This window comes from Solanum lycopersicum, chromosome 3, assembly GCF_036512215.1.
Source record: "Solanum lycopersicum chromosome 3, SLM_r2.1".
Lineage (NCBI taxonomy): Eukaryota > Viridiplantae > Streptophyta > Magnoliopsida > Solanales > Solanaceae > Solanum > Solanum lycopersicum.
The window spans coordinates 57,092,614-57,373,192 of NC_090802.1; the positions used below are offsets into that span (position 1 = coordinate 57,092,614).

Consider the following 280,579-nt stretch of genomic DNA (forward strand, 5'->3'; position numbering starts at 1 on the left):
CGAAAATCATCCAAATGGGGGGAATGCGTGCTTCGGGGCTCGTTTGATCTTTATATTTGGACAGACTGGTCGTGAGAGCAAATCGGTTGTATAGCCAAGGTCTAGACGGACGTCCACAAAAAAATTTCGAATTTTTGACATTGAAATCCGGATCAGCCAAGAAATGGTTTTCTATAGCACACGAAAATCGTCTAAATAGGGGTATGCACTTCGGGGCTTGTTTGACCTTTAAAATGGGTCGGAGTGGTCGTGAAGGCAAACCCACCTCATAGCCAAGGTCTTGAGGAACGGCCACAAAAAAAATTAGCATTTTTGGCATCGGAATACGGATCACTCAAAAAATGGTTTGCTATAGCACACGAAAATCATCTAAATAGGGGCTTTACGCGCTTCGGGGCTCGTTTGACCTTGAAAATGGGTTGGACAGGATGTGAAGGCCAATCCGATCATATCCAAGGTCTTGACGAACAACCACGAAAAAATTTAGCATTTTTGCCATCGAAATCCAGATCTACCAAAAAATGGTTTTCTATAGCACACGAAAATTGTCGCAACGGGGAGTATGCGCGCTTCGGGGTTCATTTGACCTTTAAAATGGGTCGGATTTACCATGAGGGCCAATCGTATGCGTAGATAGGGTCTTGAGGGACGTCCACATAAAATTTTGGCATTTTTGACGCCGGAATCCGGTTCACCTAAAAAACTGTTTGTTATAGCACTCGAAAATCGTCTAAATGGGGGTATGCACGCTTCGAGGCTTGTTTGACCTTGAAATTGGGTTGGACTGTCCGTGAGCATAACCAAGGTCTAGACGGATGTCCACTAAAACTTTTGGAATTTTTACATCGTAATACGGATCACCCAAAAAATTATTTGCAATAGCACACGAAAACCGTCTAAATGGGGGTATTTGTGCTTCGGGGATCGTTTTACCTTGAAAATGGGTCGGAATGGTCATGAGGGCCGACCAGCTGCATAACTAAGGTCTATATGGACGTCCACAAAAAATTTTAGAATTTTTGACGCTGGAATCCGGATAACACAAAAAATGATTTGCTATATCACACGAAAATCGTCTAAATTGGGGGTATGCGCGCTTCGTTGCTCGTTTGACCGTGAAAATGGGTCGGACTGGATGTGAGGGTAAACCGGCTTCATATCTTAGGTCTTAACGGACGTCCACAAAAAATATTGGAACTTTTGATGCCAGAATCCGAATCACACAAAAAATGGTTTTCTATAGCACACGAAAATCGTCTAAATGGGGGGTATGCGCGCTTCAGGGATCGTTTGACCTTGAAAAAGGGTCGTACTGGACGTGAGGGAAAACCGTTTGCATAGAAAAGGTCTTGAAGGACGTCCTCAAAAAATATTAGAATTTTTGACGTCGAAATCCGGATCACCCAAAAAATGGTTTGCTATAGCACACGAAAATCATCTAAATGGTGGGTAGGCGCGCTTCGGTGCTCGTTTCACCTTCAAAATGAGTTGGATTTTCCGTGATGGACAACTAACTGTATAGCCAAGGTATTGACGGACGTCCACAAAAAATTTTGGAATTTTTACGCCGGAATCCGGATAAGACAAAAAATGGTTTGCTATATCACACGAAAATCATCTAAATGGGGGGGTATGCGCGCTTTGGGACTTGTTTGACCTTGTAAATTGGTTGGACTGGCTGTGAAGGCCAATCCGCTGCATATCCAAGGTCTTGACGGACGTCCACGAAAAATTTCAGCATTTTTGGCATCGGAATCTGGAACTCCCAAAAAATGGTTTTCTATAGAACACGAAAATCGTCGCAATGGGGGGTATGCACACTTCAGGGCTCGTTTGACCTTTAAAATGGGTCGGATTGACCATGAGGGCCAATCATATGCGTAGACAGGGTCTTGAGGGACATCCACATAAAATTTTGGCATTTTTGACGCCGGAATCTGGATCACCCAAAAAATGGTTTGCTATAGCTCTCGAAAATCGTCTAAATTGGGGGTATGCACGCTTTGAGGCTCGTTTGACCTTGAAATTGGGTTGGACTGGCCGTGAGATCCAACCGGCTGCATAACCAAGGTCTAGACGGACGTCCACTAAAATTTTGGAATTTTTTACATCGTAATCCGGATCACCCAAAAAATTATTTGCTATAGCACACGAAAATCGTCTAAATGGGGGTATGTGTGCTTCGGGGCTCATTTGACCTTGAAAATAGGTCGGACTGGTCGTGAGGGACAACCGGGTGCATAGCTAAGGTCTAAGCGGATGTCCAAATGAAGGGTATGCGCGCTTAGGGGGCCGTTTGACCTTGGAAATGGGTTGGACTAGCCATGTAGACAACTCGGCTGCATAGCCAAGGTCTTGACGGACGTCCACAAAATTTTTTGGCATTTTTGACTTCGAAATCCGGATCTCCCCAAAAATGTTTGATGTAGAACACGAAAATCATCTAAATGGAGGGTATGCGCGTTTTGGGGCTTGTTTGACCTTGAAAATGGGTGGGACTTGCCGTTAGGTCAAACCAGCTGCATAGCAAGGTCTTGACAGATGTCCACAAATTTTTTTGGCATTTTTGGCATCGGAATCCGGATCTCCCAAAAATTGTTTGCTATAGCACACGAAAATCGTCTAAATGGGGGGTATGCGCGCTTCGGGGTTCGTTTGACCTTGAAAATGGGTCAGCATGGCCGTTAGGGCCAACCGGCTGCATAGCCAAAGTGTTGACGGACGTCCATCAAAAATTTTAGTATTTTGGCATCGGAATCCGGATCTCCCAAAAAATGGTTTGCTATAGCACAAGAAAATCGTCTAAATGGGGGGTATGCGCGCTTTGGGGCTCGTTTGACCTTGAAAATGGGTAGAACCTGACGTGAGGCCAAACCGGCTGAATAACCAAGGTCTTGACGGACGTCTACAAAAAATTTTGGAATTTTTGACGTCGAAATTTGGATCACCCAAAAAATGGTTTGCTATATAGAACACGAAAATCTTCTAATGGGGGGTATGCGTGCTTCAGAGATAATTTGACCTTGAAATTGGGTTGGACTGGGCGTGAAGGACAATCAGTTGCATAGCCAAGGTCTAGACGGACGTCCAGAAAAAAATATTAGAATTTTTGATGTCGAAATTCGGATCACCCAAAAAATGGTTTGCTATTGCACACGAAAATCATCTAAATGGGGGGTATGCGCGCTTCGGGGCTCGTTTGACCATGAAAATGGGTCGGACTGGACGTGAGGGCAAACCGGCTTCATATCCAAGGTCTTGACGGACGTCCACAAAAAATATTGAAATTTTTTATGCCGGAATCCGGATCACACAAAAAATGGTTTGCTATAGCACACGAAAATCGTCTAAATGGGGGGTATGCGCGCTCGGGACTCGTTTGACCTTGAAATTGGGTCGGACTGACCGTGAGAGCAAACTGGTTGTATAGCCAAGGTCTTGACAGACGTCCACAAAAAATTTTGGAATTTCTGACATCGGAATCTGCATCACCCAAAAAATGGTTTTCTATAGCACACGAAAATCGTCTAAATGGTGGGTACGCGCGCTTCGGGGCTCGTTTGACCTTGAAAAAGGGTCGAACTGGCCGTGAGGGACAATCGTATGCATAGCCAAGGTCATGACGGACGTCCACAAAAACTTTTGGCAATTTTGACGTCGAAATCCGGATCACCCAAAGATGGTTTGCTATTTTTGACGTCAAGATACATAAACTTCATAACCTTAACATGATTGCCAAATAACTTCATAAAGTTTCAGACATTTTCAAAGATAAATTATAATTTTATAACGTCAAAAAGATGCCTTAGTAGAATAAACTTTTTCAAATATGATAATGTATAGTAAAAGACATGTTTAGAAACAAAAAAAAATAAGAAAATTGAATATTGAATTTTTAGAACAATGGTGATAGGCGTGTTTTTTAGAACATTGTGAATTAAGACAAAAGAGATGGAAGTTGTTGTATTTTGATAAATTGTCAATTAATTCTTTGTTTTTGAATTTTTGTAACTGATAAAACTTTATAGCAATTGTTTCTTTTTAATATTTTTGTCTCCCCTTAATTTCTCCTTTCTGTTTTTAACAATTGTTTCTTTTTTGACATTTTTAGTAAATATTGAAAATATTTACAATGACTATTAAATGTCAAAATATTGACATTTTGAAAATTTCTTCTTTTAATTTGACGGATCTGACGACCCAACCATTCCAAGGGTTGCAGGCATCCAAATTTTTTTCAAAAAATAAGGGATTTTTCATTGTTTTTGAAAAACAAATTCTAATCCAAAAAGTGTGAACACAAATATTTGTAAGATTATTAAGTCGCAAATTAAAATCAAATTATCCTAATATTTTAGTAAATATTGAGTATGAACCATCCAATACTTTCAAATGTTAGAAATGTCATTACATATGGGACATTCGTATTGCATTGATTGGTTTTCAATACAAATTTTAGTCGCTTATTGTATCTCTTTATTGTTCTATTAATCTTAATACAAGATAATGATATATAATTCAAGTTTGACATCATATAAAAATGGGAAAATTGTATAAAATAGCAAACTAATAACCTAAATTAAATGGAATAGCTAGGGTTTGATTTAATTGTGCTCCATAGCAAACGTTGGCAAAAATTTGCCAGGCGTCTCTCTCCCAGAAGTCTCGCTCGCCACTCTCTCATTCTCGCCTCTCTCGCTTTATACACAGAAGTGTATAATTTCTGTTTCTGTTTTGTATAAAGCGAGAGAAAATTGTATATACACATGCAAAAATTTATATCTTCTTGTTATACACTTAATTATATAATTTACAAACATTTTACTTCAAATATTGCAGAGAAAAAGGCCAAAGAATTATACAATTGTGAATTATACAATTGCAGTGAAATACAATTTTTTTCTAGCTTTATACAACAGAAGTGTATATATTGTGTTTCTGTTTTTGTATAAAGCGAGAAAAACATATATCTTCTTGCTATACACTTATAATTATGCAATATACATACATTTTAATTCAATTCAACTGTATGCAAAGCTAATTATATAATTGCAGCGAAATAGGCCAGCGAATCATACAATTTAGGCCAGCGAATTATACACTTTTATATGTATAGCGAATTATACAGTTTTTATGTTTGCTATGGAGCGCAATTATGCAAAGTTTGCTATATTATACAAATATGATTTTTTTTGTTTGGAAAGTTGCCCTATAAAAATACACTATTGTTGCTTCGGCTATTAGAATTTAGAGATTACAAATTATCAATTGAACGTACTTTGTATTGGCATTTTACTACTTTGTTTTTGGGCTTTGCAATGTTGCATGAAAACTACTAAGACTTTTCGATCAGCCCAATCTTGTTCGAGCCTCACAAGCGGCCAAACAAGAAGGCTTCATTCGAACTAAACGCTGAGGAGAAAGCAGGGACCGTATGCTGGTATTAAGACATCGATTACGCACAAAGTCCACATAAAAAACTGCAACGCCTTACTCAAAAATCTTGGTCAAAACCAAAAAGGACAAAAATACTTTTCCGATAAGACAGGGTATAGGAAGCAGCACCATAACATTCCAACTCAACATACGGTCGAAAGAACAAGTTCATCTGATTAACCCAACTCTCAAAATAAAAAAACTTATTGCTTATGCTTTAAGTTCAATTTGCAAGAGTAATTTCAGGCAACTACAGTTATATGTTCCATGCACCTTAAAACATATGGTTTCACCAAAGATGAAAAGGCAAGCACAAAGAGAAATGAATCTCCTGCGAAGCTTTACAAAAAAGCATGAATTACCAAGTTCCACAATGACATAATTCAACATACGGGAAAGAAATTAGTAATAGATAAAACAGCTGGAAAATCCATATCTTGGTCTATGATAATGTATGGATAAAACATAGGCAAAGAACCAGATGCAAAATTTTCAGATGTCACAACAAAACTCAACTTAAACAATGTGATGCTCTAAAGACTACCACCATATTGGGTAACGTAACTCGATGGATGAAACAAGTCTAAGATCCAGGAACCTCGGCCTCTGCCTCAGCTACTGTCTCATCAGCTGGCCGATCCAACTTCACACCAACATCTTCTGAATAGTCACCATGAACCTACAACATGAACTCTCGATCAATAACACAACAATTACAGCTATAAAATGAAATGACAGTGAACTTCGCAATGCATATATTGTCTACAGCAAATGATGAACAGACAGATATTATACCTCCATCAGCTTGCCAAGGTCAAATTTAGGGGCCTTGAGGATCTTGACCTTTCGAATATAGACATTTTGTAGGGGGAAGATGCTGGAAGTTGCTTTCTCAATCTCCCTGCCAATTGATTCGGGGATGAATTTTGCAACTAACTCCTTCAAGTCACAGGAACTGGCTTGGTTCCTCATGATCTCAACCATCTTCCTGCGGATCTACAACACAAGATAAAAATTCTTGTCAGCGACCAAAAATGAACTTCGCACGACATGAAGACAACAATAAGGATAAATGTTTGCACAAGTGCAAACCAAGCAAAAATACTATACCTGACGGATCTGGCTGCTCTGGGCATAGCAGGTACGCTTCTGTTGGTTTGGACGCTTCTTTGTAAAAGCAATACAGAACATCCTTAGAGTATAGCTGTCTGTAGTCTTGACATCAACATGGGCCTCAATCAAAGTCTGCCATTTGCGGACCAGAGACCTCAGCTTATCTGTTGTGAAATCCATTCCCTGTAATTATATAACAAAAATAGAGCTCAATATATAGTCATATGTGACAACTCTGAAACAGTGAACAAAAGATTGACTAAAAGGAACATCTTACATGGAAGTTTGTGAGAACATTCCTCCCTTGCACATCTTCTGCTCTCAAACGGATTTTCCTGAAAGCCTGATCCTCATCCTTCTGAAGATCAGCCAGGCTAACTTCAAATACTCTGTGTTTTAGACCCTCTGAAGCAATCTAAAAGTAATATCAAACAATTGTTCCCATCAGAAAAAGCACAAACAATTATAACTTGCTTATACAAAGAGATGAAAACACCAATTTCCATATATAAGAAAATACAACAACATACCCAGAGCTTATATCTATGAATAAGTTCTCTATTTTTTAGGGTGGTGGAGTTAACAATTGCAGAAGCGGCAGATATCACAAAACAAAGCAAAACAATATAAAAAGCTAGTGAAAAACTTCTCTACATATGTGGTCAGCATATACACTTATCACTTACAGGAAGCGAGAAAGAAACAAATGGCAACAAGGTAATTGACATACCAACGTTCATTAGATACGAGTTACAGAATCACAATGGCACATCTTAATATGAAATGAAGGAATTTGATAGCATATATAACAAAGTAAATGTTCTAGCACTCAGTGAGAGGTACATTGTAATACGGCAAACCAGTCCTCTCCAACTAGCAACACTAATTATAAAATAAAAAACTGGTCAAGTCGAGATGAATTGACAATAGAACAATTTTCTGACCAAATTTCTCACTCATTGCTCAAATTGACAAACATTTAATCCTTAAATACCAATAACAAGAATTTCTCCTCCATTCACTCACAATATGAATGCATATCTTTTCGTTAATTAGTCAACATTATACATCAGAACTAAACAGAATGCAAAACATACCCAAACGAAATAATACTATAAAATAAGCATTAAAACACAATATCAACAGAATCATAAGGAAAACAAAATGAGAAGGGAATAAATACCTTGGTACCCTGAGTCCTGGTAACAAGGGTTTTGCCGACGTTCTTAATTTCAAAAACAGATGGTGCCTTGATGTCATACCAGTCCTTCTTTGCGTAGGGATCCGCCCTGCCAACATTCACACAGACAAACACAAATTAGTAAACCACATTACACATACACACACAAAAAGGAACCAGGATTTTGGTGTTAGTACTACTTACGCCTTCTTCTTTCCTCCCTTCTTTCCCTTGGAAATCCTCTTGTTCTTGCTGTACAATGAGACAATAAAACAGGATTAAAATTAGAAAAAAAGTAGAAGAGAAGAATCAGGAATATGGAGTGAGAGTTAAAGCGATATACCCGACGGCCATGTTGGAAAGAAGAGATTTGCTCTGCTTTGGGGGGGGTTTGGGGGAAGGGGATGGATGAGGCGAGGCTAGAGAAGCTGCGGAAGAGAAACCCTAGTTTCAGTGAAAGAGTGATGAAAAGCTTTAAACATGGTTATATATATGTTGGAATGAGAAAATCGGCCACTGGTTTTAGGTTTAATTACGATAATACCTTATATCCCCTGCGTTTCTTCTTTTATTTTATTTTATTTTATTTTGGGATAAGGAATTGTTATTTTAAAAAAAAAAAGTCACATAAAGCCTAAAAAAAATTTAAAAGAAAAAATAACATTTTATAAATCCATTGAATAGTGTATTGTCCATTTGCTTTCTTCATAAACTTATCTTATCATTCATCTACATTTTCAAGGTGGCATGAACCTTTGTAGATAACTATGTACCTGTTAATTGGGCATTTATCATGGTGACCTTTGATAGTGATATCTTAACACTATAAATAGGGATATCACTCACCATTTGAAATACACACTTGAATAAGAAAAATTTTCTCCTCTATCTTATACTTTTTGTCTTCTTCTTCTTATATTCTGAGTTTTTTTATAATACGTTATTAGCACGAAGTTGCTACTTGCAAAGGTATTATATAAATCTTTTTATTTAATTCACATATTCTCTCATAATTTCATTATGTCGAATTTATCCAAGCTTGAGTTTGCGGCATTAAATATTTCTGCAAAGAATTATCTTTCATGGGTACTCGATGCTGAGATTCACTTGGCTGCTAAAGGTCTTGATGTCACTATTACTCAGGGAAATGAAGCATCGAGTTAAGATAAGGTGAAGGCTATGATTTTCCTTCGTCATCATCTTGATGAGGGCCTGAAGATTGAATATCTAACGGTAAAAGATCCACTTGAATTGTGAACTGATTTGAAGGGGAGATATGACCACCTAAAGGCAACAGTGTTGCCAAGAGCTCGTTATGAGTGGATGCATTTATTATTTCAAGATTTTAAGATCGTAATTGAATACAACAACCTCCCAGTTGAAATTATGTGAGGAGACTATAAAATATGATGACATGTTGGAAAAGACACTTACTTTCCATGGCTCAAATGTGATATTGCAACAACAATATCGTGAAAAGAGTTTTCAGAAATATTCTGAACTAATCTCATGATTTTGGTGGTTGAGCAACATAATGCTCTTTTAATGAAAAATCATGAAGCTCGTCCCACTGGAGCTGCTCCATTACCGAAGGCAAATGTGATAGGAAAACATGATCAATCTAAAGTAAAAAGAGATGATCATCGGGGCTATAATAATGCACGGGGACGTGACAAAGATAAGAGACGATACACTAATCGTCGAGGTGGTGGTCATAATAAAAGGGAGAACAACATGAGATCTCAAAATAACCTCCCTCAAAAAGTAATTGTCGTCGTTGTGGCATGAAAGGCCATTGGAAGAATGAATGTCGCACACATGAGCATTTTGTAATGCTCTATCAAAATTCCTTTAAAAAGAAAGGAAATAACAGTGGTGTTTCCTCTTCCAATGCTCGAGCTGAGTGACATATGACTCTTAAAGATGATGATAAGCCGGGAACATCTCAGAAATATGATAAGGATGTTGAAGCAAATTTGGCTTTAAAGGATGATATTTTTTTTATGATCTTGGTGACATTACTCATACGAAAGTTGATGACTTTTTTGGAGATCAAAACTGATGTTTGATCTTTTAGCTGGGGAATGAAGTCTGTTAATATTTTACATAATATTTTAGTTATGTGTTTTTAATTATTATGTTATTCATGTTGAAGTATTTAAATTTTCGTTGTTAGTTTTGTTTCTTCCTTCTTTTAATGTATTTTATTTTAATCAAAATTAATAGAAATCCCCAATTGTCAGTTGGATTCAAGATGAGTAATGGAGATGTATGCCTTCTTGATAGTGCTACAACGCATACAATATTAAAAGAAAAGAAATACTTTTCTAATTTGGTTATAAAAATGACATATGTCAACACAATATCAGGTAGTACAAAATTAATTGAGGACTCTGGAAGAGCGGCCTTATTACTATTGGGAGGGACAATATTAACCGTTGATAATGCATTATATTGTAGTAAGTCTCAAAGAAACTTATTTAAGTTTCAAAGTTATTCACCAAAATGGCTATTATGTTGAGACAATTAATGAAGGAAATGTTGAATACCTTTACATTACTACAATTAATGTAGAGAAGAAAATTGTGCATGAAAAATTACCTGCACTTTCTTCTGGGTTGTACTATACAAGTATAAGTACAGTTGAATCACATGTCGTGGTAAACAAAAGGTTTACTAATTTTAATGATTTTATCATTTGGCATGACCAATTGGGTCATCCCGAATTTAATATGATGTGCAAAATCATTGAGAATTCATATGGGCACACTTTAAAGAGCCCAAATATACTTCAATCAAAGAAATTCTCTTGTGCTGCTTGTTCTCAAGGAAAGTTGATCATTAAACCATCAAAAGTTAAGGTTGGAACTGAATACCCTGCGTTTCTGAAACGTATACAGGATGATATATGTGGACCAATTCAACCTGCATGTGGACCCTTTAAATATTATATGGTCTTGATAGATACTTCTATAAGATGGTCACATGTGGCTTTTGCGAGATTGTTTTAAACTTCTACTTCCAAAATTGAAATGTTGACTTAATCTATTTAGGTCAAGTTTGATAGTTTATCTTTATTTCAAACTATTTTATCAAATTAGAAGGCAAAATGTTCTGGGAGCCTTTTTACTTATCTCAAATTATCATCCTGGCATGCACTCCAATTTTGTCAATTAAATATTTAAACTTTTTAAAACTTTAACATTTTAAATTCCTTTTTCATCTTATCAGTGTGTTTTTGTAATACAAACAACTACATGTTTTATTCCCCAATATCTTTTAATGACATATGTGAAATAAAATATTAAAAATTTATTCTTACCAGAAGTACTTTTTGCAAAACATTTGTTCCAAATAAGCTGATTTTAAATATGGAGCTGCATTTTCAGTACTCATGATTTATTTTATCTTCCAATTATATACATCTGCATTGAGTGATATATTTTAGATATAAATATAGCTATCCTCTAATAATAAACTGGCTTTTTGGATGATTAGAGTAACTAAAAATAAATTCTGGGATTCTACATCATAAACACTAGTATTTTGAATTAAGTTAAAAGATAACACAAATGAAAACAAGAGTTGTGAAAGTCCTATAAGCAAAGAACAAGAAAGAGGTCAAAGTCACTATACACCAATCCAGTCAGATATATGAAAGAGATTGATTTATTCATAATCTACAATATGAGATGACAAGTGCATTTAGAGGTTTTCAAGTCTAATTGGAAACCATGCTTTCAGTTTCTTGCACAAAGCCATCTCCTGTCCAGTCTTTGTCTGATTGTAAACCTTTCTTAACTGCTTTCCTTTGACGTATTGCTTCTTGCTGCCTTCTCACCAAATCTGTGTGTGTCGTGAAGTACTCAAGTGACGTTCTGTGCATAACACAAATTCAAATTGTAAACAAGAGAATCTTATCATTATGAGTTACTACGGAAGTGTACATATAGCTTTATGCAGTAGCACTGGGAAGCTCAAACTTGAAGTGCTGGGACAAGTTAATAGAAACCATATAAGTGAATCTTATAGGGAGAAAGTTCAGAACCTACTAGATAATGCAATCTAGTTATTGATATTCCAGCTGAGCGTTAATTCTATTCTTTCAACGTTTAGATGGATCTAATGTCTCTTCGTATGTGTGCGCGAGTGTGAGAGAGAAAGAGAGAGAGATTACCCCCTGAAATCTTCTATTGATGAAAAGTTGTGCTTTCTCATGAAATCTTTCAGCTCAGAGCACAACGTTTTCACAAGACCATATCCATGCATCATGACACCGGTACAAACCTACATAATAAACCAATAAAGATTTTATCATTCCAAGATAATTCCATGTTAAAAAGGATGGAAGAGGGGGAAAGAAAAGAACAAACAAACAAATTAAGAGGAGTTGTTCATGTCTCTTCACCATTTTACTGAAATATCATTAAATTGTTTTGAAGATTTCTCACTTGTGTTAGATCGCAGCTCAGAAGAAATTTTTATTTAGTCGAAGTCAAATGGGGACAAGGAAAAGTCCTAAATTTGGTTTAGCCACAAACATACAGTAAACGGTCAGTTTCTAATCCAACCTGTACAGTATCTGCTCCGAGAAGAATAAACTCAGCAGCATCACCACCTGTCTCAACTCCCCCAATAGCAGAGAGTGAATAGTCCTTATCTCCGAATTCTGACTTCATCATCCGTGCAATGTTCATTACTTTTGCAAGGGCAATTGGATGCACTGCCTTTGATGAGTAGCCTCCAGGAGTAGAGTAGCTAAGGAAAACAGTAGAAAATGAATTGCCGGAATCATAAAAGCAGAAAATTTTAATTCAGCATACTTCTCAATGTAGAGATACTAACCCCTCAACACAAGGCTCGGGCCTCAAGGTGTCGAGATTGATTCCCATTACACTCATGATTGTATTTATAGCAGATACCCCCTCGCACCCTTGGTTAAGAGCCACCCTAGCCGGCTACAAGCCAAGAAGAAGAAATAAGAAACACAGCGAAGAAATAACTTATACATGAAAGAATGTTGATAACTTGTTGGACACGGTGAATAACAAACTAGTGGGCGGCCATAATTATAGAAGTGAAGTGAAGGTGAAGATGGTTTAATCCAGACATAGAGACTAATGATAAATATATCACTTCATTTCAAGCGAAGGTGGTCCTCTTAAACGCCAAACTAATAATCATCAAACAGCTCTAACGAATTCACAATCACACTTCCCAAGTCCTTAACAGTCATTATCAACCTCATTCAAATTGGTAAGGACTTTTAATTGGAAAGTGCAATAGAGAGACATTGAAACAAAACCAAGCTTAATCACCAAACAAGTAAAGGGGTCACAAAAGGTGGAAGATAGAATGATCCAAAGAAGAAATTACACTTGTCATCAGGCTGATTTAGGGAGGATTAGGACACACTCCGTCTTCCAAAAAACTAACAGCATATACAAGCTCCAAAATGCAATTTTCCCCTACTTTAGGATTAATGCGAGAACTTTTTAGTAACAAAGGGAGATTATAGATGATCTATAGAAGAAGTTATGACCTTCATGACATATGAAATTGGTTCATGGTTTAAACATTTTAGCGATCTATCATCTTTGTTTTATAAATGCTATAACGAAATACCTTGGTAATGTCGGTGATATTAGGGGTCATCTTTGCCCAAACTGGAACTGTGGCTACAGCATTGATCCATCCACAAACCTCCTCCAAGAGATCACAATCTTGACCAACAGCAGCACCCATTCTACGTTCTGGCATACCATGGGGACACGAGAAGTTGATTTCAAAGGCATCCTGAAAAACAGTATCAATATAGAGAGTCATAAAAACTAAAAAGAGAATCAATGCGACAACACTACTATAATGCAGAAAAAATCTTATCCATTAAGTCGCATATGCTTACAATTCCAGTTTCCTCACATCTGTAAATAAGTTCCTCCCAAGCAGCTTTGTTATATTCTTCCATGATAGAAGCAATTAGTATCCTATCTGGATACTCTTCTTTCAATTGCTTAAACTCTTTCAGCATTGTTTCCAGAGGTCGATCACTAATGAGCTCAATATTCTGCCACCCAATAATTTGTCCTTTGGCAGAACCATTTGCATCTGCTCTTAGTTTAGCATATCTAGGGGTCACATTTTTTACTTTATCGGCTTCCAAAGACACCTGAGGGAAGAAAAAAATAATTACTCCATAAAAAAGGAAAGTCTTTCTTCTCTGTTCTTTTCACAACAGAAATAAGTAAAAAAGTGTTGATCTCACTTTTCACAGATAAAAACATCCTTTATAAAATAAAAAAAAAGAGCTTCCACACTTTTCAGTTACAATTATTCCCTCTTGTTTCAATTTGTTTGTCCCATTTTGATTTGACACGGAGTTCAAAAAAGTAAAAAAGACTTTTGAATCTTATGTTTTAAACTAAAGATACGTAGAACAAAATGTCATTTAATCTTGAGCGTTTAAACATCTCATATGAAAAGTTGAAATCAAAGAGTTGTTAAAAAAGGGAAGAGACATTTTTAAGACAAACAAATCGAAACGGAAGGAAGTACTATTTACAGTTACTTGATCTAGAATCAGCACATGCAAAACTCCATAACAAGTTAAATGATAACTCCACACATACTGATCCAAGAACCTACATACATGATCTCAAGGTGGATCCAATGTTAATGTACCTGGTTCATCTCAACTACATACTTTCGACGCAGAGCATAAACTATGTGTAAAATTTTACTAAAATTGCAACAAATTTAAAAACACAGTGGGTTCAATGCAAGAACAGATTGAACTAATAGAATTTAAATCCTGGATCCACCTCTTAATGATCTCCAATCTCAGAAGATCTATAAGTTAATGTCATTTGAACAAACTTTACTAGAGCAGTTGCCATACTCAATTCGATGCAAATCAACAGCTCAATTTAGTTTCTTCTTTCATTTTACTCTTCCTACTTAATCAGACTTTGATAAAAAGATCGGAAGTACTACTAACAAATAACAGAAAAACTGGCACTAGATCCACCACAGAAAAAAAATATGGATTAAAAAAGGATCCATGAAAGAGGTGGTACTACTAAAGTCGAATAAAGCTTTACCGTTTTGGCGATAACACCACCCCAGCCTTCATCAAAGGCTCTCTTCATCACTGTATAGTTGGTCCCTGGTGGACCCGACCCAATAACAAATGGGTTAGGCATTTTCAACCCGTTAACAGTTACACTTAGATCGGGCTCCACTGATTGGCCCTCTAATGCCATAATTCTGAACCCAACTCGTTTTCTACCGAAATTTAACCGACCAGCCCGACCCATCACCGGGTTTTCAACACCCGAGTTCCCATCAAGTCCAATTCTGATTCGTTGAGCCAATCCAAGAGACGCCATAGCTGGGAGAAAATTGAAGAAGTTGGTTTCTGACTCAGTTGAAACAGGAAACAGAGGAAAAGATGAAAATGAATATCTAGGAATCTGAGTTGGGAGAATAAGAAAATTGTATTTCAATAGCTGTTGATTGGAGTTATCTAGTTGTAGTTTAGTAGAAGTTATCAAGGGAATAAAATTTGTTGTTTTTTTTAGATCAAGATTCACGTGTGTCTTATTTTTTTCTCAATTAGGTCTTTCAAATAAATATTAAAGGATTACTTATTTTTCAATTAATTATATAGCTTTCTTTATTTTCAAACGTAATATTATCACTTTATTTTTTTACTTATATACTATTTATGAAGATCGTTTTGAAATTACGATCAAAATGAAACTTAATAAATTTAACATTTACAATCTATTAAATGAGTGATAGTGCATTATTAATCAATATGTCAAATGTCAATATATATTTTTTTAGTAATTTTTTTGTTTGGACAGATAGTTAATATGTCACTTTCTACATTTTCTTGGAATACCAATGAGTTTGAATCTTTATATTACAACATATATTTCGATGTACTTTTTTTCTTTGAGTATATAAGAATTATATTATAAAGTAACTGAAAAATGCTAATAAAATACATCTACACGTCTTATTATTCTTTTTCATATTTATATGATAAAACTCCTTTTAATATTTCATTTTTCAATCGTTTTTGTTCCTTTTTCATATATACAATTTAAATTTGTATGATTTTTTCATGAATCACATCTATTGGTATTTTAGATTCTTTAGTTGCATTTATATCAAAGATACTTGTTATCATTTGTCAAATTTGTTTTTTAAGAATGTTATCCAAAATGTTACGCTATTATTAAGTTTCAATATATTTAACCTCGAATGAGAAAATATTTTTTTAGAAAAATTATTAACTCGTTTACTATATTTTAATATATATAGCTTTTATATGAAATATAAAGATAAATAGATTAATATAAACTACGTAGAAATATTTGATAGATAATAAACCTCTTCACATATTATGTGTATAGAATAATAAAATTCAAAAGTTAATTAAATTGAATACTCAAATAATATGTTTTCATTTCAAATATACTTCTTACATTCTCAAATCAATGATTGCACTACCCTAAGATATATACTCATTACTTAGTACATTAAAATAATTTAAATTTTTAATCATAATTTTGTGTTTATTTAATCATACTCATATGAAAAGTTTTTATGTACAAAATTTTGTGTTTTATTTTTAAAAAATATATTAAAAGTCAAATCAACTTATTTAGTCATTTGCATTAATCTTTTATTTAAAATTTTCAAAAGATACATATTTAACAAAAATAAATTAATTTATCAAATGCATGAATAAATTCTTTTGGCATATATGTTTGTCCAATTTTTAAATTTCATAAAATGTATATTAAATATTTATATTCACTATTTTATTTATTTTGACTGTATTTAATTATACTTCAAAAGAGTTACAAAATATAATTTTCATAGCATATAAAATACAAGTATTCAGTATTACAAAATATTTGCATGGAGCGCAATTAACATATAAGTAAACCAAAGCAAAAAGAGAACATTTTTGACTAAAAAATTTACAAAATCTTCAATTATGGGATCAATATTTTCATATATTAGATTTTATTTTTCAATTACTTCTAATAAAACGTGAAATAAAAAATAGATAAACTAAAGTGGGATTAAAAAACAATAAATAGAGAAAAGACATAAAGACATCATCGAAGTTGTCCCATATTTGCATAAAGACACCTAAACTTTTGAAGTGTCCCATTACCCCACTAAACAACTATATATCGTTGTAAATTGACCATTTTTACTCATTCCGTCGTCTATGTAATGCGCGTGTTGCTCACTCTCTAGGTAACCCGACCCGACCTTTTTTTTTAAAGAAAATTCGTGAACTCCTTTTCATTTCATTTCTCAACGTTTTCCTAAAAAATCAAACGAAATACACAGTGTTGCTGTTGACGATAGTGTTGTTGTTGACAATCTCGTTGTTGATCATTGTTGATGTGTATTTGTGAAGATTCTTGGAGATTGAAGGTCTAACATGTTAGGGTTCTAAAATCTTTACTTTTTTCGATTATTCTGATTTTATGGATTATTATAGTGTAGAAGTGTTAGAATCGACCTCCTACAGTTGCCATTGTTACAAATACGATTCAACATTGCATTTGCCATTTTCAATCAAAAACTAACCACAAAATTGAGAAGAAATTCAACCATAAAAAAACTTCAAATTAACGTTTATACTGGAAATTAAAAGAGAAAAGACGAATTCCTACCTTATTTTCTTGAGGAAGATGATGAAGTCGTCAAAAAGAGAGAACCAATATTGCTCTTGCCATGGAAATCAAAATTTTAGGGTTACCAAAGGCTATTTTTGAGTTTAAATTGGGGAAGATACAAAAATTGATTAAGTAATTAATATTAAAGAAAAAAAATGACATATGGCTGTTTTAAACTGGTAAATAAAAAGAAAAAATGGTCCATGACGCGCCTAACGTGCGTGTAAACAACCCAGATGAGTTAATGGGTAAAAATGACCAATTTACAACGATATATAGTTGTTTAGTGAGGTGATGGGACACTTCAAAAGTTTACGTGTCTTTATGCAAATATGGGACAACTTCGATGGTGTCTTTATGTCTTTTCTCCAATAAATAAAATAACAAAAACATGATTCATCAAATTATACTTTTTTTCCAATTGTTATTTTTTATTTTGGCAAATAAATTAAATATCTTCTATCATAGTTCATATATATATATATATATATATATGTATGTATGTATGTATGTATGTATGTATGACATTTTCCTCATCACGAGTACATCAAATGTGAATTGAAATACATTAACATTTGCCTCAAAAGGTTTGTCTTACAATACACATTTATATAAATATTTATTAAGAAACACAATAAATTATCATAAGTTTATACATTTAAAATTTGAGAGTTATAAGGATTTAAAAAGATTATGGACATATAAATTTAGAGCCTAAGATTCTGTGGTCAAGAATTGATCTCTTGAACATGACTAACTAAAAAGCAAGAAAAAATCAATATACATAATTCATAAGATTTTCCTCTATCATGAGTACATCAAATATGAATTAGAATACAATAACATTTGCTTAAAAAAGGATTGCCTTACAATACACATTTATTTAGATATTCATTGAGAGACACAATAAATTTATCATGATAAGTTTATACATTTAAAATTTGAGAGTTATAAGGAGTTATAGAGATTATAGAAATATAAGTTATGAAGATAAAGAGATACGTATTTCTTAGTTTAAGAAAGGAAAATTAATGATATTAATTTTAGGGAATGCTAAATTCAAAATTTCAATTATGTTTGTAAGATTAGTTTCTCCCTTATCTATTTAATAGGAGAAAATGAAAAGGTAAGAAACTTAAAATGTTATTAATAACAAATTACAATAAAAAAAGTTCTCTAATCGAAATTAATTTTATTAGTCACAGATTTACATATATTCTCATATGGTTTCATTACTAAGTTAAAAATACAAACTTTATATGTTTAATTAAAACAACATCAATGTAGTGTATTCTTACAAATTGATACCGGGCGTGCTCAATTAGAATATATCATTAAAAATATTCAATACTAAAAGAAATATTTATTCATTTATTTTGTGATTGATTACTAATATAATAGACCATATCATATATTTTTAGGGACAAAAATATTCAGTAGATATTAAAAAAGTGTACCATAGATAATTAATTCAGCCATGAAAAAATCTAAAATATTAATTAGATAGAAATATATATATATATATATATATATATACACACACACACACACACACACACATATTATGCATCTTTTCATCTTCAACAACAACAACAATGAATGGAATAATCATTTTTTTGTTCAAAATGAAGAAATAAAATAAAAGAGAACAATATAATATTAGTTGAAATCAAAATAGTACAACAATAAATATTCAAAATGTTTGAAAATCAATCAAACTTTTATACTACTACAACTCTCTATGCATGAATCTCCAAGATAATTAAGTTTCTTTCTTCATTTTGTTGAACTTGTACCAAATAATGTGATGAATCTTTCAAGAATATACCAATGATCTTTATCAAAGTGAATATCATATCGTGACATCATCTTTTCTATATCATCTTTTTTGATTACTTAACTACATGATTGATGAAGAAAAAGATGAAGAAAATAAAATTAAAAGATTATACTACTAAAAAGAAAGAATGAAAAAATGGAAATGAACATGCAACATCTCCATAGATGATTGACATTTATAGATAAAATAAGTCATAAAAATGATTAAAGGGGAATCGAAAAGACATGCTATTGAAGTAGAGAATGTCAATAGATGAGTTTTTTTGGCAACTCATTTCATATGATTACAATATTATATATGATTGAATTTTATAATTAATAAAAAAAATTATGAAAAGAATAAAAAAAAGACAAAAAAAAAAAAGAAGAAGAAACAAATGGAGGCCATATAGAGGTGCCACATAAACGGTTTTGGATTCAAATTTATGTATATATATTGATTGATTGATCACGGAAGCTGAAGGTTCATTATTTGTAAATGTTTGATTAAAAAAAAAACAAAAAAAAAAGTTGATAGAAGTGGTAAGAAATTGGACTATGGAATTACGAGTGTTGTGGTGGAATAGAATACAAGAATTTAGTTTGAGCCTGTTTGGATTAAGTAATTTTAAAAGTGCTGAAATTTATTTTTAAAATAAGTAGTTATATGTTTATATTAAAGTAGTGTTGTTAAAAGAAAAATTGTTGATGTGTTTGGTAAATAAGTGCTGATAGATATTTTTTTATCAAATTGTCTGGAATACCCTTAAAGCTGTTAACATGATAAAAAGTTCATTAATTTAAGGTTTTTATCCTTAAAAAAATAAAATAAAATAAATTTATATTCTACAACCATAAGTAATAATATTTTCTATCGTTCACATATTTTTTGACCAACTTTTAAGTCCATTCAAACAGGTTCTTAGTTAGTTTTTAACTTAATTACTTTAGTTTTATATAGATGGTCTTAAAAATAATCTTCTATTTAACTGACATAATCTAAATACACTTCTGATCTATTATACCATGTAGCAAATGATTTAAATCTTTATATGAACACGAGACTTTTAATAAAAAGTTATGAGACGCGTTGAAAATGACCCAAAATTTGTCAAGAATTTAACAGTGTATTTCACCAATATGACAAGATTAGGAGCGTATGTAAATTGAATTTTTCAAATAGATGATTATTTTAAAGACAACAATAATTTGAGAAAGAAAATAATAATTCACATCAAGCTTAGAAACGCTAATAATTCTTTCGAAAATATTCCTTAAGTAGCTCTAGTTTAGAGTGTAATCACGAAACATAGCTATTATTTATGAACTACCTATTTAACGCAGCTATAATTGTTGTATCAGAAGTGAAAGACTAGTTATTTGTGTTCAAGCGACGAATCTATCAAGCAAGTAATAGTTAAAAACTATAATTGCTTTTGTGATCCTCATAAAAAATCATTTATTCTTAGAGTTTGATTTAATCGAAACTTTGTTAAGAATAGATATTATTTTTACCCTTCACACCCCTATTAGTGATGACATGAAGGAGTTGGTTTATCACTATTAATACGTTTATGTACTTGTAATTCTATTTCATGTGGTGTATTATTAACTATATAAAAGAGCTTAATATGTCATATGATTGACTAAGAAGTTTAAATAATTAACCTGCTCAAAGATAGATGGCAAATGGGATCAATATTTTATAAAATTAAATAAATAGGTGGAGCAAACATTGCTCCTAAATTATTGCAGCAAAGTTTTGATCTTATGATCAACCAAGTAACATGCATAGCAATTTTTTAGTATTTTTTTTCTTAGAATATTATATTTTTAGTTGACGAATCAATAATTGAGATGAGCATGTATTTAGTTTAACCCTTTAATCTTTAAGGTTGAAAATAGTATATCTTCACCTATACATAATATTATTATTTTCAATTTTCATTCAGTTAAAAGTCAACACAAAAAGAATAATATAAAATGCACAAAATGATCTTTTTGAAGGCAAAATTATCCTACGGAGACTTTTGGTTATTAATCTAAAATACATTTAATTTTTTCTTTTATCATTGTAAGCGAAAATATGAAATTTAAGTGTTATTTAAAAAATAAAATACATTTTTTTCAAACATACGAAAAGGAAAACCAGGACATACACATTGAAACAAATAAATAACTTCAATAAGTTATCTTTCCACAATTATTATTGCCATTTAATGCTAACCCTTTTTTGGTATATTTATCGAGCATTTAGAATCCATTTGAAGGAAAAATATTCACAATTAGGAATTTTTATATTAGAAATATTCAAAATTGAGATATTTAATTGATGATTTAAAATTTCTATTGATATTTCTTGTGTTTTTTTGGCTCCTGTTATTTAGAATTTTTTTATGCGAAAACTGGAAAAAAAATCATTTAAAAGTTATAACTCCTAAATATTATATCAGTGTGAATTATATAATTAAAGTTATTTTAGAAGGAGGTGAGAGAGTAGCAGAGTGGTTGAGGTCTTTTATCCTTCGCATGTGGTAGATGGATCGATTCTATAATATTAGGACTAATTTGGTCATATGGTTCGTATACAATTAAAAAATGTAGTTACTCATTAATAAATATATCCAGAATTAGTTTTCTGTAATAGCCATTGTGATTTTTTTATTTTCTTCTTAATGTCGTACATGAAACATCAATCAAAATTGTCAAATTAATTCCATACACAACATACTTCATGTGTTTTACTCGCCGCAAATATGAATATAAATCTATAAAATAATTTCGAAATTGAATATTTATGTACTTATTAACAATTAAAAAAAAAAAGGAACACATTTGTGCACTTGCGCCTAATTCTCCTGGACTGCTCTTGAGCTTTGGCATGAGTCAATAATTTCGGTCTGTTAGCATTCAATTGGGCCTGGATACACATAAATAATTAATTGGGAAAATTATATATAACAACAAACTAAAATAAATAGAGTAGTTAGGGTTTGATTTAATTGTGCTCCATAGCAAATGTTTGCAAAAAATTATCAGACGCTTCTCTCCCAAATATCTCACTCGCCACTCTCCTCCAATCTCTCGCTCGCTTCCTCACTTTACAAACACAAGTGTATAAAAATTATTTCTAATTGTATAAAGCAGAGAAAATTGTATAAATACATATATTTTTGTTCCCCTCTCTCCCCTATTCCAGATATCGCTCACCACTCTCCCAAATCTCGCTCTCCACCCTCGTCTTTCTCACTTATACAAACAGAAGCGAAATGTATAAATTGTATTTCTGTTTGTATAAAGCGTCAGAAAATTGTATATACACATGCATGTACATATATTTTCGTCCTATACACTTATAATTATATCATAAAAAAACTTCCTTGCCCAGTTTCTTTTGCTCTTCTCTCTTTCTCATTTTATACAATTTTCAAATTGTATCTAATTTCTCTCTTTCTCGTTTTATACAATTCGATTCAATTGTATATTCCTTATCAAGTCTCTTTTGTCTTTATCTCTTTCTTATTTTATACAAATTCAAATTGTATATAATCGTTCTATACACTTATAATAATACAATTCGTTTTTATACAGTTTTCTGCCCAAGTGTCTTTCTCTTTCTTGTTTTATACACTTCGTGTTATACAATTTGCTTCAACTGTATGTGTATAACGAAATATACAGTTTCCATATTTGCTATGGAGCGCAATAATGCAAACTTTGCTATAACATACGAATATAAATTTTTTATTTGCTATATGTGAAAGTTGCCCTAAATAATTCAGATATATCTAAATACATATATTTGGGGATATGTAGGGCAAAGATTAGATGTAATTTGTTCTAGATTCACTGTATTCAAGTGGATTCACATATATCTAAGATACATAGCAAATCTCCCTCACCACTCTCCCTTCTACATGTGAATCACACCAGATACATATCTAGTGTGATGACTATATATTTAGATATATATGAATCCGCTCGTCTCTCTATCTATTTTTGCATATTTGATTGTAAAAATATATGTATCTAAGTACATTTTCCTCAAAATATAATAAGAAATCTTAATTCATAATAAGATACGTAATATTTTAAATATATAAATAATCATAATAGATATGAAAGTTAACGTATGTCACGAATTATATAATTTTGGAAAAATTAGTAAACTAGTCAAAATAAATAACATATTTAGTAAAAATATCCATACTTTATAAATATTAGCAATAATGTCAAAAATGTCATTATTTTAAGAAATTTATGTGTCCCAATTTTCTTCCTATTTTATCTCTCTTTTTAAATTAATTCTATATATCTTTTTTTAAAAAAAAAAAATCATTCTCTCTCATATTTATCTTTTCAAATTGTTAATTCTCTCTCCCATTTAATTTTTTTCTCTCTCATGGTTATCTTTTCTGATTTTCCTCCAACATTCAAGTTGCAAATATTTTTTTGCCATATATTTTGGTTGTTTTTTTAATTCAAAATTGAATTAACAAGAATCCCTTTGATTAAGGTATCTCTAATCTTTATCCTATTTTCAAATTTCTTTTCTAATTTTATTTTTGTTTAAATCTTAAAAAAATGTTGTTTGTATTTTTCAATTTTCGTTATGATTTACTCTCCAATGGCTGAATCCAAGAGGCTTACTAGAGGTATTCATCTTAATCAACCGATTTCTGGTGATTTTTCATCCTTTAATTTATTTATTACTTAACAAATAATGTATGATCCGCTGCTAAAATGAGGGAAGAAAGAGGGTAAGAACATTTACAAGACTCATTGGTGTGCAAAACCTTCCTCAAATTCAGAACGCAGATGTAGAATCTTTGTCTACTCGTGAGGATCTTGAAAAAGACGACGAATATCGGATAGTTGTCGAACAATTTTCTATTAGTTTGTTTTGTATTTATAGTTATTTTTTTTTGAATTTGGTATGCTTTCTTAATTTGTATTCAAATCACTATGTATACTATCAATATTTGTATTTATTAAAAATTTCATATTGCATGGTTTATGAATCTTGTATTTGTCCCTAATTTGTATTCATCCAAATGTATGTCAACTAGTTATTTATTTTATTTATAAGAAGAACAACTTTCTATTAGTTTATTTGTATTCGAATAGAAATACAAATAATAGACATATTGGAATGAATACGACTTAGCAAAGGAAACAAGATTTTGAAAAGAAAAATAAATACACAGTGAAAAATATATACGAATACAAATGTATTTCTTAAGTAGCTATATTTTATTTGACATACATATTGGAATGAATACAAACTAATAAAGGTATGTCAACTGAATTTGACATTTTTTTCTAATTTGTATTTATTTTAAAGGTATGTCAACTAAGTATGTATTTTATTTAAGAATACGTACACCAAATATTCAATTATTTCTTTTCAATTTTATATTTACTCACTTTTTCATCATACTAATTTTTTTGTATTTTATATATTATTATACAAAATTCTAAATAAAAACTAGAATAAATAGAAATACAAATAAAATACATATTGAAATGAATACATACAGGATTTTTGAAGAAAAAAATAACTATATACGGAAAAAATATATGAAAATACAAATATATTTCTTAAATGACTATATAGATAAATTCGGCATACCTATTGGAATGAATACAAACTAATAAAAAACTATAATAAATATAAATAGAATATATTGGGAATGAATATAATTTTAAAAAAGGTAAAAATTCTGGAGGAAAAAAAAAACAAAATTTAAATTTTATTTGAAAATGTAACTGATGAGAAAATTAAGGATGCTTGCTTTTTTTTGGAATATTCCCCCTTAATTTTCTCCTTTTTGTTATTAAATAATTATATTCTTTGAATAAAGATAAATAATAAAAATATAAATAATATACATAACAAACTAAAATGACATTTTTACTAAATATTAAAATTGTTGCTAATGAGTCTTATTAAATGCTAAAATATTGACATTTTGAAAAATTTCCCAATAATTTTTCCTTACAACTTACAAGAAGCCTAAATAGGCGGGCCTTCCATTATCCCCCCAAAAAAGCCCATTAATGTGGCTGCGGCCTAGCTACATAGTAACTATAAGGGCCCGTTTGGCCATAAATTTTTCAAATAATATTTGGGAAAAATTTGACAAATAATGTTTGTCCATACAATTTGTTATTATTTGGCAAATATTTTTTGGCAAATATCCCAAATTTCCAAATACTAGTTTTTTCTAGTATTTGGGCCAAATATCATTATTTGGGATATTTTAAAAATTAAAATTTTACCCCAATCTTTTATCTTTTACAAAAACACCCTCTCTAGTAGTTGCTTGCATTGTATTACATCATTTTTTACGTGAACACCAAAATAGTGATGAAATATTTAGTGAATATTAAATAATGATATGAAATGTTGATGAAAATTATTAAAAGTTGGTTTTAGGTAACAAAGTCATATACTTTATCTACTTCATGATGTATGAAATAATTCTTGTTGCACTCACTCCAAATTACCACATTGCTTCAGTGTCATGGACATTATTTGTTATTGTTGTAACTAACATTCAATTGACTTGTAATACAAACTTTTAGTTAGTTTTGATAGTTTTTAAAACTTGTGTGTATAAATCATATTTTTCTAAAAAGGTGAAATATATTTCCCAAATTTTATGGCCAAACACATGGTGAAATTTCACCCAAATTTTCACTCAAATAATATTTGCCAAGAATATTTGGAAATCTATGGCCAAACGCTAGCTAAAACACATGAGTGGCATATGTAATCCAAAGTTTTAATTAGTTGGCACACAATAACCATTTCATATATTTTGGACTACTAAAACGTGACAAGCATACCAACATTTCACATATTTTGGACTACTAAAAAAGTTACTAACATACTTAACATACTACCAATAGTGTTACAAATAAGACTCTACGTAACATGAATTTAAATTATTTAAATTCTAATACAGATATCGAACATCAGATGAACAAAGAAAGTTATGATGCACAAATCAGTCCCCCATACCATTTGTGTCAACTTTAGCGCCCCTCGGAGGAGGGGGGGGGTCCTCCTAAAATCTCCGTATTTCACATTGAAAATATCTCTCAAAAAATATGTACATTGCTATCATAACCGTATCTTTGTGTATGCATATTGCTCTATTTTTTACTTTTCAAATCGTCGACAGAATAGACACTATTGATAAATGTGACAATTCATTTTTTTTCACGGTGTTCGCACTTTAAATGGAAGCTTCGACTAAATTTAGATTGCAAAATGCAGAGCTCATTATGGGATGACGCTTCCAACAGAATTTTTTGCATATCCATGCTTAAATCCGAGACTCTGATTAAAATTGAAACACTCTCACCACAACTTATATTGATAAATGTGACAGTTTATGCAGTAGATGAACGGTAATTTGGTTCAAAGACAATGTTATCCTAATAATCATATTCATCGCATAATATAATCATGTCGATGGTCCCATTTATATACGGTGTAGATGATCCTATGATTTAATATCCGTGATTGACATCATACAAATTTAATTTTAAATTTTATATTGGGATAATTCTCTAATTATCCCTAAAAAACAATTCAAACCACCATTCTGAAAAAAAAAAGAAAAAAAAGATACGTTGCAAGTTTTACTTGGGGATGAAAACATTTTTGACACATTAATCTAAAAACCAAAAAATAATACTAATTATTTAGAAAAATACTTGAAATCTACTCACAAGTTCTTTTGGTTGGCATGAGCTGGAAAATTTATGGGAATTCACATGCATCTTGCTATTTTTTAAATTTTTTTTAGAAGTTCAAACTCATGTTTCAGAAAAGTTGTCTTCCACTTCCCTTTTTTTCTAAAACAAAAATTTAATTAATTATTGCAAATTTGCTACCTAACTTACTACTATAAGATTTTATTCGCAAAATTAATAATGAAATAGTTATCCTACTTGCTTTAATCTGCATCATATAACAACTTATATTAAATGGACAAGTTTTTTTTAAAAATAATTTCATATATTCTCACTTGAGTATAATACGACAAGACGAATATAAAATATAGCACGTCACAATCAATTACCAGCTACATTTGCACACCTAATCATGCATTTCTTTTGTTTCTAGGTATAATAATCAGTATTATAATTATACGTAATTATTACTAATATAAAATTTATGTTTTGTGTTAGTATTATTATAAGATTTGTAATGAAGTGTGTATTTGTGTACCAGCTACTATTTTTAATTTTAAAAAAAGGTATGTGCGTACAGTTGGATGATGACAATGGATAACCCCTCACATATTATATTATATAACCATTAGCTAAAATGGCGATATATATTAGTACACGTAACCAATTAATTTAGCAGACAAAATAAATTCTCTAAATTAACTAGTTTATTGTGTTTTAGTTAGAAACTAAATATTTTTTTATATAAACGTGTTAACATTATAACAGTTTTTTATACTATAAATTGTTCGTCATTCTTTTAATCTGCCTAAGCCAGTATAGGTTAGGTCCTAACAACAGTAAAAGTTATCAAATCAATAATAGATAATTTCTTCATATCACAGAAGTGTCAGCGTTATATTCCTTTTTGATTGTTGAATCTGAATTCATATGTCATTATTAAGTGGTGGGGAAGAAAGAAAATTAAGAAACCCGTAGAATAAGACATAATGGATTAAGACTTGTCCAGACTCGCTTTTGGTGCTGGAAAAAAAAAGAAATTTCCTTTTTATCTTCAATGAAATGATGATCTGTGTCCTTCGGTATCACACAGTTAATTTGAAGGGTGGTTATTCATACGAATAATCGAAAATCGATCTTCTCAATATCTTTTAAGTCGAGAATTTGCTTGATGCGATTTACATTTGATGTGTAGTTTGTAAAAACATTGATAAAAATAGTAACGCCTGAAAATTATTATGAAATTAAAAAATAATGATTTGTAACTATATATATAAAAATTATTTAAGTTACGAGTTATAATTTTTTTTTAAATGATAAATTAAATTAAGCAGTGTCATCTAAAATAGAAGGGTGAAAGAAGTTAGTAGTATTCAAAATAAGATGTTGACAAGGCACTACCCAATTAGTGATAGTAATAATCAAGTTTTAATTGGTTGAAAGGAAACTAAATTGAGTGTATTCAGGGGATAAATATGGCCGCCTTTGTCTGTTGCCAAACCTAATACATTTATCATGTCATAACTTGCCATATATATAGATATACTCTCAACAATCTTTTTGAAATTTCTTGTTTCAATTTAAATTTCCTAAACACTACAAAAGATTAAAACGAAAATATGAAAAGGTAAAGTAGTAAAATAAATGAATTGATCCAAGTAAAAACTGCCAACATATCAATATAAAGCAGTATGTATCAATTTATAGGATATAATTTTTTTAAAAAAAAATCCTCCAAATAAATGATGATAAATATTTAGAAAAATTACATATATACACAATTTTATTATATTTCCTATCATTTTTTTAATTATCGGATATATCACTTTGACGCAATGTATCGATCAAATATATCACTGTACGCGATGTATCGGCACGTAATACATAACTTCGATGTATTGAGATGTGTGTGATGTATCAAGACATTGATGTGAAGTATCCGAAAATGAGACGTGATGTATTAAGACGTTGAACAATGTATCAGCAAGACATTGAGCGATAAATCAGAACGTTTTGAAATGTTCTCGGATTCCCCTAAATTTTTTGTAATTTTAAAAAAATATAATTTAATTAGTTCTGAACACAATAGATTCATATAAAATTCCCTAATTGTGTCACTATTAAAAAAAAAGATCTCTATCCTTATTTCTAAAACTCTGTATCAATCAAACTATAATACATAAATTAGAATAATGAAAATATTTTCTTTTCCAATTCTTTTGATAAAACAAAGATGGGAACCTTTAGCGGCATGATTAGTGCATTTTTGGTTGTTGTGAGGAGCGACCTCATTTTCGGATTTTAGAGTAATCACTTATTTCTTATGTTATAGATATAATTATTTATTATTGTATCAAATGCCAACAAGTTATGTGACCTTTTAGTCACCAGAAAATATAATTAGTGATGAGTGACACTCTACTATGCTTATAATTAAGCTAAGTGGGGGAATTTTTTCTTTCTAAATAAAATAAAATGATGCTTAATTAAGCAAAGTGATTTTGACGTAAGGAAATAATTTTTTTTTCTTTCTAATCATCCATGAAATCGTCAATTATTCTAGTTGTACTGAAACAAAATGTTGAAGAATAAATTAAAAAACATGAAACATGTGGATATAATAACTATAGCAAGCATTTTTCATATTCACTAAGAAAAATCTCATAGTGACATTTTTATCAACTTCAGGACTTCTAGTTTTTAAAAGATAAAATAAAAATATGCAGCACGTAGAAAGAAATTATATACACCGCAAAATTTGCAAGGTCTCACGTGTGTAAAATAAATACAGCTAAGCTAGGATTGTTCATGGTTATGATTAACAATCAAATAAAATCGCAATTTGAATTAAATTAATTTTAAAAAAATTGATATTAGTTTAATTAGGTTTGGATTTTAAATTTTGAAAACAGATACTATTTAGTTTGATTTTGATTTTACTAAAAAATAATCCGAAAATAACCAAATCGAATTGATAAATTAGATATATAAATTTTATAATTATTTATATATTATTCATAAATAAATTTAAAATATTTTATTAAATTTTAATTAATTTAAGTCTTTAACTTTATCATTTTCTCAAGCCCGACACTTAAACCCAAGTAAAACAATCTCAAATTCAAGTCCATCAAAATCCATTTTAGTTTCTACGTACTCTACTTCACATAAAATAGTCACACACTTTAATATTGCTTAATTGCTTGACTGAACCGACATTAACTTTTCTGTATATTGTTCGTGTAATTGGTGTTTGTGTCTATCTAGATATGTACGCACTCAAAACAATTATCACTTTTAATCTGAATAAACCAAAAAAACTGAACCAAACCGAACCAAATCAACAATAACCAAACCGATGATTAATTTTATCGTTTGGCTTGGTTTGGTTTTAGAAATTCAAAATTCCAACTAGATTGATTTGATTTTAGTTTTAATCAATAACCGATTTAAATCGAACTACAAACAACCCTAAATACAACAATTAAATGCACATCAAATAATGTATAAATAACTTAATTTCTGATTTGATTATTAAATAAATGCACATTAAATAATATATAAATAACTTAATTTCTGGCATAATTATTAAAGTTCTCTGTAATATTGTACTGCATATATATTAGTGTTAAGAAAGTTAAATAATTTTATTAGCTGCGATTATTTCCAAAAAGTTGATAGTTCTGCTATTAGAGTGTGATGATACGCACATTCTTATACATTAGTTTGGAATATGTAAATATATTATTTCAAAAAATTGAACAAATTATTGTTAGGATTCACATAAAAATTACTTTATTCATGATCTTAAATATATCAAGTTAATTATAATTAATTTAATCCATTGTTCTTTTTTTGGATTATATCATTGCAGAAGATAAGCATCACGATAAATTTATTAAGAAACATAATATCCATGAGAATATTTTAATTATTAATTAAACACAAGGCAATTATATTTTTATATCAATATAAAAATTAAATCATAGTAGTAAACATACAAATTCTTCCATTTCTTATTTTCTTTGTTGATACTAGAAAATAAGTTAAACGTGAAACAATTTTCACATTGTTAGGTCAAAGAACTAAAGCCAAGTGTACCACTCTAATTATGTTGTATTAGGCTACATAATGATGAGCACAAAATAAAATTCTATGATCACTAAAAAACAGAGAGAAAAAATCACTTATTTGGAATAATTTGGTGGTTATTTTTGGATTGTTTCTTACTACTACTGGTATATTATATTACTCCTAATTTAAATCACATGTGATAAATTCATCCACAATTTTTTTTTTAAAAAAATAGAAAAATTAAAGGAGGAGCCAAAACCTTTGCCTAAAGATTTTTCTCAACCACACCTTCGCTAGCATTTTTTAAGCCACCCAAACCCATCCGTGTCATTTGATTCCACCTGTAAATTCATTATATTTTTCAATTTTAAGAAAAAAATATTTTAAAAATATATTTTTTACAGTAACTAACAAAAAGACATAAAAATAAAATCGTCAACAAAAAGCTAATTTGATTATCTAAATAGTAACTGCATTACATAAACTATCTTTGCCTACCGCTTAAAAAAAAGGAGTCTGTTTTTCTAATTTCTGAACAAAAAAAATTGATTTTTAATATATTATTTCATTTTAATTAAGCAATTTAAATTTATATAATGTCTAAAACTTATTTTAAATTATAAATTTTGAAAGTATATTTTTCTATTCCCTCATGCTTTGTCAAACACCACATAGATGGAAACAAATGGAGAGATTATTATTTAATGTTATATGTGTATTAATTTAATTATCTTATTTTGATATATATAAGTTTCGTTTTATGTCTTAATTTTATAAAAAAAAATTACTCCTAAAGTTTGTGATTTTCGAAATTTCTATAATAGGATGTCATTTAGATAAATTAAAATAGTAAATTTTTTTAGAGTAAATAAAAATTTTCAAAATGTATCCACATTAATATTCAAAAATGTAAATATTCTTTTTATGTATATACTCTAAACTCTGCTACTTACCATTTCGAGATTGATGAATCATAAGCTACATCAAAAATGCAGAAAGAGTTAAAATTCTTATAAATTACAATAATATTTTTAGCACTAAACACAGCACATCACTTCCAAAAAGATCAATTCGTATAAAATACTCGCTCCATTTGTTTCTATTAAAAACAAATTTCTACGTTCAGTAATTAAGGTATTTTATATATATTTAAATATTGAATAATAATGATACTATTATTTATTTTTTAATATTTATGTGTTTAATTTATATATTACTAGACATAATAAATGTACAATTTAATTAAAATACTTAAATATTAGAAAAATAGACATTTAATAAAAGAAAATCATTATTTAACTAAAAAATATGAATATAGTCCGCTAATGATATTAGAAAAATAGTTTATAATAGTAACTAATTAGTGTTTATGTCTAATAAAGGTGATGGTGATAGTTGTTATGAGAGAGATCAATAGTGTGGTAGAAACTAATGTTGTGGTATTTGTGATGGTGAAATTGAGTTAATGTCAGTAGAATTTGTTGTGCATATTTGATGATATTGGTGATAACTGACGATAATACTATTTGTGATGGTAGAGATGATTAATAGTAGATTTTGATTATAGTAATAATAAAATAAAAATAACGATGATAGTTGATAATAGTTTGTAATACTAACTACATACTTACGTAAAGTTATCTAAATGATATTAAGTCAATAAATAAGAAAAAATTCGCACCAAGGATAGATTTAAGCATTTCGATGGGAAATTGAAACATCTTGTTTCACCAAACAAATTAACCTTCTCTTATTTTCTGGTTATATTAGATTTTTTTTTTTTTTTGTTCTAAGTTGCATTTAATAAAAGATCACATGATGTAGATTAATTTTACAGCTCAGTTCACCACTTTACCTAATATTAAAATGATGAAAATCATGAAAAAAAGCCAAAAACTTTTTTAACATAAAGATTTTATGAAATCTCATCTAACTTTCACTTCCACCCCCACCCCCATATCCTCCCTCCTTCCTTACATGGTGGGGTGGCTAACACTACACTATTCCCACGTGCTTTCTCCTCTCCACTTATATAACACAATCCTTCCTTCTCCTAACAACCGAAAAAAAAGAACAATCCATTTCTCTTCCAATTTTTCCAAACGGATCCGACCCGATTCACCCCTCACATGGCCTTAGTTCGTGATCGCCGACACCTAAATCTCCGTCTTCCCTTACCGGAACCCTCCGAACGACGTCCTCGTTTCCCCTTACCTCTCCCTCCATCTTCCGTACCCACCGTCAACTCTACCGCCAGCACCACCACTGCTACAAATACTACGACGACCACCACTGCTTCTACTACCACTATCTCCATTTCGGAACTTGAAAAGCTTAAGGTTCTCGGTCATGGAAACGGTGGAACTGTGTATAAAGTCCGTCATAAGCGGACCTCCGCGATCTACGCTCTGAAAGTTGTTCACGGTGATAGTGACCCAGAGATTCGCCGTCAGATCCTCCGGGAAATCTCAATTCTTCGCCGGACGGAATCTCCTTACGTTATCAAGTGTCATGGAGTTATTGATATGCCCGGCGGGGATATCGGTATTCTTATGGAGTATATGAACGCCGGTACATTAGAAAATCTACTTAAATCACAATTAACTTTCTCCGAACTCTGTTTAGCGAGAATCGCTAAGCAAGTGCTTGGTGGATTAGACTATTTGCATAGTCACAAAATCATTCACAGAGATCTAAAACCTTCGAACCTTTTAGTGAATCGTGAGATGGAGGTGAAAATCGCTGATTTCGGAGTGAGCAAAATCATGGGAAGGACTTTGGATCCTTGCAATTCATACGTTGGAACTTGTGCGTATATGAGCCCAGAAAGATTTGATCCAGACACTTATGGAGGTAACTACAATGGTTACGCAGCTGATATATGGAGCTTAGGTCTCACTTTAATGGAACTGTATATGGGCCACTTTCCGTTCCTGCCGCCGGGTCAGCGACCGGATTGGGCTACTCTGATGTGCGCTATATGCTTCGGTGAACCACCAAGTTTGCCGGAAAATACGTCGGAAAAATTCAATGATTTCATGAAGTGTTGCTTACAGAAAGAGTCCAGTAAGAGATGGAGCGCTCATCAACTTTTGCAACATCCGTTTATACAGAGTATCGATTTGAAATCCACCTAAAAAGGGAAAAAAGCAAGCTAAAAACTGGAATTGGAATCCGAGTTACTGTAAATAGAACGAGATTCTTCTTCTTTTTTTTTTTGGTTCACTTTTTGTATATTCTTCCACTTTGAATCTGAAATCGAAATCAGAATCATCCTCTGTACTGGAAAAAAATGCTCCATTTCCACAGCTAAAATCATCTGTGGAATTTTGGGACCTAATGAATTTTAACTTTTCTTCCAGCAACTTCATCAAATCTGGCAAAAAAAAATTTCCTAATTCAAATTCAAACATATAATCATCTTTCATTTTTTTATTTTTGTATTTTTTTATTTTAAAAAATATTTTCTTATGTTAAAAATGAAAATGGTTAGGCGAGGAAGATGAGCTATCAAACAGGCTCGTGAATCATCATAATAATCCAACCAGCACTGAGCAAATTATAGCTGAAAAGATAAGAAACCTTTATTTTATTTTTTTTGGCTAATAAGGATTAAGCTTGATTTGATTTGTCGATTAAAAATAATATCTACAATACATATTATATTGTTATACCTTTTTTATTCGTAATTCTGCGCATAAATGATGCAAATGTGCGTTAGGAGAGGCTTGTCTTTATTAGTTGTCACGCTTGTATTTTTTTTTAATTTCTTTTTATGGTATGTAAAACTCATAGAACTAGAATATAAAATTGATTACATATATAGTTTTTTTTATTTAATTATTCTTAGAAGAAAAATGAAGTTATATATAATTACTCCATCAGATATGTTGGGTCTTACGAAATGTTTTCTCTAATTAGATTGTAAATGATGTCGTCCAATTCATTTTTAAAAGCGTTTAATCAAAATTTGTAAATGATGTTCATATTAATTTCTACAAAAGCTATAGCACAAAACTCGTCCTTTAATATAAATAAAACGACACTTTGTTGTGGTAGTTCGCTGCCTCATTAATTAATTACTTTTTAATCTTTTATCAATATCAAGAATTATCACTTTATTAAGTTTGTATTGGTAAACAATGTTATCTTAAATGTACTCCGGTCTCTATTTAGTTGTCCATTTTAGAAGTGTCATACATAATAATGCATCAATTATTATTATATGTTAGTTACAATTTTATCCTTAACTTAAAAAATTATGTAATTCTTCAATATAATAAATGTATTTTCTGGTTCGAAAAAAACATTTCTTACAACTTAATAGTACTAGAAATTTTCTAGAACTAAATAAGGATATCTTAGAAATTTCTTGATTTGATAAAATGGACAAGTAAATAAGAACAGATATAAAAAGAAATATGGACAAGTAAATAAGGATTAGGGACAAAGGGAGTATTAGTTTCCTCTATTCCCCTTTATTAAGACCAAACAAAAGTAACCAAACATAAATTTTGATGTAGTGGTGAAAGTGCTTGGCTTTTAATAAATTTATTTTGAATTTTGAGTCATATTAAAAGCATCACTCTGGAATAAATTTTAAAATGCCTAATTCAAATCTAATTAAAATTCTTATTGAAAAAAGAAAATGTTTAACAAGAGTAATTTTAAACTGATCCACAATAAATTTCTTTTACGTGCATCATTATTTTATCTTATAAAGTAGTTAGGTAGATTCCCGATTCCTTTCAAATGAATACGTTAAAATTTTCTATAGCCGTCAAAAAACTACAAAAATGTGACAGTGCCGTTTGGTCTATTGGGACAAGTTTTTATTTAAACAATTTTCCCCACTTGCGTAGTTGCTTTTGTAATGATAATTACAATGACATGAGGGCAAGTGGTCATGTTCTTGGAGCCTTCCTACTTATAAATCTATCTTAAATTTTAAAAAATATATATTTGATAACTTAGTTACAAATTAAAATTTACTTACTTGGTAAAATTACACTTAAAAAATTTGTGAAAAAAAATTTGTATTTATAAAATAAAATACAATTGAATACTAAAATTTTATCTTCGAACAAATTTAAAATCAAATCGAGTTCAAATTATAATTTCATATTATATATTTAAACTTTTAAAATCGACCTAACTTCACCGGATTGTTTTTAATAATGTAAGTCTTAAGAAGTATTCAAAAAATAAATAAATTCAACTGATTATTTCTGAATTAATGTCAATAGGTTTAGTATAACTTGGACTTAAGAGTGAGTCTACTTCCCTTATGTGCGGCAATAACAAACTATATATCTCCCAATAATATATATAATTCACATGTAAAACAGACTTTTAATTTCTCAAAAAAAAACAAACTTTTGTATAAATATTCCAGAGATTGAATATCACATAAGATATATATTTGTGGAATTTCTGTGCAATATATATACAAACATATATGAAGTTTGAAAAGTATCACATCAAATGTAAATTTAATATTCGAAATACAAGTGTTGGCTTTGAAAATACTGAATATTCAAATGGAGGATTTGCCCTCGTGATTGAATTACTGTAACCAACATGCATGCATTGTAGCAAGTTTTGAAACAACGACAAAGTTTAGAAAGAACAAAAACTCTTTCCATTCATTTTATATATTATCTAGTTTAGCTTGACATGAAGTTTATAACAGAATTTTTAAAAAAAAAAGAATTTATGGTTTAAAACGAGCGATAAATATTTGTATGACTATGAATTATTTCATTAAGGATAAAATAGATATTTTAAAATTAAATTATTTTGAATATTAAAATGTGTCATTTCTTGGTATCGATTACGATATAAAGTAATATAAATTGGGACATAGAGCTTTCAAAGTGTAACGAAATAAATTTTTAAAATTCCATTAGCTATAGAGTAGGAAATAATACTTTCTCCTTCTCATTTTATATGTCATCCTTTTCTATAAATAGCTAGATAACAATATTTTCTACTCCTTTCGCCTGATATTATTAGTCATAGTTTCTATTTTTAGAGTCAAATTATAAAACTTTGACTAACATTTTTTTATGTATTTTTTCATCATATTAATACGCAAAAATTGCAATTTATAGTACTTTTCATATAGTTTTAGAACATTTAAATTTTTTATTTAAAATATCGAATTAATGTGATCTAGTTTAACTTTGAAAATTAGTCAAATTGACTTTAGAAAAGCACAACATGACAAACAATTTCGAACGGAGGAAGTATTTTATAAAATTGATGCATAAATTACCAAATTTTGCCTATTATACCCTTGATAGAGTAGTTAATTAATCTTGTCACTTAAAGTTATTTAAAAAACATTAAATAAGAGTAGAAGAGTAACATTACATCATTTCTTAATGCAAGTACAAAATAAAAATGTAACATATAAAATGAGACGGAGAGAATAGTAAATAGGACGACAAATATTTGATATGAAATGAGCATATAATAGATTGTAAACAGTGCAAAAAAGAAAAATCATTGATAACGTATATAACTAAAATGCGATGATAGCAAAATCGAAAAATAGAGAGCTTTCGAGACAGCTTGAGTGAGATGTGGACAATGAAAATGGAAAATTGGGTCAGCTAAAATGGTTAGATATGTGTCTTATTCACCACCAGGTTTTTACTGATCGATGCATGAAAGTAAAATACAGGCGAAGCTAGGTAGGGGTAAGGAGATTTGATAAATCGACTTTGAAATATTAATTATACTATTTATATATATAATTAAAATTATTTTTTAATGTATACATTATATAATAGACAATGTTGAACTCTTTTTCACTTTTTCAGTTGTTTATTATTTTTTATATTTTAAATCTATTTAGTGAAAAATCTTGACTCTAACGCGGGAAAAAACATATTTCCCCTTAATCATTGTCATTCATTGAACTCCCAAAACCTCATATTATTATATATTAGTGTACAAAAGCCAAACAGAAATTTCATATTTACCAAAAATAATAAGGGATTTCCAAGAAACAACGACGTTGTGAATTTTTGACAAGGAACAAGAAAAGTAGATTATGTTGATAGACAGAATCTATTACTAAGATGGGTACGTTTTGGAGGTATTCTTTCAACTTGCCTATTTTCAATCACCAGCACCAACTATATCATGATCTATACTTGGTTTATTATATTATAACATCACTTTTTGAAGTGTTTTAGGGATTTGGGAGGAAACTGCATATCTAATGGGGTTGCTAACAAAAGTAGTAAAGTATTGTTTTAATTTGTTTGTCCTATCTTTATTTAATCTATCTCAGAAAAAATATTTATTTATTTTTTTGATGATTATTTAATTTCAGTTTTTCACATGGTATGTTTAAGATTTCCATATTTTACATGTCTATCTTTTATTTATGATCACAAAATTTAGACTCCGTATCAAGTTGTGTTACGTTGTTTGCACGTAAAGAGACTACTAGTAATAGATAATGCCCATTATAATAGTCTCACACGTCACAACTGAACTCTCCCAATTGAATAGTCCTCAAGAAGTCTCTATCATTCCCCACAATAATGGAGGACGTGAATTGAACTGCAATTCTTAGTACATAATTTCCTCTGTATGGTTACATGTTAGGCTACCTTAGTTTGGCCTTCGAGTTAAAAAGTAAAGAATTAAAGATCAATAGAAAATTTTCATCGATATCTATTAATTAATCAAATATGAATCAAGTGTTTTCAATAAAGTATACGGAAAAGGGCCTAAAATACCCTTAAAATATTGAAAATGGTACAAAATTACCCTTTATCCACCTATTAGCTCCAAAATGCCCTTTTCATCCACCTATTGGCTCCAAAATACCCTTGTCATCCACCTTTGGATTCAAAATTGACCACTTTTTTAATTGTTTTAAAATTAAACTATTTAAATATTTTTTAAAATACTTAACGTTCAACTATTGGTTATAATTTAATTTATTAATATAATAAATAAATCAACCCACTACTCACTAATTACTAACTAAATCTCACCCAATTAATAATTCAATTATAATATCAATATCATCATAAATACTACTAAAACACGATGAAATTAAAGATTTCTGAAAATAACATTCAAAATTATTCGATTCCGAATTGAAGCCCCAATTAAATATAGGTTGAGCCGCTTATTTAGGAGGACACTTTCTTTCAAGATTGAATGAGAAATTTATGATTAAAGGTAAAGAAGTAATACAATCCGAATTAATTCATGCATTTTTTTTAAAAATATAATTTTATAAATACTTATTATTTGTTTTAAAACCTTTATTATATTATTTTTAAAAAAAGTTACCTATGAAGTAACATCACATAATTGAGATGTAAGATTAATTAAGATAAACATAGTCAGACTTTTAAATTTATCGTTAATTTTATTTAGACACTTGAATGTATGATAATTTATTTCTATAGATATTTTCGCCTCAAACTTTAAAAACACTCAATTGGTAGTAGCTAATATGTTGTTGCATTAATAATGTGACAGATATTAATTAGAGGGGTTTAATTAGTAATGGGTGGTAGTGAATTGATTTATAAATTATATTAATAAGTTAAATTATAACAAATAGTTGAGCGCCACGTATTTAAAAAAGTATTTAAATAGTTTAAATATAAAATCGTTAAATAAGTGGTCAATTTTGAACCAAAAGGTGGATGATAAGGGTATTTTGGACCCAATAGGTGGGTGGGAAGGGTATTTTGGAGTCAATAGGTGGATGGAGGGTAATTTTGTACCATTTCCAATACTTTAAGGGTATTTTAGGACCTTTTCCGTAAAGTATATTAAAGAGAGGTTCACACAGGAGGGCGACTCAAATATATTAGTGGTCTAAAGTCAAAATTAAAAAAATTGCTAATAACTTTTTATAATCCATATAATATAATCAATCTATTTATTCTGACTTAATTCATCTCATGAATCGAAGAAACTTGGAAAATGATGGAATTTGACCGCTGTCTTAGAAATTTTATCTTCAACTTTGACGAGCCAGAAAACTCGACAAGTTTACAAGTTCAGTCATAATCAATATATAAAAAAGACTTTCGCTGCAATTGGATCTCGTACGATAAAATTGAGCCAAACTACACAATAAGCAACTTGTAGCAATATTGTCCAATAATGCCTTGAGACTAATAGATTTTCAATCGACTGATATTTCATAAAACAAGTTGGAGCTAAATAGATAGCTTCATGAAGGTCAAGAAGTGAAAAAGTTACAAATCAGCCAATTAGCATTAGCCAAGATGAAGTTGATCACACATGCAATTGGACCACCACAAGACTTTATGTCAAAACCTACTTCAAATAGATTGGTTATCTAACCACGAACATGTCGATCGATACAACCTCTACATCAAAGTTATTAATAATTATGTCAGAGAGTATAATTTCATGGGACAATATAATTATATCACCAATTATATTTGAGGGGTACGGTCGATCTCTAAGTATCGATTGATTTATATGATATTATATTATATGCTTTTTTAATTGAAAATATTTGAATAAGTAATATATTTTTTTTTTAATGATTCAGTTGTATTTCATTGATTTTTTTTTAAAAACATATTCGTATAGTTACTATGGGTGATGATAAAATATAACTTATGAAAACATGACCACCAATTGCATTGATTTGAGCTAATTATTATTTGACATATCATTTTACTTGTATATATAAAAAAAATTTAATGAAAAATATTCAATTGGACATCCTAAAAATCATATAATTCCGTTCCAATATGCTATCTATCTTATTTGTCAGCTTGGAAAGTTTAGCATCTTGATGGTGTACATACTTTGTCAAGTCTTTTCAATTGCTTAGTCAAGCTTGCTAGTTACATTGTTCTTCTATAGTTGAAGCCATTTTGATATTGGAAAATTTAAGAGGAAAGGTAGAAATTGTTCCATCGGTGCCGGAATTTATAAAAAGTAAAATTTGTATTGAAAAAATAATAATAAGACCAGAAAAAATCGCATAACATTCGCATTTATTTGATTTTAAAATATGAGTGTTATTATTACTTGTAAATACTTTTATTCATCTTTAAACATAAATTTAATGGCTCTTGAGCTTGAATCTTGAACTTGTTCTTGATTAATTCACATACAAGATTCAAAATCAAACTCAAAGGCCTTGAATCTAAGTATAAGTCAAGAATAACTTCAAGATCAGGCTAAAAAGCCCTTGAATTTATATTTGAAAATAGGATATATTGAGATTGTAACACTCATATTTAAAATAAAATAAATGTAATTTTTGCAATATTTTTATGGGATATTCGAGATGTCTTTTCAAATGAAATATAATACCTTTTATATAGATATGAACTAGGGTTTAGAATTGAGTAGTCTCCAATAATCTAATTAAGTGAAATTGAACACATTTTATAGAGGCATCTTATCCTTGGGGTGACCCAGTGATTTGGGCTTGAAACTTTCACATTAGAGGTCCCAAGTTTGAAACCCCTTATCTTGCAAAAGCAAGAAATTTACCTTCTGGATCGAGCTCGTCGCACCAAACACACGTCTAGTCTAGTAAATATGATGCAAATGTTGAACACCAAATATTTGCTATTACGAGTACAAGTGAGCTACTCATATGCGTATCCAGGAGGGGGTCATCGGGTTCACGTGAACCCATGCTCCCCTCTTGAAATCATATATAGTAGTATTATATTTTTTAAAAAGTATTTAAATATCGATGTGTAAATTCACACTTGAAGTATTGTATAATGTCGTGCGAAGATAATTAGATGCACCTCTCTAAGAGAAGTAAAAAATTTGAATCTTTCATTTGACAAAATGAAATTACACCGAATAAATTAATATCTTAAATTTACCTTTTCGTAATAATACATCCATTATCTCAAAATTCAGGCCTCTACAGCCACTCATAAGTTTAAATTGTATGAAGTAATATCCAAGGGTACTAATAGCCCACCATGCAGCCGGTATTTGCTGGTTCTTCACCATTAAATTAAGAAACCCTCTGGCACAAATGTAATACTCCCTACATAAAAATGATGTATTTTTTTAACGTATTTTTAATAAATACATTATCACACACCCTTTTAAAAAAAACTACTCTCTCCTAAAAAAAAAAAGGTGATCTACTTTCTTACCACTAATAAAATTCACTGGAGTAAAAAGTCTCTTTAATGATGATAAAAAAAAGTGATCTACTTTCTTACAACTGATAAAATTCACTGGAGGAAAAAGTGTCTCTTTAATGATATAAAACTTCATTTATTTTTAAAAAGAGTAATTTTAAAAAGGATATATATGTAATATGACTTATTTTTGAATGAGAAAATAATTTCTTTCATCATGTAAAAGTCTCTTGCGTAGCCGTTTTGTACAATCATTCTTGTTAACACAACAGTACATGACCACTGATTATCTTAGGTACCTTTTAATTTCATCGTTAAATTAGATTTTGAATCTAACTTATACAATTATAATTTAAGAGCTAATACATTCAAAGGAAGGAAACTTTCAAATATTATAAGAAGCTCAAGATTAAATAGGAAACTTTCAAATATTATAAGAAGCTCAAGATTAAATTTACTCATTCACCAAATATGAAACGTCTCATTCATCAATTACTTCATTGAAATAGCTTGTTTCCTTCAAGATTATTTTTTTAAAAAACGATAAAAAAGTATTAAAGGGAGTGGGGATAGGGAAATGACTTGTGAGACAGCTTCTTGACGTGGATATCATAAATACTCTTTCCGTTCACAATTTTTTGACAAATATACTAAAAATAGATATTGAAAATCAATTGTCAATTTAAACAAAAAAAAATAATTAGTCATTTTTTCAATTCTACCCTTAATTATGTAGATTTTTGTTATTCTTGGTATAATAGAGTTATATTAGTCAAATTACATCTTGTATTAAATTATTCTTGAGGAAAGTGCATGACCTTATTCTGACAAATAATTATGGACAAATGAAGTATAATTAAGAGTAAAAACCAAAAATGATGGAAATATGAATCAGCTAAAACGACTAGATGCACTATATATATTATGCCTCATAATCGATATGTGTTTAATTTTCTGATGCATGAATGTAAAACTATAGCACTTACTTTCTGTTTTTATTTACTCGTTTATATTTTTTTTATATTTGTTTTTATTTATTTGTCCATTTTAACAAATAAAAAAAGAACAATAATTTTTTTTAATATACCCTTATTTAATTTTAGAAAATCTCTAGCACTACTAAATTGTAATGTATTCTTTTTGAAATCAAAAAATATATTTATTATACTTGGAGAGTTATATAATTATTTAAATTGATAATAAAATTATAACTAATATATAATAATAGTTGATACCTTAATATGTATGTGATTTTTAAAGTACAATTAAATAGAAACATAGGGTGTTGGTAGCAGTAGCAAACAAGTTGGACCCTAGCTTGCAGTGGAAAAAGACTATTTACCGGTCCATATGTGTTTGCCAAATATATAAGAAAACATTAGTATATATGTATTCTCATTGTCATGCGCACTTCTTAATTAATTTAAATTTAGAAGTAATTTTCCCAAACATCATTAGTTTCATCACCATTCATCACTTTTCAGGGGGTTTTGGGGACTTCAAAGGAAGTTGCCTTAAAGTTCTTTTTTTAATATAAAAAAAATTAAAAATTTTGAGCTCTGTCTATATTATCTACTAAATCAATTAATTTATTGATTTAGAATTCAAGAACCCAACATGGCTTGCTTTAGTTTTAGCTATACTTCAGAGTACTGAATAGACTTCAAATGATCATCTGGTTCATTTATAACTTAGAACGAAGATAATTTTATTGGGTCTCTTGCTTTTTCAAAAAATATTTCTAGAAATAATGATTTTTACTGTGAGATCTTTCAAAATGCAAAACTAAAGTTGTCATTAAAAAAGAGACTATTAATTATAAGATGGACACAACATCGGAGCAATGCCATCGACTGAGAGTACTGCTGCTATGTAGATACATACACCAACCACCACATAAACATTGTCGCAATTTTTTGTAACTGTTCTTTTTTTAATCATTTTAAGTCTCTTACGTCGATTCTCATTAAATTAAATAATAAAGTCTTTTAATTTATCTTGTAAAATTTAAAACTTTATTACAATTTCAGTTACTACGTTTGTAAGGTGTATCAACTATCGAAAAATCAACCCCATAAAAGAAAAGAAAAATAGAAAAAAAAAACTCTATAAGCATATTTTGATTGTAATTAAGTCAAAGACATAAGGAATTCACAAAAGGTTAAATAAACCAAAAAAGAATCCACAAACATTAGCACCTCAAAATAAAGTTCGCTAAACTATACGTAAGAACGTTAACATTCATAATAAACGAAAATGAAAATTAATTTATATGTACACACACACATCAATTAATGACCAAAAAAAGAAACTTTATGATTTTAAATTAAATACTTTAGAAATTAGCCAGAATAAAACTTCACACTGTAATTAACCCAATAATGCAGCATAAATTCTGTGCTTATCTCTTTAAATTTCATTTGATTCTGGAGTAGACATAAAAAGATTATATTCCTCGTCCAATGCTATTTATTCTGAAACCACCTCATCTTGTCCAGCGGTTCGTATCCTGCAACAGCAACTAATTAATAATTCACTCCATCTATAAGACAAGCATTAAGAACAACAATAAAAAAAACTACTAGTAAGATTTTATAAACCATTAAATAAAGTTGTAACTGATCCATGGATAGAGGAAAACGAAGATCCGGAGAATTAGATTCAGAAGAAGAAGAAGAGTTTAAGGTTGAAGATCTCAATGAAGAAACATCAACCTCCATCAAATTATCTGCGTCTAATTGGAAGAATCGGTTGAAGCTGCTGCGGAATTACTCTACTCTCGACAACAGTAGTACTGTTAGTGTTAGAAATAATGGAGAGAGTAGTAGTAGTAGAAGCAGGGGACGCAGAGATCACCGATTTATTATTCGCCCTGATAATTGGTCAGTCATGCTTATTTAAGGAAAAAATAATCCAATAGCCTTTTGTCACGTTACTTTCGTTATCTTGATTTATATGACACATGATTATATTATTTTTTAAATAATTTGCATTTTATTTGGGTATTAAATTTTTATATCAAAATATTATTGGATTGTTTGATTTGAAGACAAGTTTTGATATGATTAATTATGTTCAGACGTGAGATTATTTATTAGTGAATGGGTCATTTTCAAATACCTTCCGTAAGTGTAAAATGTGTGATTAATAATATATTAAAAAAAGTATAAAAGGGCATTTTTGTCATTTAATTATTTATTTCGAAATAAGTTATTTAAAGCTACTATATAGCTAATTTTTTGTATTAATTATTAATTTTGTAATAAGTTTTTCTAAACTTTACAACTTAGCAAGAGATTAAAGGGTTCTAGAGATTTTTCTTTAAGATTATTTCATTTTTTTTCATTACATAAATGTGTCCCAAGTGTAATATCAAACCCCTTCCTCATTTTTTTTTTAAATTTAATTTTTTAATCCTTGTTTATAATTGGGCATTGGCGCCAAGGAAGCAACCAGTAAACCTCACCACTACAACGCCACTTTCCGGCTTAGATTAATAAATAAATCAGAATTTTGAATGCAGGTGGTACATACTGTGGACGCAATTCATTCTGATATGGGCGGTGTACTCCTCCTTCTTCACTCCACTGGAGTTTGGCTTCTTCAGAGGACTCCCGGAAAATCTGTTCCTTCTCGATATCGCCGGCCAAATTGCTTTCCTCATCGACATAGTCGTTCTCTTCTTCGTTGTCTATCGAGACTCTCATTCTCACTGCATGATCTACGATCGTAAACTCATCGCCATTCGGTTTGTACACTTTTGACTTGCGAAGTATCTTTGTTTTTAATCGCCGATTTTGATTGTACTGAACAGTCTGAACCCTTGGATAATTTGCATAGGTACTTGAAATCTCGTTTCCTCCTGGACTTGCTAGGTTGCTTTCCCTGGGATGCTATATACAAGGTATTCCCCTTTTTTTCCCTCTTTGGTTAATATTTTCCCCTTATATCACCATTGCCTTAGCTGATAGAACATTCCAATAGTGGAGGAGAGTTATGATAGGTTGAAATTTTGTACTAACATTGTGTTGCAATGATGAATCGTACCTGAATGGTGCTGAATAGTGACAGTAGATCCATGCAGTTTAATTTGGCATGGAGGTTTAGTTGATAGATTGATTGATATGTTATGTGTCACGGACTTAGTATTTTCTAAGACTCCGTGCCGCACTTGACAACTTACTCACGATTCTTTCACGATCTGGTAAGCTCAAGTAAGCCTTTTAACTCCGAACGCCAAGAGAATAAGAAGAAAGACAAAGAAAGACTTTGGAGGAGAGGACTTGTATTCGATTATTCAATTGATGGATGCATTTACAAATGAATGACCCTCTATTTATACTACTCCCTAAGGCCTAAGAAAAAATAAATGCTGCTATACAAGTCCCTAAGTACATGCACTTCAATACATGTTCTATATTCCTAGAATATGTCTCTAGCTCTTCCAAAAGGCTCCTAGAATTCTCTAGTCTGCCCCAAGAATCTAGAAGGCTCTAGAGTCTTGCACAAACCTCTCCAAGGCTCTAGGGCCGCCTGCCCCCTTCGTATGCTGCAAACTGGCTGGAAATGTGGCGGGACGTCACAATTATGGCTATGCTATTTTATACAGATGCGCTATAGTTATAATAATGTGTTATGACTTCGTAACTGCCATAGATATTTTATAGTGGCCTGCACCCAAAAACACCAAGTTGTTCTTGTTATCTCATTTTTTGCATTGGAGTAAATTGATTGCCCTGTATCCTTCTCTTTGGGGACAAATGAAGTGATCACAAACTAGTTTCTGTTATTTCACAGAATTATTCTTCCTTTCACTGACTTTGTAATTAAAATTTCCGGTCTAGGAAATTGAAAATTTAATTGTGGCATCTAGAAAATCCTTTCAGGATGTTTAAAGTGGTAATCGAAAGTTCGAGAACTGTGTATCTATCAAGTGTGAAGAACTCTCCCTTTTGATTATGGACTTGTCTTTTAGTTTTGTGTTCTCATCATTTTCTTCTTTGTTGAAGTGTTATAATCCTCTCGAAATCTGTAAAGGTCAATGTTTTAGTCTTGTACTATGATTATCAACAGAAATCTTGGTGAATCTGATGACTTTGAAGCTTGAATGTTAATTCTATTTATGCTAGATTAAGGACAGTTGTGCACTCCATTTAGTCTGTTTCCAAAGCTGTCAATAGCAACTAAATTGGCTTTTATGGGCTATAAAATGAATCATTAAGCTGTTTCCTGTGAACAGGCTAGTGGCAGAAAGGAGCCAGTTAGGTATATCTTATGGATTAGGCTGAGCCGAGCCCTTAGGGTGACAGAACTTTTTGAGAGGTTGGAGAAAGATATCCGCCTGAACTATCTGTTTACAAGGATTGTAAAGTTATTTGTTGTCGAATTATACTGCACTCACACAGCTGCCTGCTTCTTTTACTATCTGGCTACTACATTGCCTCCGTGGGAAGAAGGTTATACATGGATAGGAAGTTTGAAGATGGGTGACTATAACTATACAGATTTCCGAGATATTGATTTATGGACTCGGTATATCACATCATTGTACTTTGCCGTTGTTACAATGGCAACTGTTGGTAAGCTATTTTGCTTTTTCATGTCAAAGTTTACACTATATCAAGTTGTTGATTTTATCAATCCAGTTCCATCTACTTATTTTATACAAATGTGTAAAACAACAATCACATTTTACCCCCTTTTTTACTTGGCAGTATTATAGAAATCTTTTAGATTCATCTCAATCACAAGTGTGTATCATCTCATAACTTCTTTGCTTACTGTTTACCACTAAAAAAGAAAATTAAAGGAAGTATTAGCAAAGTAACTGAAGGAGTAAGCTGTTATATATCGTGACTCAGTTTATTAGGAATTACAGTTGAGATTAGTCAGGTCTAACTAACTATAGTAATTTCCATTGCCGGAGAGTAATAGTGACTTGATGCAAAGGTCATCTCTCTCATGAAGCCATGCTTCAATAATTCTGTGAAGAATAAAATTTTCATGGAGTTGAAGATATTGAGAAATTCAGATGCAACAGGAATGATTGTACTGCTATTGCTAAGGACTCTGAGTTATTGTTTCTTCCGTAACCTACACAATTAGATATACTGAAAATGCAACACATTAGTGACAGTACAAAGAATTTAGCTTTTGGAATATTCTACCACTCAACTTATTACCTGGTATTATGCCTAACATATATAGCTGAACTCTTGGCTCTTCTGTATTATACAGCTCTAAGGCTGGTAAAAGTGCTATTAGTAAAGAGACTCTGAAGTAGAATGGTTTGGATCCTAGAATTTTCTATCATGACATTGTTCCTTCTTACTAGATCCTAATGCTAGATAAATCTCCAGAAAGACAAGCCAATTTACTCTCTGCAATAAAAATAATTCCTATGAGATATACTGGAAAGATTTATGCAATCCTTCCTCTGGTCTGTGCTAACAACTCAAGATATTATAAAACAGTCTCAAATAATTACAAGTAGGAAGGTATTGTTAATGAACTGAAAAAAATGTCTCCCTTTATTAAATATTTTAGATCAAAAGCTAAGGCATACATTTTAGGAACAATATCTGGTTCTGGTACTACTGGCTTATAGGTAACAACTTCTAGTTAATTCTTAGAGCAGTATGAACTTGGAAAGGTTACTTTTCTAAAAATCATGGTCCGAGTATAATGCATTTTATTGTTCTCTTATGCTATAGGTTATGGAGAAATTCATGCAGTAAATGTAAGGGAAATGATATTTGTGATGATCTATGTCTCTGTTGATATGATTCTCGGTGCCTACCTGCTCGGTAACATGGCAGCATTGATCGTAAAAGGATCCAAAACTGAAAGGTTTAGGGATAAAATGGCAGATCTTATAAAATATATGAACAGAAACAAGCTGGGGAAGAGCTTAAGCAAAGAGATCAAAGATCATGTCAGATTACAGTATGAGAGCCGTTATAATGAGTCTTCTGTTCTACAGGATATTCCAGCTTCAATTCGAGCTAAGGTATTGGAAGAAGATTTTTTTATCTTTTTAGTCTCTACAATATCTTGCTCATTGGCCACTGTAACCAAAGGAAAAGGGAAGATCAGGGAAAGAAAATGTTAGAAGTAGAAGTATGATTGTTTAGAATGCTGTTGCCCCAATATATGATTCTTCTTGCAGATTGCGCGGAAGTTATATGAGCCCTACATCAGGGGAGTCCCACTTTTCAGAGGTTGCTCGGATGAATTTATCGAACAGATTGTAAGTTCACTTAACAACAGAGAAAAGGAGTTCAAACTATTTTCATTCCGCATTTCTTTACAAAAGTGTCTCTGGTTCACTTATTCTTGCATCTTTGAGGAATAAATGTGGAGTCAAATCCTTATATAGTTTCTGCTTATTTCTCATCAAGCAGCTCTCCTTAATGTGATTCAATCTTGCCTGGTACAAATGGATATGCTCCTATATCCCAAGGGTTGTTCAATCTACTGAAACAGTGATCAGTTTTTTCAGAACTTTGGTGTTCATGCCTGCTTACATGCACCCCAATTGTTCCACCAGACTACTAATGCATTTTCTTATATCAGGCTGTATCCTATTTTATCAGCAAGAATAAACAAAATAAATCCATCCTATATCAAGTCCATTTCATAGTGATTATGGAATAGTTATCTCCTTTTAGCTTGAAGCAGATATGTAAATAGCTAGATGAGTTGAATTAAATGCAGCTCCTTTTCACATTCATCATACATCTTTAAGGAAGATTTATCTGTCCTTTAGAGCTTTATACGATTTCTATTTAAAGCTCTCAAGTTCTTGCCCAAAATTTTATACTTATCAGCTGTTTCCTTCCTCAAAATATTACAACAACCAACAGTTTTGTGCTTATTTGGTTAATGATTAGTCCAATTCTTATGATTCATGTTTACGTCAAATTAGGGTGTATTGTTTGCTAATATCCCCGAAATTGAAGCTGATAACAAGTAGTTGTGAAAATGTGAAGTTTATAGTAGTGAAGAGTTATCCTCACCACATCTTTGTTCTTTTGTAGGCAATCAAAGTACATGAAGAATTTTTCCTTCCAGGGGAAGTTATTTTGGAACAGGGTAGCATGGCGGATCAACTGTATTTTGTCTGTCACGGTAAAGTGGTACGATTTCCATCTTTAAATTCCATATTCATTTTAAACAAGATGCTAAAAGGAATAGTTCCTAAACCCAGTTAGAGAGGTGACATGGAAGTAGTAGTAGCTATAGCAATTAGCTACAGAAGTTAAGCCCAATTAAAACCAAACTGAGAGGATGATGAAGGAAGAAGGGAAAAAGAGAACAAGGAAATGAAAATGAACAGCAAACAGAAAAAAAGATTCAGCATACAAAGTTTCTGTTTCCTCCTTCCTACGCCCTAAATGTTTTGTCATCTGCATTATCTTGGGAAAGTTGTTCTCCAGGTTAAAAGTAAGGACTTCCAGTTTAGGTTGGAATTTTTTTTTGTTTGTCTTGATACTCATGGCTGTTTGTGATTCTTCATTTTGGCCTTCCAAACTTTATAGAATATGCACAAGTTGGAAATTTTTTTGATGCAAAGAAATCAGAAATAAGTAGAGGCAAAGATAGACTAGGAAAGTTGGTTTACTCTCCTAAAATTTAAAGAAAATCACATCTTTGCTATTTTGTTCACACCAATATTTATAGGTGGGGTAATTTTCCAAACAATGTAAAATCTAGTTCTCTTGCAAACAAATCTGAAATTAAATAGACATCTTTGTGAAATTAGTGGATGCCTGTTGCTGATGCTTAGCTTGCCAAAAACAGCATAAGTAATGAACTCCACTACTCTGTCATTGTCCAACTCTCCCTTAATTTGGTCGTGAGAAATGATTTATCCATGTAAATGTGTGGGAATAATAGTAAAGAACTACAGATACAAGGTTATGTCTATTATGCCATCTGAGATAGTTATTCATAAAACTACTAGGAATAGTTCCATTTTTTGCAGATATAAGATCAGTTGTATCAGTGATACTAAAATAAATATGAACTTGAAGGGAAGGATTTTATTTCAAGGATTGAATGAGTTGTCAAAGAACTTAACAGGGTCTCAATTTCTATTACAATCAGACCTAACATCCTTATAGTATAATAATTCACTATAAAAGCCTAGTTTTTCTCTGAATAGATTTTTATGCTGTATTTTCCCTCTCTATAACAGTCTTTACCTGTAATATCAACAACCATCTTTACACCAATACACTCAATACACTCTTTGTAAAATTACCATTTATAACAGCCAAATAAGATTTAAATGACTAATTTTGTTATAGGTGTATAACAAGAAGTCACTATAAAAGCCAAAAAAATCTCAAAAACAAACAAGGTTGTTATATAGATATTTGACTGTATGTGTATTAACTGTTTGTTCATATTTTTATTGTCTACAGGAAGAACTAACAAAATCAGAAGAAAATGAAACTGAAGAATCTCTCCTGGATCTTCATACTTACAACTCTGTTGGTGAAATTTCAGTTCTTTGTAACATTCCAGTCCCTTATACAGTTCAAGTTTCTGAACTATCTAGACTACTACGAATTGATAAACAATCTCTAGTGGAGATTCTGGGAATATACTTCTCTGATGGTCGTGTGATCATCAATAACCTCCTTGAGGTTCGGTCTTTTCGTTTTTAATCTCTTATTGTCTTCCAAATTTCTGTTTTTTCTTTTTCAAATGTTATGTTAAGCAGTAAGCAACTCAACTGGACGTAGGTGTTTGGAAAGGTAGCATTTTTTTTAAAAATGTCTTGGGTGACATTTGGAAAATGACAGAAAGGGCCATTTTCATCTTATGTGATATTTGGAATTTCTCAGGGAAGAGAGTCAAGCCTTCGGAGTAAGATATTGGAGTCAGACATAACACTAAATATTGCAAAACATGAATCTGAGCTGGCCATGAGGTTGAACTGTGCTGCTCATGATGGAGACTTGTATCGACTGAGTCGTTTAATTGGTGCAGGAGCAGAGCCTAACCGAACTGATTATGATGGAAGATCACCTCTGGTATCGATTTTTAGCTTATATATGTGTTGAGAAGTCTTCTATCACTCTTACAGTTTCCTCTCACATTAATTTATTTATAGCTTGTTTCCTTAGCTACCTAATATCTATGTCAAGGTTAATTATAAATAAGCCTTAATAAACAATATGTACATATTCATCTTATAAGCACTTCCTAATGTATTCCCAAGAATCTAGAGTCATATAGTTTTCGATGACCTTTCTGTGACTGGAAGAGACAATCAGAAAGATTGTCCTTTCTTCTTTTTTCCTTGATAATTACATTAATTTTTATCTCACTGTTAACTGCACGAAGATTGTGCACAACTTACATCATAGCTATTACATTAGAAAAACTAACTAGCTCTGTAGGTAATTAATAAACTCTTTAGCATCTTGTCTAATTCAAAGAGATCTTCCATCTTACACCAAGATCCTAAAGACAATTTAGTTATAGATAATTCTCGTATCTGGCTCTGTTTTGCCTTCAAAGCACCTTTTATTCCTTTATCTCCAAACAGACCACCAAATGCAACCAGGGATGGTTTTCCAAATCTTCTGTTTGCAATTGTCTGTACCTCCACTTTTCCAACAGAGAAGTAATTCCTTGACTGTTCTAGGCATGACCCACTTGACCCTAAAGATACAAAAATCATATTTAACAACTGTAGAACAGTCTCAAAGTAAGACTGAGTTCAGATGTTTTTCAACAGTTGCTTAAAGTAAATCCATACAGAATTTAGTATCTTTGTTGATATTCTAAGGTGTTGGATATAGTTTCATATGTTTAGTCAAAAGGTGGTGATGAAGTCTTCTTTGGTATGCTGTAAATACAGCATCTAGCTGCATCCAGGGGACATGGAGATATTACAGCTTTCCTTATCCAAAGAGGAGTGGAGATCAATGGCAGAGGTAACTTCTTTTCCTCTTTCATATTTACCTGGCTCATCTCGCTTGACTTAAATTCTTCAATTTACCTGTCATTGATGTTTAGTTCTCTCCCCAAAAGGAATTCTCATAGAACCTTATCTTAACAGATAACTTTGGCTACACTCCATTGCTTGAAGCAGTCAAGAATAGTCATGATCATGTGGCTTCTTTGCTGGTGGAAGCTGGGGCACTTCTAGGTATAGATAATGATGGGACTTGCCTTTGTGAGGCAGTTGCAAGAAGAGATGTAGAGTATTTGAGAAGACTTTTGGCCAACGGCATCAATCCTAACTCCAAAAATTATGATTTTCGAACACCACTTCACCTTGCTGCATCAGAAGGATTGTATCCAATTTCAGTATTACTGTTAGAAGCTGGGGCTAGTGTCTTTGCGGTGGACAGGTACTTTCAGGAATTTAATTCACTTATTATAGTAAAAGAATAGAAGTAGGTGTATTATCCTCTCTTAGTCTTGCTTGTAAGGTGTAATCATACATGATCAAGTTTAATGAGCATGAGAACTGCACATAATATCTATTGTAAGTTCATCTGTCCTCTAACATGCATAATATTCATGTAATTGTAGCTTATTTTTTCTTATATATGCAGTTACATTTGCTTTACTAGAAGAGTCATTTATGTAGTGATTAATTTTTTGTTTCATACGCGAAATGTTTGTTCTCTCTGTTACAGCATAAACAAATTTACTTCTTCATTGAGGTCTTTACAGGTGAATGGTGGAGTTTCCTGATAAATGCTGCTCGATTTTTAAATTTCCACACAAGAATTGCACAAACTACTTTTTAGCCATTTAATTTACTCTTCTTTATTGTGTCACTATTTTCAAAGACATTTGCTTACGATATGATTTCTAAATCCTTGATTGCTACATATTTAGCGAAGTACTATCATCTTCTTGAACACTCAAAATTGTTATTTGCATACATATTTGTAGGTGGGGAAAAAGTCCACTTGATGAAGCTCGAGTAGGTGGAAACAAGAATCTTATTAAGTTACTGGAAGATGCAAAGGGTAGTCAATTATCAGAATTTTCTCCAAGTTTTGGTAGAAGTCAAGGTAATATCACAACTGAAATCTTCTCTCTGTATAAATAGACGGAAAACCAACCAGAGAGGTAGATGAATTAGGCCGACGTGACCTTTTGGAAAAAATAAGGTAGTTTTTTGATTTTTCAAACAAGAGTTTGAGGTCTTTTTATTGCTTTATTTAGTGAGTGCAAAGATTCGTGTATACCTAAAATTGCCATTTTTGGAGTTCTCCATAATCCACAATCCATGTATCACTTACTCTTGTTACATCCTGTAACATGATTTTTAGATTTCTAAGCTGCAGTTGTAATAGACAGATTTCCATGAAGTACAAGGAATTATCAATCAGTTCTGATTGGCAACACGCGACTAACAAAAGCCTCCAAAAACATGGGTTCTGTACAGTTTGGAAAATTGTATTAAAAGGTTGCCTATCTTTGAAAAAAAGCAGTAGTCTCTTTATTGGTAAGGTGCAAAAACAAACAGCAATGGAGGGAAATCATGAATCTACTATTAAAATAGCTGTGTTTTTTAAGGAACTCAAGTTTTGTATGATCTATTCTGTGGTGTTCCAAGTCTTTAATGATTTGTTTCCCTCTCAATCATAAACTGAGCTAAGTAATATTTATTGGCATGACAGATGAAGGACAGGGAGTTAAATGCAGAGTGTTTGCTTCAGAACCTAAGGAACTCAAAGACGAGAGAAGAAAAGGAGTCGTTCTATGGGTACCTCAAAGCCTTGATGAGCTCATTAACACAGCGAAGGAGCAATTAAGAGTTTCATCAGCAAATTGTGTAGTGTCAGAAGATGGAGCCAAAATCCTGGACACAAACATGATCTCTGATGGCCAAAAGCTGTTTTTAGTAAGCGAATACACATGAAGTTCTTTAAAAAACAGCACTATTCAACATATTGTAATATAGTTGTAATATGTAACAGCTGAGTAATTTATGCAGTATAAAAACCTAATGTTGGAGCTTTCTGGAAACTCCAGACTATGAACTCTTATCACTGTGATTAAAATCAGCATGAAAAGCAGTTGGTGCTGAGGAGAGCACATGGTTATCATCTCATGTATACATTTGTTGATGAGCTTGAACTTAGGATCTGTATAATAATTGTGTAATCACCTCAACTAATAATTTCAACACCTATAATATTAGTTTAACTCCTTAACATAGTAGTAGGTTCACAAAGAAAAGGTAGAAATAGCGCCCACTAGCCCTTTTGCCTCATCTTTGAAAAACAGCATTGTCACGAAGTTTTACTATGGAATTAGAAGCTTCATAATAATGGCTATTTTTCTAGATATAAAAAGCGACTATTTACCCGAAGGGTGGCCCAGTGTTTTGAGCTTTAGACTTCCATGTTGGAGGTCTCAAGTTCGAAACCCCTTGCCAGTGAAAGTAAGGAGTTTGCCTTCTGGGTCGAGCTCGTCGCATCAGACTTGCCTAGTGCGGGCTACCTTTCCTATGTAGTTTGCGAGCTATTACATAGAAGCGGACGTTTTATCTTGTGCGCATCCAAAGGATAGTGACCGTGAATTTTCCTTGTCATTAAAAAAAATAACTATTTATAATTTTTTTTTTTAAAAAAAAGCATCTCGGGTCAAACTTGAACAATCCAGGCCCAGAAAAAATTGAACATTTTCTTTGGGCCTTTGCTGCTCGAGTTAAAACGAAAATAGAACATAGCCATCAATATGAAAGAAAAAGACTCCCTTATCCAATAGTAGCTAGAACATCAGAAAGGATGATGAGCCTCTCCATTGCCACTCCTCCTTCAAGTGTTAACTTTGCTTCCAAGTTAAACCTCTCTAAATCCTCCTTCCATGGCGTTCGAATTGCTCAAGTCTGTCCGGTTCATGCTCGAAGCGCGCATTCTATAGCGACCACTCGCTCTTCTTCATTAATGGTGGTGAATATGGCGAAGAGAGATGACGAATTGAAGGAAATTCGAACCAAAACTACTGAGGAGCTTCAGGAAGAGATTGTTGACCTTAAAGGAGAGCTCTTCATGCTTCGTCTTCAAAGATCAGCTCGTAATGAGTTTAAGTCAAGCGAGTTTCTTCGGATGCGTAAAAGGGTACTGTTAACTGTCTCTCTTTCTGTTTTTTATCGTTTCTGAGAATTTCTTTGTTATTGTGTTTTTTACTCATTTCCACTGCCAAACAAATTGGCGCATACAAAATTGGTGTGGTTTTTGAGTTTTCAAATGATGTTAAATGATCGTACTAGTGGAATCTGTGGTCTGTCATCTCTTTACGCGCTTTGATGTCTCATTATTAGCATTAGTTAGTGTTTATCTTCATGATTGAGTGAAAGTCGGAGTAAATTTTGGACAATGGCATAAAACAGTGTCAAAATTATGGAATCACTTTGCACTGAACTCTGAAGAGAGAATCCTTAATGACTGGAGGAGTTGCATCTACCTGGTAGATTTATGCTTTACTATTTTTAAGTACTATATGGCATTGTAGTTCCAGAGAGAACACAGTTAATAGCTTGTCCCTAGCAGCAATTATTTTGAGGCTGTTGAGGGAATTTGCTCGCCTATGACGAGGATGAAGAATTTGTAGTAGTTTTTCATCTATGTTTTGTACTAATTTGAGAAACATTTGAGGTACTTCTTAAGATGTTTCAATAGCCTTTGATTTGTTATGTGGATATCCAAGGTGTGAACATGGTGGGTGTATGTTGTTCAATCATTCCTTAGTTCCAAACTCGACTAGGGACTAAGGAGAACAAGGTTTTGAGTCGCTGATTCCTATACTTCTTTCTTCTGCGAGTTTAATAAGTAATACAAGTGCTTCTGCTCAGTGCAGAAATGAGCATGTGCAAGTTTCCTATTATTAACTATATGAAGGTGAGCTTCAGTGAATGAACTCAATTTTTATGTGTGAGGTCATCCGAATCTTTGAATATAGTAGACTCAACCAAATTTCAGTATCAATAACTTGGAGCAGCTTAATAAGTCTGTTTGAAAATGGTTTTCTAATCTTCATGTTAATAGTCTTGTAAGTTTTTTCCTAATTTGAAGTTTATTTTGTGTCAATTATCCAATCCTTGTGTTTGCAAGGCTATCGTTCTCAGCATATCACTCCTGAGGTCCTAAGATGAATAGAAGTCAGTTCTCGTCATGATGAATAGAGGGAAATCATCTCCTTGGTCACAAAAGATTAGCATAAGTGCTGATTGAGAATAACTGTTTGTTTTTGTTACTTGTAAAGAGGGCATGTTTTTTGGGTTGAATTCTAACAGTTATGGTTGGTCTTTCCATCATTTTTCCTTGATTTCATTTTGATATTTTTCTGGTGTGCCTACATTCTTTCCGGTCTCCAATTTTCTCTCTCTCTCAGTCTCTCTCTCTCTCTTTTTTTGTGTGTTGTGGGGGGGGGGGGGGGGTTGCATTATTAGCTGAGTCTGAAATGAGTAATGATGGTCTTCAAGTTCTTGAATACATATGGTAGTACTGTAATCTTAATCTTTCACCTGTCACATGTTACCATGAGCAATTCCATGCTTGTGTTGCTTTACTTCCCTGAATTTTCAGCAATGTTCATTTTCCATTGCCTTGGATTTGGTAGTTACACTTACCTTTTCTCATGTCTAACTTCTTAATCTAATTTACTTTTGTTTCTGATGGTCTGGCTTTCGTAATATGTTAGATTGCTCGAATGCTTACTGTTAAACGGGAGCGTGAGATGGAAGAAGGAATTAACAAAAGGATATCCAGGAAGCTTGATCGGAAATGGAAGAAAAGCATTGTTCCTAGACCACCTCCTTCTTTGAAGAAGTTGCGAGAGGAAGAGGCAGCTGAAGAGGCTAAGGAATCTGCCTGATGTTAACACATTTTCATTGGTAAATGTCATATTTTCATCTCTCTTCTTTTCTCATTTGGTGCTCCTTTCAGGTCAAATAGTAGAAGGTGATTCTTTTTTTATTTTTGGTGGATGGCTGTTTGTTTTGAAGATGATTATTCTTGGCATGTAATTTTAATCCTCTATATGGTGCCATTTCCTTTCCAGTTAAAATTGTGTGAATTTGATAGAGTAGCTAATGTCGTGATTCTTTTCCTGAATTTTCAGTTACATGCTACCTGACAATATAGTCGAATTTTAGACGAACAGTGTAGTCAACCCTCAATTGAGTGAATTTCTTTTACCTCTCAATAGATTAGCAATATAGTCAAACCACAAGGCTGAATCAAAGAGAACTGTTGTTATTGTTGGTGAAATAGACTAATATTTTAAGTGATAGAGGTTGCTTTCTTTAAGAATTGAGGATACAGCCATCCAGTATATTCCAAAGAGGGTATTGGAATGTCAATTTTTTCTGAAAGACTGAGTCCTATATCTAAAACTAGGCTGCTGTATAATTTAAATGCGTATCAAAATAGAGCCATGCTTGAGGTTAGTTTTGATGGTGATGGAAATGCTTCTTTCAATTATCAGAAATAGCCTCTCTACCTCCCAAGGTACGGTAAGGTCTGCGTACACATTACTCTCCCAAGGCCCCACTTGTGGGATTACACTTGGTACATTGTTGTTGTTGTAATACGGGGATATACCCTGTTTCCCAAGCGCTATTGCTCCCAGATATTGATTTTGATTTGTAGTTCTGGACTTCGGGTGTAAGTTTCATTGTTGTCTGTTGTCGGTTAGTATGCAGATAATGTTTTTCATTATTTTTGGATTGTTGAATAAGATGCTTATGGGTTTTAATGATAGTCTCCATATCATTTTAGTAGTATAGCTACTTCCTGGAACGACACTCCAGGTGGGATGCAAACATATTAGTTACTAATGAACATCCTTTGCTCCCTCTCCTCTTCATTTGGTTCTCCAGTATTTAGCAAACGAATTGGCTGAATTTAATACCGTGTCAATGCATCTCTTTAATGCCGATATCCATATGCTAATCGCCGAATAGTGTGAAACCATTTAATATACTACAGAACGCTGTGATGTTTGTTGGCTTACTGACAACTGCTTCATGAAGATGCATGAATCTAATGATGTTTGTTCTTAATAAATTCAAATTTTCAACCACTGTAACTCCTAACGCCTTAGTTGGGCGTTGGGAGATGGTAGGTTTGGTCATCTCACCAAGAGAAGGCAGTGGATCTGTTGGATTTGCCCAAGTTTTTGAAAATCACAACTGGATTGTCAATATTGAACAAGAAACCTCGATAATCAAGTATTAAATCATAAGCATTTATCAAGATGTAATTTTTTTTTGATAGTATAGCATTGTGAGTTCATGGCTCATGATTATGACACAGGATATAGCATAATAATGGCATTTCTAAGCATCTAAAAGAAAATTAGGGTGGTAGCTTAACAAGATACTATTTTAACCTTAAGTTGTGCCTATTTTACATTAACTGATAATAAGATTGAAATGGAAAAGGTATGAAATGTTTTAGTTCTGCGACGAGTCACCAAAAATGCTTCTCAGAATTGAAGAGCCTTCATTTCCATCACTGTTGTTACCACCACCTACGAATCCCTGCATGATAGTTTGACCAACCTGCTGAGCTGCAACTTCCACAAGTCCTTGAAATGCAGCATTCATCATATCATTGTTTGTCCCAGGAGACTGTAAGTATTGATCAGGCCTCACCAGTCCTTGAATTAGAGGTGGTTGCAGGGACTGGTGCTGGGGGATTGAACCTGTACTTGTACTATAGAGTAATGGGTTTGGCCTTGCTTGGGCTGCACCCTGACTGGTCTGCGTGTACTGATTTGGCATTGCTTGTCCTGATAACATGGGAGCCTGTGGGAGCTGGATTCCCATTGCACCTGAATTTGCACTTTGCACCAACTGGTTAGGCCTCTTTTTTTCAACCATAGGAGGCTGCTGGAACTGGTTATGTGAACTTGTTGCCCCAGGGAATGAATGGTGGTGCTGGAGGATAGTTGACCCTTGAACTGCTGAATTTGGGTTAGGATTTGAACAATCCAAATGAACATCAAAATCGCAAGTGCCACATCTATAAAGCCACTGCTTAACTCCAATCTTCTGGCATACATCACAAGAGAAACCTTTGGCATCAGCATAAGGATTCTTGAAGGTGAGTTCCAGCTGGCATTGATGCAATTGATGTGTGATTTTGAGGGGTTTTGATGCACAGATCACATGGAGATCATATTCGCAGTCTCTGCAGTGGTAGCTGAATCCATCACCGCGGTGGTTGCAAGCATCACAATTGAAAAGGCCATGGGGGTATTTAGACCTCGGAAGGAGAGCCAGAGTGTGGTCTGGATGAGCAGGGTGATTTATCAGCTTTGGGAACTGAGTACAGCTCAAATGGAGGGTAAAATTGCAAGGCTTGCATGTGTACATTTGGGGTGATGATGGGAGTTTGCATCCTGAACAAGGTGTGGGATTATTCTGGAGTTGGATGCATAGCTCTAATTCATGTGGATGACTGAAATGCTTGAGTCTTGGAGTTGGATCACCATTCAACTTGAACCTCCCCATCAACCTTCCTCTGTTGTACTCTCCTCTTCTCCTCTCTTCTCTATTAGTACTAGTTGGTATTTTGTTTGTGATGCAAATTGTTATTAATGCAATTAGATAGAGGTGTTGAGGAGATGAATGAGAAGCAAAAGACAGAAAACAATTTGTTGACTTTTGGAAGTCAAATTCCTACATGGTTCTTTCACTGATTTGGATGTAGTAGTGATGCAAACTGCATTGAATGAAGTTGTTTGACTATTTCTTTAACCTGGTTTACTTAATTTCAGTGTGGCAAGGATGGTTGGATAGTCTTCAGTTTCTGGGTCAAGAAGAAAGATGATCATTGAATTTTTTACTAGTGAGTAGTGACATAAGACCCCTTGCGACATTCACATGACCAAAAATAAGCCTTCAGTTAGAGACACCCTACAGGCTACATATATAGATTTTCTGGCAATGAACCCCCTTTGCTCTTCTAGCTACATTTGAGGCTCTTGCGAATTGGGATATCTCTTGTTATAAAAGAAAAATGATTATTAAACCTCATTAAGTCAATCTTCTTTTGGAAAAAAATTCTGGACTCTAGCTTCAATTATTTGGATCTACATTTCTCTTGATCTCACCAGATAAAATTATATAATACTCCCTTTGTTTCATTTTAAATGTCATCATTTTTCCATTTGATTTTGATGTATTTTTATTTAATTTTTTTGAAACTCAAATTTTCAATCGAATTAATTTATTTTAATTAATTAATTTAATCAATGAATATGAATCGTTTTTAAGTTGGTGAATGTATATTTTAAAGCTAATAAGTCATGGGAGTAAAAAAAACAATATATTATTTTATAAATTAATTTTATGAAATAAGAAATAATTATTTTGAGTCTGAACGCAGAAACGAAGAACCAGCTTCATTAAAAGGTGGCACGAAGATTAAGATTGTCTTTTTCTATTTTTTCTGGGATAGGATTATTAGTCCCTTTATTATTTGTCCTGGCATGATTCTTGAGAAAATTTAATTAAAATTATATTTAAATTAAATTAATTTTACTAATAATATTTTAAGATTTGAAATTCAAATATTTATGTAATTACTTAATTTAGAAGTATGAAAAAGAAGTACTAATAAAATTTTATTGATTTAGAAAAAATAGATTAATAAATTGTTATTTTTTCTAAAAAGGAAATAATTTCTTATTGGCTCTAAGAATACTTATCTATTATATTAAAAATAATTTATCCTTGCCATTAATTATAATCATTTTTCAAAGAATAATATAATAATTTTTTTTTTTTATAATTTCTTAAGAAATATGGTAAGAATAGAGTACTTTTTTAAATATATACCTGATTATCGGTAAAGTTTTTACCAAATTGTTGTTTCCCATATATATTGATTTGTTTTAACATGTTCATATATTATTGGTTACTTTTAATAAAAATTCTGGTCCGATATTAAATTCAACTATTTTTGGCGTGGTGATTAAATTCTAGCCTACCTTCACGTAAATTACAAATTTCCCCATGAATGCTTATTTCATCCAGAGGACACTTTAGTAATTTCAGCCAGTAAGCCTTGATTAGATTTGAGAAGAGGCTTCTTCAAACTTGTCAATTAAGAAAGGGAATTCCGCTGTATGTGAAATCAAAACCACCAAAATTGTATAATAAGAAGAACTTCATCTTCAGAAGCAACAAAGATTCAGAAAAAATGGCGTTACAGTGGATGATACTGACGTATGTTGTAGCGGCAGAGGCTGCCATAGCAATTCTCCTGACATTGCCATCTCCAAAAGCAATCAAATCTCGTTTCGTTTCCCTAATTTCACTCACTCTTCAGCCCTCTTTATTCATCATCCCGTTCGCCGGTTTTCAGCTCCTTGGTACTAATTAATACGCTTTTTCTTTTATCTATCTATTGGAATTGGTGTGTAATTTTGTGTTTTGTTTTGATTAGATATATATTGGAAGAATGAGCATCGGTTGATGTGCACCGGTGAGATCTGCACTGCCGCTGAGAGAGACCGCTACGAGAAATCGGTAAATTTTCTCTATCGCCTTTTTTTTTTTTGACAGTGTTGTATATAATTAAACTGGACTTGGTGATTAATAGGTCTAGAAGATAGTAATTTAGCGCTGGTTAACAAGTTGATTGCATTTGTGTGTTTTTCTAATTTTGAGACTAGAAATTGAGGAATTTTATGTGATCCTTGCACTCTTATTTTTACTGAAGAAACCTCAGGGGATTACACCATGGAGTAATCTAGCTCTTCCATTTTTTAAAAAAATTAATGTGTGTTGCTTTTTTTAAAAAATATAATGTTATTAATGTGTGTTGCTTTACACTCCTTTCTATTTTCTTCAAGCCTTGTTCTTAAGTTTTCTTCTATAGAGTGGTCCACGGCTCCATGAAGCCAAGTTTGATCCAGGATTTGAAGTTGACGGGTTCTTATAACGATCTCTAGTTAACACATAATAATAATCGAATTCACGGTCTAATATTTGTAAATTTTTATAGATTTCTTAATACAAATACAGGTATTTACGTGAATTGATACCTTATAGGCTAGGTCCACCCCCGCCAAGTTTCACGGTTTCTAAAATTGGATAGAGACGTAGAATCATGCTGACATTTTCTTGATAACTATGTTTCCTGGACTATGATATGTAAGTCAGACAATGGTTTTTTTTGAGGTGTCTAATTTTCAAAGGACCTTAGATTTACTATAAAGAGGAGTATACAGATTGTTGGAGATTGATATAAAGATACGAGTAATAAAATAAAAGTTATACATGTTATTTGACTATGTGGTCATCATGTAAAGGGAGAATACCTTTTTAGGTTGGAGGATAGTTGCTGATTTGAACTTAAAGAAGAGAACAACAAGGGAGGGATTTATTATCTATATTGACTCGTCATAATTGCTCTTCTTCAAATTGGAATCGACTACTACTTCTTAGCGGTGCATGGTTGGTAGAAGTTGAAACATCCAAACTACTTCAACCAAATACAATGCATATCCCACTCTACTATACCAATATACGTCACGTCGACACTTCTACACTGAAGAGTCTGTATTAGTAAAAAGATTGGCAATATGATAAACTAAGATAAATAAGTAAAAATGGTTTTTTGGTAGCTCTCATTAATCTTTGTAATAAGTGGCACTAAATGGAAAGTAACTGAGGGGTGTCTTCTTCATGGTTTTCACATGAACTTATTAGGGATTTTACTAGTGCAAAACTATGGTGACGGTGACACAAAAACAGGAGCAACACGTGCATGATCAAGTAATGATTAAAATATGAGCCAATTGGGGAAGTAATTTTCATTGCTTTGAAATGTAGAAATTTCAGTAATCTGCTGACAAATTGAAGGAAATATGGGGAGAAACCATAATTTGTTTCTGTCCTTTTCCAATTAAGGGAAGTGGTGAAATTATTTCATCGATTTGATATCTATGTGTAAATGCATCTAGGTAGAATGAAACCTTTAACTCAAAGGTAACATTTTGCTTGAACGGATTTTTTTTTTCATTTTTCTTTTTTTGTTTTCTTTTTTCCCTTCCTACTTCTTAATAGGGGAGTTTGCACCAACAAGGAAATACTTTGTGCCTTTTTATAAATGTGCTGCTTACCATCACCTTTTTTTGCCAGTCATCTATTTTCTTATTGTTGAGAAGAGGCATACACAAACATTAACTAAATGGTTTGTCCAAGGATGAATTTACATGGTTGTTTTTTATTTAAATGTTTATGTACACATTGAGTTGGAAAAAAATATATACCAATTGTGAGCAAAAAGAAGTTTTGTGTTAATATACTGAGTTGGGTTGGGCATCATGGTGGGAAACAGATCATTTCATGACTGCTAATAGCGTGAAAGGCTTGCAAACTTATTGCTGTAACATCACCTCTTATTTCATCTATCTGCATCCATGGATCAAATGCATTAGATCTACTTCAGTGGATCTGAAACCAAAGATTGAGTTCAGTCTTAGCAATATAATCTACCTGAACCTTCAAAATATCAAGTTCAGATATATGAGAGACCATTCACTACTGTATTTTATTTTCAAACCTGCTTTGATATGCTTTACTTGAGCCGAGGGTCTTTCGGAAACAACCTCTCTACCGTCACAAGTAGGGGTAAGGTCTGCATGCACACCATGCTCCCCAGACCCACTTATGGGATTACACTAGCTATGTTGTTGTAGAAATACGAGAAACCACAACCTATTGACTGATATTTTAGGTTTTTCCTATTGCTCTCATACATTGGATCTGAGAGACATCATTCCAAGTATCCCCTTCACCAATAACTTGAACTTACTGACATCACATATGAAGCATGAGTTGCACTCGTCCCCCCTCATCTTCTTTCCTATTTATGCAAAACGATACAGCAGCTCAGTGACAACAAAATGCATCTACCATTATGTTCTGGCTGTATAACTTCTGCAGTTTCCCTAATTATATGCAGATCTACAAGGCTCAAAGAAATGCTATTCTGTGTGTAGCAGCATGCCTTCTCTACTGGTACATATGCTTAATCCCTTAGGGCCTTATATCTTGATGCAAAGCAATCTATTTTTCAGTTCATTACAAAGTGTTTATATGTGTGTGTAGGTGTATCTATCGTGTCTGCAAGTATTACAAGGAAATTCAGAGCGTTGAGGAGGTGGAAAAGAGACTCAAAGATGAGTAGGTTTTTTAGGCTGCAGCTCTTCCACTAGTATTTGAGATCTAGTTGTAGCATAGCTCAAACAGTTCCCTTAGTACTTTGTAATTTTATATGAATCTTGGGTTTCACTTTGCTACACCGCCATCTAATGGCATGCTTTTGTTAGATTTTTGTGTGTGGTTCTTTTTTATTCTAAAAAACATAAATGTAAGTGGTCGTTACCACAGTCACCTACATACATTCTATACTATCTACTTTCTTCTTCTCAGGTTTCTTGTATAATTACATTCAGTAATGCCACGATTGGGACTAGAACAACTGTACAAGGTTAGCAAGAAAACTGATCGACTTAACACTAAGCTATATAGATAGAACTGCTAGGTATAAGATACTTTATACTAGTATATTTACAGTGAAATAAATATTTATAGTTTATAAATAATTAGTATAAATTTTGTCTCCTTTTTCAGTTAGTGCAATTACATGTGGGAAAAAATGGCAGAAATCAATATTAGAGCGATAGTTCTTCATCCAAACAAAAAAAAAGAATATTAGAGCGATAGTTCTTGCTGATGTATTCAGCATTTTTTGGTTATTGAAGAGAGAAAAGGTTGGCTCTTCTTTCTTTCTTTTTTTCGACACAGGAGTTTGGTGTAGATTGCAGCATATATTGACATTTTGGCTACAGCATTAAACTCGGGATTACAATTAACTAATGTGATCCCACACTGGCCACTGCTATATCATTATAATATGTTTTATATTTGTAATATTCACAAATCACTGTTATTCTTGTAAATAGATCTTAGTAATTGATACACTGTAAAATGGGCAAATGTTGCTGTATACAAACCAACACAAAGGGAAAACCACTCTTCATTTTATAACTCAAATAGCTGAGACATTTACAAGAAAAGAAAGTCCAAAACCTTCTCTACATTTTTACAAGCTATGAGAAACTAAGGATCAACACATCATCCATTTCAATTCATTGAATCTGCTAAATCTATTCAAATGAAATCAATGATTGTCTCAATCGTTAAAAGAAATGCTATACTCCCTCCTTCCGGTAAGTCGAAGTTCAGAATGATGTTGTGGAGCCACTAGAAAAGCACAAGGCTGCATATTTTTATGACAAAACCAAGTGGCAAATTGACATCTCATTCTTCTCCTGCAACACGGGGAACCAAGATCATTTTTGCTGCACTCATGAAGTAAAATCGGTTTCTGTACTGGAGTAAGAATCATCATCGGCCGTGCAATACATCCTTTTCTTCTCTTCCTCCCACATTAGAACTTCCCGTATATACCTAAATGTTTCATCGACAGATGTACGTTCAAGTGCCCTGGTCGGCCAGACAAAAAGTTTTTTGCCTGTGATTGAAGCATAGAGCTGTTTGAACATAACAGCAACATAATAATATGCTTGATTTGCCAGGGCTTGATTATTTTGTCGATGTCTGAAAGGTCTGAAGTCATGAAACCAATCACACACTGTCAAAGGAACTTGGTTGATTTTATCCTCAAAGCTATCATATTTATTTAGGAGAAGCACGAAGGAAGCATCCTCGAAACTACTATGTCTAACTAAACTCTCAAATACATCTCTGCTTGCCAACATTTTATTTTCTGAGGTGCCATCACCTCGGGTCCACTCCAGGTCATAGTCGCTCAAAGCCACACAAAAGACTACAACTTTGACATCTTCAAACATTTCAAGCCATTTGCCACTATCATGGACTCCCTTGGAGCTGATACGGATCAATTGATACCTAGAGGAAGACGAACAGAAGAAACAAATGGTTATTCAGGGGCGATGAGTACAAGTTGAATTTTATCAAACCGTATTAGCCATTCAAAAAGAGTTACTTGGTCCAAGAAGGCTGGCCTTCTAAGTCCTCGCCGTAGATCTCAGACATGGGGCTGTGATCATCAAATGAGAATTCAAGAGAAGCAAGTCCATTGCTAGGAGTCACCCCTTCAGCATATAAAATGTCTTTTTCTGAAGGTTCATACTCATTACTAGATATCTCGAGGGCCTGGCAAAAGTAAGATGACATATTGACTAGCAGAGACAAAGCTAAAATTCAAGAAAAGCATTATCAATGATGAATATAAAAAGTTAGCAACATCTAGCAAGCAATTACAGAAACAAAAAGAAATTTACAATGAGAGCATTGTAAGCACGTTAGATTGGAAGAAAACCTCTAAAGAAATGTACTTCAACAATTATTTCAAACCTTAGTAGCCTTTATAGATATGTAATACGTTCTTTGATGATGACTCGAAGTTGCTTAGCCCATTATCACTGTGATTCAGTGTTTATGCTTAAAACAAAGTAAGCAACATCTTTTGACTTAAACAATGGGTAGTAAAAACCATGAAATTGACACGACGAGTTTACTGAAAGTGTTTTTGCTGGCAACATTGACTCTATCAAGTCAGGAAATATTAACCTCATTATTAAATGGTGACATCTCGACCTTCTTGTGAAGGGTCAGTTTTAACTTTTTTTGACATGATAAAAATAGTGAAAGCTATAATAAATGTCAATTTTGTTTGGTAAGTAAATAATAAATTAAAAATATTAGGTAAACTCCTGATGCTATTAACAGTCGAAAACCATGCATTATAAGCTTCCATTCGTCAAAATAAAATCAAGTAATAAAAGCATCAACCCAAGCATTGTGTATCACATATTGATTTCTTTGATTTATGCTTCGTAACTTGATTTAGCACGAACTACTTCTATTTGATTACTCAGCAATTCAGAGCTACATGTACTATACCGGGCCACTTACAAATGTATTCACTCTTCGATTACCTTCATCATACCAAATGATTCATTTACATCATATATTTGAACGTGTATTTCTTTACAATTTTACATATATTTAAGACCTTACTCCATGTCCATGTCAAGTATCGTGTCCTAATTTGCCACCCCCAAACCAAATGTTATTCAGTAGTTGCAGATACCATTTTACAGAAACACAAAGTTAAATCATAGTATAAACAAGGTATACCTGATCCAGGAAATAGTTAGCAGTATCAGGAAGAAAATGCAGTTCACCCCTTCTCCTGTATGTTTCCTGAATGGCAGGGTCTCTCCAGATCTCATCTACAACTGGTGCATATTCACGTGTAGCAGCAGGAAAGAAAGCATCCAAATCTCCCATAGCGATGATTTCCAGTAACCAATCAGAAAAATGTTTTACTCTTTGATTGATTGAGTAGATGCAGCGCCTGCTCCGATCAGTTCCTGTTTCACCTGAATTAACTTTACAGTATCACCGCTTTTCTTCAATTATTTTAAAAAACACTTCGATGAAGATTTATAGCATCATTCAAGTAAATACAGATTAACATCGTAGAAACAGCTTCACCACTGCTGCCTGCTCTCTCCTTCTTTGGCACTTCCCAGCCCTTCCCACCATAACTGGACATCGATTAAAGTCTCGTATACCTTATTGCCCGACAACAGTAAAACATTAAGATATTGCTCACATGAAATACATAGTCATCAACGAGAGGACATCGTTGTGCTTATAAACAACTCAATCAACTCGGACAGATATGTAAATACACATATGTGAGTATTCTATACATATGTATATATAGACAGAGGGGGCCAGTGAAACTGTGTATAATCTATAGTAATGTTTCACCAAAACATTAAACCTAAGTTGAAAAAGGAGTAGTATAATTCATTTAATGCTTTGCTTAAGGAATATGCTACTTAACTAGACCTTTGAAGATTGTGAAAAACCACCACCTGGGATCCATTGGTCAACCCATGACAAGCCAACTGTGACATTAAATAAGGGCCTCATTCCCATCCTTTAAGAACATAACAAGGATGAAAATATACAGAACCAGACCTCAAACCTAGTCTTCCCCACGTGTATATACACAGTCAAATCAGAAAAAAAAACATATTTTTTCTCAGTATAAGCATACACCTGTAGTTGCAGGAAAAAAATATATCTGCATGTGCCCTTCTTCTACTTGTCATTTCTAACAAAATGCATTTACTAATTTGCTTCCTTATTCATCAAAAGTAGCTACGTCTTGCAGGCCTTTATTTTTGTCGATTCAAAAAATAAACCAGGATTACAAGAATCCAGCAGGGGGGGTTCAACTCAAGTTGGGTGAGGTTCAGCAATCAAGGAGAGTCTAGATACCTGGTGAAAGATTTTCTCTCTCCAAATCAGAAGCTCCCTTATCCATCAACGCCTCCTCCTCAAAGTGCTCTCGCCCCTCGAGCAAGACACTAAGGTATCTATAGATGTTTCTTTGAATGGTAAGCTTGATGTTCTGTACCTCATCAACTGTGAATTTGCTTTTAGACATAAACTTCACCTGTTATATTGAAAGAAGTGGAGGATACAGTTGATTAAGAAATCACCATGGAAAAAAATACAAGGTTTTGTAACAGTAGCAAATAGGCAATTTCCAGGTTCGAACATGTCAGTTATGCAGGAAATTATAGAAGCAACTTAATATAAACCATTAAATTGGTCTGTGTTCCACAAGAGTGAAAATGTCCAAAGTTAGTACTCCAGATGATCCACCAAGATATGAACCGTTAAGAAGAGAACTCAAAAAAAAAATCAATTAGAGTGCAATTTACCAAGTAAGAAGTAAGGCGATTTTAGTTTGAATTTCGGATTGAAAGCAAAAAAGTCAGTTTCAGTGTGTAATATTCAACAAATTTTTAGTCTCAAAAACTTTATGACAGGAATGAAGATAAATGCAATTACCAACTTGTAACTTGTAATATAATCAAAAGTACTAATTTTCCTTCAAAAAGAAGGAACAAGAATAATGAATCCTCTGTTAAAGAGCATCATCCAAACTACAAGCTTCTTATTATGAAGGAATTTCCTACCAACTTATGTTAATAATCAAAGACATATAATTTATGTATGCAGACCTGCTTAAAAATGGTGCTTGTCCCGGATCCTTCCAACCCAAACAACAAAAGTTTCTGTACTCTACCATGCTCCAAATACTCAGGTATAGACCCACCTGAAAAGGCAGTTGCATCTTCTTTTGGCCCGTGAATATTTGCAGGTGGAACAGGCAATGAAAACAATGAACAAATGAAACGAGTAGATGCCTGCCTAACGAAAAGTATAGCCATAATTAATTAAAATGTAAACATAATATATTCTAAAAGATCATAATTGCACTCAATTGGAGAATTTTGCTTAGAATGATTACGAGAGAACCTTTCCCCATATGTTTCCTCTAATGTTATTTTGACCTTCTTCTTCGTAGGATCCATCCTCGTATACCCAAAAGTGAGTACCTCGTTGACACTGAACCTTGGCTAACTGGAAAAAGAGGAAAGATTTCAGCATAGGTAGATAGGTTTTCCATTCTTATAAGACATCATCATCTCTATAAATTTTATCTCAATTGATTTAGAGAATGCAATGTGAACCCAGTAATCCAGTATTGAACATCTTGAAACCTCTAATTCAGGGGCGCTGTATAGGAAAATATTTGCTTGAGAAAAATTAATTAGTACTATCATTACTCAAGTGGCAGGGCTAGGCTAAAATGGGTTCAAACTCTTCCAGCCTCCTCCCTTTCTGCGACAACTAAAAAGATGCTACTTCAACTGCATCACTTAAAGTTACAGGCTTGCAGCTTTCGTGTTTCACGTCAGTCCGTTACATGACACAGTCTTAAACCTTCCTTCAACAACAACACTCTACAAGAAAGTACATAACTCTTCTGAGCAATACACCAATAGAATCTTACATGCGTCAGAATGATCAAAATTGGTGACCAGCAAAGTTTGATTCTAATAATCATATGCCAAGCTTCACGCCTAAAAAAAATACTCAAGTGATAACTTAAATAAATTTAGAAACTTCTACAAACTATAGGAACAACAATAAGATCTGACGAACACTCAATTTCAGAATCTCTTCTTTTTATATAAGAAAATGCTGTCAAACTGGAATAATTTCAGAATCTCTAATCAACAAGGAAAATAAACTAAAGCTAAAAACATGAAATCCATGATAGAATGATCCAATGGGCAATGGACTAACTTCAGAGAGTATTTCTTAATATATACTTAAATAGCACTGAATATCTAATCACATGCGCAAATGGAGTGAACACACATCAGAAAATTCTGAATAATCCAATATTCCAATTTACTTTACCTTCAGAACCCTGAACTCAACCTTTGTGATCTCCCTGCCATTGATGAACACTTTTGTGTTTCCTTTACTAGCATCAATCTGAAGCTTACCACCCACATTCAGTTTTGAACTTATTATCCTATCTGGCTTCTCTCCCTCCTACAATAAGAAAACATGTAGAATGAAATACCAACAGATTCCACAAATTCAAAAGGACAATAAAAACTGCTCAGTGCTCACCTTTCCCCAAAGCCCTGAATCCTTGTCATACCAATACTTTCCAGGTCTCAAATTCTGTGGTGGCATTGCACAGCCGAGCAACTCTACCAATTCTTCCTCGCGCAATGGCCTTCCATTGACCCAAACCTGCTCAGGTTGAATTTGGTTCGCCAAGCACTCACTCTCAGCCTTCATTATCTGCTTGACTTCCAATGGACTGCAGACTTTCGCCAGCAAACGCGAACACTTACCCAATTTCTCTCTGTTAGCCTCATCTATAGTCTCTCCTATGCATCCCACACATTTCCTACCCTCTGGCATTGAACCCATAGCCTTTAGCAAACAGTTCCTACAGTACCTAGCCCCACACACAATGCAAAACTCTCTCTCCCTTAACCTACTCTTCTTCCCACACCTACTACAGACCCGAACCCTAACCTTAGCCCCTAGAGTATCACTTTTCCCATCTTTCTCCTCTACTGGCAATGATTTACCATCAACATAATCAGACGGTGGTGAATTATACTCATTTCTAGCAACAGCATTATATTGATCATCATCATGTTCATAATCATTCTCAACATTTTCATCAATATCAGAAGTCAGAACATTACCACTATTGTTCAAGTCCGAAAGAGACTGATCCGTCTGGATTTTACTTTCGAATTCCGAGCTGGAATTGTTGCGTAGCCTTGAAGCCGAACTCGAACTTCCACTTCCGCTTCCACTACTGTTTTTTGTCATGCGCAGAGCAAACTTGGAATGAACAGACGGTACCTTACGGTATTTGGGAGGTTTTGGGAGGGTAGTTTTGGAAGAGAGTGGATCAACTACAGGAACAGGAAAATCTAAGGGAGGACCTTTATACTCAACGGCGATGGAGTAGTCTAGTTGTTCATCGTCTGGCAACGGAGCTCCTGCCGGCAACATTCTCCGCAGAAGATCTTGCCAGGCGTCGGAATCGGAGTCAGCGTATGGCTCAGTCATTTGGGAATTTCAGTAGGTAGAAGAAGGAATTTGAAGAGTATGAAATGGCGACATATTTGGTTTGGCAAAATTGGTTAGGTTTGATTTAGGGTGCACGTAACTGAAAATGAACAATTAAGAGGGAGAAAAGGGATGAACTGGGAAAGGAAGAAACAAAGGACGGTGGCCAGGTGGACGTTTGTTTTGAAAATTAAAAGCAATATTAAAGTTAGTAAAAGCCTCTCTGTAAAAACAGTAAAGACTCTTCTAATTAACACACCCTCTTTTTATAGTTTGCCAACTGAACACCGACTAATCTAAATTAGTTTTAAAAAGTTTCACTCTTAATAAAAATATTGTATATACTGTCTTTGATTATGAATGTGACATGTCGTAGACTGGGTTGCTTATGCGTCCACATACTTTCCTTTCTTTTACAAACCCAATTTGATATTTTCAACTCTTTATAGAGAAGGGAACTACAAAAAGTTTGTTCTACTTGTAAGGCCCTCGTCTGTATTCAAAATTTCAGAGGTGTCCAAACTTTGAAGAGCAAATATTTAAGAAAAAAAAATGATAATATAATAAGATATTAAAAAACTAAGCAAAATATAAAAATATTCTTAATAAAATTAACAAGACATATATGTTAGCTATGGTATATTTATGTTAAAATGCTCGCCAAGAGCTAAACCTGGACACCGTATGGCTCCAAAATATTCCAATATGTTGCGTTTTTCGAAAATCAAATTTAATTAATTTTCAAAGTTAAGTTAAATCACATTAATTTGATATTTTAAACAAAAAATTTAAATATTTTAAAACTATATGAAAAGTACTATAAAGTGCAACTTTTTGGATATTAATATGATAGAAAAAAACATTTTAAAATACTAATCAAAATTTTTATAATTTAACAAAAACCATAACAAATAATATCGAATGGAGTGTGTAAGTACGAATATAAATGAGGGCAAGCTCCGCCCTTATCTGTATTATAAATGAGGGCAAGTTCTCGAATCTTATAAGTGGATTTAACAATTATTTAATCATGCGACAGGACATCAGTTGTGGTATTCATAATAAAAAAATGGCAGAAGACGACACCACTCCTTGTGTATTCGACCCTAAAACTCGTAACAAAGTCAGCTTGGTCACAAATTATAACAAGTGATTGAAATTAACACCAGTTGGGACAACACATGAATTTAAGTGGTGGTCTGGTTAATTTGCTCTACGATCCAAGATGTTGACTTAAAGTTATACAGAATTATGAGTAAAATGATATTAAGTTACATTACTTTTCTATGCTTTATGAGAACGAAGAAGCAGGAACACTGCAAAAATAATCCGAGCCACCAAAGACTTTTGAAGCAATCTTTTTGTCACTTGCCATAACTGGGAAGGTTATACGTAAAAAGACAATGTGTTCCCAGCATACCAGGCAGACAAATTGGATACAGAACAAACTGATAGTTCCATTAATATTCTAAGATTGCCATCCTTTCAGTAGAAGGAGATACTGTACAGGAGCTTCCGTCTGTGCTGTTTCTCAAAATTATTGATGATATCATCAATTGCATCCTCCCAATTTTCAGTCGCATCAAGCTACAGTGAAAACTTACACTATTATTAGTGAGAGACAAAGCAAAATTAAATTTTGTGATAATTTGAAGATCCACAAACCACATACTTCCTGACACAATATCAAAGCAAGACGGCCTCCAATTGCTGCCTCCTCATGGTTATCTTTTACTTCTAAATTGATAACAAGAACCGGCTTCAAGAGAACTTGGTTTCTGTTATGAAGATCTGCGTTATCAAACCATGGTTAAAACAACTATGCTTGATATCCACAAATGCATGAAAAAGAAACACTATAAAAAATGTAAGCAGACCAATTTTCAAATTATTCGGCAGTAGAATGCATGAGGTGCAAACTTTTAACTTCAAGTGAGATAACATCCATGATTATAGGAGCTCTTGCCAATGTAGACAGCTTTTAACTGTCATAGAATTACAAGATGGGTGTACCACAAAACAGAATGAGAACAATTCTAGGAAGCTCTCAAGGAATATATTGGATGGATTTGGTACAAGAATCTCTATGAAGATCTTGTTTTTAATAAGACAGACAGACATTTTGCTATACCATAATTCAGCAAGATGTGTCACGAGAACAACCAAATTTCCCAACTAGCTCCGAATGATGAAAAGAAATATCGCAAACAAGGACAAATGAGATCTTAGATTCAATTTTAGCACATATAGAAAAAAAAATCTGTTTAGAAGTATAGAATGAAAACCTGCTCAAGCACTTAGGTAGTGAGGAACATTGATTCATATAATAAAATTTAAGCAGAAACAGTACCATAGATCCTGGAACAGTACAACAGAACATGGCTCATTTTATCATCAATCAATCAACTATTCTCAATTCAAAACTAGCCGGGAGTTGGCAATATGAGTCTTTTATATCACTCTATTGCTTTTTATTTGACATATTTCATTGAAATACTATTGCGAGACAAAGGAGAGCATAGCCTCATGCCCGTTCTTTTAATAATATTGGTCCCCAACCACTCTTTCTCTTGGATTGGAACAACTTATTGCATTGCTCTACCACAGAACTTCTATGTTCCAGCCCTTATGTGTTATTTTCATCTGTTACTCATTCTCTTGGGAGACTTAACCTAGATATTTGAAACATCCGCATTTAGACACCACAATCCCATCTAATCTCATTTTACCTTCACTCTCTTCATAAGATCTTCTCTTTTTCTTTTTTTTTTGGATAAAGACCTGATGAGAGCTAAACTTCTAGTTAGTATATTTAATCTTATTTCTAATTATCCTAAACCTTTCTCTAGAAGACTTCTGCACTCTTCAAACTTACTATTGACACACTCACTAGTTTTGTTGATAACACAATATGATCTGCAAACACCAAGAACCATGGATGATAGAACCTCATTTGATATTTTATTGCCTATTGGTTAGCACATCTATAGTTATGGTCAAGAAGTACTGAATTCAAGGTAGGTCTCTAATGTAACCCACCATTATCTGAAACTCCTCTGTATCTCTCTCTATTCTTCTCACACTTGAAACTATTCTCTTGCATATAATATTTGAAGGCATTTATAAAAGTAATGATTTCTTCTCATGCACCTATCAAAAGATCTTTCTTGACACTTCATATGCTTTCTCTAGGTCCACGAATATTACATGGAACCCTTTTTTCTCTTGTTATAAACATCCATCAATATATTTAAGAGAAAATATAGCATCTCCTAGGATAAGCTTTACTAGCTGCGCCACATAATAACCAGAAGGAGAAGAAGAAAAAAGAAACACACACAACGAGAAAAAAAGGAAGAAGCATGTCAAGATAATAACACTGTAATTTCTCGTCTAACCACAGATTATCCAACATTAAGAAACTCTAGAAATGAAGTATTCCAGCTATGCATAGTGAAATAAGCATTTGTAATACATCCTAGCTTGCATCTTTCCTGGTCAAGAAATATGAATTATTTGGGACAAAGCGACAAACTTTTCCAAGATGAGCAAACATAGTAAGAGTACTATATCTACCATTGGCAAAATCACTTCATATAGCAACTCCTTGAGATTAAATTACAGTCATTTCCCAGGGAGACCCTGGCCCCTGAACTCTCTTGCAGCTCCAACTACTTTCCTTACTCTCCTACCACCATCATTTTTCTATATCAAGGTTTTACTCAGAAATAGATAGTAAACTAGTGTCTTAGGCTGCTACTTTTTTTTTCTCTCTCTTTTTTTCCCCTGCCAAAAGCAAGCCAGAAATACCTCTGCAAAAGAAAACCATTTGAAATTTTCCTCACCCCAAATTTACAACTAACTAATCCTTGCAATTGCAGAGATATCATTTGACAGCTTTGCCTCATACTGTATGTGTCTATTCAAAGGTTGTTCTGAGCATTAAGAATTATTCCTCAGATGCTGTATTGCTATCTATCAGCAAGTATCAAAATGGGATGCTATATAATGGTAAGAAGTCAAGTAAAGCTCACGCTCTTTGAATTGAGGGAACTGCAGATTTTGTGTTCATCTCTTGTGGCATTGGCCCAATGCAAACATTAATAAAATATTACATTAATAATCAAAAAGAAAAAGTTCACATTCTTCTACAATGAAGGTCAGAAATGTAATAAAATAAGTCTGACCGAAGGCATAATATTGATCTTTTTTCTTGACCTTGCTAATGCGGAAAAAAAATCTCACCTGATAGAAAGAGCTCACTTAAGTAGACACAGTTAGTAGAATTCTCGATCCATCATTTTCAAACAAAACATAAATGCAAAATGAGTATTACCAACCTTCAAGCACCAAATCAAAGACTTTTTCTTCAAATGTAATTACAACATCGAAGGGACCATCAGCAGCATTATCCTGCCAACGTTGAGGTGCAAGCTTTACACCCAAGTTCCTTTTCAGCATAGGCAGTATTCCATTTCGTTTGTACCTGGAAATTGAAATTGAGGCTCAACCCTAATTTGAATTAAAACAAGAGGATTCTGAAAATAAAGCAATATCAGCCATCTCAAAGTATAGAAACACGGTGGAGGTTGTGACTTTTGTCCTGAAAAGGAACACACCACATTATCATGGCGTGGAACATTTGAGAATTTCGTATTCCAGAATATGCAACTTTACCCATATTCAGAAGTCAAAAACTAAACAAGTGCTAAAATTTATCCGCAAGAATAAAACAACTCCAAATACACATGAAAATCCTGTTACAGACCCCCTGTCTCATGTGAAATAATGATAGACACATTTTCCCTAAAAAGAAACCTCCATTGGCGTCTAACGAAACGAGAAGTTCTTGTAAAATTTATACTTATATGAATACCCTTACATTAACTCCTCCGATTTTATTATGCTAATTGTCCATTAAGGTAAGGAAACTAGAACAGGATATTAGGCATCCAAAAGCTTCAAGAAGATCATTCAAATCCTAGCAGATGGAAAATCCTTAAATTCACTTCGTGCAGCGCAAATAACAGACACTACACATATTAGGGTTATTTAATGGTAACTGAATTGAGTAACACACGAAATTTTAAACACAGAGAGTTCAAGGAATTAGCAAAAGGAGACGATAATTAGAAAAGGCATAAATGCAATTTTGGCTTACAGTTCGACGTCTTTGCGGCGGAGGTCATCGAACATCTGCTTATAAGGAGTGCCGAAGTCGTAAACATTTGGTTCCCTAATAGAAGGACCAGGAAGCTTTACATGTTGCCCAGTGCCATATGAGGCCACATCAAATCCCTCCCTTTTCAGTAGACAATGTGACTCCATGCTCCGATTCTGATTCGACGAGCACACCATTGCATACCGGAGCTTCATAACTGATTCCGGCAGTGCTACTCTTGTATTCCAGATGAGACGAATTCGTCGATAGCTACACGTTCTGGAATTTGCGCCGGCGTCCAGTAGAAGAGGAGAACTTCAATTCTTGAGCAGAGATTTTAGTAGGAGTAGTAAACGTGTTTTTGGTGAGTGAAACAACAAGCACATTTCTTCGCCAGCTAATTAATTAAATTAGTATATACTTGTAATCATTTTTCTTGTGAAAATATCACAAATTTTTAACATAATTATTAAATCCATTTATAGTGTTAGTTAATAATTAACAATTCTTCGCCAGCTAATTAATTAAATTAGTATATACTTTTAAGGGAAAATGCACCATTACAAATATGTCCAAAATTTCAGAAATACACTTTAACTATTGTAAGATTCTATTACCCTGAACTTATAATTTTTGTAATTTTGTATAACTTTTTGGTTAACGTGACATTCAAATATCTCCCACGGGCCTTAATTACGTGGAGTTACGGAATGTGCCACGGAAGACAAAAGGTGTATAAAATTACAAAAAGAAATAAGTTCGACTAAGACCTTAGTTTAGTTAAGGTGTGTCTCTGAAATTTTGGTCATAGTCTAGAAGCTACTCGTACATTTTCCCTAGATTTAATCATTTTTCTTATGAAAATATCACAAATTTAACATAATTATTAAATCCTTCACCACCTAATTGTATGGGATATGTTAAATTTATAGTGTTGTTAATAATCAACAAAATATAACTTTATAATTGTTCTACAAAAGTAATATAGTTTTATAAACGTCAAATAAATAGACTAGTTATATAATGTGTATACAAATTCGATAAAACTATTCATTTTTCTTGTATTATTATTTTATCGCAATATAAAGTTATTTCTTTGATGCAGAAGAGAGTATCTAGACATATGAGAAGCTAGGAGGACAAGCTGCAATGGAGTTTTTCAAATAGAATCTATAGAAATGGATCACTCACAGAAAATTGGGTTGGATGTATGTATCGAATATATATCTATCTTATTTGGAATTAAAAGTGCTCAAGGCCATTATCACAGAAGTGCATATATGTGGCAACGAGATTAAAGGAAATAGGCCTTTCCAATCGCATACTAGGAGACAATTCATACTATTACTTAAAAAGAAAAATGATAGCTATATATAGTGTTCATTGCTAATTTATTGTTATTTTTCTCATAGCTAATATAAATTTATTGTTAGTAATAAATTTTGTTGTTTATTTTCGTGTTATTAAATTTATTTTTCTTAGTGATGGACTGAAGTGAAAGTCAACTCTTGATCAATTAAATACTTAATCTGTGTAGAATAATTAATTCTTGTAAATACTAAATATAGCTGACTCGTGATGTATTTACCTATTTGTACACTTCATAAAATTTTTAATTTATCCATTACCACACAATAAAACTAAAAAGGCATTTGTTAAACTTAATTTACTATAATGCCCTAATCCATATCATGCGAGGAGTCGTTTGGCTGGTAACAAGTTATCACAAGATTAGTTATTTTTGAATTAACTATTATGAATAATTTATCCATCATATATATTTAGATAACTTATTCGATTATGACATAAATGATGAATAAGTTATCCAAATATAACAATTAAATAAAATACGAAAATTTATTTCTATCACTATTTTTTATCCCATTACTATTAAATTTAATCCTTAGTACCAAATGAACCCTTAGTATACTAGTAAAACTCAAATCCTTAGTACCAAATGAACCCTTAGTATACTAGTAAAACTCAAAAGCAATGTTCCAAACATCTCAAATGACCACCACTTAAATTAATTTCTCTTCATTAATTAGGTTCTATTCGGTTACTCCATCTATTTAAAAAAGAATGTCCTTATTTACTGTTTAGTTTGTTTAAAAAATAATGATTATTCTTTTGTAATATTTTAACTTTAATTTTTCACGTGACATATTTAAATCACAAAACTAAAGGGAATTTTAATATATTTGACATAACTTTAATTTAAAATCATAAAATTTAAAAATTTACTTTCTTTTTTTAAACTCCACTTCAAATTAAACTTCATCCTTTTTAAAACGGGACGAGTATTAATTTCTCAAATAAAACAAAAAAACTCTATTCCAATAGATTTTATTTTTTTTAATGTTTGGTGAAAATGAATGAAGCCACAAAAGAGGTGTTCCACTAGAAATGAAACGCATCACCCATATTTTCAATTTCATGGCTACCACAATTGTGACCTATTAACATCACTCTCAGACGACGCCGGCTCAGAGATCTCCAGAAGACAAACCCCAATGCCTATCCACTAATACAAAATATCATCTACCAACGCCCCTTAGTCAATTACCAAATTATCCTTTTGCTTCTCTCTGTCTTAAAAATAAAACCAGAAAAAATAATTGAAAATATAAATTAGTTTCAAATAATTTAACAAACATTGAAGGGGCCACGTACATTCAAATTAAAAAGAAAAAAAAAAGGAAGAAAAAAGCCACTCATTTAAATTAGGCCAAGTCGCAGTTTATTAACCATTAGTTAGTATAGTGAGAAAAATGACAAAGATGGTTTATTATGATTGAGGATGAAGTTAAAATAATTATTATTTAAATATGCACTTCATAATTTTATTTAAGGACGAGAGGTACACAAAATTTATCTTATTTTTATTTATAACATAAAATCATATGGTTAAGAAGTTTTAAAATAATACTTTTTAAAAATAATATAAAATATAAGATAATGAAACATGTATTTTGTTTTAATACAATAAAAAGCAATACTACTAATAAAAAGGCTAGCTGCTGGCATTTTTCACGTGAGCGATTAGGCTCGCTATTTATTGATTTTCTATTTGAAATTTCAACTCTTTAATATAAAATTATATTTCTAATAAATTAAGGTTTTGAGACATTTCATCTAATTAGTTTATTATTCAATTCTTATTCTAAGTCTTTTTTAACTTTCATTATTTTTGAAAACTTCAAAATAACTTCAAGCCCAGTATCTTTATCATAATCTCTACTATTCAAGTAAATATTGTGTGCGCTAGGTTTACCCGCAGTATATAACAATCTGCAAATCATATAAAAAATATAAAATTATATTAGATAAATATTATGTAATATACTCAATAATTAAAAATTATTACTTAACGAAAATTGGATTTGACTATAAAACGAGAAATTAAAAGAAAAGGAGGGTAGGTGGGTGGCAATCAGACGCGCCCCAGTGTATTTATGTAATTTGACGAAATGTGAGGTTCTTTTCTGTGCAAAAGATAAATAAGTCACGTTGGTGAGTGGGGACAAATAGGCAAGTTCCATTATATACATCAATCTTTTTTTAGCGTTGAACACTGTGAACTTTCTCCTAAACGAACAATCGTCGGTCGCCATTCCGAACGAAGCTCCATATTTGTATCTGCTACTACTTCCTATATTCAATTTTCAGCTCTTTAATTCTTATCCGTAAGTGTTTTTGTTCTATAATTTTCATTTTCTCTGATGTTACCAATGATTTAGGGTTTTTGGTTTTGCTGATTGTTGCTGTGATTTTATTGATTGTTTCAGAATGGAGACGGCCACTGCTTTCCGATCTGGCTTCAGCATCTGTAACAGAGCCACCAAGGCGGCTCTTGGTGGGTCCGATTTTGTTCGAGTCGGGTCACAGCTTCGGATGTCTCCTTCTGGGATCAAGGTATAAAGGAACTCTGTTTTTCGTACTTATCTGCTTTATTTTATTATAGTTCTGGTGTTATTTTGTCATTTGCAAATTTTTTCTTCCAGTATCTCTACTTAGATGAACCGGAAAATGAAGCAACTATGAATTGTCTAGCTTTGGAGTAAACAGGATGTATTAGTCCAAATTGAAGATAATTTTTGATGTTTTAGATTATTATTTGTAAGAAATAGGGCTGATAGGGTTTCAACATGAAAGCTTGTGAGACTTTTGAAAGGGAACATATATAGTTTAACTGCTACCATCCTATAACAGGAAAGAAGAGATATTACCAAGCTCTTTGTCATTTCTTGATGAAGTTCTTGTTAATTTTATGGAATTGCATAGTTCTTTGTGTTATTGTTGTAGAATCCTCCGGTTTCCTTTAGACACCTACGTGTTTGATATATTGGAAGGATGGTAGTAGTATGTAATGCCTCCAGAGCACGTTAAAACTATAGATTGTCGAAAATAAGATGTGTACCCATGTTTTATATAGACATCCTCTTTTTGACTATTACCCTAAAGTTTGTAAAACATGGTGATGTAGCCATGCTTTCAGTTGCCACTACTCTATGAATGTGTTAGTGTAATTGATGTCTTCTTGCAGTTTCTACTTAACCAATAGCTCTTTCAATCTTTCCTCACCTATCATGTAGGAAAATGGTGTCTGCAGATTTACTGAAAAAGACAAATTGTTGCATGCCTACTCATATCTTTGTTTCTCCTTTAGTCTAAATTTATACCTGAATATCTGATACTGTCTTTTGGACATGTGTCAAATTGTTGGTCTTGGATTTCTCTGCTGAATTTGTTTGAGTATGTGCTGGGTTCTTGCAAGTTTCTTTTTCCATTTGGCGTATGTTTTGGTTGAATATGGTAGCCTTACAAATTTTATGCTTTGAACGTGCAATTCTTTAACTGTGTAAATATATCTGTGTGCATCGTCCTGTCGCTGATTTTTCCCATTTAGGGAGGTGCCTCAACATGCATTGACTTGTGTAATCCCATGTTAGTTCTTTGTAATCCATGTATCCACTTGGATATGACTCGAAGCATCTTATTCAGTTAGTTAAGAGCTTCCCTTGAGCAAAACTATATATTTAAATAAGTTTATGTACTTGGCATAAATTAGAAATCTTATGAGTTATGATGTGAAATTGTTCTTTGACGCCTAATGTATGGACATTTTCTTGGCAGCTTTATCCCTCAATTTCTCATGTGAAGTTGAGTAACAGGAAAGTGGCTTTTGGTAGCAGGAAATATACTGCTATCAGGGCATCGGTATCACCTTCTGAGTCTGGAGGTTCAGCTGCCCCTATTGCTCCACTTCAGCTGGAATCTCCAATTGGCCAATTTCTGTGTCAGATTTTGACAAGTCACCCACATCTTGTCTCAGCTGCTGTAGATCAACAACTTGAACTGCTAAAAATTGATCGTGATGCAGAGCAACAGAAGGAAGAGCCATCTATAGCCGGTACTGACATTGTTTTGTACAGGTTGGTTTAGGCTTCTTTAAAATCCATTCCCACCTCACCCAGGATTTTCCCTGAAACAATTTAGTTTTCTTCTGTTCTTGTATTTATCACTGCTGTTAAGTCTAACTTGTTGCATGGTTGCTTTTGAAACTATCAGGAGAATTGCTGAGGTTAAGGCAAATGAAAGGAAAAAGACCTTGGAAGAGATATTATATGCCTTGGTGGTCCAGAAATTTATGGATGCCAACGTATCTTTAGTTCCTGCAATAAGTCCATCTTCATCTGAGCCTTCTGGTCGAATTGACACCTGGCCCAGCCAAGATGATAAGCTTGAGCATCTTCATTCAGCAGAAGCTAACGAGATGATTCAAAACCACCTGTCTCTCATTCTTGGAAGTCGGTTGGGTGATGATTCTGCAGTGGCACAAATAAGTAAATTAAGAGTAGGCCAAGTTTATGCTGCATCAATTATGTATGGATATTTTCTCAGGAGAGTGGACCAGAGGTTTCAGCTGGAAAAGAGCATGAAAGTCCTTCCTCCGGGTGTAGACAATGAAGATAGTAGCATCCAGCAAGTGGCAGGCGAGGATATCAGTGGTGATAGGAGTGATACCTCTTTCAGATCAACAACACAAACCCACCCAGAATTGACATCATGGTCTGCAGGTGGTGTGAGTCCTGGAGGTTTTGGCCAGGGGATAAAACCCTCAAGATTGAGAAACTATGTGATGTCATTTGATGGGGAGACCCTCCAGAGATATGCAACCATCAGATCTCGAGAGGCCATAGGCATGATTGAGAAACACACCGAAGCACTATTTGGTAGACCTGAGATTGTTATCACCCCTCAAGGCACTATTGACTCATCTAAAGATGAACTTATTAAGATCAGTTTTGGTGGGCTGAGGCGGCTTGTTTTGGAGGCTGTAACTTTTGGGTCTTTCCTCTGGGATGTTGAGAGTTATGTCGACTCAAGATACCATTTTGTTGCCAATTAAATTTTCTGGTGACTCCACTGTGGAGTCAGATTTATGCCCGAACTTAGAAACTTATTGCAGTAGCATGTTTTAAGGGGAATACAGTAGACCATGCTTGTGACTTGTATATATGATATTTCATATTAGACAATATTTAACAACAGTATGTTTCCTTCATATAAGACGTTAACACGATTACATGTTTACTTATTGGGAGGTGAATCCCAAGTCCCAACTTCCCCCTTCCTCCTCCTTAGCAGCCCCAATAAAGTGTTGTTGGTCTTGATGCAATTAGTGAGGAACAACAAGTTTGATTTCTCAATATTTGGTATCCCTTGCCTTGTCTACTCTTGCATGTCCTATTCTTGCAGTATTGCACCATCAATTTTCTGCTCATAGCTATGAAGTCTTCCCTTTACATATTGGCACTGTCTTCACTTTTAAGTAAACCTAGGCACTTCATTACTTGAGGGTGGTATGTTCAAGAACACAATTCTCAGTCCTGGAGAGTTTAAACTGATAAATATTTGTATTTCATGTTCTTTGTAGAGTGTAACTCATGTAAATTATTGTACAGCTTTAAACTCTTTTTTTTCTTCTAGAATCTAATATAGTCAATTAACGGTTATAGTTACTTATACATTATTCCTTGCAAGTTTGTTGGGTGTGAACAATTATAATATATTGGATACTCTTGTTGTCATACTTTGGAGAAAATCGTGTGGGTTTAACTTAAAACGAATACCATCCATCATAGTGTGTACCAAATCAAATACAAACAAGTAAAAGTGGACATAGGAAAGGTTATGCTTAATAGTTTTTCTATTGCTTTATATAAAATTTGACACATGAAATGCGGTGTTCAGTTATCATTTTACAATCGCACGAAAACAACAATTCCATTATCCCAATAACAATAATACGATAACTGCTTTTGTATCAGTTCCAACGAATATTCTCTGTTTATCCAATAAAATATCCACTCGCATATTCGCATAATCTTTTTAGAAACACAACATGAATTATTTGCCTCTTATTACATGCATTAAATACTCTTTTCCTCTTATATGCATTATTAATATATACTATTATTCCTCAATGTTTCAATATTTTTAATCTTGTGTCTTGTTATTCAGAGAGAAATATTTTATTTCCTTCAATTTCAAAACATAGTCATGTTTCTGTTACTTGTGATTTTGGCTAGTTTTTTAATAGATTGTTCTAGAGCAACTGGGCTTGAGAAATTTGATCATCCCATTAAAGTTAATGGCAATTTAAAATTTTTGGTTGTTGGTGATTGGGGACGTAAAGGTGATTATAATCAATCTGCTGTTGCTCTTCAGGTACCCATAATTCTCAATTAAATGTGAGTAATTAGTATCTTTTTTTTTCTTCTTGTATTTGATATTTAATTATGTGTAAAATTTGGATGCAGATGGGTAAAATTGGAGAGGAACTAGACATAGATTTTGTAGTTTCAACAGGTGACAATTTTTATACTAATGGGCTAACAGGGGAGCATGATCCAAATTTTCTGGAGTCTTTTACCAATGTTTATAAAGCAAAGAGCTTGCAAAACCAATGGTATACGGGTGAGTTTTAACCCATAATGTGATCTATCCTGCGTGAATTTAGATTAATCGAAACTAATTAAAAATGATACTTTTGTATTGTTTGTAATTCTGTTAATGTTGATTTTGCAGTATTGGGTAACCATGATTACAGGGGAGATGTAGAGGCTCAACTTAGTCCTTACCTTAGGAAAATTGACAGCAGATGGATTTGTTTGCGTTCTTTTATAATCAATGCAGGTCAGAAAAAATATATAATTTTTTTTAGAAAAAAACTAAATCTGAAATCTAGTTTTTGTTTATACTTTCTAACTTATAATCATATGGTATCTGGGACGCAATATTACGATTATAATTGTTACTTTACATCTGTCCTAAGCCCAACTAATCCAAATTCACCGCACATAGGAGTATGAATTTCTCCATTCTCATGATATTAATTTGCAGAATTTGCTGAAATATTCATGGTGGACACAACCCCATTTGTGAAAGAGTACTTCGTGGAAACGAAACATACGTATGATTGGCGCAATGTGATGCCTCAAAAGACATATACAGAAAACGTGTTAAAAGTAAGTTTACATCATCATCTCAGAAAACTTAAATAATTTTATACTTGTGCTTTTTTCTTTACCTTTATTCATAGTTTCGAATAGAGATGGAGTCAGAATTTTACGAATTTCAAATGAAATGATTTATACACACTCAATAAATTTGGACTAAAGTTACATACATATTATTGCAGGATCTAGAGAATGCGTTAAGTGAATCAAGAGCAAAATGGAAAATAGTAGTGGGTCATCATGCCATTAGAAGTGTGGGACACCATGGTGACACTAATGAACTTGTTGAACGTCTTCTTCCTATCCTTAGGGTAATAAACTTGTTCAAATTTCACATTTTTTTACATAACAAAATATTAAATTTTCACCCACATGACTTTTCTTTATTTTTGTTGTTGTTCAATTATGAAATTCCAGGCATACGACGTAGATCTATACATTAACGGCCATGATCATTGCCTTGAGCACATAAGTGATACCGAAAGGTAAAAGCTAAAGAGTTAGAAATCCGCCACATTATTAGTTTTCTCTAATTGAATTTGATGCAAATTATTGATTTTATCCTTAAACAATTAATAGTCTTAAAAATACTTATTTACTTTTAAATACATCCTCAATCTGACACATGACATATCAGGAGCATAAGAGTCTTAATAAAAATCTGAGAGAAGTGTTGAAAATACTCTAAACTTGACGAGGATATAAGAATATATTTCACTCATGTTGCAAGATTGGAGATGTATTTTAAGTTCAGTTAGTCAAATAAACGAGTATTTTTAAGGTTGTCAATTGTTCAGATTTGAAACTAATGATTAATAATAGAGTTTATAGATGATTTCTAATACTTCTATGAATTATCAAAATAAACCCTTGGGCCTGGCTCAAATAATTTTGCTTGGGACTTCACGGGGTTCTCAAGTTCGAAACTTCTTATCTGCACTAGCTAGTAAGGACTAGTCTTTTTGTAGAACTCATCGCACGAGACTTGCCTAATACATCTAACTAACTGTTGTATAGCAAATATATGTTAGTATATCTTTTGTAATTGTAATCTAATTTTGGTAATAATTGCAGCCCCATCCAATTTTTGACTAGTGGAGCAGGATCAAAGGCATGGAGAGGAGACGTGAAAGGGTTGAACAGTGAAGATGTGAAATTCTTCTATGATGGACAAGGTTTCATGTCTGTCCAATTGACACCAACACATGTAGAGATAGAATACTATGATGTTTTTGGCAAAGCTGTACATAAATGGAGTAGGACTAAGCAACTGCATCACACTGTTATTTAGATTTTTTGAGAAATGCGCAGAGCGTTTGTAGATTAGAGTAAGTAGACTACTACGCTTATTTTTTAAAGGTGAAAATAGTGTATCGTATTTTGTTGTATTGAAAATTTTATCTCTTTTACAGATATTAGATGTAAATCATATTATAAATTGCTTTATATTTTTTTTTATGTTTCAATTTTGTATGACATATTTTTTTATTTAATTTTGTTCATGTTAAATCCTAGTTATTTGACAGATGTAATTTTTTCAAATTTGAAATTTCAAAATAATTCGACTTGCTTCAAACATATGAAGCAAATATCTTGACGAACATATATCTGCTTCAAACCTCTTATTAGAATTAAGATATGAGTAAATTGAAAAATTTGTCTATATTCCCAACATTACTGAATCAAACACTCACATTCAACTAATTTACTAAAATTCTCTGTTCAATCACCAATCAACTAAATTATTAAAATCATTCTCGAAAATATTTGTTAGGACTAGGGGAGTACATAGGTTGGTTCAGTTTGATTTTTTATTTAAAAAAACCTAAACCAATTATGTCGGTTTATCAAATTTAAAAATCAAATCATATAAAGTTCATTTTTTTTTGTTTTAGTTTTATAACTATACTATATTTGAAAAAGCGATAAATATTTTTTCACTTACCTGTGTGATAAATTAAACTTAAAAAATGTTAAGTGAATATAAATTTTCGAAAAGACTGTAAATTCACATGAGTACAATTTTTTTTTTTTTGAAATATCGATGTTCATTATGCTAAACTAATAAGATTAAAGGCTAGGTGCAAACTGAATACAAAAATTATGTACAAAGTAAATAGTTAACTTCGAATTTGAAAAACTATAACAATATAATTATAACTTTGGATCTTAACACAAAATATAATATTTACAATTTTTACAAGTCCAAATTTAAAATAAAATAGATAAACATTGGAAACTATAAACTAACTTATAATATATTAACAACGTAATTATAGATAATATTTTTTAGTTATAAATAAAACAAAATATTATATATAATATTTACAAAAATTTTACAAGCCCAAATTTAAAATAAAATATATAAAATTAAAAATCATAAACTAACTAAAAATATATCACCAAAGTAGATTATATGTAAATAATATTTTTTATCTATAAATAAAATAAATTATGTATATATATGTGTGTCGGTTTGGTTTGAATTTAATTTAATTCTTTTTTTCTAATACCAAATAGAATGATCAATTTTTTTTAATTTATTTTAATTCATCGATTTAATTTGACTTAATAATACGAACTATTATTTGTTGTATGTTAATTTCCAAAAACTATCCATGTTGTGATTTCTGACCACTCCTTTGGTCTTCGTACTCGAGAGTTCCATAATATGACGGTTGGGCCCTTTTTTTGCTTGGTGTCCCTTAAGCCAATTGTCACTTTTTGATGAGTTACTGTAGTCAAATAAAGTAAAAATTGGATATTGTTACGTTGGGGAAAATACTATTAAAAGTAAAATTTCAACAAATTAACTTTGCAAGAAAAGAATTTTCTTTTTTGGTTGAAAGGATAATATTATATAAATATATGCAAGAAAAGAATTATTTATGCTAAAATAACATAAAATTATTACATGAATACTAAAAGTGTAATTGAACACAATATAATCAAATCCAATTTTTTAAAACGTTATAATTTGATTTTTATAAAACGATTATAGTAAAAAAAATTAGCAATAGCATGTTCATATTACTTTAAAAATATGAAGATTTTTAGAAACATTGGGTGTATCCTTTCTCCTACAACAAAATATTTTATTTAAAAAGATGAAGTTTTTTAGAAATATTGGGTGTAGCCTTTCTTCTACAATAAAATATTTTAAAATGGAACAAATTATTATTTTAATATTTTTATAATAGCTATTTAAAATACAATTTGACTAGAATGCATCACAAAAAAAAAAGAAGCAGAATATAATCACATAAGAGAAAATTAGAAATTTTGTCAACATTGTCGCCTAAAATTTGGCATTAAAAAGCCCTCTTTTTTTTTAATTACGTGATAATTAGTTTTTGGGCTTAACTCACACCAAAAAGTTAATTCAAGGAAAAAAGGATTGTTCAAGCATTATAAAAACTCCATTTATCCCATTATCATTAATGTGAGATTTTTGTCTTTCTTAAACACCTCACTTTACACCAATACTTAGCATCTGATGCGTAAATGATTTTAATTTTAAAAATTCCAACATAAGATGAAAGGGGCTCTCATATGATACAATATTAACTTAGTTCTTAATGACAATATGACATGCACTAGAACTTGACATACCACAATTCTATTTTCAGTATTTAATAAGTTAAATACACTTTTTTCTATATAAAAAAAATTGTCCTTGTATTACCAAAAATATTGAGATTCTTTTATGTAATTGGTAGAAACAATAATTTATTCCTGATTTAATAATTTTTATCAGCTTATGTTAAAATTTCTATAATCTCAAAAAAAGTAAATATTGTTCTTTTGGTCCCAAAATAGTTTTACAACATATTTTAATTTGTGAAATTATTACTTAAAATTAGATTTAATTAACTTAATATCTTTACAAAATTATAAATAAATTTTTATAAATTATAATTTTTTATATTGATATACTAAAAGTATATTTTATATATTAATCAAAAGTACATATTATTCGATTTTAAATTTTTGAATTAAAAAAAAAAACATGACGAAGTATTGTTTAGTCAAAAATGTCGATGATCATTGGTCAAGTTTCAATATTTAAGGTTTCGTATCAATATAAATCACTCGTCAGTCAATAAACGCCATGTGTTGCGAGCAAATTTACTGCTATGGATCGAAACAAATTGAATTACATTATTTAAAAATAAAACTATAGATTTTTATTTAGGTGTATATTTGGTTCGAACAATTGGAATTATCTTTCTAATTTATGAAAAAGGTTAAAAAAAATAAAGCAAATCGAATAATATTACAAATATGTATACAAGTGTATTTTATATATTATCAGTTAAATTTAATATATATAAGATTTGATAACATTATAAGAATATAAATATAATCTAGGTCATTGGCTTATGATGGAACGACTTTGAGTCTTTGCTTAATCAGGTTTAAAATTAAAAAATATTATAATTGATACTTTATCAAACAATACGATAACAAGATTTTACATTCTTGTCTTCTTTGTGAAGAATTAAAGTACTTTTTGAAGAACATATATATTTGCGAAATAAATATTTTAATAGTAGAATATTTTGAGCTAATATTTTAAAAATTTAAAAATTAATTAAATCATACTAATACCGAAGAGAATTTGGTATGATTGAGATGATTTCAAAAATCTAATTTTGGTTATATATTATAAATTCTCCAAAATGTTAAGATGATATAATTTTTAAAAATAACCGATAGAACCGCGTCATTGACACCCCTAATAAAATGACGGTTTGATTGGTTAATTTTTTTACAAATTACACCATTTCAATTTCTTAGGTATTTTATAATGTATAATCAAAATTAGGTTTTTTAAAAATCATTCCTATCACTTTCTCTTTTCTTTAGTTATTTTTTGATTTTTTTAACTTTTAAAATATCATCTCACATATATTATTATTAAAATATTTGTCACAAATATATTTTTACAAAAATACGATAATTCCTCATCAAGGAATCAAGAATATAAAATCTCGTTATTATATTATTTAATTTTAAACATTTAATAAGAACGCTTACATATATTTATTGTGTTGTTAAATAGAGTATCTTACTATAGTATTTTTAAAATTCAAAACCTAATTAATCAAAAGCTAATAAAATTACAATTAAATTAAATACTATCAATTTAAAAATTTAAAACTAAATTATACCAAACTCCAATAAAGCAGATTCATTTAATGAATTCAGTCAAAATTTTTGATTTGTATTTACTTTTTATCTAAACCGTAAATCGAGGTAAATATTGATGAGTTTTATGCTATTTTATTTACGATAGGAAACAAGCGAAACCAAAAACATGATAATATCGCCGCATATGAGAACATGTGTTGAGTTGACACGTGGTAGTATCTTGTACCGCTATTTTGTAGCGTAATTCTCTCAGCCATTATTTATTCATCACTTCTCGGAACCTTAAGGGGAAGTGGTGGCTGAAACCTTTGGCCGATACCCAAGGACGACAAAAAAAAAAAAAAAAAAAAAAAGAAAAAAAAAAACATCATCCCCTTCAGCCTGCCCAACTTTTCTCTCTCTTCTCTCAAACACTTCTCTGCTCATTTGATTATCAAAATTTTCCGCATTCAACTTTGCTTTTTCCACAAACAAAAACCTTATCTAATTCATCTGAATTTTAGTTTTACATTTATATGGTTTGCTTGACAAGTCAAAATTTGTGCAAACCCAGACGATTTGAATCACATTTCGTACCATATATCAACGCAAAGACAAAATTATATTTGAGGTTAAGAAATTCGGAGGAATATTTATCGGAGTTGAAATTGAAATCGCTAGCGTTTGGGACTAGAAGAAGAAGAAGAGGAATTACAGCAGCAATGGCGGTCGAATTAGTGAAATCGAATGAAGCATCGACGATTATATTGACGTCAGGTGCAAGCGGAAGAATCAGTGCCTTGTTTTCATTACAGGTATTGAGGAGCTTGTTCCTTTTGATCAATGCTTTTGTAATGCTATTGTTGTTTCCATTTCGTGGACGGAGGAGGATGGCGTCACCGGCGACGATGATGGCGTCGTCTGGGTCGCAGGAGAAAGGCGGCATTGGGAAGGAAGAAAAGGCGGTGGAGAGGAAAGGTCCGGTGGTTCGAGTGCCATCGAAAATGGTGCCGTGGAAGAGCGTGGTGGAGCAGGAGGTGGCGGCGAGACGATCGCTGGCGATAAGAAGGGTACTTCAGGAAGACGATAGAGAAACGCTGAGGGAGTTTTCGCTTTTTGTTACGGCCAGAGGAGAAACTATGTTCACGCAATCCTGGACACCTGTTTCCTTCAAAGTCAGGTAAATTTATCAGCTCAAAATCCCAAAATGAAATTAATTACTCGTGTTTGTCCTAATCTATGTGAAATATTTTTAAATTTCAAATTTATAAATAATTAAATTACTTTTATGTTTGGTCAAACTTTAATTATGACGGAAAAAGAAATGGGTCGGCCAGAAAGGAGTAGATTATTTTGGCTAAAACTACTAAAATATTGCTAAAAGTGGAATATGTTTTATTAGTATTAAATTTTTGCTGAAAGATAACGCAAAATTAAATAGTCATATGCAAAACCTGTAGTATACTTTTGGGATTGTTTTATTAGTATTAAATTTTTGTTTGATAATCTAATTATCGGTTGACGTTTCTGGAAGGTACTAGGAAGATTGAATACATTTCTCTTGTTTTTGTGTTTCCATTTTTGCCCTTGTTATTTTCTTTGTTGTGAGCCCTCTTGCTTTCCACGTTCCTGTTGGGATAAGACTCTTTTTTGTTTTTTAATCTTCGAAACACTTCTTAAAGAAAGCGACTCTCTTAATTACAATAGCAAAAACAAGTTCAATAAGTAATTTATAAATTCGTTTGGTAGAACATAAATAATACATGCATTAGTTTTGTGTATTATTTATCTTATTTGATACTTTTTTTCCAACTTATACATATTAATTATACATTCTATTGTGTATTAAGGTATGTATTGCTAATATAATGGATTTCTAGGTATTAATAATGCAAATATTTTAATACATGCATTAGAATGATTAAAGACTCAACTTTTCCTTAATTTTTTCTTTTTACATCTTTTCTACTATAAAAATGGACTTAGTAAATTAATTTCTTATGCAATGCATTTAATTATTTAATTGAACAATACATAAAGTTTTTTTATGTATAATAACTAATACATGGATGACTAATGCAAACATTACTAATACACTCTATCTAACATTATTCTTATACACTCTACTAAACGAAAAAAAAATGTTGCTAACCTAAACTTCCGAGCGCCCTTATCCTGTCTTTTGACTATTCCACCCCCTCAAATCTCGAAGCCCCACTCCCCACCCCAAAAAAGTTTTGTTAGCTTAGATATGAATACTCTTGGGTATTATTTTTTATTTATTAGCTACTAAATATTAGAAAATAAGTAAGAAATGAGTAGTTTTTGTAATAGAAAACATTTTCAAACCGATCAAACACACCAGTACGAATTTGACCGCTCAATGAAAGTTCATATTAGTACGGGTTGGATAAGATTACAAATTAATGGACTGAATAGCTCTTGACAACTAAGTTGCATGGCGATTTCTTCTACTGCTTAGGAAATGCAGATATTTTGTAATGTGTGATTTAATCAGAAAGGAATTTTGTTATCTTTAAATTCCACCATCCAGCTGAGCTTAGAGCCACAACTTTGTTCTCCTTGTTTTAATCGTGCTGTAAGTGTGACAGCTCACCAACATATACTACTTTCTTTGTCTCTAATTATTTGTCTACTTTTGAATTGATTCACCTATTAAGAAAATAATTATTGATATAGTGAATTTTTCATTTTATCTAATTGTGAAGGGAATTAAGAACTTAAGATATTTATTATCATTTCCAAAGTAATTAATTGAGGGTATAATAAGTAAAAAAAATAGGTCTTATTTCTCCATTTATCAAAATGAATTAGTAATAAGAGCCCACTAAAAAAGAAAAAATGAATAAATAGTTGAGGACATTGTGTCATGATTCTCTAGGTTGATGCTACTACTCAAAATTCGGTTTGTGGCGTTGTCTACAATTATTTTGATGCTTCAAAATTTAACTCTCTACTTTTAGTTACTTTATAATATTCACTCTGCATCTTTTTAAATTAGTGCTGAAAAAGTTCTTGTTTTTAGCAGATTCTTAATAATTGAAGGACTATTTTCCATTTGAATTTTCATTTATGTATATTTTTTCAAATAAATCTTATCTTAATAAGACTACACACATAATCTTTCAAATTTAGGATGAAAGAGATATTAATGAGTGCTATAAGTAGTTGAAGGGGAATATTGAAGCCACTAGCAGATTTTGATAGATGGTGGTCCTTTGAAGTGGACCGATTCCCGAGAATCCCACCACCCAAGTCACTAGTGATGGTATTTTCTGATTATTCTCTGTGTGGTAGCCATGGGCTTATAGTGGGAGCTGCAACTGTTTTTTTGCATGAGATGCCAAAAAGTGGCAGCTCTTTTCAAAATATCTAATCAAGTTAAATCTGGCTCACATTTTACATTAAGAAGAAATGAACGAAAGAGACATCCTGTGACTGGTATTTATGCTCGTTCGTTTTTTCCACTATAGGACACAAATATGAATACGAAATATTTTTCTGATTAAGAGGGTCTCCCTTAGTATCAATGAAGTGATGATGTTTGAATGAAAATGAAGTTTAAAAATGAAAGGAAGAGTTCTAAAATTTGTGTTTTAAAATAAATCATAGTTATTTATGTGACTAAAGATTATTTCCTGAAGGGTAACATAGAAAGTTTAAAGTATTATTATATAATATAAAGATGTGTCATTCTCTTTTAGAAAAACTAATAAAGATAAAAGTATCTCAAAATTGTGACCGAAGGTGTAGTTGAGTTTTTTTTTTTTTCATGTTTTACTTTCAACATTAATTACTTATTTTCCAAGACCTATGATGTTACATCATTAATATGGATATTTTGGTAATATACTCATATTAATCATTGTTTTTAAGGGGAGTGGAAAGTCTAAAGTGGACAAGTAAAGTGAACGGAGGGAGTACTTGTGTAAAGACATACATATTTAACATACAGTAAATCCTGTATGCTTCAGTCTGAATATGAATGAAGTGGAATATGAATCTATTTGGGTTAAAGAATCCAATGTTCCTCTTATAAATTGGAACAAAGTTACCCACAATGACCCTCTTAAATTGCCTTCTCTAGTTCTTCAAATACTTCGATTCCAAGTAGCTAGAAGAGCATGCAAAAGCATGTTATTATCTGTAGTGCATATTTAGCTCCATACTGTTGAAATGAAATTTAATGATGTTATTTGTCTTGGTGCAGGGGATTGGTTTTCTTGTTGCACGGCCTCAATGAACACAGGTTTACACTAGTTTTGCAAGGCTCTTGTGATTTTTTATTTCAGTTCACATGTTCATTATCTTAAGATTCTGCATTCTTCATACAGTGGCCGATACAATGATTTTGCCAAGAAGCTAAATGCAAATGGCTTCAAGGTTTATGGAATGGATTGGATTGGTAAGTTTTGGATTTACAAAACAAATCATTATAAACTACTTGCTTTATATATCTCTAGTTATTTGTAGATTCTGGTATCCTGAGTTCTGTTTATTTGTTTCACTTGTTAATTGAATTTGAGGAAATTGAATCTTATAGTTGATTGACATCCTCTATCTCAAATCAGGGATCTTATGTTCCATCTGTTCTTCTCATTATGTGTGTTTATTGAACTGGCAGTACGTACTGTTCATCAAGAAACTCGTGGCTTATCTTTAACTTTCTCACTCTTTCCGCTATTATAAGAACAGTGGTTTTGTGCTTATTCAAGAAACTCGTGGCTATGTTTTTTGTTTATCTTGTTTAGTTTTCATCTTAATTTATTTGAATACTATCCTATATGGCTGTTCAACCCCTATAGATTTTGTCCTCTTTAATTACGTGCGACTCCTGCCAACCCTCAATGCATACAATTGATGCTGAATAATTACTGTATTTATGTTAGTTTTGCAGTGTGTATTGATTTTCCTAGTCATACTTTTCCTGGAATAATAGAATGCTCTGAGAATTACATTAACCTTCTCCTTCTAACTGGCTTTAAAATGATTGGCTCTTGTGGAAAATTATCAAGACATGCTTATAATTTCATATCTTTCAATAGGCTAGGACCTTGATATAATGTGATAATCAAAGTGTAAGCAGCATAAAGTGTCTCTACTTTTTCCATTAAGCTTCTAGCTGTAGATTGTGGTTTTAAAGGGAAAAATAATGCCAGAAATGAAAATGTTCCATTTCCTTAGGTTAGAGGGTTTTTTTTTTTTTTGGGGGGGGGGGATGGAGGAGAGGTGAAAGGAATCCGATGGAGGTAGTAGATACTCGGTGGAATTAGTTGAGGTGTGCACAAGTTTGCCCGAATACCAATGTCATACAAAAATAACAACAATAAAAAGGCATCAGTGCCAACATGTTATCCAAGAATTATCTTTAGCAGTCATGCATCACTTGGCAAGCTACAGACTCATTGGAATGCACACTGATACTTGTGCATTTACCACCAACTCGTTGGTTCTTCTCACAACAGAGATGAAGAAATACATGGATATTTGGGTATGTATCATAAAATGTTGCACTCCGTAAAGCACAGCTTTTCCTAGTACAACTTTTAGGTGGTCATATCAGTTCTAAACCTGAATGTCATTTTCTTCCTTTTCTTGACCTTTGCAATTCTGATATTCATCTATTGATGAATCTTTAGAGAAGGGAGACAAATTGATTGTTTAGTTGCTGTTATTATGGTTGAAAAGTCAGTCTTCAACTATGCATCTATGTCGCATGTTGCAGGGGTTGAATTTCCTCCAATCAGCAGCCTTTGGTGCGAAAATGTTACATGTGAAGCTTCTTCGCATAAGTAAGCTATTAAATTGAATCTCTGATTCTGTAAATTGAATCTTTGATTCTGCCTCTGTGCATGAAAGGATAATAGAGGGAGGAAAAGGTGCTTACAACTCCATTTTAATGCATTTCATTGGAAAAATTATTATAATATTTTATCATGCTTTCACAACGGCTAAGTCCCAAAAAGTAATATTTGATGCAAGTCTATCGTTGTTGCTGCCTTGATTATCAACATAAAAGGGAATTAAATTTGTTAAATGCATCAATTTGAAGAGCACGTTGGTCTATCTAACTCTTATCTATTGTTCTAGAAACCTTGGTTTTGTCTTCGAGGCACCATTTCCTCTCTCTCATTGTAACCTTGGGCTAGTTCTGCTATTTATTGCTTATTACTCAATTAACTGTGTATATTGAAACATTTTCACCTAAATGCATTTTGTAACGTGTAAATAGTTCTTTACCAATTTTAATCCTTTGGGAATGTCGTTTTCTGAATTTCAAGTTTCTTCTTCATGCAGGACATGGTGGAAGTGATGGACTGCATGCATATGTCCCTTCTCTTGATGATGCTGTCAATGACATGGTATGATTATTCTAGTTTTCATGAATCATGCATCAAGTAAAACAGGCAAGAATGAAACATTTAAGTTAATGTTATTTACAACTTCTCATCCATTTTTGTGCAGAAACAATTTCTGTCAAAGATTTTAGCTGAAAATCCTGGACTTCCGTGCTTTTGCTTTGGACATTCTACTGGTGCAGCTATAATCCTCAAGGTAAATGAGTTCACTGCCGTATTGGCTATTAAATTGTTAATGAAGACTGTTGTTGACACTACCCTTCATTAATACTTTTAGGCAGCAATTGATCCAAAGGTAGAATCTAGGATTGATGGTGTTGTATTGACTTCACCTGCCGTTGGAGTTCAACCAGCTCATCCGATTTTCACAGTAAGCATTTGTTTCAAATGAACTCCCTGGTTTTGTTCTTCTCTATGAATAAATATCTTCTGTTGGGACTCAATGTTCCTTTTTCCTACTTATCAGGTACTTGCTCCTATTTTCTCATTTTTATTTCCAAGATACCAGTTCAGTGCAGCAAACAAAAGGGGTGCCGCAGTGTCTAGGGATCCAGCAGCATTACTGGCCAAGTACTCTGACCCACTAGTATTCACTGGATCCATTAGGGTACGAACAGGTTACGAGATCCTTCGGATAACTTCCTACTTGCAACAGAATCTGTGCAAGTTGACAGTACCATTCCTAGTCCTTCATGGCTCCGATGATGCAGTCACCGACCCTGAAGGCTCTAAGAAGCTCTACGAAGAGGCTTCTTCAACTGATAAAAGTATCAAGCTGTATAAAGGGCTGCTGCATGACCTGCTCTTTGAACTTGAAAGAGAAGAAATCATGCAGGAAATAATCGACTGGTTGAACCAAAGATTGTCCAATTGTTAAGGACAGGTATTATTTTATAAATGGTTCAATCAGAAAGGGGAGAAAATGCTGAATCCGAAGAGAGTAGCAGTGATGGACGCAAGAAAATTGAAGCCTCTGCATTCTTAGACATTTTGTATTGTATTTTGTAATCCATACTCAGTTTCTCAATTTTCTTGGAAAGGACTATTCGGAAGGCAAAATCATTTTCCTCCTCTTTTGTCAGACAACTGTTTTTGTGAAATGTAAAATGTGGTTTATTAACTTATTTACATTGATTTATTCGTCATCGTTTTCTGCTTGAGGCTGCTTACTACATTTCTCTGTCTGTTAATTTTCTGTCCGTCATGGTGGGAGGGAGATGCTAGAACTTTTTGTAGGTACAAAAGTAACTTCAAAGATGAATACAAAATTGATACTGATTGTCATAGTAAAACAGAGAGTAGTATTTTATGTTATCTTAACGGCAATACAGCTGTGTAAAGAGAGATTTGAAAAAACTCCAGGCTGTGTAATAGTGACTTATTCATACTCAAATCTTTTTAGTATTTGGTGATTAAGAAGTTGTAACTTAGGCAAATAAATCCAGTGATTAATAATTGCACTTTTTACGTTCATTTCTGTTGTGATGTATGAAGTGAGAAAGCCCTATAATTTATATTTTTCGTCATAGAGGAAGCTCCACTAAATTTTAGGAAAAATGAAAGGAAGGTCGACTATAAAAAAGAATAAAATAGGACCACTTGAATTAGGGGGGATTATTTCATGTCAACATTAAGATGAAATTAGTAAATGTGGGTGGTGGGATTGATGTCATGAATAATGCCTTCCACGATCACCATTCAGATCATTTTATCATGAACAGTGACAAAATTTAAATTTTCATTAATAGAAGCAATTGCTCCACGTAGTTGATATTTCATACTTGTTGAGGATATGAGTTGTGTTTCCATTTTTATGGTCAATATTGAGTTTCTATGCTAGTTAGCCTTGCTCTAAAAAGACGGGTCTAAAATTTAAACTTCATATAATATCAAGTACTCGTATTTTAAATTTCATTTCCACCACGATTGATTTGATTTATTAGGTTTGAAATCATCAATTATTTGTACTTGGTAGTCTATTATTTAACGCATAAACATGATTTGAACTAACACTATTTTGGATTATAAGTTGAACTCTATATTCACCCCTTGTTTAAATGTCCAATTCTATGCATGGCGAGGTATTAATTAGAGTCCCCACGTTTAATATTGTATCTTAAATAATTTTGGACACAATTCTCATTTTATAAGCTAATTTTTAATTAAAAATTATTATCATTTCCTGTATTTATCTCATTATTATGTTTTCTAGAAAATAATATTTATTTTGATCGTTACCTATATTTTAGTAATAGAAAATCTCATAAAAGGATAAACGCCAATTTGGGATGTTTCTTTGTCATTGTTTTCAAGCAACAATACAAATTGTGCGGCATTTGATTCCCAATAGTTGATAAGTATTGTACTTTTTTATTTATTTATTAAGGAAGTAATTAAATCTTGGACATTTAAATTATTTATTAATTTTTAAAAGATTTTGGCGAGCTATACAAGAAAGTCGGAGAGAGAGCAAAAAAAAAAAGCCAGATAATTTGGTTTCATTGAGCTAATTAATTTCAAAAGTTGAGTTGAAAACAACATGATGAATAAATAAAACATGACAGTAATAATCTAATTATAAGCCAACACGTAGCTTCTATACACAAATAAATGAAGTACAAAAGTCTTTTGCTGATTAGTCGAAAATGTATAACCTATAGGAACTCACAAATTATGCCTATAATACATAAATGTGCTTCTTAATTTGACTTTAAATCACATTTATGTCCTTAAACTTTGGATGTGCATTAATAGACACTTAAACTTATATAAAGTTGAACATATAGACATATATGTTCTACATGTCATTTTGCATATCATTTTTTGTCCTACATGGTGTCCTACGTGTATTGTGACATGTAGGACTCATGTATTTATTTATTTAAAAGTTAGATAGATAAAGTGTTTGTTTGTGCATTATGAAAGTTGGAGGTCAGAGTTAAAATTTGAAGTCAAGGTTAGGGTCCAATATATGTATTATGCCTTTAAAAAAATGTGAACACATCTAGTTATAGCGCATGAAATTCATGCGTTATATATATGGAAAAAATTACGCAACAAAGCAAATTTATACTATTTAATTACTTATTATAGTTATAGTTTGCTATAATTATCACTCGCGACTAACATTATATATTAATTACGTGGGCTGACTTCGAATTTGTATAATTAGTCATGTTTGTATATGTATAATTCTCCAGAATATACAAACACCTATGTATAATATATAATTATTTAACCAATATACATACACAATTCACCTATCTCCTACTTTTGCCCTCTCTCGCTCACCTCTCTCCTCCCTCTCCCAATCTCGCTTGCCCTATATACAAATGTATATGTATATAATATACAATTATGTACATATACAATTCACCTCTCTTTCACTCTCTGTCCCCCCTCTCTCCCGCCTCTCCCCTCCCTCTTTCGATCTTGCTCGCCTATCTCCTCCGTCTACCAGTATCGCTCGCCTCTCTCCTTCCTCTCCCAATCTCTCTTGCCATACATACAAATACATATGTATAATATACAATTATCTAACCAATATACATACAATTCACCTTTCTCCCACTCTTTTCACTCTCTCTCTCTCCAGTCTCGCTCGCCTCTCTTCTCCATATAACTTGTACTACAAATTGTAATTATCAAGCTATAGCCATGAAGAGCAAGTAATTTTTTTAAGTGACTATATGCGAAAGTTTCCTTATAAATATATATGCTAATGACTCTTGTTAAGAATCGTTAGATCATTTTTAATAAATAAACATATAAAGTATTTTTTAACATGTATTTCCTATCTTATAAAGCTTATATTATAATATAAATTTAAATTAGTTGAACTGTCATATGTTTTGAAAAAATAAAATTAAGAGAAAATAATAAATAGAAAAGATGAATTAATAATATTATCCTCCAAAAAAGGGTTCCTAATCATGATTAGCTAGTAATTAATGAGGCCAATTTACAACCAATACAAAATTTTTGAGCAATAAGCATTAAACTTTTCTTTTGGCTGATAAAAATACCTTTATTTTATTGAGATATGTCACTGCACTGTAGTTGATCATTTGGAGAAGTTGATTGGTGTTCGAAACCTAACCCCAAATAAAAAATCTAATTTGATTTTGATACGGAGTTTAAGAAAATAAAGAAAACTTTTGATCATGTGATTCAACATTAAAGTTATGTCAAATGTATAAAATTGTCCTTTAATCTTGTGGCGTTAAACATGCCATGTGAAAAGTTATTACCAAAAGAAAAAGATTATTCTTTTTTAAACATACAAAAAAGAAAAAGAAACTCATTTTTTTAAACGGATTATAATTAAAAAGCCAATTAGTTTGACTAACACTTTTTTGGATTTGGCAGTTGGCATTCAATTTTTTTTCCTCCGTCCATCCAATTATAAAAAAGCATTGATATTAGTGGTTGATACTGCCTACTAATTGTCACTGTGACAACTTGAAGTACAAACACTGGATTTCTATATAATATAATAATAATAATAATATATTGTTCGAATTTTCCTATTTATTAATGTTAGATTTTACTATTGACATCGACCTGTATATCGTGCTTTTTTCGTTAATAGTATATATCCAGTCTGAACCCTCGAACATTTACGCTAAATTAATTCTACTTATTATTGATTAAATGATTTTATCTAACTAGTAATACATATATATATATATATATATATATATATATATATATATATATATATATATATATACACACACACACACATTACAACTTCTCTTTTTGGAAAGGGTGGAATCCTGGTGAATTGGTTTATATTGCACTATACACAAATTATTCAATTAGGTTTTGAAAGTAATTTACATTTAAAAGTTACTTTAAAAGGAAAGAGTATTGATCATCACGCCTTATAAGAAATTCAGGATTCTTGTCCCGGTCTGATAGGCAATATGGGATCATTCTCATCAACACTCGTCACCTCGCACTTGAATCCACACATTTTTAATCCTAAGTTCTATCCATTGTCCGGTTTAAAGCATGGGATTCAATGATTGAAAGTATACTCCAACCCTCGTACGGGTTGGGAGCCCTATAACTGATCCGATGAGCTCTACGGTAATACCATGTCAAATTAGATCTTGGGGTTAACTCATACTCCAAAAAACTAGCTCAAAGTAAGGGCTGCCCAAGACCCAAGTCAAGCCCGTAGAGAATCGCAGAAGAAAAGTATAATCAAAGACCTTTTGCTAGCTCAAGATCGTTAACTAAGATCGAAAGATTCAACAAGAAAGAGGAAGCCAGAAAGGAGAACTTGTTTGTGGAAGAAGACTCTGTTTTGGATTGATTACAAATGTCTAATGTCACTTCTATTTATACTTCTAGAAATTATTCTAATACATCTACAAGAAATAACTAGATATCCTTATATTCTAAGTTCTATTTATGTAACAACAATCTAGATATTCCTATACTTTACTACTATAAATATCTAATAATCTTGAAGAACTAGATTTTTCTCTATTATAGACATGAAAGGTACTTACTGTACAACCATCTAGAAAATTCTATTAAATATCTAAGATATTTTTTCTACAACCAAAAAATCAACTTTAATTCTTCGCAAGGTTCTCTATCTCGATCTGATGTGCGATGGTTGTCATCAAAACAAATAGCCCAATCAATGAAGGAGCTAATTAAGTAGTAGTAAACAATTATCGTATCTTGATTATTATATACGTCTGACCTACCAGACAAATAGGAGAAAAGATAAAAGAGTATGGATGCAATTGTGTCTTAATGACGGCAGGCACCTAAAAATATTTAACGTACACAATCATTTGTTTGTGCTTCTCCAAATTGATCACTCTTGAAGTGGTCCAAAATAACATATTTTATCATATTTTAGTACCCTAGATTGCTCATTTCTATTCGTGGATATAAATTAATTGATCACCAAATCAATTTTAAATACTTGTCTTTTTATCTTTTTTTTTTTAAAAAAAATAATTTTTTTTACTTTATTCGTTTTCCAATGACACTTGATAAGTTTGATCCTTACCATTTCAAGTTTCATATTTTTTGTTTCCACATGGGAGTTTGAGTTGAAAATGTAATTATCATAAGTACTACTCCCTCTGTTTCATTTTATATGTCATTTTTTTATTTTGCACTTGTATTAAGAAATGATGTAATTTTATCTTTCTATCGTTATTTAATGTTTTTTTAAGTCAATTACATAATGAATAGTGAATACATTTTCAAGATTAATTAACTATTCTATCAAGAATATATGATAATTTATGCATAAATTAAGTATTATGATTCAGCTATTTATTGAAGATAATGACATATTAAATGGAAGAGAAGAAATATATTTAACTCTTTCTTTCTGTATCTATTTACCAAAGTGTAGTTAGTCCCAAAACAATATATTTATTAGGGAAAAGTGACAACCTTTCCAATCATCATAGACGCTTTTTTCCAATAAGTAGTTTATATTAAACTTACCTTCCGCTTTCGGTTTATTAAAATTTAATCCAACTTGCATCATCCCTCACATCACATTCCCCTTATGCTTCATGTCTTTCCAATTGATTATCTTAACAATTCATTCATTTTTTTGCTTTTACTGCTCTGTTTAACAACTTCTTTCCCTATATAAGCATTCCATAATAGACCAAACCAACCATTGGCATTTTGTAGCCCTAACTGGAGTGGACGGAGTCACAACTTTTACTTTACAGGTTTAAAGTCAAAGTTACTGAATTTAACTGAACTCTCGAAAATCAGTTTGCTCTTTTTGTCCCCCTTTATATATATATACATACACCAACTTGTACTTTTAACCTCTTGCCCACCATCTCTATGCTTCTTCCCCACATAAGTATTATGATATAAGTTCTGCATTTTGTTTCGTCTCCTCCGAGGTCATGTGGCTTGCTTTAGCAGCTAACAACATCCTTGAAGACGGACAGAATCATGAAGTTGATTATCAAACTACGTCTGCTCAAATTCAAAATTTGACGTATATATATACATTTCTCCGTCTTATAAATTTTTATGTTTTTAAAATTCTTCAACGCTAGTTTCATCTTATATTTCATTTCCTTTTGAAAAAAAACATACAGATTATTTGTTAGCTCATGGAATGTTGGAGGCATTGCACCACCTTCCGAGTTAAACATGGAAGACTTGCTCCATGATGAAAACAATTTGGCTGATATCTACGTTCTCGGGTAATGTTTATTGACTTTACTGTTTATAGTAAGCAAAGATCAGTAATTTTACTATGACAAGAACTGAATAGCAGCAAATTTGTATCAGGTTTCAAGAAATTGTACCTTTGAATGCCGGAAACATCTTAGTGCAAGAGAATACAAGCATATCTATGCAATGGAATTCTCTTATTAGAACAGCTCTTAACAAGACTGATGATATTCGTCTTCATCACAAGGCGGAGCTTGGAGAAAGTCATCAAAAGGTTTATCCATTAAAGAGAGAGGGATCCTTTACTAGTAATTCACCACATTTTGAATGCATAATTAGCAAACAAATGGTAGGAATTTTTATTACCATATGGGCAAGGTCTCCCCTGCTTCCTTATATCAGGCATACAAGTGTCTCCTCTGTAGGCTGTGGTATTTTCGGCTGCCTCGGCAACAAGGTACAAATCATTCACATCCTGATTTCAACTCGAAAACAAAATATCCTAGTTTCACAATTTTTATGTCCAAACGCCCTTTTTCTACTCGTATTTGGTTAATTACTAGTACTGATTTTTAGGAATTGAACATATATATACAGGGTTCAGTTTCGGTTAGATTTTGCTTGCACGAAACAAGTTTCTGCTTTGTGTGTAGTCATTTGGCTTCTGGTGGAAAAGAAGGAGACAAGAGAGAGCGAAATGCAAATGCCTCTCAAATACTATCACGCACACAATTTTCCTCTGATCCATTTCAATGTTTGCCGAGAAAGATTTTACAACACGAGTATGTATACCTCTCTTAAATGTTTCTTTTTTTACAGTATAATTTTCTGACGAGAGGGTTTCGAATCAAACCCTTGTCACTCAGTCTTCCTTAATAGTGTACTTCTTTTCTATTAGCTCGAGTGTTCGACCTATCCATAATAACACCAGGTTATGAATATGGTTTTGCTTCTTCTGGTAATATTGCCTGCTTGAGTCGTTGCCTAAACTACTTGAGCAGGCAAATATTCCCTATAATTAGTTGAAAAAACTAGGAGCTTGTCAAAATTCTTACCTAACCCCTTGTATGAGTTTCACTTATTTTAGCAAAGAAGTCAACAGTTTCATTTATTTAGCACAAAAGGAAGAAGATTTGATTGCTTTTTTTTGTTTGTTTTATACATCAAGTGGTGCATATCTTGTAATAGGTACTAATTAATATCCACAATTTGCAGGCAGTGATTAATTTTTAAGTATTTTCTAACTGTCACAAGTTGCGTAATCTCATGCAGCAGAGTGATTTGGCTTGGCGACTTGAACTACAGGATTTGCTTACCAGAACCCACAACTAGATCTTTAGTCAATGACAGGCAATGGAGCACGTTGTTACAAAATGATCAGGTATTCTTATATTACATCAGCAAAAGAAAAATTGATTGAACGAAGTTTCGAAGTTAAAGTTCTGTAAGCAGAAGTAAATAACATGCTATAACGAGTCAAATTGAATCGATGATCTAAAAGTTTGACGATGTTAAAAACTGAAATCCATCAGCTAAATTCAACCGTTAATTAATTACTGATCTTAAATTGGACATTGAAGTTGAAGGCAGAGCTAAGAGAAGGCTGCACCTTTGAGGGTTGGAATGAGGAGGAAATTGAGTTTGCGCCGACATATAAATACAATCTAGATTCTGATGATTATTATGGCTGCAATAATCAGAAAGGGAAGAAGGAAAAGAATCGAACCCCTGCCTGGTAAGTGATCGATCTCATAACACAAATGGAAAAGAACTAGCGAATTAATGTTTTAGAAGAAATCATAGTAAGTAGTGTAAAAATTATGCAGGTGTGATAGGATTATATGGTTTGGGAAGGGACTGAAACAAAGGCAGTATAGTCGAGGTGAGAGTAAGCTGTCGGACCACAGACCAGTACGAGCAATTTTCACAGCAGAGGTCAAGGTTCAGTGTCAATCAACAGAAAATTTTGTCAAAATGTTTTCATAACAACTTGTGAATATTTTCAAATCTTTAAGCTGAAGTCTTCAAATACAAACTACAGCGCCTCAAATATCTGGTGCTGAAAGCATGGGTGGATGTACAGTTGATATGGCGGGTGAATTTGAATCCAAAACTATTGATGCGAAGCATAAATTGATGTATTAAAATTGCAACAAATGATAAGTCTGAGCCTACAATATTAGAAATACAAACTTTAAAGGTTGGACCCATAGAGTTAATATCCTGAATCTACCTCTAACTAAAAGATGAGCGAAGTTTCGAACATCAACAAACTCTCATGTTTCATAGCACTGCGCATATTAAAAACTTCACCTACTTTTTTATACGTCTTCATCTCTATAACATACTCGTACAGATATCCAGTCCGTTGTGCAGAAAATCGTCTTTCGTACGCAAGTCGGAGCCTAGGGTTGCTGCAAAAGAATTTACCGGAATAGTTTGATATTTCATATGATAATTGCGTTGGTGATGGTGTCGAATAGATGAGTAGATTAGTAATATTTTGGAATTTTTAACCAAACTAAGCCATTATATAAAACAATTTACCAAAGTAATACATTTTTCTAAAATTTTACAAAACTAGTATAAACGTATTTCATGGTAACGTTTTAGCTTATATTTTTTTTTAAAAAAAAATAACAGCATTAGGTTGATATACGTTACTGTAAGTAACGTTTTACTCCTAAAACGTTACTACGAGTAACATTTTAGGAGTAAAACGTTACTGTGAGTAACGTATATCAATCTGACGCCATCAACTTTTAAAAAATAAAATATATCCTAAAACGTTACTGTGGAATACGTTTATACTAGTTCTGTAAAATTTTAGAAAAACATATTATTTTGGTGAATGACTTTATATAATGACTTAGTTTGGTTAAAACCTCAATATTTTTATCACGAAACCATCGTCAAGCAAAACTTTGTGAAATATTTGCTTCACACAGTTTATTGTTGAAACTTTTGCTTAGAACTTTACGTTGAACTGTAAGCTTCACAGATAAGCGGGAGATAGATATCCACAACAATATCTTCATTCAGTTCCATATTCAAGCATCCAAAACCAGAATTTTTATCATGGAAAGGCCAAAAAAGAGAGAGACAATTAAATTTTTTGAATTTTGGAGGAATCAAATATAAAGATGGACATCAAATATTTAACCTAAGAGGACAAGTTGCTCTACTAAGTACACTACAACCTCTATAAATTAATATAGGTGGAACCATTAAATTTTATTATTTTATACAAATATTATTAATTAATAAATTAATATTTATTAATTTAAAGAAGGATTTGAGATTTAAAATAAAGGTTAGGTATCTTACTAATTTATGTATCATACATATTGATTTCACATTTTTAAAAAGTATACATAAAGTACACGAATACGTAAAAATTATTGTATCTTACTAATTTCAACCTTGTGACGTTCGAATAATAAGAGCTTTCAAGATGTATTATCGAACAGATTTTATCGTAGGATATTAGAAGATTATGAATTGGAACAAACTAATCCAGGAAAATTTTTGGAGGCTATCAATTTTGCAATTCATGTTTGGACAACAAATATATCTAAGACAAAAACAAATTGTTTTTGACACTGTCCAATTTGTTCGGAGGATGTAATCTCAAAGAATTTAAATGAACCTACTTGTGAAACATCATTTATGAACTTGAGGTTATTGAAGAACAATCTCATTTACTACAATATAATGAATGTCAATAAGTGATACATGTTCAGAGGTCCAGAGCTTAGAAGATATTGTGAATAGCACCGGAAAAATCAATGTTGATGATGAAGTTGTAGATGATACTATACTTTTGGAACCAATTACGCATAAGGAAATACTTATCGCATTTACAACTATTCACATTTTATAATGCAGTTCAAAAAGACAACACCAAAGCTCTTAGATGCAATAAGAATAGTTAGAGATAAGCTTTAACTAGATTTATATTTTAAGAAAAAACAGAACACAATAGAGTCATATCTCTCTAAATTGTCTTCAATATATTTGTACTTTTAAATAATTATTAATTTATGATATTAATGGGACCATATATTTATATAGGGGTCTTTTGGAAATATATAATCTTATTATCTTATCGAAATTGATGATTTTCTCCATTGGTCCAAGTCGGAACCGGAGGAAAATATTATTATACAGAGATTATTAAGTTATGGGAAAATTATGCTGCTAAACAAACTTATACTATTTAATTACTCATCATAGCTATAGTTTGCTATAATTATCACTTGCGACTAACATTATACATTAATTACGTAGGCTAACTTCGAATTTGTATAATTAGTCACGTTTATATATGTATAATTCGCCAGGATATACAAATACATATGTATAATATACAATTATTTAACTTATATACATATATAATTCACCTCTCTCCCACCCTCCGCCCTCTCTCGCTCGCCTCTCTCCTCACTCTCTCGATCTCGCTCGGCTCTCTCCTCACTCTCCCAATCTCGCTCACCTCTCTCCCCACTCTCCCATTCTCGCTTGTTATATATACAAATGCATATGTATAATATACAATATATAAATATACAATTCACCTCTCTCCCACTCTCTGTTCTTTCTCGCTCGCCTCTCTACTCTCGATCTCGCTCGTCTTTCTCCTCCCTCTCACAATCTCTCTTGCCATATATACAAATATATATGTATAATATACAATTATCTAACCAATGTACATATACAATTGATTTTTCTCCCACTCTTTTTCCTCTCTCTCTCGCCTCTCTCCTCTCTTCCCAATCTCGCTTGCCCCTCTCCTCCATATGACATGTAGCTACAAATTGTAATTATCAACTATAGCTATGTAAAGTAATTAATTATTTTTTAAATAGCTATATATGAAAATTTTCCTTAATATATCCAGTATTTATTTATAGAGGTTTTACTGCATTTATTTTCCTTATTTATAATTTGAATATTAGAAAAGTATTTTCCCTTTTCAGGTACTGTTAGGCTTTCCCTATGTTTTCCAACTTCCTTATTTTGTATATTGCAAAGGGTCAAGTACTCAAATATTTATACCTCCTTATTATTAAGAATAGTTTATTATTTTCTTCGTTAGATTTTGGGTCCAAATATACCATCTCAATTGGATTAGGTGGTTAGATGAGTGAGTTTCTTAGCAAATTGAATTTATAAAATTAGGTATTTAATCTAAATTTGACATGCGTCTTTCTATTAAAATTAAGGATATATTTGTGTCAAAGTATCAGATATATAACAAGAGATATATTTAAAAATATCGGGTTATATTTGACCCTTTTGGTATAGATACATCGATCTTCATTTGATCAATTCTCCTATTATAGTTTTTCTTAAACAGTATTCAAAACTTTAAAGCAAGTACACATTGAGTTTTATTAGAAGAAAACATTTAATTGGTCTACTTTTTTCTAAAAATGAAACATACCAAAACAGAAACAGGACAGGTTGCTAGCAAAACCAAAATCAGTAATTCTCAGTATAGTTTAGGATAAAATACAAAATTGAATTAAAGGAAACTAACTATACGAGTTGTTGTCTGTGATAAATCTTTTGAGCTCATCTAACGTTTCAATGATAGATGATACATGTTTCCCGTAGACAGAGCATGAGAGAATCGATTGAACACTGGCTAAAGTTGGTGCAAAGGTATATAACTCGCATGGATAATAACCAAAACAATAATCATCCTCCAAAGCAGGAGTTATTTGATACCTCTTTCTCCCAGAATCATGATCATGTCGCGGAGGACATTCTGCTAGGAAAAACAACTGTTCTCTGTCAATCCATACTGGAAAGGAATAGCTATAGTAGTCGAGACCGCTAATGAAATTGGTGGTCACGTTATAGGAAACACTCCAGTCATTGCTCGTATGATCATAAGATGAAATGACTATGGAATTCTGTAAGCCGCAAACATGGGTAAGTAAACCGTGCACCACGCCTAACCATTTTATGGTTAAGAATGCATTATAAAATATTCGTTTCAGGAAGATCAATTAATTTAACCTCTATTTTCTTCGTATGGAAACCAAGAATAACGCCACCAACATAAGTTCTTATGAGCCAATGGATTGAATCAGGATTAACTTGCACCACATACAGAAATTGATTTTCTTCGCCCAAATGGAATTCATGCCACACACCACATCCAATTGATGAAAATACTTTAAATCCATAACCTTCTTCCGTCAGCTTAACTGTTACCAACATATATCGATCAGAAGTGGGGTAGTCAACAGCAAAAGCTGGAGCAATTGCTTCCCAGTAACATTGTTCAGGATCAGGATATGGAATCAATTGGTGCGCTCCAGTTATAGGATTGAAGACACAGTACTTCATAAGTTCACAAAAGTCGAGTAGAATTAGACCCTCCGATATAGCTAAAACATTAAGGTTAACAGGTAAAGTCGTCTCGAAATGACTGGCTGTTATACTGCTACTGTTTATGGAGATTTTGTGGAGACTTTCGAATAATCGGCTTCTTGATGAATTGATTAGTGTACATATTTTCTGATTTTGGGATAGAGTTTTACGAAATTCAGGATCGGAAATCCAAATGTTGAGATTTTTGCTTATAACTTTACATTGAACTGCAAATTTCAAAGGCAAGTAGGAGATTATCTTCTCAACTAAATCATTAGGCACTATCTGATGATGCATTTTTACTTGGTTTCGTATTTTATTTTTTCGAGTTTATAAGAAAATAGCTAGTAGTACGGCCTATTTATAATAGGGCAATACATAAATGTGAATAGAAATGAGAAAAACCTACGAATGTGACTGCAAAACATATATAGACATTAACTAATTAAATAGTCAAGCTAATACTAACAAAATCTTAAACAATTTAGGTTTTTCCTATTTTGATTTTCAATTCGAATATGAATGTTTAAGAGTTAAGGTCTTAAATATGAATGTTCATAATTTAAATTTATTATTATTCCATTTTTGAATTAGATGTCAAAAACATCCATTAACTATACCTCAAGCTTAAACTACATCCTCAAAGTATCATTTCTAGTTGAAAACATCTTTTACTATACCTCAAACTTAAACTACATCCTTTAAGTATCATTTTTAGCAAAAAAACATCCTTTGAATATTTGTAAGTGAACAACTTTCATCCTTTTGTTAGATATCGTAAAAAAACTAATGGATCTTACAAAAACATGAGGAGTTAACATGACTACCAACAAAAGTTATTCTGCATAATTTCATTACTTGCAACAAGAAGTTCTTGGAAAATATTAACAATCTTAGAGATTGTTGCTTATGGAAACTAAAAATGATTGGAAGGTGTGAGTGTATATGATTTACCTTTTCCGTAACGGAAAGAAGTTGGAGATTAATTATTTATATCTTTTTCTTAACCAATTAAATCAATAGATTTTAGGTCAATCTAATATTGAAGTGATCTAAATATTGATTATGTCTTGTATTTGAGTTTCATTGTACATTATTAGAAACAGAAGTCTCCAACAAATATTGCTTCTAGCATATTCAATTGAGAAGAAATATATTTAAACATAATTAGGAAGGAACGACTTAATTTTTGTGGGATATATCGGGTAGTTTTACGAGATATTCAAGTAGAAGAATGAAAATTGCTCATTTTAAAATACTTGAAGGATGTTTTATGGTAAGAATAATACTTTAAGGATGTAGTTTAAGCTGGGGATATAGTTAAATGATGTTTTCTGCTAGAAATGATAGTTTAAGGGTGTAGTTTAAGTTTAGGATATAGTTAAAGAATGTTTTTGGCCAAAAACTCAATATTTATAATTTAAATTTATTATTATTCCATTTTTTGAATTAAAATACGGTTGTTTAAGAGGTAAGGTCTTAATTATGAATGTTTATAATTCAAGTTTATTCCTATTTTAATTTTAAATTTTAATTAGAATGTGAACTTTAAAAGGTACGGTTTTAAATATGAATATTTATAATTTAAGTTTATTTTTGTTCCAATTTTGAAGTAGTCTTCAGCACTAAATTGTGTGTAAATGTTTAAGAGGTGCAATGATATTCATAATTTAGGTTTTTTCCCTATTTTCCATATTTATAATTTGAACGTTTTGTTAGTAAAAGTAAAAAGACGAGCATAATAAAAAGATAAAACATTTATACCGCAACTTATTAGGGAAACTTACATAAATATAGAAAATATTTATGATTTATAGTAATAGTAGTTTTTATTACTTGATCACTTTTAATATATTTATAATATAGTTTTAATACATATTAAAAAGAACAATTTATTATGAGTTGTAATAACTTTTATAGTCACTTAACTATCAATTGTTTTCACATAAATTCACTAAACTTTCATTTTTAACTCAAAAATTACTCAACTACCTTTTTACACAGAAAGTCATTCAACCTATTTAATTATTTTCATTAAAATTTAGTGACATTAAATTTTAATTATCAAACAAAATTTTAAGAATCAAATATATATATTCATTTAATGATCCGCCCATTTAATTCAACCCGCTAAAATATAATATTAAATATTTTATTTCACCATTAATTTCCTAAATCATTCCCATTGAACATTGAACATTTTATTTTACCATTAACTCGCTGAAAGAGTATGGAGACAAGGGAGAATGATTTAGGAAATTAATGGTGATATAAAATGTTCAATATTATATTTTAGCGGGTCAAATTAAATGGAGCGGGTCATTGAATGGGTATGTATTCATTCTTAAAATTTTGTTTAATAATTAAAACTCTATGTCACTTAATTTAAATGAAAAAATAATTAATAGGTTGAGTGACTTTTTGTGCAATTAAGTCATAGTTTAATTATTTTTGGGTTGAAAATGAAAGTTGAGTAATTTTTTGTGCAAAAAAATTATAATTGAGTGACTTTTGAGTTGAAAATAAAAGTTGAGTGATTTTCTGTGTAAACAATTTATAGTTGAGAGACTATCAAAGTTATTAACTCAATTTATTATTTACATATAATACAAGTTTTATTGGGAGCTAATACACTTATCAGACAATTTAAAATACTTATTATTCAATGTGTCAATTTCTTACCAAAAAAAACATAATATATTTTTGAAAACAATTCTAATACATATATATTGCATACATAATTCACTTTTAATACATATAACAGATTTAACATAGTATTGTTATAAGTGATTGTAAATAAAAAGTATCGCTAAAATCAATAACTATTTTGTTAAAAGGTACCAATCCAAGTAATTTTTCCTTTAAAATTTTAAAAAAATTTCATCTAGGATACCTCGATCCCCTCTCGTTAATGCATTTTATCACCCTCTTGGATAAATCCCTCCCTTCTTTGATGTATCTCCTCTTCTTTCGGATACATTTCTCTCCCATTTATCTTGATGTCATATCCCCTCTTTGGTACATGTTTATCCCCTCTCTAACACATCTCTTCCCTCTCGGATACATCCCTCCCCTATATATTCGAATGTTTGTGGATGTATTCGAAAGTTCAATGATATATCTGAAAATCCTATGTATTAGGAAGTTCAGCAACGTGTCCAAAATCTATAAATTGTCAGGGCGATGTCTGTAATTTCAAAAAGCTTAAGAAAATAATATAATTTTCTCTTAACACTATAAAATTTATGTAAATTACCCAATAATTTATCATCTCCAAATTGTTGCTTTGTGAATTGTGATACTCCACAACAATTTGAGGAGATGTTAGCCTATAATATTAGTAAAGGCCCATGTTTTAGTATTTGTATTCTAGGTTTAGACAATGGGAAATTTAAGCAAATAAACAAATATATATTTGTTAGTTAGTTAACATAACTATAGTTTAAATTAACTATTGTTCGCAGCTTGATTTTAGTTATAGTTATGTGCGTCTCTCTCCTTTCTCTTCGCTTATACATATATGTAAAATGCAAATTAATATAATAAATATAATAATTATCATTTGATTTATATGTGTTCCATAGCAAACTGTTTGTCAGTCCTTCTTTCCCTCATATTCTCGCTCATCACTCTCCCTCTCGCTCGCTTCTATCGCTTTATACAATAGAATTGTATAAATTGTATTTCTAATTGTATAAAGCGAGAGAAAATTGTATAAACGCATGCAAATACATATATTTTCGTCCTATACACTTATAATTATACAACACAAATATTTCCCTGCCCAAGTCTCTTTTGCATTTCTCGTTTTATACAATTCACTTCAATTGTATATGTATAGCGAATTATATAGGGAAACTTACATAAATATACTATAATAAAAAAATATTTAAAATTTATAGCGTTAACTTTTTTTTCACTTGATCACTTTTAATTAATTTATAATACAAGTTTAATATATATTACAAAGAACAATTTATTATTCACAAATAATAAAAGTTTTAATAATGGATAATGCATGTATCACACATTTTAATACACTTATAATACAATTTGACAGTTTTTTTACCAAACAAACATAAGATATTTCAAAAACAATTATAATACAAATATATTGCATACATAATTCATTTTTAATACATATTACAGATTTATCACAGTATTGCTATAAATGGTAATAAACAAAAAATATTGCTAAAATCAGTAATTATTTTTAAAAATGTATTAATTCATGTAATTTTTCCAATTATATATATGTAAAGTTTTATATGGAGCGCAATTATACAAACTTTGTTATAACATACAAATATAAATTTTATATTTGCTATATGTGAAAGTTGCCCTAAAATAAAATGTAATATTTAGATAATTTTTCCTGTACTAATGTCTCAAACGGGTTATACTGGACTCGAGTCTTCGTAAGCATTTCGTATCGGGCCAAAGCCCAACTCTTTTTTATCTATAAGGTCAAAAGGCCCGAAACACAACAATTGGAGCATAAATGGGTCAAAACCCAAAATTAGTCTTTGTTTTCTTCTTTGGGAAACTAAGCAAATATTTCATAAGAATAAAATGATTATAAATATATATATATTTATTTATATTTGTACCTCACTAAATAATTACACTATATATATATTCTTAACTAATTCGGTTAACTGATATTAAATCAGTATCATATAGTATATTGATATCATTAAGGCTAATAATTTTGCTTGATTAATTTTTTTTTTATATATATATACACACACACTCTTATAATATCATTGACTAATGAATAATTTTTTAACAAAAAAATCTTAATGATACCAATACATTATAAATATTATAATTTCGTATTAATTTAGAAAAATTATCAACCTTAATAATACTAATACAATATAGATAATGATTTAGTATTAGTCAAATGAAAATTATCAACCTTGATGAATGAAGGATATGAGTTTTAATTATTCATGAGAGTATGAGCATTTCAACATTAACTTCGGATATGAACTTGTAATGATTTTAAATTTTATGTAATTTTTCCATTCTTCTATGTGGAGTCACATATTTTGCGAATTTCGTTTAAAATCATATAAAGACAATTCTTATTTGATATAGTTGTTTGTATAAGTATTTTGCGATAAGAAGCAACTCTCTCTTATACAGATCATGTATTATTCTATTATAACTATAGGATGCTCTCTTTTCACAAATTACTGCGTTTATCTTAATGATCTACGACCGACGACAATCTCCATTTTTCCCATTCCTATCTCAATGTGCCAAAACTAAAGCTAATTTTGTTCATATAGCATTTTTCCTTTTTTGTTGAATCTGTTTGATATGTAATAATGAATTTCCCTTAAAAGTTGTTACATTTCATCCCTTAAAAGCCGTTACATTTTTGTTTAAAGTCTCTTTTTTAATTCTCTGTTAATCTGTCAACATTTACTTCGTTATTAATTGGTCAAACGAATAAATCTTGATTTATGTTACTGTTGCTTAAATAAACCCTTCAACAAAAAAAAAAATAAACAAAATCAAAAAGAGCTTTTATTTCAAATATAAATTCAAAAAGAGCTTTTCCTTTTGCTTATCATTTAGATTGAATAGTATTTCAAATTAATTAAGTTAGCCAAGAAAAGTTATTTGCCAGTTATTTATATGTTTATGGACACTTTTGAGTCCATAAACTTTTTTTTAAAATTGTCATTTTAATGCTTACCTATAAATTTGAATTTCGAAAGACTCTTTAGTCAAATCTTTTAAAATTAATAAGGATTTTCTTAGTTTGATTAGAAAATTAAGCGACTATTTATTGATGAAAAAATAACACCAAAGCTATTTAGTAACTTTAGTTCAAATAATTAAAAAATTATTAATCTATAATCAATATTAATTTTAAAACTTAATTACTACAGCCACCAATATGAGCTAGGCCTGTTCGGCCAGCCTGACCTAATTCGAAATTTAATAGGACTGTACCACAATTACTGGAACCCGTTTGAAAAAGGGCTTTTGAGCCCGGCCTGAATAAACCTGCTGATTTGTGGGGCTTGAGAAATTCGTGGGCCAGTAAAATTAATTAAAAATATAATATAATATAATATTAAAATTTAAAATTAAAGAGATCCAAACTCAAAACAATTAGGTTAATATTTCTATTTAGATATTTATATTTTTACTTTAAAAAAAACTTAATAAATATTATAAAGATAATTTTATTTGCGGATTTGATTAAAAAATAGTGACAATAACATCATGTAATATTGTTTTGTCGATATTTATGATAATATTTTTAAATTATAATTTATAATTTAATTTAATAATTTTAAAAATAATATAATTTTTTAAAATAGTGGGCTAACACGACAAGCCTGTAAAATAGGCTAGTCCGACTTAACCTGTAAAATATCAAAAACCTGTATGGATAACACAATATCATTATTTTAGAAATTAGAAATTTAAATTCATAAAATTTAAATTTTAATTCTGCCATTAACGAAAAAGAGACGAATACAAACAATGAACGAATAGACAAATGTGTACAAAACAAAAGTGTAAAAAAAAAAAAAAGTAGAGGGAATAAGAAAAAGGTAAAGAGGGAAAGAAAATAAAATAAAAATAAAGTAGTTGAATAGAAATTTCTCTAAAGTTTGAGGATTCATTTGGTGCTTGCTAATTGGTGGAAATTTGAAAGGGACAAAGATTATGGTTAATGTTATCGATGTTGATGAAAATGTCCCACTAAGAATTCTTCAAATTAAATATTAAGTACTATATTTAATGACTTAAAAGTATATTTTAAATTGGTTTATAAAGTTTATAACGTGCGTGCCATTTCCTTAGTAATTTCAAAGTTCTAAATAATTAATTTGAGATTGTGGAAAAGAATAACAACGTTTGAAAGAGGACTAATGATTGTATCATGAATTACATACGCAATATTATAATAATTAAGTCTTCTATAAATAAAATTGATTGAACCAATTTACAGGTTATATTTTACTTTTTTACTATAACAATAATTTTAGGCTATAACTTTTTTTTTTGTAATCAGTACTTCAATATTGTAACTAATCATTTTTTTTATAAATATAGTATCGCTAAGATTCCTAATAATATGTCTAGAGATTTAAGTAAAATATTTTATCTTTTATTACACTATTTATGTCAAAAGATTATTGTATGAATAATGTATTATTCTCATCACTAGCAAGCATTAAAATTTAACAGTAGAATACTTCTAAGTTATAAGAATCAGATACGATATAAATAATAAATCATGTTATAAGAATATATAACAATCAACTGTTAAAATAATATTTTTATAAAAAAAATGGTAATAAACTATTTACTCATTATAACAGGTAGATAATTGAAACCAAAATTATTATTATAGACAATTTGATGGTATAATAGAAAATTGATTTTTATGATTAAAAAGTTATTTAGATTTTTAAAGTTCAAATAAGCAAATAGCATTATGATATTCAAACTTGTTTTCCGTTGCAACATAAAGACAGGTTTGAACAAAAAACAAACTTTATATTTAATGAAATGTAAGTACTTACCACGACTCATATGTTTGGGCGTGATTAATAAAATTTCTTTATTCTTTTGTGAAATATGTTGGATTATAACTGAAGAATTATTTTAAGATAATTTTTCACTAATAGACCTCATAAAATACAAATTTAAATTAATTGAGTCAATAAATTTTAATTTTCACGTAATTATGTTTTAAAAAATGGTAAGCATATTACTAACTATTAAACGTAGTACCATGAAAAACTTATATATATTTTGTCATTTTGGATACGAATATGTGGTGCTTAAACTTCAAAACGCTAAAAGAAAATTTTGGTGTCATCCTTTATTCTTCAATGCGAGATTTCACTCCTCAATGTGGATTTTTTTGGTGCAAACTTAAATTTTGTCGAGTTTTAATGTGGATACGGGATATTAGGGAAAAAGAGAGAGGAAAGCATTGGAAGCACTCCTAAACTCTGTTCAAATTATTAAATTCATCTCTGAACTATTGATATCTTAAAAACACTCTTTTATATGACTAACTAAACTTATATATACCTATATACCTTCGATCTTAAAAAATAATTGAAATACACCCCTAAATTTTTCTCGCCAATTTGAGGGTACGTTCAACATTTCTCTCGATTTTTTATTAAGAGTTTAACGTTCATACAAAAATTTGATACCACTCGTTATGTCATTGGACAAAGTAAATACATACCTAAATTTAATTAATCAAACATAATTATCCCTATTAATAGTTCAGACATAAACATAATAATTTGCGTAAATTTAAAAGTGTTTTTAATATTTTATTAAATTTTCAAATTTTAAAAGACAAAAAAAGAAAAAAGTAACGCGTCCTTGAATTAAGGGTCCATTTATGTGGAATATTTACCGTACGATATTTCCACATTATTTCGAGAAGCCCTATTTTATCGGCGAGTCAAGATATTTCTACTCGTTTTCCCCTTCTTTAAGTACCGCCTGAAGTGTCCAAACAAAAACATAAGCAAAAAACGCGAGCATAGGGTTTTTACAGTAATCGAAGGAATTGTTAAAGAAAAAAAAAAAAAGAGGAGAAAAATGGCAGAGCAGCTGACGGAGGAGCAGATCGCTGAGTTCAAGGAAGCTTTTAGCCTTTTCGACAAGGATGGCGATGGTAAACTCATCGTTTTCCTCTTGTCTCTTTCATTTCCGTTTGTTTTTTTGTGATCTTACAGTGCTGTGATGGTGTTTTGTTCTTGTTTACAATTTTTTTGAGAAGGAAATGTTGTTTATGCCATTGCATCTGATTTTGTGGTTTTGGAGTAGATCTAAGCTTTGGCTATGCTTTTTATTTGGTTGACTTACTTTTTACGCGATTTAGTACTCTAATGTTCAAGAGATCACTACTGGAAACATGAATTACATCGTTTCATTCTTTGATTTTGCTGTTCTGGTTAAATTGAGGAACGAAAAAAAAAAGTAGAAGAACAGAAAATGCTGGTAGGGCTAAAGTATATGTATAGTAGGATCATTGGTTGACGAAGCCGTAGAACTGGAGGCAATCATGTCCATCTTGTAATTTCGTTCATCTGCTCATAGAAAATCTCGAATTTTCAGGTGAGAGCCAAGAATTCCTAAAGGAAGTCAACCCAGGAAGAGAAATGAGTTAAATGGAGAGAAGGGATTTTCTTTTAAGAGTGATTGGCCCACTATGTTGTGCCAATGATTTTCTGTAGCTAGTAAACCAACAGCATTTGTTAATGAAATACTCAGAAGTAGAAAATGAATCCATATATTTCAGTGATGATAATAATGTTACTCTTTGGGTGAACAAAATGGCAATTAAAGTCTATCCAACCTGTATATTAGCCTGGCAAAATCCCAGGATGGCCTGCAATTGAGGTTCTCTCTTTTGCATGCAACTGGTGATTTTGCAGCCATGGTGTGGTTGCATCCTCTTTTATGGTCTATTGGAAACAACTTTGCTACCCCCACAAGAGCTAGGTCTGCTCCACTTGTAGGATTACATTGGGTTATTATTGATAGGTTACTAGGTTCTGCTTATATCCTAATTTTTGGTATTTGGAGTTGTTTCAAAATGAGCCAAGGTTCTATTGGGGATTGGGCTCTCTACACCACAAAGGTAGGGGTAAGTTCTGCATAGATCCTACCCTCTCCAAACTCCACTTGTGAAAGCTAATTTGATCGTTTTGACTGGATAGAGTGTTCTTCATTACTTCCCTGTTTTTTTCTTATTATTTTTTATATACAAACAGGAGTTGCCTTCTGGGAGAGGTTTTTTTTGATATTGCATTGTGTTTTCACTTTTAGTTTCTCAATGTAATTGCATCTGGTTGCTCCTTAAAGTCCCTGTGGAGATACTTCATTTTATATTCTCCCAAGGAGTACTCTATATTGTTACTATTCCATGAGCAGAATCAGAACTTATAGTTGTGATCTAACATTTGCTTCTATAGGCTGTATTACTACCAAGGAGTTGGGAACAGTGATGAGATCACTTGGTCAGAATCCCACTGAAGCTGAACTACAGGATATGATCAGTGAAGTTGATGCTGATCAGAATGGAACCATTGATTTTCCAGAGTTCTTGAATCTGATGGCACGGAAGATGAAGGTATAGGAGTACTAGCTATTTGAATATTATGTTAGTCTTTCTTATTTGTACTTGTTTATCAACCCAATAACTTGTCGTATTTCAACTTTAAAATATTGTGGGTGACTTTTGAGTCAACTGATCTTTGGGTCAAATATTAGTATGCTATGGTCTGGATAGTTCCTAGATTCTTTCAGATTATTCACGAAAAACCTTGCTTTAAGTTCTGCATGCATCGAGACAATCTCTCTTATAGGAAAAGTTGCTTACAGGCAGATGCCTTTGTAAACATCTGTTAAAGAATGATAAAAGTCCCACATCGGTAATTAATGAGATGGGTGGACTCTTTATAAGGCTTGGACAATCCTCCTCCCTTTGAGCTAGCTTTTGGGGTGTGAGTTAGGCCTAAGACCTAATTTCACAACATCCAAGTTACAATAATGAGATAATACAATTTTCAAGGGATCAATGATTGGTTAATTCTTCCTTTTGTTCTTTTTTTAGCATTTCATTATTGTTTTCCCTTTGGATCTTATATAATTATGTTAAGGAGGACGGAAATATGCTTTCTTCATGGCTTGTCAAATATGATTAATTGCCAAATCTAGTAGTCTTGAGCTCAAATAATCATATTTTACACTTGAGAAAAGAAATGTACATAATTTGGACTATTCTTGTGAAGGACACTGATTCTGAGGAAGAACTCAAAGAGGCTTTTAAGGTTTTTGATAAAGATCAGAATGGCTTTATTTCTGCAGCTGAGGTACTTTTCTTATTTTTTGCAAGTGATTATGTGGGAAGTGTTATTTAACATGCTAATAGTTTTTTTGGCAGCCAGTATTATGGACTGCCAATTCCTGTGTCTTATGAGTGTACATTTAACATTTGCAGCTTCGTCATGTAATGACAAACCTTGGAGAGAAGCTGACTGATGAAGAGGTGGATGAGATGATCCGAGAGGCAGATATTGATGGTGATGGACAAGTTAATTATGAGGAGTTTGTCCGTATGATGCTTGCCAAGTGATGACTTTAAGATTCTGTTAGCTACTATGTAATCTATGATAGCTGCTCAGTTAGTTACTACAACTTATAGCTGGCAGACTCAGGAGCGGTTCAAGTATATTAGTGGCCTAAAGCGGCTCCTTAAACTTGAATTGTTAATAACTTTTGTATAACTGATTTCTTCTAGTTTTACCTGCATCTTGACTCCTTTCAGTTTCATGTTAACTTATGGTGTATGCTGCTTTAGTCCCTTGCCCCATCCAGAGGGTAAAAGAAAAGGAGAAATTAGATAGTTCATTGGTAATATCTTGTTAGTTGCCTTGGTTTCTTTCCAGGCTACACAGTGTGTGTGTTTCACCGTCTCTTAACTGCTATATTTCCCGTTTCTGGTTTTCGTTTTTATCACTGATTAATGGGAAGGTCACAAATGCAAGATGATAATTTCTTAAAGCTTCGACTGTTAGATGTCGGATGCCCTCGTTTTTATGGGAGTGGATATCTTATTTCAAAGTAGAACCGAGATTATAACATAAATTATAAATTCAAAACAAAAAATTTAACATAATACTGTTATAACAAATTTAACATATCAATAAATATGATTTGTTTTTATTTTTTCTTAATAAAGAAAAAGTAAGTCTATCATCTTACTCAACAATAAATTTTATTTTAATTTAAAAAATTAAAATACTAATAAAAATTATGGTTATGAGATAATAAGCATGTCATAAATAAACAGATAATAAGAGAAAATTATACAAATCATGTAAAGTAAGTTTGAAAACAAGAAGAAAATGAAATATAATAACATAACAATTCACAGCCTCTACATGTGAATTGTAGACTGTAATTATCCCGTGTTAATTACACCAATTACCTGCTGATCAAATAATAACTTGTCCTTCCAAACATGACAAGACAATGTGAATACATTAATTACACTAAATCTATTTACCAATCTGTCCTTCCAACCAAGCCCTTAGTCTCTTCTTACATATGCACAAATATATACATATGCACAAATATTATTAATTTAGGGCTTTTTTTCCTTCTTACATGCTATTTGTTTTAATAATAATGTACTTGTTATTTTTAAAGAACATTAAGCATTTAACTTTACATAGAAATTTTATTATTTATAATAATAATTAATTTTAGTTAACAAGATGTAACGACCCGCTAGGTCGTTTTGAGAACTGGAACTGTTTTGACTTTTTTCGTAAAATTTAAATAGAAACTTCAAAATATTCGATAACTAAGAGTATCTAGTTGATGAAAATTTGAATAAATAATTAATATAGTTAATAGTTAGTGGGCCAAATCCATAACTAATTTAATCTATTTTATACTTGACCCATGTAATTAAATTAGGTTAGTGGAATTAGCCACTTTTAATACTTAAGTATATATAGATTAGAAGGGGAAAAAAAGGCACAGAAACTACCGACGAAGACGTGGACAACTCATTAGATTGCAGGTGAGTTGATGAATTTTTTTGTTTTTGGCCTTGTATGATTAAATTGCTAGTCTCAAAAGATAAATTAGTATTATATTAGTTAAGTTGTTAAGGAATTGGAAGTTAGCTAAACTTGGCAGTGAATGTAGCGTAAGTGTGGGGTTTTTTTTTTGAGATTTTTGGAGGCACAATTTGTTGAATCAATTGATAACTAATGATTATTATTAATTGAGGCAAGGATTAGAAGGTTGTTTAATTAATTAGTAGTAGTAAGTAGCTAATCACTGGAAGGGTTATATATGATAGTTAATTGAAATATAGTAGCCACATATAATTTTGTTCTGCCTTTTCTTTGTAGTTGGAGCTTGCTGTTACTTTGTTAATATTGAAATTATAATTGTTGTAGTTAGTGTAGTTTTAGGGAGAGATTTGAGGGTCATATTGAGGGCAGAGACGAAGTAATAATGTGAGGACTCTTGTTCCATTCCAAAGTTCTTATATATGCCAAGCGTGCCTTTGTTAAATTAATAGTAGCCTGGCTACACTTTTAGGTTTCTTTATTTACTCTTATTATTCCTTGATTGGTTGTTGTTTGGTTACGAAAACAGTGGAAGATCCGGATTATATAAGGAAGTGTTATACGAACTTGTTTGATTACGAGTAAGGTACAATTGGTAGATTGAGAATGTCCTGAAGCTTACTGCCTTGACGCCTTGGCAGGCTTTGACCTGCTTTCCTTCGCTTACCGGAGAGCGGATTCTTTATTACTGACTTTTCGCGGTTGATCGCACCTCGCTTACGAATAGGGAAGAACTGTTTTGAAGATTCGTGGCACGTATTCAGCATTGAAGGTATGTTAAGACTTTTTAGACTTGTTGAAGGACGTTTTCCTAATTAAAGATTAAAAAAATGAAAATAGACAAGGGGTAAGGGGGAAAGATGGTGGTCTCGTATCAATGGTGTGACAGGCATTGGTACGAGTACCGGTGTTATAAAAAGGAAAAGTACTGTTATAGAATGTGGACTGAAATTTGAGAATGCCAAAGCATATGGGCATTAGCTGATATATTATTGACTTGAATTCCTTGTGTGATTGTGTTTTATTTATTTCACCCGTATAGTTGAGATAATTGAGGTGGTTATGTATTATATTCATATTGATTGATTGAGATGCATCATCATTCCCTCTATTGAAACAATATTGTGCACATGCATAGAGATGAGACTGAGTATAAGTTGGGCACGTGGAGATCGTCCGTGCGAAAATTATTTGATATTATGATAGTGCGTTGAGATCGCCCGCACAGACACGTGGAGATCGTCCGTGTCGGTATATGGACCTCGCGAGTCCCCCATGGGTCATGAACTCTCGATGTATTTCCGAGGAGTATCATGTATATACGGTTGAGTGAGTACTGGGTATTCTGAGACATATCATTACATGACATCATATTGCATTGCATTTCATCTCATCATTCATTCTTGATGACTATATGTTTCGTTTGGTGTTTGGAAAATATTAAATGTTGATTTCCTTTATTGATGAAACTTAAATAGTAAGTGTAATATATATATATACTTGTACAATCTAAGAATTTATTTTTTTATATAACTCCCGTCACTACTTCTTCGTTGTCGGTCAATGAGACATACTGGGTACACGTGGTTTCATACTCATACTACACTTGCTGCACTTTTTGTGGTGCAGATTGAGTGATTGACTTTCAATTTGGGAACGTTCTTCGAGATTGGATATGAGTTTGAATTATCTTGGAGTTGTGGTGTGCTGTTTGGGATATTCTGCGGCCCACACCTTCAGTCTACCCCTATTTATTAGGCTATTTTGTTATGCTGATAGGATAATTCTTATGTTTAGATTTTTATATTAGTTTGGAATTGTATCATATTGTAGAAGCTCTTGTACTTATGACACTAAATCTTGGGATAGTTTTATTTATATTCCGCATTTATTTGAATACTTAGTATGTTAGATATTAGTTTGATACTTATCTTTCTCACGTTTAAGTTGAATTGGTGATACTTGTTGGGTTGGCTTACCTATCGGTTGGGAACATAGGTACCATCACGACTCATGATTTTTGGATCGTGACACAAGAGATAAGCCATTTGGGGTTAGGCCCACTTTTCACAGGTCAATGAATAAACAAATGCATTATTTTGGATATTGTTATAAGAGTGTTATTATTAGGTATTAATATGAAGATTTGAGTTTTATTATTTAAAATTCTAAAATATTTTTCATATTGAAGTAAAATGTCCTTTTTATTTATAACAATTTTCAATTTTTGTTTTTTGATATTAAAATTATATGAAAAAAATGTAAAATTAATTTTCAATTTTGTTTTATGATATTTTTATTATATGAAAAAAATGTAAAATTTTAAAATTTTGAGGCCTAAAAAGAATATTTTTAACTATACTTACTCTTGAGCTATCCATGCATAGCCATTAAATATTGTCCTATTTTTACCCACAAAGAAGAAAGAATCCCTTTACACTCTTGCGCAATGCCATACCCAAGTGGCTGATTTACGCAAGCATTCATTTCTGAGGCTATTTTTCTGAATGACGTTAAAAGAACTACAGAAATAAGATGTTAAAATATTTTTTAATATTTAAAATAACTTCCAAAATTTTAAATTATAACTTTTCAAAATCTTAATTTGCTGAAAAAGAATTTAAGAATAATTGTCCAAAAGTTCTAAGTACTAAAAATAAATAAATCATCATCTAAAAGGTCCTTTAATAAAAACGAGAGTATCAAAAGCAAATTCTAAACTTGATGTAAATTATTAGTTTCATTTCTAAACTATTGACAGTTTTAAAAATACTCTTTTGCTTGGCTAATTGAACTTAATACACGGTACAACCCTAAATCCTCGTTAAATTTAGAGGTGTTTTCAACACTTCTTTCAATTTTTATTAAGAACTTCATGTTTCTACAAGAGTTTGAGATCAAATCATGCGGCATAATGAAAGTGTATCAAAGATGTTTTTACAGTTATCAATATATTAAGAATAAAATTAGAATTTGTGCCAAATTGAGGGGTGTTTCTTTTTATACTTCTCTCTAGATAAAAAAGATTTGTATAATCAATTATAAAAAAAAATAGATATACCCTAAAAATTTACTATCCAAATTTGGTCCATTATGATCGTGACTTATCCCAACAAGAGTTTTGTAGTGACAAATAATATAAATGTGTGACTTGTGAGTCTATCCAACACGCAAAATAAGAACAAAAATTGATATTTCTTCTCCAATAAATTACAATCTATCCGTTGGGCTCTATATTTGACTATTTTAGGTTAATTTATGTCTTAACACGTCCTTCTCTTCACAGAATATACAAGATATTAATAGTTTTTAAGAACAATTACTATTAAAAGAAATTTAATTCTGTTTAAAAAATACGACACATATTTTGAGTCAGATACTATAATTCAATGCAAGTTTTAATATACGAATGGACCCAAGTGACAGTTTCTCCATACATAAATTTACGAATTAAAGCCAAAGGATAAGAAGCATCACACATTCTCCCAACCACTGATGTAATAATGTAGATCTAAAACAGCACACATACATGTATGATTTTTTTCATCCTAATATATAGCTTGTAAGATTCAATTTTTAAATTTTACTTCTTTTTTTTAATATAAGTCTTTCTTTAAAAAACGTTTTATGTTTGACTAATTAATTTAAAATAGAGATAATGCACAAGTACCTCCTCAATTTATGGCTGAAATCTCATAGACACTTATACTATATTAAGATCCTGTTACCCCTTGAACTTATTTTATTAATAATTTTCTACTCCTTTTGGGCCTACGCGACACTATCTTGGGGACAACGTTGGTTGATTTTTTTTTAAGATAGTCCCACGTAGGTCGAAAAGAGGTAAAAAATTATTTATAAAATAAGTTCAGTGTGGTAATAACACCTTAGTATAGTACAAATTGTCTCTGAGATTTCAGTCCTAGGTTGAGGGGAGTACTTATACATTTTCTCTTTAAAATATAAGTTAAAACTAATATTGGAACAACATTTCTGCCTAGTCAAAATTCATACGAACGTCCTTTTTTTAGCTTATGCTAGTACTACTCAAATTTAAAAGATCAATATTTATTTTTAAGGTTAACCAAACGCTTCAACTATCTAAAAATAAGCACTCAGATTAAAAAGAAGGTTGGTCAAATAAGATGCAATTAGACTAATTCTTCATTGATTCTTATTGGGGAAAAAAATGTCTAAAGTGCTGCAGTTAATACAAGATGGCATCATATTAGTGGATTTAATTAACCAAAAGTGGAAAAAATAAGAAGGGATTAATAACTCAAACAAAACTATAGTACTCCTTGAGAATTAAAAAATTAAAATTAGACTTTTTATTGAGTAAGAGATGATGCATTATTGCCAGTAACAGTACTGGATACAGAGGAAGAATTATTCTTATGATTATGCATCCATACTTTAAACACCTTTCTACTTACCCCTATCTCTCTGCAAAATCTCTCAGTCTCGTTTTCCTCATCTTTCCTTTGCAGCGTCCATCCCAATTTCTCCGCAAATGCCAGCATTTTCTCCTTCTGATCTCCCGTAAACTTCGTCCTAAACCTCTTCTTACCGCTCCTCTCTGACACCGCTGGCGACTCTTCAGTAGTCGCCAGACGGTAATCATGAGCCGCGATGATTTCTCTATCATCGCGGCTACTGTTGTTGCTGTAACTTCCACCGCAACTGAACTTGCGGTGGAAGTTACGGTGACAGCCGCAGGCAGCACAGTTTAAACTGGTGCTGCCTCCGGGTGAAGTGTTGGTGTCATCAAGTGTGAATTCTCCACAGCCATCAGTGGCATAACTGCCAAGGCTGGCTGCATGGTTCCTTAAACACTCTCTGTAAATGTCATTTGATTTGTCTCCTTGCATTTTCTCTCTCTCTTTTTTCTTTTTCTCTTTTGCCTCTCTACAAGTCTTACTACATATATGATAAAAGCATATATGTATGTACGTTGTACGCCGGTTTAGAGATTTTAATTTTATGAGTTTTGAATTTTAGAATGACAACTTCAAGTACAACTAATAATTGAGTTCGATAATTGTACTCATAGTTATGGAGTTTAAGCTATGTACATCGTCAATGTACAATTTAAAAATTGCATTTTAATTAGTATTTGCCCAAAAAGAAAAAAGAATTTTTTTCTTATTGAAATCATATATTATAACAAATGGGGAATTTATTTATGTCATTTATAAAGAAGACTTGTTTGTTTCTACAAAAAGTATATTAATAACTCTTAATAGATAGGAGTATCACCTCGACTAACATAACATGAAACTATACATTTTTAGTTTTTAATTCAAATGCTGAATTGCAGCAATAAAGTTTGTTAAAGATTTCAATATTTAATATCGACATATCAAAAGAAATTATTAACTTATATTATACGTACCATTTTTGATATACATGATACATAAAGTATATTAACTCTTCTTTAATGTTTTCTCCATCAATTTTTCCATCATAGTATATAAAATATTCGTTTAAAATAAGAAGAAGACAAACGGTATGTCTGTATGAAAAGTATAGTCGATAAAACGTGTATGATCAAAATTTCTCTATACCCCACCTATGGTAAAATTGTATATTCCTTCTCAATATACTTTTATTTACATCGAAGGACCGCAAATATTTATAATTCATGAGATTCATGATTGCTGGTTGGTAGGATGAAAAAATGATTAAAATTTACTATTGTTCGTTTGACCCAATCGATTTAAATGAATTTGGATATGAGATTATTTTAGAAGTGGATCGAATATGAATTAACTCATTATTATAGAATATGGGTAACTTATTTGGTATTCATTAACTCCACTACATTTTTCTATATTTTACAAAAATATTTATTGATTTCAGTTTCCTAGTTAAATCTGTTATGAGATTTTGATTTAGGTACCAGAAATAATTATTCCCAATAATAATTTGGAAAAAAAGTTGCGTAAATAGATAGAAAGAAAATTGAGAATTATAATTGATCTAAAGAAACTAAAGCGGAAAGCAGATATCAGAGTAGAAAACATGTTATTGGTTGCTTAACATATTTTTTCATCGGTATTAAATATCAAGAATTTATTTTTATTTAATTCGACTCATTCATTTGTCAACCTTACTCTTACTAGTAACAATATTTAGTTAGTTATCTTATAAAATGTTGGATGTTGGAAAAAAAAAAGAATATAAAATTGTAATTTTCGGTTATTCTCATCACAAATATTTCCACTCTTTTAAGTTCTATTAGTCGTTAGGTTATAACTTACAAAAATAATAAATAATAACCACTCGATCAAATGTAAAAAAAAATTATTTTATATTTGGATAAAAAAATCGTAATTTCTCTATAAGTGATTTTAATTAAAATGGTTCATCTTATAATTGTAGTTTTATTTAAACCACATTTTATGTGAGACAACAATTTCTAAATGAAATACAAAATAACACATTGCTCTTTTTCAAGTTCTTTTCCCAAAAATCTTTAAGAAAGTTAAGATTGAGACAAACACATGTTTTATATTCTCATTTTTAGTACACTAAAGTAAAATAGTAAAAGCATATTTATTTAATAATCTCATTATTATTTAATACATGTATTACAATCTTAATATAACTTGTTATCAATTAGTCCAACAAAAACAATAGAATAAATTCCTAATAGTCAAAATATAACTAGGGATATTAAATATTAATAGTAGGGCTCACTTTGGAAGAGACAAGAGTAGTTATATGACCTGTAAAACATTTTATGTTTAATTTAGATTATAATTTTTGTGCAGTAGAGAAGAGGGACAACTCGACAATTGACAACCAACAAAAGCATTTTATTTGTGCAGGAACCAACGTGACTATACGTAAACAAAATCTTCACAATATCATTTTTTTTTTTAAAAAAAAATAATTATTACTAAAGGATACTTTTTCGATTTTAATTTACTGATCTAGGTCTGATTTGACATGAAATTAAAAGAATATATAAAATTTTGAAATATTATGATTATAAAATAAAATGATGTAGAATTTACTAAATGTTATTTATGTGAAAAATTAAAATTAAAAACTATGAAAAAAAAATTATAATACAGACGAATTTGAAATAAAAAGATATATTTTTTCAATGCATGAGTCAGCTTTTCTGTGGTCTGACTTAATTATCTTAGAAACTTTATTTAACGACAATATAGTCCCAGTAAAATTCATGAATTAACAATTAATCTTCATACTAATTATTATAATCAATTTAAGTTTTATTTTAAACATTTCAACATGATTAGCCACTTCAATTCTAAATTAAAGGGGTCTTTCTTCATTTCTAGATTTTTTTTATCCTATTTATGATTTCCATCATTAACTGAATATTGTCTAGATTATATAAAAGTCTTATAATTAATATGAGATGAAGTTAAATTGGGTTGAAATTACGTGCTCCTTATTTGTCGTGTTTCTCTTTTACGTGTTTCTTAGAAAAATATTAATTAAAAGTCATATAGATTATTTTATTCTTACTTATGACTTAATATTTAGTGTTTACTTTATCGTTTCTTTTCTATATAATTAAGGTGTTAATAGATTTAAAAAACTATTACCGCCAAGAATAAAAAATGAAAATATAATAACTTTTGTCTAGACTTTTTAAAATATCAAATACTTTTAAGATAATTATGATTAAAAAATACGATGATAAATAATTTGAGACGGAAGAAATATATATTATAAATGGGACCTTTCTCCCTTGGTTTGGGCACATCATCACATGAGCTGGTCAATACAAAGGATATAGTTGCAAATTGAATGCATCTTGAGTGATTGTAATGCCTTAATTTATTAATGATACAAGAACAATGGAGCCAGAGGGGTAAGAGAGTCAAGATTTGTCCTGGTTCATGAACACAAATATTCTGTCCAATGAACATGTCTATGGCTGACTTTACCCCTATGGAGAAAAACAATTTTTTTTTTTAAATACTCTATAAAATATATATAATTGTCCTAAAATTTTTGTTTAAGCCAAAGTTAAAAATATAGAATTAATTCCATTTTTGACCTTGTGGGGTGCAAGTATTTAATAGTAAGTACATTAATTCTGTGTGGTTGTAGAAGATGGGGTTGGGAGGAGGGGGACCCTGGAACAGTATGGGATAACCTCAATAATTCACTTTGGGAATATGCAGAGAAATAATCATAGAGGGACCAACAAGTCCTTTTTGTACTTTTGTCTACTTTTATGAGAGAAATTTATTCATATTCAAAACAGAGAACATGTTTGGGGTGTGGCCTCTAAGGGCTCATGATTTGATAGCACCAAGTTATTTTAAAATTTTACTATTTTTATCAATAATAGGAGATAAAAATGACATTATAATTATAAAATGTTATTTTATTAAATATGGTGTTTATTGATCTAGAATTAGCTCTTAACTTGTTTTTATTTGTCTTATTCATGGATGAATTGATGCAGTATCCGAGAAGTGGTGTCATGGTGTCTATTATTTGTGAATGACATAATTCTAATTGATAAGATCCGAGTAAGAGTTAATGTTAAGCTGGAGATTTTGAGGTAGACCTTGAAATCTAAAGGGTTCAGATTGATCAGATGAATCAAGACAAAATACTTAGAGTGCAAGTCCAGTAATGTAATGTATGAAGCTGGCGTGAAAATAAGGCTTGATACACAGGTCATTCAAAAAGATGAAGTTTTAAGAATATTTGATCTATCATTCAAGGAAATTGAGAGATTGACAATAATGTCACACATTGTATATATAGGTGCAGGGTAGATAACATGGAGCGCTCACATTCGGTGTCCTCTGTGATAAGAAGGTGTCATAAAAACTTAAAGACAAGTCATATCGAGCAGTGGTTAGACCTTCTATGTTATATGGAGTAAAGTGTTGGCTAGTCAAAACTAACACATTCAAAAGATGAAAAATCTGGAGATAAATGTGCGGACATACTAGAAGAGATAAGATTAAAAATGAAGATATCGAAAATAAGATAGAAATGACATTAATAGAAAAAAAAATGTGACAAACGAGACTTGGATAGTTTCGGCATGTGCAAAAGAGATGCAGGGATGTTGTTGTGCAACAGTGTGAGAGGTCGGCTATAATGGTTTAATGAGAGGTTGATGTAGGCCAAGTAAGTATTAGGAAGAGGTGACTAGATAGGACATGAATTAGCAACTTCAACTTACTAAGGACATGACCTTACATAAAAGGTTATGGAGGTCACAAATTAGGCCAGACGGTTAGTTAGATAGTTAAGCATCGTCTCACTTATTTTTTTACACTATTAGTTGTACTATTAGTCATCGTATTACTTGTGTAGTTGCTTGTCCTTTGAATTCATTAGGCCAGACGGTTAGTCTATTTTTTTACATTAATTAGAGCATTATATATTAATAATTATAATAAACTTTAACTTTTTTTAGAAACAAAATTTTCAAAAAGAAAAACTAATATGAACATAATTTTTTTGAGATTTTTTAGAAGTTCTTGCTTTGTATGTACGATAACATCCAAAATAAGATGCAAATTTCAATTGCAAATTATTTGACTTCCAGTAAAATAAGTTCACATCTATATTTATCGAGTAACATTCTAAAGATGGATAGTGGGTACCAATTGAACTTATAAGCTCACATTTATTTATTATTATAATATAGAGAGAAAAAGAGAAGTTCCGAATAATAGATCATGACATTTTTTTTTTTAATTTTTTGCATTAGATCCATTTTTTTAAAAAAAAAAACTAAATTTATATTTCTTTGTATAAAATATATTATCAATCAAAAGAATATTTGAATAGATTTGAAAATGATAGACCTAGATCAAGTCCATATTCCTTCTAGTGGGTTGGATGAATGCCTATTAACAAGTTCAAATAGTTTCAATTTTCTATACTATGAACTCAATTTATTTATTTTTTTTAAAGCAAATTATATTCAATCTTTCTCTAATTAATCAGCAACCACTATTCATTTTGGCGGTACATTAATATGGTTTTAAAATCTAGATTGTGAACCAATTCTTTTTTAGGAAGACTTATTTTCTAGAAAATGTAAATTATAAACTCTAAAATCCTTTAATTAGTTCAAGAATAAAAAAGAACTCTTAGGTGCATATATGCATTCCCTACTTCTATTTCAAAGCCAAAATTAGTTATTATGATTTTCAATTCAGTTAAGATTAATATTGAACACTACATAATATTTCTAAGTTTTTTCTTATTAATCTTATAAGCTTCTCTTATCGCTTTATATGTTTTTTGAAGAAAAAAAAACAATAATTTTGAAACGAGTATAACGCACATTAATAGGGTTGACTCTACAAATTAATACTATATTATTTGGCTGACAAAGCCAGATGAAGTCTATGTAATACATACAAAACTCGTTGCTACGAAAATAATAATAATTATTGAGAAAAATAAGCAGTATTTTAATCGTTACTCAGGAAAAAATTCTTTTTTTTTACTCTACAAAAAGAGAAATATCATTCTAAATGCTTGTATTGCTAAAGTGAGAGCAAGAAAAGGAATTGAACTCGTGTGCACATTTATCTAATCGAGAAATGATCAAAACTAATTGGTACGAGTATAATATTATTTACAAAAAAATAATTAAAAAAGAGTATAATATTATTTATTATTTACATAGAATCTAGAGTAAAAATTATTTTGAATCTGCAAAATTTAGTGTACATGTAATAGTTAACTTTACCTCACTTTGATTATTAAACACTATTTATTTGGAATATGTTACCTTGTTGTGTGAAGTAAAATTTTAATTTCAATAGTCACGCTTTATTTTTAATTTAATGATACTACATTATACAAGAATGACATAATATATTTGAGATTTCAAGATTCAAGTGAAATTTTTGTAAGCTTGATATACATCTAACTTGAGATTCCAATATTCACATTTCTTATTCGTATTCTTAAATTATGTGCTAACTAGTCATATATATATATATTCACCGTATGTATAATTTGTGTATATTGAATAAGAAAAATAGTGATAAAATTCTGAGACAAATTCTCATAATAACAACATTAAGGATGAAGTGTACAAATATCTGCTTTTGAGGCCGTTATTTAATTTAAATCCGTAGTTAATAAAAAAGTTAATTTACTCACTTCAAGAATAACTTTTGAAGTCGTAAAAAATAGCGTATGAAGTTTGATAAACTATGACCATTTTTGTCTAACGTGTGGCTCATCTACTATTCTTGTTCTTTATAAGTTGAATGATATCGACTACGAAGCTGTTTCGCATTAGCCTAGTATTTATGAAATTTTTACTTACTTTAATCGTTATGTATACAATATCGATATATGTTAGCGATTATTTTAGTGAAAAATATTATCTGTAAAAGTAAGAAAAACAAGGGAAACTTACATAAATATACTATAATAAAAAAAAAAAATCATTTACAGCAATAGTATTTCTTTTCACTTGTTCACTTTTAATTCATTTATAATACAAGTTTAATACATATTACAAAGAACAATTTATAATTCATATAACGTCATTTTTCGACTCAGCGGGCCTATTTTCCGTTAGCACGTGGACTTTGATTTATCACTGGGCCATTGAGGTTATAGGCCCAATTCTTCACTTTTGTTGGAAAAGAGAACCCACTAGTTAGAGTTATATCTTTGTTAGTACTATGTATTTTCTAAACTTTTATTTTTAAAATTTGGAACCAAAATAATTTAAACAATTATGACAAATCATCCTTCCTTTAATTTGTAGAGACTTTTTTTAAATAGTCCGAAATAATTTCAAACTTACGAATTATAAATAATTTTGATGAAATTTTAAATTATCTTATGAAAAAAGTGTTGAAAGTGAAACAACGCTCCATTCGTAGGTCATCATTCATAAGGCAAGACATTAACCTATACTTATACATGCATTTCAACCTTCCTCGAGATTTAGCATTGAAGATGAATTCTTGATTAATCGATTATAAATTCACCGATAAGAACAAGTTAGAAGTAGCAAATATGCCGACTTACGATACCTTTTGTTCGAGGCCTATATCGTAGATTGTGGAACCCATCTAATTCTTGCGATTATAATTCCTTTATCTTTCCTTTTTCGTTTAATTATTTGATAATTGAAATTTATTTGACTCAACTAATTTTAACTCGGGTCATGTATGGTACATTTAAGGAAAATACTTTCTCCATCAATAGTTTTTCGAGTCTCAATTCTCAATGTTCAAACGTGAAATGTCTGTGTAAAAAGATAAACATATATTAATTCTACCACATATTAATGAGATGATTGTGTTGTGTCAATCCGTTAACATGTCATATCACTTTGCTTAGTGTTTAGGTTACTTCAAATCATAAGTGCCTTTTGTTTCTGGAGAAAATTATGTGCATCAAATTAGGGGATCCCACCGTCACCTAATTAAGTCACTATTAATCAATCTCTTTAATTTCTCTCTGGCCTTCCAATGGAATATCCACAGATGGCATTTTCAGTTAAACATAAACACAATAACCTTTTTCTTCATTTCTATTAGGTTAACTTCTCTATAGTGTTGGAGCTAGGATTTGTTCTTTATGAAACATAATATTTAGGATAATTTCGTAACGAGTTATGAATTTAAACTTTCGTATACTTTTCATATATTTCTTAATATAAATAAAATATTTAACTTTTAAAGTTATTGAGTCTAACTGTATTCTTAGATAACCTGCTAGCTCAAAACGAGTGGATCATAGTAGAGCACTTGCTCCATATTAGGTTCTTAATAGTAGTTACTTGTGAGGAAATGGTGAAACCACTTGAGGTGCAAGCAAAGGAAGAAAGAGCCTTTGTAGGCTTAATGGACATAAAGCCAACTAAAGAAAGAGACAGACTTAAACAAGCTCCAGTTGTGTTAGGTCTCTAAGGCTAAAAGTTTGTCACAGCTTGCAACTAACAGTTAATCCCTTTTTTGTTTGACCACACATTCTTCTAGGAAAAACTAAAACTATATTTTTATTTTTTAAAAAAAGTATTTATTTTAGATAGTTAACTTATTTGGTCAAGATTTTTTTTAATAATAGTAGAAGTTATCTTTTAGAAGCTGATAAAAATAATTTTTCTTTCGAAATATTTCTAAAACATCATTTAAGTATAAATTATAGGTATAATGATTATAATAAGAATGTACTTTTCAAATTGATTAGACAATATTACAAACTGTTCGTTAATGCATTCTTGACCAAAATATTATTTGTCAAAATAGACAAATATTGGAAGTTTGAACAAATGAGCTATTCTTTTCCATCGGCTATCGTCTACATTAAATTGTATAGATAGTTATATTCTTTGAGGCCTCACATAGTTAACTCCTCTTAACTTTTGAAATTCTTAATACGGAATATACATAGGTGGAATCAAGATTAAAAGCTTGGGTTTTAAATTTTAGGATAGAAGAGAAAAATAATGCAAAACATACTCTTTTTATGTTTTCACATCCCTTTCATACTACCGAACTGTCAATCAATTTTGTTAGGAGTTGATAAGCTAACGTGTGTGTATATATATAGTTATACAAATACAGAACCTACGAAAAAGCTAGTGAGTTCGTCTGAACTTACGAACCCCCACCTACCTCTCTGACTCGATACATAATACAATATATATATATATATATATATATATATGTTATGTGTGAAAATATTGAAGGTTGGCCCTTGACCTAACCCACAAAAGGAAAAGGAAAATAAGAGAGGGACAAGAAAAAAATAATCTAAGGTTACTTTATTCTTCTCCAAAGAGGAAAACTAAAAAAAAAAAAGAGAGTGAAGTACAATTACATATTAAGACAGGGAGCATGGTGTGCTCTCTCCTTTTTCTTTCTTTTTCAATTACCCTTTTTCTTTTTGGGTTTTGATATGTTAGCCTTTTGTGAGAAGAGGACCTTTTTAGTCTCCATGTGCCTCATGACCCATGGGGTGGTGGGATCATATATCTCTCACCAAAGACAAAATACCCTAAAAAGTATTGGGCATTTTTCACCACCAAAGAACCTTTTCTTTGTTGTTGATGTGTGTGGAATCATCATAATATGGTGCTTGACAAGTTCACATAACACATCTTTGAAATTTTCTGTTTGTATGTTGATACTCTTAAGGTGTCTAGTGGGATTTGTCACCACTTGGGAGCATAAAGCTATGGGAATTCTGTGCTTCCACTGGTGATGGAGCATTCCCAGGATGAAAAACAAACAAAAAGTAACAATCAGAAAGAAAAAAAAATATAAAAGGATTCATATGTGGTAACATGTCACACACACTTGAAAAAGAATAAAAGATAAAAATACAAAAGAGTGTACTCTCTCTCTCTATATATATATATATGTTTTTAATTTTTTAATTACAACCTATAAAAAAAAGCTAACTTCTTTTTAACAGACATGCATATGCTTTGCTAAAGGATGGGTAGAGAGGGGGGAATTTTTGTCTCGAGAGATCTTGTGGGATGAATGATATATCTCTATTTTTTTAAATTAAAGATTTTGAATCTGAACATTGAAATAATGAAAAATTTCTACAATTCATCCTTAAATGTGTATAGAAGTTTCCATCCATTGTCCCATTTTTGGTCAATTGTTTAGTATATGGCCCTCTATTTCTTTGTTTTACAACTTGTCAACCTTTTATACCACGATCTAAAGATCACTTTCCTGAGCAAACTAATTTAAAATTTTGTTAATTCTAAGAGCTATATGCACAACTTTTACAAATAGATACAAAATCAACCTATCTCTTGAGCAAACTAATTTTTTTTTATTTGCATAGACAATAATCTAAAATTTTGTTAGTTCTAAGGGCTATTTGCACAACTTTTGCAAATAGAAACAACATCAACCTAAACATAATATGTTGTCTAATCAACCGCAAACAAAAACTAATAGAATTAATAAGTTCAATATTATTTCTAGATATCCACAATGGGCTGTGATTAAATTCACATTTTCCTCTAATGAAAATGACTATGCATCAGATAGCTCGCTGAAATTAAAAATTTCTAACTACGTATAAAAAAAAAAAAACAACTTGCAACCCTATCATTCATTAAAACAAGAAAAGAATGAGGGATTAATGGGGTGTTTTATTTCTTCAAATATTTGTATGGGGGCATCCATTAGTTTATTGATATAAAATAGTATGTGGAAATAATTAGTAATTAAGTATATATTATGATGAATTAATGAGAAAATAGGAAGGCAACAAAGGGTAATGATGAAGGTAGGATGGGTCCAAGTAATTGTGGGAATCTTTTGTATTATCTTTTTAAATGTCTTTAAGAAGGAGATGGATTTATGATAAGTCGAAAAAACAGACCATGTGAGTGGGGTGACTTACCTTTACTTCCAAAAAGAGAAGTTTCTCTGGGAGACTCCAAAAGTCAAAGCATCAAATCTTAATTCTAAAAAACATATCAAAAAGCTCCTTTTACAAAAGAACCAAAACGTGCAATGATACGTATTACTAATTCAAACTATATAATATTAACTCAAAATATAATACTTTTAATTTCTAATCATCACATTCACCATCCTCAAGGTGATCGAACCTAATAACTTGTACATCTAATCTAACATATATTCTCTTTTCTAACTCCGCCCTCTTCTTCTCTCTATAGAAATGAAATAATATAAATATATGTCATGGCTTTAATGGACAAGAGATAAAGGGTTATGTATTTTAATAAGATATTGAAGTAAAAGTGAGTATATTTTGAATATTTCAAAGTTTTTTATTGCTACTTGATGATAAAAGTCCTCAAACAACGATATAAATAAGTGTTAGAATTTATTATTATTTAATTTAAGAGTGTTAAAATGAGTGAATCGAATATTTAACTAATTTTAATTAAATCAGTATAGTATGACAAGACAATTGAAGAGAGAATGTTGTAGATAAGAATCATTCTCTTTCTAAATTTAAACGGATTAAAATTGATCGAGTTAATAAAGAAGATTGTTCAAATTTACTTGGATTAGGACGGATTGAATTAAAATATGGATCATAACTTAATTTACCTCCTAATGATTACTAAATTTCAATTTCTTTGTTTCTCTTCTGAAAAAGATTGTTTGCTGTGATTGTAGATAACAAATCAATGTAAAGAAAGAAGAATTACAGTTTAATGTCATTTGGTCATCTAATTTATAAAGTATATACACAATATATATGTAGTATACATTTTTCTACTTACTATATAAATAATATACATACTACATACATATTTGTACAAAGTATATACCACCGCAGTGTATATGCTGTACATACTTCGAGTATGAATTGATTAATTTGATTAACGAAGCATACATTTACATAAGTTTTCCCGTAAAGAAATAATCTTATTGAAAATGTTTTGATAATATTTTTCTTATAGGATAATTTAGAGTACATATATGCCCAACTTTTAGATGACCTGAAATTAATGGGTCAAAAAAATCCACTCAAACTTGAACAGGTTAAATGAGTCAGTCAAAATAATACGTTAAATTATAAACAGATTAGATGGATCACATTTTTATAAACTAATTTTATCATCTTTAAAGAGTAACATAATAGTGTATTGGTAATATATATATATACATACATACATATATATATATATATATATATATATATATATATATATATATATATATATATATATATATATATATATATATATAACAAAAATAACTACTTCTAAGAACATCATCGATTAGGCTCATGTGTATATTAATACCATTCCTTTCCATTAATTATGTTAAATACTTTAAAATTGTTGATAAGCAACAATACAAGTGAAACACTCAAATTACATTGAATGGATAAGTTCTCTTACTATTTAAGAAGATATCTATTATTAGAAACTAGAAAGTGATGTGGATGAGGTGATTTTTTTAATGCCATCACCTTTAATTTTCTTATAAATATATCGTCAAATACGTGTAGTAACAATTATTTTGTATCATCGTTTTGTTCAATTAGATACACTCACAATTTCTTAGTTTCTATTGAAGTGAAAAATGCAGAATTACATAGGAATTAACTTGTTTTTGTTGAAATCACTAGTGAGAAAATATTCATTTTTAGAGAAAACTAAAAAATTAATACTAATTAATTAAGAGTTAAAGTAAGTGTTGGATTCGGAAAAAATATAAAATACATAGACTTTATGTATGACTCTTCATACTTTTAATCCATGGTTAGCAAATTTAGCATGAGATTTTCTAGCCAAAGTTATAATTTCCTTTCAAAATCGATTTGGTTTAACTATAGTTAGAATGTGTATTAAATGAATAAAATCTACATCTTTAGAAATTTAAATAGGATAATTGTCACTCATCCAAACAAGTATTTGCGCAATGAAGAGACACTCTAATGGGAGGAGCTGGATAAAAATTTCACAATCACAATTAGGACTGACAATAAAAATATATCCAAGTACTTAATGTGTTAATTCACATATTTATTAATAACTCATTTTATTTTGACTATTTTAAATTTACACAACCTACCTATTTGACACTCGTAATTACAATACCATCACACTCACATAACGTTCTTTTGTAATCACAGTTAGGAGTGCCAATGAAAATAGGATCCACCCAACTTGCCCAATTCAACACGATCATATTTACTAACTCAATCTATTTTGAAATACTTATTGAAAACACGTTCATTTAATATCCCTAATTATCGCAACAACACTAGCGTCTTATTGTTCAACTTTTTTTAATGTAACTTTTTGTATTAGAACATGCATCATGAGTTGCTACCAAAAAATGATACAAAAATAAAATTGAGAAGATCATTGCCTAATGTAGTGCTTAATGTTATCCACTTCTCGAAAATTTCATGTTAATGACATAACATGCCTTAAGTTTTATACTGTTGTCATATAGCCCTTAGTTTATTATTGAGGAAAATCAGAATATTGTATAATTGGAATTTTCTATCACGAATTTAGTACTTGTTTTTTACTAATAATAGGTGAAATAATTGGAAAATAAGTTAACGGCTAGAAATGAATTCAAATAATTGATAAGAAAATAGCATATTATATTTTTATGAATTGAAAGATTCTTTATTGTTGTCTCCTTTGGTAACAGTTATTAAAGGATAAGCTGTCTTTATTTGCAATTTACAAAGAAAACGAATTAGGAAGGTGGCCATTGTCTTTGCCTAATTATTTTTGTTATTTTCTATTTGATTTATAATTCTGTAGAATGCACAGTATGTGGATAAACAAATTGCCACACACCAAATTATTATTATTATTATTATTATTATATATGTGTGACAAATGTATCAAATCACTCTTTTTCTATATCTGAGACATATGCCCTGCGATAGAGATGTCTTTTTGTTTTAGATAAGTTTGTTTCATCATCTCATAGAATATATCCTATTCGAATTATCTAGAAACAAAATATAAATATGGAATCGTATTTAAATTTAAGATTTAAAATTTATGATTTTTAAATATATTTGTCGGGTAGAATTGAGTCCTCGTTAACGAGGGCGACAACAAAAAGTCCATCATTATATTAAAAATACGTAAGAATATCTATACAAAATTTAGAAAGCTCATATTTTAAAAAGGTGTCTTAAGCTTATTTAAATGTAAACTTAATAAAACTATTTTCAATTTAGACCTATATTTTAATAATAATAAAAATAATAATATTCTTCAATATATACTATTATTAGTTGCTACATATATATGTGTTAAAGTTCTTTCGTTGTATACAGTTCGAAGCATTTATTATGTAAAGTATTTTGGACGACATGTCGGAGAATCGTTATTATGATTTAAAATAAAATAAAATTGAAAATATGTTTACCAAAATAAATCAATCATAACTATCATGTACTCCTTTCGTCTTTTTTAGTTTTCATTTTGCGCACACTTTTAAGTTAAAAATTTAGACATTTAAAAATATTATAAATTATATTTTTTCTGAAAAAAATTATTTCATAAAATATTGATTAAAATTATTTTTATTATATTTTTTTAAAAAAAAATTAACAAACGAAAGAAAGGGAGGAGGGAGTATCTCTCGTGGTGCCATAATTATCGAGAGATATTATAACGGACTTTATCATTGCATTGGATAAGATTAATTGTTTTATTGTTACTATAATATATTGTTATCATGTTATAGTTAACATTTGATAAATTTACTACCATAATAGCTAAAAGAATCAATTATTTATAATTTTTATCTTTTGAATTTAATGATGGAATAAGAGTTTTTCATAAGAAAATTTTTGATATAAAAAATTAGATATGAATACAGATGTAAATTGAATAGATTAATTGAGTTAAATTTGCACGAATCAAACAGATTGAGTACTATACATACGAATTGATAGTTTTTCATAAGAAAAAATTTGATATAAAAAATTAGATATGAATACAAATGTAAATTGGATAGATTAATTGAATTAAATTTACACGAATCAAACAGATTGAGTACTATACATTCGGAATTGATTATTGATTTTGTCCAAAAGATACTTTCACTAAAATGGACTAAAAGATCAACTCTCCCAAATGTGGGCTTATTAGAGAATAGAGATCCTACTCCTATTTGGTAAATTTAATTTGCAGTACAATGAATTTCATGTGTTCACATAATTTACTTTTCTAATTTCGTTGTTTATATAAATATATATAAAAAATTGTTATTGCCCCATAACTCATAAGTTGCTCATTTTCGAAAATATTCCTACACATCTTCTCTAAAATGACAAAGAAGCTTAATATTTACTTTGTTCTAGATCGAATTACATTATTTTTTACTTATAAATAAGATAAAAATACAATAGGAATGATCTATGTAAAATATACAAATAATGTCATAGGAACCTTCCCCTTCCTCTTCTTTTTATTTTCCAATATGAATATTCAGTTTTATCTTTAATGATAAATCTTTTTCTAATCATATACATGTTACAAAATGTTAAATTTTTTATATGATTGTTTGGTTTACATATAAAGCATCTTATTAACTGTATAATGATTAAGTAAATAAAAGTATGATTTTTATATATGATTTAACTTTTGAATAATATAATCATATATACATTAATTTTTCATATAACAATATTAAAATCGCATGTTATATTATCCATACTCTCGATGTCTAGACTTCAGTAGGGATTGGAGCCTTAAGTGTCCAATATTGGGGTGCAAAATGAAATATTGTCTCCTCCTATAAATAATCTAACCAATCTTTCACCTTTTGAGTTACAAATTCATCTAATTTCGTATTAAGTTCTAGAGTGTTATAACAATACAAATATTAACATACATTTTAAAACAATAATTTAAACAAAAGAAAACTTTCTAAAGGAGAAAAAATCAATACCCAATTAAACTATGTTATATAAATTAAAATAAAGGGGACTACAATAATTAACATTTCTTTAATCTTGAGTCTTATTCTAAATAAGTGCGTATATAATCCCCCCACTCCACCCCCATCCCCCACACACAAAAAAATATTAAAATCGAAGATAACACACAAATTCTAAACATAAGTCATTAAGCAACCACTACAAGCTAAAAAATCTATTTTAGTTAAATCTTCAGAATTTTCTCAATCTTCAAAATTATTATAATCTCTCTTGTTTTGCATGTATATAATCTATTTCCCAAGTTTTAAATGTATAAAAAACAGAGAAATTTGTTTGTGAAAAGTAAGAATGATCATTTTGATTATAGTTGGCAGGTCGATATTCTTAAATCTAAATTCATTGAAAAGACATAAAAGATGGATCTTTGTCTGTTGTTAAATTTCCGTCTTTAGCGCAAAAATGATCTTTATTCATTTATTGGTCATGATTAATCCTTAATTGGCCATAATTAAATTCTTCTAGAACACAATGTAAATATGTCTAACAAAAGAATTTAAGAAAAATATTAAAGTAATGTTAATTTGCATCAATTTCTTTGTGCATAAATGAAGTAATAAGTAGAAAATTAGTTAAAAGTCACAACATCTCCTCATAATCTCCATTCCGGCCAGGTGGCCAGCCAAACAAAGTTAAATAAATTGGAATCTATTTTACCTTCTAAATGTTTATAACTATCTTTAATATAATGATAGAAATTAAAAACATACTTCCTTTAGTCTTATATTAGTTTGTCATTATATTAAATATCTCATATTAGTTGGTCATTATATTAAAAATAGTTATTTCGTATTAGTTTTCTATCTTACTAAATAAAGAAATCATTGATGAAATATTTTCTATATTCTTCTTGCAATTTTTTCTTTTCAAAAGTATTCACATTTATATGTAAAAATCTCAAGAAGTTTATAGAGGTGGATTAGTAAAAATTATCTTCTTATTTATGATTTCTTAAGCATTGCGCAAAATGAAAAGTGATCTACAAAAAAATTAAAGATATGGTTGGATTGACTTTTACCGTCAAAAGTCATAACATATTTTTATCATTTTAGCTTAAAACAAATTATTAATACACATATTTCAAATGTACCCAACACCCAAAAATTAAAGTATTCTAACACAAAAATACTTAAAATAAATCAATTTAAACAAGCTCTAAATTAATATATATGAAAGAAATTATTTACATTATTGAGGAGTTAAATAACTCTTGAAATCGACTCTAATAAATAAAATTAGAGATCTCAACTTCAAATTCAGTAAATAAATCTTATAGAAGTAAATTCTAATGAATTTCCACATTGAAGGGCAAAACACTTTCAAACATACTCGAACCCAAGACCTATAGATTAAAAATAATTGAGTACTTACCACTCCACCACAACTTTTACGGGTAAAATCTAACAATATTCTAAAACCAAAGGGACGCCAAAGATAAAAGATCCTCTAAGGGGGTTAAATGTAATTTAACAAAAAGAAAGTAGATATGGTTGGGAACACTAGTTAAATTTAGTTTAAAAAGTATTGTATTAAACTAGAAACAATAGATATTGCCAAAGGTAAGTTGTCTTGTGCATACAATGGAAAGATGCTTTGGTCTTTTTCTCCAGACACTTGCTGTAACTGTACCCACAGTACTGTCTTTTTTCTTCAGCAGAAGCAGCTACAGATTCTCATGAATGAAAGAAGAGAAAACAAAAGATTGGAGAAGAGCTGAGTAATATTGTGATGACTAGTAAGTAAAAGTAGTACTCCACTAGTGTGATCAATGAATATAATGAAGTTTTGTTTGTTTTCTGAAGAGTTTGAAAGAGACTACTCTGCCAACTTTGGCACTGAAAAACATGCTGTTTTCACCTTTAACATTTATAAGGATGCACAGGAAAAGGACTATTATCTGATTCCCCTTCTTCTTTTTTTTTTCAAATTTTTCTTTAATACCACTGGGTCACCCTTACCCAACAAACATATCTAAATACTCCAAATGCAAAATCTAACACATTATAAAAAAAATTTAGACACCAGATAACATAATTTAATTTAATTCTCTGTTTTTTCTTTAAGAAAAAAAATATATATATACAGCTCATTCAACTCAATGAAATAGTTTACTATGTAAATGAGTAATAGTAGTGAAATGAAGAACCCCTGCAAAATTTGATACCAAGAAATCTCACATTATTGCGTTTGTTGAAAAAAAAACACCATTATGACAGTCACCGTGCAAGAATGAAATAAGAAAAATTACACCAAATACGCTTCTTTTTTTTTTTTAACCATACAACCCTTCATTAACTATTCTTAGCATCACCACCACCACCCTCACTACACTACTAGCTATAATCATATAATGAACAAACATAAAAGAAAAGGAATTATACTAGTATAATTTAGTAACTAAAGTTGAGAAAGTTTGAGATGTTCGTTTTGATTGATATTGTTGGCGGCAACTTCATGATGATGACCTTCTGATAAACCCGAAGAAATATAACTCAATGCCAATGAGTTATTTTCATCAGCAATACTAACTCTGGTAGTTGATTGGAATTTCTGTTTGCAAGAATGACAAGTGATTTGTGAAAGTGTAGAATTGATTTGCTTGATGGCATGTTCTTTCAAAGCATTAGCCTTGTCCAACTCCGCTTGTGCTTGTTGTCTAATTCTCTTAGCATTTGCAAATTCCTGCTCAGCCAGCTCGATCTGCCGCTTCGCTTGCTGCCTAGCCTCTTCGGCATACGCCTTTTCTGAGATCGCTACCCTTAGCTGCTCCGTTGCTTCATCTTTCAGCCTCAAGGCATCCGAACTACGCTTCTCGTTCGCGTTTTCTGATGACTCGTTGAAGTCTGAGGAGCCAATGGAGAGTTGTAGATTGTGAGCTGAGTGATCTTCGTTTGGTTTAGATGATACGGATACGTCAAAAGCTGGGCTAGATGATGATGTAGTAGTAGTCAAGAGCTGGAGTTCTAAATTGTGTTTGTTTGTACAACTTTTTACCATGTTGGGATTAGCCGCAGCTGCAGCAGATGATAGTTTTTTTAGCAATGTACTAGACCATGGTGTTGTGCTGAGATTCGTGTCGCTAGACGGGCTAGGAGTACTTGAAGCAGTGCGAGAAAGGCAAGGAGGATGTAGAGATTGTGATTCAGATCGGAGTCTGCCCATGCTACAAGCGTCTTGATGCTCAATGAAGCTTTCCACTCTACATGAAGAAGAAAGAGTAGAAAGGAATCAATTTTTTCGTCATGCAAATAGTAATTTACTTGTTTGCATAAAGTAAAAATGGTAATGATTTTGGAAAAGTGAAAAAAAAAAAGGACAACTTCATCAAATGCTGGGAGTATGTGATGATTCAAACTTATCATTGATGAATATGGGATAAAGTAGCCAAAAAGAAAAGCATAACTATGTTAGGCAAAATTACACGAACTTAGCTAAACCAAAAGCATCTTCATATATACACATTTAACGTATAAATTAAAAAAAAATACATAGAAGCATAACTAACATCCTCATTCTTCTTAATTAATTTAGAAGACAGAATGTTTTTTTTTTCTTTCGGGGGAGTCAATCTCATTCTTCTATGTTTCAACATAGAATAATGAAAAAGATTTAAGAAAACAAAACACGTTGATTTATTTAAACGAAACGGATTCAGTTTGTTAATTTTATTTTATATTGAAACTGAAACAGTATTTAAAATAAAGTAGAATTAAGACAACCAGTATCATTTATATATGAAGGAAACAGTTTTACTAATTTTGCGGACTTTGTTTAATATTCCTTCTCTTTCCAAAAGCCGTTACAAAAAAAAGAGTATTGTTCCAAGCACATAGAGCCAGTATGTATACCTTGAAAAAACGCGTCCACAATCACAAGAATGTCCACGAGTTCCGCAAGTTTTGAGATGAGCTTTGTAATCCGATTGAACTGCATAGCCTTTAGAGCATTTTTCACAAACCCATTGCTTGTGATTACTGTGTTTTCTACGGAAATGTTTTTTAATACCGACGAGATCTCCCAAGGCATGACAAGGATCATGATGGAGACAAGTTGGCTCTGGGCAAACGAAAACACGTTTTCTTACAATTGGGGTTTCTCTTTTAAGAAGCTTCCATGGAACTTTATGCCTTCTTCTGTGCATCTATAAGTTTTGATCTCTCTGAAATCCCTGATTACAGATCTCACATACGTATCGATCCGATTCAAGTAACGTTTTCGGTGAAAGCGATACTACTTCTGCATCTGGATCTAGTACAATTCGTCAAATTTCAATAAACAAAAATCAGCACAATTCATCTAATTAAAAAAAAATACAATAAAGGTGCGCCTTCCATTCTTATGCATACATACCTGGAGTTCCTGCAGGTCTTCGTTTTCTTCTACTACCATTAGTTGCATTTTCTGAGGAATTAAACGGGTCGGATGAAGAAGAGGGATTGTTATTACTTAACATGGCTGATCAATAGATATGAAAATTCAGTAAAAATTAAGGGATAGCTGACTGGGTGTATTAATTTTAGGTTTTTGAAGAAAAAAATTTTAAAAAAAAGGGTTAATTACAACATGGAGAAAGAAAGTGAGATGGCGAATTGATGAAGAAGAAATTAAAAGAGAGATAAAACCATAGAGGAAAATAATAAAAAGGGTCTTTTCTTCTTTACTTTCTCTCTTTCGGTTATCATCAGCTTTCTTTTAGCTTTTCAACTTTCAGCTTTTCATCAGCTTTCTCTCATAAAACTTTGCCCTTTGCCAGATATTGTTCAAGAGTCACACCCCTTAATAAAAACTTCAAGGTTAGGTTCGGTATAAAAAAAAAATTAAAAGCCTTTTTTAGATAAATACATTTATTTTATTTTGAGAGAAATATTATTTCTCAACTTAATTGCAAATTATTACTTTCATTTATAATCTTAAAAATATTATTTTATTTGACCAACTAAATTTAGATAACTATTCCCTCTATCTGGTAATGGTTATCATGGAATCTTATTTTAAAGTCAAATTGTAAAAACTTTCACGAACATTTAAGATACATTTTTTCATCATATTAATATGTAAAAAATTGTAATTTATAGTACTTTTCATGTAATTTTAGAATATTTAATTTTTTATTAAAATATCGAATTAATGTGATATAATTTTACTTTTAAAAATTAGTCAAATTGACTTTCGATAAGCACAACATAACAAAAATTTCTGGATCGAGAGAGTATATGATAGTGCGTGGTCTCAAATTATTACATAAGCATGAAATATTTAGTAAAAATTATAGATAAGTGTCGAAAATAGTACTAAACTTGAAGAAAATTTAGGAATGAATTTCACTTTTGTTGTAAGATCGAAAATGCACGTTTAGTTACGTTGAAGTTATTACTATTAGTTCGAATTGAAGACGAAGAATTTAAGAGTGTTTTCAATTATTAATATTATTTTTTTAGAGGCGTGGGGGTGGGGTGTGAGGGTATTTGAGAGAGTTCTTGACCCAATCATAATGTTCCAAACTTGATATAATGAGGTAGGAGTAGGAGTAGTGAAGACAAGGAAGAAAAAAGAAAGAAGCCAAACAAATAAAAACAGAAGATCATTATTTGATGGGCACAGTAAATTTGCATAGACATATAAATACAAAGTAGAGACTCCAGTATTATAACACCCACAGGGCCATTTACAACCTACACGTAAGGATTTCTTTTTTGTCAGCCTCTTTCCCTGCGTACAGTAAGTGTCTAGCTACCTAATAATAAATTTATTACACTACTAACAAAAATTAATTTCTTTTACCTTTAATCAGTATACCTTTTGGATGACGTGTAATATCATAGTACTGCGATAATTTTATCCTTAGAGATCTTGAATTCAAATATTATGAATTCAAATATTATGCATAGTCTTGCAGTCTAACATTCATATTCCGTCAAATTTTAATATCTATACCTTTTTGATACTTATAAATAGCATGTATTTTGTAAAATTAATTATCATAACTGTAAATCGATAAAAATTTAAGGATTTCGATTATAGAGGAAAGTTACTATAGATCAATTGTATGGTTGAAAGTAAGTTTTTTGTAAGTATATAAGCTTTATGATCAACTAGCATACTTTTTAAAAATTAGAGTAAATTTTTGTAAGTAATTTTTGCTTAGCATTGCAATTACGATTTTGTCCCTCCATTCATGGCTGCTAATAGAGTAGAAAAGGACATTCCATCCCTACTCCCGAAGACGCACAATGATTCGAATTTACAAGCAGCTTTTTTATTTGAAAGGACTGTCTAGTCAAAGCTTGTTCAAGGGTGTTTTGGTCATTTTATAGGAATTACTTTGTGTGTGAATATCAAACTTTTGGTACAACAACAGCATCGATAAAACAGTGTGAGCATTTTGCAACAGTAGATTTCTTCTGCATATGACGTATGGTTATTACTTTTTGTTTTATTATATAATGTTTCCATATTTAAAATTAAATTCAATTGATTGTGAGTCCAAAATTTCATCTTACGAATTATGATATAATATACTACATGATAAAAATTAATTTAAACTCCAAATTTAAATTTAAAAAAATAAAAAGATACTTACAACTCAATCCCACGTAGCACTCCTAAAAACAAAATCCTAACTCATATTTGATTATATAATAATACTAACATAAACTATATATAGATTAACCCAAAAATTCTTTTACAGCACAAAATAAGAGGGTCCAATTGTTATTTGTGGTGAAAAAGTTATCAACTTATATGACACATAAATAAAGAGGAGTAATAATTTGCTGACCAGCCTTAAATGTTCTCTTCTCACATGACCCCCACCCCACCCCCTCCAAATATATATTTTTTTCTTTTAAAAAAAAAGAGCAATATTTTGAGTAATTATAGTTCAATAACGAACAAAAAATTGTAGGATTAGTTCTAATTAATGTGGCAGTGGAGAACTAATCATGAGATGCATGCTAATAACAACATGGATTACATGATCAGTCATGTGTCTTGTTCTCTTAAACACAAGATTGGAAATACAAACATTTAACACTAAAGTTAGCACTTTAATTTTGGTACATATATGGTGTCCTACCAGAACAAACATCACTTATATTAATTTCAATTTACAATATTATTATATATAACACACAGCTATCCATAAAAGACACATTTAGAGGAAATAGATTTTTATTTTATTACTGCTTAAATATTTCATTGCAATTGATCATAAATTAAATATAACTCTTTTGTTAGCTAATTAATTGTTACAAACCCAAAAAGGAATTTGTATAGGATACTTCCTTTTTATTAAATTATTAAATCAATTTCTTTGCTCGTTTGAGGTAAGGTTCATGTCCATCTAAACAAACATATTTCTACTAACAAATCACCAGCTGGTAGGGGTCTAGCCAACTCCTCAGCCCCACTGGCCCCGCACACTATCTCGATTCACAACCTATTAGTGATGATTATTGTTAAAAAAAATTAAAGTTATTATATTCAAAATCGACCAAGTCTTTAACGATATTTATATAGAATATTAGTTAGTAATAAATATTAATTGCCGGTAATGCTTCAGTTACGTTGTAGTGTATATGTACGCATATTTGTATGTTAATTTCAATTGACAATAATATATAGGGTCCTTTGTCTTTTAGGTATTTTAAACATTTAGTACACACATATACTTAACATTACGAAGACTGCTTCCTAATGAAGGGGAAAAAAAAGGAAGAGAGAAAATGAGTGACAAGAAAACTTACAGGTTAAGGAATTAGTTAGAGTAATAACTTTTGGCAAAGAAAATAAAATTAATCTATGCACAAATTAATTAGAATACCAACAAAATTCATTAGATATGGTACTATAATAAGGTAAAAAGTTTGTCAAAATAAATAGTACCACATTATGATGTGTGGTAAAAGTGTGTTATGGAGCTGTAATATTCCTCTTTGAATAGAACGTGCATGTCTTTTTCCCTTTAGTACTTCAATAATAAACATTTAAGATTTAAAAACTATAGAGTATGTTATATTATCATTTCAAGTCTTAAATTTATTTATATAGGTAGCAAAAGAAATTAGTTTGACCCAAAAAAAAGTAAAAAAAAGTGGAGGAAAAAGAAAAGAAAAAAAATGAGATTTTGTCATATATTCATGACTGAAAAAGTTATAGACAGATCCACGCTCCCTGCGTGCACCAATATGATGATAATCATTATGTATTATACAAAATTCAAAAGTTAAGAAGTACTATAGTCTATACTAACAAATTATAATGAAAAAGAAAGTTAGATCGGAATCTTGTTATTACTTTCTACGTACTTCCCATATATCAATCATATCACTATTTTTTTTCTACCATCTTTACAAAATATGAGAGATATATATACATATTTTGTCATTGTTTGTAAGAAATAAAAAATAAAGTATATACATGCTTGTGAATATATTTTCATAACCGGCCAAGTTATGGATTCTTCCTTTTTCAATGACCGAATTTTATGTTTAATAAGTATTATCTGATATGTAAATCAGAATAGGTTGAGTTGATAAATAAAAAAATAATTATTTTACTCAAAAATTATTAAAATGGAAATAGATTAAATTAAAATGAGTTCATATAATGAGTCATGGCTAGGTTAATAGCATAACTCACACAATCAATATCGACTTTTAACTTTTAAATTTTTTTTTTTTTGGTCTAACTAAAATTTGCTTAATTACCTATCAAATTGAAAGTAGTACTTTTTAAAATTCCTATGGGGCTTTTGCAGGGATATAATAAGATAACTTAATGTTTTTTTTATATATAATTTATGTGTTACTATTTTATGTAATGCATATTTTATAAAGAAATTTTTTTTATAAAATCTATGATTATAAGTCAGAGATATTTGTATACTTATAAATTATCTTATTAAAAATAAATATTAATCATTACTAAATATAAAAATCGACATACACTAACATTTTTCACTTGTATTTACTCGTACGTATGAGAATTAAGGAAGTTTCGTCTGAGCAAGATCTGTTGTTCTTCATCTTGTCTCTAACTATTGTATATGTACTTTGTTGTCGATATCCAATTTTGAGGTAATAATTGTCTCCAATTACCTTTGGAACACTTATATCAAACTTTAATTTATTTATTTTACCACCTCTCTCAAATTTCTCGAGAAGAATTTCTTCCATTTGTGCATATTACTTGTACTTTTTTTTATTTAATTTATAATTTCTTTTAACATTTTCATAATGACTATCGTGTATAAGTTATTGACCTAACGTTTATCAATGTGCCATTTGTTGGTTAGTTTCATTTATCGACAGCGTAAGCTATTTGATTATCTTTCACGATTATGGAGGGGCTTTAATGTTAATTTTTAAAAAGATATCTTAATAAATATTTAAATACTTACAACATATTTTCAGAACTAAAAATAGCTAGCAACATCTCTATATATAATAAGTAGAAATCTATTTAAAAATTTTGACTACAAATTCTAAGTAGACATTTATGGTATATAAACTTGCAAATATCAAATGTTAAACAAATTTGATTTTCTTGAAATTTTCTATAAATGCTTTGCTACTATTAAAATTTGAAAAAGTTATTTTCTTATTAATCCATGAAAACAATTTTTTGATGTCATATCAAATTACAAGAAGTATTTACACTGTATGAAGTACTAGTTTCAATTTGCAACTTTTATATTTTAAATTTTTGAATATGCCCCCTTTAATAATTTATAATGAGATTCTCTATACTATTATTTCTAACGCTTCCATTATTAATTCCAAAATTATTTGCCACGGATTAAGTATATAGTGTATAGCCCTTATATGGTGATTTTAATAGGAGATTTTAAAATTATGGAGAAAATCCTTGGGGACACGTGGCACTAAAACATACCTCCAAGATTAAAATAAATAAATCTAAATTGCAAATTAAATGGGCAATTCTTAATTCCAACACCAAAAATGTGGCCTCCTGTTGCTCTTAAAAAGCTGTGGGTTACCCCAACCCCACCAAAAAAGCAAAATAATTATAATAATTTCATCCTGAATCCTATCTAATATTCATCTTAATTAAATTCAAGCCAAACAAAGCTTCATTTATTTATTAAAAAACTAGCTTTATAAGCCTAAATAAAGCTATTACAACTAATATTAATCTAATATCCAATAGGAAATTAGACACGTGAGTGACGAAGAAAACAGTCAAAAGAATATTTTTGGATCGTTCAAATATCTCTACATATTCGTTGTTTCTAAATTATAAATTAAAGAAAGAAATAAACTAAAGTTGAAAGAATAAAGTTGATAATAAAAAGTTATAAGAAGCTTACGTACAAAAATATCTTTTAAACTTAAATTGATATATGCTAATTAGTGTCAGCATAGGGATTAAAGGGGACCGATTAGACTAATTAATTAATTAATTGATTAGATGAAAAAAAAATTATTAGAGAAAATGAAGTAAAAGTTGAACAATTGGGAGAGATGATTGCCACTTGAGATGCTGCATGTGTTTGAGAATCCAGCTCCCATCATACTCACATCAATTAAATATTTACTTGCTTTCACTTGCATTTTTTAAAAAAATTTCATAATAGTTAATTTACCAACTTTGGCTTTATTACAATGTTGTCATTATTAATCAATAGCGTATTACAAACATCATATTGACACTACAAAGAAGAAATCAGTATGTGTTTGAGCTAGAATTTGAAATTTATTTAAATTAAGATTATTAAATTTGTTCGAATATATATCTAATTCTATAGCTCTAATTTTGCCTGAAAAAATAATAGGTGACCTGTAAAATAAGGTGTATAAATAATATTTTTAAAGGTCACATATAATTTGTTTTATCCTATTATTAATTTCTTGTTTAGTTAGATGGCTTGCATAATTATAAAATAATCCTGCATCACATACTATATTAATATAAGAAAAGTTATATTATTAAATCATAAATCTATTCATTTGAAAAATAAGATAAATTACACAACTAAAATTTGAAAATAATTCTCTTTTTGTAATGATTAATAAAGTTTTAAGTTATATAGAGTAAATTTATAAAAAGAATGTATATCATCAATCATTTTAATCGGTTGTAGCATGTCATCTCTATCTATATTTTTTTTCTATTAATAGTTATGTATCATTGTAAGTGAATTTAACCTAATTGTTTAATTGCTTTGTATATTGACCATGAATAAAATATAAACTCTATGATTAAAAAATATAAAAAGAAGCTAAGTTTGGAATTAAAGTATGAACCGCCGCGATTCTACATGTCTACGTCAAAACTTTCCAAATATAATATATAGCAAACTGATTATTTTATAACAATTTTGTTGTGTGTATTGAACAATTGACATATATTATAAGAAAGAAAAAATATTCAAATACATTATCAGTAAGTTGCACTATTGCTATTTGGGAACTCAACAGTTCTCTTTGCCTAATCAAAAAAAAATTAAAATATTTTTATTAAAGAGATTGTGATAACACAAATTGTTGATAATTTCTTTTATATATATGTACATATGTATATTTTCAAAAGATGTGCAAAATTTAAACTGAACAAGTAAAAATGAATGGATGATGTATTTGAAATTAGATATGCAAATGCATTAAATTGATTTTTTTTAATACACATATATGATATCGTGAAACTCAGAAATATTATAAAATACATATGCAGAGAAGGGTAGGGACAATAGAGGGGGAGAGGTGATCAAAAGAATCAGTGTATTTCATATAAATACGAATCACACGCTAGAATTGAGTGTATCTAAAACAAGTTTCACCTAATTAAACTAGCGTCTGTTTGAGGTACATTGTCATATACATAATACATGTACCCAAAACAATATTTTTTTTCTTTGGAAAATAATAGTGTACTTTGTGTTATATCCTGTTATCTTTTTTAATGAGCAGGATTGTTCTTCAAACAGAAGTGCAGAATTGGGCCTATGTCCTCAACGGCCCAGTTAATAAATCATGGTCCACATGCCAACAGAAAATAGGCCCAGTGAGGCATTGTACAAAACTCACACAAGTATTTTAACAAAATGAATAGTAAGTAAACTTCTTTTATTAATCTTGTAGTAGCCTATAGAATCAAGTATCGTATATAACATTATTGCATCTCAAAATAAAAGATTTCATTGTACAAACGGTCTTGAATAAGTTTGATTTTCAAAGTTTGATCAATCACGCTATATAATATAAGTCTCGAGCTAAAAGCTTTTTCCGGTGCGTTTCGCAGAATTAAGAATAGTGATTATAGCCATGGTAGTAAAACCAGCTAGAAGGATTCCACTGGCAATAATTCCATTGTCAAAAAACTTGTCACCCTTCTCCCTAAATTCTACACGTACTTCATCTTCTTCATTTATGTCTATTGATTCGTCTACAAAGTTTTTTAATTCAATACTGACGCCAAATCCTACACCAACTCCACTAGCCAATAAAAACGCCATCACCTGCCAATTTTGTTCAACATTTCACATGTTATACAAAAAAAAATACATTAATTTATAGAGTCATCGCTCTATATGTAAGCTGGTTGAAGGTAGCACGTATCGAGTGGCTGATACTAGCTTAAAAGATTTGTTGTTCCATATACTTTCATAATAATAAACAAAACTTTCTTTTGTATCGTTTATGAAATGATTTATAGGCAAACAAATGATTAAAATTAAATTTTAAAATACAAATTTCAAAAGTTTTATTATTTTTCTTATATTCTGTGTTGAGCTAAATAATATCAATATAAATTGGAACCGAGAGAATACTTTACGGTAATCATTTATAAGTATTAAATATTAGAGAGCCATTTGTAGACAGTGATAGTAAATAGAGTCATTATTTTTATGAGGGAACTTGTATAAATTTGCTAGTTGAAGAGCTGGATAAACTTTATTTTGTAATATACATATCTTACCAGATTGGTGCATCCAGATACGTTCTTATACAGTATCTTAAGATATATGGGGTCAAATTTGTTCTAGATACATTATATTGTATCAAAATGGATTCACTTATATCTGAGATACATAGGAAATTTTGCTCACCTCCTTCGCCTCTCTCCTATCTCGTTCACTACGCTCTTATATATCTGTTTATCCCAGATACCTACAAATACATGTATATAGTGTGTATCTAGTGATATTCACATGTATTTCGGATACATAACAAAAAATTTCTCGTCTCGCTTCTTATCTCGCTTCACCTTTCGGGCTATTTTAATGTATTCGATAGCAAAAATACATGTATCTAACTATATCTTTCTCGATATATGGAAGGAAACGGTTAATTAATGGTAAAAATGTACTCCATCCGTCCCATATTATGTGATACTTTTCGCATTTCGAGATTTAAACGAGTATATTTTTGACTGCAAGCTTTTAAGATCCTTTTTAACATTTTGAATTATCAATTATTGTGACTTATAGTACTCTTTTACATAGTTTACAAATATATAAATTTCATTTAAAAAAAATTGGAGATTCCATACACAGATGTTCAATCAAAATTAAATTGTTTGACTTTCGAAATACGAAAATTGCCACATATAATGAGACAAAGAGTATAATATTTTGAAAATAAGGTAATAATAATATCTATCATAGTTAAATATATCTAATCACATACTAGTTTTTTTTTTATAGGTAAGTTGTTGAGTTGTGATAAGAAAATTAACTTTATCTTCGTAAAAATCAAACATCGGTAAAAATTGTCCACTGATCAACCTCTTTCCTTTGATAGCTTGATACAGTGAGAAAGGCAGCTGAATCAATGAGTAAAGAATTTCCCCTGCAGCAATAGCTAACACATACCTGTAATTATGAGATTTATTTTTTAAAAAAAAATAACCATGAGATTGAATCATAAATATTGACAATTTTATATACAGATGTACATTTTAATTTGATCTAATTAAACATTTTAACTTTAAAAATACACCTCCATTCGTCTTTACTATGTCTTATAAAAGAATTCAACGGTAACGTGACACATAAATTATTGAAGATGTCTATTATCGTTTTAGGCAGAAAGCCTAATAAGTTGGTTCAATCTAAAGCTGCCCAATTTGGACTGGAGTCTGCACATATAGTCCAAATGGGGTTGGATTGGGTTTATTTGCTATAATCACAATAAGTAAGAAATTTGTGTTATAAAAAACTGACTTTCTCACTAATTTTTTATCGGACCAACTCACTGGAAGATGCTAGAATTTCGTTAAAAAATAAAAAACGAGGGATCGAGTCATGACCAGTAGCCTCTGATGCTAGAGAAATTAGTTTCCTGGCCATTTTGAATAGTGAATTTGTTGAAAACTATAATTGCAATTGCAGCTTTGCACGTCAAGAGAGTCAGTATCCTCAGAACAACAATGGAAAAATTATTGTAAACTTAGACTTTCCCATTTTTTTTTCCTTCTTCCCTTGACAACAATTAAATTTTTAATCCTCACCTTGTATAATTTTATTTTATTTTTGGTTGAACACCTAGTATATTTTCAAATAATAGAGAACAACCCTTTATAGTATAGATATACACACTAATAGTTAGGGTACTTAATAAACGTCGTAGCGTTTTTCGAAATAGCTAAAAGAAATAAAAAATTAAAAATTGTGTAGCCGGACGAGAACGTCAGAGCAAGAAATAGACAATCTTTTTCCAATTTAAGTAAATATGTCAACAAGAAAACATGTAATATATATTTGAGTGTGATAATTACAATTTATAAATTTTTAACTTTGCTTTAAAATGAAATTGTTTTTGACTTTGAACGATTGATATATTTGCTCTTTTATCTTGGGAAATGTTTGTTTTACTATTCACATTTTATATTCTGTCTTTATTTAAAGGTACTCATTATATTTCAAATGTATTACACATGATCAAAATGAAAAGATTATAGAAAAAAAGATGACAATAATTAAAAATAAAGCTCAATTAATTGCTCATCTAATGATATTTAAATTAAAAGCCTCTTCCATTGCGGTTGGCAGAAGTAAGAATGGTAAGTATAGCCATTGTAACAAAACCAACAAGGAGTACTCCACTTGCAATACTTCCTCTGTCTACAAATTTCTTGTTTTTGTCTCCAAATTCATCAAGTCCACTTGCTCCTAAACTTTCCAACCCATCCACTAATTGATCTATCAATAGTTTCAGTTCAATACTCACACCAAATCCAACACCAACTCCACTTGCCAAGAAAAATCCTATCACCTGCAAAATTAATTCTCCAGATTTAAATCCTATGGAAAGCAGTAGATCACTCAGTCAACCTTTACTGTCGTGTTCAGAAGATTCAAAATCAATATTTATACATAAAAGAATGTCGAGAAAGTTTGGTGATCCCTAATGGAAAGCATGTGTATGATCTTTGTACATTAAAAATATTTTTGGATAGACTTCTAACTTACGGCTTATACATTAACCTTTAAGTTATTTCAGTTTAAAAACAAAAGTACTATATATGGTAAAAGCTATTTTGTCTTAATTGTATTAAAGACTGGGCACAAACCTTATCTCCGTAAAAATCAAACACGGGGAGAAACTGGCCATTGATCAATCTCTTTTCCTTCACAGCTTGATACAATGCGAAAGGCAGCTGAATTAATGAATAAAGCACTCCCCCTGCTGCCGCTGCTAACACATACCTGTACTTAAATTAAATTATTAGCAAATTTACAGATTTAATTACCAAAATAACAGAATTTTTTTTTTCCCAATTACCTGTAGCCTTTGATGTCACTGAATTTGGTTTTGTCACCATCAAGTGTAAAGTTGTTAGTAACAATAAGTACACCTGCAGCTGCGCAGGCCGATAGAGTAAGTATTCTCAGCACAACAATTGAGTTGATTATTATACGTTTAGACGTAGCCATTCGATCGATTCGCGCTTAGTTTTAATTTCTTATTTCCTTAGTGACGATTAATTTTAAATGATCAGCATTTTCCACATGCTTTTATACACCACTTAAACATTGTTGAATTGGTTAAAATTAAATAAATTTTCTGAATAAGGTCATTTTAGCCGGACGTGAATGTCAAAGAAATTACAAAAAAAAAAAAGGCATGTAGATTTTGTAGTTTACAAATTAGATTATAGTAAGAGCTTTGAACAAGCAAGGAATCCAAATAGATGCATATTGCAAAGTGTTACGATCGAAACAAAACAAAATAATAAGACACGTAATAACTTGTTTATAAACACGAAAACAACAATTTTGGACGGAGGTGTAGACATCCATTATATCCTAGTTAGTGAACCGATTATATACATTTTATTAAATTCATATTATATTATACATTTTTTTTTATATAAGATAGAGACATTATATATAATGATTTCCCCCTATATATACTATGGTATGGTAAGCATATATATTGGACTACATGATATAAATATTTTCAGAAGTCATATATATATTTTTGTATTATAAAAAAATGACATATGGTCTTAGTTTTATGGAAATTGCAGAAAAATGAGATATAAAGTAGTATTTTCGGTGGCAACATTTTATTGGACATGGAGTTTAAGAAATAAATGAAGATTTTGAAATGTTTATCAAATTACCCTTCAAAAGTATATGTATTAGAGTACTATTTTAAAAATGAAGTGGGACCAACCAGGGTACAAGAGAAATTGTATTTTTAAATACTTATCATAGAAATGTGACATTCTTTCTGGAATTGACCGAAAAGGAAATATATCACATAAAATGGGACAGAGGGAGTAATATTTTACAATGACTAGATCTGAAGCATTTTGCAGCGCGTTTCGTTCGTTCCTTGCTTCGAGAATTATAAAAGAAGAAAATTTATTCGAAAAAATATTATTTGTCATTTATTTATTTTTGTTTCTCTTTTGAATTCCCACATCGAAAATGGATGAGAATTTGGTCTCCTTATATGAATTTAGACAGTCCTACCTTCATAAGTTAGCATTCAAGGTTGAGTTAAACCCAAAATTCATCTGCAAGGATATATTCTTCTTGGGTTGAAACGAAATATAGTTATTGATTTTTTTTTAAATAGAATAATTTTTATATTTTATAAAAAAAATATTCTATCTATTTTTGTGATCTCAACTATTTCCTATCTATCCTTTTCGGTCAGTTTATCTGGAATGCATACTAGTTATGAAGAGGTTGTTTATAGAATATGAGAGAATTATATTAAAAAAGATTATTTGTATTTAATTGTAATTTAGCGCATTGTAAATTTGCAACAGCTAGTTAGTAATTATGTTATCGGTAGTTTTTATTAAAATATATATCAGATTTTAGAATAGTATATTATTTAGTTCATTATAATTAAAAATAGTTATTGTGTATTAAAATTATTATGAATATTTTTTAATAAGTCTTAAAGCTTATATATATAAATCATATTCCATATTAATTTTTTTTTAAAAAAAACAGAGAAACTCTTTATTAATTTTAACACTGGGATGTTTTATTATTAGCTTTATGACATAATAGCGAAAACAAATATTCAAAGAAAAGTCGAAGGATATTCATCAAAAAAGACGTGACCGAATTATATATACCTATGATTATTCTCTCACGTCTTCTCCAAATCAATCAAAGAATAGAGAAAGAGAAAATCAAATAGAAATACTAATCAAAGTATTATTGCTCACGTCTCTTCATTTGAATCTTCTTGTATAATTGCGCTTTTTCAATTTATTTTACTTGTCATATTTTTTTTTTCTACACGTTAAAATTAACTTAACAAATAATTAAATTAAATTATAATTTATTTACCTGTTGATCTCAATTTAATAATACATTTTTTTTATTGTTTTAATATCTCTATGCATGTATTGATTAAGAACAGAAATGAAACAAATAATTAATTATATCGCGATTTTCAATAACCAAACAACTAAAATAGACCAGAGGTGTACGTAGTAGTTTTTTCTTCTTCTAGTTTGTTCAAATGTAATTTGTTTCTTACTAAACATACCCATTAAGAAATAAATGAATCGTGTGCGATATATATATTTGTTGTCATTTCAAAGATCATCAGTAATAAGACCTTTACAACTTTTTTTGAAACTTCACTATACAAATTATCTGGCATTTATTTTTCAAGTGTGTTTCTTCACTCAATCTTTTAGATTTTATTTTAAAATCGCGATTTTGTAAATGGAAGAAACAATGCACGTACCAGAAGTTGTACTCAACTGTGGCTACAAAATGCCTTTGTTAGGCATGGGAACTGCTGCGTATCCCATGCCGATAGATGACTTGACATCTATTTTGGTTGAGGCCATTGAGACAGGATACCGCCATTTTGACACCGCCGCGCTTTATGGGTCAGAGGAGGCCGTGGGGAGAGCAGTGGCGGAAGCAATAGACCGAGGCATTATAAAGAGTCGCCAACAAGTGTTTATTACTTCTAAGTTATGGTGCACCCAGGCACACCCTCAATTTGTCCTTCCTGCTCTCAAAAACACACTTGGGTATACTAATAATGTTAGACCTTTTATTTATTTATTATTAAATGATCGATTATCTTTTTTTTTTAGTTTTAAATTGTTACAATGTCCTAACTCAAAGTAGCTCAACATTAACATTAACATTAACAATTGGAGCTAGATCTGTTCTAGTTGTTGGTTTGACAGAACTTAATAATTTTGTATAGGTACGAATAAATCTATTGAATATGTATAAATTTTTGTAGAACTCACTAAGTCATCTAGAGTTCATAAATAATGAGAGGTTAAGCCAGGTGTGAACTTCATGGATTCTTATGGTGTTAATAACTATATGATTTATGTTTTATGGTTTAACCCTAAATGAGTTTATGTAGGAAATTGGGGCTAGAGTATGTTGACTTGTATTTAATACATTGGCCTGTAAGTATGAAACCAGGACCAGTTGATATGCTCAAATTCAAAAAGGAAGATATTGTTCCTTTTGATATGAAAGGGGTATGGAAAGCAATGGAAGAGTGCTGCAGGTTGGGCCTAGCAAAGTCTATTGGTGTCAGCAATTTCAGTTGTACCAAACTCTCACAACTCCTCCAAATTGCTAACATTCCTCCTGCAGTTAATCAAGTTAGTATTGTGGACATATTTTGAATAGAGTCATGTTTTACATATACTATTTAGAGTCAAATGTATGTTTCTATCGTTTGTTTGAACGTTTCATGATCAGGTAGAAATAAATGTGGCATGGCAGCAGCAAAAATTACTAGAGTATTGTAAAGAGAAAGGTGTTCATGTAAGCGCTTACTCTCCATTGGGATCCAAAGGTGCCTCTTGGAATAGCCCAATCATCAATGACATCGCAACTGCTAAACAAAAGAGTATCCCTCAGGTCTTTTTCCAAATTCTGGAAGTGATTAATGGATTTTAAACTTATTTGCAGGGATGAAAATTTTAGGGTCTTCGTTACAAAGGAAAACATTATTTTAAAAGTATATACTATATATATAACCTGGACAAATATTATTGGGGTTGCGTAGTAGAGATGAGGTTGACAGATTTAAAGGAGGTGAATTGGGGTTGCATAGTGGAGATGAGGTTGACAGACTTAAAGGAGGTTAGAGTGAAGATAAGTGTGTTGGAAGATAGAGAACGGACACAATAAATATGAAATATCATTTGTTGACAAACTCAATAGGGATGTCATTTTTAAAAAAAAACTTATCTTTTAAAAAATTTGACCAATCGAACATGAGAAAATTGACAAGTAAACTATACTTTCAAATATTTGTAGGTGGCACTGAGATGGATATATGAACAAGGGGCAAGTGTGATAGTGAAGAGCTTTAACAAAGAGAGAATGAAACAAAACCTCGAAATATTTGATTGGGAACTTAGCAATGAAGATAATTTCAAAATTCAAGATATACCTCAGAAAAAGGGATATAACGGAGAGGATTTTACTCATCCAAACGGCCCCTATAAATCTGTGGATGAAATTTGGGATGGAGAAATCTGAAACTTCATCAAGTTCAGCGGCATAGTGTAATTTACATAACTTTCCTGCTATACTTTTTCTCATTGAATAATTGCCATGCACCTTAATTAGCTGTGTCAAATTAAACTCTCAAACTCTTGGGATATTGTGCTGTTACCTTTCTAATTTACCTTATATCCATTGGCCCTTGCGCTCATGAGGCCTCTAACAGACCGGCTTGCGGGCACCTGGACTACACTTATTTCACAAACTACAGAGAACAGAACAATCAAGTTAACAAAATTCATCAACATCAATACTAAAACAAACCGCAACACACAACAGAACGTTACACTTGCAGCAACCAGCAACAGAATTTTCTTCAATTAGTAATCTAAATAGTTTAGAAAATTACGCGTTCCCAGAGGCTCATGTCTATCTTAAATTAGTAAAGAAGCTTATCTTCCAGCCTAACATATGTACAATGAAGCACAAGCCCTTCAACATACTTTCCAACATCTACTATGAACAAGTGTAGAACCAGATCCAAAGTCAACAGCCTAACAATATCCCAGTGTGCAATGTCCACGATGCAACTTTAGAGTCCAATCTCTAAATAAGCTTTTTTATCGAACATCAGATGTTTTGTATGTCCGGGTAATTCGGATCTGAAGCAAATAATACACAAGGTTGCTTTTAAAAACTTATCGACACATAGTTGAGTAGGAAAAACATTTACAGGATCATAACTTTCATTGTTATGCATTACAAGCTCAAAAGCCTACATCCACTACTGCACTAGCAACCAACACAAATAACTTTTCAGTTTTCAAAGAAGATAACACAAGACTTAAGGGCAACAAAAAATAAGCACTTAAAAGAAAAGAAACAAACAAATCAAAGATCATGGGGATTTGAACATGGCAGTGGAAACTTAATGCTGGGAGTCCATAAATCCTACGGTTATAATTCTTTCGTCTTCCTTGAAATGTCCAAAGCTAACAAGTTATGAAACAATGATATATATAGAAGATGATACAATTAACTCCAAAAGATTAATTACTATTCATGTGACTCGCACACTTGAAAAGATGAACGATGTGAGTTGTGCTACCGTAGCAAGACTTAATATTTTCCTTTTTTGAAAAAAGAACCTTAAAGTTTATACTAACCAAGAGGAGTGCAGGGGCGGCTCAACACAATTCGAGGCCTAAAGCGACATTTTAATTAGAGGCCTAAATATTTTTTAAAAATTCTTTGTACTAATATATATGTTTACTCGCACACTTGAAAAGATGAACGATGTGAGTTGTGCTACCGTAGCAAGACTTAATATTTTCCTTTTTTGAAAAAAGAACCTTAAAGTTTATACTAACCAAGAGGAGTGCAGGGGCGGCTCAACACAATTCGAGGCCTAAAGCGAAATTTTAATTAGAGGCCTAAATATTTTTTAAAAATTCTTTGTACTAATATATATGTTTTAAAAAAAATTTAGATGTAAATTATTTCTTAATATCCTTTTTATAAATGATTTTTTCAAATACTTTTTTAAGATATTATTTTTTAAGCAAGATTTATTAATTCTACATTGAAAACATTATTTTATTGAGAAAATTATTATATGAATCGAAGATATAGTTTTATAAGTAATAAGTTCATAAATTTTAAATAAAAATAAGAGTTAGAATTATAGAATCTGATTCAAAAAGTTGATAACTTGATATATCTTACTTTATATAAAAATTACGAAGAAATAAAAGAATATTTGTAATTACTTTGTTCAAACACTTTTCAGCTATTGATTCATATTTTAGACAGAATATTACTCTAATTATCAAAGATTTGAAGAAATAGAGTGCATAAGGAGTTTTAAAAAAAATTAAAAAAAATGAGTATTAGCAAAAAATATATATATTTATATTTTTTATTATGAATAATTAATTCTTTTAATGAAAAAATTAAACATGATTTTTTATTTTATAGAAATTTGGGGCCCCAAAAAATTGGGGGCCTAAGGCAGTGGCCTAAAAAATATTAGGCAAGAGCCGGCACTGGAGGAGTGAAGATGAAGCTGTTTAATTCCTCATTCAACTTATTTTAGCATTAATTTGTCCAAACTTGCTAATTCAGTATCACTAACTTCTACTGAACTTATTTTGGAAATCCTTCCATCAATCAATCAGTTACACCTCATTAACAAACTAGTTGGAGTTGGCTATATAAATCCCCTCTATCAATTCTGCTATATGCAGCCCATCTCATTCCAATACTAATCAAAGGTAAATTAGGGCCTATATATCTCATGGTTATATTTAAACAAACAACAAATCTCTAAAGATTAATCTTACGACCTCTTCCCCCATTTTAAAAGAGTTGGCACTCCTATATTTGAAGATTCAAGCATGAAAGCATATTACCTGTGCAAATGCATAAATAGCTCGCACGATTCTAGCATAATCAGTTCCAAGCATTTGAATGACAACATCTGCTAGAAGTGTTCCCCACAGACTGCATAAAGTGGATCACAGACGGTGTAAGAAGAATAACAGGAGATATACAAAACCAGACCACCTGAGAACTGAATACATTTCTCCACCCTCTTCATTAATAGAGAAAGCAATTGGCAACAACGTCACAAGAAGAAACTAAGTAAAAGAGTGAACCATATTTACAAGGAGTTTCCTAACAGCACAAACCTACAGAGGCAGTTCGAAAATGAAACATCTTTTCCAAGTGAGATGATTATGGAAATAGCTCCAGGAAAACATTCAAATTCTTTACCAACTATATAAACCAAATAATAGAAAAAATATGCAGAGTTCTGTTATAAGCTACAGCTACAACAGAGTAGAGACTAGGGTCATAAGGCTCAAAATTCATCATTCAATCATACATTATTGAATTTTACGAGTATACTTTACTGCTGGAAAGTCTTAAGTCGAGACATTTGCCACTTGCATCAGTCAGTTCAATCGAAATGACTATAATATCCAATATGACCACGGAAGACAGAGTAGGAAATCTTGACAACCGGAAAATCCAACATAACCTATGACTTCTCCCATGTACTTGGCCCCACAAATCTGTTAGGTAACTGAAAACACAAAGCTTCAATTTAAATTTTGCAATACTGCAAAAGAATATACAGATCCATTTATCCTTAATTTCAATACCAAAATGATCCTTTGTTAGTCCAGGTGCTTACATAACATGGAATAAGTTACAACTCAATTCCAGACTAGTTCAGCAAGCAATATAAATTCTCAGTATTCATTCCACTTCATTTGAAGCCCAATATGTATTTTTTGTTTATTAGACAAACTAGGGGTTCTCTGTCCGTGTCAAACTTGGTTCAAATAAGTGAACCGGCCCAACCTGTATAAGTTTGGGTCTCTCAGGTTGGACATAAATTCATTGATAGGTGAATTCGGAGACAAACTAAATTAACACATCTAAAAAAGTATGTAGTCAATTTTGACTATCAAGGTAGCCAAAATTTACTCATAACAAGATTATCAAAATACTTGAGATTAGTTTGTGCTCATCAGACTCTCTCTCAATATAAAAAAAACAAAAGTTGTCACTTTAATCCAGTGCTGTATAACAAAACTGACAAACAAACAGAAAATTATCATGAGAGATAATTTTGATAGGCGGGGTATACAAAATTATAGCTAAGCTGCTAGCTGAGAGGTTGAAGAAAGTAATCAGCAAACTGGTAAACAAACATCAAATGGCATTCATAAAAGGCAGACTGATCATGGATGCTGCCCTTATTGTTAGCGAATGTGTAGATACTAGACTTAGAGGGCTGAACCTGGAGTTATGTGCAATCTAGACATTGAGAAGGCATATGATCATGTCAAAAATGGGAGTTTTTGCTCAATATGTTAAAACAAATGGGGTTTGGTGAGAGATGGTTGAGATGGATTGAGGTCTGTATAAAAACTGTTAGGTTCTCCATTCTGATAAATGGAGAACCTACTGGTTTTTTTCCCTCAGAAAGAGACAGGGAGACCCTTTGTCCCCTTTCCTTTTCATCATAGCCATGGAAGGATTCAATAGTATATGTTTGAGGGTGGCTACTCAAAACTCATTGTTGCAAGGATTCAAAGTACGCAATCTCTCAGGGGTGGATATGCAGATTTGTCACTTGCTTTATGCTGACGACACTGTCATATTTTGTAAAGCTAAGGAGGAAGAAATTAGAATTGTCAGAATGATATTGGTAGTCTTTAAGGCGGTCTCGGGCTTGGCAGTCAATCGGAGGAAGAGTTGTATATATCCCATCAAAGAGGTTACACAGGCCTTAGCAAACATTTTGCTGTGCAGAATTGAAAAACTCCCAATTGTTTACCTAGGTATGCCACTTGGAAACAACCATAAAGAGCTAGTGATATGGGATGGTATAATATAATTGAAAAAACTGAGAAGAAACTGGCAAACTGGAAATCTCAATATCTATCCCTTGGTGGGAGAACTATTCTGATAAACTCTCTACTAGACTCTTTACCTACCTATGTGATGTCCCTATTCCCTATGCCAGCCAAAGTGGAAGAAAGACTTGATAAATTAAGGAGGGATTTTCTTTGGTCGGGAATCAAGGAAGTTAAAAGAATACATCTTGTCAAATGGTAAACTGCTTTGCTGAGTAGAAGCTCAGGGGGGTTTGGGATCAGAAACTTGGGGCTACAAAACAAGTGCTTGTTGGCAAAATGGTTTTGGAAGTTTGGAAGAGAGATCAAGTACTTTTGAAGGAAGTTATCAGTAACAAGTACGGCCAGAATAGCCCATGGGTTTTCGATATGGTGAATATCCTATATGGTGTCTCAGTGTGGAGAACTATCAGAAATTTATTGGGCCAACTACAACACAATATTACATACAAAGTGGGGAATCGGAGCAGGGTTCTTTTCTGGAAAGATCACTGGATTGGTCAGGACTCCTTGATGTCTTCCTATTCGGACATATATATCCTCAGTTCGTCTCCAGATGCAATGGTAAATGAGGTATGGTCTGAACAAGGGTAGAATTTCAGCTTCAGAAGGTTACTAAATGACTGGGAGATAGGGAGAGTAGCTGAGATGCTACAAACACTGGATGATTTCAAGGGCACAAATCTGGAACTTGATGTAATGATTTGGAAACACAATCATGATGGTATGTTGTCAGTCAGCAGATTGAACAGTAGGAAAGTGAAGGAACTTCAAGGGGAAATCTCTGGACCATGGAGTAAGGTATGGAAAAAGCCAGGTAAAGTGAGGTGTTTCGCATGGCTAGTGACTAGAAGGGCATGCCTAACTCATGAGAAGCTGCAAAGAAGAGGCTTTGAAATAGCTTCCTGGTGTTAACAGTGTAATGAGACAAATGAGACTAATAGCCATCTATTCCTCCATTGCAAAGTCACTGCTCAATTATGGGCCATTTTTCTAAGCAGAACACACACAAACTGGGCAATGCCAGAACACACTGCAGACCTTCTCAGTTGCTGGGTGAGAAGAGGGGGGAGTAAGAGCCAGAAGAAATGGTGGAATATGATATTCTCTTGTATATGGTGGACTATTTGGAGAGAAAGAAACAAGAGGTTATGGAAAATACTGCAGAATCAGTAACAAAGATCAAATGGCATTGTATGAAGACCTTCTATTTTTGGTGTAATGAGAAGGGTATAGAGGATGCTGGACAGATTTTAAACTTTTTCTCTTCTTTATAAATATAGTAGCGATTTCTTGAGTTGGTTTTTTTTGGGTCACTGATGTAAATCTTTTTGATGGTTGCCAGCATACCCTCATTGCTGAAGAATACAACTTTACTTGATCAAAAAAAAAAAAAAAGAGAGGCAATTTGGTTATGACTCACCGCTTTGGCCCACATTGACCTAACCCATCTTAACCCTACCAAACTTTGGACGGGTTGAATCATGATCAATTCATTGCTCAACCCATTTTAAAGCATCCAAACTTTCAGCCTTTTATTTGACACCCCTAAGGTTTTCTAACGTTAGAGGTTTTCAAACTTATATGTATATAAGTTGTTGAACCTTTTTCCTAATAGCATGATTCTCTTTTTTATGAGACAAGGATTCTTAAATCTAAAAGAGTTACTGGGTCCAGCTAAACAAATTGAACATAGAGGATTGACATGAATGGGAGCAAGATGTCAGTTGTGGATCTACAACTTAGGGAAGAGGATTGTTGTTTCCAGTACTCTCTTCATAGAAAAGAGATGAGTACTCTGATGACAGAACAATTTCAACAATCGACATTAAGGCTACAGAAACTTTAGTTAAGAGGAAGGCAATTAGAAGAACTAAGTGATCACTCTAGCAGATATAAACAAGTGAGCAAATAGATTTTTCCTGAGAAACTAAAATCGTGAAAGACATGGCAGTGTTCCAGCACAAAGGAGATTACATTGGGCCGAGAAATGTCATCATGCTCCTTAAGCCAAAATAACGGGAGGCAGCACCTGCTAAGCCCTGTCAAAAACCAATAACAATGAAATGTAAGCATGTACTTAGAACTCTAAAGAAATCATAGTTTTTGAAGCAGAGCCTGAAAGACAATTAGTAAGACCATCATAACAGGTTTCAAAAATTATTATTATTGAAGGGTCTTTCCAAGTCACATTTTTATTTTTCATTTATCTTGTGTTGATCTGGGATGAGGATGTCATTTAACCTATAATTCAGCATTTATAGCTTGAGAATGATTAACTATCTTCAGCTAAACTGAACATAGAAAGTGTGGAGAATATCAGGAAATTAAGGAGTATGAGGCTGCATCTTTCACGAAAAAAGATCAACTTATGATCACTCTTTCTATAGCGGTATCTGTTGAACTTTAGGAGCAGTAAAACAAGTACAGACAGTAATCTTCAGTAGTAAAGCAGAATCGGCAACCCTCAAAACAGTGCATATTCATAAGTTCAAAACCTTTTTTGCAGCCAGCAAGGCCAATCTGGACTCCAGGTTAAGAGCCGCCACTTCTCCACCCTAAAACCAACAAGAGCCATGTGAAGTCATGAAAGTCATGCGAGAGAATCACAAGTTAATTATCATAACACCTCCAGTAACCAGTGCAATGCAGGGAAGACTTTATTATTATTTGTATTTGGTTTGCCAAAGACACCTATTAGTGAAAGAATAGTCTCTCTCTTATTTTTACTTCCGTCCAGGAGATTTTTGTTAAAACCTGTCTGGTTGCTTCATATGAAAAGGAATTTTCTTTCTTTTTTTTGAGAAAGTTAACTGATGAAAAGGAATTTTCTGGAAAGTCAACTTTCTTGAACCTAAACCCTTTTTTTATGCATTTCATAGCAGGGAACCTTTAGGAAAATACGGTCAAGGAAATTCATTGTCATGGATTTTTCTCCAAATTAAGTCTAGCAAGATTTGCAGGACGTATCTAGGAAACTGATCTACTCTTAATTTTAAGCTTTTCTTTTCTTCTCAAACAAATGCATGCAACAAATGTTATTCCAACGTTTACTTTTACTTGCTACGATTTCTCAAATCCACATTTCTAGCAAATTTCTTGACATCCAACGAACCTTAACTCTAGCAGATGTATCCAAGACAGTCTTAATGTATCGTCAAAATGCCAAGACTACTCAACTTTTGGATGCATTCATACTCAAACAAAATCCTTAAACAAGAAAAGTGGATTAAAGAGATGCCAGAACCCAGACCAAACAACTTCCTCTATAATAAATGGTTAAACAATCATCTTTTAATTATATATAATTATATAAATGGTTAGCCAATAAGACCATAACTCACACGTGAAAAGAAATATAGATTCAAATGTCAAAGTACATTAACTGATTCAGGAACAGTGCACATTAATTGGTTCAGGAACAGTAAAGAGACCCATTTAAAGTGTCTAGTGTCAGCTACTGTCCTCAACAAAATCAGGACTTTTAAGCACCTTTTTAAGAACTTCCCTACTAATCTGATAGTTGGCAGCCTCCAATAGCATCTTTCCTGAAAATCTCCTGGCTAACTAGAGAAGCAGTAAACATTATCTGTTGTTAAACAAGATGAAAGCACAGGATAAGGAAAGAGAATTGCAGAAATCACAAGGTATCAATTATACCCCGCTGTATATCTTCCCCAATGTTAGCACCCCTCCACCCTAAAACACAAAGATCGTGTTAGCTAATGCATAACCAAAAGGCTCAAGAGAGGTACAAGCTTCCAAAATATAAGTAGACACCTTTAATATTACTGAACGAACCCCTTCTGCCCCAGCTTTTATTGCAGCAGCAGCTTGTACCTTCCACTTACTAAGTCCAAATTCTAGACTACCATGCCCGTCAGAAGCATCCAAGCTTTCTTTTGAGCTGTTGAAGATACATATTTGCCATATAAGGTCCAAATAAGAGTCAAGATCTCCACACTAAGAGAAGAAGAAGACAAATCACAGCAGAAGAAACTAGAAGAAATTCCAACATATAGACTCGAGAATGAAGGGATAACTGGTCACATCAATCTGACAACCTTGAGGCATGCCAAACCCAATAGAACTGATTAGACAGGCAAAGGAAATCGAGAGGGAGAAAACCAATAAAAACTATATATACGTCCCAATTAATAGGACACTTTCTATTTTCTGGCAACCTAAAACGTTCACAACATTTTATGACAAGGGAAATCCGAAGCGTTCACAACATTCCACTAGTAACATCATCTTTTTTAAGATGAAATCCACTAGTAACATCATTCTATACAACTTACACTACAGCTTTCACAACTTACACAAACTTAAATTCATTCTACTAATCAAATTTAAATTTTATTGTAGGGTAGTATTTTTCTATCAAATTAATTCTTCCACCACTATCTTAAAAGTTTCACTTCCATTATTTGTATAAATCAAGTCAAACAAACAGTTGTCAATTTATACCTACAAATAAAATAGTATCATCTAAAACTTGAGACTAGGAGAGTATGTGAAGTAACTAGCATAAGCATCTCAAATTAACAAAACAATATAGAAATTTCCTCTCCACAAGGCCATAACCACACCATTCCTTCTCACAGAAAACAAAAGGAAACTGATTTACCTTGAGTACTCGTGCAGCAGATGAAGAAAAATCTCAGCTTCCAGGTCTTCTGCAGACAATTTGGCTGAGCACCTTATAGTTAATTTTTCCCTGACACCAAGCAACACCTCCCTATACGATGGTCTTCTACCCCTAGATTGAATACCAAACGACATCAATCACTGACATAATGAAACAAAAATAAGAACTAAAATAAAAGAAACATGTTGGAGGTTAGGAAATGGCAAACCATTGTTTGTATAGAACTTCGGGTGATGATCACCACTTGTTTTGGTTTTATTTTCAAACCAAACTGGAGATGGATTGGATGATGATCACCAATTAATTCGGTTTCATTATCAAAGTTCATCATTCCACAAGCAACCAATAAAAATCACTCCCATTTGAACTCCACATAATCAACCACTGATTCCTTTAACAATTAGCTATCAATAGCTTGAGTTATGATGATTCCTAATTTCCAGATTGTGTCCATGCAATTTACATAAACAACCCAAATGCTATCACAAAGGTCAGGTTCGAACAATGAAGATAACATCCATTGGAGTAATTGGAGTGAAGAACATTTTGAAGTTTTTATTAAAATACATCTATTCTAAATAAAAGAAATAGAGAAACCTCAATGTGGATCGTGCATCAGCTGCAAGGTATAAAAATCTTGATTCAAGCATTGACAAAAAGTCATCCCTCTCCTCCGGGTCTTCTCCGACCATAACATAATCAAATTCAGTTCTCCTTGTAACTGACTTCAACAATGGGCTAAAGTAACTGAAACATAAAAGATACAAGAAAGAAAATTTGCTTAGAATGGTCAAAGCACCTTATTTTTCATTAGAACAGTAAAAAGGAACATATTGCAACTGTTTATTACCTTGGACCAAATAAAATTCTTTGAAGTTCATAGAGTTCAGAATCAGTTGCAAGTTCAAGCACAGAACGAAGATCCGGATCAACTTCGCTGCTGCCACTCTCCTCTGTGGTATATTTCACAATACATAAGAAATTCACAGTAAAACTACCAGTAATGAAGAGAAAGCGTAAGATGCTTTAAAAATATACCTCGAGATTGACTTGAAAGTAAGGCACGGGCAGGATTTAAGAGGATCCTTGAGCCGGAGCTTCGACGGCAATATAATTTGATAATCTAAAAAACATAAAAGTAACAGAGTTCATATAGAGTAATTACACAAATACATGTGAAGTGGAATTCAGAGGAAACAGCAGGTACAGAATCGACATTCTCAATTACTCATACTGGAAAATACACCTCGAGAATATGGAAGTAGAATTTACTTTTTGACGAGAGAAAGTGGTGAGTGGCCAAGTGACAGGGAGGAGAAAGGGAGCTTGAGGTAGATAGCCAAAATGAAGTGGCCGCCGGTGTAATTGGTAGTTCAGTGGAACGGAGTAGAAAGCTCCGGCGGTAGCCATTGTTGCGGACACAGTCTGCTCAGTTCTGTGAGTCAGTGACCACGCAAGCATATGGCCGAAATGGGGATTTATTTAAATTGACAGAAATACCCCTAATAATTTTCCAAAATAAGTAGTTAAATGCTGTATTTTTATTTACTATTTATTTTGGAATAATACAACATTTACTATTGGAAAATAAGAACCAAAATAATTTTATAAAATATACCGCCTAAACATAACATATTTATACGTCGTACTCTCTTTTGTTTCATATTACTTGATCAAGTTAACAAATTGATGTGTCCTCAAAAAAGCTTTAATAAAGATGTTTTATTAATGATATTTTGAAACTTTAAATTTGACTATTTCTACTTTAGAGAGTTGTTAGTACTAAAGCAGAAAAATATGAGAAAATTCTCTTGAACTCTATGGCACCGATGATTGATTTGCGAAAAGATGGCACAAAAAGAAATGTTTGGAAAATGTGTTATTCTTTAGCATATTATATGGATGAATATATATTGACAGAAACAAAAATAATTTATTTTATTTGGAAACAAGCCTTCTACTTTAATCTTAAATATTCCATTATAAAGTGGTATTTGACCTGAAGTTAACAAAACTAAAGAATAGTAGTAAGATCTTATTGAAGTGTAGACATACCATCAGATAACCTTTGAAGCTTAAGCCAAATGATAAATCATTCACACAAATAAGTGCATAGAATTTTAAGCAATAGCAATTGAAATATTAGTGGCAAATATAATAGGCCCTCAGTGAGAAAATAGTTAAGAATTGAAACGCTGGTCGTTCTCCAGTGGCTAACCCACGCAACCACCATATGTGTTATGCCTGTGGAAGGAGAATCCTTAAAACACCTCAGTTTTACGTACTGATCTCCGAAGAAAAGCAACATCATCCCTTCTTGTCATAGGCAGCTATATTTTGTGGTTCACATTCAGGACTAAATAGACGAACTAGCAAAGCGGTGCTTGAGCTCACAGTAACAGCCCCACAAGCTGCCCATCTAAGACTTCTAGGAACTGTGATTCTAGGACCTGTATTATTATAATACGAGATGCAATATCAGAAAAGAAATAACATGCATAATCAAGATAATAATATATAGAACAACTTTTAATTAAAAGAAGCATGCCCGTCAGAGCTCAGTACTAATCAACAAAGTCAAAGGGAGAGAGGGTTGAAAGGAGAAAGGCACAAAGAACTATAGATTGTAGGAAATTGATGCAACAACTACTTTGAGGTGCCGTATAATTATCAAAACTGAGAATATTAAATACATGCAAACACATGAAATTCCTAAGTACATGGTCAGTGGGTGGATCCACGATATTCGCTTATTGGTTCAGAAAACAAAAATGTAAGTGAGCCAAACCTCTAGTTTTGTGCTTAGGGGATTCAATATATATATATATATATATATATATATATATGTATATACAATGTAATATTTTGCAGAGGGGGTTCGGGTGAACACCTAGCCGCCTCCTAGATCCGCCCCTGATCCTGGTGACCTTCCTTAATGCATTTTAGAGATTCTCTAGCAGTAAAAGATCCAAACACTTCACACTCAGAGCTCAACAAGAACCAAACTCCTGCTTAAATGAATACGTTAAACAGTACTCAGACAAAAGTGTTCTCTCTTGATCATTGGATCAGCAAGGGTGTGATTCAGATGTATCAAGAGATGACAAGGTATGCTGTGGACTGGGAAGTGCCGAAGAATGTTGGATGCTTGAAGTCATTTTAGATACGGCCAGACAACTCAATAGGAGTAGAAAGTTGCCACAACCTAGGAGGGCAGCATACAAATCACAATATGAGTTCCAGTGAAGCCGATTAAGTCATTAGTAAAAGCCGAAGCAATGGGGTTACTAGTGTGAAGAAACTGAAACCTCGAGCTCAATGATTTTTCTAATAAAAAGATTGACCTATCATATAACTGTAGTAATGAAAGATATATCTCTAGATGATGAAAATGTACAGATGTATTCTCACTAAGTCCACTGTTCCCTTTCTTCTTCCAGCCTTGCCTTATCCGGATCGCTCTCTTCTTTAAAATCGGAAAGTATTTCTTATATTATACTTCCGCAGAAGACAAGATAACAAACCCAACTCAACTGCCAAATTCCTCTCTTTTTCTCCATTTGCCTCACAGCGGCGACAATATTGTGAAAAGGATCAATAGGCCCATCTTTACCCAAACAAAGCCACGACCATTACTACATTGATTCACCCTTTTTACAAGTAGAGGATGACAGTGAAAGAAGAAGGATACAGGGTGGCAACACATGGAGGAAGATTTAGAGCCTATGAGCTGCTATTCTGAGCCTGAGAACACTCTGAAAGACAAATTAACGAAAAACAAGGTAACTGAAGTGCGACAATCCTCTTGCAAAGCAACAAGCTGAAACAGCACTTGATCTTCAGAGAAAAAATCTTACCTTTACATTTTCTTTCTCAAAACAACATGCCATTTTAGATAGTTGATATTTGTAAAAAGCACCACACTACTAAATATTAGGATATCATTCAATAAATTAAACAAACACATGTTCTCATTGTTGTAAATTTAGTGATAAAATTCCATTTAGCAGAAAGATTAAGAACCACCAAAGGAGAAATATAAAACAAACCATAGTGCAATCGGCAAAGAATCCAAAATCCTAATGCTCCTCCAACAGAAAAAATCCCAGCAGTTTGTCTCATTAGTCTTGTGCAAGGTTTTGCATCTGATCTCATTAACTCTCCATCCGAATACCCAAGCATACGCCTTAAAGCCATCACACCAGAAACCCTGGATTACAGTGGAACTTCGATTAATGATAATGAATTTAGCAAATAAGAACTTCGCTGAGGCATTTTCACAAACAGGTTGATGGGAGTATGTAAAACTTACTCAATAATCACCAAATGCACAATTGAATCGCTGTTGCAGCTACTGAAGATAGGGCTTCTCAAAAAAATTGTTATCCTTCTCAATTACAGCTCTGCTTCCTAAAAGTGGGTTTTTATTTTTTTTCCTCAAATACTTTAGAAGAGTAGAAGGTTAAATAGGGAGAGAAGCAGCGTCATTTCAGTTTCCATAATTACCCATTCTACGGTGCTATTGTTTCAATATTTGTCTGGTTTAAAAGAGAGTATTATTTTATAGCAGTTTTTTAACTTTTTCTACATGATATATTTTACATCATAGTATTAAAAAATGTTTTGATATTTTTTTAAATATAAATATTATTTTAAATTAAAATAGAAAGAATAGTAATTAAGATAAAACTATCTCTATATTAGACTTTTTTCATATCCAAAAGTTATAAATTGACTTATACTAGAGATATGGACATTCAATTATTTAAATTTCCATTTGAAAACGAATTTGGACTTTTTTAAAAGAAAAAATTGATTTGATTCCATATTTTTTGAAAATGATTTTTCTATGCAAATGGGAAATAAAAGGAAGATCAAATTATCAAAGTATAAAGACATTAAAAAAAAAAACTTAAAAACGTTTAGTGGCAGTCAGCAAGGCAAAGTATAAAGATATTAAAAAAAAAAAAAAAACTTAAAAACGTTTAGTAGCAGTCAGCAAGGCAGCACTGGCAAATATGTAAAATAAATAAAAATGTCATTTGTGTATAGTTTGATACAAAAATTGCTCTTTGATTGGTCATATCTTATTAAGTAACATATTTTTTAATTTAATACAAAATTCTTTCTCTAAGCATGCTCCAACTATTTTTATCACTGATTATAAATATTTATTTTGAAAACTATGATTAACATGATTGAAAAATATATGACAAATAATAAATAGTAGTAGTAACATTTTAAATAAAAATAAAACAAAGATAGGACTCTTGATTCATTGCTATCTTTATTCACCGTAAATCTCTGAGTCCGAAACTCAAAGGGTAAAAAATATTAACAAAAATTTTAAAATGATATATAAAATTTTATATAAACCAAAACGGTAAAATCACTGCCGACGCAGCGATTTACTTCAACTGAAAAAGTAAAATCGCTGCTGAGGCAGCGATTTTGCCAAAAAAAAATTTTTTAATAAAAAAATGAAATCGCTGCTCAAGCAGCGATTTCAAAATGTTTCTTCTTACAAATCGCTGCCAGGGCAGCGATTTAACATTATTTTTTAATTTTCTTTTTTTTAAAAAAAAATAAGGTATATCGCTGCTCTGGCAGCGATTTACGAAGAAAAAAATTTTTTTTTTAAATCGCTGCCAGTGCAGCGATTTATAAAAAAAATATATATTTTTAAAAATGTTAACTTATGTTTATAATTTATAAGAAAATATACATTATTTTAAAAAAATTAAAAATAAGTAAATATATTTTCTTTCTAAAAAAAAGATATTATATTGAATTTAAATTTAAATAATATTTGAATTCAAATAATTAATTTAAAATTAAATGAGAAAAATTATTTAATTTTTTTTTAAAACAAAATTATATACTTTTATATTTATATTATATATATATATATATATATAAAGTGAAAAGGATCACATGACAATAGTAAAAATTGTTTTTTTATCGTAAATAGTTGAAGAAGTTCACATGTAAATAGTACATGAGACTTTCAATTCTATAAATTGGAACTTATCCTTCATATTCATATTACTTTCAATCTTCCAATCTACCAACAATTTTAGGTAAAAACATTTGAATATTATGGGAGAGTCTAGCCAAAATTTCAGTCATTTGAATTGTTTCTCATCGGATTCAACTAATAGGTAAATAAAGTAATGTTTTCTTATTTCTTAAAAATTATTTTTCTTATATGTAATATATTTATATTATTATTTTTATAGGTATGATCAAATTCAAAATGCAGTGAGTTATTGTACACAAATTGTAAATAATAATGTTATGGGTGATGAACGAGTTGGTGAGTTGCACAATGATGAACCTTCCGAGCATGAATTAACAGACAGTGATGATATGTATGACGGCGATGATGATAATGTGGATAATGCACCTAATGCATCCATTGAAGATCAAAGTATTAATTATCATTCTACAGCGATTCCATACTTAGATCATGATATACCGTGGTTTCACGGTATAATTAATACTTTTTCCTTAAGTTTAGTGTGTCCGAAAGCCCTTTTTGTGCTAATTTTGATATAAGTTTTTCTTTGTTTTGCAGGAAATCTGTCTGAAGCTGAATGCGGAGTTTTTGAGCGAAAAATGAAGAAGAGACCACCTACGGAGCTTATGACGGTCCGTCGTGCTTGTGACGGTCCGTAGGTGGCAGCGTAGAGAAGCTGCTGAAGGAAGATGGGGAAGTCTGACCAAGTATGGGATTACGAGCTTGTGACGGTCCGTCATGGATATGACGGTCCGTCCTGCAGATTCGTCGCGAAGATCAGAGAAGTGATCCCAGTACCCAAATTCCAAAAGTTGAAGTATTTCGTAACGAAGACCCTCGACGGACCGTCGTGCCTGTGACGGTCCGTCACACTTGCCGTCGAGGGGAATGAAGAAAGCAGCAGAAGAATTGCACCCAAGTATGGGGCGACGGAGCCCACGACGTTCCGTCGCGTGGTCCGTTGACCCAGCCGCGTTTTGACAGATTTCCAGTAATTAGAATCCTTGTTTAATTAGGTTTTTATTTTTTTATAAATAGTTCGAAAAACCTCGTTTTTGAGGTTAGACTCTGGGAGATTTAACATCATATTATTAGACTTTGTTTTTCTGAGTTTTTGATTATTGGAGATTCTTACAAGCAACTCTTGTTGATTAATCAAGCAAATTTTCAGACTTTATTCTTTCTCATTAAAGTAAGTACATGAATTCTTGTTTAATATATTTGAATATTGTGTTTATGGCTATGAAGAACTAAACTCTATAACTAGGGTTGTGGGAACCATAAGCAAATAATGAGATAAACCCTAGCTAAAATAACAATTCTAGAATAGTGTCTTGCATGTATTAATAATTCTTTCGCTTAGAAGTCTTTTTAACGGATGATCAACGTTAGAACTCGCCTTAATGCTACTTGCCGGACCAAGGAGGTAGATAATAGGAAAAGAATTATTAACATAGATTTAGTGTATACTATCTAATAGGCTAGTATTGATTGGTACGAGGTAATAACTGAGTCAAATATCGAATATGATGCTTAATATGAGGTAAGGATAAGGGTTAGGAAAGCAACACACGTAGCCGGACCAAGGTGCGGAGTGAGATTTTCTAGATGCCGGACCAAGGATTTAGAAATACATAACTTATCACTTTGCATGCAAGATACTAGGAAAGAATTGTTATAGCTAGAATTATTAAGTTATGAACATGTGGGGAACACGTAAACCCTAGTTACTTTGATTACTTGATTAAAACTCAACATTAAAAGCTGTTAAGTGTCTCTGTCAAGTTCGTTAGTTATTTTTATTTTATTAGGAAGTACAAAACCCCCCTTTTATGCTTTTACTTTTTAAGAAAGTCATCAATCAAACAATAGTAAATACAAGTTGGAGTTATGTCTAGACTATTTTCCTCGTGGGAACGATCCCAACCTCACTAGTTGGGTTATTTACTTGACGCGACCGCTTTACTTCTCATTTGAGAAGTAAGTTTGAGCGTATCAGATCACACTGACGAAAATGCAGAAGATTTTATGTACACGAGAGATGACGGTTCCATTCGAACGGCACTTTGGAATTCAAACAATCCTAAACATATCCAGTCAGGTTCGATTGTTAAAAACTAAATATTTTATAGTTGTTTATTTATTTATTTATTGCATGTTGATTAATTTAAAATGTATATGCAACTAGGTATGTTATTTATGAATAAGATGCAAATGAAATTTGCAGTAAGAGCATATAGTCTTGCTATTAAAAAAGAATTTCTTTGTGATCAATCCAAAAGTAAAAGTTGGAAAGTTATTTGCAAGCGTCATGAGTTAGGGTGTGATTGGATGATTCGGTTTAGAGAGATTTCAAGCGGTATGTGGAAGACAGGAAACATGATTGAACCGCATACTTGTCTTACAGATAACTATAAGGAGGATCATTTCAATTTGAATGATAACATGATTGCCACTTCATTAATACCATATGTTATGCAAAATCCGGACATAAATATTAAGATGATCCGTGAAATTATCAAAGGAAAACATCACTATACTCCTAGTTACAGAAAAGCACAAAAAGGTCGAAGAAAAGCATTTCGAATGGTTTATGGTGATTTTGAAAGTTCATTTAAGGCATTACCTCGATACATGGCTGCACTACAATTATTCAATCCAGGCACTATTATTGAGTGGGAGCATCATTCTACAACAATGCAAGGTGAGCAAATTTTTAAATTTCTTTTTTGGGCTTTTAAACAGAGCATTGATGGTTTCAAAAGTTGTAGGCCGGTCATTTCTATCGACGGCACACATCTTTATGGTTTGTATGATATCAAATTGTTAATTGCGGTTGGAATTGATGCGAATGGAAATATTTTTCCACTTGCATATGCTTTAGTTGCACGTGAGAGTTTTGAGTCTTGGTCGTGGTTTCTCAAGTTATTATGGACACATGTAGTTTGTGAACGACAAGGAATTGGTCTTATTTTTGATCGTCATCAAGGAATCTTGCAGTGCGTTCAATCTTATGATTGGTTGAGTCCACCCAACACATATCATAGATTTTGTGTTCGACACTTAAAAGCAAATTTTAATAAAAAATTTGTAAATAGTGAACTCGAAAATCTAATGTGGTTGGCTGCTACTGAGCATCAGGAGAAAAAGTTTATGCAACGGATGCAACAAATCAAAACATTGTCTCCTGCAGCATATGAATGGTTAAATGAATTTCCTTTGGAAAAATGGACGATGTATAAGGATGGTGGTCGTAGATGGGGTGCCATGACGACAAATGTGTCTGAGTCATATAATGGTTTATTGAAAAAAGCTCGGAGGCTTCCTGTGACTGCCATGGTTCGAATGACGTTCAAAGCTCTCGTTGATCGTTTTGTCGAAAGAAACAATCTTGCAATTGCATTACTTCAAAGTAATATGCCATGGCCACTTGCGATAGATAAAAAATTTAATGATTATTATCAAAGAGCTCAAGGGCACACAGATATGATGACTTACAACACAGGTGATGGAGTTTTTGAAATTCTTACTTTAGCTCATGATGGTTAAGGTGGAAATGTCCACAAGGTTACTGCAAAAGGTAAGAAATGTTCTTGTGGAAAATGGAGAAACTATCATATGCCTTGTTCGCATGCCATCAAATTTTGTGGACTTCGCGGAATCGAGCCAAAATCTTATGTAAGTAAATTCTACAGTGCAAAATATTACAAACGAACATACAGTGAGACATTTAATCCAGTGGGTGATGAAATGTATTGGCCACCAGCTCCTTTTAATTTAATTGCAAATACTGAATATTTGCGGACAAGTGGTACGCAAGGAAGAAGTCGACTTAAGAATGATATGGATATAGCTCCGGCTCGCATGACTAGAAAATGTAGTGTTTGTAAGGAGACAGGTCACACAAAGGCATGATGTCCTACTCGATTTTAAATATTTTGTATATGTTTTTAAGGTTAATGTGTTTTTATTATCTTGTTATTAATATTATGATATATCTTTTATATTTATTTGTTGACATGAATTTAATTTGTCTTCCGCATTTTAAATATTGTACGTAAAAAATAATGATTTTACCTAATATAAAAAGTATTGATTTGACCTAACATAAAAAGTATTGATTTGACTTATGATAAAAAAAAAGTGAATCCTGTAAACTTGTTCAAACATACAAAAATGTTGACAAAAAGTATTGATTTGAGATAAAAAAAAGTAAATCCTGCAAACTTGTTCAAACATACAAAAATGTTGACAAAAAGTATTGATTTGACATATGATATATCTTTTATATTTATTTGTTAACATGAATTTAATTTGTCTTGTGCATTTTAAATATTGTACGTATAATATCTTTACATTATTATTATATTACTGATTTGAACTCTATTAAAAAATAATGATTTGACCTAATATAAAAAGTATTGATTTGACATAACATAAAAAGTATTGATTTGACCTATTACAAAAAGAAAAGTAAATCCTGCAAACTTGTTCAAACATAATCTCATTACTTTGTTCAAACTTGCACGAAACAACAAAATTTACATATTTCAAAATTCGAATCTTCGGCCTTTTAGAATAAAGGTGCATAAAAAAAATTATTCTTCTGAATCCGAATCTTCTACATCTTCATTCTCATCTTCATTTTCATCTTCATTTTCAAAATCTTCCTCATTTTGATAGTGACTGTCTGTTCCACATCTAGTTGATTTGTGTAGCCTAGATGTTCTCCGAGGTGGATTTTGTCTATTAAGAACTAAATTTTGTGAAGCCCCAGCATTAAATCTTGAATCATCAAACGCAGTTACCTATAATACAATATAACATAATATAATCAAATAAACATGCAATAAAAATAAAAAAAATTATAAAAAGTTAAAAAAATTGTATGAAAATAATTATACTTACATTCGAAAAATTCAATCTTCCACCAAATGGAGAATTATGTATCGGAAATTCACGCATATCATGTTGAAAACCATATTGAGAACCACTAAATTGTGCAAACCCAGATATTGGAACCTGCGGAGTTACAAAACCAACTGTTTGCTGACTAGAAAAATTCGGATTAGTGTTAGAGGGCCCTACAGAAAAATCAAATGTGGGATAATAAGGCTCGGGAGTCGCCACATTAGTGTTAGAGGGCCCTGCAGAAAAATCAGCTGTTTCACTAGTGGTCCTTCTACCTCGACGAGCACCCTCTCTCGGTGTTGTTTGTCGTGATCGGCGAGATACTTGTACTGGTGGTGGTTCATCGTATTGATTGGGAGGATTGTAATCATGATCAAAGCTCAATCGCGTTCCCTGAAAGGCCGCATTCATTGACTCCATTGAAATACGAGCGACTTATGCATGTCTCATTTCATTAGATTGATTTTCATCATTTTCAATCATCATTTTCTGCCTCACTTTTTCAGTTGAAGTAAATCGCTGCGTCGGCAGCGATTTTACCGTTTTGATTTATATAAAATTTTATATACCGTTTTGGAATTTTTGTTAATATTTTTTACCCTTTGAGTTTCGGACTCGTAAATCTCTCCCCTCTATTTTTGCCTTAAACCGGCTCCACCAGTTCCCCACCCATACAGGTAATTGTTCACACCCATCGATCAACCATCAACGTTCTGATACACCACGTTAACGTAAAGTAGGTTTTTGTGCTAATGTTTCAGTTTCGACACTATGGTGATGATGAACTCTTCCTCATATCTCAAACAGTTGAAGATATTCCAGAAAAATTCAGTAGATCTAACGTTGCAATTACCGGATCATCTTCTTCATTCGATATTTTCTTACCTTAGTTTTCATGACTTACTTAATATCAGCCTTGTTTCGAAAAATTGGCATCGTAACATTCCATCTTACTTGGCTTTCCAGTTTAATACATCCCTTTATCATGGACAAAATCCTATATATTATAACAGCGATTTCCGAGAATCACTCCTTTCTTTTCTCTGTGGTTTTAAAAATGACTTGTTCAATGCTGAAAAAAAAGAGTTTTGTGCATTATGTTTTTCAATGAAATTGCTGGACGAAAATGATGTCCATGAAGTATATTTGAGAATTGAGATTGTTATTACTGTTTGCCTTATATTTACCAGTCGAAATGTCCTACTATTCTTCATTTAACTGATTGTGAACTTAATAAGGATGTATTATGTGGTGAAGGAATAATTTCATCTTTGCGAGAGTTGAAATTAGAAGGCAGCGAAGAAAAACTATCCAAGTTTATTAGTAAGCGACCTGATATTAGAGAACTGAGTTTGGTGAATTGTTGGGGGATAAGCTTTATCGTATTAACTAAGTTGGATCATTTGAAGAAGTTGTATGTGAACGTAGGTGGTGATTTTAGTTCTTTTACCAACATACAAGTTATAGTCCCCAGTTTACAAGTTCTCCATTTCGTTTCACGAAGTTGTGAAAGTAAAAAAGTTGCTTTTAACATGGATATTCATGCTTGTAAAATGTTACGGGAATTTCACTTAGATTGTTTGGAAATTTCCCCATGGCCTTGATCCTGAAAATTTTTGTTCAGATTTTCCCCATCTTGAAATTTTATTACTTGGGCCTTGTCAGACATAGAGCGTATCAAAATTTTGAGTTCATCACTAAGAAAATGGACCTTATCTTCCCACAGATATATGAATGTGATATAGTAGCGTCTCCTAATTTAACAACTTTCCAATATAAGGGTACGACATTTCAACTATATTTAGCACCTCCAAGTGATACTTCAAAGATTTTAGAGAGCAGCATATTGTATTGGTTCCTAAAGTTCATGAATAAAGCTTGGTTCCTCAAATTGAGAAGTTACTCTTGAGAAATTTAGCACCTACAATACAATATTAGTCATACGCATTCGTGAAGAGGTACATTAACATATACATTAATTTAATCTTGAACAGGAAGTAATCAAGAAGTTGTATGGTAGAGGAGATCGCACTTGTTGCTCAAGTACTCATGACAAATGTTGGCGCCATTTCTTAAAGCATTTTGAGGTTAAAGAAGAAGAAGAAGAAAAAATAGGGCAGTCCGTCACATTAAGCTCACACCCTTCCCATCCGTTGAAGGTTAAAACAGTTGGTAATGGAAAGGAGGACTCGACAAAACTCATTTTCATATTTATTTGGCAATTCAACAGTTAGTTTAGGCCACTGCTTTTTAGTTTCTTTTACTGGACGAAGTTTGGTCCACACATAGCAAAGCTCGAGAGCTGTAATGATTATATTCATATGATCTTTTTGATTGCCCTCTTCTCTTCAATTAGTAGTAATAGTACTAATAATATATATATATGTGACAACTTATCTTGAAAAACTTACTGGAGGTTCCGTGTAACTTACTAGTGGGTGACAATGGGAAGAAACTTCACAAGCCTGCTGAGACCCAGTCCATGTAAGGTAACAATGCCAATCAAGATACTACCTGCACTGGAGATGGCATCTTTTGCATTGCATCCTTTATTCCCTGAAACACCAAATAAGTTCTTAAAAAGCTCTGTTAATCTCATAAGACGGCAACTATTTATAACTTCTGGTAGAACTATCATCACAATATTCCTAATCCAAATTCCTTCTCCTGTGACAGTAATAAAAGTTAAGAAGATCAAAAGAACGTGTAATACAATCATTACAAGTACAACTATTAGCACCAGCAGGAGGCACAAAATATCTTATCAACAATGAGCTTAAAAGGCCGAACCAAAGAATTATTTTGCTATAAGTTGAAGGCCGAGGCAAAGCATAATTCTTTATTTCTCATCTGGTGAGTCAAATGATGCCATCCTACTTCGATTGAACAAGCAATATAAAAATAGTGTCTGGGTCAACTTTCGCGCCCTTCGACTTATTCCACGGGATACTTCCCACCTCCTACCAGCAACATGTACCAGGTAACTATGTCCACCAAGGCGATGGGAAGAATCTTTTGTCTTGGGATTTGAACATGAGACCTCATGGATCAACAGTATGCATCCTAGCTTATCCAAGAATTTTAACAAGAGAATATAAGCCACATGCTAGTCAGTTTTGAAAGTCCGAAGTAAATTAGATTAGAGTGGATGTAAATGCATGAAGGAGTATATTACTGCAAATCTTTGTTTAACAAACAGAAATGAGTCCATATTATGGAGGACTGTTGAAAGAGGCTCCACAAAACTAAACAAACAATTTCTACCCTTAGCTGTTTCTAAGTGGAAGAACAAGGGAGGAAGAAAAAAGGAGAGGGAGGGGAGGTTGATGGGATTGTTCCTGCCTTACAGCCAGAATTGCAGCCCAATCCCAACTTCTGAATTCCAAATAGTAACCAATACTGGCCATTTCTACACCAGTTTGCTCACTTGAAGCAACACAATCAGACAAAAGCCTCCAATACTACTTGCATATATGAGAACTGACACATTTATACGGTGACCATAGAGGCAAGGAATTGTCACCAGTGCCTCCAAAGCCGAACAAGATGCATAAGATTTATCATCTTACCTTCTATCAATCTCTGCACAAACATTGGCCTGTCACAACATCTTGCCCTCGTCTAATGCTATAGCAGATTTTTATGCAAAGAGACAAATGTTTCCATATTAGAACAATGCCACCAGTATTGAGAGGGGGGAGATAGTACCAGTATTTTATGCCAAAGTAAATTAAATACCATCATAGATTAAGAAATATCTATTTCCAGCAAAAATCCTAAAGCATATTCATGACCTTAGAAGGCTGGAAAGGTTCAACCACAACTTAGTTTTTAACAATTAACAACAATAGCTAGCACATCAGAAGTTGAGCTACAACAAAAAATATTAAAGCAGTAAAGCTCAGGCAATTACTAATCGAAGGCAAATCGGTTTCAGTTCGTCGAGGTAGTAGCAGGTGGACTTCTCAATCTTTGTAGATGATCGATCCACTGATCCTCCGGAACTTGGCTGGTCCAATCAGGAGCCACTCCACCAAAAGAAATCCTACGCATGGCTTCCATTACTCTCCTTGCATTCTCCGTCGTCAATGGAGTGTTGCGACGGCTCTCATCCTCTCTGAATGCTCTCCGTACAGCAGTATCAGACGCCGCTCTTATCCTCTCCTCCTCTTCTTCAACCTCACTCTTATATTCACCATCCTCGTCACTTAGATCCAGTGATGATATCCCGTTTTCTACACAATTCACATAGCCATTAGGGAGGCGATGAAAGTTACTAGATTCGTCGCACTCTTCATCATCCGAGCTCTGAACATGATCTGGAATCTGATCGGAGATGTGTACATCGTCGTCATCAGCGGTGGAAGAGATTGGCTCGTAATATTCCGGCGAATCATCGGGGTTCGAGTCGGAATCACTTCCGGCGGCGTTCTCTACAAAATAAAAGCACATCGGGAACGGATTGATTGAGATACATAACCCGTAGGGGCGAAGAAGGGGAATTTAACATTTACTAACCTTGAATGAAATCCGGTGTGAAATTCAACTGAGCGTTCATTTTCTTTGGAGAAGTTACAGAACTGATTGAGGCTATTAATAAAATGGACTGAATATTCTATGGAAATGATATTTTATCAGATTATAACTATGTCTTTTTTATGACAAATATGTTAATATACTTTATTCTATGTAAAAAATGATAAATATGGTCCTTAAGCGGATGGGAGTGTTTTATTTGGTCCTCCGTGTATATTCATTCCCTTGTATCATAACGCGTGGATTAATCGAAACCCCAATACAAATAATGGGAAAAATGCATACCTTTGTTTCTCAACAAATTACAGACATGATCGACACCTAACTTCTTCGCAATTGAATTAGTAATTGTTACATTGGCAACAAGTCTCTTTAAAAGCATCATTTGCATAATACAACACAAAGATATTGACGAACAATGTGAAAGAAAAGCCACTCTCAGCAATGTAGAGTTACTACAGATCTCTAATTGCACAAAACCAAATACATTACTTCAAAATACAATATAATGAATAGAGGATCATCATTATCACATTCTTCCTCATTGTACATTATAACAGGCACAAATGATGAAGGGTACAGAGCTCTAGCCCAATCTATAAGTCTAATAACATGACTATAATATTTTATGACTAATATTCATCATTGCTATAGGAATAAAATAACATTAGCTGAAGAAAATGGGGTAAGAAACCCAACAATATACAAAAAGAATTAATGATAATGGCAAGAACTTCACAAGCCTGCTGAGACCAGTCCATGTAAGGTAACAATACCAATCAAGACATTATCTTGATCAATAACTGGCAAGAACTGGACTGGAGATGGTGGAGATTCCATCTTCTGCATTGCATCAGCTGCCATAGCATCTGGACCAATTGTCCTTGGTTTCCTGAAACACCAAGTAAGCGTATAGAAATGTTTTAATCTCGGAGGGTCACTATTCATAACATCTGGAGTAAGTGTCATTAGATTACTCTTCATCCAACAAAAACTATGCTAATGTGTGTGTATACATTGCCATCTTACTTTTTCAATATAGACCCATATCAAAGTTGTGCATCACATGCTTAGTGAGAGATAGAAGGAAACAGAATCAATTATATACCAACATAATTCTCAGTGAAAAGATGAGTGCAGACGAAAGGGAACATATAATATCAGAGGAAGAACGTATAATGATATCATTACTGCTGCAACTATTAACACCGTCAGGGGCCAGAAGATATCTTATCAAAAATGTGCTTTAGAGGCAAAAGAGCAACGAATTATTTTTTTATAAGCTACATAAAAGGCAGAAGCAAAGAATAATTCTTTGCTTAACATCAGGTAAGTCAAAAGATGTCATCCTACTTGGATTGAACGAGGAAGAAGAAAGTGATCTCACAAAATTCAAATTCTAACTGGGAGGGAACTTGAATATTGACATCCTAGGAAATATCCAATGACTTATGCAATGTTTGTAACAGTAATTTACGAGGATCAACAGTCCGTATCCTGCCTTATGCAAGAGTTTTAACAAGAGAATATAAACCAGGGCCTGATACATGCTAGTCAGGCTTGAAAGACAGAACTAAATTAGATGATCTGTTTTATAAAGCAAACTAAATATTTGTGTAACAAAAATAAATTAGTCCATATGATGGTTAAAAGAGGCTCTATAAAACCAAAACACCAATTTCTACCCTTAACCGTTTCTGTGATGGTGGTGGAGGGGATCGGGCACTGTGACTTAGGTTCAGCAGTAAGGCAGAACGAATGTGAGGGATATGGGCATATGTCACAAGCAGCAAGCTTCAATCACACTTTGAGACAAGCCTGGTATTTAAAATGAGAGGGTCAGCCTAATCTCCAAACTTGTGAATTCCAAATAGTAATATTGGCCATTTCTATGACCAGTTTTCCCACTTGAAGCAACACAATCAGACAAATATGGGAGTCTCCCCTGATACTTGACACTTGCATATGATTAATCGTTTACTTTATTTCAACCGCTGCACAAACAGTGGTCGATCAACCGACAGCATTTACTACATCTTACCTTCAGCTAGTGCTATAGCAGATCTTTATGCAAAAAGACATACATTCTTATTGGAACAATATGCCACTGATATTCTGGAAGGAAAAGATGACACCAGGATCCTAAGTTTGACTGCCAAAGAAAATTAAGTGACACGCCATAGGTTAATGGAACACTAAGATCTATTTCCGTACCATGACATCAGCAAAAGTACTAAAATGAACTACAAGGCTAGAAAGGTTTAACCACAACAAAAATGTGCTTGTCCAGGAATTATTCTTTTATTCCTAAAGGAATTATGTGTCTTTCGTGGAAGCAATATATCTTTCTTCCTTTCTACTTTTCTTTTTCTCGTTGATAACGTCTTTCAGTGATTGCACAAATATGCAACAGATATACAAGTAAGAAATTACCTGTTACACATTTCTCCAACTGTAAGCTTGAAGATTCCTTCCCCGCTGGCTTTCAATGTCCGACGTAAATCACCATCGGTGAATGTGCCTAGCAGATGAAACTCCTCATCAATAACAAGGAGGCACCCGCATCCTTTGCTTGTCAGCTCTACAAGTTGATCCATAATAAGATCTCCTTCCTTGCAAATTGGAAGATCTTCTTTCTTCTTCATCACATCTCTAACCTGCAATGTTAGATGGCAAGCTCAGGAGTAAGATGAATATTCAACTTCAGATGCATAAACTTTTACCCCCTCACTTGAGCAGTAATGCAGTTTCCACAGGTTATGATATCCGTTTGGCTCAACCGGATGAACACATACGAAAATTGATGCAATGCTTACAAAATGGATGGAAGCTAAGGCAGCTAACCAATCAATAGTCATTGTATATCAAAATTTTCGTGACAATGATAAAATCAATTAGGCATTCTTTGAACAGTTTCTGGGGGGCTAATCTTCTATTGAGGATGAAAGAACCAAACAGACACCAGAATCCACCTCATACAAAAAAAGATGCCAGAATTTAACAAGTCCTTAGACTCGCCCTCGCATCAATTGCAACACACTATTACTGCCTATTGCAATTTAATATAACATAAGCATTAATACTTAAAGATAACCTTCTAACAGCCAAGATTTGGACAAATAACCATCTAACACCCAGGATTTGGACTGATCACCTTGCGTTTGCGAAAATATAATATCTAGGACTAAGCAAATCATACACATAAAGGTACATAAAACCAAGAATACCGTCATCTCCCAAATCATTTTTCCAAGGCCTCAACAGCAGGGGAGGGAAGGGTAGTGTGTATGCAGATCTTATTCCTAGCTTATGATGATAGAGAGGCTGTTTCTCAGCTTAGCGAATATTTCCTAGATCTTACTTCAGAACAACAATAAATACAGCACAAAAGATAACATTTCACAACGGAGCATTCAGAAGAAAGGAATGATATTACTCTTCCTCACCTTGAAGATCAAACTTTTCCCGATCCTCCCAGCAGGGTGGTTGGCAGCATACTCCTCCCGGCTCAAATTCCTCGCCGCCATTAAAGCAATCGCCACCGTATCTCCAAAAACCATCTGAATAGCGGTAGACGTCACAGGTGCCAAATCAAAAGGGCACAATTCTCTCTCTAAAGGCAAATGCACATTCAGATCACACACACCCATCAAAGAATTAGGCTTTACCGAAGTAACCGAAATCAAAAAGACCCGTTTCGCCTTTGCACAAGGCACAAGCTTTAACAATTCTTCCGTATTCCCACTCTTGCTAAACATAACCAAAACATCTTGCGGATCCAAAATGCCAATGTCTCCATGAAGGGCATCAACAGGGGATAAAAACCCAGATTTAATACCGAGAGAAACAAGGGTCTGTGATATTTTCTGGGAAACAAACCCAGATTTCCCCACACCAGTAAAGTAAATGGAACCTTTGGCATTAAGTAGAGTTTGGGTAAAATTAAGAGTTTGAGAAAGATCAAGATTTTGAAAGAAATGATTGAGATAATTCTGCTGGGCTTTGAAGAGCTTAAGAAGCTGATCTGGGTCAATTGAATCTTGCTTTGAGGAGGAGTTATTAAAGAATTCCCGATATGGTGGTGGAAGAGACCCCATTTTTTTGGATCTTGATTCCTCTGTTATCTCCTTCTCCCTCTCTATTGAAAGGTATTACCAGTACTTGTGTAAATGTGTGAAAGAGAGAAGAAGCCGGGAGAGAATGTGAGCGTTCAATTATTAACGCGGGGATTGAGAGGAAGCTGGTATTTAGCAGAATTCAGTGTAGAATCTGCAGATCAAGTTGCTCGTTTAAATAATCAAGGAGGGGGTAACGGGTAAGTAATCATTCATCCTTGAAAAGCAATAAGAGAGTTGGAGTTTGGGTTCGAGCCCCTTGAGTACCAAGTTATTTTTGTCAAAGGAGCTTTTTTTTTTTAATATAAAATTTCTCAACGAACTTTAATATAAATTATTATACAAAAGGTAAAAGTTAAAAGAAAATAATCATTTGTTGTCATTTGAAAAGAGATCTTTAAGTTTGAATTTGAATATTGATTATTGTTGTTAAAAAAAAATTACACTATCTAATGATCAATTTTTTGGTTATTTAATAGTCTGTTTGGATCCAAGTGATGCAGTGTGGGAGTTAAATCAAGTGCTTTCAAGTTTCAATTACATGTACGTATGAATATGTCATATGCATCAACTGCTTATTTATTATTATGAGTAGAAAGGGGATGGATCAGGGGACTTGCTTATAGACCAAAGTTGACAGATATCTAGATATTAAATTTAAAGATGTTGACACAAATTAAAATATACTATTTTTCTTCTAATTTTAACAGTTTTCTAATTGTAAATTAAACTTGAAAATGACTCTTATGAATGATCTTTCATCTATACATTTTGTTTTTAAAATTTATTTTTAATGATAAATCTTTAAATGGTTGGACTCTTTACAATAATTAAATTTTTTCTTATTTTGCTGGATTTACATATGTGATATCTTCGTCTATTTTTTTTTCTTTCTTCAACGACATGATTTATTTGACTACTTTGGATATCCACTAGCTCCAGAACATGCCATAAATTTCTCTTTCTATATTCGATATTCATTATTCATATTAAAATTTGATTAAATTTAAACTTGTGTAAAAAAATTATACATAAAAAATATGAAGTATATAACACTCCTTTAACAAAATCAATTTCATACCCTACAAAGCTTGAAATCAAATTCTTTAATTGAGAACAAATAACTACTTATCACTCCATTATCATTTACAATTCAAGGGTCTTTGTTAATCTCTGCTACCTGTGATATTTTTTTATCTTCTTTATGTATGATGCAATTTCTTTACTAAATATTTATTTTTTAAAATGTTTTAACTTGAAAAAAAAATCATCATAAAATTTGTATTTATCTTTAATGATGATAAGTTTTGATAGTAACACATATGCTATTTCACGTTTAAAATTATAAATTTCAAATTTTGCAATCACACTAAAATGTCAAGTGATTTAAGAAGTATAAAAGTATGCATTCATTTTAAAATTGTTTTAAATTCAAAAAAAGTTTGACACTATATTTTCATTTATTCAAAATATATTTTTATGACTTTTTTATAGTCATAAAAATATTATGACATGGTAAGATCATAAGAATCGAAAATAACATTTAAGAACATTTTTTTTAGGAAAACTTTTTACGTGTTAAATTGTGCCATATATAAACTAATAAAAATGTGCTGGAGACTTGCAGAACTTATTTTGGATTATCTCATCATGTCATATATATGGACAAAAACACTGGCCAATATTTAATACTTGACAAGTCTTTTGTACAATATCAATTTTTTTTTTATTTTATCAATCCAGATAAACAGGTCTATCCGATGGAAATTTGAATTTAAAATCTCTGAAATTCAAATTTTATGAATAATTGAATCTATCAATAATTTTATATTTATGATATTAAAGTCCATATAATATATAAAAAAGAAAATTAACTTATGTAGTATACAATATAATTTTTTATCAAGTAAATTTAGATCGTATAAATATTCTGTCCCCACCAAATCCACGCCCCCCAGACATGGGTCCTTGGAGGAACCTATCGAAATAAGCCAATTTTTTTGTGTTCTTGCGGCCTAAGCCCAATAAAATAAGGCCTAATTGTTCCAGTTTGTTGGGTCAATAGAAGGGCCCAACTATACGGGTGAATTGGAAAAGGAAAAATTGTATATAATAGCAAATTAATAATCTAAAATAAATGGAGTGGTTAGGATTTAATTTCGTTGTGCTTTATAGTAAACGTTTGCAAAAAAAATGTCAGACGCCTCTTTCCCAAATATCTCGCTCTCCATTCTCCTCCAATCTCTCGCTCGCTTCCTTACATTTTATACAAACACAAGTGTATAAAAATTGTTTCTAATTATATAAAGCAGAGAAAATTGTATAAATACATATATTTTTGTTCCCCTCTCTCCCTTCTTCAAGATTTCGCTCGCCACTCTCCCAAATCTCGCTCACCACCCTAGCCTTTCTCACTTATACAAACAGAAGCGGAATGTATAAATTGCGTTCCTGTTTGTATAAAGCGTGAAAAAATTGTATATACACATGCAAATACATATATTTTCGTCCTATACACTTATAATTATACAATAAAAATATTCCTCTGCCCAGTTTCTTTTGTCTTTCTCTCTTTCTCATTTTATACAATTTTCAAAGTGTATCGAATTTCTCTCTTTCTCATTTTATACAATTCGATTCAATTGTATATTTCTTGTCAAGTCTCTTTTGTCTTTCTCTCTTTCTCATTTTATACAAATTCAAATTGTATATAATCGCTCTATACACTTATAATAATACAATTCGTTTTATACACTTCATTTTTATACAATTCTCTATCCAAGTGTTTTTTTCTTTCTTGTTTTATACACTTCGTTTTATACAATTTGCTTCAACTGTATATGTATAGCAAATTATACCTTTTCTATGTTTGATATGGAGTGCAATTATGCAAACTTTGTTATAGCGTACAAATATGATTTTTCTATTTGTTATATGTAAAAGTTGCCCAATTGAAAAAATAGCATCATTTTAGTGCCTCGTGATTCACGAACATATCATAATTTAGTACGATCTTCATTTTAGTATCGTGTCAAATTATTCACAAGTCTAAGTATAAAATTAATAGAACTTGCATGTGCCAAATTATTCGCAAGTCTCGCAAGATTGAAAACTTGCGTCTATTCAATTGTTTCTCAAGGTATAACTAACACGTCATATTTTAGTACAACCTTTATTTACTTATCTAACTAAATTATTCATATACTTTTTCGTATCGTAGTACTTTCAAATGTTTAATTACTGTTCACAAGTTATTACTCATAATTTTGATACATTCATCATTGTTTATTTTGTTGAAGTATTCACAAGTCTTATGGTCGTGTACTTAGATTATATCGCAAAAAGCATTTTTATGCAAATTCCTTAAAAAGAGCATAACTCATAAACAGTGAGCCACTAAATGCTATTTGTATAACAAACTAAAAATAAACAAGACAGACAAATTTAAATAGAATAAAGTACAAAAATTTCATAATTATTATCAGCTAAAAGCAGACACATTGACGAACACCTGCTTTTGACAACCTCTTCCTCGTGTAATAGTATAAAGTTCTGATGAATCATTCTATGAATTCAAAAAGGAAAAAGAAAAACATACACCAAATATACAAACCAAAAAACTTAATAAGCTAGAACAATACACAACATGCCAATATATATATATATACTCATAGAAATGATTATTATTTAGTACACATAAAAGTTGTGTAGGACCAATTTGACGTCAAACACGCTGCACACTTTATAACTATTAGTTTTAATTAAGAAATCGATATTTAATTGTTGTACCACTTGTACAAATAACAAAACCATAATGTGCATAGGATACTTATTAAATGCCCAAGTAGCAATCCATAAATAGCAAATTCTAAAAGTAGTAGCTTGTTAAACTAATATTATTACTGATTTTGATCACTTTTAGAATCAAATCATAAAAATATTTAACAAATATTTAAGTGTCATAATTATAAAAAATGTAATTAACAATTATGATGTATTTTTCAACTTATTAATATGTAAAAAGCTATAATTTATAATACTTTTTATATATTTTTTGAATATTTAATTTTTGAAAATATTGAATAATTATAATCTAATTTATTTTTGAAAATTAATCAAATTGACTTTTAAAAAAATGCAACATGACAAATAAAAATGAACGAAGGGAGCATTGAAAAAGAATATACTACTCTTCTTAATCACCTTTACTTCATTCTCGATTTTGCATGCACTTTTTAAAAATATAACAGTTAATACGAGTATTTTACTGCAATAATCATATATAGGTTGTGTAATATTAGATTTTGAAAAATAATTTAAAAAACAAGTAAAGTACAATTAAAGAAAAAAGATTATCGTTTCTGGATGAAGAAAGAAAAATAAATTCTAGATATAATAAAAATTACAAATAAAAGAATTGAAATTAATAAATCAATTAACCTATCCATATTTAAATGAATTTAAGTAAATTTATTATATCTGAGTATAAATAGTCCAGTGAGCAGCATCAAATATATGCCAGACACACGAACTCATAATTGTGGAATATACGGGAGCAGCAAACTAATAAAGTTCCATTTAATATTTTAAATTATTGCATTTACACCAATTAAACCATTTAGGAGTTGTTTTGTACCGTTTGATATGAGGTCTAAAAAATATAATAACCCTAAAAGATAAAATATAAAATTATTTTATCTCGTGTTTGATCGAAGATATCAAGCAATTATGTAGATTGATATTATTTATTTCACTATTTATACCTTAATAATGAGATAAATTGTTTTTTTAATATAGTGAAATAACTAATACCAATCCAAATAATTCCTTAGACGTTGAAATCCATCTATCTGAAACTTAATCGATGAAAAAAGTATATAAACAATCACATTAAATAGATTGTTATATTACAAAATAACAAATTCAATCCAATAAGAAAAATTTCAAATATCAACTAAATAGAATATTGCATTTAATGTAATAGTATGATACAATAAGACAATATAATAAACTAATATTTTGAAGAAAATTCACATTTGATAAACAATATTTTACTTTATAAATGAATTTAAATTAATCAAAAAAAAATATCGAACAAGTGAAAATAAATCAAACGTCAAGGAGTCAATTTACACCCATAAACTAGTAAAACATCAATTATTAATTTTAATTTTGTAGAATATTTAATTGGACAACACACATATGACCCCCATAATTTTGCAGGCCAATCGAAAGAGAAATTAAACCAAACCCAAACCCGGAAAAAGAAAATCAGTCTTCCCCACCAAACAGGGAACAAAGAATCACAAATCACAAGAGCTAAAAGGAAAAAAAAAAAAAAAATTCAAAATCAAACGCTTCCATTTTCTTGGAATTTTGTGAAGGGGCAGTATTCAGCTTGCTGTGTAGTTGATTGTGATGTTTGTGTACGAAGTATTCTGAGTTTTGTTGTGTTTTTACCCTTCTGTGGATGGTGGCAATGGATTCAATTGGGTCATATCGTTCACCTTCGATCTGTAAGTTCTCAATTTTCACTATTTTTTTCTTCTTTAGATTTTCAAAATTTCTTGCTGATTTTAAGCTGTTTGTTGTTCTTGTATTATTTAATTTTTAAATAATTATGGGAATTCATAGTGGGTGCTGCTTTTTAGGGTTTGGAAAAAGTGGAGATCTTTGAATCGGAGGGTGGGAAATCTAGCTAGGGTTTTGGTACTGAGTTGCCCAGAAAATGTGGGAAATCCCTAGGAAGGAAGTTCTAATTTTGAGATATTTATTGATTAAAGTTTTGATTTTTTTCATTGGGATCCGCCAGATACATCCATTCGGTCATTACACTTGTTTCTAGTTAGGTTCAACTTTTGCATATAGTTCTTTTTTGCTTATTGAGTTTCTTGGAGCTATTATTGCTGTCAAATTTTGGATTGATGTCTTAAGTTGGACTTTTTGTCCTTGCATTTTTTGGTAATTTATCTTTGTTTCTTTTGTATTTCAGGTATGGTGAATTCATTGTAGTAGTAAAAGATTGTGAAACTTATTGGTTCACCATTATTTAAATGGCGAACCCTATCTCAGTAGATGTAATACTGGAATACTTGCGGAAAAATAAATTAACTAGGGCCGAGGCTGCTTTCCGGGGCGAACTGAATGATCACCCTGATCTGAATGGCGTTCTTCAGAAGCTTACTATTGAGGACAAAGAGTTGAGTCAATCAACAGAAGGAACAAGTAGGGGCAAAGCAACGTCAGAGACTCCGGTGACAACTTTACGGAACAGTGAGGAAGTTTACAAGGAGACAAGTTCGAGGAGCAGTGGGGAAATATCTAAGGAGCTTATTGTTAAGGAGATAGAGTGTGGTACCGGGAGAAATGGTGCAGACTGCAACTGGAAAAATGTCCAAGAGCAGAAGAAAGTTAATGAATCCGCTGGAACAAGTGACAAAAACTTCAGTTTTGCGAACAGTTCGGAGGATACTATTGATCTGTATTCGTGGAAATACCCTCCTGTTAACAGTCCGGTTACTTATCAGCATGATGGTGGAGCTACCATTGACCTCTCCAGTTTGGTGCACTCTGGGAAGTCTAAGTTCAATTCTTCTGAAGTCTTTGATAGTGGTAAGGCTCATGCAAAATGTGAGGAAGATGTCAGTTTTTCAGGTGAAAAGAGAACTTCTTGGCCCGGAAGTACTAGCAAAGACACTGTAGAGCCAAAGCACGACATTGGTCGAAATGTTGATCTCAAGGAGGTTGATCAGCAAATTAAGCTAAGTGGGACATGCTCCAAAGATGTAATAATTAATCATCCTTGGTCTAAAAGTGATGAATTTACACACCTTTCTTCTGAGTCTTGGAGAGACTGCACAGTTAAAACTGTTTTCCCGTTTCCCAAAGGAGATGTCTCGACAAGTTATGATCATGACATTGGTAGTACTGACAGGAAAGAAGGAAAACGAAAAACAGAGGTGAGTGATGTTAGGGCAGCAATAAAAGAACAAGTGGATGAGGTGGGAAGAGCTTTGTATCTTGGGAAGACACAAGGAAGTGAACCAAAAGAATTCAGCGGCCTAGGCTTTTCATTTGTTTCTGAAAGTCAGAAAGAAGGATTCCCTAGGTTGCCACCTGTTAGATTGAAGTCAGAAGAGAAGTCCTTCAGTATTCCTTGGGAGGAAAAGTTTGAACGAGATGGACCTGCCTCAAAGACTAATAATGCTGACAATGCATTTTTCATTGGTTCATTTCTTGATGTTCCCATCGGACAAGATCTTACCAGTTCAGGTTTGCTTTTTTAATAAACAACTTTAGCTTGTAGGTTTAGAGGAAAGTAAATTTAGCTTGTGGGGTTCAGTGCACTTTAACCTCCAGGTGATCCTGTTCTGGAGTATGTGGGTTTCCATGATTGATTTGAGTACAGTCCCATTAGCATTATTTTCCCAACGTGGGGGTTCTTGGAAGCTTTACTGAAAACATAGTTAGTCAAAGTCTTGTAAATGAATAAATGGAAATCAATATCTTTAACATAGAAGATACGGCTGGTGGCGCCTGAAATTCTTGGAGTGGAAATTTATAATCTGAGAAATCATGTGAAGTAATAAAATTTATGGATCCAAGAACTATTTTGGCTATCTAAGAAAAAAGAAAATGCAGTTTAGAGGGGTAAACTGCATAACAAGTTGTCAATCTAGATATATTTGGCAGCTGATCACCACCATCTCTAACCAGTGTATTATAGAATGGTACACAAGATAAATGGTACTAAGTTCCTGGGATGCTTGCTTATTCTCCTATCTCCCAGACTATCCTATGGTTGCTGTGCGAGGAGGGGGCTTTTGGTGAACTGCAGCTTGCTTGGGGATTTCACAAGGATATTATGTTCCAAATAATTCTCGTGTAAAATCTGATTTTTGCTCCTGATTTTATGGACTGAAAAATGATCATAATATTTGCGACCTGATGTGCGTTTGTAGACATTCTAAATATGGAATTGAGGTTTATTGATCAACAAATAAGTGTGGATCATCTTGTCCACAGAAAAGAACTTTATACAAGGAGAAATCTTCTCCGGAGTCTCAAAAAGCTACTTGTTATTGAGGAAGTCTGGGACCATGAGCGCATAAGCTCTTTGTGTGGCTTCAGCTTTCTCTTTTCTGTGTCAATAATTTTCTTTCTTACAGTTGTATCATTTTTATTATGTTTTTTCTGCTGAATAATGCAATTGGATTGGCTGCCTACTGTTGCTACCTCTGTGGACATGACATTTTGAATTTCTAACTTTTTACCTTTATGAATGTACAACTCTGCATGGTTTTATAGTTCATATAAATAGATGTTAGATTCATGATTTTTGCTGGTTATGCCTTGCATGTGGAGCATAGTCATGTTTTTTATTGCTTTCCTTAGATAAAAACAATAGAGAAGGATCACCTAGATATGAATTATTCAATGTTCGTAGACCATTGATTATTATCTCTCTTATCATATTTTGGTTTCTATGTTAGGTAGTTCCTGGAGTTGTCTTGACTGAGTGATTCATTCATCTACTTATCCCTGTCTTAGTGCTTCTTGAACTTCTATATATATTGCTTACTCATGGCTTGTGCTGTAATCATCACTGCTTTACTGAATGGCAGGTGGAAAAAGGCCTGCAGGAGGTAGTTGGCTCTCTGTAAGTCAAGGCATTGCTGAGGACACTTCTGATCTGGTTTCTGGTTTTGCAACAGTTGGTGATGGACTGAGTGAATCTATTGATTACCCCAACGAATATTGGGACTCCGATGAGTATGATGACGACGATGATGTTGGCTACACAAGACAACCTATTGAGGACGAGACATGGTTTTTAGCTCATGAAATTGATTACCCCAGTGATAATGAGAAGGGAACAGGGCATGGGAGTGTTCCAGATCCTCAAAGAGAGCAAAACCGAGAAGAAGATGATGAACAATCTTTTGCAGAAGAGGATTCCTGCTTCTCAGGTGAGCGATATTTCCAATCAAAAAATGTTGGTCCAGTTAGGCCTGCAGATGATCACATAGGGCTGTCAGTGTCTGAAATGTACAGGAGAAATGATCAGAGCAACTTGATTGCCCAATATGATGGCCAGTTGATGGATGAAGAAGAACTAAATTTGATGCGTGCCGAGCCAGTTTGGCAGGGCTTTGTTACTCAAACAAATGAACTTGTCATGTTGGGGGATGGTAAAGTCCTGAATGAGTGTGGAAGGCCTCGGCCGGATGATATTTGCATGGACGATGACCAACACGGTTCAGTTCGGTCTATTGGTGTGGGGATTAACAGTGATACTGCTGATTTTGGAAGCGAAGTGCGTGAAAGTTTGATTGGAGGGAGTAGTGAGGGGGACCTAGAGTACTTCCATGATCATGATACCAGTATTGGTGGGTCCAGACACCTACCACCCATTTCAGATAAGCCTTATTCAGAGAGATCAAAGAGAGAAAAGAAAGCAGCTAAACATAGTTCTGACAAGTTTGTTACTGTGGCTGACAAAGGAAGCTATGTGCAGAAAATGAATCACTTGGATGGAGGATTCTCATTTCCCCCTCCTAGAGATGGAGAGTTAGTTCAGACAAGCTCGAGTAAGTCTTTATGGTCAAACAAGTGCAACACTGTTGTCAGTGATGAAGCTGATGATTCTCTGATGGCAAGTGATGACATGCTTGCTCCGTGGAGACGCAAAAGCAGCGAGTCTTCACCTGTCAAGAGCTCAAGAGATGAAAGCAATGCACACGTCGCAGGATCAGAAAATTCTAGCCCTTCTTCTCTTTCAAACTATGGCTATGCTGAACGGGAGCATGTGAAGAAAGAAGAGACAAAAATAGCCAGTGCAAGAGAAGAAGACGTAGGGGCGTCACTGGAGGATGAGGAAGCAACAGCCGTACAGGAGCAAGTAAGGCAGATCAAGGCACAGGAGGAGGAATTCGAAACCTTTGATCTAAAGATTGTGCATAGGAAAAACAGGCATGTTCAATCTCCTATTGGTTTATGAATCCTAGTGGACATAGTTCACTTTAGCTGATATTAATACATTTTCTTTGAGATTTCCCTAGCAAGAGGAAATAGCTTAGTTATTTGCTACGAGAATCTTCATATTTCAATGCGTGTAGCTAGCTTTTTATCTAACTAACAAAAACAAAATATGCTGGTTTTCTATCTATAAACTTAATTTATAAGAGGCAGAGACAGTTAACTCTATACATTTGAAACGAGCACTGCTTGGAAGAATTGAAGGTGTAACAAGTACATGGAGAACTCCTCCACAGCTCTAGGGATAGTTTTTACTTCCTACCAACAAATCTTGAGCGCTATGTAGAGAACATAGAACAGTTGAGGAACCATTTTCTTGATTTCATGGACATCTCAGCTAAGCACCATTGCTGAAGCAGTGGAATCAACCCCAAGGGTGAATGCAGACATGAAATCTAAGGTCACTAACTAGGACTTTCCCTTTGAAATAGACAACTGATCCTTCTAGGAAGGTGTATCCATGGTGACATTTTCCCTTTTGATAGTTGAGATTTCGATTGGACCTTGTTTATGCAAAAATAGTGCACGTGAATTTTATATATATTTATATGGATCAAACTTATGGACAAATGGGTGAACAAAGCAGTAAATTTAACAGCATTTATTGCTCTGAAGCTGTAATTTATGTGTGTGTGTGTGTGTGTGTGTGTATCTATATGTATGTGTATATATATACACATATATTTGTATTCTTTCTTTGAAGGAATTCCGTTTAGAGCTTAAAAAGGACTTAAAATTATATATGCCCTTTAAATTAAGTGTGGTAGTCAATAACTGTTAAAGATTTTTGGATGTAAGCTGCTAGGTGTTAGTGCCCACCGGACCTGTATTTCATTCTCGACAATGAACAAGCTTATCAAATAATTTAAGATGTATTTAAAAATTCTAAAAAATGGAAAAATCCCCTCTGTGACATATGATACGTGGTTTTTTACCTGAAGTTAAACACAATGCCTTGCCTTTTAGTTAGCATGAAAGATTTATTATATATTTGTTTTGTCATTCTATCTTTGTGTGTTTGAGGAGCTTGGAGGTTTAGGATCAATTATAGTTGGGAACTTGGTTAGTGTTAACTTGAGGGGTTTTCATTTGAAGAAATTTCACTACAACTATTGTGGTTCAACACCAATGCTTTTGAATTGCCTTTTTGCATCTACAATGTTTCGCCCTAGAAATGGATCAATTCCTTGTCATAAACATTTCTGATCAATCTCAAAGCTTCTATACATGCTGGGTCTGTTGTGTAGGAAACTGTCCATGACTTCTGTGTTAGTTCTTTCTTATATCTGACTGTAGCAACTTCATCTGTTTTTATACTTCAACCAATGTTATTTCTATATATATATTATGTTTATAATTATTTTTGATATATTTTTATTTTTACCTTGCAAGTGTATCTTAACAAGTCTCTGCATCCTATGTTGGATGCTTTTATATCTGCATTCATCATGCATACTTTATATTTCTGTGATGAGTTTTCTTCATCTAGCCTAGCTTTTATGTTTAGACATGAAATATTTTGTTAATTGGATTTATCTTTTGGATCAGAACTGGCTTTGAGGAGGACAAGAATTTCCATGTCGTTTTAAATTCAGTTTTAGCCGGGCGATATCAAGTTACTGAGTATCTTGGATCTGCTGCATTTAGTAAAGCTATCCAAGCTCACGATCTTCACACTGGCATGGATGTTTGTGTAAAGATCATAAAGAACAATAAAGATTTCTTTGACCAGAGCCTTGATGAAATAAAGCTTCTCAAGTATGTCAACAAGCATGATCCCGCTGACAAGTACCATTTACTTCGGTTGTATGATTACTTCTATTATCGAGTAAGTAAATTCTTAGTTTTTCTTCATTAAACTAATATTTCATTCATGTGGTGCGAAAACCCCTTTATAAAAGTTGTGTACAGTAAGTAAAGAACCTACACAAGAACATGGTTCTTTAAGAAATTCACTCAATCATATTACCTGGATAAGTTTGTTTTTATAGAAAAACAAAATTTTGCCCTAATTTAGACATTTTTTCTCACCACCTTCAAAAGCTTCCTATTTTTTCTCTCCATGTAACCAACATTTTGTGGGTGCTAGAGGAACTGCAACCGGGGTTCTGCATCTTCTTTTTCCTTTGTGAATTGCCAACTGAGCATAAATCTTTGACCCATGCTGGCATCAACCTTAGCTTTTCCTACCTTGGTTTTCTATATCATGTGTCTCTTCTTTTCAAGTGGAAGTCTTCTGATCCTTTATAATGAATGGAAATCTTCTGATTGTAAAAATAGCAACTTATAAGTAAGATTCAATTCTCTATGGTCAGCACAAAGAGGCCTGATATAAGAACCAGAACTAATATGGGCTGAATATGTACACTTCAAAAACTCTATTGCCCTTAATTTTTTAGGAAGTAAAGGAAAATTGAACAAAGTTCTAAATCATACAATCAACTTGTAAAGCTAGAAAGCCAAAAAAGTATCAAACAATGTAAGAAACTTATGCACAGATTCAACCTGGCCCTTGGAGCATACCTCTGTTGGCTTCTGAGGCGTATCCAGAATTTCGAGATGATGGTTGCATTACGAAAAGGTGGATCTGTGATATAAATTTGATTGGTTTACATTTAGGTTCTTATCACTGAAATCCATTAAATTTTAAAATTATAGACCCAAATTATTTTTATCTATCCAAGCCATTCAGAAAAAACGTTTCCCAATTTTAGAAAGGAAAATAATAAAAGATTCAAATTTCTAACCTCTCTAAGAGAGGTGCACCCAATCATCATCGCACGACATTATGGTACTTCAAGTGTGGGTTTGCACATCTATATTTAAATATTTTTTTAAAAATATAACACTACTATATATGATTTTAGGAGGGGAGCGTGGGTTCACATGAACCCGTTGACCCCCTCCTGGATACGCCTCTGGTTGGCTTTCCTGCTATACCTTCCAAAGATGCGTGCTGGAAGGTGAACCGTACTTCCATTGTTCTTTAACAAATTTTCTGTCTGACGAGCCAGTAGCATACCACTTAATGTTCTAACAACTGCCCTACCAAGTCCATATAAATCGGAAAACACATCTTAAAAGTTAATTTTTCCACTTCACAATGAAGGAAAAGTTGTTAAAATCTTTAGCTTCTGACTTTCACATAAAATATCTATAACATAATGAATCTCCTCCTATGCAAATCAGAATGAGTCAGCTGAGCTCCTGGTCTGCAATCCAACAACCTTAGGAGGAGAATTGGATGATCGGGCCGAGGGCTGCCCCCTTTTGACTTTTTCCCTAATGACCGACCCTTTAAGGCCAATTACAAGTGTGAAACTGATGAAAGTGGTTTGTGGCCTCATTTTGCATGATTTGTACTGTCCTTCTGGTGTCTACACTTCAATATATATAGGATTTTATGTTAACTGCACCTTCCAAAATTTTAAAGCTGAACCATCTTTTTTACTTCCCTATTAACGGAATTCCTTCTAAATGCTAAATTCCATCTACTCCGTGGTCTGCGCTGGGCCACTGCCTTGTCTGTTTTGAAAGCAAAACCATATAACCAAGGAAACATCTTTATGTACAATTTTGAATGATAAGCTGAAAAAACTCTTGGACTATGAAATGCAATTCCCTACTGAACGTTGTGTTTGTTATCAGGAACATTTGTTAATTGTATGTGAGCTCCTTAAAGCAAATCTTTACGAGTTCCATAAATTTAATAGAGAATCTGGAGGAGAAGTCTACTTTACCATGCCAAGACTGCAGGTTTGTCACATTGCTATATCCATAAAGATTTTATGTTATCAATGATGCTTCTCTTCTGACTCGATATGAATCACTGCTGCAGTCAATCACTATACAATGTTTGGAGGCTCTTCAGTTTTTGCATGGCCTTGGGCTTATACATTGTGACTTGAAACCTGAGAACATATTGGTGAAAAGCTACAGTAGATGTGAAGTGAAGGTGATTGATCTAGGAAGCAGTTGTTTCGAAACCGATCATCTTTGTTCTTATGTCCAATCTAGATCCTACCGCGCACCTGAAGTTATTTTGGGACTTCCATATGATAAGAAGATCGATATCTGGTCACTTGGCTGCATCCTAGCAGAACTTTGCACGGGAAATGTAGGTTCTTTCTTTATGCATTTGTGTTTTTAACCTCTTTTTAACTAGTGAAAGTATGATTCTGATGTTAGGGAACTTTCACCTGTCATAGCAGACACTATGGTAGTTCCTAAATTTTTATCCACTGTCCTCACATTTTTAAGAAGCTGCAGAGTTGACTTCTGTGATTTGGGACGCACGATGTTGTGGAGTTAGATGTGGCACCAAAACTCTTGGAAGCCTTAATATTGTCTGCCATGTAATCCTAGTGTCTAAGAAGGTTTCTGGTGGTGTATTTGGAAGTCCATTTTAAAGGAATAATCAGTATCCTTCTCCATGTTTTACTATACTAGTCGACAGTCATACTGCCACTTTTAATTTTGACACCGTTTTGCCTGCTGAGTGGCATTCTTTTTAAGTGGAATTGGAAGAAGCAAACCTATTAAAGTGGCATGTGTAGTGCAGACTAGGTGGAGCCAACTCATCTGTTGTGAACTAATATTTCATTAAGTGTATACAATCTCTCTGATAGATTTGGAATATTGGTGACAATTAGAAAATTTGTATCTAGTTTGACAGGCAGGAGTACTCAAATAACCGTAGTATTTTGATACTACAGTTCTGTTTAACACATCAATTTGCTGATTGCCAATCCTTCTTGAGGACTCTGCAATGCACTATCCGGATTTAGTCGGACCCCAATGCAGATAACTGGACACCGGTTGGGAAATTAAAAAAAAGAACAAAAAGTTATCAAAAAAAAAGTAAAGCAGAAAGCTAATGACCAATAGTTAGCTTACATGTCATTCATTCTTTGCCAATTTGTTTTCAGAGATAAAGCCTTCAATCTTCATGTGTGCTTGTTATGACTACTTGTTTTGTTTGATGCTCATACAATGCATACAGGTTTCTTTATTGTAATGTTCTGATTCAAATATTGCTCCAAGTGGAAATTGAAGACTTTTTATGTGCAGGTGCTTTTTCAAAATGACTCTCCTGCCACATTACTTGCTAGGGTGATTGGTATTATAGGTCCCATTGACCAAGATTTGCTTGTTAAAGGACGAGATACTTATAAGTACTTCACCAAAAATCATATGCTGTATGAACGAAATCAGGTAAACTCTCTCTCCTCTGTGTGGGTTGGGTTACGGTTCAGTGATTTACTATATCTTGTATCCTCTCCGGTGACTCACCTTCAGAAGATCAATAATTTCTGTTTTATTGAAGGCAAATTTTTTATCTTGCTAAAAGTTGATTTGGTGATTAGATATACAAGTCTGGAACAATATATATTAATCGTCCAGAGAGGCCATTTGTCCTTTCTTCAAATTCTTTATCCTCTTAATGAGTTGGTGAATGGTGATTTCATACTTGTACAAAAGACTCCCATTAGTAGAGCCTAGAGGGCAACACTTGAATGTTTTCTGCTGTTGTGTTGCTCTATCTGTCTGCTGCTCTCTAATATCAATTATTGATTTCAATTCTTTCATTTTTTAGGAAACAAACAGATTGGAATGCTTGATACCCAAAAAGACATCCTTGAGACATCGTTTACCAATGGGGGATCAAGGATTTATAGACTTTGTGGCTCATCTCCTTGAAGTAAACCCAAAGAAGCGTCCATCTGCCTTGGAGGCTTTAAAACATCCATGGCTGTCATATCCATACGAACCAATATCATCTTGAGCTGTATCAGAATTCTTTGGCATTTTAACCTGCTGAAGCTCTGCAATTGCTCCAATTTGGATGCTCCAGTGATGAGATAGGAAGGATATCTCCAAGGTGGTCCGCGTTTCCTTCCAAATCACTGAGCTGTATTTCTATTTTAACCCAACTGAGAATGTAGTCTTTGCAAATGTTAATGTAACACTAGGGTTTTCTGTCTTGTTTGATGGAAGGGGATGCATGTTGTTTGTACATGGTGTGTGTTGATTCTTTTAGGTGATTAGTGATAGCTTGTGAAATAGCTGTTTATCCAATTTTGGTTGCCTTCTCCCTCATTTGCAGCAATGTATCAAATGAAGGAAGATCAGAAACATATATTTTCACGTCTGACATTTTCATCGATGGTCATAATGCAAAATTCCACTTGATGAATTATTTGTTTTCCGCGAGTTCTTTATTCCAATGCCGCCTCCCCCCTCTCTCTGCAGCAATGCTATGTCGCTGCAAAGATAATATTTGATCATCGCACAAGGCGTTTCTGAGCACATTACAGTGGTATAACATGAGTTGCTAGAATGGTAATGTTTTGATAGATGATTCTGAGCTATTGTTTTAAGTGTTGCAAATTTAAGGCAAGGAAACGTGTATCAATTGCTTGCTTAACTCGAATAACAATTGTTATATATGTTACCAGTATATTACTGAAATGGTCGCAGTTCAAGATAAGTTAACAAACATTGATCTCGATTCTCGATGATATAATTTGAATAGAAGAAAATAATTTGAATTAACATATTAGTATAAATATTTACGTCATTATTCGCAGGACTTCGGGGTTTATTAGCACATTTTCAGTAATATGATGACTTCCATTGGACATTTTTTAAAAAAAATACGGGGTTTATATATATTTTTACTTTTTGAGAAAATTAGATTAAAGCCCAGGGAATGGAGAAGATGGAAACAGAAATCGCCATGGAAGAAATTGAAGAAGAAGCACCGAAAAATTCATCGTTGTTTCCCGTTTTCCCTCAAGCGCAGATATCTTCAGCGTCCAATCCCACCACTTCATACGACGCCGTTCCTGAATGGCTTCGCAATTCCAGCTTCACCACCGACATCTCCGTGATAAACGACGCCGTTATGACGGACTACGGGAATGTCCAGTTCCAAGAGAATCTAGAGGAAGACGAAGGAGAAGATGTAGAGAACAAAAATCAGAAAGGAGAGGGTGCACCGTATGAATTGCTGCACTCGTCCGGGTCGGAGCGGGGACACTCGTCTTCTGATGATGATGGAAGAGACTGCAAGAAGAAGAAGCGGAAAAAGAAGCGCAAGAAGAGTCATCGATCGAGTGATGACCGTCCACTCTATGACTATGCACTTTCTGCTTCCAGAAAACCGGACGTTCGAACTTGGGCTTCTTCAACTGCTGCTAATGTTAAAGACTATTACTTTGACTCTCGTGGCGATCGAGACAATTTAGCTTTTGGTAGTATCTACAGGTGCGCCTGATGCCTTTTTCTTTTTTTCCTTCCTTATTGTTATGTAGAACTAGTAAATAGAAATAAGAGTCGTGATGGAATTTGCTTGATTTTCCATTGTTACTGATTTGATTTGTCAGCTGTCAAGAAAATATAAAACAAACTACACAGCATTGAAACTCATTGGTTGATAATGATTGCCGCGGTTAGTGGCGGGAACATAAAGATACTTGAAAATGTTGAGAAGTTACACATTGCATTCTTTTACACCTTTTTTATTTCTTGGAGAAGTATAACAAGTAAACAGGAATGAGTTGCACAGGCACTGTAATTTGTGTTAGTTCTTAGGTTGATTTACTTTACTTTATTAACTGTAGAATCTTCTGTTGTACTGTAGGATGGATGTTGCTCGTTACAAGCTTCATAATTTGAGGAAGACCTCTGAGATCAATAACTATAGGCGGAACGATAAGAGAAATTTTGAAAGGGATATTGATATTGATGCGTTGGATGATAAACTAAGGTCTGGAGGTCGCTATTGGTCTGGGACATATGCTGCAATTGAGCACCATAAGAACCTGAAGCGTCTAAAAATTTTGACTCCTCACAAGCCAATGATGAATATTCCAGCTGATTTTGTCTCATTGGCAGATGAAGTTAAGTCAGATGAAGGAATCAGAGGAGATGCTATTTCAGGAAATGCTGTGGTCGAGGAATCTCTGGAGGATGAGGTCTATCGCAAAACAAAGGAATTCAACAAGATGACAAGAGAACGGCCACATGATGAACAAATTTGGTTGGCTTTTGCACAGTTCCAAGATAAGGTAGCAAGTATGCAGCCACAGAAAGGTGCCCGTTTGCAAACACTCGAAAAGAAGATTAGTATTCTGGAGAAGGCTACAGAGCTGAACCCTGACAGCGAGGACCTGCTTCTCTCTCTTATGAGTGCTTATCAGAGCAGAGATAGCATTGATGACCTGATTAGCCGATGGGAAAAGATACTTATCCAAAATTCAGGTAGTTGCACATTGTGGAGAGAATTTTTGCGGGTTGTTCAGGGTGACTTCTCAAGATTTAAGGTTTCTGAAATGAGAAAAATGTATGCAAATGCAATTCAAGCTTTATCTGGTGCATGGACTAAGCAGCATAGGCAGGTTCTCATCTTTTACATACAATGCTTTCTTTTTTGTGCATAAGATATATATTAATTTGAACATACAGTGCTTTCAAAAGCAAAAACCGCAGAAACTGGCAAGGTTCATGAGGTTTGAAGCAAAGCGTACGCTTCTTTGAAGTGAAGCGCACAATTTACAGAACCCTAAACGTAACATATATTGATTTGGTACAACAATTAACTTTTTCTATTAAATAACCAATTTCAACAACCAAAGTACGATGATGCCGACACATATCAACCTCTCGGAATTGAGATTCAGAGTCGTCTGCTTCTCATTTGGATCACTTTGCCCGTCATTGTTTGACGCACATGGCTTCAACCATGAGGCGAAATCCCTTGCTTTGCATCATGCATCACTCTTAGTAGCAGATGACTTTTAACTATACTAGAACCTACAGATTTCCAGTTTGACACAGTTCTGGAAATTTGATCCTTGAACCTGCTGGATGCTTCTGAAACTTTTTTTATTCTTACGCAATGTAAATGATAAAAGCCGATTTTGCCTTATGTGTCAGTAGAGTTATGGGAAACTGCATAATAATATATGTGCTTGGCAGTGGTTCTTGAATGGGAAGTTGTGTCCTGAGAGCACCTTCTCTGGACTCTGTGGAGAGATGGTCTATTGGAGTTGTTATGAAGGATAATTCCATGGAGTTGTTGGGGAAGGGTAGGGATTCTGAAAGTAGTGGGTAGTAGCTCCAGGAGGAACTTGGCAAGGACTAGCTCAAGAAATATTGGCGTATACATTCCTAGAACTTCCCTAATCTTTGGTCACTGAAGTTGGACAATAGTGAAAGATTTCCAAATAGGAAGCTGACGAAGTGAGGCCCTTGAATAGCTCAAGGGTGAAACTGTATGATCATTACTGGATTTAATCATGTCATGTATAACCAGAGTATTGGATTGATTATTTTTAAAGAGAAAACCTTACTATAGGTGCAGCACTACCTCGTAAAAATGGAAGTTTGCATTGATCTCATGAGCATCTGTGCTGTAACTTTCCACTGTTATATTTTGTAAATAATTGTAAAGCAATTTGCATAACTTGGATGAAATTATTAAGAACTACAACAACGACAACAACATGCCCAGTGTGATCCCACAGGCGGGTCGTAGGGTGTATGCAGATCTTTCCCCTAATCCTTTAAATTATGCATGTCATTCTCTTTATATTGCTTTATGATTTTTTTTGAAATGCTAGTAGTTTATTTTTTTGAAATAGTTGTATTGCTTTATGATTTGGCACTGAGGTGTAACAGTTGTAATTCTTCTCTCTTGATTTTATGTATGTGAAATCTTGCAGAGTCTTTTAAATATTTCATCTTAGGTTAGCACATGCTTTGATGCAAGAGTTCAGATAAATGACAAATAAATTCATCCTGATCTTTTTCGTTACCCTTTGATTTGCTGATGGAGATATCTTTGTTGGATACAGGTTTCTGGAGGTGCTAATTCGCCTTCTATGGATCCTGCTATTGTAAGACTTGAACTTGGTCTGGTTGATACATTTCTCAGTCTCTGTCGGTTCGAGTGGCAGGCTGGGTACAGAGAGTTGGCTACTGCCTTGTTTCAGGCACAGATTGAATACAGCTTGTTCTCCCCTTCTTTACTTCTTAGTGAGCAAAGTAAGCAAAGATTATTTGAGCATTTCTGGAACAGTAATGGTGCCAGGGTTGGGGAAGATGGGGCACTCGGCTGGTCAAAGTGGCTAGAGAAAGAGGAAGAGCTGAGGCAAAGGGCTATGAGGGAGGAGTCTTCACATGCTTCTGAAAAGGGTGGTTGGACTGGTTGGTCAGAACCGTCATCTAAAGGTAAAGAAAAGAATGAAGCTATAGAAAATATAACAGAGACTGATGGTGCTCTTGACGAGTTAGAAGAGGAATCTGAAATGAAAGATGATGAGCAGAAAGATGATACTGAAGCTTTGCTTAAAATGCTTGGTATTGATGCTACTGCTGAAGCTAATTGTGAGATTAAAGACACAAGAACTTGGACTAGGTGGTCTGAAGAAGAGGTAGCAAGAGACTCTAACGAGTGGATGCCAGTCCATGCTAAAAGTAATCCTCTTTCTCCCTACCCGTCTTTATTCCACTCCTTCATTTCCTAATTAAGTATAAAAGCACTTTTTGGGACGAAATATTAAGTGAATGAATTGCATGAAGAGAGGCCATCATTGACTAATTCAGTGAAAATTAACAAACTAAGATACTGTCTGAACAGAGAAATATCAAAGGGTGATCATTTTTTGAGAATAGTTACTGTTGTTTTCCTCAGCATTTAGGATTTTTAGGATTAAATGCTGGAGACCTTCCAAAAAGAACATAAAGTATAAAAACTTAAAAGAAACAGATTTACAGAGCTCCTAACAAGTCTACAAGATCTTCTACTTCCTCAATTCATTGCTCTTTACACCAAATATAGAAAGATATAGTACAATTGCATTTCAGTAAGTATAGATCTTGAACTGACCGATCAAAGTATCAATGGACTGAGTGTGTTTTCAAGTGATGAATTGCAGCCTATCTCATTTTTCTCTTCTCGCATCAGCATCTGTTGTCTGAGCCTCAGAGGTAGTGAACTAATTCGTGAAGTACTTATGTTTAACAGCTGGGATTTCTCATAGTGAGGATCCTGCTGATGCAGAGGGTGATGAGCAGCTTTTGAGAGTAATAGCATACGAAGATTTGAGTGACTACCTGTTCTCGATAATTTCTGAAGAAGCATGTTTTTCCTTGGTATCCCAGTTCATTGATTTTTATGGTGGGAGGATGGCTCAATGGTTCGTTTCTTATCTTGAATATTATATTGACTTCTCTAGTGATCACATTGATTTTACTAGATATTAGTCATACATGTCATATTGCTGGCCTTAAAGAAATGCAGAGGTCCATGTACATTTTGGAAAATTTAATGGTTGAATATCTATTTACTGTGTGAATGTATCTGGATAGGGGTGGTGTTTTTCTATCGTACTTTGGAAGGATCTCATATTTTATCTTTTAACTCTGAGAACCAAGCTTAACTGTCACATTTACAATTATGGTTGAATGATGCTATCTGGATTCAGCTTGGTTCCTGGACAGAGTCTTGAGCTTGCTGCGACTTGGTGAGCCTGAACTTTCGGCACTTGTGCTCAACTAGCTAGGATCATCCTTTTATGTCCTTATACTTTTTCCTCCTGGAAGCAGCAATAAATTGTTATGTACCAACTGTTTTAAATCTTACTCTCTAGCATGGGATACCGGATAGTTAATGTTTTCCTCAAGAATATAAAGCACAGTATTTTGGTCAAAACCCTGAATCTCCTGCTCCTTTTCAGTTTTGAAAGGAAGCAGTCATTATCGAAGTTGATATTATATGCAGAAATATGGGTTTTGGATAGTTCTATGAACTTTTTAGGCTTAAGTTTAGTTTCTTTCCCTCTCTCTATAAGTCTCTGGAGTAATCGATTTTCATTTAGAGGCAAAGGGAACCTAGATGGAGAATAGGAAGTTTCTTAATATTCACATTCTGATAATTGTTTCCAAATTGCAGTCTGCAATATGAAATCAAGGATTCCGAGAGGATAGCCAGCTATGACTAGGAGAAGGATCCACTAAAAACTTGATGCTTAAAAAATGTTTTTTCCCAGTGACATTCAATTAGGTTTTCCTTTTTCTTGGTTGCTGAGAGTGAATTATTTTTTCATTGATAATTAAAGAATTGCTGAGGGTTAGTTGTAAGTCACAGACTCTGATATTTTAGTTTCTCTATCATTTCAAAAGATATTGTTTGATATTTTGCTTCTCTGTATTACTGTGGCTCTTTTTCTTTGACGAAGGATGCTATTAATTGAGGGAAGCCACATGGAGGTGCTTGGTAAACTAGCACAGGGAAGAAACGAAACAAGAGGAGCATAATTAGTTGTATGTAACTTACTTTCTTTTAATGCGTGCAGGACTTGTACGAACAGTTCAAGTTGGGCTGAAAAATACCTTAGTTTGGAGGCAATTCCAGATTCTCTCTTTGATGAACTAAGAAGAATGCACAATGTTTTAACCAAGGAAGGAAGGAACCGAACTGAAACAAGTTTGGAACAAGTTCTTAGCAGCTCTGGTGATATCTCTATGAGGACTAGCATGATGAGATTTATTCGAAATGCTACATTGCTTTGCTGCACTATATTTCCCCAAAATCATATTTTGGAAGAAGCTGTTCTTATTGCGGAGGAGCTATCAAAGACAGTGATGAATACTTCTAGCTGTTCAGTAACACCATGTCGAACTTTAGCAAAAAGCCTTTTGAAGAGTAACCGTCAGGTATATCTTTTAACTTTTATATGTCTTGCTGGTCAAGCATTCTGTGTATGTGGTATATTCACTTGATTTTTAAACATTAGAGTGCATGTCATCAATGTTTCATATCGCCAGTGACTTTTAATAAAATAATTGCTTAGCAAATAAATTTAAACGTAATTTTAACAACAAAGAAATGGGAACTCACTTGTGAAGGACTCACTTTTAGTGGTACTGAGACTGTCTATACCACTACCCTTTATCAAGCTCGTTTACAAGAGTTCTGGCTTTCCCAACCGCAAAACTTCTAGGAAATAAAATTTCTTTCCCCGATTATATTTTATATATATGCGGTCGTAACTTTGCTACACTTACTTCCACTAGCAAGAAAACTTCTGCTCATAACATACCCCTCTCCGTGGTTGCATGAAATTGTTGTGTAAAAACATTGATGCACAAATAGTGGTCCCATTAGCGACAACAGCTCATTAAGGTCTCGTAAGTCCTCATTAAATAGGTGCTTGTTTGTTTAACTGAGGTGTCAGCTTTTCTCCCTTTCGTTTTGTTTTCTTTCTTTAAAGCTGGACAGTAAATCATCTGTAATTTTTATGGTCTTCTGTCAATTCCTTTAAACTTTAGGTTGGAGATTGATCAGGATCTCATGTGATAGTTTACCTTACTGCTTTATTAGGTGCTAAGAGGTGGTAACATTGTGATAGCCTGATAAGTGAAAGACTTGATACTGATTTGTATCCTCTCTCTTGGCCCCTGCCTCTCCCAAGGATTATCATTTTCTTTCCTTTGCTTTTCATTTGTCCCTGTTCACCACAAAATTCTTTTTTAAAAAAAATTTGTGTTGCCAGTAAATTGTATTATATTTTTTGTGCTTCTGATGTCTTTGTTGGATTTAAGCGTTTAGGTGAAAGCTACGTGTTTGTCTTTTACATTTTTGTTCTTATAGGATGTATTGCTTTGTGGAGTTTATGCACGACGGGAAGCAGTTTTTGGAAATATTGACCATGCTAGAAAGATTTTCGACATGGCATTGTCTTCTATTGATGGACTTCCACAGGTGCATTCTATTTCCTATTTGACTTGATATTGACATGGTATCCCTTCATTGGAAGAGGTGTCTTTTCAACCTGCACTGTGGTTCTGTAAGAGGCAGTCTTCTAATGCTCAAATCACCATTTCCTTCACTATGAAATAAGGTTATCCTAGCCCACACTTTCTCAGGGAATCTCAGTCGGTTATTAGTCTTAGTTCTTGCTGGTTAAATTTTCCATAGCTTCCTATATATTGTTTTTGTCATTTGATGTTGTTATATTTCTATATTTTATTGAATATTACCAGTTTAAAAAAAAATACTTTATTTTATTGAATTAGCAGGGTGTTCAGACAAATGCATCTCTTTTACATCTCTGGTACGCTGAAGTGGAGGTCTCAAACGGTATTCATGGTGGTTCCGGATCGTCTGAATCGTCTTTACGTGCTATGCATATTTTATCTTGCTTGGGTAGTGGTACAAAATACAGTCTGTATAGATGTAAACCTTCAAGCCTGCAACAGCTGAAAGCACGCCAAGGATTCAAAGAACAAGTGAATATGCTACGTTCATCATGGACACGCGGTTTAATTGATGATAATTCAGTTGCTCTCATATGTTCAGCTGCTTTATTTGAAGAAATAACAATTGGATGGACTGAAGGTGTTCAGATTTTAGAGCAAGCATTCACAATGGTGCTTCCTGGTATTCAGCTTTTTCACTGCTCACCATTTTTTCCTTTTTAAACCAGAAAGTTTGTGTCCTTCAGATCTTGCTGTAGATAACTGCACATGTTTGCTTGTTGGTTTAAGATTGCTTGGAATTGAGATGTCGTCCCTTGTTTTATTTTATAATGCAATTGCCCTTCACTTAATAATAACAATTTTTATGAGAATAAATTGTTACTTACTGCAGATGGAAGTGCTGGAACTTTCCATTTGTATCTTATTTAAGTATTTGTATGATAAAATTAGTTGTCTTCATAATAATTGAAGATACATCTTATCTCTTAATGAAGACAGTGGGGACGTCTTATTGTTTCAACCTTTTATTCGTATTATCTTTTTGAGAAAAGATGTCTTTTGCAATATTGAGAAGAAATATTGTTCGTTGTGTTAAAACTTTCGAGTTGTTTCTTTACCTTCCACAAAACTAGCTTTAAGGTTGTTGAAATAGACAAGGAAAATATAAGTCATGTCATAACGTTTATGTGTAGGTTGAACTAAATTCTCTTTAATTTGATTTTTCGAGCATTGTTTTTTATACCCTCAGTTCTGCCTCTCTTAAGCTATTGCACAATCCATTTTTTCTTAAAAGAAATGGTCTTACCTAAAGAATTTTTAATGGTAATTTGTGTTCTTTAGTGATACTAAGGGTAAATGTGAAGTTCCATTAAGGCTGAACTACGTTCTTTGTGATTCTAGATCTTCATGTCTCCATATTTGTTTTCTATATTGTTTCCCATTGCTCCACTTCATGATTAGTATTAATGCTTGAACATTTTGTGTGCCATTATTTTGTCATATCACATATGATGGTTAATATATTTTTGTAATTGGCACTTGAATGAATAATAGTATATTACTATGAGTATTGCTTCTTGTTGCCCTTCTCTAAAAATTGTTTTTTTTTTTAAAAAAAAATAATTAACTAAGTAGCCACTTCATCATTTCCTTGCTTCACAGACAGAAGCTACCACTTCATTCACTTCGCATCTAATCACCCTCCAGAAGCACTGAATCCTCGCCTCACTCTTGCTTTTAACACACACTCACACTAGCACTCTCTTTTTTTTCAACTTACAGTTCCAGGAGAATTCTTTCCTTAATCAAAGAAAGAACTAGTTAAATCTGTCTTATTTAACTTGTCTGATTTGTGTATCTGAAGAAGTGGAAACCAAGGAAAAGACAAATTTGATTTGGTTCATATGCTATTTAGATCAGGGGGCTGTTATCTTTCAGATTGTGATCATGGAAAGTATCTGTAATTAGATTCTCAAGCCACTGGTGTAATATTTGTCTGGAACCAAATGAATTTTTCTCATCTGGTTTTGCGTAAGAGGTCTTCAGTATAGATGTTAGTTGGATACAAGTCCACTATTTGAAGTATTTATATATATATTTAGATTATTCTCAAATAGAGTAGGAGTTAGGACTATACTCAACATGGCCGGTCTGAAATTTGAATTTTATAGGTTTGATTTTTGAGTTTAGAATTCTACCACAATTCAATTGATTTGCTGGGTTCAAAATCAATTATTTCTACTTGTGTTAATTTAACACATATACAAGGTCCGGAAACCTGAGATCTTGGGTTCAGACAAACCCATAATTTACACTCTACATCCACCCCTGATATTCAATGCGATGAAACTCCATCAGTAATACTAAAGAGTTCATGACTTAACATGTTATATATATCCATGTCAGTAGATGAGTTTAGATAGTTGATGAGAGGGGAGGTATAGCTGAATTATTCCTTCATTTATTTGTAAATACTACAAAAAACTAAAACTTGAACTGGCAGTAGTAACTACATGTAAATCCTCATAGATACATGTAAGATCAGTTAAGTTATCCTTGTTGGACATAGTACATACCATTCTGTAGTTTGGTGGTGAGAATATAATGAACTTCTCTAACTGAAAAACTTAAGCTTTTTTCACACATTTCAACACGGTAGAGGTCCTGGTATCGAATCTCACCCTCGCCCATATCAAAAAGAATTTCCATGTGCTTGATCCATGGAAAAGAATTAGGCCCGCTCGTGAGAGGGTGTGTTTGGAATATAATTAACTAATAAAAGTGATGTTTTCTCTAACAACTTAAGCTTTTAAATGAGATGGTCGCACGCTTCAACATTTGGAATTCCTCTCCTCCACACCTTCACTCTGAAAAATTATAGAAGTCTATGCTATTTGTATATTTGTTTTTGTTTTTATATAACATAGACAATGTGCTGTTTGTTAATCTTTTTCCAATAAAATTGTGTTATGAATTGGTAATTTATGTACTTCAATCTGATAGATCTCTTTTTTTGATGGAATATTATCACCTTATTGATGGTTACTGCAATGACCTTACTGTAGAAAGGAGGCGGCACAGTCATCATTTGGAGTGTTTGTTCAACTTTTACATGAGGATGCTTTGCAGACATCATCAAGAAATGAAGCTGTCAAAATTATGGGAATATATAGTGACAGGACTGGATATATATCCATGCAGTCCGAATCTTTATAATGCATTAGTCGAAATTGGCCATCTCTATGCGTCACCTAATAAGCTACGGTGGATCTTTGATGAGAAATTCCAAAAGTATGACCTTCTAAACCTTTTCCTCCAGTTCTCTGTGACATACAGTAGTCACAGTCAAAAATCTTTCACATATGCTAACTTTGATCACTATGCTAATTTTTATTACTTCAATGTTGTTTTAATAGCTTCAAAGGGTCTAGGAATTTTATATGTGCTAGTAAGACCATTATGTTGTCTATAGTTAATTATTAAGAAAACTCACGTTGAAAAGGAATTTGGTCCCAAAATGCTTTAATAGGAAATTATGTTTGCTGGTGGTGCCTGTAAGATTTAGAAATATTTAGATCCCCCTATGGCTTTCTTATAGTGGTAAGAGTGTAGTGCTTGATGTGTGGGTTTAGGCGCACGTCACGTGTTCGATGTTGCCACAAACAATTCCTGGTATTTAAGTGAGAAGGGCAGATTGTTGGGCCCATCATCCATATAGTCTTGAACCATGCACCACTGTATCTTCAGAGACTTCTAGTTATCGAAGCAAATATTGATACTTTATTTCAATAACACTATCAGTCTATCCTCAATATCAAACTAGGTGTGGTCGGCCATGTGAAATTTTGATGCTCTAAGGACTTCTCAACAAGTTCTCTTAGTTGATTTTGTAACTCCCTCTCTTCCAAAAAGAATGACATTATTTCCTTTTTAGTTCGTTTGAAAAGAATTGACTCCTTTCTAAATTTGGAAATAATTTAATTTGAACTTCTTGTTTTACCCTTAATGACAAGTTTTTATATTCACACAAATGTTGTGACATGTTTGAGACCTCAAGTTATAAATTGTTTTAGCTGCACAAATGTTATGACATGGTCAAACCACAAGTCCAAAAGTCTTTCTTGAACTCCATGCCCGTTCAAACTACAACATATTAATGGAATTTATAGAAACGGAGGGAGTACTACTTTTTAGGCGGATAAGTTTGCAATCTGGCTTTCAAAATGCATAGAATATATGTGTTTTTATGTCTGAGTGCTTCTTAAAAGATCTTTTTGCGAAGTTGGTCTATTTGGCAGGTTTTTGGAAATGAAAAGCTATGCCAAGCATGTATTATAGAAGGTCTCCAATGTCAAGTGTTCTGCCTATTTCTTTTTAGAGAGGCTTTTAATGGACAATTAGATTTAAGTTTCAATCCCCCACCCCCAATCAGTCAGGTCAAAAATGAAATAAAAGAAATAGGATGACACCTTTTTGATGGTACTATAGACTCTCTCATGGTTGCATTTGAAATCTATTCGTTTGAATCAGCATGCAGAAACAATATATATCTGACGTGCAGCTGTTTAAAGCTGTCTTTATAGTTTTCCATCTTTCAAAGATTTAAGTCTCTGTTTCTTGTGTCCTTTGCTTTAACTTCCAGGAAACCTTCACTTGTTGCTTGGCTCTTTGCATTATCATTTGACATGAGTAGAGGTGGTACAGAGCATAGAATACGCAGACTTTTTGAGAGGGCATTGGAGAATGAGAAGCTACGCAACTCAGTTTTAGTCTGGCGCTCGTATATTGCTTATGAAAGTGACATAGCATGCAACCCTTCTGCAGCTAGAAGAGCTTTCTTTCGAGCCATACATGCTTGCCCGTGGTGAGTATATGTCTGTAATGTGCTGTAACAGTGAAGTTAAAGCAGGATAAAAAATACCATAATATTAAAGGGTAGTTTGCGACCCAGACAGATTCAACAATCAGTTAATTTATTGCTGTGTTCTCTAATAACGTCATTTCTGTTGCTCAAAATTTGCTTAGGTCAAAACGGCTCTGGCTTGATGGCTTCATCAAGTTAAGTTCTTTTCTAACAGCGAAAGAGTTGTCGGATCTCCAGGAAGTAATGCGGGATAAAGAACTCAATTTGAGGACAGATATTTATGAAATACTACTGCAAGATGATGTTGAATCTTAAGTTATGAAATCAAGATTTCTTGAGTTGTGGATGGGTAACATGCCCGTCATATGACACACTCATGTTCTGCCACATGCCTTTTTTCAGTGCGAAACTTTGAAGCACCTCGTCTTGGTTCATTTTGGATAATGCTGTAAGTGTGCCTTTGCTCGTAGTATACGCTGATTACTGTTGAGTTGTGAGTGGAAAGAAAGATTTCTTTTTGGTGAAAACAGAAAAATGTACATTACTCGTGCCGTTAGTTGTATGACAGCTTGGTGCTGCCTTTTGTGCAATGATTTTATCATATTAAATCAGTTGCTAATAGTGGTACATTTGTAACTTGCTAAGTACATGGTTGTGGTGTTAGCTCCACTTTGGTAATATGTTCCAATGTTGTACAACAAAAGAAGAATTGATCAAAAAGAGGAGAAATTTTTCTTTGAGGAAACGTATCTGTCCTTTCCCTTCACTGAGTAATTGTCTCTACGTTGCATTTTGTACTTTCACCTTTTCTCTTCTTTTTCAACAACACCGTCATTATTATTGTCAAAATGCAGTTCGTCTTTACCTCCCCTTTTGATAGTGATCTTTAATGTTTCAATGAACTGCCTTGTTTTTTTTCCTCAGAAATGTTGACTCATGAACTTCTCGAGTGGCACTACCGAAAGGCCATCAATGTGGTTATTATTATGTTATGCAGTGAAAAAGACACCCAACCATCCTTAAAAGAAAGCAAACTTTGCATCGCACCACAATTATGTGAGCCTCTGCGTTTCGTTCATTACCACAGCAGTATTTATAGGTGTACACACTTCAGTAGTAAAATGTACACTTGGAAAGCCATGGTCACATATTCTTCGATTCAAGTCTTACCAATCTTGCATCCTCAATATCTTGAATTGATTGATCTGATTTCGTGTTGCATGATATGATATAGGTTATGTTATATTACAGTAGGAGGTTTTCTGCCAGACACCATGGGATTGGAGAGGTTAAATGTTCGTTCTAGTTTCATCTGGCTTCAGGACCGCACAGACCTCAAAGTCAGTGGGAAGTTTAAACAGGATACCCCAATCGCTGAAATAAATGTATATCTGGGAACTTGATTACAATGATCAACCGTTAAATTACAATCAAAATACACCCATGACAACTTGTCGGCAACTGCTGGGAAAATGTTCAATTCACTCAGGTTTCTTCATCGACGTGAAATCTTCTGTCATTTCTGTGACTTTCAAATACAGGCTTGACCATCTTTTGAGCTCAGTTACATATTTGAAACATGCAGACGACAATCCTATACACTTAAATTTCCTCATCCTCAAAAGGATCTTTTTCTGGATAGTCTCCAATCTGCAATACAAAGATAAAGAGTCTATGTTAAAAGGACAGATTTACTGTAATTTACAACACTACCCTAAAATGATTTCACCTTTTCATTCCTAAACATTTATTAGGGGATGCAGTCGTTTTCCAGTAAGTATTTCTAATTTCTTGTCTAGTTTATGAAAATGAAATTTCAAATTTTTTTTGCCCAGATTGATTAAAGTCAAATACTCACTCTGTTCTATCACAAAACTCTAGTTAATGTTATTGCCTAATCTATTAATAATCAGAGGAGCTACATCCCGTTTTTGACTTTAGTGTCCTGTGCCTGCCTGAACAGACTAGTCTAGCTTCCTCGTTTTATACATCTTTCAAAGCGCACTGAAGTTGAATGTTTGTTCACCACTCTTTCACATCTCCAAATTCTTATGTCATGATTCATGGATGCTCCTAAATCAAGAAACTATACTTTTGAAGGTAATAAGCGTGAATATATTCATCTTAGGAAGGGTAGAACTGTGTCTCATTTTAACCCAAAGCATGAAACCTGGCAAGTTTATTAGGGCATTGAAATTATGACAAAGATACCACTTGTACAAACCTTTACTTTGTCTGGTCGGACCATTGCACCATGAAGGGGAGGACAGTCAAAGTAACGTTTCCCTTTAACCCTGAGAAAAAATGAGAATAATTTGGTTTAGCTGTAGTAATTACTATAGACACCTTGAGACAGTCTTTCAAATGTAACATTTCTTCAGAAGTAAAATTGCAAGTATGGAGTAAGAAATCAGAGTCAAAAAAGAATTGTCACAAGGCAAAAATTTCTAGGAAAAAGGACTCTGCAGCAAGGTAACTTTCAGAAGCCTCTGGCCAAGTATTGTACTGTATAGTGCAGCAGAGCAGAGATCATTTGTTACTTAGAATTACGTGAGTTCCATATGCCTTGTTACCTATCAATCATGTCCTATATTTCAAAATTCCAATTTTCCGTTTGATAAATTATTTTCTTCTCATAAAATGAAACTTATCCTGGCCCCTAGTGGAATTTTGCACCATCCGTTCTTTGGCAGTAACTCTAACTTATAACCCTGTTGGAACTATTGAGCTATTCCATTTCTCTAGATTCTCTAGCATCCAAATAGTTCAAATACAACACTGTTTTCTTCCTTTTTTTTTTCTAATTAATTACGTTAACGCATATAACAATAGCTAGTACACCATTACCTACTCCCTACCCCCACCACCCCACCCCACCACCACAAGAAGAGGAGACAGTCACATTTCACCAATTTTGGAACATCAAATGTGTACAGCTAATTGATTAACTATTTAGTTAGACCTGGAGAAGAAACCTACATGGTGCAGTTGGAGAACAGGATAGCAAACACTAGATTGCGTTTGGCCATAAAAGAAGGAACAGGTATCTAGTTTATTATCTAAAATTACCTTCAAAATAATTAATGCAACTAAAAATAGATTAAGCTGGTAAATGCAAGGACTGAAACTGTAAGTCATCATCAATATACATTGAATACACAAGTAGTAACTATAATTACTAAATGAATATAGCACCAACCATTAAACAGGAACCATGGATCAAGGATTTGTAACAAGAAATTTAAAACTTGGGCAATAAAATTAATTTCAGACTATAAAAAGCACCAATGGTGAAGAGCTAGCTCACACATATTCTACAGTTCAAAGTGGGACATCTTGACATGGAAATTTTTTATAAATTAAGGTTTGGGTCAAACGAGCCAATACAAGGTCTCTCCTTAGTGGAGTCCATGTGATCCTTCACTGGGAGGCAACTAAGTCATTCAAAAAAGACCTGAATAGCACATGCTTCCTCAAAGAAAAAACTCTCCTGCTAGTAAGCGCTAGTAGAATATATGTATTGCTACTTCAATCTAAGATTTTAAATGAGAAGTTTGTGTTACTGACGTACATGCCATCATGTTTTCCTACTGGTTCATCAAACTGAACTCCAACCCAAAACCCAGGTGCAAGTGTTTCTGCCTGACCAACAAATTTGACCATGCCTCTTCTCTCTCCAGGTTCAACTTCACATCTGTCCCCTATCTGCTTTCATGAAGAAAACAAAAATGGTATTCAAACAAGTTAACAATAACACTAAACTATTATTATTCTGGGCCAGGAAAAGTAAACTTGAAGAGAAAAAAATAAAGAAAGAAGTACTGAGAAGAACACAACTACTGCACCTCACTACAAAAAAAGAAAAGGGGAAGAGAGAAACAGAAAGGAAAAGGAGAAATTTTAACAAATTTAACAATTAAAGAACCTATTCAAGCTTATTATGAACTAAAACTTTGAAGGGTAGGTTCAAAAGATAGTTGGTTGTCGCCTTATATAAATCATGACAGAACCAAAAGTCGGCCATAGTTGGCTGGTATCACTCATTTGGAACATTGAAACCAAATTAGTATACTTTTCTCTTACAAATAGTTTGTAACATGTGTGACAGGTTGTCGCACAAATTAATATATTGACAACCTACTATCAAGTATCAGCAATGACAACTGAAATGAAAGGAGAAGCTTACTAGAGATTATGTATCTTCAAGCTTGTTTATCTTTTCTAATTTACTTTGGAGGAGCTTTTCGTCGTAGAAAAATACACTGTCATAAATTGTTTTAAAGGTCGTATGGAGACAGGGAATTAATTTGTCTATATAGTTAAGTCAAGTATTTAATTTTGTTTATCAGCACACAAACTCTCTGTTACAGCAACAGTAGTGTATACATAAATGTACATAAGTAATCCTCAATTACTGTATAATTAAAAGGTTCATGTGAGAAGACTGAAGTATGGTCAAGGATGTATTAATACTTTAATATAATTATGCAATAGACATAATAAGAAGTTGGAAAGGGAACTGCAAAAAAGATAGATCAACTAACCTTAATATTTGCGCAAAGATCTTCCCTGTTGTTGTTGTCAGATATCTGTTTGACAAAGCCAGGTGGGGAAATGAATAGAGGTGCAAAATATAGCAATCGTGGCATAAAATTGAGAAGTAAAAAGTTAAGTGATGGGAGATATCCAGTGCCAAAAATCTCTCCTCAAAAGAAGCAACAAGACGAGGAACTAGCTATATTTTAGTGTCAGTGAAGAACGAAATGGAGAAAGAGGGGATTGCATCCTTCATCTTTTTGCCAGAATGGGTAGCAGCAGCGCAGGATATCTGGGAGAGAAAGAATGAAGTGGTGGAAGGGTTGCGAGGCTAGATATTGTCAAGTAAAAGTGGTTGCTCTGAGGATGGATTGGGAGGAAGAGTTCTTTTTATTAGATAAAACAGGGTATTTTATATTGTTGCATCAGGAATATATGTACAGCATGATCTAGCAACTTAGGGACATTACTCTCCACCACGTATTATTGGGAAAATATAATAGGATTGTAGGGTTAATCTGGAGATAAAGTTAAATTTTTCTCAAACAGCATAGCCATTTAAGATCCTAAGCAGTAAGCAATGACATAGTAAATTAGAGGGTAGGTCCACAACGTTGTGTTAAATTTGAGCAGAAGTCGTAAGAATTTTACCTTCATGTTTTATTAACACTTGAATATTACTAGAAAAACTTACTTTAGATTCTTGACCAGGCGGTTGCTTAAGCGGCAATGTTTCCTTGAATTTTCTGAAAGTACCTAGAAAGTCGCAACAAACTTGTCAACGCAAACATCACCAGGAAAATCATTACTATCCAGTCTAGATAAATACAGAGGAAAGTGTAAACAGCGTCTTAAGTTTATGTTTCAGCAGTCAGCTTAACTTTGTTGAGTCATACTATTTAAGATATTTGCTAGTAGGTGATGACGAGTGAAGGTTGCTGCATAGCTGCCTAGATGGGCCTCTAGAAGAAGGAAGACAATACATAGGATGGACATCAAAAATTACCCTGGCATCCATCATGTGGGTCTTGTGTGAGAGAGTAATAACAGAGCTTTTAACTGGTATAAGAAATACTACTGTACGTTAGAGATAAAACCTTTTATTCTCAATTACTTGCTGGTGCACTCTGCATCCATGAAATTCATGTTTGTTTTGAAGATTGGGGCTTGGTGGTAATCAGTAGAAACCACATTATTGTGTAGATTCTGTACTTTTTGGGTATGTTTTATATATGGGAGTATTTCCACATAAGAATTTCTTACTTGATCATGAAAACAAATTATTTGCAAGCATATAGCAGCATTTTGTTTCCTCCAATGAAAAAAGCATAATTTGATGATTAAAGACATACTATATGGAATGGCAAAATTGTTACTTGATGTACTTTCTCTTTCAAATGGAAGAAAAAGATACAATCTCACGGCTACTCTGTTGCATCTCCAAAGAGCATCAGTAAGGATAAAATGTAAGATGAGATTGGATGAAAAAGGAGTCAGAATGCAGAGGAAGGAAATGAAAATCAAAGTCTTGTACATACAAAAATAGAAGAGTAAAATGAGGGCTGTCTTCCTCTTCTTCATCTTACATACAACAAGTGTCATCCACCCATCCTTAATTGAAAGGTGCACAAACTGACGATGGATAAAAAGCACAACCAAATTAACTTCATGAACCATGCAGTTGGTTTCTTACGAGATATGTCAACAAGTCAAAAATGAAAAGTATCTTCTGTAGGTTAAAACGTGATTAATTAGATCGCACTTAGCATCCTAGCCTAATAGCAGAGTAAAAGATGTCTGATTCGACAAAAAAATCTTGCTATAATATATACACTTGGTTGCAGTATGTCACTCCTTCCCGTTTAAACCATGATTGCTAACTTCTCATGTAAAATTATGATGTGCAGATTGACTTTTTTTCATGAAAGGGAAAAAAGAGTAACTTGGGGGAAAGGAAAAACCACTGATGTAAAGAGTATTAGAGTGTTCTGCCCTCAACTTAGGATCACGGGGCAGGAAATTGAAGAAATTTGGGCGAAGATTGACTGTTTTCCAAAGGGTCTGCTTCTCACAGAGTTGTTTTTCAAATATTAGGTCGACACCATTGCCCTCTGATGGGACTTCTGTGATGAGTCAAAACATATTGTCCACTAACAGACCCCAGCCATTTTCCAGGGAGTAAACTGACTTGAAGAGGTATTGCATCCGAGTCAAGGAGAAATCAAATTAGAAAATACATTTGTAAAACAAATAGCCAAGTGAAACTTGTCAACATTTACCTCCGAGTTTCTCATAAGCCTCTTCAGAGATAGTATACTTCTCCACAAGTGATGTGTCCTCGAGCCAACCTCCGGAGGTCACTGACGCTGGATCAAGATCAATGACATGCAGACGATAACTGCAAAGGCAGACTGATTAATCCAAAAATACATGTCCATATTAGTTCAAGTTCTTTCTGCACAAAATGCAGACAGGATATGATACTAATATCTACTTTAAAGAGTTAGTTATCCAGAAAACGATAATTATAATGTAATAAGTCCTCAGACCAAAAGAGTTTTACTAACCCATCCAGTGGGGAATAAAAACCAAGTGGTCTTGCATTATCACTTAGGACTGAGATTTTAGTTCCAGTTTCGTCATATAGCTCTAAGGACATCGAATTGACTGAAGTACCACACTTTTTCCAAAGCTTATCTTTCACGGCTTCCACTGACATCTGAAAACAAATAGAAATTGGACTGTAATGCACAAGTCAGTGGACATTACAACTGCTGAAAGGTTTTTTCTCTAAACCAAGTATATTCAAAATGAATTGAGTAGCAACTTCGTGATGAGTTTCTCAATATTTACCTTTATAATATCAAAGATCCATTTGGAAGTCTTAACTAATAACAACTCATTGAGAAGTTCAGAACAGTTCTAAAGCAAATCATATGTCTTTGCAGATTTGTAATTTAAGTCCTAATTATAGATTTCTGCCTTATGTTTTAATAATGACTTTAAAAAATGACCTGGTTTATGGCTTCATGAGCCTGGTTATTTGTAATTACACTTCATGAGCCTTGTTACTTGTCGAACATGTGAACACAATAGGTTTATGGCTTGTTTTTAGATGATAGGGGAGTGTCTTACACTCCGTTACATGTACTTCTGCACAATTAACCAAGAATCCTTATTGAAAGTATTTTTCAGAACAACCATATCATGCTTCTTCAGATAATGCTCACACACATGGTTTGAAATAAGAAAGTAGAAATTGATGAATCAGAATAGCAGCAAAACCTGCACAACTGGCAGTGATAACTTGTATAAAGATAAATCTTACCTGAAGAGAAAAACGGATTTCTGGAGAAAAGCTCTTCATATTGGAGTGAGTAACCCGTAAAAGTACGGATTCATCGCCTTGAATCTGTAACTGAGAAGCCATTATCCTTCAAAACTTAGCCCTGGTAATTTCTACAGAGAGGGGAAAATGTGATGAAAAAACTCAGATCGAAGATAAACAATAAAAAAAACATAACCGAACCATATGCATCAGAAAAAAACCATCATAAGTCCGATCGTTACCTGAAAAGCACCGTTGGAATACTTAGCCCTCTCTGCAGACCACAGCACCCGACGATGGACACTGAGAGACCGCACTACAAGTTTGTAGAGACTACTAATTTGTATTTTCCTTTTTGAGGGAGAGTCTGCCCATTTATTTTGTTAAATTTTAATTAATTAACTTTATTAAATCACATAATAATCAATTTTGGTATAAACACATGATAGGGATAGGATTGTTCATGGTTATGATTAACAACCAAATTGATTTTAAAAATAGATATTTTATTTAGTTTGAGCAGATTTGGTTTTTAAATTTTGAAAATCGCTACTATTTGGTTTTGTTTTTGATTTTACTAAAAAAACAACAACAAAAATGTGCAAATCAAATCGATAAATCAAATATATATAAATTTTATAATTATTTAATATTCTTCATAAATAAATTAAAAATATTTTGTTAAATTTTAATTAACTCAAGTCTTTAACTTTACTATTTTCTCAAGCCCAATTACTTTAGTCCAAATATAACAATCTCAAATATAAGTCCATCAAAATCTCTTTTAGTCTTTATATGTTGTACTTCATATAAAATAGTCACGCATTTGTTGGTGTAATGGGATTGCTTAATTGTTTGACTGAACTGACATTAATTTTTTTTTTGTATATTGTTCATATACTTGGTGTTTGTGTCTATCGAGATAGGTACATCCGCAAAAAAATCATTACTTTCAAATCGAATAAATTGAAAAAACTGAACTAAATCGACCGTAACCAAACCGATGGTTATTTTTTTTGTTTGGTTTGATTTGATTTTAAAAATTTTAAAAACTGACTAAATTGATTTAATTTTGATTTTAATTAACAACTGATTCAAATCGAATACGAACACCCCGAAGAACGGGTAAGTTTTTTCTATAAATGTGGCTTTACAAAGGCACAAATGCCCCATACAAATTTGTATCACATTTTTAAAGTTTTAATTTATTATAAAATGATATTATAAAATTTATATAAGAGAATATTAGTATATTTAGCATCTCGGCAAGTTAAAATAATTAATAATACATACATGAGCTTAGTTTATCATCTAATGGTATATGCATTTATTATCTTAATATTTTAAATTATATTGTTCTTTATTTAGTGTTTACCTAGAATTCAAATAGTGATTTGAAGTACTTATGTTTCATTTTCAATATGATTTATTAAATTTTTGTTGTAATTATTGATATTAATTATCTATGGATGAAAGTAAATATCCTTTTATGCATAATATTTTCAAATCTTCAAAAATAGAAGAAAAAACAGTAAAGCAGAGCTACAATAGTGTGTTAAACAAAAGAAATAGCAACTTTAACAAAAAATGTATAATTTACTATACTAAATATTGTAAATAATGTGAACTTGACTTTGATTTATTTATATGTCAAGCTATATCAATTTTTTTTAATTAATAGTAATTACTAAATGAAATAAGATCAACCATAAACTTCACTCAAACAAACATTCTATCCTATTTATAAATTAAGGAAAACTATCCAAGCAACTACATTTTCTAGTAGATATATATGGACAAACTTCACACAACTTAGATAACCACAATTATAAAAATTTAGAAGTGATCCCACTAATTACACCACATGAATAACACCAAAAAGAATTTTAAAATTAAACAAATTAATTTAACTATCATAGGGGGTGAAAATTGTCCTTGAAGTTACTATATATAAAAAAAAAGTAGTAAAAATGACGTGAATCAATTCGTCTCATTTAATTTTAATATTTCAAGTGAAAATATGTTTTTTTCTTTAATATTTGCCTGATACACATTAATATTTCCAATATATTGACAAAAATAACTTAGAACACAACGTCCAAAATGCAAGTAAAATATTTTGAAAGCCTAAAAATCGTAATGTAAAGTAACCTCTATATTTTGGTCTAATTACCTTTAAACTTAAAATTTAAATACATTAATTTAATAATTTAAAAACTAACTTTTAGTTTATATATATATATATATGCCTTCGATAACCACACATTTTAGGAGTCATCATTTATCTTTTAACTTAAATTCAACCTTCAAAAAAATAATAATCTAAAAAGATAAATTACAATGTGTTACTCATTGAAATTTGGTTGGTTTATATTTAAAATAACAACCTTAATAAATGATTTCCTAACTTTATTTTTTACTTCCGTGTTTAGGAATCATACATGTAAATTTGATTATAATTTCTTTTATTAAATTGTAGATTTTATTTAGTCTTTGAATATAATCAATATATAGATTGTCATCACTATAAATTTGAAAATTGTCTGAATTTGGATTTATTGTAAAACACGGTAAAAAGTTAAATATTTTTTAAAATTTTTAAAGAGAAATGCAACTTTTTTGCAATCCTAACATGTGAAAGTTTTGCCTCTTTGCCTCTTTTTATTATTATTATTATTATTATTATTATTATATAAATATGATTATATTCTAATAGGTAGTAAGATACGTGAGGCTATTTACACAGGTTAATATATGTTAATTTTTGTCTCAATTTATATGACATAAATGAAATTTAAATAATTAATATATATATATATATATATATATATATATATATATATATATATAATATTTTAAGTTTTTGTTATTTTGACTTAGGATACTTTTTACGTCATTTTAAGATATTGTATATTACTTTTATTGTCTCATTTATAAGACATAGGTAAATTTGAAGAGTCAATAGAATTTTGTATACGTTTTTAAAAATATTTCAAGATATTAAATATTGTAATTTATAATATTTTTTACAATTTTTTTTTAAATAATAGAGTATGCATTATTTTTCTCCTAATTTATAGCGTTAATAGAATTTAGAGAGATAAATTAACTTTTTGATTTATTTCTAAATATTTTACGTAATTAATTGTATAATTCTTGTACTTATTCCTCAAATACATCACCGTGATTTACAAATATATAATCAGCAAAAATACAATAAAATAAATTTAAAACAAAGAGATTACTACAAAATAGTAATGAAAAATAGTACTATTACAACTCTAATACATACAAATATTAAATAAAATAACTACATCAATTCTAAACCAACAAACCCTATCAACTATGTTCTCAAGCTAGAATTCAAAAACGTAATTGATCTTCTTTAAGTGTAAAAACTTATCTAAAAAATTATCCTCATCTTATTTTGTTTCTGATAAAATAAACATAACTTGAAAATAAATTGAAAAAAATATAATTTAAAGGAATCAGAAGAGTGAAACAACATAATTCAAATATTGTTTGTTTAGATCTAAAGAAATTATTATTGAAACCTCAAAAGATATGAGTAAATATTAAAAATTGGACACTGTCTAGTTTATGCGAGGCTCAACAATATTCATCAAAGCTTTCAGTTGTGACACTCTTCATACATACTCGTATATCTAAAATTTATTTCACCGATTAAAAGTATACTTTATTATCGTTACTTTTAGAAAAAATGTTATATATGACACAAAATTTGCTCTAATGCAATCTCTTTTTGGCCAAAAGCCACTAATCTGTCAAACTTAAAAGGCTAATTTCAATTCAATTTTTATGAATAAAGAAAAATTTAAGGATATTTTTTTCAACATTTGTAAGGGAATGAGTTTAAACATTTTTGAAGTTTTAAAGTACCTTTTTTTTTCTTGCTATCGTTTATTTAGGGCTTTAAATAACTTTTGAAATCAATAATTCCTACAGTTATATTTTTAATTGGGTGGCTTAAAATTTGAAATTCAAAATGAATTGTGTAGTAGTTAATCCTAATCCTAATTTTTAGCTAACACGTAAAAGTGGGAAACATGTTGTTGTTTTTTAATTATTTTTTTTACAGTTTTGTTTTGAACTTCATTTTTCTTAATTAAATTTTTGTCAATAAAATTTTAAAATAACGACTGAGTTATCTATTATTTTTTTAAAAAAAAACTTTTTTATTTCTTATTTAATTTGTTTGGCATTTGGTTTTTTGAATTTTTAAAATTTAATTGTGAGGGTAAAATTTTAATTTTAAGAAAATAAAAATAAATAAGAAATTTAATTCACTTAAACTAAACAGATTATTCAGTTACTGCGTTTTATTAAAAGAAATAATTTTAATTTAAAAAGTTTTCAATTTCAATTGCATAGAAGTAGGAGTGTAATGGGTGGTTTTAAAACTTACTTGGATTGTCACTTTATTTTTAAAAATAAAGACTAAATTGTCCCCGGTCAGTTTTACTTGCTTTGGGCTCGTTGAAACTTGAAAACACATTCGTTTTTCCCTTGGGATTAACTGTCCCCATTACTAAACACTTAATGGACATTCATAAAAACTTGGCAAAAAATAAGTTGAAATCCCGAATCACCGAATTTCATGGACTATAGCAATACAAATCGATAAAATATAATTTTACCTACTTTGGGACTCGTTTTAACTTAAAAATGCACTTGTTTGCCTCTCAGGACCTATTGGCTCCATTACCTACGTCTTAACGGATGTTCATGAAAATATTTGACAAAAAAAAAAGCCAAAATCCTGAATCATAAAAAATCATGGACTATGGCACACGAAAATTTATAAAATCTGATTTACCTACTTCAGGTCTCATTTGAATTTGAAAATGCGTTTGTTTGCCCCTCGGGACGGGACCAATTGAATTCATTACTAAGGTCTTAAATTACATCCACGAAAAATTTCTGTCAAAACAAGCCGGAGTCCTGAATCGCCAAATATCCATCGATTATAGCTCATGAAAATTGGTAAAATCTGATTTTAACTTCTTTGGGGCTCGTTTGAACTTAAAATGTGTCTAGTTTCCCTCGGGAACAACTGGATCCATTACTAAAATTTTAAGGCACGTCCATGAAAAGTTTCAGCCAAAAACAAGCAGGATTCCAAATCACCAAAACGTTATGGATTATAGCACACGAAAATTGATAAAATACCTTCTTTGGGGATCATTTAAATTTGAAAATGCGCCCATTATCATATATGAACTGCATAAACTCATTTTGTGTAGTAACTTAGAAATGACAAATGAGATATAAATTGTTGTAGGCAAAGTCGATGCGAAGAAGTTGACTTAGAAGACGGGGGCAAGTTAAATCGATCTATGATCTACTATCTGCTATATTAACTAAGTCACCTTTATAATCGGTTCTAAGAAACTTTGAGCATCCTTTCTCACTAAGCTAAGTTGAGCAATTTTTTGTTAATTTACTTTCTCTAGATTGTAGACAAACTCAAAATATTTTAGATCAGTGTTTTATAATCACCGATCTCATTTTTTTTTCAATACGTAACGTGAAAGGCGCATGAGAATAACATAATTGAAGTATTTTTTTCATCAACTATCAATTTTTCACTCAAACTAATTAATAATTTACACAAATAATAACGACATTCAAAGTAATAAAATTATAACTAAAGAACATGAACTAAAACTACGCGACGTAGCTTAGTGGATTCCATAATTTTGAAAAGTTGTACACTAATTAAATTGGAGCGAAAAAACATTTTCCATTTTTTTACAAAAATACCCTTGTTGAAGAAGACACGGATTTTGACAATTCATGTGACACAGTTGGAAGAGTTAATGTTCACACTTTACATCCTGATTTTTCAGAAGATTCTAGTCTGTCACAACACGGTATACACACTTTTTTTGTTTTTCCTCGATCTTTTTTTCTCATTTTTCTATCACGCATATAAGGTGTGTCTAAGTCACGTTACTTTTATGATGCTATTCAATTTCATTCTATATATAAGTGTGTCTATGCATTAAAATTATTCAAACTCACCAATCCGCATTGCTCCATTTTTACAGTTTGTAGAATTCAAAGTTTTTCATACTCCATTTTTACAGTTTGTAGAATTCAAAGTTCTTGATTCTTTATTTTTTGGTCGAAAACTTTTTTCTTATTAAGGTTAGTGTTGTTATTGTGAAAAAAATCTTTAAGATATGTATATTTTTTTTGTGAATTTTGATTGTTAACAAAAATTGTGTATTTTGACTCAGGTGTAGAAGATGGATTCAACGAATGACTATGTTTCAAAGAGTGATCCTAATGTTGTTATCATTGAGAAGGAGGAGGGAGACAAAATGATATGATAATTTTTATCATTGAGAAGAAGGTGGCTCAACTCCTATGTCATCTGCAGACTTAGAGAACTCAAGAGAGGCACGAAAGAAAATATATTACAAAATTGTCATCATTCTTGGATGTTGAAAACAATTTTTGACTCTTCTGCAACTCGGGATTCTCCTATTTATGGAGATGGAACTATGTCGGATTTAGTTCTCCTAAGTGTCAGAGCGATATGTATCATCACTAATGTGGATGATTTGAGTTCATGTGGATCAACATAGCAGGAGAGATAAATCTTAAGAGGCTGAAAAAACCCTCATATGAGAGTAAGAGAGGATGCATTATCTGACACCCACCTGGAATCGGATAAACGCACTCACTATTGTGTTTCTTCAGTCGTTTTTGAAGATATTTAAAGTGTCAGCTTGTTATCATAGCTCTATCCAATTTGCTTCTTAAATAGAAAACCGAGTTCCATAAATGCAAGTTGGACATTCTCTTCTACAATTTGAACAATAAAAATTTATATTCCCAAGAAGAAGAAGCTATTGTTGTTGTCTTCAAATATTTATCACATATAAGAAGAAAATATTCACACCTTATAAGTTTTGTGAAGCTGGAATCCTGGGATGAAAGTAAGTGTTTTGGGAATCAACTATGACTCTTTCAGAGATCTCCTAGCAGATGATGGAGACGGTAATGCCAAAGAGAATCTCTTTGGCAAAACCATCTTCATCTTGTCCTGTGAGAATCCTGTACAAGTCATAGCTGATTCCCAAAACACTCTTACTTTCCTCCAATATTTCAGCTTCACCATGCACATAAGGTGTGAATTCTTTTTTTCGGGATTAGATAAATGGTATAAGACACCAACAATACCTTCATCTTATTTTAAGGAGAAGTCTTTGTTGTTCAAGTTGTGGAAGAAAATATCCAACTATTTCTGGAACTCAACTTCATAGTTAAAAAACAAATTTTATGTAGCTATGATTAATGGACGACACTATGAAAACATTTTCAGAATTGACTGAAGAAACACTATGGTAAGTCGGATTTTTGTGGTATCATGTGGGTGTGAGATGAAGTATCCTCCCTTTCTCTCAGATAGGGACTCTCTCAGCCTCTCAAGATTTATATCTCCAGCTATATTATTCCACATAAACTCAAATCGTCCATATCGATGAGGATATATTGTCGCTTTGGCTCTTTGGGAAACTAAATACCACACAGTTCCTTCTCCATAAACATATAGGAGAATCTTAAGCTGCAGAAGAATCATAAACTCTGAAGCCGTCAACATTCAAGAGTAATGGCGATTCTTAAAGTATTTTATGCGATTTTTGTACAATTTTTAGGTGTACTATAATTTGCCTAGAACTTTTAATACCTCTACATGATGTATGTTAAGACATGATAATAGATGGTTAGTATTATAATTATCATTTTAGTAAAAATCTAGTAATACTGACCGTCTATTATCATGTCTTAACATACATCATGTGACATTAATTTCTCATTAATGATAATTTAGTCACGCAGTTGGACATGTATTTAAAATTCAAAATCTAATGGGTTTTACCGTTTCCCGTCCTTCTCTCGTGCATAAATTTTTGTCTTCTCACAATAAGCTCAAATTATGACCCTTTTGGATTGGTAATGTTATGTGATTCTCTCACGATTTTTCAGGCATATTATAATTTCTCTAGGCCTTTTAATACCTTCTCACGATGAAGACACGGGATTATCGTGAGCAATCCTGATAGACTTTTAAAAAATTTCAACCTTCGATGTTTTATTATATATTTTTTCATTTTAGTGCACTTCTAAATAATAGTAACCATATATTATCATTTTGTGACATACATCATGTGACATTAATTCCTCATTTGATGAATTTTAGTCACTCAATTGGATAAGAGATTAAAATTTAAAATCTAATGAATTTTCTGTTGATCTTGTCTTATTCATAAATTCAAAATTGAAGAGTTTAAACTTCATAAAGTCTTTTTAGTGTATTTTAGAGATAAAATACAAGTACCCTTTGAACTGTACTTGAAATTTCAGCGACACACTTAAAATACTATGATTCAATAGTAGAATCAATAATGAAAAATGCAAATTAGAGAAAAACAAAATAGTAGGCATATAAGTTAAACCTTAATTTGAATCTTACTAACTGAAATTGTAGATACATGGCGTGAGAACGAACTGAGTTTCTCACTATGAGAACCTTAGATACGTGGAAGAACAAGAATTTCTGAAGAGGGGCTTGAAACTCTGTTGTTTTTGGTCTACTCGAGGTTTGTTCTAAGTTCAGGGAGTAGAATAAGAGACAAACTGAAAAAACTACCGTAATATGCTTCCCTAATAATTGTTATAACATCGCCATTTGATCTTATTAGAAAACAAAGACATAAATATCCTTAGAAAAACTCTAGGCTCTTGGGATTTCTATGGAACATAAACGTGTTGCCATCTTTCAAGTTCCCATCACAAGTCCATTCTATGGATCATAGAATGATCCATGAAATGTGGAGTTTCTTCGTGGAACTCATGATTTTGACAACTTTCATGTTCGAGTCACGAGGTCATTCCATGACTCGAGGGATGACCCATGGTTCGTAGAATCACTCTGCAGAACCGAGATGCAACAATACAATATCCTCTAATCCTGTTTCACATGCATAATACGCGACTTGTGGAGTCTTTCATGGCTCACAAATGTCGATTATGGTCTAGTATTGAAGTTTTAGGCTGGTTTTTATGTTAAGTACAAAGTATTCATAGTTTCAAAATTTTAGGTATTAAGTTGTCAGTCATATCACACTCTAAAGGTAATAACACATCTAAAGAAATATATAGAATGAGTTCAACCGACATTATATATCAAGAAGGGCCGAAAATACCCTTGCTTCAAGTTTTGTCAAGAGACAACCCCTTTATATTATCTTCAAAAAAAAGGACCTAGAATACCCTCAAAGTATTGAAAATGGTACAAAATTACCCTCCATCCACCTATTGGCTCCAAAATACCTTTCTCACCCACCTATTAGGTCCAAAATACCCTTGTCATCCACCTTTTGGTTCAAAATTGACCACTTATTTAACGATTTTATATTTAAACTATTTAAATATTATTTTAAATACGTGGTGCTCAACTATTTGTTCTAATTGAACTTATTAATATAATTTATACTTCAATACCCACCCATTACTAATTAAACCCCTCCAAATTAATAAATCTGTTACATTATTAATGCAACAACAAAAAAACTACTGCCAATTGAGTGTTTATAAAAATTTGAGGCAAAAAATATCTATAGAAGTAAATTATCATACATTTAAGTGTCTAAATATAAATTACTAAAAGTCTGACTATGTTCATCTTAATTATTCTTACGTCTCAATTATGTGATGTTACTTCATAGGTAACTTCTTTTCAAAATAATATATTAAAGTGTTTTAAAACAAATCATAAATATTTGTAAAATTATATTTTAAAAAAGTGCATGAATTAATTCGGGATGTATTACTTCTTTACCTTTAATCATAAATTTATAATTCAATCTTGAAAGAGAATCCTATTGAAAGTGTCCTCCTAAATAAGGCTCAACCTAAATTTAATTGGGGCTTCGTTTCAGACTCGAGAAATTTGGACGATTTTCAGGAATCTATAATTTCATCGTGTTTTAGTAGTGTTTATGACGATTTTTATATTATAAATTTAATTATTAATTGGCTGGGGTTTAGTTAGTAATGAATTGGTGTGGGTTGATTTATAAATTATATTAATAAATTAAATTATAACCAATAGTTAAACGCCAAATATTTTTAAAAAAATTTAAAGAGTTTAATTTTAAAACAATTAAAGAAGTGGTCAATTTTGAACCCAAAGGTGGATGACAAGGGTATTTTGGAGCCAATAGGTGGATGAAAAAGGCATTTTGGAGCCTATAGGTGATTAAAGGGTAATTTTATACCATTTTCAATATTTCAAGGATATTTTAAGCCCTTTTCTATATTATCTTTTTATATATAAAAAAGTAATTATTTTTCTCCATTATGCTTTTTCCTTTTATATTTTCATTTTTCATTCCCTTTTTTATTTGTCTTCAACAATGTTTTTTAGCTAAAAAAATTGTCTTTTTAGATATGATACATTCCATGACTATTACATATTCTTAGACCTTTAGAGGAGACCTAATACCAACAAAATATAGATGTTATTTATTGATGCTTTGGGAGAATGAGAAACTTCACTATCGGAATCACTTCTACTTCTACTGCTAGTATTGAACTTAAAACAATGCTTTAAAAAATTACTAGTAAGCAACACTAGTTAGCCGAAATGAAAATATCGATACTGGCTAGCGGAGAGACTAGTGTTGATTTCTATTTAACAAAGTTAACCTAAGAAATCTTATGGATTCTTGCAACCATTTCAATAAATGAATTTTATCCATTAATTAGTTTGTTACCCAATGATTTTGTAAATATATTCTTCTAAGTCAATGAGTTTGTTACACAATGAATTCTTCTATATGTTTATACTAAAGTTCAATCCTCTTGACTTTCAATTTTAATTTTGAGTTACCACCAAATTTCAAAATCGATGAGAAGTGAAGCTACAGTGAAAAATATGTGATTTGAAGATGAAAATTGATTTAGTGGTAAATGGATGATCGTGCCTGATGGCGGAGGTGAGCTAATGTTGCCCTGTTAAAGAGGAAAAGAAAGAAGAGAAAAAAGGTGAAAATGGAAAAATAAATAAGAACAAAAGAAAATATAAGAATTCAAAAGAATCAGAAAAGTAATAGTATGAAATAAAAGAAATACTAATAAATTAAAGATGTAATATTTTTAGGAAAAATTATGCCGTTAAGCAAATTTATACTATTTAATTACTCATCATAGCTATAGTTTGATATAACTATCACACGACTAACATTATACATAAATAACGTAGGCTGACTTTGAGTTTGTATAATTAGTCACATTTGTATATGTATAACTCGCCAGGTATACAATTATTTAACCTATATATATATATATATATATATATAATTCACTTCTCTCCCACTCTCTGCCCTCTCTCTCTCGCCTCTCTCCTCCCTCTCTTAATCTCGTTCGTCTCTCTCCTCATCAATCTCGTTTTCCATATATACAAATGCATATGTATAATATATAATTATATACATATACTATTCACGTCTCTCCCACTCTCTGCCCTCTCTGGCTCGCCTCTCTCTTCCCTATCTCAATCTCGCTTGCCTCTCTCAATCTCTATTGTCATTTATACAAATAAATATATATGTATTATATACAATTATCTAAACCAATATACATATACAATTCACCTTTCTCCCACTCTTTTCCCCTCTCTCTCGCCTCTCTCCCAGACTCGCTCGCTTCTCTCCTTTGTATAACATGTAGCTACAAATTGTAATTATCAAACTGTAGCTATGGAGAGTAATTAATTATTTTTAATTGGCTATATGTGAAAATTTTCCTTATTTTTATTGTCTCTCACTCTCTCAAAGACAGTGAACTACATTTTCTTTGTCACCTTAGCATTTAGGAAACAAATAATTATATTTTAAAATAGTCCAGAGAGGTAATAGATTTTTCTAAAGTATAAGTGTGTAATCAGTAATATGGTAATAGATTAAGGGTGCATTTGATTATTTTCTCTTTAAATGACATACACTTTACTTTTACACATCTTGTCAGGTTCTAATGTAAATACCTCTTTTATGAGATAATGCATAAATACCCCCTCAACCTATGTCCAAAATCTCAGAGACACACTTATACTATACTAAGGTCCTATTACCCCTCTGAACTTATTTTATTAATAATTTTCTACCCCTTTTCGATCTACGTGGGCCTACTCCGTGTGTCTATTTCTACGAATTGTGAACTCCCATATTTAAAATCCTAGCTCCGCCACTAATGTAAATTATCTTTATATAGCCCTAGTATATGCACCCGCCCATTGCACGGTCAATAGATAAATATAATTGTAAATACTAATTTATTGATTATTTTATAATTTAACTTATTATAAAATTCATACAAGATAAATGTGGCTTTACAAAACCACAAATGCCCCAAAAATAATATTTAGTTTGTTACTTACACAAGATCATTGTGTCATAATGTATTATATTGTATTGTATTGTGTTGTAGAGTATATTGTTTGTTATTGTTTAATAACATTTTAATTATTTGATTTGATTGTATGGTATGGTATGATATTGTAATTTATAAATTTACTAAAATATCCTTAGTTATTCTAGGGTAGGTGGTTTGATTATAGTTAAATAATATAAGGTAAAGGGTAAAATAGTATTTGAAATATTATGTAAACAATAAATTAAGTAACAATAGGAACAAACCAAATCGTTTGTTCCATAAAATAGGGATTTTCATTGTTACGTAACAACGAAATTTAACAATAAAATACATTTTAAGTAACAAACAAAACAAACATTGTAGGTACAATAATGATACAATCCAATACAATGGGTAACAATGATCCAAACAGGGTGTTATTGTTTCAAATATATTGTTTTATATTGTATTGTGTTGTATGCATTGTAGCTTACTATTATTTTAATAAACATATTATTTGTATAGATTGTGTTACTCTCTATAGTTAGTTGTTACATAATGTCCGAGTGATAAACCTTAAAAAAAGCAAATTAGTAGGTAGAATTACTATGAAAAAGTAGAATAAAGTATGAAATATGATTATTAAACAATATACAAATATAAAATGAGAAACAAATATTAAGATAATGAGTGACCACACCAAATTGATCATTACATAAAGTGGGTCTTATCATTACCTAATAATAGATTTAAGTGATACAATACAATAGAATATGAGTAAAATCAAAATAAACATAATATTTAAACTAACAATAAATACAGAAGATAACAACCGTCCAAACAAGTTGTAGCTTTTATCCTTTTCAACTTTAAGTAACAAAAAATTAACGGAAAAGGGCCTAAAATATCCTCTCCATAGCTATAGTTTGAAAGGGGGTAGAAAGTTATTTATAAAATAAGTTCAGAGGTAATAGATCATTAATATAGTTTAAGTGTGTCTCTGAGATTTCAGAAATGATTGAGGGGTTACTTATGCATTTTTACCTAACGATAATAATAAAAAGAAATGTGAGCTCTTTGACTAATTAAATGACATATTTAAATGGGAAAATTTCATAAAAATATAAGAAATGTGAGCTCTTTGACTAATTAAATGACATATTTAAATGGGAAAATTTCATAAAAATATAAGAAATGTGAGCTCTTTGACTAATTAAATGACATATTTAAATGGGAAAATTTCATAAAAATATAGTTGCCTCATTTATATTGCAACAATATAGTCTAAAATTTATATTAATCATCAGTTAAAATATAATTCGATATATAATAATATACATTCAATATATGAAAACAATATACAAACTTAAATATTTTTTTTTAAAAAAAGTATTTGTACACTCATATATAGTAATATAGATTTCATTTATTACCATACAAATCAAAATTTCTTTAAATATTGTCAGTTGATTTCTCTCAAATGATATTACATAATCTTCTAAAAATTTATGGATAGTTAGATCTAATGATGTCCTATCATTCCAAACATATAAATATCATAGAAATATAATTTGATTATGAAAATATTTTACACTTTCGAAATTTTGTTAGAGTAATGACATTGTAATTTGTAATTTTCCGAAGTTGTAAATAAAAGTTTTACTTCTCAATATATAATATAGGTTAATTTATGCTTCATTTTTCTGGGCTTTATAATTATAATATAATATGTTTTCCTTCAGAAAAATTAAGTTTAGTTGTAGAGTAATTCTGTAACGAGAGCAGTCGGCTTTACCTGTAACGAAGCAGCAACACAAGTGATGAAGAAACCGGCAATTCTTTACCATTACCCATGCCCTGATGGAGCTTTTGCCGCTTTGGCTGCTCATCTTTATTTTTCTTCTCTACCTATAACTCCTCTTTACTTCCCCAACACTGTTTACTCTCCCATCAGGTATATTGCTTCTTCTACTCAAGCTATTTGTTTCCTTTTTATTTAGTCGCTATTAATGGAATCAGTTTTTTTTTTTTTGTTGGTTTATAGGGTGGAGGACCTTCCTCTAAATCAAATTGATCATGTTTACCTCTTGGATTTTGTGGGTCCTTCTGGTTTTGTTCAGCAACTCAAGTCAAAAGTTGAACGGTAACTTCTTATTGTCTTTCTTAGTTTCAGAATATTAGGGTTTATGTTTAGTTCATTAATGTTTAGGATTCACTTTGATTGAGAACTTGTATTGTTCAGAGATTCTTGATTCTCTGTATTTTCAGTGGCAGTTTGTTGCTAAATTGTAGTAATTGATGTTCATAGTCTCTTCTATTTTGTGGGGTGGGGTTAAGTGAGGGTGGATTTGAACTTCTTATATATTTTTTTTGATGACCATGGTGTCCGGATGGGCTTTCGTGCACCTCCATTAGTTTCACGAGATACCTCCTAACTTAACTCAGGATAACTCTGTCCACCAAGGCCACGACAAATTGGAAGAATCACCTTATGTTTTTGTCTCTGTTGGGATTTGAACTCGAAACCTCATGGCTCTCAACTACTCCGTTGACCACTAGGCCACACCCTTGGGGTGATAAAGTTCATATCTCTTTGTGCAAAAATGTTTGTAATTTTGTATGTGTTCAAGAACTTAATGAAACCATATGCTTGGGGCCTCTATATTCATTGATTTTAATCTCTTTGGGGATTCTATCATCAGTGTTGTTGTATTGGACCATCACAAGACTGCAAAAGAGCTGTTAGGTGGAGGGACATCTGAGACTGAAAATGTGAGCAAAGTGATCGACATGGATAGAAGTGGGGCTACTATTTCTTATGATTATTTCAAAGAGAAGCTCATAACCGGAAACAATAATGAAGCTGCTGACGGCAATGCAGTAAAGATTGGTGAATTTGACAGAGTCAGGAGATTATTCGAATATATAGAGGACAGAGATTTGTGGAGATGGAAACTCCCAGACAGTAAAGCATTCAGCAGTGGGTTGGATGATCGCCATATTGAATATGATGTCAATTTGAATCCCTCCTTGTTTCAACAGGTGGTCTCTACTTGCCGTGTTATTTTCTATCATGCAACTGTTTTATTATTGTAGTGATTACAAGCCCTACTAAGTAAGACTCTTAGTGACTGTGTATTCTTCCAAGGAAAGATACTATGCATGCAAATGATGAAGTCACTACTCAAAATTTAACTGTCTATTTCCAGGATTGATGTATTCATGATAGACTATTCACTATACACCCGTGGTTGAATAGGTTTTATGAATAAGAAATTGTTAGTTACATAACATAGCAGAATTAGATCCACTGAAGGAACTGAAGCAGCAAACTGGTATTGCTCTGACCTTCTTTGCTTCCATAATTAACCTGAGAGGCTTAAAAGTTTGGGATAATTGGTGCAAGGCTCAGCAGATTCATGAATTATTTGAATCCCGGTCACATGCACCACATTCATATACTTGGACATAATCTAAGCAGTTTGTTATTGCCAACGTTAACTTTTTGTGTCTTGGAGGTTGTCGGCTACGCCTCATAATGATTTCCTTTTCTGCAGTTGCTTGCTTTGGATCTAAAATCTGTTGTAGAGCAAGGAAAGATAAGCTTGTCGTACAAACAGAAACGTATAGATGAGGTCATCGAGCAATCATTTGAGATAGCACTTGGAGCTGGAGCGTTTGGTTGTTGCCTGGTAAGTTCCAAGACTTCTTTGTCTTGTGAATATGGAAGTTTTTCTTAATGAACTTTTAGTTGTTAAATAGGAAATTTTCCATCATATGCATATAATCAAGTAACTGTAATTTATAGCAAGGATCGACTTTGGTGAATACATGCTAGGCTTTATGGGTTGCTCTTCATGCATGAATAAAGAACTGAGCAAACATTAGAATTACGTGTTTCATGTGCAAACTCCCAAGATCTTTGGGCATGGATAAACAACTGAGCAAACAGTAGAATTATGTGTGTTATGTGCAAACTCCCAATGCTTATGGAAAAACTATTGATAGCTAAAAGACTTACACCGGGCTGTTAATCTTTCTAAGAGAATGATGAACACACAAATGCCAGTGATATTACTATTCTTATAACGCACGGTGCCCCTTTCATGGTGTTACAGCTCGTGAGATAATCTTTATAGTGCATGGTCACTTTCTGGAAGTTGTCAATGAGCCATAGACTAACTGGCTGCCTTCACTTGTAATTGGAATTTAAGCTTTCAAATGAAAGATACAAGTGGGAAGTTCTCGAGATAGAACATGTGTAAGTTACGAAAACTTCCATTAGTTAAGGTACCATACATATTCTACATTTGAATATCTTGGGATATCAGTCTATTTCTTTGTGAGGAGTTGAGCCGTGACTGAGATATTGAACAGTATATAATGTGTTCTCCAAATTTTCAAGCTTCTATGAGTAGGTTTATGTGTCTTTACTTCTTGGTTTCACATCAGGACAACTCTTTTCAGGAGCATATTCTTCAAATTGTGACTGAAGTTAGATGCTTGTAAACAACAAACCGGAAATCTCGTGTTTTCTGGTACTTATATTTTTTCCTTATATCATAAAGCACAAATCTGCTCTTTTCCGGATCTTACTCTTGGAATTGACAAGATATCAAATTCATGAGTCAGAAGATTAGGCTGGTTCCTCTTGTATGAGTGGTCATTTAGATATCTATATTTGACTCTTTAGGTTAATGATTCATCTTTTCGAATACCTCTTATTCCTCAAGAGATTTTCCACATCTTAATTGGGTGACACCCTTAGTTTAAGGATGAGCAAGCTCACCATGAAGGACATACCCTCTCCTTCACATTTTTGGTCATCTAGCTGACTCTGTCTCTGACTAAATTAATTCTCTGCAGCATTTGCAGTTCCACAGAAACAACAATATACCTAGTATAATCCCACAAGTGGGTTGCAATTTCACAGAAATGGCATAATTCTGTTTGATGATGTGAAGTTGCCGCTTAATCTTTTACTTTGTTGCAGTAGACAGATTTATAATACTGGAGAGATGTGGTTTATTAGTGTCAACCCATTCAAAGGTTTGATGTAGTAGATCTGATATTTCTTGGAATGTCTCTTCTGTCTGTTTAACCTGTCAACAAAGTTCCTGAATAGTGTTAACTTCATGCTGGAGACCACAATTGTGCCATGGTAATATTCTACTGTAGCATCATTCCCTGGCAGTGACCTTAGGCTGCCCGCCTGACCGCTGCCTCCCTTTGTTTAAAGTGTACCAACAGACATGTTCACATGTACATTTTCCCGAGTGATACGAGAAGTTGTTACCATTACTGTGTGAGGTCTAGCAGATCGAGAATGTGCTAAATCATTGAGTGCATAAAAATGTGCAATATACTTGAGTGAGGCTAGAGCACGTGCTCTGCTGCTTGCTGAGATTTGCCCGAGAAAAAAATATCTTCTATACATTTTGCGTGATCTGTTGGCTCACTGGAGACTCTCTGCTTCACTCAGAGCAAATACATGGCAGAGTTTTGAGTTAGTTTGTTAGAAATAAGACAAGGTTTGCAATAACTATGTGAGGTTGCAATTTCTATGAATTATAAGTTATATTCATCATACTTACTGTGTGGTTTCTGGTAGGTTACATTCTAGATTGCTTCTATTTACTGCTGGAAACTCCTGTTAGGTCTTTATCCCACTCGTTGCATGAGTCCCTAAGTGTCATCCATTTGTCAATCTCCCTGAGTGGTGCCTTGACTACTGAAAGCTCCTGACCATACAAGCTATGTGAATCTAACAATTCAAAGTTGTGCTCGGGGATGAAGTCATTTATTTATCTGATACATTCACGAGCATGGATAGCATGTTTTACATTTCCAATTTTATTGGATGCCCCACCAACTATATAGGCCGTTTATCTGAAAATGCTCTGTGTACCACTTTCTTCACTAGATCTTTGAAAGATAAATAGTATATGTGCCCTCAGTATTTATGGCTGACAAAAAAAATTCTGTAACTGTACCTTAAAAATTTAGTTCCTACTATTTCCATCCAGAAACAAGCTATGCCTTACTGATACACGAATTCTTTCTGAGTGGGTCCTCCTCTAGTTTCACTTATTTTAACAAAGCTTATACTCATTAATTGTCAGCAACCAGATGTTACTGTTTTGTGCAATATTTCCTCTTGACTAAATTTATAAACCATTGTCATATGGCTCAGAGATTTGAGAATGACAAGATGGTTCAATCTTTCCTGTAGGCAGTTAATGCAGATTCTTTGCCTGAGCTAAGAAGTGAGCTTGGGAACCAGTTGGCAGTCAAAAGTCGTAATATGAAGTTGAGGTTTGTACTTCCCCGCTTCTTGTGTGCATCAATTTCTATGAAGCATTATTTCTTTATTTTTTCCTTTTTTCCTATTATCTCCCTGTGTCTCTTGTGATACATTCCCGATAATATAAGTTCGGGATAGAGATTAATAATTGTTTCTCATTGGAGCAAATACTTTTAATTTCACGAAAAATTGGATGATGTAAATTTGCTATTCAGTTTTGTTGAAGTATATAATATATCTCATTTAAAAAGTTAAGTTGTTGTGAAGGTGATACTTTCATTAATTTAATTTTGTCTTAACGTGCCTCCAAACGTGAAGCTTGATTCTTTTCCCTTGAGTCAAGTACGTGAAAATACTTTTTGATAGTTGGTAGCGGTGAGACATAAATTGAGGACCTCTACCTGCTCTGTCTTATTATGTAGTCGTCGAATCCAAAAGCTTAATCTATGGGAGAGAAGACATTTCTAATTATGTCTTAACATTATATAGTTGTATAAAGCTATCCATAGACACCGTTTTACATGATGAAATCTCAAATTAGTTTTGCTAATGGCACTTGTTTCATCTATAGGTTGTTTGAAGTTGGATTAGGAGTTTCTGCCAGAAAACTACTAAGGATTTATCTTGAAAACGGTATTCAAGTGACAACTTCAAATATACTGATAATCTGAACCAAAATGCTACTTGCATTCATCTCTGTTTTTATAATTTTCTTTGTTAAGTTGGCCTTAGCGGTATTTGTGTGAATATGGACAAGGGTATATATTTTGTATGCGTGGCGAATATCTGGAGGCTCCACAAGTTTCATCAAGTTTAGTGCATTTTTGAAAGATCTAGATGAGCTGACATGTGTATTAGGCATATATAAGAAAACTGAGAGAGCAGCTATTTGGAGTGTTCCGACAAGTGAAAGACAATGAGCTGTTAAAAAATATTGGAGAGTTCAGTGCAAATATAGAATTGCACAGTCAAAAGAACGTAGTCTGGTTAAAATGTTATAGGGTTAAAATGAAAAAAAAATTGAGTTGATGCTGTTGCCAAAGCATGCTGTAAATTATCTTTTGCTGAGGTTCTACAATGCTGTAATTATGGGATGGTCAGAGGCCTTCTTTGGCTCTGGTTCTCTCTATATATCATGTTGTGCCAAGGGGGTGGCCTAGTGGAATGAAGTGGGTGCAAACCTTGGAGAGAGATCAGGATTCAAATCCAAGCATAAACAAAGAACTCTAGGTGATTTCTTCCCATCTTCCTAAGCATTGGTGGGCGGAGTTGCCCAGTACATCAGCCCCTGTGTTGGTTTCTTGGTGGAATATTCTAAATGCACAAAGCTTGTCTGGACACTAGCCTTGTCAGGAAAAAGGGAGATGGTCAAATACAAAACGGGCTTCTGTAAGAATATTGTCTTAGTGTGCTGGATAGTAGGAGAAAGGTAAATTCCAAGAATTGTAAGAGTGAAGTTTAGAATTCCCCTTGTTCAACATCTCGTTACTGTTAAAAATTTCTTCATTACACCTAAGACTTCCAATGCAACAGTAAGCATGTTTTTTAATGTAATATGGCAACCAATACTTGGTTACTATTTACATGTGGTATAGGTGAGTGATACAGCCTGACATCACAATTTTTAGTCTCTGTACATGCAAGATAATCTGGACACCACAATTTTTAGTCATAGTTTCTCCTTAAATGTCTTTGAATTTGATGGAAGTAGAACATAATTTTTTAGAAGTTCTGACAACCATGTCATTTCACGAAGCTTCAAGATATAGCTAGTAAAATGTCAGTAATATCTAATTTTATCACTTGCTGAATGCTTGTAGAAATAGTTCTTCATTGTTCTTGTTGGATGTATGTCAGGGGTATTGGAGCTATTGTTTATAAGGTACCTGAGCTTGAAAACAATGAGATGTTAAAGGTTAGCCTGAGGAGCATTGGTGATGAAGATACGACATCTATCTCCCAGGTTCTTGCTTTGTTTACTTTTCACATCTTTCGATGAGTAATAAATACAGTTTGCAGTCATGTATAATATATTTCTTGGGAATTTGCAGGCATTTGGTGGCGGTGGGCATCGAAATGCCAGTTCATGTATGTTAAAATGTGCTGAGTTTGAGAATTGGAAGGTTTCAAATAGGACCTCGACATAGGTGAAGTACTATTGCCCTGAAGATCTAACTGAAGTTTGGCCCTTTCTCTTAGGCCGTCAACTAGGTCTCAGGTAAAGCCCACAGTCAAAATTGAATGCTGGAGCTTCTGTGGTACCTTCCTTTTGCGCACATGATCCTACTAACTATTTGCTTTACATCTTTTGTATGATGATGGAAGTAGGATAATCCTCGACCCCTAATATAGAGGGGTTGTTTGGTTCCTGGCTAAAGTATCTCAGCATTATAATTGTTGGACTAATTTATCCCACTTGGAAGGTGGGATATCTTGGGATTAAATTTTTACTTTGTTTGGTTAAAGATTGAAATTTATCATCAAAGTATAAATTTAATTCCAAACTTAATCCTGAGATACCCCACCTTAGGATATGTATAATTGCAGTTTTTGCTCATGCTAGACTTCAGACCCTCTTATAGTGTCAACTTTACAGTCAAAGGTGGTCTATGTAGTTTTTCTTTTTAATGTAAGAAACGACCTTCCTGGTCAAAAAGAATGCCGAAAACTAATTTATGGCTAATGAAAAAAAGAATTAGTTCTATACTGATCGATTATCTTTTTGCTTAATGAAAAAAATTAGTGGCATAAAGTCATATTTTGATTAAAGTTTTGAATTTAATATTCATGCTATTTATGTTTTCATTACTGAATTTGTTTTTAACAGTGGCGCTAGAGTTATTTTGCATGCTATCTTTATTGTCACAAAAAGTTAAATAATCTTTTCAGAAACAATCAAGTCGTAAGAATTTGTTAAGAATTGATTGCCTAGTAATCTAAAAATTTAACCCATAGTAAATGTCAAAATATTCCATGCACTTGCGATGGAATTATCTTTCCTACTACAGAGGCGTTTCCGCCAGAGAATTAATAGTACTAAAATTTCACATCACATCGAAGTTGTAGTCTGATATTTCATATCACATTGACGTTATAGTCTAAAATTTCATAGCGCGTTGATGTTATAGTCTAATATTTTTTATCATAGTGATGCTAGTCTTATATTTCGTATATCACATTAATGTTATAGTCTAATATTTCGTATCATATTGATGTTAGTCTAATATTTCGTATATCACATTAATGTTATAGTCTACTATTTCATTTCACATTGATGTTATAGTCTAATATTTCGTATCATATTGATGTTAGTCTAATATTTTGTATATCACATTAATGTAATAGTCTACTATTTCATTTCACATTGATGTTATAATCTAATATTTGTATCATATTGATGTTACAGTCTAAAATTTGTCATCACATTGATGTTACTGATCATGAACTATGTTCAATGATTGTCACGTCTGAGTCAGGAGTGTAGGGTTCAAAAATCTTCGTTGAGAATGAAATGGTCAATTGATACATTTGACATTTTCCCATACAGCCTTTATTTGCTATAAAATTAGGCCCCTACCAATAACTTACCAATACATATTAGTTAAGTACTAGTCAAGGCCAAACAGTAATGGCTGATTGGTATTCTAGTTTTTCGTACCTAATTATATGTACACAGTGCATGTTTATACTATACATGATATATACAATGAAAGTGTATATGTATACGTTCGGTCATGTTGATAAATTAGATGGTCGAAGTGTTGTCCTTCTCTCAAAAGACATAAATATAAGAAGAAGAGAAGTGTAAATAACAACCATTTCCCTTTTATTTCACAAGTATAACACCATGGCAACCTCAAAGAAAGAGGTCAAAATCTGAACCCTTAAAGCCACAAGATAAACTGTTTGGCTATACAAGTATAAATATATAATATAACCAGTCGCAAATAATTAAAAAACCACTAAGTACAATTAGCGAAATCATTGTTCATAATCAAGGTAAAGAAAAGAAAAGAAAAAGTTACATAGTTTATAATAAAATAATATGAATTATTAAGGTAAGAAGAATTTTATGTCATCGATAGATGGATCGAGTTGTTTATAAATTTGTGAAAGCAAGTGGAGGGATATCTTCACCTTGTTGAAAAGAAGAGTTGGAAGAACACCATACATCTTCTGTAATAAACTGCATCCATGAATCATCTTTTTCTTCTTCTTCAATACAACATGATGATGCTAATGGAACATCTGGAGATGGTGTTTGGTATTGTTCATGATGAATATTATTGTTGTTGTTAATGCCTTGAGTTAATGGGTACTCAAATGATGGTACATTAATACTTGGTTGTCCTAGTTCTTCTATATCTGAACAAACACCATTTTTCTTGAATACACGACACAATGCATATGAATCCTGTTTGCACAACAAGAACAAGAATGTCAATTATCTATACCGCTAACAGTTTAACTTAATTCTTTACAATATAGGATCGTTTGGTTAGGAACAAGGATATTTAGAGATTATAAGCCAAGGATAACCAGACAAGGATATTTAGAGATTATAAGCCAAGGATAACAGGTAAAACTAACCAAACAAGGATATTTAGAGATTATAAGCCAAGGATAACAGGCAACACTACTAAAAGACATTCTTTTCCTTTGTTTTCTACTGAAAAATGTTTAGTTGTTATTTCCATCGATATTTTGATTGTATTGATGAGAAAAAAAGCAGTACTAGTGTATATTATACGAAAAAAAAGTTAGTTTTCCACCTTGCATTTTCTTAATGAGCTGTTCAGAGTGGAAAAATCATATTCTATAACACAAGTTTTTGTGGGAAATGACTTTCTAGTAGTGTAATTACATATTCTATAAGAGAGAGATATTACCAAGATTATAACAAATTTTAAGCTAATACTAAATACACCAGATTAATGTATTTCAAAATTTTATATTGGTCCTAGTTGATAAATATACAGAGATATTACCAAGATTATAACAAATTTTAAGCTAATACTAAATACACCAGATTAATGTATTTCAAAATTTTATATTGGTCCTAGTTGATAAATATACAGAGATATTACCAAGATTATAACAAATTTTAAGCTAATACTAAATACACCAGATTAATGTATTTCAAAATTTTATATTGGTCCTAGTTGATAAATTAAAACTTAACTGTGCCTGGTAATTATACCAAACTATAATGAATGCATAACCCATACAAAAGCACTGTAATTTAACCTTGTTTATTTAGTGTAGGTTTAATAAGTTGAATTGTTAATGTTAATAATGTAAGAATAAAAAGTGAGATTAGTATTATGTATGAGCTGTCATATCTAGAATCTTTATTCTTTTCAGAGGGAAAGAGGAGGGGTGTTATTGACTAAATCTTGTATCAGAGCATCAAACAAGTACATTTGCTGACAACAAAAGTTTTGAGTAGTCAATAATTGGGGCTTTGCTGGATTTATTTAAATATGATTAAAAAAAAACCCCATTTATATAGCTCCCTATACAAGAGATCCTATAAAGTAGAGGGACAGATACTGAAAAAGGGAAGATCATTGTTCTTATTTCTCTTCTGGTATGAAGAAATTAAAAAGAGAAGTATAATAATTAACTATTCTTCTTGTCCCTACTCCCTTTACTATCCAACTTATAATTCAAAAGTACAATTACACTAACTTAAAAATATCTTCAATGATAAATTTAGGTAGGGGTAGAGCTAAGGAACTAAAGGGGCTCACTGAAACCTCACGTTATATATGCAAGATTGGATATATATAGAGAAGAACTGATAAAACTTGAACTTGAATAATTAGTTTCATCTGTTAAATTATTGACAGCTCTCTACTTGACTAACTCAACTTAAGTACACCCTTGATATGCCTGCACAACATATCAAGTGGTCTCAAACTCTTGTAGGATTTCAGTGGTGTATTTAAGTTTAGTTAGTCAAGTAGAGGAGGTGTTTTTTAAGGATATCAATAGTTCATGGATGAATTGATAACTCACACTAAATTTAGAAGTGTTTTTAATACTGTATATAATTTTTTTAATGAAAATCCTATTTCCACCACTGATTTGTGAATGAGACTTATAATAATATTATCTATATATAGTGTTTTTGAACGAAAATGGACCTCACTTGTATGGTGAAGTCATTGTTAAATACATATGTTTGAACATAGATTGGCTTATTAAGGTAAAATAGGAATAAAGTGAAAAGCAACCGACACCTTGTCACAGAATGAAAGTGGTACTTATTAATTGTGGGGGGGTGGGGACCTAATGCTTTTAGGTTAAATCCAAGTTATGATGATTTCAATTTTTGGTAGAAGAATCTTTGATTAGTGTTTTTATAATCAGTGATCATGAAAAATCAACAAAAAGAGAAAGTAGAATAGTACTCATGATGATGATTGGAGGCTTAGAACAGATTCAGTCATATGTGAGGATTTTACTTTTGTCTTACTATCCAAAGACAAAGTGAAACTATAGACTTTTTTTCACTCAAAGACATCTAAAACTCTGCAAGTAAAGAATATGTCTTATTTATTTTATTTAAATTATCATATACATAAAAGGTATCTTATCATATACTATGATATTGTCACTCAATAATAACACTCAATGTAGGTCCTAAATCCTAATCCTAATATAAGGTTTGGTATTAAAATTTATGGTTCAAAATATTAGTTCTTTTAAAGTTATTGAGTTCTAAATTTAATTTGATATATTCAATATATTTTTTAAAATACAATGAGGCAACTCCCCCTCTATTGGTGGGAGATAATAGATAGTACTATTTTCTTAAATTAATAGAAATGTATATAAACTGACTCGAAATAGAAAATGTATATACTATTCCATATATCACGCAAAATAGTAAAAAGAGAAAGTAAGTGTCAGTAAGAGACAAAAGAGTTAGCTTTTTTTCCATGCATGCCATGCAGTCCACGTTCCTCTCTTTAAATGAATTTTCAAATTGTACGTAACTATCATCTTATGATCCGATATAAAATGTTTTTTCCCCTTCTTTTCTTTTAGATGAAGATGAAATTTTTTTCACTTTCTTTTTTCTTGTTTTTTCCCCTTGTTATTTTGTGTGTGTGTTGGGGGGGGGGGGGGGATAAAAAAGCCAAATAACATGGGTGGGCACATGGTAAAGACAATTAATCTTGTTGCTTTTTATCACATCTTTAACTGTAAAAAGAGATTTGAAGAAAAACATATTAAGAGCTAATGCTTTTTTTTAAAAAAAAAAATCTCCAGTAAATTACGGCTTATAAAATTCCATGTTTTTAAAGTCAAATGCTGACACTTGTGTCTAAGTGAATTTTAAAAAAAATATATGAATCTGCAGTTAAAAAACTGAATTTAGCAAAGAACAAATAGCTAAACAATAAAATTCATTGAATTAGAATAAAATAGCAATGAACCAACTGGAGAGTTTGTTGCTAATTTTAGTGTTTTTTTAGTAGTTTGGTTCGTAATCGGACTAGTTGAATTAACTCTCTTTCAAAAAGATTAAAAGTTTTGAAAATCGTAATTAACGCATGGAAAAAGGAAAGATGAAATACAAAAGGGAAAAGAAAAACAGAAGAGAACTAATGGCATCCGAAACAATAATTGTTATACATTAAGTGTTCATGATCTGAATTAAATTTCATAATGAACTAACTACAGTAAAATACTTAAACCAAATAAAAATATTTAACCAATTAGCCGTTAAAATTGACCATATCAAATAAAGTAAAGCAATGTCGCAGGAAAGTTGATAATGATTATGATCATGTATTTAAGAGTCCAAATCATTTAGAATTGAAACTAATTTCCAAATTGGTAAATTCTTAAATTTTATATTAGTTTGATATGAAACACAGAGCAGGAGTAAATTTTTTAATAAAATTAGAATAACAATACGAACTACCTGAATACTGGAGATTTCTTCACACTCTTTGTCATCGAGTCGATATTCATGCATTACCCAATCAGTTCTAATCCCCTGCGGCGCTCTTCCTCTGTAATAAACCAACGTCTTCTTCATCCCAATAGCGCGATTCTGTGACGTCACTCTCCGATCTTTCCCAGTAGATTTCCAGTATCCTGCTCGAGTTGCTCTATTCGTTCTGAATCCGTTCGGATATTTTCTATCCCTCGGACCGAAAAAGTACCATTCTGGATCTCTACTGGGCAAAAACGATTTCTCTGTCTCATTCATACATTTTAAGAAATTCAGAAAATTGAAAACGAATAATATGAATTAATTGATTTAGATGAAGAAAATTAAATTGAACCTGCTAATTCCCAAGGCTCACATTTGTAGAGATCAACTTCAGGAATAATATCAAGTTCAATTTCCTGACCATGAATTTTTCTTTTGAGATAATAATTGACGAGTTCTTCATCGGTGGGATGAAATCTGAAACCAGGAGGTAGTCCAACGGGTGCCATTGATTGATCGATCGATCGATATAATTAATTAAAGAGCTAGCTATAGCTAGCGTATGTATTGAATAAGGAGGGAGATGAACAATAATATTTGGGTGTATATATATATATAAAAGGGATTCAAAGTAGCTTGTCTTTGAGTCATTTATCACTTTAATTCTCTTTAACAGATTCTCATAAAACGTTTCTCTCAAGCACTACGTACTGACTTCTTCTATACTACTGGTTGGTTACGTTTTTTTTTTCTATAATAATTACAATACGAGATATACTTATAATTACTTCTCTATCTTTGATATACATTGTCTATATACTTAGCTAGTCAGAATTTTAATTTTATGGGTTTTAAATTTAATAATGAGTTTAAGTATTAATACTAATTGAATTTTAATTAAACTTCATTTTTAATAAGTATCTTATTCCAACTACATTATGTGAACAAAAATTATTGGTTCAATCAAACTCGTACTTGATCTTCTAACTTCATCCCAGACTGCAAGTCTCTCGTGAACAGTTAGTTACGCAACGAGAAACATGATAGGATGGTGTTCACATCGCCTGATCACTCTTTTTTTTTTCCTTTTTTATGCTCAAAGGAAAAGTTAGGATTTCATGTTGGTGGGTTCTGAATTTTATAACGAGTTTAAGTGTTGATACTAATTGAATTCTAAACTTCATTTTTAATAAGTTTCTTAATACAACTACATTACGTGAACAAAAATTACTGATTTAGTCAAACTCGTACTAGAACTTCTAACTTCACCCGAGACCGCAATTTTCTCGTGAACAGTTAGTTACACAACGAGAAACATGATAGGACGTTGTTCACGTTGCCTAATCACTCTTTTTTTCCTTTTGTTCCTTTTGTATGTTCAGAGGCGAAGTCAGGATTTCATGTTGGTGGGTTCTGAATTTATAATGAGTTCAAGTGTTAATACTAATTGAATTTTAAACTTCATTTTTAATAAGTTTCTTAATAAAACTATATAACTTTGAACAAAAATTATTCGTTCAGTCAAACTCATACTTAAACTTCTAACTTCACCCTAGACCGCAAGTCTCTCGTGAACAGTTAGTTACGCAACGAGAAACATGATAGGATGGTGTTCACATCGCCTGATCACTCTTTCTTTTTTCCTTTTTTATGCTCAGAGAAAAAGTTAGGATTTCATGTTGGTGGGTTCTGAATTTTATAACGAGTTTAAGTGTTGATACTAATTGAATTCTAAACTTTATTTTTAATAAATTTCTTAATACAACTACATTACGTGAACAAAAATTACTGATTTAGTCAAACTCGTACTAGAACTTCTAACTTCACCCGAGACCGCAAGTTTCTCGTGAACAGTTAGTTACGCAACGAGAAACATGAAAGGACGTTGTTCACGTTGCCTGATCACTCTTTTTTTCCTTTTGTTCCTTTTGTATGTTCAGAGGCGAAGTGAATTTCATGTTGGTGGGTTCTGAATTTATAATGAGTTCAAGTGTTAATACTAACTGAATTTTAAACTTCATTTTCAATAAGTTTCTTAATACAACTACATAACTTAGAAAAAAAATTATTCGTTCAGTCAAACTCGTACTTGAACTTCTAACTTCACCTTGGACCGCAAGTTTCTCGTGAACAGTTAGTTACGCAACGAGAAACATGATAGGATGATATCACATCGCCTGATCACTCTTTTTTTTCCCTTTTTTATGCTCAGAGGCAAAGTCAAGATTTCATGTTGGTGGGTTCTGAATTTTATAATGAGTTTAAGTGTTGATACTAATTGAATTCTAAACTTCATTTTTAAAAAGTTTCTTAATACAATTATATTATTTGAACAAAAATTACTAGTTCAATTAAACTCGTACTTGGACTTCTAACTCCATCCCAGACTGCAAGTCTCTCGTGAAAAGTTAGTTACGCAACGAGAAACATGAAAGAACGTTGTTCACGTTGCCTGATGACTCCTTTTTATCCATTTGTATGCTCAGAGAGCAAGTTAAGATTTCATGTTGGTGGGTTCTGAATTTTATAATGAGTTCAAGTGTTAATACTAATTGAATTCTAAACTTCATTATTAATAAGTTTCTTAATACAACTACATTACTTAAACAAAATTACTAGTTCAATCAAACTCGTACTTGTACTTCTAACTTCACCCCAGACTGCAAGTCTCTCGTGAAAATTTAGTTACGTGGCGAGAAACATAAAAGGACGTTGCTCACGTTGCCTGATCACTCCTTTTTTTTCCCCTTTGTATGCTCAAAGGCGAAGTTAGGATTTCATAATGGTGGAATCTGAATTTTATAATGAGTTTAAGTGTTAATACTAATTGAATTCTAAACTTCATTTTTAGTAAGTTTCTTAATACAACTACATTACTTGAACAAAAATTACTGATTCAATCAAACTCATACTTGAACTTCTAACTTCATCCCAGACCGCAAGTCTCTCGTGAAAAGTTAATTACGAAACGAGAAACATCATTTCATGTTGTTCACGTTGCCTGATCACTCCTTTTTTTTCGTTTTGTATGCTCAGAGGCGAGGTCAGGATTTCATGTTGGTTGGTGTATTCTAAATTTTTAAAAAGAAACAACGATCTTAACCTAAAGTAACAATCATCAAATTAACGAACAAATACAAGTTTTTAATTCACTAAAAACAAATTAGAAAAATATGAAAAGGGAGAGACAAGAATACACACCAGAGGCCAGATGTTGGATAGCAGCAATTAGATCAACAATAAAAGTTAGAACCCTAACTTTTCAAGAAAAAAATTGAGTTAAAATTTTTGAATATGAGTAGAAATCAATTGTGAGATATTGTAATTTCATAGTACGATACAAATGCTATTTTCCTTTTATTTGTATTTAACAATTTTTTTAAATATAAATCCACTTATGATTTTCCTTTTACTTATTTTTTTTATTATATAAAAACAAGTGTTTAGAAATTAATCTAAAAGATTGTGTGTGCCTATAGAAATCCGAACCCACATTCCCCGAGGAGTGAACATTGGGTGCACAACGATCATTGGGTGCACAACTATCACTAGGTCAAACACTTCAGTCTATTTATGACTTCGCAAAAAATAGATATATACATTATACTTCATCATATTTTAATATAAATATAAAGATTATGAAAAGGTAAATGAGTTTGATCGAATCTCTTTCGCTGCAGTAGCTTCGCCCATGTATGTACATTAAAATCAACTCTAATTTAGAGTACTTAATCATGTATCATAATCTTTGATAGTTGTTGATCGTAAGTAAAACTTATAAGAACTTTTATGATTAAAAGCAAATTCATGATTTCAAGACGAATGAGAGCACCACCAGAAATTAAATGTACATTAATTAAGGCATGTCATACAGTAATGCTTTATCTGACATACTAACATATTAATATGAATTAAAGAAACCTAGCTAATTGGTAAAGCTCACTCTGTGCGGGGATGGCTGTGAAAACCATTTTGTGCTATGAGGTCACATGTTCGATACTTTGCAATTTTTTAAGGGCAAAGGATAGAAATTGATATAATAATATAAATGTTGATATATTAACCTATGTACGAAAATAGGAAATTTTGAAAATTTGTAAAACTAATAGAGGATAATGGTAATAAGAGAACTTAAAGGTGTGATTTCTGTCATTTTTTCATTTTTTTAATGCTTATTTTGTCGGCTAAAAACGAAAAAAAAACACCAAGAAAAGCCAAAAAAAGGCATCCAAGATGAGAAGAAGAGCTAAATAGGATTTTATATATATAATATTTTTTTTGAGATAAGGTCAAAAACACACCTAAATTACACCTTTTGTTTGAGTTTTATATCTAAACTATTGAAAGTTTGAGTTTCATACCTAAACTATCATTTTTTAATCTGAGAAACACACTTCTCTCTTTTATACCACTCTCATCATGGTATGTGTAATACACTCTCTCTTTTATTTTAAAGAATTTCCAGATCACACCCCACATGGACAAAATATTCAACCTTGCAATAAATAAATAAATTATTAGTATTAAAAGTTTTTTGTTTTGTTTAAATTTCTTTCATAAAAGTATTTCATTTTTTACTTCATCTCCTCCCCCTCCTCAAATACTAATTTAGATATTATTTTATTTTCTTAAAAATATAATGTTATTCATCCCACTTAACCCTCCGCTTTCAATTTTTTCCCTAGTGTTTAGATATACATATCGAAAATATTTTTTACTTGCCGACACAAAAAATTTTATATTTTTTAGTTGTTTATGTTATATTCGGTACATTAGTTGAATTTTTTAAAAAAAAAATACATGTACGTGCATATCTAACACAAAATAAGAAAAACGTAAAAAGGGATTAAAAACTAGGAGCGAAAAATTATATAGGATAGGATAGATTTTTTTAAATAAAATAATATCAATTTCTATTGGGGTGGGGGGGAAGGAGGAGGGGGAGGGGGGGATGAAATATGAAAATCTTAAAAATATATTATAAATGATTTTTTTAAAAAAAAAATAGGGTTGTCATGGGGGAGGGGGTACGTGGAGGAGGTGGTGGAGTGAGATAAGAAAAATAATTTAATTTTTTACATGGTTAGTAATCTTTAATTTTTAATTAATATTAAATTTTTATTATTTAATTTTTATCTAGATAAATATTTTATCTATGTAGAATGTCATGTGTCAAAGTTTTTTCATATAAAAGAGAGAGTGCACTACACACACCACTGAGGTGTGTTTCTAAATCATCATAGTTCGAGAAATGCGTCACTAACGGCTCTCGAATCATAGATAAATCATCTTAGAGAGTAGAATCAAGGGACGAACAGATTTGTACTCACAATCTTGATGAATAAAATCACATTTCTTCATATTTTATTTGTATGATTTATTTATTTTCCATATATTTAAAATTTGTTGCAAACAGATAAATCTGACATATAATTTTAAAAAAATAGTAAGTACTATAGTTAGATATAATTGTTTCTTTAATTGATCTAGTTTACAAAATAGTAATAAAGATGTACATTTGTATATTTAAGTATATTATCCATAATATATATATATATTTTGATATAAATAATTTCGTATATCTTACTCAATAAGTTTAACAAAAAAAAATAGATTAATGGCGATAGTTCTCTTTAATTGGTTAGCATTCTCTGTCTTAAAATGCTTAGCTAGGGTATTTAATTAACTAATTAATTAACAACATTTTCAATAGGTGCATAGAGGAGGTCCTCATGCTATAATGTCTCCTTTTCCTTTGTTAGACTATTTTTTTTATGACCAAATCTTGTGGCTATCGTGTTCAAGACGTAGCCTTCTTAATTAAACACGTACTTACAATTTATTTGTAACTATTTAATTTCCCTAATTTAAATTGTTATATATTGAGAGTTAAAAAAAAAAGAAAAAGAATTACTTAAGTTTAATATGTTTTAATTATTTTATAATGAGTTATTATTTTTATTCTAACAGTTAGCCCCCCATTCTAATATTTTTGATATTTTTTCTTGCTCATGTTATGTATAATACCTGATCTCCTTTACTTCTGTAATAAAAACACATTTTTCTTTTTCTTTTTTTTAGAGATACACAATAATGTAATAAAATATTCGATTTTTTCTTGCTGAGTTTTCTGCTTTAAATTAATTTTTTGTTGTTTCTATTTGTAGTTTATATAGTATTAGAATAATTTGTTAAATCTCGGAGAATATATCTATTGGTGATTTGTTCTTAAGAATGTCATGAACCATAAAAAATACATATCAACGTTGAAATAAATTTTGTGATTATGGATGTGGTCGGTCTTTTTTACTTATTTTTTTGTTTGGTATGCGAATAAAAAATATTATTTTAAAGATATTTATATATGCTCTCGGCAAATAATATGAAAGGTAAGTATATATGGACCGGGGTGAAAATATAGTGTATAGAGATTATATAATCAATGTGGAAGGAATACTAGTTTTCCGTATTTAATCTCACTAGGCTAGTCATTTTCTCATTTTTAAGAAACTCGTTAAAAAAATATTTCTGATTTTTTTTACCAAACGAACATGAGAAATTTTTTTAAAAAAAAATTTCCACCTTTCCGAACACACACACTTATAATTTTCAAACATTTCTATGTGCATATACAATACATATTCCTAATGAAGTAAGTTGTCCATTGAAGATACAACAAAAATTTTCCATGTGTACTTCTATTTTAGTACATATCTTAAGGTAGTTCAAGTGGAGTTTTCCAATACAAAAATAATTCGTTGAACCCAAAATCTCCATATTTTCCATTAGGGACATTCTTGTATGAAATTTATGTATTTTGTTATCCTGAGAAGGTTACAGTTAGGAATTAGTTGGGATATCATATTCTCCTAATTTCTAATAAATGCCCAATCGTGGACATTTTTTTTTATTATATATTTGACGATATTGCATCCGATGATGTGAACTAGCTAGTAGTCGATATAATGAGGTTGCAAGTCATGATCTAAGTCTCTGATTCAAATTTCAATCGAGATAAAAAATATTATATGATTATTTTTTTATTTATTCAAATCTTGATAGATTATCTAATTACTCTATTTGCCTTTGAGAAAAAATTACGCCCATTTAGAAATTAATAAATATAATATATAGTTTACTAAAATTATCTCTATTTAATAAATGTTGAAAATTAAATAATATAAAGAAGATGGAATATAAAAGTATAGTTGGAAAAATATATTCCCTCCGTCCCATTTTATATGAGTTATTTTGACTAAAAATCATTTCATATAGAATATGTCTTCTTTTTTTTTTTTATCTTTTACTAATTTTTTAAATCGAGAAAGAATATTTTACTTGTGTGAGAAAATACATAAAATCCCCATTAAACTTTAGACCTTATTTTAAAGTAGATACATAAAAAGAGTGATAAATCTATTACTTTTGCAAACTTTAAGTGCCTACTTGTGTTGACTGCTAATTAAACTTTAGACCTTATTTTAAAGTAGATACATAAAATGAGTGATAAATCTATTACTTTTGCAAACTTTAAGTGCCTACTTGTGTTTAACTGCTAATGTAAAATAGCAGCTTAATATATAGATACCTGGTGAAATTAATAGATGTGTGAACAAATTGGCCTAACATTATAATTTTGAAAAAATTTTGAAGTGTTACTTTCTGGATGCCCCCACAAGTTGTAGGGGCAAGTAGCATTCAATTGTGTAATGGTCAAGTGCCATCTTAAACCTGAGAATAAAGCTTCCTATCGACACCCTTGGGCCTAAAAAGGGACTGCCTGCCTTGTTCACACAAGCATTTAATAATAGATCTACCAACAAGTTTAATCTCACTATAATACATCTTTGTTATATATACAATTTTCCAACTACAACAGTTGTGTATTCAGTCACCCCCAACCCTCCCATATATAGTTTTTCTTAAGGGGTCATATTGTTTAGGCCCCCACATTTCTGGACTTTCAACTCTTGGGCAAGATGGTCTTTATTCTCCCACATTGGACCACAATCTTGAATACAATATACATATACAGAAAATAGAAATGTAAAAAAAAAAAAAAAGAATATTCAATAAGATTGAGAAATTGAAATTCTGTTATCTAGACGAAAAAATAAAAATAAAATTCAAACATACTTGCATTAGATTGATAAAATAAAGTTCCAAGTACAGAAGTCAATACCCGAACCATACAATTGTCTAAACATAGTAACACTTCTTATCAAGATGTTTTCCTGTATGGTGCGTTCTTGACTCCTTCTTTTAAAGCAAAATGAAATTCGAAGAAAAGAAAACGAACCTCACAATTCAAATATGCCTACCAAACCCCCCCTCCGAAAAATGAAATTCGAAGAAAAGAAAACGAACCTCACAATTCAAATATGCCTACCAAACCCCCCCTTCGAAAGAAAAAAAAAATTATGAGTTGTGAAATGTCATAAAGCTGTGACAGAATCATCAGTAGAGAGAGAGCAGTGACAGATGAGCATTGAAAATTCCCAACTACTTCTAAACAGAAGCAGAAAGGTAATTTAAATGCTGAACTGATGAGATTTCAAAAAAATAGGATCAGGAAGTGGAGCAATTCAAGGCAGATTTAATTTGGTGAACAGTGCTGCCAATGAGATTATTCACAGTGTTTACTGATTCTGGACTCATTTTTGCTGATGGCAAACTGCTTACTAAAATTTGGAAAACTACTGTTATAAGTGAACCTCCTGACCTGCCTCCTCCTATAGTACTTGCATTTGAGCTGCTGCTACATGATGCTGCATCCGTGTCTAGTTGTCGCCCGTCTGGCGATATTGTGAACCCCGAGGGTAGTAATGGGATATACGTGGGATCCTCACCGCTCATCGCTATGTTGATGGCTGGTATATCTACTGGACTATACACTACTAATGCCCCTGATGAGTCTATGCAGCTTTCTTGGAGTATCAGCATGTTGTTTTGACTAGTGTTATAGGCCTAAAAATATGTAACATTTACCTTCATGATCAAATTTTAATTTTTAAGGATAAAAAAGTATATTTATAGTATTGGTTCATCGATTTACCCGTAGCACAGAAATGCAGTTTCCTGAATGAGAGCCATTTGCAATATGAGCAACCTCTTGCACTGGATTTTGGTTTGAAAGAACATCCCACTGTGAGCATAAACAAACGAATTTCTCAAATTAAGAACGTGTTTGATATTGACTAAACAGACATGTACAATTACATGTACAAAGTAATCTCAGTTAACATTTGGTTAGGATAATAGTAAACAGAGAATGAACAGAAAGTCAAGGGAAACTTTTCTACATTTCCCCACTAGGCACAAAGTCAAATGAATCTAGAAGCAGAGTCAGTTTGCACAAACCTGAGGTCGAGTTCGTTCGTCTCTGAAGAAATTGAAGACTTGTTGTGGAGGAATTGGTAGCCAAATTGTGGCAGCTGCACTTATGACTACGCCATTGGGCTGGCCGGGGTCGGTGCACTTTTGAAGTGTGGCTCTGACTTCAAACTCATTCAAACCAGAAATAGTGTTCCATTGGTGTCCATTTGATGGATTTACGCTAGCACAGAAATTGCTCACCATCCTTCGTGCAAGTTTCATCATGCTTCTCTTCCCATCAGGCGATGGAATTGCTGCTTAACATAACATTACACATTAATCCACCAAATGTAAATTCCCAATTACATTGGGGAAAAAATAATTTTGATATAAGTTACCTCCACCGTGATCATGAGACGGGTTGCTATTAACCATGAGACAAGCATGTCTTTCACAAACTCTTTGAAGAGTGCCAACCCATCTCTCAGCTCCAAATGCCAATCCACTGTGTATAAGATCTCTATATAGTCTATGAATTAAACCCTTCTCCTCCACTTCTACGTGTTCCACCCAAGTAACCTATTCCACAAATAAAAGTTCATACATTAATCTCATAATTAACGACGGATATAGAGCTTATAATGTTGATTAGTACGGGTATCTGGGACAACCTTGGAGTAACCATTGGGCATATCTTGTATCAAGCATCCAGATGGAAGCCTATGAACTTTGCAAGCAGTGGAAGAAAACTGATTTTCTTGAGTTATGTCATAAGAAACATCAACAATAGCCCATGAACCTTGTTCAATCTGCTGGCAAAACCGTAGGAAATACAATTGCCGCGTTGGGACTAATGGTGAAAGCACTTGCAATTCTTCATACATCTGCATCATGTAGTCGTTTTCAGCCTAAACATAGATGTATTTTCAAGACAAAAATTCATCTTCGTTAAGTATATTGTTTTTCTTTACCAATTGCAATGTACTAGTTCTGCTGCCCATTACACCGGATGATATTACTTCGAGCGTTCTAGCCTTTGAAACAATTGTAGGAAAGAATTCATGCCATTTATTCTACCAAACAGAAAATAGGGGAAAAGATCAGAAATGTCAATCAACTCTTTCCATTAGCAAGAAAAAAATATGGTAAGAACAACTAACCGCATCCATAAACACCTCGACCAATGCTAAACCATTCATGGTCACAACACCTGAGTCCCTCGAAGCCTCAATCCGAACATTAGGATTTTTCAAATGACTATTAGCCCTTGGGAAAACACGATCGTAGCTGTCAAAATTAAGTACATCTCTTCCATCAATTGTGGACTTCATCCACAAAGGTTCACTAGTTTGCACCAATCTAATTAGTTCCTCCATTGCATTACCAGCAATATCAGCTATAAGTGACTTATCCATGTCCGATAAATTCAACGTAGCATAGGCCAAACTGGGCATATTTGACGAACTTCCAGGAAGAAGATCGAGATCAAGATCAAGGGAATTAGGGCCATGGCCAATAAAACTAGACATGGACAAGTCTAGTGAAGATAGATGAATAGGTTGCACTGGAGGGAGTTGTGAAATTGGCCTCCCTATATACTTAGCAGCAATACTAGATACTTTATCAAGCTGCATGATAAAATGAATGAATGAATAAATACATCAAATCATCAATGAAATTGAAAGATTAAATTAGGGAAAAAATTGAAATTAATTAAAACAAAACCTCTTCTTTTAATTGCATGTTTTCAATTCTCAATTTTTGTTCATCAAAATATGAATCTTCAGTAACTGGAGGCCCTCCACATGATGGGCAAATCACATTCTTCAAAGCTTCTCTAATTGCTATATTTTCACATCGAATTTTATCATTCTCTGCTCGAAGCGCACAATTATCTGCTCTTTCATGTTGTGCCTAAAAAATCCCAAACCAAAACTCACAATACATCACTCCAAAAAAAATAAAATTCTCAGAGATAAAACAACAGAGTAAAAATTAAACAAACCTTCATTTGAGTTCTTCTATTTTGGAACCAAAATTTAATCTGACGAGGAGCCAAAGCCAAATCTCTACTCAACTGCAATCTCGTCTTCTCATCTGGATGCGGACATTCCTTAAAAATACTAGCAACACCAAAAACTTAACCATATAAAAAAACAGCTACAGATTGGAAATGCAAAGAAAAAATAAAAAATGCATGGCTTGTTGTACAGGAATTTCAATTGCTTACGCTTCAAGTTTTTGAATTTGATTAGCGGTGTGACGATGATAACGCTTTTTCCTCCGATGAGAATCGGAACCGTCATGAGGATCGGCACCGCCGCCGCTGCTGGTCCCACCACCACCGCCGGTGCCGACGTACTCCATGGATGAGAATTACACTTTTGAGCCCTCAATAACTAACTAGTAGTGAGTAGAAGTAGAAAAAAATTTAGCTAGTTTCATCACACACACAAAAAAAAAAAAGTAAGAAGCAAACAAAAATCTTCAATTCAATTCACTCAGACCATTACTACAACCACCAGTATTAAATACTACTACTGAATGGAGAAAATTACCATATAGTAAAGACAACTCAGCCCAAAATAAAATATATATATATAAAAAAAATTAATAGTTGTAGTAATTTATCACTAGTAACGAGGGAGATAGAAAATGATAGAACAGGAAAAAGGAATATACATAAGTGAAGTTGTTATTAGCATAGTTCATAGAAAAAATTTATTTATTTGGTAACGGACGGAATATCAGAAGTATATATTATAAATTTGTGGAGAAAGTGCTGCTAAAGATATAAATATAGAGGAAAATTTGGGGAAGTTATAATAATTAAGGAAAAAGAATGAGGAAGACAGATTATTATCATCTATGATAAAATTATTTTATTTTAATTTTATGTTAATATATAAATTTATCGATAGATATCATTTAAATGACTTGACGTATTAATGGAGAGCACTAAATACTTTTCGACTGCTAGTGGTTAGTCATTACTAACCCTAAGAGGCTATAGGTACACACACTATTTACAAAGTGCTTTAATTATAGGATGCTGTGTGCGTATTGACTATTGTAACCGACGGATTAATTGTCTGATCATTCTGAGCTAATCTTCAAAATACATTGTAACATTATCTTAATTTTATTTTTGGGTTATGTCATTTTATTTTATATTATTAGAAAAAATTATTTCCTTGTTAAGTATAATTTCAATTTACTATATAATGGCTAAAGGGAAAATTATACATCAAAAAGTAGTATTTTTTTCTAATCTCACTTAATGTGAGATATTTATTTTGGTGCTTGATTAATTTAAATTTGTATAAGTTAAAATTTATTAAATAAAAATATTTTATATTAGAATTTTACCAATAGTGCTTGAACTAGAGAAATTTTAATTAAAAGTGAATTCGAAGAAAGAAGTTTATAATTCATATATTAACTTATAAAAGAATAAATGAGTTTAAAATAAGTATAAAAATATATATATACACATATTTATGAGATTTTTAGTATATATAATCTCGATAAAATTATTGAATCAAATAGAAATTGATCGTATGTTGTACGTATCGTAACTCTAACTCTTTATCTAATGACGAAAATTTTATTCATTGTACTACCATTCATGGTGACAAATAAAAGTTAAGATCCATTGTATCAAAGAAAAAAAATTAGTCAAACTTTTTTAATTTTTTACTAACCAATATGCAAATTATAGCATAATTAAAATTGTATTATTAAATTCAAAATCTAAAGAATCGTTAAGCATGTAAAAAAGATAAAACTTAAATATTTAAAAATTATAAATCATAAAATTGATGTCAGACATACTATAAAAATTAGTAAAATTTCTTATTTTTGTTTTTTATCCCTATTCAACGAACTTATTATTTTATTTCTTATCAACTTCAACTCATAATTTTAAAAATAATTAAAAATGTGAAACATTTACCATCTGAATAGCACCCACCCATCAATTAGTCAAGGAAAACTTTCTAAAAAGTTCAAAATGAAGATAATTATTCAAAAGACCTTGGATCACTTTATGGGAAAAGTTGGTTGAATTTCCTTGATATATAATATTTGAGTAAAACTAAAATATACTTTTAAATAATTATCTAAGTCGATCAATAATAAAGTCAAACGCATCAAGGGTCAATATGTCGTGTGACCCCTTGAAATTTCAACCATGAAAAGTATATATTTATTTTTAATTATTATTTTTTACTTAATGTTTAATATTTATAATAAAATTAAATTAAATTTAAATTTTATATTAAAAAAAAGATATTTCCTAACAAAGATAATTATGCATCTAAAACAATTTAAATAAAATTTTTTTAATTAAAAACGAAAAATATTTATCATTCTACTATAACTCTCGATCCTATAGTATCAGATTTATAGTGGCGGTGCATGACGGCAGTATGGGGTGGCTACCGCCCTGCTTTTACCTTCTATTTCTGACCTTTTATTAAGGTAAACTCTGCCTTCCAAAATTGAACTAAATTCTCAGCTTTATTTTAAGTTAACTCAAAAAGTACAATTCAATAGTGATAATATTTTCTCCCACTCAACATATTTGTTTTTTTAAAGAGTTAAATAATATGAATTTTAATTAATATAAAAATTTGTTTGTTCAACATATTTATTTATCCTTAAAAAATATAAAATAATGATTGTCATCATTCCAATATTTGATTGATGCTTTTATTTTTTAAGTATCGAGGGAGGGCATAGTTCGATAATCGGTTAGGGATATGCATATTCTATTAAAATAATATAAAAGATATTTAAAAGTAAAATTATGTAATGTAGTGTCTAGTTGTTTATATATTATTTTATTTTTTATTATGTAAAAAAATTTAAAAGCATACATAAATTTTTCTATTTTTTTAAAGTTTATGCATGTATTAATTATATCAATTTCTAAATTATAAATCAAATATTTTATTAGGTGTATTGAATTTAACACATTAGTTATAATAAATGAATGTTAGTACTAAACATGGTGTCCTATTTTTAAAAGATTTAATAGAATAACTAAATTTATAATCATGAGCTTCCAAAACCCCCCGTGGTACTACTGGAAAATAACAGTTAATTTTAATCTTAAAATTTTAAAAATAATAATTATTCGAAATAATTTTTTTAAGCTAAAGTGACTATTATTAATTTAACAAAAAAAAAGCCGAAGTTTTTATTTAGTAAGTGCAATTTTGACTAATTTAATATTATTAGTCTTCAATCTATGATATGCATTAGTCTATTTTTGACAAATAAGTAAATTTCACCATATTAAAAATGATTATTAACAATAATTAAATTTTAATTATTATTAAATATATATTTTAATGATAATTAGTACTTTTTATATATATTCGTGACACTAACTCTAATGGTATAACTAATACCGAAATTTTTTTTATCACTTCTCATTGATATCAATAGTTATTGCCACTAAAAGATTTTTTTTATAATGTTTTGTTTGGAACAAAGAAAATATTTAGTAAACATAACAGAGAAAATTATAATAATTTGTATTATATATAAAATATATATGTACCTTTTCAAAAATTTAATTCAGCAATACAAAGGATTTAAATAAAGTCAAATTTTGGCATCATTTTGCAAAAGACTTCTTCTCATCACTGTAAAATTGAAGACTTTGAATTGTACAATCGACAGAAGTGTGACATTTTCTAAATTGCTTCTGTAGAATTTAATTAAGCTTTTTACAGTAATTAATGTTCCATGCAATTTTTTAAACATTTCAGAGTCGTTTGATTGAAAAAACAAAATAAATAAAAATATCTTAAAATATTTTATGAAATTATTTTATTTCAACGAATAATGTATATTACCATTTTATCATGTAAATAGATATTATACTTTCATTATCAAACACATAGTAAAATAATCCAATAAAATATTTCGAATATATTGTCCTTTTAAAGTACATATGAAAATGGCACTAACCATTTTTTTAGGACTAACAAAAGAACCCAATTAAAAAAAAAAAAAACATTGTAAAGTTAATTACCACACTCCACAAATTAAGGCCTTGACAAAACGCCATTCCTCCATTTCAAATCATTTGTGTTATTCAAAATTTTCATAGTTATTCTAGTAAAAATTTACTATTTTTCTCTGTTCACTTCAGTTTGTCATATTTTATTTTTTGAAAAAAAAATATAATCATAGACTTTGATAATAATTTTTAAAGTTTTTTTTTAAAAAAATAAAAAGATAAAAGCTATATTGATATTAGAAGACTTGTCGATAGTATTTTTTTTATCATTACGAACGTAATATTTAAATTTAAGTTTATCTTATTTGATTTAGCCTTAAAGATAACTTTCGAAAAGTAAAATATGACCAGCAAAAATAAACGAAAAGAATACTTAAAAAACTGTATTTGAAAGATTAATTTCGATCAACAGTTTTAAAGAGCACATAATGTTATAATGTGGTTAAAGTATATGTTTTCAAGAAACCTAGTGATCGTTGCAATCGAAATAATATGAAAGTTAAGAATTGTAAATTATGAAGGATGATAATTAGAAAATAAAGAGAAGTATATGTGTAATTCAATGCAACAATAAAAGACCAACTGTTACGTCTTAAGTGCAACTGTTTTGGTGGGTGCATTGCATATGAAAGAAAAATATATTCACAAAACCTAACCCACCAACCTCCGGCCCCCCTACCAAACGGGGGTGGGGTGGGGGTTGGCTAAAAATTAATTTTCCCTCCAATTCTAATGATACATAAAAAAAAATTTATGATTGTGGTGGGGGTGGGGTGGAGTTGGCTAATCATTAATTTTCTTTGATATTTACACTAATTTTATTAAAACAAAATAAACATTTTTTTAATGATTTTACATGTATAATGAATATAATTAAGTGATTTTATTTATAGGTATAAGAAAAAAAAATACTTCAATAACTTTAGTGATACAAAATATAGTTGTAATTTTATTGATACAATGAGAAAATTCAACGATTACATGTGAAATTAACGTTATTTCTCTATATAGTCATTATGTATGATTCTTTTTAGGAAAAAAAATGGTTGTATATGTTTTGTAATAACAAGTTCATAAAAGAATAATTTTAGTTATGATTTTATAATCATAAGAGGGGATCAAATTGTAGCTAAAATAATTAAAAGGAGAAAAGGAGGAGAAAAAGAAAAACAGTTAACCAATTTCGTAATTAAAGAAAAGAAGGAAAATATATACAGTATATTAAAAAAAAAAAGAGAGAAGATAAATGTATAATAATACAAAACAATAATAATAATTTTTAAAAATCACATAATAGAGGGGGAGATTGACAATTTAAACATTAAAGTATAAATTGTTAAAGAGTTTGATAATCTAAATCTGAAGGAAATTAAAGTTTGATTTTCAGCACAAAATTTAGTAAAAGAATAATTTTCTCTTATTTGACATTTGTAACACGCATCGTAATAGCGACAACTTTGATATGATATATAACGAGAATTTTAGTTAAATAGCAAAAAGCTAAATACACCTAAATGTGTATCTCTTTATTTCAAGTTTGAATATAAATGTATCTCATTAAATAAATAACATACAAGTAATTTTTTATAGTGATTGAAGTGGTTAATTTTTTATGATAATACAAATATATCTTATAAAATACAAGTATCATGTGGTAAGATAAGTATAATATATGTTTCTTTTTTTTGGTTTACCATTCGATTTATGATATCCACATTAAAGCACGATTATATTCAGGTTCCGTCAAGAAGTCTCACATTGGGGGTAAAGCACTTCCTAATAAAGGTGACTCTGTAGCCAAGGAGGCTCGAATCCGAAATCACTTGGTTAAGGATGAAGAAATACTTACCACTCCACCACAATCCTTGTTGGCAATTCAGTGTATTTTGCTTACCCAGGAATATAATGGATCCTACTGTATCTTGAAAAATATATTACTCTCTATTTCAAATTAATTGACTTGTTGAGGTGTTTCACATCCTTTAAGAAAAGAAGATTAAGATATAAATTAGGTGTAACTTTATTTTTACTCTTATTAATTATTGTCAAGTATATGGTAAAAATAATTAAATATTAATTAATAACTAATTCTAATACTAAAATTGAAAGAATATTTTTAAAATAGTGTAGAAAATTGAACAATTAAGTTAATTTTTTTTTAAAAAAGAATATCTCAAACAATTCATAATTAAGAGCTAATTAAGCTTATCACTATATACAAAAATTCCTCATTTTTGTTTTGTTTTCATAAAAAAAAAAACCAATATTATTACTCAAAATTAATAAACTAGTCAATTGACAAGAAAGTCCAACTGTACTTTTTTACTTTTTTTGCTAGAATTTTTTATACCATAGAATAAGGTACAATAATACAAGAGAATGAAGGGATAAATTCAAAACAAATGTCAAAGCTTCTAATTAAAACAATCCTTAATAGCACTATCATAATTAAAAGATAAAAAAAATGATTGATGCATGCATTTAACAAGAAGATAATTTATTTAGTTGGATTTCTCTGTCATAATTACCATCATTGATGCCATTTTATTCTGTAAATTCTCTGTTTTTATTGATCAACGTTAATTAAGTGATTCTCTATAATTAAATATTGCACTATTGTAAATGTTCATAAAAGCTCTAGAGATAGTATGCATGAATATAGAATCAATAATATCGCTATTTGATTTATTATATGATATATGTGTTGAAAGTTTAAGAAGCCTTTAATTTGTTTTTGTTAATTAGTGCACTTGGGAATATTATATTAATACTAGCTTTTACCTCCCAGTATTAAGAATTGAAATAAAAAAGGTCATATATGCAATAACACCAAGCATTACGTTACATGGATATTTAATGATATTAAAAAAAAAATAAAGAAAAATGTGCAAAGTCTTAAGGTTGGACAATATAGGAAATATGAAAAGAAAAATTAATTGGTCATGCTAATTACTACATCAATTTTAATTTATATGATAGAATTTGAGAATTAAAGAAAAAAGAAATAATTTATCATGATTCATTTACATGTCCTTTAAATATTTAAATATTAATTCTTGGGACGTAATTATATATTTATGTATGTGGTAGGCTAGAAGCTTCCAACTATATAACTTTCAAAAAAAAAAGAATTATATATCTGAATTCATGGTTAAATTAAAGAAGTTTAACTCTCAAAATTCGAATTATGCTATAAAAATGAAACGAATGAAGCAATATTATTGGTTCAGATTTAATTTATTAAATCTAATAAAAGTTAAACATGAACTATATAGTTCTATTCTTAATTAAAAGTTAACAATATTCTACGTATATTTGAAGAACAAAAAAGAACACTAAGCTGTAATATGCATTAAATAAAACACGCATTTTCCCTTAATTTGTTACGACAAGTAGTTAATTAAGTTTAATATTAATCTGAAACTAAAAAAGATAGATGAAATAACTAAGTAGGTATAATTAAATGCTTTGTCAACTGTTTTGCCAGAAAGAAATTAAAGAAAAACATAAACGTAGTGAAAGTAATAATACTTATTACGTACAATATATGTTTAATATTTTGGCAGAAAGCACATATATAGGTCTTTATAATTCATAATTAACCTATGATATATTGTACTTTTGTCTCTTCTGTAGCTTACATAATTTACAAAATAAAAATGTAATATTAACCTGAAGTACATGCCTCGTCCTTAATAATTTAATATGATGATAATAAAGTATTAATTTAATTTCTTGCCAATTAACTAAATAATAAATAAAGAAAATGAAGCTGGTAATCATGGGTGATAAGAACTCAAATCTAACTAGAAGCAAATTAAGCCGTAGAAAGAAAAATTATTAATCTAAATTTATGTTGATGTTCGTTTCGTTCACTTTAAATTGTTATGATTTTCTTTTTCAAAGTCAAGTAATAAAAATTTTGAATAACATTTTATGATGTAATTTTTATTATATTAATATATAAAAATAATAATTTATAATACTTTTTATATAATTTTTCAATATCTAAAATTTTATTTAAATATTAAATTAATATAATTTAATTTACTTATAAAAATTAATTAAATTGACAAGAAAGTAATAAATAGTAATACTCATTAATTAGTGCAAAAACTTACTCGGTCACCACTCATTATTTTTTTAAAAAAAAGTGTATTAAAAGTCTAAAGATGCTAGAATAAAACTACTACAAAATCTATATGACCTCCACCTTTTAGAGACGGATATAATTAATATTATTCGAACGGATTTAATTAAAATTAATATTTTAATATAAAATTTATATGATATATTGTAATTTTAATAGATATTTAAATCAAAACATATAAAGTGCAAAATTTTATTATAAATTATAAGGAGTCATTCATTTCGTTTAAGTTTGATTCCATCTTCGTGCTTATCTTTTCAAAACCTTTATAGCCTTTTGGATTATTGTTACTTGTTATTTTATAATATATTATATTGTATTATACTTTATTATGCTATATTTGTATAGTTGATATAATATTTAACTAGACTGTATTATTTGTTATTGTTTAATAATATTTTAATTGTTTAATTTGACTATATCGTACTGTATTGTAATTTATAAATTTACTAAACTATACTTAATTATTATAGTGTATGAGGTTTGACTAGAATTAAATAATATATGATAAAGGGTAAAATAGTAATATGAAATATTATGTAAGGATTTAATTAAAAAAGAAATTAAGTAACAATGGGAACAAATCAAATCAGTTGTTTCATATAACGGAGGTTTTCATTGTTACAGAACAACAAAATTTAACAATACAATATATTTTAAGTAACAATAAAAAAAAACATTCTAGGTATGATAATAATACAATACAATACAATGAAAAACAATGATCCAAACAGATTATTAATATCTAAATAACATAAAATGAATGTTTTTTTTTAATTTTTCAATCGATGTTTGAAATCTATATTATAGTTTCAATAATTTAAAGGATCATTCTGAAAATGACAATTCCAATAAAATTTTTAAAATATTCAAAGTTAAAACTTAAAATTTTTAATTAAAAATAAAACAATCTAAAGAATATTGCACGAACACATGTTATTGTTAACATAATGTCATATGAGCATGCTTTAGTATAATTAACTTTCCTTCTGACATCAAATGACTCCACAGTACTTACTACTTCCAATTTATATCTCTGCTATGTTATTCTATTATCTCCGTTTTATAATATTATTTTATCCTTATTAATTTAGAATATCATAAAAATATATTTTATTTAATTAATTTTATCAAAGATATTTTGATACTCTATATAGTTATTTAATATAAAGAGTAGACAGAAAAAATATATTTTCTCTTAATTTACTAAATTAAATAAATAAATTGAATCAACTGTTTTTAAGTAAAAAAGAGAAAGATTAATTTAGGACGTCAAATGCTCACTCTCGTCTTCAATATCTACAAGCTACAAAAAAAAATGGCACAAACAATCACCACTTATAGTTGATACTAAGAATTGTATGACGAAAATTTTCATTCATTGAAAATTCTATGTTAATTGTATTTGTTTTAAATCGTTATCTTGATGGTTAAAAGAAAAAAAATTGATGAAATTTTATTTAGTGATCGTTACACGTATAATCAGTATAATTTATTATTTATTTTTATCCAATTGATATACACAAATTATATAAATTTTCTCAACTATTTTTAAATTAGGATACATCCGTGCCCATATATAAGAGCTTTAAAATTAGAACTTAGAAGATGAATACAATAAGTTATTTTTACACGAACATAGGTAATTAAATTTATGGGCTTGCATTCATGTGCCAAACACCACTTGCATTTCTTCAACTTTTTGAGAAAAAACAACACTATCTGCCATTCAAATGATTATCCTAAAATAGCATAAATAACACATGTGACACTTTATAATAACTGTTTAAAACTATCTTTTCTTACTTTACAATTTAAAGATTTTATAATTATGGATTAAGATTTAGAATTTCTAGGATATGCCCCTCAACTTTGTCATTTGGAACTGTTATATCCCTTGTTATGAAAGTGACTCATATATAGTCCTACTTTTAAATAAATGACTCACATATACCTTTTTCCTCTAACGGAAATGAAAAAAAAAATTAATCTAAATTTTTATTTTCTAAAAAATATAATTCCATATGAGTAAATTTAATCCTCGTCAAACATATTTTTTTTTGTTTCAATGACTAATTTATAATTATTATTTTGATAATTAAATTTATTATGTTTCACTAATATTCTTGTAAAACTTATTGTAGATGACCAAATTTTTTCTTCGAATACGAAATTAAATTACAATACACAAAAAAAAATAGTTTAATTTCTCTCTCTTTAAACTAAGGAATGAAAGAAAAAAACAAAATAAGAATAAGAAACTCAAATAATTATAATAAAAGAAGTCAAAAAATAATTTATGTATGAAAAAAATTAAAATATATTTTGAACTTTGATAGAAGAATCATATATACCCCTAAATAATTTTTTTTTAAAAAATTAGAAGTAATAAATATAAATTTAAAACTAATTTTTTAACTTCCGTTAAATGAAGGGTATATGTGAGCCATTTTGTAACGGCGGGGTATATATGAGTTGTTTGTATAACGGTAAGGGCATATATGAGCCACTTTTATAACGATGGTATATCAGCTCCAAATGACAAAATTGAGAAGTATATCATACCGTTTTCCCTTTCTCTAATACTCTAATAGCTAGCTAGCTATTTTGAAATTTTTCCGATGACTTAAAATTTTAGTCATGAATCTGCCTCTAACGAACTTTCCTCTATCTTACTAGGTGGAGAATAATTTGTATCATTTTTTAATATAATTTTTTTTTAATCAATCATCTTGCTTAAGGGTTTACTTATGTAATAGTACGTTCACTATAATGGCTAGAAATAGTGTTCAAAGGTTAATTTTTCGGCTCATGTCTTAGAAAATAGGCATCGAGGTTTCAAATTCTACAATTCCACAACATAATGAGTTTCTCTTGTGAATTTTAAAATTTCATAATAATAACTATTTCTCAATTAGTAAAAAATAAAAAGGTTATTTGTGAAATTTACATCTGAAATTGTCAGGCCCAAAAAAAAGCCTTAATTATTCCTGGACTTGCTGAATGATTGTGGAAATTTCAATTTCTTCATATGACAGTTTTATAATTTTATTGAATAATATATATATATATATATATATATATATATATATATAGACGACAAACATTAAACGAAATCCCTTTTTTAGCTAATAAATTAGTACGTAGTAATTAATTAAGGACGTTGTTGATTATTGGACAATGCTGTGTTAATCAAAATTATTAATATCTCCAACTTCTTTTTGAAATGAAAGAAAAAAGAGAAGTAAATTAAGAACTGTATATACAATTACGTCATATATAATTTGATTTTCTAACAAATAAATTAATAAATTGATATACGTAAACTGATTCAAACATCACGATTAAAAAAAAAACTGATGATACTTAATGGCTGGGTGGTAGGTTCTACTACTTAATTCATGATGATATTGAACCATTCATGCACCTAATTTAGAGCATTTGCTTTCAATTTGACAAACTTTAATTATTCAATGATTTAATTAATGTACTATATATTATACACGCGTAAAATGTTACAAGATTTTATTATCGAAAGAACATACGTGTAATATACGTGAGGCTGAAAAATCAACTACATAAACGATCACATATAAGATTTTTCTCGATCAACATATTAATCTGGTGTTTGGAAATAATAAAACATGAAATCTTAAAGGAAAACAAGAGTATACTAGTAAGTATTAATTTGTTTTTGGGTTGAAAATGATATCTTTTAAAATTTAAAGTTGTTTTTGGACATAAATAAAAATTGTAATTATTTTTAAATTTTTATGAGTGATTGATTACAAATAAAAATTGTGAAAATGATCTTTTGGAGTTCTTCTTTTGGAAATTTCTGAAATTCAACTTCAAGTTAAATTTTGAAAATATATAATTTTTATGTCCAAAGAGTTTTTCGAAATTACGGATTAAAGACCTTCATTATTAATAGGTATAGACATTGAATTTACCTTTAATAAAAACAGAACAAGTAACTCTATATTCTCATAACCATACTCATTTAATTAAAATTTGGAGTTGGACCAGTAGTTGCTATAAATAATATTATCTAACACTATTGTTTCACCAGAATTAAATTGATATAATTTTTAGTCTCTACTCCAGTTGCCAATGGACTATGCTTTAAAAGTCATTTACTATTACCCCCTCTTCTACTTTTCTTTTTCCCTAGGAGTTTCGGGCGGATTCAATATTTAATTTTTAAAAATTTTAGTATAAAACTCGTTATATTTTTAAAAGTTATCGTGTGTTTTTATTCAATATTTATTGCAATTTTTTTGATTTTTTACATATGAAATTGTATTCCGCTTAGTAGTTGGATATGCACGCAGATTTATAGACTATAGTACTCCATATCTATTTTAGGATAGAGGAAGACAAACATGTTATGGCTAGCTATAGTTTTAATTAATGTAAGCCTTATGAAGTGAAAAAATATTTACATAATCAAATCACTTATATATAAAATTTTTACTATCTTATCGATTGTTAACTGGAAAATATTATACCCAATAATGTGAAAAATATTATATTTTCAATGTATATAACTTAACGAGCTCAACACAATCTATAAATATGGGTAACAATGCTCACCTGTTTTTTTAATTACCATTTTTATTGACAAACAATTAATAATCGAGATGCAACTGTCTGAGTAGTCG

The 280,579-nt window shown here is 31.6% G+C and overlaps 30 protein-coding genes and 3 long non-coding RNA genes across 47 annotated transcripts; 16 read left to right on the forward strand and 17 right to left on the reverse strand.

Moving 5' to 3' along the window:
- Positions 1-5,825: 5,825 nt before the first annotated feature.
- On the reverse strand, positions 5,826-8,268 carry LOC101260518 (small ribosomal subunit protein eS1). Its single transcript, XM_004235276.5, has 7 exons — positions 8,073-8,268; positions 7,934-7,981; positions 7,733-7,838; positions 6,827-6,964; positions 6,547-6,732; positions 6,232-6,432; positions 5,826-6,115 (listed from the first exon to the last, which is right to left on the reverse strand). The coding sequence occupies exons 1-7, from the start codon at positions 8,081-8,083 to the stop codon at positions 6,020-6,022; spliced, it is 786 nt and encodes a 261-aa protein (XP_004235324.1). The 5' UTR covers positions 8,084-8,268; the 3' UTR covers positions 5,826-6,019.
- Positions 8,269-11,450: 3,182 nt separating this feature from the next.
- Positions 11,451-15,117, reverse strand: PYD1A (putative dehydrogenase). Its single transcript, NM_001247809.1, has 7 exons — positions 14,830-15,117; positions 13,635-13,898; positions 13,355-13,525; positions 12,575-12,687; positions 12,301-12,487; positions 11,907-12,016; positions 11,451-11,607 (listed from the first exon to the last, which is right to left on the reverse strand). Exons 1-7 carry the CDS (start codon positions 15,115-15,117, stop codon positions 11,451-11,453), a joined length of 1,290 nt encoding a protein of 429 aa, NP_001234738.1.
- Positions 15,118-33,100: 17,983 nt separating this feature from the next.
- Positions 33,101-34,399, forward strand: MKK4 (MAPKK). The gene has a single exon (NM_001247666.2). The coding sequence runs from the start codon at positions 33,168-33,170 to the stop codon at positions 34,173-34,175; it is 1,008 nt and encodes a 335-aa protein (NP_001234595.1). The 5' UTR covers positions 33,101-33,167; the 3' UTR covers positions 34,176-34,399.
- A 10,005-nt stretch (positions 34,400-44,404) lies between these two features.
- On the reverse strand, positions 44,405-45,055 carry LOC104646480 (uncharacterized). Its single transcript, XR_740596.4, has 2 exons — positions 44,783-45,055; positions 44,405-44,691 (listed from the first exon to the last, which is right to left on the reverse strand). It is a non-coding gene; the product is annotated as an uncharacterized lncRNA (long non-coding RNA).
- On the forward strand, positions 44,808-55,190 carry LOC101248180 (potassium channel SKOR-like). Its single transcript, XM_004235235.5, has 13 exons — positions 44,808-45,064; positions 45,706-45,930; positions 46,023-46,086; positions 47,422-47,761; positions 48,896-49,191; positions 49,351-49,431; positions 50,222-50,320; positions 51,611-51,835; positions 52,037-52,225; positions 53,059-53,134; positions 53,260-53,554; positions 54,108-54,229; positions 54,842-55,190. The coding sequence occupies exons 1-13, from the start codon at positions 44,808-44,810 to the stop codon at positions 55,081-55,083; spliced, it is 2,511 nt and encodes an 836-aa protein (XP_004235283.1). The 3' UTR covers positions 55,084-55,190.
- A 696-nt stretch (positions 55,191-55,886) lies between these two features.
- On the forward strand, positions 55,887-58,235 carry LOC101244648 (large ribosomal subunit protein uL29c-like). The gene is made up of 2 exons (XM_004235308.5): positions 55,887-56,287; positions 57,870-58,235. Exons 1-2 carry the CDS (start codon positions 55,955-55,957, stop codon positions 58,041-58,043), a joined length of 507 nt encoding a protein of 168 aa, XP_004235356.1. The 5' UTR covers positions 55,887-55,954; the 3' UTR covers positions 58,044-58,235.
- Positions 58,236-59,417: 1,182 nt separating this feature from the next.
- On the reverse strand, positions 59,418-61,744 carry LOC101264193 (uncharacterized). Its single transcript, XM_010320027.3, has one exon. The coding sequence runs from the start codon at positions 60,685-60,687 to the stop codon at positions 59,626-59,628; it is 1,062 nt and encodes a 353-aa protein (XP_010318329.1). The 5' UTR covers positions 60,688-61,744; the 3' UTR covers positions 59,418-59,625.
- A 371-nt stretch (positions 61,745-62,115) lies between these two features.
- LOC101267974 (uncharacterized) lies at positions 62,116-65,621 on the forward strand. Its single transcript, XM_004235301.4, has 4 exons — positions 62,116-62,552; positions 62,627-62,709; positions 65,153-65,208; positions 65,299-65,621. The coding sequence occupies exons 1-4, from the start codon at positions 62,381-62,383 to the stop codon at positions 65,375-65,377; spliced, it is 390 nt and encodes a 129-aa protein (XP_004235349.1). The 5' UTR covers positions 62,116-62,380; the 3' UTR covers positions 65,378-65,621.
- A 592-nt stretch (positions 65,622-66,213) lies between these two features.
- Positions 66,214-73,131, reverse strand: LOC101264500 (extra-large guanine nucleotide-binding protein 3-like). Of its 2 annotated transcripts, none has more exons than XM_019212995.3 (8): positions 71,758-73,131; positions 71,539-71,676; positions 70,588-70,692; positions 70,290-70,475; positions 69,538-69,715; positions 68,380-68,624; positions 67,223-67,392; positions 66,214-67,125 (listed from the first exon to the last, which is right to left on the reverse strand). In XM_019212995.3, exons 1-8 carry the CDS (start codon positions 72,721-72,723, stop codon positions 66,561-66,563), a joined length of 2,553 nt encoding a protein of 850 aa, XP_019068540.1. In that variant the 5' UTR covers positions 72,724-73,131; the 3' UTR covers positions 66,214-66,560. The 2 variants fall into 2 exon arrangements, with proteins under 2 accessions (XP_019068540.1, XP_069151642.1); XM_069295541.1 differs by having other exon boundaries at positions 68,380-68,615; positions 71,758-72,959.
- Positions 73,132-73,905: 774 nt separating this feature from the next.
- Positions 73,906-78,320, reverse strand: LOC101248465 (uncharacterized). Its single transcript, XM_004235318.5, has 4 exons — positions 77,885-78,320; positions 77,064-77,209; positions 74,396-74,514; positions 73,906-74,310 (listed from the first exon to the last, which is right to left on the reverse strand). Exons 1-4 carry the CDS (start codon positions 78,097-78,099, stop codon positions 74,209-74,211), a joined length of 582 nt encoding a protein of 193 aa, XP_004235366.1. The 5' UTR covers positions 78,100-78,320; the 3' UTR covers positions 73,906-74,208.
- A 2,980-nt stretch (positions 78,321-81,300) lies between these two features.
- Positions 81,301-84,436, forward strand: LOC101248757 (UV-B-induced protein At3g17800, chloroplastic). Its single transcript, XM_004235319.5, has 4 exons — positions 81,301-81,570; positions 81,673-81,799; positions 83,021-83,319; positions 83,456-84,436. Exons 2-4 carry the CDS (start codon positions 81,674-81,676, stop codon positions 84,294-84,296), a joined length of 1,266 nt encoding a protein of 421 aa, XP_004235367.1. The 5' UTR covers positions 81,301-81,570; position 81,673; the 3' UTR covers positions 84,297-84,436.
- A 625-nt stretch (positions 84,437-85,061) lies between these two features.
- On the forward strand, positions 85,062-87,875 carry LOC101249252 (purple acid phosphatase 17). Its single transcript, XM_004235321.5, has 7 exons — positions 85,062-85,618; positions 85,711-85,867; positions 85,979-86,086; positions 86,294-86,418; positions 86,592-86,720; positions 86,827-86,894; positions 87,484-87,875. The coding sequence occupies exons 1-7, from the start codon at positions 85,451-85,453 to the stop codon at positions 87,698-87,700; spliced, it is 972 nt and encodes a 323-aa protein (XP_004235369.1). The 5' UTR covers positions 85,062-85,450; the 3' UTR covers positions 87,701-87,875.
- Positions 87,876-91,612: 3,737 nt separating this feature from the next.
- LOC101249534 (uncharacterized) lies at positions 91,613-99,046 on the forward strand. The gene is made up of 7 exons (XM_004235322.5): positions 91,613-92,722; positions 95,774-95,812; positions 95,898-95,968; positions 97,861-97,925; positions 98,029-98,118; positions 98,200-98,292; positions 98,389-99,046. The coding sequence occupies exons 1-7, from the start codon at positions 92,079-92,081 to the stop codon at positions 98,797-98,799; spliced, it is 1,413 nt and encodes a 470-aa protein (XP_004235370.1). The 5' UTR covers positions 91,613-92,078; the 3' UTR covers positions 98,800-99,046.
- A 5,378-nt stretch (positions 99,047-104,424) lies between these two features.
- Positions 104,425-107,319, forward strand: LOC101249803 (type IV inositol polyphosphate 5-phosphatase 9-like). Of its 2 annotated transcripts, none has more exons than XM_004235323.5 (7): positions 104,425-104,925; positions 105,029-105,136; positions 105,225-105,564; positions 105,705-105,889; positions 106,380-106,488; positions 106,688-106,842; positions 106,934-107,319. In XM_004235323.5, exons 1-7 carry the CDS (start codon positions 104,831-104,833, stop codon positions 107,091-107,093), a joined length of 1,152 nt encoding a protein of 383 aa, XP_004235371.1. In that variant the 5' UTR covers positions 104,425-104,830; the 3' UTR covers positions 107,094-107,319. The 2 variants fall into 2 exon arrangements, with proteins under 2 accessions (XP_004235371.1, XP_010318331.1); XM_010320029.4 differs by having other exon boundaries at positions 104,498-104,925; positions 106,383-106,488.
- Positions 107,320-110,644: 3,325 nt separating this feature from the next.
- On the reverse strand, positions 110,645-111,788 carry LOC104646509 (uncharacterized). The gene is made up of 2 exons (XM_010320086.1): positions 111,135-111,788; positions 110,645-111,028 (listed from the first exon to the last, which is right to left on the reverse strand). The coding sequence occupies exons 1-2, from the start codon at positions 111,786-111,788 to the stop codon at positions 110,645-110,647; spliced, it is 1,038 nt and encodes a 345-aa protein (XP_010318388.1).
- An 8,208-nt stretch (positions 111,789-119,996) lies between these two features.
- CaM6 (calmodulin 6) lies at positions 119,997-122,823 on the forward strand. The gene is made up of 4 exons (NM_001247857.2): positions 119,997-120,171; positions 121,475-121,632; positions 122,294-122,374; positions 122,503-122,823. Exons 1-4 carry the CDS (start codon positions 120,096-120,098, stop codon positions 122,635-122,637), a joined length of 450 nt encoding a protein of 149 aa, NP_001234786.1. The 5' UTR covers positions 119,997-120,095; the 3' UTR covers positions 122,638-122,823.
- A 1,176-nt stretch (positions 122,824-123,999) lies between these two features.
- On the forward strand, positions 124,000-126,076 carry LOC138347366 (uncharacterized). Its single transcript, XR_011220218.1, has 3 exons — positions 124,000-124,092; positions 124,680-124,922; positions 125,780-126,076. It is a non-coding gene; the product is annotated as an uncharacterized lncRNA (long non-coding RNA).
- Positions 126,077-128,458: 2,382 nt separating this feature from the next.
- On the reverse strand, positions 128,459-129,288 carry LOC101250097 (zinc-finger homeodomain protein 11-like). The gene has a single exon (XM_004235324.5). It carries the CDS (start codon positions 129,019-129,021, stop codon positions 128,482-128,484), a length of 540 nt encoding a protein of 179 aa, XP_004235372.1. The 5' UTR covers positions 129,022-129,288; the 3' UTR covers positions 128,459-128,481.
- A 17,451-nt stretch (positions 129,289-146,739) lies between these two features.
- LOC101250383 (zinc finger protein SHOOT GRAVITROPISM 5) lies at positions 146,740-149,458 on the reverse strand. Its single transcript, XM_019212996.3, has 3 exons — positions 148,934-149,458; positions 148,432-148,831; positions 146,740-147,782 (listed from the first exon to the last, which is right to left on the reverse strand). The coding sequence occupies exons 2-3, from the start codon at positions 148,722-148,724 to the stop codon at positions 146,981-146,983; spliced, it is 1,095 nt and encodes a 364-aa protein (XP_019068541.1). The 5' UTR covers positions 148,725-148,831; positions 148,934-149,458; the 3' UTR covers positions 146,740-146,980.
- A 9,969-nt stretch (positions 149,459-159,427) lies between these two features.
- Positions 159,428-164,519, reverse strand: LOC101264804 (CASP-like protein 4D1). The gene is made up of 5 exons (XM_026030312.2): positions 164,464-164,519; positions 163,842-163,899; positions 160,330-160,408; positions 160,118-160,253; positions 159,428-159,819 (listed from the first exon to the last, which is right to left on the reverse strand). The coding sequence occupies exons 2-5, from the start codon at positions 163,846-163,848 to the stop codon at positions 159,568-159,570; spliced, it is 474 nt and encodes a 157-aa protein (XP_025886097.2). The 5' UTR covers positions 163,849-163,899; positions 164,464-164,519; the 3' UTR covers positions 159,428-159,567.
- Positions 162,622-164,652, forward strand: AKR4B (aldo-keto reductase 4B). The gene is made up of 4 exons (NM_001353492.1): positions 162,622-163,066; positions 163,417-163,663; positions 163,764-163,925; positions 164,328-164,652. Exons 1-4 carry the CDS (start codon positions 162,750-162,752, stop codon positions 164,550-164,552), a joined length of 951 nt encoding a protein of 316 aa, NP_001340421.1. The 5' UTR covers positions 162,622-162,749; the 3' UTR covers positions 164,553-164,652.
- A 152-nt stretch (positions 164,653-164,804) lies between these two features.
- On the reverse strand, positions 164,805-175,226 carry LOC101250673 (uncharacterized). The gene is made up of 12 exons (XM_004235325.5): positions 174,870-175,226; positions 174,636-174,720; positions 174,448-174,550; positions 174,195-174,344; positions 173,577-173,708; positions 172,727-172,853; positions 172,607-172,645; positions 172,439-172,513; positions 171,445-171,504; positions 170,924-170,988; positions 166,928-167,018; positions 164,805-165,178 (listed from the first exon to the last, which is right to left on the reverse strand). The coding sequence occupies exons 1-12, from the start codon at positions 175,056-175,058 to the stop codon at positions 165,137-165,139; spliced, it is 1,158 nt and encodes a 385-aa protein (XP_004235373.2). The 5' UTR covers positions 175,059-175,226; the 3' UTR covers positions 164,805-165,136.
- Positions 175,227-175,632: 406 nt separating this feature from the next.
- Positions 175,633-178,129, reverse strand: LOC101251266 (uncharacterized). Its single transcript, XM_004235327.5, has 3 exons — positions 177,910-178,129; positions 177,647-177,807; positions 175,633-176,047 (listed from the first exon to the last, which is right to left on the reverse strand). Exons 2-3 carry the CDS (start codon positions 177,792-177,794, stop codon positions 175,905-175,907), a joined length of 291 nt encoding a protein of 96 aa, XP_004235375.1. The 5' UTR covers positions 177,795-177,807; positions 177,910-178,129; the 3' UTR covers positions 175,633-175,904.
- Positions 178,130-179,894: 1,765 nt separating this feature from the next.
- Positions 179,895-183,531, forward strand: LOC104646957 (uncharacterized). Its single transcript, XM_069295996.1, has 3 exons — positions 179,895-180,087; positions 182,024-183,121; positions 183,167-183,531. The coding sequence occupies exons 1-3, from the start codon at positions 179,895-179,897 to the stop codon at positions 183,529-183,531; spliced, it is 1,656 nt and encodes a 551-aa protein (XP_069152097.1).
- A 573-nt stretch (positions 183,532-184,104) lies between these two features.
- LOC101251561 (uncharacterized) lies at positions 184,105-189,226 on the reverse strand. 7 transcript variants are annotated; one of them, XR_011220072.1, is made up of 6 exons: positions 189,046-189,226; positions 188,441-188,960; positions 188,097-188,154; positions 186,960-187,083; positions 184,525-184,638; positions 184,105-184,424 (listed from the first exon to the last, which is right to left on the reverse strand). XR_011220072.1 is itself a non-coding variant. In XM_010320032.4 (3 exons), the coding sequence occupies exons 1-2, from the start codon at positions 189,083-189,085 to the stop codon at positions 188,461-188,463; spliced, it is 540 nt and encodes a 179-aa protein (XP_010318334.1). In that variant the 5' UTR covers positions 189,086-189,207; the 3' UTR covers positions 186,833-187,083; positions 188,441-188,460. The 7 variants fall into 7 exon arrangements, 3 of the variants coding, with proteins under 3 accessions (XP_010318334.1, XP_010318335.1, XP_004235376.1); XR_011220071.1 differs by lacking the exon at positions 188,097-188,154 and having other exon boundaries at positions 189,046-189,207; XR_003246059.2 differs by lacking the exons at positions 184,105-184,424; positions 184,525-184,638 and adding an exon at positions 186,203-186,448.
- Positions 189,227-189,532: 306 nt separating this feature from the next.
- Positions 189,533-193,535, reverse strand: LOC101252064 (probable arabinose 5-phosphate isomerase). Its single transcript, XM_004235329.5, has 3 exons — positions 192,510-193,535; positions 191,497-191,720; positions 189,533-189,955 (listed from the first exon to the last, which is right to left on the reverse strand). Exons 1-3 carry the CDS (start codon positions 193,158-193,160, stop codon positions 189,799-189,801), a joined length of 1,032 nt encoding a protein of 343 aa, XP_004235377.1. The 5' UTR covers positions 193,161-193,535; the 3' UTR covers positions 189,533-189,798.
- A 4,819-nt stretch (positions 193,536-198,354) lies between these two features.
- On the forward strand, positions 198,355-209,412 carry LOC101252371 (protein kinase domain-containing protein). 2 transcript variants are annotated; one of them, XM_010320034.4, is made up of 9 exons: positions 198,355-198,694; positions 199,171-200,450; positions 201,803-202,147; positions 202,217-203,150; positions 204,765-205,044; positions 206,865-206,972; positions 207,055-207,333; positions 208,287-208,430; positions 208,813-209,412. In XM_010320034.4, the coding sequence occupies exons 2-9, from the start codon at positions 199,232-199,234 to the stop codon at positions 208,999-209,001; spliced, it is 3,498 nt and encodes a 1,165-aa protein (XP_010318336.1). In that variant the 5' UTR covers positions 198,355-198,694; positions 199,171-199,231; the 3' UTR covers positions 209,002-209,412. The 2 variants fall into 2 exon arrangements, with proteins under 2 accessions (XP_010318336.1, XP_004235378.1); XM_004235330.5 differs by having other exon boundaries at positions 201,803-203,150.
- A 440-nt stretch (positions 209,413-209,852) lies between these two features.
- LOC101265113 (uncharacterized) lies at positions 209,853-223,681 on the forward strand. 4 transcript variants are annotated; one of them, XR_011220219.1, is made up of 12 exons: positions 209,853-210,485; positions 210,862-211,618; positions 213,077-213,698; positions 214,249-214,420; positions 215,579-215,939; positions 216,877-216,987; positions 217,305-217,665; positions 220,049-220,274; positions 221,626-221,847; positions 222,009-222,295; positions 222,772-222,903; positions 223,082-223,681. XR_011220219.1 is itself a non-coding variant. In XM_010320035.4 (10 exons), the coding sequence occupies exons 1-10, from the start codon at positions 209,929-209,931 to the stop codon at positions 222,160-222,162; spliced, it is 3,546 nt and encodes a 1,181-aa protein (XP_010318337.1). In that variant the 5' UTR covers positions 209,855-209,928; the 3' UTR covers positions 222,163-222,592. The 4 variants fall into 4 exon arrangements, 2 of the variants coding, with proteins under 2 accessions (XP_010318337.1, XP_004235479.1); XR_002027383.3 differs by having other exon boundaries at positions 209,855-210,485; positions 217,302-217,665; XM_010320035.4 differs by lacking the exons at positions 222,772-222,903; positions 223,082-223,681 and having other exon boundaries at positions 209,855-210,485; positions 217,302-217,665; positions 222,009-222,592.
- LOC101252670 (tubulin-folding cofactor B) lies at positions 223,128-230,151 on the reverse strand. 2 transcript variants are annotated; one of them, XM_004235331.5, is made up of 9 exons: positions 229,954-230,151; positions 229,712-229,842; positions 228,951-229,102; positions 228,663-228,781; positions 227,078-227,139; positions 226,392-226,436; positions 225,419-225,552; positions 224,072-224,141; positions 223,128-223,497 (listed from the first exon to the last, which is right to left on the reverse strand). In XM_004235331.5, exons 2-9 carry the CDS (start codon positions 229,811-229,813, stop codon positions 223,450-223,452), a joined length of 732 nt encoding a protein of 243 aa, XP_004235379.1. In that variant the 5' UTR covers positions 229,814-229,842; positions 229,954-230,151; the 3' UTR covers positions 223,128-223,449. The 2 variants fall into 2 exon arrangements, with proteins under 2 accessions (XP_004235379.1, XP_010318338.1); XM_010320036.4 differs by having other exon boundaries at positions 228,951-229,124; positions 229,954-230,088.
- A 5,594-nt stretch (positions 230,152-235,745) lies between these two features.
- Positions 235,746-237,627, forward strand: LOC104646482 (uncharacterized). Its single transcript, XR_740599.4, has 2 exons — positions 235,746-235,882; positions 235,975-237,627. It is a non-coding gene; the product is annotated as an uncharacterized lncRNA (long non-coding RNA).
- A 5,965-nt stretch (positions 237,628-243,592) lies between these two features.
- On the forward strand, positions 243,593-251,166 carry LOC101252965 (uncharacterized). Its single transcript, XM_004235332.5, has 7 exons — positions 243,593-244,112; positions 244,203-244,301; positions 244,861-245,200; positions 245,716-245,850; positions 248,391-248,473; positions 250,320-250,425; positions 250,514-251,166. Exons 1-7 carry the CDS (start codon positions 243,979-243,981, stop codon positions 250,607-250,609), a joined length of 993 nt encoding a protein of 330 aa, XP_004235380.1. The 5' UTR covers positions 243,593-243,978; the 3' UTR covers positions 250,610-251,166.
- A 1,101-nt stretch (positions 251,167-252,267) lies between these two features.
- Positions 252,268-257,002, reverse strand: LOC101253264 (NAC domain-containing protein 54). Of its 2 annotated transcripts, none has more exons than XM_004235333.5 (3): positions 256,769-257,002; positions 256,402-256,679; positions 252,268-252,876 (listed from the first exon to the last, which is right to left on the reverse strand). In XM_004235333.5, the coding sequence occupies exons 1-3, from the start codon at positions 256,923-256,925 to the stop codon at positions 252,562-252,564; spliced, it is 750 nt and encodes a 249-aa protein (XP_004235381.1). In that variant the 5' UTR covers positions 256,926-257,002; the 3' UTR covers positions 252,268-252,561. The 2 variants fall into 2 exon arrangements, with proteins under 2 accessions (XP_004235381.1, XP_010318339.1); XM_010320037.4 differs by having other exon boundaries at positions 256,399-256,679.
- Positions 257,003-264,530: 7,528 nt separating this feature from the next.
- LOC101253569 (homeobox-leucine zipper protein HDG11) lies at positions 264,531-268,610 on the reverse strand. Its single transcript, XM_004235334.5, has 10 exons — positions 267,962-268,610; positions 267,737-267,854; positions 267,457-267,645; positions 266,892-267,359; positions 266,703-266,804; positions 266,403-266,615; positions 266,130-266,310; positions 265,777-266,045; positions 265,472-265,561; positions 264,531-265,383 (listed from the first exon to the last, which is right to left on the reverse strand). Exons 1-10 carry the CDS (start codon positions 268,096-268,098, stop codon positions 264,985-264,987), a joined length of 2,166 nt encoding a protein of 721 aa, XP_004235382.1. The 5' UTR covers positions 268,099-268,610; the 3' UTR covers positions 264,531-264,984.
- Positions 268,611-280,579: the final 11,969 nt, after the last annotated feature.

What these genes read in the sequence shown, in the direction of transcription:
- LOC101249803 (XM_004235323.5), top strand. Translation starts at nt 104,831, where the DNA reads ATGTGGCTTGCTTTAGCAGCTAACAACATCCTTGAAGACGGACAGAAT. An exon ending in GCTGATATCTACGTTCTCGG is followed by an intron (nt 105,137 to 105,224) that starts GTAATGTTTATT and finishes AATTTGTATCAG; the next exon opens with GTTTCAAGAAATTGTACCTT. An exon ending in TCGGCTGCCTCGGCAACAAG is followed by an intron (nt 105,565 to 105,704) that starts GTACAAATCATT and finishes ATATATATACAG; the next exon opens with GGTTCAGTTTCGGTTAGATT.
- LOC104646509 (XM_010320086.1), bottom strand. Translation starts at nt 111,788, where the DNA reads ATGCATCATCAGATAGTGCCTAATGATTTAGTTGAGAAGATAATCTCC. An exon ending in TCCATACGAAGAAAATAGAG is followed by an intron (nt 111,029 to 111,134) that starts GTTAAATTAATT and finishes TGCGGCTTACAG; the next exon opens with AATTCCATAGTCATTTCATC.
- PYD1A (NM_001247809.1), bottom strand. Translation starts at nt 15,117, where the DNA reads ATGGCGTCTCTTGGATTGGCTCAACGAATCAGAATTGGACTTGATGGG. An exon ending in GATGTGAGGAAACTGGAATT is followed by an intron (nt 13,526 to 13,634) that starts GTAAGCATATGC and finishes ACTGTTTTTCAG; the next exon opens with GATGCCTTTGAAATCAACTT. An exon ending in ATATCACCGACATTACCAAG is followed by an intron (nt 12,688 to 13,354) that starts GTATTTCGTTAT and finishes CTTGGCTTGTAG; the next exon opens with CCGGCTAGGGTGGCTCTTAA.
- LOC101264804 (XM_026030312.2), bottom strand. An exon ending in AGTGACATCAAAGGCTACAG is followed by an intron (nt 160,254 to 160,329) that starts GTAATTGGGAAA and finishes ATTTAAGTACAG; the next exon opens with GTATGTGTTAGCAGCGGCAG. An exon ending in TTGATTTTTACGGAGATAAG is followed by an intron (nt 159,820 to 160,117) that starts GTTTGTGCCCAG and finishes TTAATTTTGCAG; the next exon opens with GTGATAGGATTTTTCTTGGC.
- LOC101252064 (XM_004235329.5), bottom strand. Translation starts at nt 193,160, where the DNA reads ATGGGGTCTCTTCCACCACCATATCGGGAATTCTTTAATAACTCCTCC. An exon ending in GGAAAAGTTTGATCTTCAAG is followed by an intron (nt 191,721 to 192,509) that starts GTGAGGAAGAGT and finishes CTAACATTGCAG; the next exon opens with GTTAGAGATGTGATGAAGAA. An exon ending in GTTGGAGAAATGTGTAACAG is followed by an intron (nt 189,956 to 191,496) that starts GTAATTTCTTAC and finishes TTGGTGTTTCAG; the next exon opens with GAAACCAAGGACAATTGGTC.
- LOC101250097 (XM_004235324.5), bottom strand. Translation starts at nt 129,021, where the DNA reads ATGCAAGGAGACAAATCAAATGACATTTACAGAGAGTGTTTAAGGAAC.
- LOC101248757 (XM_004235319.5), top strand. Translation starts at nt 81,674, where the DNA reads ATGGAGACGGCCACTGCTTTCCGATCTGGCTTCAGCATCTGTAACAGA. An exon ending in TGTCTCCTTCTGGGATCAAG is followed by an intron (nt 81,800 to 83,020) that starts GTATAAAGGAAC and finishes TTTTCTTGGCAG; the next exon opens with CTTTATCCCTCAATTTCTCA. An exon ending in ACTGACATTGTTTTGTACAG is followed by an intron (nt 83,320 to 83,455) that starts GTTGGTTTAGGC and finishes TGAAACTATCAG; the next exon opens with GAGAATTGCTGAGGTTAAGG.
- LOC101244648 (XM_004235308.5), top strand. Translation starts at nt 55,955, where the DNA reads ATGATGAGCCTCTCCATTGCCACTCCTCCTTCAAGTGTTAACTTTGCT. An exon ending in TTCTTCGGATGCGTAAAAGG is followed by an intron (nt 56,288 to 57,869) that starts GTACTGTTAACT and finishes GTAATATGTTAG; the next exon opens with ATTGCTCGAATGCTTACTGT.
- LOC101251561 (XM_010320032.4), bottom strand. Translation starts at nt 189,085, where the DNA reads ATGAACGCTCAGTTGAATTTCACACCGGATTTCATTCAAG. An exon ending in CACACCGGATTTCATTCAAG is followed by an intron (nt 188,961 to 189,045) that starts GTTAGTAAATGT and finishes TTTATTTTGTAG; the next exon opens with AGAACGCCGCCGGAAGTGAT.
- LOC101252371 (XM_004235330.5), top strand. Translation starts at nt 199,232, where the DNA reads ATGGCGAACCCTATCTCAGTAGATGTAATACTGGAATACTTGCGGAAA. An exon ending in ACAAGATCTTACCAGTTCAG is followed by an intron (nt 200,451 to 201,802) that starts GTTTGCTTTTTT and finishes ACTGAATGGCAG; the next exon opens with GTGGAAAAAGGCCTGCAGGA. An exon ending in ATTGTGCATAGGAAAAACAG is followed by an intron (nt 203,151 to 204,764) that starts GCATGTTCAATC and finishes CTTTTGGATCAG; the next exon opens with AACTGGCTTTGAGGAGGACA.
- LOC101251266 (XM_004235327.5), bottom strand. Translation starts at nt 177,794, where the DNA reads ATGGCTTTAAGGCGTATGCTTGGGTATTCGGATGGAGAGTTAATGAGA. An exon ending in TCTTTGCCGATTGCACTATG is followed by an intron (nt 176,048 to 177,646) that starts GTTTGTTTTATA and finishes ATAATAATACAG; the next exon opens with GTCCTAGAATCACAGTTCCT.
- LOC101250673 (XM_004235325.5), bottom strand. Translation starts at nt 175,058, where the DNA reads ATGCTTGCGTGGTCACTGACTCACAGAACTGAGCAGACTGTGTCCGCA. An exon ending in GATGCACGATCCACATTGAG is followed by an intron (nt 173,709 to 174,194) that starts GTTTCTCTATTT and finishes TATTCAATCTAG; the next exon opens with GGGTAGAAGACCATCGTATA. An exon ending in TTCGTTCAGTAATATTAAAG is followed by an intron (nt 172,646 to 172,726) that starts GTGTCTACTTAT and finishes TTTGTGTTTTAG; the next exon opens with GGTGGAGGGGTGCTAACATT.
- LOC101249534 (XM_004235322.5), top strand. Translation starts at nt 92,079, where the DNA reads ATGGTTTGCTTGACAAGTCAAAATTTGTGCAAACCCAGACGATTTGAA. An exon ending in ATGATGCTGTCAATGACATG is followed by an intron (nt 97,926 to 98,028) that starts GTATGATTATTC and finishes ATTTTTGTGCAG; the next exon opens with AAACAATTTCTGTCAAAGAT. An exon ending in CAGCTCATCCGATTTTCACA is followed by an intron (nt 98,293 to 98,388) that starts GTAAGCATTTGT and finishes CCTACTTATCAG; the next exon opens with GTACTTGCTCCTATTTTCTC.
- AKR4B (NM_001353492.1), top strand. Translation starts at nt 162,750, where the DNA reads ATGGAAGAAACAATGCACGTACCAGAAGTTGTACTCAACTGTGGCTAC. An exon ending in GCTCTCAAAAACACACTTGG is followed by an intron (nt 163,067 to 163,416) that starts GTATACTAATAA and finishes GAGTTTATGTAG; the next exon opens with GAAATTGGGGCTAGAGTATG. An exon ending in AACAAAAGAGTATCCCTCAG is followed by an intron (nt 163,926 to 164,327) that starts GTCTTTTTCCAA and finishes AAATATTTGTAG; the next exon opens with GTGGCACTGAGATGGATATA.
- MKK4 (NM_001247666.2), top strand. Translation starts at nt 33,168, where the DNA reads ATGGCCTTAGTTCGTGATCGCCGACACCTAAATCTCCGTCTTCCCTTA.
- LOC104646957 (XM_069295996.1), top strand. Translation starts at nt 179,895, where the DNA reads ATGGGTGATGAACGAGTTGGTGAGTTGCACAATGATGAACCTTCCGAG. An exon ending in TGATATACCGTGGTTTCACG is followed by an intron (nt 180,088 to 182,023) that starts GTATAATTAATA and finishes CTTGTCTTACAG; the next exon opens with ATAACTATAAGGAGGATCAT. An exon ending in TATGATGACTTACAACACAG is followed by an intron (nt 183,122 to 183,166) that starts GTGATGGAGTTT and finishes ATGATGGTTAAG; the next exon opens with GTGGAAATGTCCACAAGGTT.
- LOC101248180 (XM_004235235.5), top strand. Translation starts at nt 44,808, where the DNA reads ATGGATAGAGGAAAACGAAGATCCGGAGAATTAGATTCAGAAGAAGAA. An exon ending in TGTTACAATGGCAACTGTTG is followed by an intron (nt 47,762 to 48,895) that starts GTAAGCTATTTT and finishes CTTATGCTATAG; the next exon opens with GTTATGGAGAAATTCATGCA. An exon ending in AGTGTCTTTGCGGTGGACAG is followed by an intron (nt 53,555 to 54,107) that starts GTACTTTCAGGA and finishes ACATATTTGTAG; the next exon opens with GTGGGGAAAAAGTCCACTTG.
- LOC101249252 (XM_004235321.5), top strand. Translation starts at nt 85,451, where the DNA reads ATGTTTCTGTTACTTGTGATTTTGGCTAGTTTTTTAATAGATTGTTCT. An exon ending in ATACAGAAAACGTGTTAAAA is followed by an intron (nt 86,419 to 86,591) that starts GTAAGTTTACAT and finishes ATATTATTGCAG; the next exon opens with GATCTAGAGAATGCGTTAAG. An exon ending in GTCTTCTTCCTATCCTTAGG is followed by an intron (nt 86,721 to 86,826) that starts GTAATAAACTTG and finishes ATGAAATTCCAG; the next exon opens with GCATACGACGTAGATCTATA.
- LOC101248465 (XM_004235318.5), bottom strand. Translation starts at nt 78,099, where the DNA reads ATGAAGCTCCGGTATGCAATGGTGTGCTCGTCGAATCAGAATCGGAGC. An exon ending in CTTTGATTTGGTGCTTGAAG is followed by an intron (nt 74,515 to 77,063) that starts GTTGGTAATACT and finishes TTGATAACGCAG; the next exon opens with ATCTTCATAACAGAAACCAA. An exon ending in CTTTGATATTGTGTCAGGAA is followed by an intron (nt 74,311 to 74,395) that starts GTATGTGGTTTG and finishes TTTTCACTGTAG; the next exon opens with CTTGATGCGACTGAAAATTG.
- LOC101253264 (XM_010320037.4), bottom strand. Translation starts at nt 256,925, where the DNA reads ATGGCACCCGTTGGACTACCTCCTGGTTTCAGATTTCATCCCACCGAT. An exon ending in TGAGCCTTGGGAATTAGCAG is followed by an intron (nt 256,680 to 256,768) that starts GTTCAATTTAAT and finishes TGAATGAGACAG; the next exon opens with AGAAATCGTTTTTGCCCAGT. An exon ending in AAATCTCCAGTATTCAGGTA is followed by an intron (nt 252,877 to 256,398) that starts GTTCGTATTGTT and finishes TTGTGCAAACAG; the next exon opens with GATTCATATGCATTGTGTCG.
- LOC101267974 (XM_004235301.4), top strand. Translation starts at nt 62,381, where the DNA reads ATGGCGTTACAGTGGATGATACTGACGTATGTTGTAGCGGCAGAGGCT. An exon ending in CGCCGGTTTTCAGCTCCTTG is followed by an intron (nt 62,553 to 62,626) that starts GTACTAATTAAT and finishes TGTTTTGATTAG; the next exon opens with ATATATATTGGAAGAATGAG. An exon ending in GCAGCATGCCTTCTCTACTG is followed by an intron (nt 65,209 to 65,298) that starts GTACATATGCTT and finishes ATGTGTGTGTAG; the next exon opens with GTGTATCTATCGTGTCTGCA.
- LOC101252670 (XM_004235331.5), bottom strand. Translation starts at nt 229,813, where the DNA reads ATGGCTTCTCAGTTACAGATTCAAGGCGATGAATCCGTACTTTTACGG. An exon ending in AAATCCGTTTTTCTCTTCAG is followed by an intron (nt 229,103 to 229,711) that starts GTAAGATTTATC and finishes ATTTGTTTTCAG; the next exon opens with ATGTCAGTGGAAGCCGTGAA. An exon ending in ATCTTTGCGCAAATATTAAG is followed by an intron (nt 225,553 to 226,391) that starts GTTAGTTGATCT and finishes TCATGAAAGCAG; the next exon opens with ATAGGGGACAGATGTGAAGT.
- LOC101264193 (XM_010320027.3), bottom strand. Translation starts at nt 60,687, where the DNA reads ATGGGGAGGTTCAAGTTGAATGGTGATCCAACTCCAAGACTCAAGCAT.
- CaM6 (NM_001247857.2), top strand. Translation starts at nt 120,096, where the DNA reads ATGGCAGAGCAGCTGACGGAGGAGCAGATCGCTGAGTTCAAGGAAGCT. An exon ending in TTTCGACAAGGATGGCGATG is followed by an intron (nt 120,172 to 121,474) that starts GTAAACTCATCG and finishes TTGCTTCTATAG; the next exon opens with GCTGTATTACTACCAAGGAG. An exon ending in GCTTTATTTCTGCAGCTGAG is followed by an intron (nt 122,375 to 122,502) that starts GTACTTTTCTTA and finishes TAACATTTGCAG; the next exon opens with CTTCGTCATGTAATGACAAA.
- LOC101253569 (XM_004235334.5), bottom strand. Translation starts at nt 268,098, where the DNA reads ATGGAGTACGTCGGCACCGGCGGTGGTGGTGGGACCAGCAGCGGCGGC. An exon ending in TCGAGGTGTTTATGGATGCG is followed by an intron (nt 266,805 to 266,891) that starts GTTAGTTGTTCT and finishes TCTGTTTGGTAG; the next exon opens with AATAAATGGCATGAATTCTT. An exon ending in GAACTAGTACATTGCAATTG is followed by an intron (nt 266,616 to 266,702) that starts GTAAAGAAAAAC and finishes TACATGATGCAG; the next exon opens with ATGTATGAAGAATTGCAAGT.
- LOC101250383 (XM_019212996.3), bottom strand. Translation starts at nt 148,724, where the DNA reads ATGCACAGAAGAAGGCATAAAGTTCCATGGAAGCTTCTTAAAAGAGAA. An exon ending in TGTGGACGCGTTTTTTCAAG is followed by an intron (nt 147,783 to 148,431) that starts GTATACATACTG and finishes TTCTTCATGTAG; the next exon opens with AGTGGAAAGCTTCATTGAGC.
- LOC101264500 (XM_019212995.3), bottom strand. Translation starts at nt 72,723, where the DNA reads ATGACTGAGCCATACGCTGACTCCGATTCCGACGCCTGGCAAGATCTT. An exon ending in TTGAGTTCAGGGTTCTGAAG is followed by an intron (nt 70,693 to 71,538) that starts GTAAAGTAAATT and finishes CTCTTTTTCCAG; the next exon opens with TTAGCCAAGGTTCAGTGTCA. An exon ending in CTAACTATTTCCTGGATCAG is followed by an intron (nt 67,393 to 68,379) that starts GTATACCTTGTT and finishes TACTTTTGCCAG; the next exon opens with GCCCTCGAGATATCTAGTAA.
- LOC101252965 (XM_004235332.5), top strand. Translation starts at nt 243,979, where the DNA reads ATGAAGAAACCGGCAATTCTTTACCATTACCCATGCCCTGATGGAGCT. An exon ending in CTCAAGTCAAAAGTTGAACG is followed by an intron (nt 244,302 to 244,860) that starts GTAACTTCTTAT and finishes TTCTATCATCAG; the next exon opens with TGTTGTTGTATTGGACCATC. An exon ending in ATACGACATCTATCTCCCAG is followed by an intron (nt 250,426 to 250,513) that starts GTTCTTGCTTTG and finishes GGGAATTTGCAG; the next exon opens with GCATTTGGTGGCGGTGGGCA.
- LOC101265113 (XM_010320035.4), top strand. Translation starts at nt 209,929, where the DNA reads ATGGAGAAGATGGAAACAGAAATCGCCATGGAAGAAATTGAAGAAGAA. An exon ending in TTTTGAAGAGTAACCGTCAG is followed by an intron (nt 215,940 to 216,876) that starts GTATATCTTTTA and finishes TTGTTCTTATAG; the next exon opens with GATGTATTGCTTTGTGGAGT. An exon ending in GCCATACATGCTTGCCCGTG is followed by an intron (nt 221,848 to 222,008) that starts GTGAGTATATGT and finishes AAATTTGCTTAG; the next exon opens with GTCAAAACGGCTCTGGCTTG.
- LOC101260518 (XM_004235276.5), bottom strand. An exon ending in AAGGGAGGAAAGAAGAAGGC is followed by an intron (nt 7,839 to 7,933) that starts GTAAGTAGTACT and finishes GAATGTTGGCAG; the next exon opens with GGCGGATCCCTACGCAAAGA. An exon ending in CCAGGACTCAGGGTACCAAG is followed by an intron (nt 6,965 to 7,732) that starts GTATTTATTCCC and finishes TATTACTTTTAG; the next exon opens with ATTGCTTCAGAGGGTCTAAA.